This window comes from Marmota flaviventris, chromosome 15, assembly GCF_047511675.1.
Source record: "Marmota flaviventris isolate mMarFla1 chromosome 15, mMarFla1.hap1, whole genome shotgun sequence".
Taxonomy (NCBI): domain Eukaryota; kingdom Metazoa; phylum Chordata; class Mammalia; order Rodentia; family Sciuridae; genus Marmota; species Marmota flaviventris.
Window position 1 is genome coordinate 52511887 of NC_092512.1, and position 276887 is coordinate 52788773.

At 39.2% G+C, this 276887-nt stretch overlaps 1 protein-coding gene across 10 annotated transcripts; it reads left to right on the forward strand.

Annotated features, from left to right (window-relative positions):
• The first annotated feature begins 102264 nt into the window (after positions 1–102264).
• Positions 102265–236666, forward strand: Pag1 (phosphoprotein membrane anchor with glycosphingolipid microdomains 1). 10 transcript variants are annotated; one of them, XR_011704683.1, is made up of 10 exons: positions 102265–102718; positions 144950–145220; positions 182483–182576; positions 213445–213666; positions 215225–215276; positions 218493–218589; positions 220678–221279; positions 223917–223976; positions 227629–228964; positions 229757–236666. XR_011704683.1 is itself a non-coding variant. In XM_071602267.1 (10 exons), the coding sequence occupies exons 5-10, from the start codon at positions 213542–213544 to the stop codon at positions 227983–227985; spliced, it is 1293 nt and encodes a 430-aa protein (XP_071458368.1). In that variant the 5' UTR covers positions 102265–102718; positions 144950–145220; positions 159861–159925; positions 182483–182576; positions 213445–213541; the 3' UTR covers positions 227986–236666. The 10 variants fall into 10 exon arrangements, 9 of the variants coding, with proteins under 9 accessions (XP_071458368.1, XP_071458371.1, XP_071458369.1 ...); XM_071602267.1 differs by adding an exon at positions 159861–159925 and having other exon boundaries at positions 227629–236666; XM_071602270.1 differs by adding an exon at positions 209231–209306 and having other exon boundaries at positions 227629–236666.
• Positions 236667–276887: the final 40221 nt, after the last annotated feature.

Genomic DNA, 276887 nt, shown 5'->3' on the forward strand with positions numbered 1-276887 from the left:
AGCTTGGGGCAGTCTCCAAGGCATCAGGGTCCTTCCAGTAGACCAAAGTTATGCCTTGTAAGTAGCCTCCAGAAAAGTCAGAGCTTAAAGTGTTAAGTGTTCCCTCTGCAGGTCTCCAAGGCTAAAAATGTCAGGCACAATGCACTGAGCCTTAGAACAAGCATGGTTGGGACTGGGGAAGGTGGATGGAATTGGACCTTTTCAGTTTTGCTAAATGTGTTTTTCTGACCACACATACCACCAGGCAAAGGCCATACAAATATTTCAAGTATACAGGGCAAATATGCTTCCTTCCAAATCCTATTCTCACTTACATAGATATGATGATAATCAAAGAGCGCGGTATTTTATAGTAATTAAGAGCCTGAGTCACAGATTCAGGCTACCTTGTATAAGTTTCAAGCTCTTAAAATCTGAACCTACCCCTGAGTAGGAGACATAGAGAAATCTGATTTATTTGCTGGTGATAGACACTTTGAGGCCTCACTTTTTCTTCTGGGAAATGAAAATAACAATACTCATTATTTCTACAATTTGTGGATATAAGAAGTAATGCATGTGAAGCATTTAATATACAGATTAGCTTATGACAGCAGCGAAGACAAATACCTGTAAGTGCTCTTTAAAAAATTAATACATTGCAGGATTCGTGCAGCTCATCCAGCTAATCTCACTGGAGGGAGAGAAAATGCCTCTGCTGAAATTTTTGACAATTTCAAATTTTTAACACTTCTTTGTTTGCTTATACTCTTTGTATATGGAGCATTTTGAAGACACCTGTGAGTTGGGTTTTTCTTTAACAATATGTTTAATGACTCTGGATGTGGATAATAGGCTCATTATAAGCTCTCAAAACTAAAAGAACAATAATCCTTCAATGATTAAAAGTGTATTTTTAAAATATACTTAAATGTTTAAGAAAAACCTCAAGATAAGTTTACTCAAAATATTGATAAAGCTCATGTATGCTACCTTTACAATTTGGGTAAATGTTTGAATAAAATAGTAAGAAGTTACAACTAAGTTGGATAAATATGAGCAATAGTTCTTTTTACTATGTAACATTTATTAATAAATATAAAGAAAAAAGCAAATAAAAAATTAATGGAATATGAAATTAAGGTAATAAGGATAAAACAGTATGCTGACATCTAGAAGCTAATTATAATTTTTTAAATTTCAAATCATACCAAGAGCCATAATTAATTAAAAGAAAGGTATAAACTCTGAAAATAATGAGTAAGCTTTTGCATTATTTGATAATCAAGTTAGTAAAGAGGGGTAAATTATATAAACACACAGAAAAATGGCACAAATTTCTTGCTGATTTTTTTAAACATTTATTTTTTATCTGTAGGTGAACACAATACCTTTATTTTATTTTTATGTGGTGCTGAGGATCGAACCCAGTGCCTCATGCATGCTAGGCAAGAGCTCTACCTCTGAACCACAACCCCAGCCCTTCTTAATGATTTCAACCCTTTCCCAGGTTCTCCTCCTTTTTTTCCATATTTGTTACCAACACTGGTTAAGATAACTTCAGCCGGGCATGGTTCCACACACCTGTAATCCCAGCAGCTCAGGAGGCTGAGGCAGGAGGATTCCAAGTTCAAGCCAGCCTCAACAACTTATCGAGGCTCTAAGTGATTTAGCAAGACCCTATCTCAAAAATAAATAAATAAATAAATGAAAAAGGGCTTGAGATGTGTCTCAGTGTTAAAGCACCACTAGGTTAAATCCTGGGAGCGAAAACAAAAAGATATTAAAATTCATAATGTGCTACTACAAAAGGGCATTTATAGCAAACTAAGTAATGAGCATGTTTGCAAGTTGAAATGCTTGAGTAAAATGGAAAGCCCTGAAATCATGTCATTTTTTGTGTACAGAGTAATAAGAATAGGCAGCCAAGATGAGTAGAGAATATTATTGTGGAATTGCATGAGGTAGTTAATTAATTTGAAAAATTTATACACTTTTGTGTTGTTTGGAATATATGTATATATAATTTTTTTTTTTTTTTTTTGGTACCAGGGATTGAACTCAGGGCCACTCAACCACTGAGCCACATCCTCAGCCCTATTTTTTTATTTTGTTTAGAGACAGGGTCTCACTGAGTTGCTTAACGCATCATCATTGCTGAGGCTGGCTTTGAACTCATGATCCTCCTGTCTCAGCCTCCCTAGCCTCTGGTATTACAGGTGTGCGCCACCACACCCGGCTGGAGTATATTTTTTAATTGTAATTTATGGCTTTCTATCATCCTAAGTAAAAATCCACATTGTAGCTAATTCTGCATTTTTAAAAAATTTTTTCATCATAAATAACTTCCACATTTTATAAGTTTCAAGCTCTTAAAATCGGAACCTACCCCTGAGTAGGGGACATAGAGAAGGAAACGGAGAAATTTCAATGCTGAACAGAATCTCAGATGTCAGCTCATTCTTCATGCCTGCTGACTGAGCTTCTGTGGCATGCTTGGTCAATGGAGAGTGGACCCTTTCCCAGGTTCCCTTCCTTTTCTTCCTTATTTGTCACAGTATTTCATACTGTTATAGGAAGAGCTGCCTACTGGTGTGCTGAACCAAGGGTACAGTGCAGAGACACTAGGAGTTGAGCTGGCTGCAACTACAGAGACAGACAGCCTAATGGAACTTGAGAATATATTGCCTCTCGGGCACATAAAAGAGCCTGGGCAAGGCAGAGCAGCATAATGCTAAACCATTAGGAAATAAGTCATAGTGGACCCCAAATTGTCCAGTGGTGACCAGTGGATTTCTCAAAAGCTAACGTAGGAGACATGTAAACTGAGTGTGTATGTCTAGATCCGGCTTTTATTTATACTACCTATTATTGGGGTGGCTTATAGCAAGGTGATGCTTGCCAATGGAGACTCTGGAAAAAAGGGTAGAGGTAGGGACAGAGCACATCTTGCCCATCCATCCCAGGGAGCCTGGCCTGAGCTCTTGGTACCTTGCTGCCAAGTATTATCTTCAGCTTGTATTTGTTGTTGAAGTATTTAGCATTTGATTTCATTATTGCTTCCAAATGGGCTGCCAAAAATTTAAGGACTTTATAGAAAAGGTTGAGAACCACAAAACTATAAGGAACTTCTTTTGAGTTAAAATGTAAGATCTATGTTTGTAGTAGTGATGCCAGAGATGATGCTTCAGTTTATGACATGTTCCCTGTTCTGTAGTAAATAATATACTTTACAGCATCATTCAACAGAAAGTCATTAATCATGCACCCAATAAGTCCAGGCATTGTTCCTGCAACTGGGCAGACAAAGAATAAGATGTCATTATTTGAGATTTGAGTGTGAGCTTATTAAGCTGTACCCAAATAGTCATATTCCATGGCAACATATAATAAATACTATGGAAAGAACAAGGCTTAGAGGAATGTAAATATGTTGAATCTGATCTGGAAACAATTGGAGGAGAAACAGCCTTTGTGTGTGTGTGTGTGTGTGTGTGTGTGTGTGTGTGTGTGTGTGTGTTTAATGTAAGTAGAATCACTTACCCAAGAAAAGGAATGGAAGATGTAAATTATCCCATGGTGAGAATGAAAATTAATTGCTTATTTCTTCCTCAGGGATGCATGTTAATTTTTTTTTTTTTTTATCTTCAGGGGCTTGACAGTTTAAGATTAATTTATTATAACTTGCTAGTATCTTAATATATTTCTTTTTCTTATGATAGAAAACACTGTGATTTGTAAGTGACTTGGGCCACAGTGGAAACAAAAACTAAGAAGCATAGAAAAGGCATTAAATCAACTGAAGACATATTTGTTTCACCTCCCAGTTTTGCTGAAAATCAACTAAGACTGCATCTTCTCGCTTCTGTTCCATTTTTAAAATTTCTCAATTATTAATATCTTTAAATAAGCAACCCTGCATTTTTATTTAGTTAGACAAAAGCCTCAAAAGTTATTTTTCAAAACTGATTAAGATTTCACTTAAGCTCCTAGTTTTAAGAAACAAGCTTTTTTTTAATTTTTTTTTTTTTTGCTATAAGTTTCAAGGAGTGCTTAGAAATCATCTTGATATTTGTAAATCTCACTGAGATTATCCCAGCAGGAGCCAGACCATATCTGGGAACTTTGCATGTCATTTTCTATGCAGCTAATAACCTGCAACAGTTAAGAACTAATCATCTCAGCATGGCTGTACCTGCTGTTCTGGACTTGGTAGAGATAATAGCAGCTTAAACTAGCAGAAGAAAGAAGAAAGGAAAATGTAATTTTATTCCCTTTGTAGAGAACCAGGGCAGTTGTAGAAAAAAAGAATTGCCAAAGTGTGATTTTTGAATTATCTTGTGTCACAGATGTCACAGGACTTGGAGTGGCATTTTTGGTCATGACTTAAGGATGAGTAAGCTGTACTATCTTAATAAAATTTAAGTCATTAACTTATCACTGAAAGATAAGGAAGGTGTGATTGCATCCATGCTTGATTCCATAGAACTGGGAAGTACAGCCAAGCAGAGAACCCACAGAAGAAAAAAAGTTCAGCTTTTCTAAAAAAGTGGGGGCTGCGTTCCATATGGCTCACCATGGAGACCAGATGGCCGGGACAGCATGCCGCAAGAGCTGGTGCTGGACAGCAGGCAGCCAGTGTGTGCCCGTTGAAGCCTGCCACAAAAAAAGGGGGTTTAAATCATTAAGGACGAGAAAAAGTGGTGATTATTGTGTCTCTGGTTCTTTGGTTTATGCATTTCTGGTGGTAAAATTGAAAGACAGGAGGACAGATGTGAAAAAAGAAGAATCTCTTGAGAGGTCGACTGGTGCCAAAAGCCTAAGAAAGCAGCTCTGCTTGCTAAATTCGTATTCTAACATCTCAGAACAAGAGCTAATGTATGTGTAGTGCTTTCTATGCCAGACTTTTAAAATGTCACAACCTTAGTGGATAGATTCTAATCTTGTTCCCATTTTATAATCAGGGCCCAAAGAGAGAGGTCTGGTCTTTTGTCCTAAGTGTAGCCATGGAGCCTTTTCTGACTCTAGAATTCATGCTCAGCCATTACTTTATCACTCTGACAGATGTCAACTTGTTTAAAAGCCAGTCTCCTGCATGCTATGTATAAAGGAAAAGACACAAGCCATTCATTCATTCAGCAAATATTTTCTCAACATCCATAATGGGCTGGGCATCCACCATCAAGGCTGTGTGGATTTTTAAAGTGTGAAGATGCAGAATGATACTTAACCCTATAATTCTCAATAAAAATAAATTCTCACCTGGGCGCAGAGGTGCACACCTGTAATCCCAGTGGCTGGCGAGGCTAAGGCAGGAGTATTGTGCTTTCAAAGCCAGCCTCAGCAAAGGTGAGGTGCTAAGCAACTCAGTGAGACCCTGTCTCTAAATAAAACACAAAATAGGGCTGGGTAAAAGAGAATAAAATTATGGCATTTGCAGGTAAATGGAAGGAGTTGGAGAAAAGCATGCTAAGGAAAGTAAGCCAATCCCCCAAAAACCAAAGGCTGAATGTTCTCTGTGATAAGTGGAGACTGATCCGTAATGTGGAGGAGATGGGAAGAATGGAAGAATTTGATTGGGCAAAGGAGAGGAAGGAGGAGACATGGGGGCAGGAAAGATGGTAGAATGAGATGGACATCATTACCCTAGGTACATGTGTGACTGCACATATGGTGTGACACTACATTGCGTACAACCAGAGAAATGAAAAGTTGTGTTGCATTTGTGTACAATGAATCAAACTGTATTCTGCTGTCATATACCAAATTAGAATAAATAAATTAATTAACTTAAAAATTACTGATATAAATTCAACATGTAGCCTGTGGTTAGGGAGCTAGAGGTATTATATTAACATCACATATCACGATTCTTGGGGAACAGTACTTTCTAAATAAATACCTTTGAAACCATAAAAAAAAAATAAGGCTGGGATTGTGATCCTTCAGCCTTAGCCTCCTGAGCTGCTGGAATTACAGGTGTGCACCACCGCGCTCTGGTGAGTGATCAGTGATCAAGTGCCCTTGAGTTTAATACCCAATCCCCCCTCCCCCCAAAATTCTCCTCAATCTAGAGAATAAATGTTCACTTTCTTTGTAAGTTCCTATTAAAAAAAAATGCCAATCACATTGTCCTGCTCTGTAATGGTGGAATGCACACTGCAGTCATGTTTCTCATATATAAATGCCCCCTGCTGCCACCTAACTGGGTCACACCCTGCTCCCCCACATACCCAGCACTTGCCTTCCTCAGCCTTCTGGACAATGTTCTTCTTCCTAACTGGAACTCATCACTCTCTTGCTTCCCTTTCTTTATCTTGTTCAACTTCCAAGCAAATTTTCATAATAAAGCTACCTCGGGACTTTGTCCACAGGCCACATCCAGGGACAGTGCCCCTCAGGACTCCCAGGCTGCTTGGTCCTCACGCCTTGGAATACTTGGTACATTTTGTCAGTGTTGTGATGAATTGTTCTGGTCTTTTTGACCCTTTCTGATGGGAAGAATTTTAAGAGAAGTTATATAGTTATATAGTCTTCCTCATCTTTGTGTGCCCCAGGATATAGCATTATATTGAATTATGCTAGATTTTCGAGAAGGATGCCATTATCCAGGACTTCTGTCAGAGACAGAAGACTTTCCTCAAGAGCATTATGACAGTCCCAAATCTCAGGCAGTTACCACAAATAGGGAACTTTTCAGTCTATTTATTGAAATTCACCTATTTATTCCTGAAATTGCTGTGATTTTTCTGCTTCTCCGTGCCCCATACCGAGAGCTGTAACTTTCTACCTCTCTGCCTCCATCATTCCCTCCTGGTTCTGGTCCTCACCACCTCTGTCCTATATTCTGGTGATAGTTCCTGAAATGGCACTCCCACTTCCAACTCTCTCTGTGATAAATCCCTTCCCTCCAAACGCCAAAATAATCATTCTAAATGTGACTTCAAAGGTGCCATGAAACCCAGTAGTTCAGAGACTGAGCTCTGTGGTCAGCGGTGCCCAGGTTTGTCTCTGACCACTGACAAATGATTAATGCCAAACTTCATTTCCCTCTTCCATATTATTCACAAAAACAACTTTCCTGTCTCAGAGTATTGTTGAGGGTATTTCTCATGCACAATGCTAAAGTAAGATGCCCAGCATTAAGTAGGTTCAAGTACTGAATGCTATCCTTTTAGTGTCATTCCTTTGCAAAAAGAAAAGGGAAACAAACTAAAACTAAAAAACAAATGAACAAGAACAAACAAAAAAAAAAAAAAACTTAAAACAGCTCCTGATAGGCTTCACTATAAAGGCTATATTAGCTTGACATAGAAGAATATAACAGTGTCCAAGATGTAGCTTCCTTCTGTCTTCCCTGATTGATTTCTGCTCCTCCCTTCCATGGCAGCCCATTCTTTAACCACAAAGAACACTTCAGTTTCTCCATGCCATGTCAAATCCCTTCTTACCCATGAATATGTTGGTCACTCTTAAACTTCTACCATCATTCAAGACTCCCACAGAAGCTCCTCAGTGAAGTCTGCCTGGCTACCCCAGACAGATTTACCTCTTCCATTTTGTTCCTGAAACCTTGTAGATCTCACTTTTATTAAAGAAAGTTCCCTATGGCTATGTCATTGATTGTTTGTTCTTTTCTTATTAAGAATGTCTGTTAAATCAGGCTCGGTGACGAAAGCCTGTAATCCCAGCCTTCAAGAGGCTGAGGAAGGAGGATCACAAATCCAAAGCCAACCTCAGCAAAAGTGAGGCACTAAACAACTCAGTGAGATCCTGTCTCTAAATAAAAATACAAAACAAGGGTGGGGATGTGGCTTAGTGGCCAAGTGCCCCTGAGTTCAATCTAAGAGTATGTTTCATTAATCTCTAGGGAATTAACACCTAGTAAAAGTACCTGGAGTAGAGTAACACCCATCGATATTTGTAAAATAAACGAATACATCTGTGAACCAAAGGAATCGTTCTTTGTTAAAGTATAAAATTCAAAGTTTGATAACATGCACTCAGTCTGAGTCACTGTTAGAATGAAATAACAACACACACACACACACACACACACACATCAAGAAAACATCTTAATATCAAAGAATGGGAACAAGAATGTCCTCCAGGCCTGCTCAGCCTAACGTTCTTTTCTTCACATCTACAATAACCTGTGGGCAGTGGAGTTCATCAAGGTGACCTCACTACAAGTCAAAAATGATTTTCTGGTTACCTTTCAGTTGACAGGACATTGCATCTGTTACAATATTTCAATTCCTGGGCCATCGGGGCTTACTATAATAAGAGAGGCAATAGCAATTATGCTTCTGGGACTCATGAAAGCGAGTAATCCTAGACAAAGGAAAGCCTCTATGCCCAAAGATTTACTCTGTGCTGTTATATATAATAGCCAAGAAATTTTTAAAAAGCTAAGTGCCTAGAATATAATCATGTTAAGTGCATGATGGTACACTTAGTGAAATTCTGGTTTTTAGAGTAGCATTCTTAATATGTATGTAGAATAATAGCAAAAAACTTAAATATGTTCAATTTAAAAACCAGGGGATATAATTGCAAATAGATAGTCCATTACAGCCATGTAATACAGACAATGTATAGAAAAATGATGAAAAAATATGCCAAATATTAATAATATTGGAGTATGGGAGTCAGAATTTTTTTTCTTTACTTTTTGGGAATTTTTACACATTCTTTAATTAAATCCATCCTCCTCATCATCATCGCTGTAAGAATATTAATTTTTAATTAAAAAACATATTTTCATGGATCAAATCTGCCAACTCAAACCACAAGATGAGTCTAGTCCAACATACATTAGAAGGCTTTGTGAGCCACTCAGCTCCCTAAAAGGCTGCACTAACATATTTTCTGAGCTTTTATTTCAATTCAGCAAGCTTCAGTGGAGTGCTGCTGTGGAAGCCTTCATGCTAGGCATTAGGATGGGGAAGAGAAGATACAAGAATAGCCCACAGAGCCTGTGGTGGGAACTTCACACTTGAGTGCCAGGGCTGCCTGCACCCCATTCCATTCTCTGCTGTACAGCCTGCTTGTGTCAAACGCTCTAATAGAGACAAGAATACAGAGCTACCCAGGATCAAACCGTGCACGACAGCACAACAGGAGTACGTACAGGAAGCCAACATTCAAGTTGGGAGTTAAAGATTGTGAAGTGTAAAAATGTGAGGGAGAAATTTTAGAACGCTCAAACAAGGCATTAAAATGCACGCAGAGTAATGAGTTGTCTGCTGTGTTGGGAACATTTAAAATGATGTGGGGAAAGACTTGGAATGAGGCGAGTGTAATTGAAATAATGTATTTGTTGGCAGTGTACATAAAAAGCCTAAATAAACTTGATCCTCTTCCAAGCTTTAAATATTATAGTCTTAATTTATTCTGAAATGCTCATATATATCCATAACTTGATTTCCCATGCTTTGGCCTATTTTTTCAGTTCTGGACTTGCATAGTAATAGTCACAATTATAACAACATCGAGTCTTTTTCCAGGCTGCTAAGTGTTTTGCATATATTATCTCACATGAGCCTCGTGAAAACTGTAGAAGGCAGGTCCTTACCCCCATTCTACAGATCAATAAACTGAGTCACGGAAATATTAAGTAATTTTCCCACAGTCACACAGATAATAGATGAGAATAAAAGGACATGAAGGCCAAAATTAATCACATTAAATTAAAAGAGAATTAATTCTCAGGGATTGAACTGGTGAAACCAGGCAATGCCCTATTGATGCAGTTCTTGAGGAATCCACCAGATGGCACAACCAGCCCAGTCTGGAGAGAGGTTGGCCTAGGTGTGGTCAAATGTTGGAAACCATGAGATTTAGCAATAGTTACAAATTGCTGTTTCCCTGCAAATTTAGGAGATGGGGTCAGAAATAATATGACTTATGTAGTTAAGCTTTAAAGGGGAACATTTTCATTGTTCAAAGTCAAGACCACAAACATATATTCAAAGTAATTTCCCATATATTTGAAAATTTATAAAGACAAAAGAAAATAATATATCCCCCTCTTTTCTTCCTTCACAGAGGAGAAAGGTCCTGTAATCCTGGCTTATTTAATTAAAGATGTATCTGGCCTCAGACCTCTATTTGCTGCAGTAAGTCTAGATACCACTCATCTCATTTTAGGGACTGAATACCCTATAGATTGAGAGATGCATTTACCCAAAGAAGGGCCAGTTCAGTACCTGTGTCTGCTTGGTTGACGGTTGACTTCCACTTTCCTTTACCCTGATAGCTTTTCAACCATTGTATCTAGCGTGGGTTAAATAGGTACAAATCTTAGACAAATATTTAACAGAAAGAAACATAGTTCAATAAATAATTTCATCAGGCAAGACATGATTTTATCCTCTGTCATATATGATTCATTTTTTCAGTTGTGTTGAAACCGAAACTCAAGAACACTCTATTCTATGATCTAAAATAATCATATCTGTCAATAGCACTGACTCTAGCACAATTCACTACAAGAAGACCTCCTAACCAACTTAAAGGACTAGATCAAAGGCACACCCCTACAATCTTTTAATAAAACATATGTTCTATCCAATCACTACATAGGGACTTTTGTGAAATTGAGGAATTCATGATTGGGACATTCAAAATGCATAGGAGATGTTGAGTCACAGCAAGATCAGGTCACAACTTATTTACACAGACCAAGAGGAACCTTGACATACACACTTCTGTTTCTTAGAACACAATCCTGCAACTCCTCACACTCCATCTTGCCCCTTGCCCATCCCCCAACCATATTTAAAAGAAAAAACAATCCCAGCCAGAAAACGTCATTAGTGAACACAAAGGACAATTTGTAATTCCAAAATGAGAAGACCCATTGAGAGCTGTTGAGTGAAACAGAAAAGTATGTCACCCATTGTCATTTTGCTAGAACATGCCCCAGAGGCTGTTCTATTAAATGAGAACAAAAGAACCTACCTTCTTCTTTCTTCTCCCCTGTTCTTCAAAAGGAAGAATAACTAATATTCTTGCCTCAGATTCCATAAATATCTCATATAGGAGATAATTATGGGTGTGTCTTATTGTGTACTTGATCCAGATATTATTAAAATAAAATTATTAAAATAAAATAAATTAAAATAAAATTCACCAGATTTAAATGTACCCTTTAATGAGTTTTGGCAACTGTATACTATTGTTTATCCACTGCTGTTGTGACCATTTCTCATGACTCCAAAATTTTCACATTTATTGTGCAAAGTCTCCTTCCTCCCTCCAGCTCTTAATAATAAACACTCTGTGTTCTGTTACCCTAGTTCTTCTTTTTTCTAGAATGTATATGAAACTGAAACCATATAGCCCTTTTTTGCCTGGCTTGTTTCATTGTATATAATGCTTATAAAATTCAACCATCACGTCCTATATATCAGTGGAGTGCTTTAATTGTTGAGCAATATTTCATTACATAGACATATTGCAATTTGTTTACCCACTCACCAACACCAAACATCTTCTTCTTTTTGGTTTTTAGCCTTTGTGAATAAAGCTGCTAAAACCTTCAAATACAAGCCTTTATGCGAACACAGGTTTTCATTTATCTCTGGTGAATTCCTTAGCGTGGGTGTATTGGATTTTCCTGGTCAGCAAGTGTATGTTTAACTTTTAAAACTCTGCCCCACACTTTATACAGGAATAAATTTACTAAGCACGGTGCTTCTTTCTAAACCTATGTACCCAGAATACTGCAAGACTAAAGGGCCTCTCCCATGCAGAAAAATCTGGAGCCAATGCCCCATCTCTCTGCTTCACAGATGTTATATCTCATTATTGGCAAGGGAAGAATAAGATTCTAAAAACTTGAGCCTAACAGGATAAAGCTGTCAACTGGGGCCACCTCTCAACATACACCTCAGGCCACAAGCCTCTTGTGCTAGCTCCTTTACCAGCAAACTTTCCTTGGGATCTGAGGTGCCATCACCACTAACAATAAAGTTATACTTGGCTGTTCTTGCTCCAGGTTTCTCTGCATGTGCTTCTCCCTTGGGAATGTGAAGGTAGAAGGGATGCCAGCAGCAAGATAATATTTGCATTCCTGAATCCCTCTGGCAAAGGCTCCCCAATTATACCCACCTTGCTGACCAACAGCTGCATGAAGAAGAATTCCATAGCTAACTATCATGTTAGTGTTGCATACCGTTCATTGTCTCAGAAGTCAGAATTTGAACTAGCTCAACAGCCTCTGGAATTTAAAAGTCAGAACTCAAACTACCTAAGACTGAGAAGAGAAAATAGCCATTAAATAAATGTGTGTATGTGTGTGTAGGGGGGATTTTGCTTTAATTATATTTAATATGTACTTATTGAGCATCTAGTAGGCATTAAGTGTTCTAGGCACTGGAGAGACAGCCAGGAACCTGACAGATGGGGTGTTGTTTTTGTGGAGTTTATGTTTTGATGAGATGAGGAGATGCCCAGTTAATCAATGAATGGGCAAATGGGCATGGACTCGTATACACACATGCACACACACAGATACACGAGAAGAATATTTGTGCTAGCAAAGAATAACACCAGGATGGTGTGTGAGCAGGAATTTGAGGAAGCCTCTCTGAGGACATCAGTTCTGCGGATGTACATGAAGAGTGGGAACAAGCCCTCTGAAGCCAAGGAGACAGTCAGGGCAAAGGTGCAGCCAACCCTGGGGAACTGAAAGAAAGCTCCTGTGACACAAGTGGGGATAACTCTGAGTGTTCAGGAGGTACAGCAGGCAAGATTTCTTCAGCCAGAGGAGATTGAGAGTGAACTTATTCTGACAACTATTTTTAGGTTCAGTGGACAGACTAAGGAATGCTTGCCCGGCCACCACCTGCCTGGCCCACTTCTTTGGCAATCCTCCACATCATCCAGCCATTTCCTCAAATTCTTTGAGATTTTCTGTCAGGTTCATTTATCTGTTTATTCGTAGTGATGATATAGGAGCTTATGAATTTTTGTCTGTGCTCCAGTGTTATGCTAATGTATGCAAATGAGCAATTATGTTTTTGAAAAGTTGTATCCTTGAGAGGTTCACAATATCAATATGTGATACTGAAGCACTAAATCACAACATAAACAGCACGGAGATAATTGATTTTCAGGAGAGAGCAAAATTGTGACAAGTTCTGTTGGGCCAGTAAGCCGAAAGGCAGAGAAGCAAGAAGCCGGTGTTCCTCCAGTCTCCCTGAGACGTGGGGAGGCCAGATGCTCAGACTGGCCTGGTTTTATTTTACAAGGTGGATTCCCCAGAAATTTGCCCATACAATTGCCATAGCTTTTATGTGTCACATAGCAATAATTTTGAAAATACTATAGTACAGTATTTAGAGGTTAGGAAGGGCTCTTAACATGGTTTAATTGGAGGGGTGTGTACTGGGGATTAAGCCCAGGGGCACTTAACCACTGAGTTACATCCCTAGCCCTTTTTATTTTTTATTTTGAGACAGGGTCTTGTTAAGTTACCTAGGACCTCACTAAATTGGCAAGTCTGGTCTTGAACTTGCAATCCTCCTGCCTCAGCCTCTCAAGTTGCTGGGATTACAGGAATGCACCATTGTGTCAGCAATTGAAATTCATAGTAAAGATATAATAAGGACTGGGGAGATCCAACATGGCGGCGGGCGGAGAGGCAGCATTTTCAATACCCCCCCCAGTGATGGGGTCATAAAGATGCATAGATAACGCTTAGATTCTACCAACAGACATCTCCTAGCAAAATTCCACTGAAGAGAGACCGGCCGGGAGCTACTAGGATTTTTTGAAGCGACAGATTGCCCCAGACGAGCGAATCCCTGCCAGGAGACGCAGAGGTCCAGTTCCACCAGCCACAGTCCGCGCACTGAGGCGCGGCTGCCGGCCCGTCCGCCAGCAGCAAATGTGACTGGGTCCCGCTAACCTCCGAGATGCAGCTTGGCAGGAAGAAGTCTTTAGCCAAGCCTTCATGAAATAGCGAGCTGGGAGCTGAAGCCAACCTGGGACAGACCAGTCCCACCCCTCCCTTCAGACACTCCAGCAAGGAGCCTGGGGCAGAGAGGTGACGTCATCGGAGGTCAGCCGACGGAATTCCTTCCCAGCAGAATCCACTTCAGCAGGTGTGTGACTCTCTCCCCATCCAGTTACAAGCAGTCAGGAAACTTCATGGACCTCTCAGGGGTCGTGTCTGTAGGGTACCAGAGGGGATCCCCGACCCCCAACCCCCCATATCACCAGCGGTGACTCCCAAGGTCTTAGCCGCCAGTTTACCACAGCACTGGGGCTTAAATGGGGCACGTGGTGGGGCTGCAAGTGTAACTAGATCTCTGGGGAACCACTTCTGGTGAACAGGACCTGGCTGGCTGGCTGACAGGAGGAAGGGGGATAAGGGCCAGAGAAGTGAAACGGCTCTGGACTGACAAGTCTGAGAGACTACCAGGAGACGCCTTACAGGGATTTCTATGGGCAGGTAGAGAGCAGAAGCTCCGCTCGGAGGGCACAGCTCCGCCTACTGGAAGAGAAGAAAATGGATCTCTAAGACTTCAATATTTTTTTTTTCTTTTTTCTTCTTCTCTCTCTGTTCCTTTCTCCCCTTTTCCTTCTCTCTTTCTTTCCCATTTCAAGTTTTATTGTTCTTTTCATTCTCCTCTAATCTATCTCTCTCTCCTTCTTTCTTTTTAAGAGCACCTTCATTCCCCTACCCCCCAACTTTCATCCCAAGCATTACGTCTTCCATTACGTGTAATTGTCTAAATGCAAATAGGTGAATGTCTTGAGGCTGTCTATAGGGCTCCTAAATACCTAGCTACTACCAACACCTTGATCCAATTGCCTGTTAGTATCCACCTTCAGTAGAGCAATCTTCTAAAGTAGCCAAGACATACTAACCCTCGTACCATCATAGCACCTAACCTAAACATGTAGTCCTAAGAATAAACAACAAATCACTATATGCATACAGGATCCAGAAGCCTTTTATGAATTGAATGAATCAGCTTTAAAGTACAATAAAGCCCAACATTTCTAGACATAATCTCCCACCACAAAGGAGAGACAACAGAGATATACAAAGCCAAAACAAATGTATAGGAGAAAGCAGTTACAAAGCAGTCAAACAGAGCTGGAAAGTAACGTGAACAACATGAAAAAACAAGGGAAAAAAGGACTACAAACAATGCAGGACAACTTAAATCAACAGGAGGACCTAGAAGCATCAGAAACATGGACAGGGAAAGAAATCAAGGCATACCTAACTCAGATGGAATGGAATATTAGAGAAGACATGAGACAGCAAGTCCAAGCATTGAAAGTATATTTTGAAAACGAACTAAACAAACAAATTCAAACTGCAAAGAACGAGCTTTACCAGGAGATAGAGATTTAAAAAAAAAAAACAAACAGTAATCCTAGAAATGCAAGAAACCATAAACCAGATTAAAAACTCTAACGAGAATATTACAAATAGACTAGATCAAGTAGAAGTCAGAACATCAGATAATGAAGACAAAGTTTATCAACTTGAAAAGAATATAGTCAACACAGAAAAGATGCTTAAATCTCACGAGCAATCAATCCAAGAGATATGGGATCTCATAAAAAAACCAAATCTGAGAGTCATTGGAATAGAAGAAGGCACAGAGGATCAAACCAAAGGAATGGACAACTTATTAAATGAAATAATCCTAGAAAACTTCCCAGAGATGAAAGATGGGATGGATTGCCAAATCCTGGAAGCCTACAGGACCCCAAACATCCAAAACCGTAATAGACCAACTCCAAGACATATAATTATGAAGATAGCTAACATACAGAACAAGGAGAGAATATTAAAAGCTACAAGAGAAAGGAGGCAGATTACATTCAGGGGTAAACCAATTAGGTTAACGACTGATTTTTCATCACAGACTTTGAAAGCGAGAAGATCCTGGAACAACGTGTTTCAAATGCTGAAAAATAATGGATTCCAACCAAGAATACTGTATCCAGCAAAATTAAGCTTCAGATTTGACAATGAAATTAAAATATTCCACGATAAACAAAAGCTAAAAGAATTCGCAGCCAGAAAACCAGCACTGCAAAGCATTTTGAGCAAAATACTACAAGAAGAGGAATTGAAAAATAGTGCCCAAAACTAACAATGGTAGGTATCTCAGTAAAGGGGGAGAAAAATAACCAAAGAGGAAAAACTAGCCAAACTAAAATAAATAAATAAATAAACATGACTGGAAGTACAAACCATATTTCAATTGTAACCTTAAATGTTAATGGCTTAAATTCACCAATCAAGAGACATAGGCTAGTAACCTGGATTAAAAAAACAAATCCAACAATATGCTGCCTTCAGGAGACTCATATGATAGGAAAAGACATATACAGGCTGAAGGTGAAAGGTTGGGAAAAATCATACCACTCACGTGGCCCTCGGAAGCAAGCAGGAGTGACCATACTCATATCGAATAAAATCAACTTCAAACCTAAGTTAATCAAAAGGGATAAAGAAGGACACTATATAGTGTTAAAAGGAACCATCCACCATCAAGACATAACAATTATCAATTTGTATGCACCAAACAATGGTGCTGCAACGTTCATAAAACAAACTCTCCTCAAGTTCAAGAGTCAAATAGACTACAACACAATAATTATGGGTGACTTCAACACACCACTCTCGCCATTGGACAGATCCTCTAGACAAAAGCTGAACAAAGAAACTATAAAACTCAATAACGAAATCAATAACCTAGACTTAACCGACATATATAGAATATATCAACCATCATCAAGTGGATACACGTTCTTCTCAGCAGCACATGGATCCTACTCAAAGATAGACCATATATTATACCATAGGGCGACTCTCAGTAAATATAAAGGTGTGGAGATAATACCATGCACCATATCTGATCATAATGGAATGAAACTGGAAATCAATGATAAAAGAAGGAAGGAAAAATCCTACATCACATGGAAAACGAACAATATGTTACTGAATGATCAATGGGTTACAGAAGACATAAAGGAGGAGATAAAAAAATTCTTAGAGACAAATGACAATACAGACACAACATACCGGAATCTATGGGACACAATGAAAGCAGTTTTAAGAGGGAAATTCATTTCTTGGAGTTCTTTCCTCAAAAAAAGAAAAAAACAACAAATAAATGAACTCACACTACACCTCAAAAACCTAGAAAAGGAAGAGCAAAACAACAGCAAATGTAGTAGAAGACAAGAAATAATTAAAATTAGAGCAGAAATCAATGAAATTGAAACAAAAAAAACCATTGAAAAAACTAAAAGTTGGTTCTTTGAAAAAATAAATAAGATTGACAAGCCCTTAGCCATGCTAACGAAGAGAAGAAGAGAGAGAACTCAAATTACTAACATACGGGATGAAAAAGGCAATATCACAACAGACACTACAGAAATACAGAAGACAATTAGAAAGTATTTTGAAACCCTATATTCCAATAAAATAGAAGATAATGAAGATATCGATAAATTTCTTAAGTCATACGATCTACCCAGATTGAGTCAGGAATACACACACAATTTAAACAGACCAATAACAAAAGAAGAAATAGAAGAAGCCATCAAAAGACTACCAACCAAAAAAAGCCCTGGACCAGATGGGTATACAGCGGAGTTCTACAAAACCTTTAAAGAAAAATTAATACCAATGCTTTTCAAGCTATTTCAAGAAATAGAAAAAGAAGGAGTTCTTCCAAATTCATTCTATGAGGCCAACATCACCCTGATCCTGAAACCAGACAAAGACACTTCAAAGAAAGAAAACTACAGACCAATATCTCTAATGAACTTGGATGCAAAAATTCTCAATAAAATCCTGGCGAATCGAATACAAAAGCATATCAAAAAAAAATTGTGCATCATGATCAAGTAGGATTCATCCCTGGGATGCAAGGCTGGTTCAATATACGGAAATCAATAAATGTTATTCACCACATCAATAGACTTAAAGACAAGAACCATATGATCATCTCAATAGATGCAGAAAAAGCATTCGACAAAGTACAGCATCCCTTTATGTTCAAAACACTAGAAAAACTAGGGATAACAGGAACTTACCTCAACATGGTAAAAGCTATATATGCTAAATCTCAGGCTAGCATCATCCTAAATGGAGAAAAACTGAAGGCATTTCCTCTAAAATCTGGAACAAGACAGGGATGCCCTCTATCACCACTTCTATTCAATTTAGTTCTTGAAATACTAGCCAGAGCAATTAGACAGACAAAAGAAATTAAAGGCATAAAAATAGGAAAAGAAGAACTTAAATTATCGCTATTTGCGGATGACATGATAATATATTTAACAGACCCAAAAGGGTCTACAAAGAAACTGCTAGAGTTAATAAATGAATTCAGCAAAGTGGCAGGATATAAAATCAACACACATAAATCAAAGACATTCCTGTATATCAGCAACAAAACTTCTGAAATGGAAATGAGGAAAACCACTCCATTCACAATATCCTCAAAGAAAATAAGATATTTGGGAATCAACCTAACAAAAGAGGTGAAAGATTTATACAATGAAAACTACAGAACCCTAAAGAGAGAGATAGAAGAAGATCTTAGAAGATGGAAAAATGTACCCTGTTCATGGACAGGCAGAACTAACATCATCAAAATGGCGATATTACCCAAAGTTCTCTACAGGTTTAATGCGATGCCAATGAAAATCCCAACGGCATTTCTTGTACAAATAGATAAAGCAATCATGAAATTCATATGGAAAAACAAAAAACCCAGAATAGCAAAAGCAATTCTAAGCAGGAAGTGTGAATCAGGCGATATAACGATACCAGAGTTCAAACTGTACTACAAAGCAATAGTAACAAAAACAGCGTGGTACTGGTACCAAAACAGGCAGGTGGACCAATGGTACAGAATAGAGGACACAGAAACCAACCCACAAAAGTACAACTTTCTTATATTTGATAAAGGGGTAAAAGCATGCAATGGAGGAAGGATAGCATCTTCAACAAATGGTGCTGGGAAAATTGGAAATCCATATGCAACAAAATGAAACTGAATCCCTTTCTCTCGCCATGCACAAAAGTTAACTCAAAATGGATCAAGGACCTAGATATCAAATCAGAGACACTGCATCTGATAGAAGAAAAAGTTGGCTATGATCTACATACTGTGGGGTCAGGCTCCAAATTCCTTAATAGGACGCCCATAGCCCAAGAGTTAATAACAAGAATAAACAAATGGGACTTACTTAAACTAAAAAGTTTTTTCTCAGCAAGAGAAACAATAAGAGACGTAAATAGAGAGCCTACATCCTGGGAACAAATTTTTACCCCTCACACTTCAGATAGAGCCCTAATATCCAGAGTATACAAAGAACTCAAAAAATTAAACAATAAGATAACAAATAACCCAATCAACAAATGGGCCAAGGACCTGAACAGACACTTCACAGAGGAGGACATACAATCAATCAACAAGTACATGAAAAAATGCTCACCATCTCTAGCAGTCAGAGAAATGCAAATCAAAACCACCCTAAGATACCATCTCACTCCAGTAAGATTGGTAGCCATTATGAAGTCAAACAAAAATAAGTGCTGGCGAGGATGTGGGGAAAAGGGTACACTTGTACACTGCTGGTGGGACTGCAAATTGGTGAGGCCAATTTGGAAAGCAGTATGGAGATTCCTGGGAAAGCTGGGAATGGATCCACCATTTGACCCAGCTATCGCCCTTCTCGGACTATTCCCTGAGGATCTTAAAAGAGCGTACTATAGGGATACTGCCACATCAATGATCATAGCAGCACAATTCACAATAGCTAGACTGTGGAACCAACCTAGATGCCCTTCAATAGACGAATGGATAAAAAAAAAAATGTGGCATCTATACACAATGGAGTATTACGCAGCACTAAAAAATGACAAAATCATAGAATTTGCAGGGAAATGGATGGCATTAGAACAGATTATGCTAAGCGAAGCTAGCCAATCCTTAAAAAACAAATGCCAAATGTCTTCTTTGATATAAAGAGAGCAACTAAGAACAGAACAGGGAGGAAGAGCATGAGGAAAAGATTAACATTAAACAGAGACGAGTGGGGGGAGAGAAAGGGAGAGAGAAGGGAAAGCATATGGAAATGTAGGAGACCCTCAATGTTACACAAAATTACATATAAGAGGTTGTGAGGGGAAAGGGCGGGAAACAAGGGAGAGAATTAAACAACAGCAGATGAGGTAGAGAGGGTAGATGAGAGGGGAGGGGAGGGGGGATAGTAGGGGATAGGAAAGGCAGCAAAATACAACAGTCACTAATATGGCATTATGTAAAAATTGTGAATGTGTAACTGATGTGATTCTGCAATTTGTATTTGGGGTAAAAATGGGAATTCATAACTCACTTGAATCAAATGTATGAAAGATGATATGTCATGAGCCTTGTAATGTTTTGAACAACCAATTAAAAAAAAGATTGAAAGCAAAAAAAAAAAATAAGGACTGGGAATATAGCTCAGTTGGGGATATAGCTCAGTTGGTAGAGGGCTTGCCTAACATGCCTGAGGCTCTGGATTCAATCCCCAGTACCAATAAATAAATAAATAAATGATTTTAAATTTATTTATTTATTTATTTATTGGTACTGGGGATTGAATCAAAAGATGAATGCTATTTCAAATGAATTTTAAATTAAAAGGTAATAAAGTCTATGAAACTTTAGACTTTTAATTTCCTTTTAATCCTAAGTAATTATCATCCCTATAATAATAATTTATTATACAATTAAATGCCAAGCATTAAACTATGAGTGAATGTATATACAGATCATCCTTGACTTACAACGATTGGACTTAATAATCTGTTTTAACTTTATGATGGTGTGAAAGTGACACACATTCATTAGGAACCATACTTTTGATATCCGTGATGAGAATCAGAGCTGAGTCCCATTTCCCTGATGTGAAGATTGAACACCTGAGAAATAGGTATTCTTTACAGGAATAGAACAGAAATAGACGACTCAGCAGAAAAGGGGCCCCAGAGCTGCGTGTCTGAAGAAGTGGGGTGTCCGGCCCCTTTCATAGGTTTAGATTTCCTTTGTTCTGATGCCCTCCTTCTCCCCTTATCTTGCCTATGTAACTAGTGACCTAAAGGTGGGAAAGAAGTCTTCCAGGGGCTCCCCTCTGTGTCTTCCCAACAGGGAAGGAAAGGGACCACCCAAGAGGTACTTCATTAAGGACTTCTACAACTCCCCGCTGGGAGCAATGATTCCCTGGAGGCAGGTAGCCTTGGCAACAGGTTGGAGGAGGAAGAGCTTTGGAGATTTTAGCATTTTATTTTCTTTCCTCTTGAATCAGCCCCCATCTTTCTGTTCAGACCCAATTAATTATTGCCTACACTGACTGTACTTTTGCCCGCCCCGCCCTGGTCTTCTCGTGGGCTAGCGTTGTGCACAAGGATGCTCTCTAGCAAGGTCATCAGGAGTGAAGCAGCCGGGACTCCGCAGTGTGCTGTGATGCCAAACTGGAATGTTCAGTTAGGTGTATTTAGTGCATTTTCAACTTGCAGTATTTTCAACTTTACAATAGGGTTATCAGGGCATGATCCAATCAAAAGTCAAGGAGCTTCTGTACGTTAACTCGTTTAATCCTTCCACCCGATCTCATGCAAGACAAGTCTGTTTCACAAATGTAGAAATTGAGGTTTAGGGATATTAATTCATTTATCCAATATATGCTTGTCAGCAATTCCATGCCCAGAGTTTTAATCCAAATTTCAGAGCCTCAGCTCTTAACCACTACACATACTGTCTCAGAATAAGGACAACTCAGGGGGAAAAAAACAAAAAAAGCAGTCCTCTGGGACAATTTCCTCATGACTCTAAAAGCTTTTCAAAAAGGAAAATTCATCTTCTGAGTAGATGGAGAGCATGAGCCTCTCTCCACTCACTCATTCATTCAACAAGCATTCATAGGCGGGGGCAGTGTTCTCTACACAGAAACCACAAAGATAAACAAAACAAAATCTCTACCCTCCAGGAGCTTCTATTACAATAGTGAAGATTTATTCATTTATTAGGGCTGATGTAACAAATTATCACAAACTGGGTGGCATACAACAACAGATGATCTCACAGTCCTGGAGGCCAGGAGTCCAAACTCAAGGTGTCCAGTTGCACGGTGTCCCTTTGAAGGCTGCAGGACAGGAAGTGCCCACTCCTCCTCCACACCCGAGGGCTCCACACTCTGCCTCCTTCGCCTGCACACCCCAGCCCACATCTTCTCCCTCTCTACCCAGGGCACTTGTCCGTGGATTTAGGACCCATGAGGTAATCCAAAAAATGAGCTCATCTCAGGTTCCTTCATTACATTTGCAAAGTTTCCTTTCTCCAAATAAGGTCAACTTCTTGGGTCCCAGAGATTAGTACATGGACTTCTCTTCTGTGGTGAGTGTGTGTTGGGGGGGCACATTTCAATCCACTATAAGAAATGAAAGTAATTTTTTAAAGTCAGGAGCTAGTACATCATGACAATGGGTGGAGAGAAATAAAACAGGAAAAGAACACTGCACACAGGTATGAATGCTGTCCCTGTGTAATGACTGGGATATTTAAGAACAGGCCTGAAGGGTTTTCTCTGATATGTGGATGCTAATTCATAATGGGGGGGAGGTGGGGGATAGAGGTATTTTGGACTAGACAGAGGGGAGTGAAAGGAGAGGAGGGAGCATAGGGTAGGAATGATAGTAGAATGGATCAGACATTATTATCCTATGTGCATATTTGATTACACAACCTGTTGAGCTCTACATCAAGTACAACCAGACAAATGAGAAGTTATACTTCATTTATGTAGGATAGGTCCAAATGCATTCTACTGCCATGCATAACTAGTGAGAACAAGTAAAAACATATATAAGATATAAATAAATTAAACTTTGAAAAAAATTTGACATTTCTGAAATAAAGATGCATCTTCAAGTCAAAAAAGAAAAGAAAAAGAAAAAAAAATAGGCCTGAAGGAAATGACAGACAGATTCATGTGGGTGCCAACATGGCCCAGGGCGGTTAGCTGCTTACCAAGTTCTTTCTTCTCCCATCACCCACACTGGGTCTCAGATCCCAGCTTCCCACCATTGGGTTTGGCCTTGAGACTGAGTTCGGGTTGATGGAACCGGAGTGGAAGTGCTGACAGCCTGTCCCACCAAACCTCCGCCCTGAGTCCTCCACGCTCTCCCCCACTTCAGTCTGGAAGTAGAAGGGCACCCTCCTGAACAACCTTGGAAACATTATGCTGAATGTCCCAAAGCTTTCCTTAGGCTGGTTCCAGAAGGTCAACATGGAGGATGGCCTAGCCACAGAGCTGTCACCCTGAGCCACACTTTACAAGAGAAAGGAAATGTTCACTGTGTTTGATGCATCCTAGAATTCTGAGTCTATTCATTATAGCAATTATCATCCTTCCCGGAACACACAGGAAGCAGGGCGAGCATCCAAGCAGCAGGTGCAAGGCTCTGACACCAAGAAATGCTCAGCATGCTTGAAGAGAAGCAGGAAGGGCAGTCGGTAGGACTGGAACAGAGTGGGCAGAAAGGGAAGTGCTGGGAGATGAAGTTGGAGGGGCCCAGGGGAAACAGCGTGGACTGTAACAAGTCACTAGAGGTCATTGCAAATCAGGGAACCATTGCAGAAATTTACTGAGAAGTGACATAATCTGAGGGGGTTTCTCTCTCTTCTAGAAGGAAGAGCAAGTGCTTGAAGAAGGGAAACCAATCAGAAGCTGCCACAGAAATCAAAGTGGCATGATGATGGCTTTGTGTAGGCTTACAGCAGTCAGAGTAGAAGTAGAGAGCAAGATGGTTCATGGTAGAGCCACGAGGATTTGTTGAGAGGTTGGGTAAGGATGTGAGAGGAGGAGAAGACTCAGGATGACTCTAAGTTTTGGGGCCTGATCATCTGGAAGAATGAAGTTACCATTTACTCTGCTCAGTAAAGGCAGGCCTCATGTCAATATCCCGTGAGCGCAAGTACACCTGTTGCCACAGGCTTCACAGAGCCAAATAATGTTCTGGGTCAAGGATTCTTCAAAAGGAATAATAAGGGCTACAGAAGGTCTGTATCCTCTATTGTGTACACTGGTGAGTTTCTTCTTCTGATGACCTTCTACCCAGTCATTCAAGGACAAAGGCACCTTCCATCTTGTGGCTCCTCTCAGTCCTTTTGTCCTCTCCAGTTGGTCACCAGGGGTAAAAGCACATGTGGGATTATGGCGAGTTCTTTATGAGACAGTCTTAGAGAAGGAACGCATTTCTTTTTTCATTCCCTTAGCTAAAATTCAGTCACCGAGCTACAACTGGCAATAATGGAGGGCAGGAGATGTGGACCATTCGTGTGCCCAGAAGGACAAGGAAATGGGTGAATGGAGAACACATCACACAGTGAACCTGTTTTTGTTATTGCAAAACATGGAAGTTCCCTCTGTTGATAGTGAAGTCTTGGCAATAAGCCTTTACATATTACTATGGGCTTTGTTGATTCAATATTTATAAGGAAACATCACCCAGCCAAAGATAATAAATAGAAAGAGGAAAAATATCTCCAGGCATTCACAGCAATCTTTGAGTTTGTCAGTTCCGCATCATTTATTATGTTAAGGAACAGTGGGGCATCCTTTATTTTCTATTTTCAAAACAGTCAATTTCTGGGGCCTTCCACTTCTGGATTTTGCAAAAGTCAGTCTTTCCAGTCTTTCCTGGCTCTCTCCACTCCACAGGGAATCCTCCACCTGGAGAACAAAACAGGAGGCCATCTAAACGTGGTGAGGTCCATCAGCCACGTCATAGTAATCGAGCGGCTCCAAAACCACGGCTGCAGGGACAAACCATCAGCTATAACTTGAGTGAATAATATGCGCCTCCTACCAGCTTTTGTCCCTAATTTTTTTGTCCATAAAATTAGAGGCAAATTGATCTAGAAGTTTCCGATTATAAATTTTTCAGTTGGGTAATAAAATTCCTGGAATTCTTTTTATTTTAAAAAAGGAGGTGCTCACATTCCAGAAGATTGGAAATGAAAGCTTTAGTCCACATTTCAGGGAAAAAGTAAAAGTGAGAAAGCCGTGGCAATTGGATTCCACCCCACTAAGGGTGGAAATGCACACGAGGGCACACACAGGCACACACAGAGACACGAATGTCATCTGTCACATCTGCCTGCCGTCCCCTACCCTCCAAGTGAATCTCCCTTTTTGCCTATACCCATAGTATGACATGCAGTCTACCTTAATTAAGGGAGCCTGTTAATTGGGACTCAAATGCTTCATCTTGGATTAATCTAGTTGAATTGTTGGGTGGAGAAAACTTACTTGATTAACAAAGAATGAAGATTGTGATGTTAGGATGGAAAGACAGCCACAAATCCCCATTTTCTTCAAAATCTACTAGTACCAAATGCATACAATTTTAATTTTAAATTAAAATTAAATTTAATTTCATTTTAAATGCACACATTTGGGGGGGGGGAAGCAAAAACCTACTTGCCCTAAATATCTTTAAATGTTCTACGATTTAATAATTATAGTCAGCAAGATGAAATTGTAACTCATCGCTAAAAATTCAGACTCAGTTATTAAAGTCATACAAGCAAAATTATTTTTTTAAATGATTATAGCATGCATATTTATTTATTTGATTGGAAAATCCTCCAGCATGCATAGTAAAAGCCATTTCCAAAAAGAATTAATAGAAACTCTATCCAAGACATGGGCATTTATTAATGTCAGAGGTTATCCAAATACATTTTTAATTTTATAGAGAATGTCATTCAAAAATTATTGATATACTGTACTTTAACTAGCCAAGAGTACAATGGAATTATTATCCTTGAAATATCACAAGCCCAAGGCAATACTACAAATAGTGTGTGTGGACTCTACTCTGAAAAAAAATGTGAGTCCAATTATTCTCATGACTGACAAAATCCCATATGACCTCAAGTATTCCCACTGTACATCAAGGACATTTGTTTTTTCTGCAGAAAGTGCCAAGAACTTATCCAAGAATGTCTTATGAAAAAGAAAATTTTCCCACAGTGTAACAGAGGAAATACATGTTGAAAGGCAAACACTAATATGCAATATGAAGCATGTGGCCTACTTAATTATGTGCCCTTGGGACATGCAATGTATTTGCAAGCCAACAAAGGCCTTAAAGGTCATATTTGAGGAGCACAAATCAGATGTAAGAAGGAGAATGAAGGAATCCTGGTTGTGGGGCATCTTAATAAGATGAAACATCCTGTCACATCTTTACAGTTTATGGCTATTGACTACGAACACAAACCCTCAAGGGAAGAGACAGAAATGCTTATTAAAGTAAGGAGAGGCATGCTGCCTTTATAAATGAAATATGCTGCAATTGAAGGATATTAACAAATAATTGGATCGGGACGTTTCCTCCCTTCGATTATAAAATTTTTAAGTAAAAGAAAATACATTTTTCTAATCAACTGGTTTTCCTGTTCCAATCTTTAGAACCCCTTTGCAGAATAAAAGGCAAGGATGACAATTTCTTGCCAAATTACATCCATAAAGGAGCTGGTCCACAAAATAAAATTCTTAAAAGTCTTTCTCATGTAAATAATTCATAGAGTCACAGAGACCGTATGTTTAATACAGAAGATGCCACAGGAAGACAGCCTGTTTGGACCGACCCGCCCCCGCTAGGTGCCCTCAGATGGCACTAAGTAATTTGGGAAAAATTGCTGCCATTTCACAAGTTCTGTGTCCATTTCTCTGAAAAGACATTTCCCAAAATGAGGATGAGCTTTTAATGAATTACAAACGCACATACAAAAGATGCGCTTTATGGATCAGTCCTAGCAATTATAAACGGAACAACTATAATGACTGTCAAAGTAAGCCCAAAGCTCATGAAATAATAATACCCTGTACTTAGCATTTTTCTCTGAGGAGCTTAGAGCACTTTACAAGCATGAAAATGTTTCTCTTTTTAGCAAAAAAGTCCTTTAAAAGTCTATTCCTGAACACTGAGCGAGATAAATTACACTCATTTCAGCACACTATTGTGTAATTCTCAATATACTATTCACTGTGCATCAGACTGTTTATCGGAGTGCATTTTTTTTTTCCATGATGATGTGAGAACATTTCCTGTTTTTCTTTCAGGCTATCTTCATTCATCTGTGGGTTCCTATATTTAAATAAAATATCCTTTTTTAGAGTTTTACATGGATTTAATAAACCAAACAAGGAAATATACACTACAGCTAAATGTTAATGCATGAACAGTAATTGCAAAGCTTGGCACGTGGAGGAGATTTCTGCCCTTCTGTGTTAAGAAGCCACATTTACTTGACAGAGCTCACATTTGGGAAGTTGGTCAGTCCCTTGTTTCAACCAAGTGCCGTTACTTTTGTGGGGAAGAGGAGTTTAAAGCAAGTTTACTGAAGTATCATTTATATACAATTAAGTTTTTCTTTTGTGAGTAGAGGGAAGTGAATTTTTATAAACACAGTTATGTAACTACCACCACAAACAACATATATAATATTTTTATCATCTTTGAAAGTCCCTTTGCCAGGCTAGGTGGCACACGCTTGTTATTCCTGCAACTCAGGAGTCTGAGGCAGGAGGATCAAAAGTTCGAGACCACCCTCAGCAACTTATCAAGGCCCTATGCAAATTAGCAAGATCCTGTCTCTAAACAAAAATAAAAAGAGCTGTGGATGTAGTTCAGGGATTGAGCACCCCAGTATTGAGCACGCCCCCCAAAAAAGTTCCCTCAAGCCTCTTTGCAACCCCAGCCCTATCCAGCCCCCCAGCAGCAAAACCTGCTAACCCTATAGTTTGCCTTTTCTAGAATGTCTTGCGGAATCATAGGCTATGTGGCCATTCGTGTGTCCTTTCTCACTTAGCACAATGCTTCTGAGATTCACCCATGCTGCTGTCTGCATCTGCAGTCCATTCCCTATTGCTTCTGGGTAGTATTTCACTATATGGATGTACCAGAGTTTATCCATTCACCAGTTGGTGGGTTATTTCCATTTTGGGCAATTGTGAATAAAACGGCTATAAATGTTCACTTCTATTTCTCTTGGATCAATACCTAGGAAAGGAATTGCTGGGTCAGGCGGCAAGGATGTGTCTGACTTCTAGGACACTGCCAGACCGTGTCCCAAAGTTTGGTGATGCCATTACGTATTCCTGCCAGCAATGCACAGGATCTCAGTTGCTCCACATCCCCAACCCACACTGGGCAATATCAATCTTCCATTTCAGACATTTTACACATACAGTTGTAGCTCATTGTGGTTTAATTTGTCATTTCCCAGTAACTAATAATATGAAACGCATTTCCTTTGTACTTATTAGCCATTTGGGAATCAGTCTCTTTGGTGAAGGGCCTCTTCAAATATTTTCCAATTTTTTAATTGCATCTGTTGTCTTCTTATTGCTGATTTGTAAGAGTTTTCTAGATATCCTAAACACAGATCTTTTTTTTTTAGATTTTATTTATCCTTTTTAGATGTACATGACAGTAGAGTATATTTTGACATATCATACATCCACGAAGTGTAACTTCACATTCTTGTGGTTGTACGTGATGGACACTGGTCATATATACTTATAGGAAAATTATATTCAATTAATTCTACTGTCTTTCCTATTTCCCTCCCCGCTCCCTTCCCTTCATTCCCCTTTGTCTCATCCAGTGAACTTCTATTCTTCTCTTCTCCACCCTTGTTGTGTTGGTATCTCTGTATCAGAGAGAACATTCACCTTTTGTTTTTTTGGGGATCGCTTATTTCACTTAGCATGATAGTTTCCAGTTCCATCCATTTACTGGAAAATGCCATCATTTCATTCTTCTTTATGGCTGAGTAATATTCCACTGTGTATATATACCACATTTCCGTTATCCATTCATCTATCGAAAGGCACCTAGGTTGGTTCCATATTTTAGCTATTGTGATTTGAGCTGCTATAAACATTGATGTGGCTGTGTCACGGTAGTATGCTGATTTTAAACCCTTTGGTTCTATGCTGAAGAGTGTGATAACTGTGCCAAATAATGGTTTCATTCCAAGTTTTCTCAGGAATCTCCATACTGCTTTCTATAGGGGTTGCACCAATTTTCAGTCCCACCAGCAATGCAGAATACAAGTTCTTTATCAGATGCACATGTATAAATATTTTCACTCAGTTTACAGCTTCTTTTCTCTTATTTTAATAGTTTCTTTAGAAAAAAAAAAGTGTTTAATTTGATAAAGTTTAATTTGTCAATTTTGATGTCTACCGATTTGTATTTTTTGTGCTCACGTTCTGTTTTCATATGTGCTTAATGTTTGAAGACTATGTTCTGACTCAGCTAAAATGTAATAACCCTAACACATTCTCCCTCTCTACTCCTATTCGAATCCACCTCATTCCAGGGAAATTTGGGAAATACATTAGTTGCCCATTGCTGCTCTGACAAGTCACCTCTAATGTGTTCACTTGTGACAACACAAATTTATTATCTTATAGTGCTGGAAGTCAGAAATCCAAAATGTTCTCTCTGGGCTAAAATCAAAATGTCACCAGGGCGATGCTCCCTCTTGGAGGCTCTTAAGAAAGATTCCATTTTCTTTGCTCCAATTCAGTCCCCATTTCATGTTTGTATAATGATGTCAAGATGAACCCTCCTATTGTGTATAACTGTAATGCTATAATAAAAATTTTAAGAAGAAAAAGAGTTCACTTTCTGGTCTTTTCCGGAAGGTCTGTGCAAGCCTTGGCTTCTGGTCCTTCCTTTGTCTACAAAGCTATTCTGGCTTTCCCAGTCCTTCTCACACAACTACTCTCTGACTTTCTCTCCTCCTCCCTCTTTTATTTTCAAGGATTCTGCAAATACATTGGTCCACTTAAATAAGCCACTATGATCTCCCTATCTGACAGCGGATTAACCACCTCAATTCCATCTTCTCCATCCTTAATTTCCCTTTGACATTTAACACAACAGAATCACAGTTTCTGGCGGTGAGAAGGAGGACGCCTTTCGGGTCCATTATCCCATCCACCCCAGGCCACACGGTAAGAAACCACACTGAGAGGACCTGCTTAGAGTAACCTCTAACCTATCTTTCTGTCTTAGGTAAGAGAAGACACTGCACACACTAATCTATTTAATTGCCCCTAACTCTTCAATTGTAGACTTTTAGAGGAAAGGGCTGTTTTATCTCTGCATCCCTTATAGCCCTGGGCCTGCCACACAGAAGGTCAACAGACAGACTATTTTGGTAGGTGAATGAATGAATGTAAAATTAATGAATAAAATTTCTTTGAATTTACTTGCGTATCTTGCTCTTACCTACTTTTATCACAATACTCCAAGCCAAGTCAATTGAATCTTGGATCTTCAGTTTATTTGCTTGATGACTCTGAATTTCTGTATTAGTTTTCCATTGTTTTCATAACAAGTTATCACAGATCTAGCAACTTGCATGCCTATTTGTTATCTCACAGTCTGGAGTTCAGATGACTGGCATGGCTCAAGCTGGGTTCTCTGCTAAAGGTCTCTCTAACAAAGCCCAAATCCAGGTGTTGGACAGTCTGGGCTCTTTTTGTGAAAGAGTTTAGGGGAAAGAATTGATTGCCTTATGGCTGCAGGACTGAGGCCCCTGCTTGCTTACTGAACATCAGTTGGGATCCACTTTGCTCCCCTAAGACTGCCCGCCTTCACATCACCCCGCTCCCCCATCTTCAAACCAGAAAGGGCAAGCTTGTCCTTCCCACTCTTCAACTCTCTTAATTTCCGAATTTGTCTTTTAAAGGGCTCAGTGTGAGTGGATCAGGCCCATTTGGATAATCTCCAGGTCTTAAGGTCAACTGACTTGGGATTTTAATCACAACTGTAAAACCCCTTTCACAGCACGACCTAGATAAGTGTGTGATTAAATAATCAGAGGAGCCTGGAATGGAGGAGGGGTGATGAGAATCTTTAGAATTTTGCCTCCAATAGCTTTTAACTTGAGCTTGCTATATCTTCCCTTAGAAATAAAGTAGAGGTGGAAATCACCCCTACCTCCTTATAACCACTGAGAGTTCAATGTCACGATGTTTGTGACATGCCTAGCACAGACTTTAGACCTTAGTCAGGATTGGAAATAGATTCATTTTCTTCTGAAAGCACATTCGTTTTCATAAAAGTGGACATTCCTTTTCCTATTATTCCAGACTGAAACTTGCCACCAGCTGTGTGCAAAAATAAACTGCTTCTTTTTTAACAATTAAAGTTTAGTTTACTCTTTGAAAAAAAAAAATCTACATTTTTGCATGGAAAAATAAAGACTACTCTAACATAAATTTACATGTGGTGTTTTAAATATCATTTTGGACATATTTTCAAAACTAGAATCACAGTGTCCTAGGAACAATCTAAAAAATCAAACAAACAGCCTCATTGGCTTCATAATCAGAGACAGATTTTTTTCTGGGAAGTTTTATTGCACCGAACAGTTTTCAATACTTCCTTCTTTCAATATGGGTATGGATGGTGGTATGTATTTTTTTAATGGCAGGAACTAATTTCATTTCCTTAATACCTCCCTCATTTACTGAAGAGTCTCCCTGGGTCTTTGATGTGGAAAGACAAATGACCAACAGCTGTTCTTACCAGCGAGCTCCTGCCCTCTGACATGAATTGAGTGAGTTAATCTATAAAACCGTGACCTTCCGATGACTAGGCTGGCAGTTTTAATAGGTAAAACACTTATAAAAGAATGAATTGGATATTTCTGTCTCCAAAAATTACCTCTTTTTCTCATTAGGCCTTGGGTTCACTAATTACTCTGTCTATCTTTCATGTAAAATGAGAAGACAGTTTCTAACAAGGGACTGCAGTTCTCACATATGCCTGGTAGCCCTCCCTGCAATGAGTTTGTAAGACATGATCGACTCAGTTATTTATATATTTTGTATGACAAATGTGTTTGTAAACTCTATAATTGTATAAAAATATTCAATTTGATGAAAAGCGTATAGAACCCAAAGTTAGTAATAGTGAGAGGGAGGTGGATTTGAGAAGATGGATTCTAATATAAATTAGCATTTTTAGTAAAAAAAAAAAGGAGCCAGTTGATCTCTTTAAGGTATCAGTGGATGCAACAATTAACATAAAGTGAAGCACTTTATAGCTTGATATCCAGCAGAACTCAGGATTTTAAAGATGTTTGTCTGATTAGTAAATGTGTTTCCTCATGAACTAATATCCAAGGATAAATCCAAGTGGGTTCAATTTACGTATTGTAGTTTTCCTAAACCATACTGATTCTTTAGCATGATTGATTGATTGATTGATTGATTGATTAAAAATATTGCAGAGTGGAACTCAGAGAAAATATTGTAACTTTGGCATCAATGTTCTCTCTAAATATTTTCTCATTTCTTCTTATTTTTTTCCTAAATATTTTCTTTCCAAAGCAAGTTCTCTTCTGAGAAAACAGAAGAGGGAGAAAGCCTACTGTGTTTCTACTCTGTGTGAAATCAGAGCAGGGATTAGTCAAACTGCTGTTTTACTGAAGTATCTTTTCAGCTGTTTCATTTCCAAAAAGAACACACTCCTCAGGGAAATTAAAAATTTCTATAGGTGGATCTTCTTGTTCATTTTCCTGCTAATGAGAATAAATTTTAAGATGATCGTGCAAAATTTGGAGTATTTCACACTGAGTTATTTTATTAATGGTTACATTCCCTTCTAGACTTGGTCCTGATGAGAGAAGCTAAAACTTATGAACTTAATTATGTGTACATATCTCCAGAGAAAGTTGGGGCGGGAATAGAAAACATTTTTTTTCACTTTGTAATTCTCTTGTTTGTCTCTTTCCCTAAAGGGTGTAGTTGGCTTCAGAATCAAAACAAGCATTTCCAATTGGTGAAACAAAGGAGTGGCATATGAACTACATTGTCCCTTGGTATCCAGGACATTATGTTCTAGGAACCCCAAGGATATCGAAATCTGTGGTTGCTCAAGTCCTCATATAAAATGGCATGGTATCTGCATATAACCTACTTGCATCCTCCTATATACTTAAGATTATTTATAATACTTAGTACAATGCAAATGCTATGTAAATGCTTGCTATACTGTATTGTGTAGGGAATAATGACAAGAATAAAATTTGCTCATGTTGAGAACAGATGCAACTATCCTAGGCCTAACTACATTTTCAATTTGTGGTGGTTGAATCTGTGGATGAGAAACTCATGCATATGAAGGGCCAACTGTAGCCACAGATGATAAATTAGGCATTTAGGATATAAACAAAATATCAGGTAGATAAGACGGAATAATTAGAAATGCACAACTGAAAATGTAATGTTCAGGTAAAATGAACAATTTTTCCAAATATTTTCAGAAAAATATCTAAGTTCTTTAAACACAAAGTAGAGCCACTTTAAGAAATAAAAACCTAAACGAAAATTTATAATCTTAATTTGATTTATAGTATTTAGAGAACATTAATAAAATCAGAAAGATTAATAACAGCTATATTTTTAGTCTTGGAGGAAAACATAACACTTTGAAATTTACTTTGATTAAAATATTTATGAAGACTATAAAGCTTGGGATGCATACAATTTGTAAGATATAGTTGCATATCATACAATATGAAATATGCAAAAGCATTTAATGAATTCCAGAAAAAGGAAAAACTTGGAATCTATTGCTTTACTTGTAAGACTTCACCATGATCATTTAGAGGAATAGTAGTTACTATGAAGACGCATTATCAGCCTGTCAAGTCATTCTGTATGTGGATTACGTTCAAATTTAGGCTCATTGTAGGACTGAACCATATGGGCAACAAATAAAAACACGTGGCCAGTTAAAAGGGGAAGAAATAGGCCTTATAACCAGCTGCAAGGCACAGCTTGATTGTTATAGTATTACGTGTGGGCACTCTGGATTCTTCCAAGACAGCAGTCTCATGAGAGACTAATTCTAAACCCAAGAACTTCTATGCTACCATATGGAATGAGAATCAAGAAAGAGGTACTTCTCCAAAGGATTGGATATACAGCAGCTGATAACTAGACTCTTCTAGTGAGATCTGTTTCTACTTCTAAATGAAGAATTTTTTCTTACTCAAACTCATACTCTAGACATGATCCTGTTACCACTACAAATGAGACCTCAGTTGTATTTCTGTGTATTAGTCCATTTTCTGTTGCTCTAACAAAATACCTGAGACTGGGTAATGCATAAAGAAAAAAAAATATTTGGCTCAAAGTTGGAGGTCAAAGAGCACGGCACTGGCATTTGGGAAGGGCCCTCTAGATGCACCACAGCATGGTGACTGGCATCACAGTGTGAGTGCATTTGAGAGGGAAAGGTCATGGGCTAAGAGAAAGCAAGAGGGATTCAGGACCAAGCTGTTTCTTTTATAACAACTCAGTCTTGTGAGAACAGATGGGTTGTTTGGGGTCCCTAAGAACTACTCCAATTCCTTCCAAGCAAGGCGGTATTTCCTGTGTCATAATCACCTCCCACCAAGCTTCACTTCCCAAAAGTTTCATCACCTCAACAGCACAACACTGGGGACCAAGCTTCCAGCACATGAAACTGAGATACGCAATCCTATTGAAACTCTAGTATTCCCTGAAACAGAAAAAGAAGTAGAGGTGTAGCCAAGCACAGAGGACTCTATTCTGGGTGTTCTCAGACTGGTTTATGCATAAAGAAGAGAGGTTAATTCCATAAGCCTTTCTCTGCATCTTAATTTTCCCACTGAATACTGGGAAATTTACTATGGTGCACATAGTTATGTTTTACTCTATTTTCTTATGGTTGCATGAAATCATGCATGGATGTAACACAACATATTTAATAATTTTCCTACTAATGGACAATCACTTGCTGAACTTTTTCTTCTAGGAAAAATTCTATAGCACCTTTTTAAAAGCAGATATCCTAAGATATCAAAGCTTTTATTTCTATGTGATAAAATTCACAGGAATAGAATTTCTGGATTGAAAAGTAATATTTGGTGATAGCTATTACCAGATTGCTTCCTTCACAAAAGGGTGCTACAATTCACATTCTGCCAGAATCTGTGAGAATACTATTTTGCCTAAATCCTTAACATACCAGATGTTATCATTTAAAACATTTCACAAATTCAATGGATAATTAGTATTTCATACCTAAAATTGATCATCTTTACATGGCGTATATAGTTTGAGTCACTTAGATTTCCTTTTCTATGAATTGTCCATTTATTTGCCTATGTACATAATTTCGCTATGTTTTTTTCATAAATGTACAGAAGCCCTTTGTATGTAACAAATAGCAATCATTTATCTATAATGCTGTTTGCAAACATTCTTCTTAACTTTCATTTTTGGAGTTTTTATTTATTTATTTTTCCAATACTGGGGATTGAACCCAAGAACACTTTACCACTGAGTTACATCCCCAACCCTTTTTATTTTTCATTTTGAGACAGGGTTTTGCTAAGTTGGTGAGGCTCTTTTTGTACTTTTTGTATGATTCTCTTGCCTCAGCCTCCTAGCAGCTGATTACAGGTATGTGCCACCACCATGTCTGGAACATTCTTTGTTTTTAATATGTATTTTACCAAATAGCACTTTACATTTTTTTGTGTGTGTAGTCAAAATATTTTATTCTTTCTGCATGATTTCTTCAAATTTCTTACTTTATTTAAATGAACCTTTCCTAATTTCCCCAATCTTTTGATTCCTTTATTAATATTTAACCCACAAAGACTTTATTTTCCAAGACACATCTAAGAATTATTCACATTTCAATCGAATTACCAATGACAGTATAGCAATAATTTGTTGCAATTGACAATCCATAAAGTCTTGAGATTTCTCATACAAGATTAAGGTGTGTATCTTCATTTATTCAGTCTTCTTTTATGTCTTTCAGGACAGAAATATATCATTTTAATCCTATAAGCCCTTCTTTCTGATTAGATTCTTTGCCAAGATTATTTTGTTTGAAGTGTAATTGAGATTTTTTTTTCCCATTATGTTTTCAAACTTACCACTGCAGGTAAATAGAGAAATGAAAGATTTGCCATATTTATTCTATAATGGACTTTTTTACTGTATCTAATTTTTTAAAGTATTGCTTTCATGGATTGTCAAAGTAAATGGCCAATAATCTTAGCATAAAATGATAGTTTTGCCTCCTCGGGTCTCATAATTGTATTTCCTATTTTTCTTGCCTTATTACTTTGACAGATCTATTAAAATACAAATGATAATGGCCATCTTGGCTTTGTTATTTCATTTACTAGGAATGATAATTATTTAAACATTAAGCAGACTTCCATTAAGGACGAGGTTTGCTATTGCTCGAGCCCAGAGACTTGTAGAGACGAAGTATGAAAAGAGGTGATGAAGCCATCCACTCTGCAATTCAAAACAGAAATGGTATTAACTGTAAAATATTCTCAAGAAATTAAATAATCCATTTTCTCAAGATGACTACTTCAGTGAGCATTTTGCAAAAAACAAGCAACAAATTCTTTTGTTCTCTATGCACATATTCAGTATGCTGAACTTGAGATAATATTCTTTGCCATCTTAATAAGAATGAACTATTATTTTTAAATAACTAAATATTTTTTCTTAGCACTGGATGTGGAATTTTTTCAAATGCCTGCCTAATATCTATCAGGTTTACCCTTTTTTGTTTCTGATAATTGATAATGCTGGATTATGTTAATATATTTCGTATGCAATGTTTGTATCACCTCAATAAATTATGTATAAATACTTAAAGATATTAAAACTTTAAAATGAACATATGCATGTGTATTCACTTAAAATAAGAGATTTGGTTTATTAGTAGTTTACTAATAAATAATAATAATAAATAATTAGTAGTTTACTAATTTGGTTTATTAGTAGTTTACTTAGAAATGTGTGTTCTATATTGCTAAAACAAATTACTTGTTATTTGGGGGCCTTATTTTGTATAATCCTGTTTTAGTTTGAGAAAACTATGACTTTAGATATTTTAAATAAGCTGATAAGCTTTGATTTCCTGTAAACATTTGTATAATAAGTGAATTATCTGTTGAAGTTCTAAAATAACTAATCAAGTAATTTGTGATCTTTCATTAAAGGTGGCTTTTTTCCAATTCTCTTAGTCTTTATTTTTCTTTCAAGAGAATTTAAGCAATTTATAGTTCACTCAAAACCATTTTTATTGATAGTTAAATTATACTATCAAATAATTTATTATATTTCTTTATAGAAACTATCAACTAATAGTCATTTTATTTTATTTTTAGAGAACCAGATTATGAATTTATTAATTTGTGCAATTTGTGTTTTTACTTTATTTTTATTTTTACTTAATTATTCCTCAGTGCTTCTTAAATTGAACACTCAACTCAATGTTTCCTAAACTGTTCAGATCATTGGTTCAAGATATTAGTATCTATACTACAAAATTTTTTTTCCCTAATCAAATATTTCAGAAAACACTAAATATTATATTTCCTCTTACAGCTTCACAATGCTTATTATCATGTTAAAGGTATTAAGAAATCCTCAATAGTTTAAAAATATATAGATTTTTAAACACATATTTTCCAGAATTATTTTTAACTTAGAAACACTTTTTATGGTACACTATTAACATCTGTGACATGGTGTCATACAGGATCACAATTTACAAAATTCTGGCTTTGAGTCATTTGCGTTCCCTTTTGCACTTCTATTAATGACATGAATTTGTCTCTGGGTATGTCTTTGACTGCAATCCTGTTTTCATATGTAATGTTTTCTTTCTTTCTTTCTTTGTATTTCAGTTTCATGGTTTAATAGGGCATCTCAGCTCAGGCTATCGGTATACTTATTTTTTAATGCCAAGGAGTTGATTATGCAAACAGTTGGAACTCACTGAGAGGTAATGACCAAAATTTCTCCTTAATTTTACCTTTAAACATGGAAAACGGTTTAGGCTCATGAAACATTTACTCCACTGCTTTGTTCTAAACCACTATAATTAAGAGCCTTTCGGGCATGTTTCTTAGATTGAGGTTTTAAATGATTTGTGATTCTAGATAATTCTCTTCTTTCTGAAACCCCAGTCCTCCTCATGAATGGAACGCCTTCAGATTTGGAGGTCCCACAGAATAGCTGGCAATTCTGTGTGTGCTTGAGGTAGGGTTGCTGATGGGAGGTACCCATCATCCCATTCTGCTCTATTAAAAGCCCCCAGTCAGTGTAATGGCTCAGGGGTGAAGGCTGAGATTGAGCAAGGCTGGATATACGTAATGCCTTTCATTGTCATCTTCTTGAATCCTTTGATAAAGAATTATGAGGCAGTATTTAGTGAACACTCACAGTTAGGTTTGGGTTTATTACTTTTTCTATTAATAAATCAAAGTCTATATCTCCATTGCTTTGGAGAGTTTGGGAGGTTTTTTTGTGACTTAATCAGTGGTGATTTTTTTTAAATGTTCACAGATTCTGGTGAAAATTTATTTCTTTTTGTAAAGCATATAACTAGTATACAATATACACATAAAAATCAATACATCAACATTACTAATTACCATTATTAAAATTCTCTTTTATCACATTTTATACTTGCCTACTTGGTTTCCAAAGAGAGTGAAATAAATTGAAGAGATATAATAGAACTATTTTTTCTATTTAGGTTTCTATCAGTAATTTCAATACCATTTATTTTAGGCAAAACAATTATTCATGATCACCACACCTTTGTCACCCACACTCCAAGCCACCCATCTTTCTTTGTCTCCTTGCTCGGTATTTGTTGTTGTTGTCATTTATGCTTATCTGTTTGGTTCACCACTGTGTCCTCAGGATCTCAAAGAGTGTATGTACATCATGTGCACACTCAATATGTGTTTGAATGAACAAATCAGTAATATTCTACATCAAATTAAAAGCCCTCTGCCCATTTTAATGCTGGCTTGATTCTAGTAATTTCCTTCTTACTTACCTCATACTTTTATTCTGAACAGTAACTTTGTTTTCAGTCTATTCATTCATAAAATTCTACTTGTAAACAGGATAATCTAATTCGCTTAATTGACTCAATCCAACAATCTTTTTTAATAGGGCCATTTAATCTTTACATTGATTACCGCAATTCATAGCTCTCATATTATTTTAGCCTAATTCTGTAGTATGCCATTAGCTACTTTAAACCTTTTAAGAACATATTTAACCAAATTTTCATTTCAGTTTCAAGAATAAAAATATCTATTGATCATCGCACATTACATCCCCCACCATGCTCTATTCTTCTCTTATATGAAGCCACATTATGTGATTCTAGAGCAGTTTTCTTCTTACAATTAATTATTCCACATTTGTCATCTTCTACTCTAATGCCTTTGCTCTTTTGTCCTTATGCACTTCTTTTTACCTTAGTTGGGCAAGAAATAGACATTTCATGATAAATTGCTCCCAAGAAGAAAATTTACAGTCAATGAAAAAGAAGCTAGTACAGGCTGTGAGGGTTTGGAGAATCCAGGGAGATATCAGAGACTGGCTCTTGGGTTTGGCTGAAGGACATCTACCCAGTTGTCTAGTCTGTAAGTATTATAGAGTAAGAAGAGCAAGAGGCTGGAATACATAGTGGTTATGGTCAAGGGGTATAAGGACGGGCCACTCAAATGATACTTGACTTTACCTCTTCAGGTGAGGAAGTGTGAATGATAAATTACCTTCCATATTACCCAATGGCCTATCAGAGGGTGTTCACCCTGAGAACATCCAGGCTATGCCTGGACATGCTGCACATACTACATAGTTACACTAAGTTGTCAAAAGTGAATCAGTATGCTGCCCACATGTCAAAGAAAGCTGCTCACCCTTTCCAGTCCCAGGTTACACAACAGAGGGCTGGGGATGTGGCTCAAGCTGTAGTGTGCTTGCCTGGCATGCACAGAGCGCTGGTTCAATCCTCAGCACCACATAAAAATAAAATAAAGATGTTGTGTCCACCGAAAACTAAAAAAAAAAAAAAAAAAAAAAAAAAATATATATATATATATATATATATATATATATATATATTAAAAAAATTCTCTCTCTCTCAAAAAAAAAAAAAAGATTCAACAGCAACTTAAATAAATTTCCATCAATGCTGGGCTCTATAGAGAAGAGAACGGAGCTATTCCAAAAGACAGGACCAAATTGTCCTATTCCCAGGCTCATATCTCCCCAGGCTCATATCTTTGGCCCTTGGGGAAAAGTTGTATGTTATATCCAGGTGGTTCTCTCCCTGTTAGGGGTACTTACTATGCTGGGAAGCCTACTTTGGGGCAGAGATCTAGTTACCCTGGTTTAAGTGTATGTCTCCTCATCATATGCTGGGCACAGATTTGAAAGTAAATCTTCTTTCCTAGATCACAAAGATTTCTTAGAGTGAATATGGAACAGGATAATTTATTGAAATTAATACACTTATTTCTGGTGCTGGAGATGGAGCTCAGGGCCTTGTGCATGCTAAGCACACACTCTGCCACTGAGACATACCCACAGCTCCTTAGCGTTTATTTGAGAAATTCTCTGTTCATATTATTAAATTTGCTTTATGACCTGACAGTGATTTGTGATTATGCCTAAAGAGCCTCACCCAGATCTGACACACAGAAAGCATCCTCAAGAGATATTAATAACTGGCTTTCCAGTATCTTTCAAAGATTTCTCTGGTTTCTTGAAAATTAATTGTTCAAGTTTACAGTTAACCTGATATTTTGTGCAACTGAGTTTGCTCTGGGATATGTGATCCAGCTAGTTTCTGGTTCTGCTCCACGGGGACATGATGAAGCATTATGTTGTGTTAGACACTGGCAACAAATCAGACTGTTACATCCAACGGGAGGCGCGATGAGGCACTGCCAGATCCCATGCCACTCTTCTCCCAACCTCATGTCAACACAAATCTTCTTGTATTCTCTCCTTAACTCAGGCCCTGGGTTGACATTAGGATAATTGAGCTGGAAATTACAGATAATAGCAGCAGGAAGAGGTTTTAACAGTCTGGACAGCATTATTTAGTCTTTTTCTGTAATGCTCTTTTTATTACTATTATTTCACTCCCCTTATTCTATTTGCCACCCATTGTCAAAGCACTGAAGCATGTGAGACCACTATGAAGCACCCTTTAACCCAGAAGACAAGCCTTCCTTAATATTTCATCATTCCTCACAATAAACTTCAAGGTCAGTTACTTAATGAGCTTATGTTCCAAGGGGAAAATGGGAGGATCTGGGTAAATGTCCTTCCCAGGACAAATCAGATACACAGCTGGGGTCAGGACTCCTGCTCTTTGGGCTGCCAGTTCATTCAACTGGAAAAGAGTACACTGCCCTCGTTCTAATTGCTGCCAGGACCATTAAAAAGGTAAAAACCTAGTGTGGTTATGGCCTGAATGATAACTTTAATAAATGGGCATGTTTATGATTTCTGGACAACCCATCCCTGGGCTTTGGTCTTTTAACTTAGCTTCACAGGTTTGTATCAGGGAAGAGTCCAGGGCACTGCATGGACTTACAAAATTTAGAGGCTTTTAGTCTGGAAGCTTTCAAAATCAACATTAATGTAGAAAACTAAAAAAGTGCCTTTCTTGCCATATGTGGAGCAGGATCATCTGGTTCATGAGCATGGAACCTGTCCCTCGGGCAGGTAAGGATCTTTGGCCATAGTCCTAACAAATCTTAGTAACTATCCAAGGTCAAGTTTTGTCAACATTTAGATGGAAGTCATCCAGAGAAAAACCCCAGGTGTGGCAAGAGATATGTTGATGATTCATTGGTTGGCATTTTCCTTTTAGAGTCAATAATTAAACCCAGCAAGCTATTGTTGACATTCTGGCTTCCTGAAGACTTCTGTATTTTGTACCACTTAAAAAATCAGGCATGTTCTAAACTATTGATCGTAAAGGTAGTCAAGAGAAAACAACAAAAAGAAAAAAAAAAGAAAACAACAAATGTGGTTGTAAATAGAATTCAGAATTAATTGGCTACATAATGTGTCATGTTCTTCAGAATTTTCTGTAGAGAACTTTTTTTGGCCTTAATTTTTCTGTAAAATTGTAATTTTCTCAGAAAAATTAGTGCGAATATTACAGCTGCAGACAGGCTGGGGCTGTAACTCAGTTGCTAGAGCGCTTGCCTAGCATGTGTGAGACACTGAGTTCCATCCTCAGCACCAAGTAAAAATAAAATAAAGCTATTGTGTCTATCTACTATAAAAAATATTAAAAAAGGAAAATCTAAGGGGAAGAATATTATAGCTGCAGAGTAGCATCTTGACACATTATGGGAACAGTTTTCTCATGCTGAGAATTACTCAAGTCTCCCCCCCAGAAAGGTGTTTGCACACCTCAAGCTCTGTGTGGCTACAGAAACCCTTATCTAGAGGGAAAGACACCACTGCAGAGACATATGTCTTTTTTACACTAACCTTTTCAGCTTACATGCAGTATGTTGATGCTTTAGTTTCTTCATTAGACCTTCCATTTATTGAACCATAAATTCTCGAGGCGTAGAACAACGTACTTACCACTCTGCCTGCACAAGGGTCACACGGGGCAGCCATATTGAGTAACCTCAGTAAACACAGCCAGGATGCTTCCTGGTTCATCATCCAGGTGGTACACTCCAGTTAACATGTTGGTAACAGGAAAAATTACAAGTAGTTGAAGCGAGTCATTTTCAAAAGTCTTATGAGGAAAAGAGACCTTTAGAGTGATCTAAAGGATGGGCAAGAGGGCATAACAGGTTATCCCCCCCCCCCCCCCCCCCCCCCCCCCCCCCGCTCATGGGTATATTGACACCATTAAGCAATGTCTTTTAACGGAAGGCCACTATCACTTTGGCAGAGGTGGAAAAGTGCTTACTCTTAGAAGCCCAAATGGTACAGTATAAGTATATAATATATAAGTATTCAAACTATTCTTATAAGTTTAATATATTTTTAATATATTCATTCCAGAGTTGAAAGGGGCCTTAGATATTACCTGGTTCACACTAGAATTACAATGTAGGAAAATCAGAAGTTCCTGTGATTACCCTTTCCTCAGAAACATTCCCAGGAAAACCATGAAGAGGAAACAAAGAGGGTGCAGAATGGGGCAGTGAGGGAAATGTGGTCAGAGATGATGACCAGGCACTCGGGCAGACAAGCTCACAAGGCACTGGGGTAGACAGGCTCTCCAATTCATTTTTATGGGGGGGCAGGGTGAGGTGGGGCTGATGGGGGGGTAGGGGGTGGAGGGTGTACTGGGGATCCAACTCAGGGGCACTCCACCACTGAGCCACATCCCCAGCCCTATTTTGTATTTTATTTAGAGACAGGGTCTCACTGAGTTGCTTAGCACCTTGCTGTTGCTAAGGCTGGCTTTGAACTTGCGATCCTTCTGCCCTGAGCGGCTGGGATTACAGGTGTGCACCACCACAGCAGGCCCTTCAATTCTAGAGCTGTCTCAGACTTTCCCACTGTGAGGACTTTCCCAAGATGATGCTTGTCTGAATATTTCATGATTAACCTCCTTTAAAATGTGCCCCTCCCTCCATACTACACAGTAGTCTGGTGGAGGGAATAGATGAAGTTTGAGAAAGTCTTTCCATGGTTACTAATAACCTAACAGGTCATCTCCTTAATGTTACATTTTAACAACTATTACCCGTGCTTAGACTTGATGCTTTTTGAATAAATTAAAAAATTAAATTTTTTTTCCTGACTCATATGTCTGTTCATGCAATGCTGGGTAATAGATAAGAAAAATTGGAAATTGAGAATAGAATGCTATTATTTACATTTTTAAAAAAATTCTGGGTTACTGATTTTCTATTTTACTTGGAGTTATTTTTTTAATTCTCTGAATAATATTCACCATTTTTTATATGTCATACCTAGTACCCTCTTGATTTTCTAGTTCTTTTAGGTATTTATGGTTTTATTTCTTCTTTATAATGCCAATACCTTGTGTTTAATGCAACTTTATCTTGCTTTGATGTACTGAGGACTTGTCCTTTTATTCAATTCATTCCATAAATATTTTGGAACCTATTTTACTCTTAAGTGGTTATTTTTACGTTTTTGTTTTCTAATTTAACATCTACTTTCACCCTTAGGTCTATTTATTTTTTCCCTTGAACTTAGTTTTTTATTGATGTATTTTGTTTCATATATTACCATGATCATGAATCCTTTTATCTCTTTAATTAAAATGTTTCATTCCTATAATTATTCTTTTAGGGGTGGGTACTGGGGATTGAACACAGGGGCACTCAGACACTGAGCCATATCCCCAACTCTATTTTGTATTTTTATTTAGAGACAAGGTCTCACTGAGTTGCTTTGCACCTTGATATTGCTGAGGATGGCTTTGAATTTGTGATCCTCCTGCTTTGCTTCCTGAGCTGCTGAGATTGCAGGCATGTGCCATCATGCTCAGCTATATAATTCTTCTTTTGAAACAATGATAGCATTTAACATTATGATCCAGCTCCATGCTAAAAGCTTAGATATGTAATTGACACATTGGTCTCTTGTCCCCTACTTCACATTCTCCTTTCCTGATAGTATGCCTGTACAACCTCTAGTGAGCAGGACCTTGGTACACTATAATCCTTTAATTAGTCACTTGGGACCAATCAGTTCGATGAGATGAGCATCTGATCCAATAGACCAATCAGATTTTTCTGTCCTTGAAAATCAGATTTAGAAAACAATGACAGTAATAAGTGTTTTCTGGACTCCAACTGGGATATAAGAAAGAAAAAGTCAGAATTGGACAGCCACGTTCAACCCAAGACAAACTAGAATGAGAAAAAAACAGGCTATGAACCGTGATGAGACTATGCAGTGAGACAGAGATGGAAAAGGTAGTTACCTTGGTTCTTATAAAATGTCCTGATCCTTTTGCTTTTGGCTTCTAGTCTCTAATTCATATTTTTATTAGGTTAACCAGAGTTAATTTGGTTTCTGGCAACAAAATGTACTCCTGATGTAGTTGTTCTTCCATTTCATTTTTAAATTCTATTACCATATTTTTGACATTATTTTAAACTTAGTGGTTTTAAATTTTTTAAAAATAGTAAGCTTAACTCATATGTGAGCCTGTGTGGAAATTGGCCAATGGGTTCATAAAACCACATCACAGTTTATCCATAATAGCAACCTGAATTTTCTATATAGTTCTTGAATTCTCCACTTCTTTTAATAACTCCCATGATTCTTTTAAAGAAAGTAAGGTACTTAAACAGAAAGAGCATGTATTAGTTTCATATTGCTGCTATAAAAACCACGAAGCTATTGGCTGAAAACAATTTAAATATATTATCTTACATTTATGGAGGTCAGAAATCCCGAGTGGGTTTCATGAACCAAAATCAAGGTGTTGGCAGAGCTTTGCTCCCTTTGGAGGTTCTGGGGGATAATCTATCTCTTTGCCTTAGATTCCCAGGTCACCTATATTCCTTGGTCATGGTGCCTTCCTTCACCTTCAAAGCATATTACCAGGAACTGTTTTCATTATTACATCTCCTGTATTCCCTGCCTTTCTCTTTCTCTCTAATTAAGAATCTCGTGGAGCCTGGCGCAGTGGCACGCACCTGTAATTCCAGCAGCTCGGGAGGCTGAGGCAGGAGGATTGTGAGTTCAAAGCCAGCCTCAGCAAAATCGAGGCACTAAGCAACTCAGCGAGACCCTGTCTCTGAATAAAATACAAAATAGGGCTGGGGATGTGACTCAGTGGCCCTGAGTTCAATCCCCAGTTTAAAAAAAAAATGAATCTTATGATTATGTTGCTTCCATCTACATCCATCCCTAATCTAATCTCACGGGTTAAGTCCCTTTTACTTTTACTGTAACACATTTGCAAGTTCTGGGATTATCAAGTGGGCATCTTTGGGTAGCCAACATTCAGCCTGCTACAAGCCATTTAAATAGGCACTGTTTATTCACATGGCAGTTCTGTCGTTGACAGGTATTATTAAGTCGCTTAAATTCTCTGTGCCTCAATTTTCAAATCTGTAAAGCAAGGGACTTATTAAATGTCTTTTTAAAAAATTCCTACCTATGCCAACATTTTATGTTTCTAAGTTATCATGAATAACATGTAAAATAACACCAAATTGTCAGCACAATTTTTGAAAGTGGGTATTTTTTTCTGAAGACTATTTTACTAATTGTAACTACTAGATCTTTTAGTTTCACATAGCACTTAAGTGTTCCCTCTCGTTTGAAAAGAACAGTGTTCTGCTTCCCGTTGTGTATAATTATTTTATTCTTTCTTAATGGCATTGTTCTTCGTATTATTTAATGCTTCCTTTTCTTTCTAATGCTTCTCCTCAGTCCTTCCCACTCATACTACCCCACCTCCTAATTCTTTTGCAAAAAGAAAAAAGTTTATAAGACCAACTAATATGCTACAGCTCTTAAGGGAACTTTAAATGAGTGCCCAGGGTTTTTTTTTTTTAACCCATTCACTTTTCAAAAAAATATAGGAGTTAAATATGAGACCTCCATATTATCACCACCTAATCCTTCCTCACACACTTCTATTTCACAAAATAATAAAGCTCTATCTCATCAACGATTTATGCCTTCATTAGAAATGAAAGGGCTGTGTTCATAAACTAACATCTGTGGGAAATGTTAGAATTTACATTGACATTTATCCAATCCTAGAAGTTCTTCTTCCTCTGAGTTGGATGGTGTCCTCTGACATCTCTGTAATACTGGAAAATGGACTGGAGAGGAATCCATGACCAAACACAAGAAAGATGAGGGAAATTTAACCTTGTTACAAGAGAAACCTTTGTCAAGACAGTTAGGTAGCAGAACACCCCATGTCCAAACGGATTAGAGATAGCAGATGTAACCTCCATAGTGACAGAAACTCCCAGGGTCCTGGTATCCAGGTGTGGGGTAGCAGGTAAAAATCAAGGTCCAGTGCAAGGTAGGCACCAGCCCCATGTGTTGCATATGGTGGATAGAGCAGAGGTGGGCACACCACCCAGGTAGCAGATAGCAGGTAGGTAGCAATAATCCCAGCTGTGTGGGGAGTGAGGAAGAGGACTGTTAGCTCTTCCTCACGTTAATCTGATGAATCTATTGACATATTTCCTGCTTTTCAGGGTCCAGGAAGTGAAAGGGGGCAACAGAAAGCAAAGGCTAACTTCAGAACTAACCCTTCCATCTGGAAACAAAATCTTTTTTCCTGAGATTTTCCTTTTCATTCTAAGCCCTAAACATCACTAAGAAGTAGTGATGTTTAGGGTACTTAAAGGAGTCATCAGAGGGATAACAATGTCCATCACATCCCACCATCATTTCCAACCCCATGCCTCCTCCCACCCCTCTGCCCTATCTAGAGTTCATCTATTCCTCCCAGTTTTTAAGTGAATATTTTTTAAAAAGTCAGTTTACTCTTCGAGCACTAGTGCTAGCACATACCATTCCCATCAACAGATATTGACACAACTATTTCAAAATCAGCAAGAACAAAGCTGGAGAAATTTCTGTTGATTTCTCCAGTAACTATTTTCTTTACTTCCATTCTCCTAACTCTGAATTTGTTCTGAAAATACATTCCAATTAATGTCCAACCCGATGCAGTTTATGATGTGGTTATTGACTCCTTGGGGAACAGAATTAAACCATCAAACCCATTTTCTAAGTCTAGGGTGAAAGGTTAATGGGTTTACTAAAATGCTAAATGAATTACAAAGTAATATCCCTCAGAGGGAGAGATGAGAAAAAAAAATCTCAAATGCTTATCTTGCCAACTTTTTTTTTCTCTATTCTGGAAATGTTCTAACTAGCATCAAAATAACTGCAGAAAAGCTTTTGAGGCTAAGTAATTTCATAATGCTGTGACTTTCATTACTGCCTCCCACTGAGGATTTCCTCAAATATTCAAATTTTTACCTTGTTTTTGGAAAGCGTAGAATAGTGGGTCAACAGAAACATTGTTTACATTTAGCAGATGGCAGAGATGCAATTGCAAGAAACATTGATATGCTCAGCTTCTCACATCGATGCGAGAGAAGAGAATGGTATTCAGAACCCAGGAATCCAGCTACATCATTCATTAACAAGACCATCTTGGGACTGGTGATGTGGCTCAAGCAATAGCACACTCGCCTGGCATGCGTGCGATCCAGGTTCGATCCTCAGCACCACATACAAACAAAGATGTTGTGTCCGCTGAAAACTAAAAAAAATAAATAAATAAATATCAAAAAATTCTCTCTTTTTTTCCCCAGAGAATTAAAAATATGATATTGTCATAGAGTGTGTAAAGGTTATATTCCTTCACAAAATCTAAGCTCAATTGTGAATGGTGTGGTAGATGACATCATTGTTGTTAAATATCCATCATTTCTCCTTTCCTGCATAAGAGGAGTGCTCTCTATTTTGATTTCAGGTTGCCCCTGCAACTTGCTTCCATCTGTTGATTTGCCCAGTTATCTTCCTGTCCTTCTGTCCTTGCCATGAGAAACAATTCCTCTGTGCTATGGTTTGAATATTGTTTGTCCCCTCCAAAACTCATGAAAATTTGGTCCCTAATGGAAGAGCACTGAGAGGTGATGGACCCTTTAAGAGCTGTTTGCATCATACCCATATAAAGGAAGTAATGCCATTTTCACAGAAGTGTACCCATTCTTATGGGAGGGAGGGAGTTATCACAAGAGCATGTTGCGATTAAGTGAGTTCACCCCTGTGCTTTTTCCTCTCACCTATTCCTGAGTTCCCTTCCACCTTCCATCATGGTATGATACAACACAAGGCCCTTGTAGGTGCCATGTTCTTAGACTTCCCAGCCTCCATAAAACAAAATAAACTTCCTTCCTTTATAAATTATCTACTTTCAAGTATTTTATTATAGCAATAGAAAATGGAGCAACACACTGTTGCATACAAGTTTACCACAGAATAAAGTTCAGAGTTAAACCTGCTCTTCCAAGCAAAGCAACTCAGCCGAGTCCAACCCAGACCAACCAACTCTTGCCAGCTAGCAGACCCAGGAGAAACAAATACTTATTGTTGAAAGGCACTGAGGTGTTTATGGTTATGCACTAATAACTGACCAAACGCAGGAGCATTATGTCATTTACAGTCTAGTCTAGCCTAGTCTAGGGTCTGAATATGGCTGGTTTTTTCTGAGCTCTGCTTTCTGGACTACTTTTCCTGTTTTTAACTCCCAAAGTGCAATTCCAGGCCAAGGTAAGATTTGCATCACCTTCTGTCCATTTCTCTAGTTTTGTAACCAAATTCTGTTTAGTTGTTTTCACTACTGCTCCAACATTTACAACTTAAATTACCACCACCTCTGTGTCTCACATTGTTTGGCTTTTTCTGTGAATAATCAGAAAATACCACCCCAAAATATGTTGCTTTGGACTTCAAACTGAAAGCTCTTGGGGAAGAGCAAATGCAGGAAAGGACTTTGACCTCCTTCTTATGTGTCTAAAGAAAGACCCTCTAGAAGGAACTCAGGAATTCTCTCTCCAAGAATCTGATTAACCAGGGAAAATTACACTCATATCACAGGAGAAGAGATTGGAGATCAACACGATACCCAAACAGATCTTATTACACACTGTCCGTGTTCATATGAGGGCTCACTGATCTGTCCCCCAAATCATTTCCTTATTGCAATGCTCCCATGCATGTAACAATTTTTTCTTTATCTTTTTCTCCTATGCTAATTTTTGGGTGCCAACATTGTATATTGAAACGAAAGTGGTATATGTTGAGACAAGTCTGCATCTATTCATCTACTCACTGTCGGTTTATTTTATACTCGTGACCCCTCAGAGAGTAGAGGGAAAGACTTTCTCTTTCCCTCTCCTAAACTGCTGTTACCCAGAGCAATCTGTGTCATCACCAAGAATGCAAATGGGCTTAAGGTATTTACAGATTTAGTGTCCATATATGTTCAAATTTCTGCTCTAGTTAAGGGTCACTATTTGTTCAGGATACATTTTTATCACTGGGGAAATCTTTTATATCACATTCAGGAATTAACTATTTTTTAAATTGTAGAATTTGGGTAGAATTCCATAATGAAACTGATATATAAAACAGTTGCTTTATTGTTCTAGGAATTCATTTATATAGATATCTATTAATAAAATGCACATAAAGGGAATTAGTTTAGGCTTTCAAAATGTAGTATTTTCAGTCTTGAAGGGTCAGGACTGACATTTGGGGACCACATGAGGATGTCCTGTGTATTGTGGGATGGTTAGCAACATCTCTGGCCTCTACTCAGAAGATGCTAATAGTATCACCATTGTGAAAACCAAAAATATCTCCAGACATTTCCAAATGCCTCTAGGCAAACTGGCCCAATTGAGAGCCACTGAGTTGTTCTAATTTATCAACTGAAGATTCTAACTCAGAAAAAGCTTCACTTTTCCCTTGCTAACCCACCTGATCCTATGCTCTCTCCCTCTCAAAGCTAGTCATTCTTTACTGACACCTCTTGAATTTTAAAGAAATGTTCTATTACATTGACAGCAAGTTATAATATAATTAAATATCAAAGGAACATTCATGGAGATAAACTCTAAATAGACAAGGACCAGTAATGACAATTTCGGCTATGCTAAGTTTTTGGTGCCAACATTGTATATTGAAACGAAAGTGGTGTATGTTGAAACAAGTCTGCATATGCATATAGTTTTATTACATAGATCTGAACATCATAATGATATTCAACAAAGAGACATTTTACCTGTATCTCATTGTTCTCAGTTGTATAGATTCAAGGATAGGACATTTCTCTACTGATTTGAAGAAGCTTTGCATTTTCAAACAGCTTCAACTAGTCTTATTCTTCAAATTAGACAGTACAAGATTTCTTGCATGCAAACACCATAATCATATTTTGTTGTCAACAAAGAACCATCTGTTTTCTAAAGGATGTGCTCCCAGGCATGCAATATTTCACTTAGATATCATGGTGTTGCTGTATTTTCTTTGCTATGTGAGTTGTAGTCATTACAAGTGTAAAGTCCACAAGTCATGTGCTCCCATGGGTCTTGGTATTTTATGCATAGTGTGACATAGAAAATATGGTAGTAATGAAAACAGTTCATCACAGAGCCAAGTACACTTGCAGATGGTGAGTGCCCCTTTGCTTTAACCTTCAAGCAGAAGCTACAAACTTAAAGACGTTTGCTTGGAGTGGGCAGTTGGCCAGTTTCACCTCCACAGTCTCTCCAAGTCTAATATTCTATTATTCTCTCTTTTTGGGGGGAGGGGTGGGTACTGGGGATTGAACTGAGGGTGCTTAACCACTGAACCACATCCCCAACCCTTTTTATTTTTATTTTTTTAATTTTGAGACAGAGTTTTGCTAAGTTGCTTATGGCCTCAGCTAAACTGCTGAGGCTATCCTTGCACTTGCAATCTTCCTGCCTCAGCCTCCCAAGCTAGTGGGCTTACAGGCATGGACCGCCATGCCCAGCTTACTATTCTCATTTTTTAAAATTCTAATTTCAGTCAGTTAACCTTTAAACTGTTGTAGGGAAGTAAGTACTACCAGAGGTAATGTCTAACATTTTATATATATATATATATATATTTCAAATTCCACAAAGTCCTATGGAATGGGTATCATCAACTCAAATGCACAGGTGGAGAAAATGAGGCTTAGAAAGGTAAAGCAGCTCCTTTCAACTCATTGTCAATGCAGAGATATTTGCCCAGACCCAGCAATCTACACAGCTACTACCCTGCAGGGGTGAACTCAAGGTCAGAGCATATAATCAGTGTTTAGCCAAGACACAATATACAAGCCATAGATTTTTGCCACTCACAATCATCTCTTTCTCCATCTCTCTTAAAATTCTGTGCCGTCTATCACTTATTAAAAAGTTCTATCTTAAACACAAAGATGTTGAGGCAATGAAGAGAACCATATTAATAAAAATATTCTGCTACAAAAAGGAAACCTCCATTCCTCATTCATAAGTAATTGTATGGCTCAAGAAATATAATTAAATTTTCCACACACACAAAGGAAAAACTCAGTTAAATGGGAAGAATAAAGCCACATCATTTGAATTCTGTTATCTATTTCTAAACTGCACAAGCCAATTATGTTAGGTGGATGTGTGTATACTCGTGTAATTTGTAAGAAGTAAGTTGTGAGTCCTAGGTTTTATATTCATGCCGTTCTTTCCCTACCTTTGGAAAGATTTGTGGAAAAACACAATTGAAAATAGATCAGGACTCTTGTTTATGGCACAACAATTTTCCTGATGGAAGTTAGAAAAACTATAAAAGGAGATGACTGGTTGCAGTATGTGTATGTATGTGAGTTTATAAATGTGTGTGTGTGTGTGTGTGTGTGTGTGTGTGTGTATATATATATATATATATATATATATATATATATATATATATATATATATATAATTTCAGAGCAAGATGAGGAAATGTAATGCTAAAAGCATGCTCCAGAAATGCTATTTCTGTATAAAAATAATGAAATGTCAGGATCAAGAGGAATCCCATAAATCACAATTATTCACTTCTATTTTAGTTTATTACATGAAATGCATGCCGCTATGGATCTGAGACTTTTTCTCCTATTAAATCTACAATCGACTAAATTGACACAATTTCACTCTCTTATAAAAAAAATCCATTCAATTTAAATTACATGATTTAGTTTTACCCATTATTTGACCTTTCCTTTGCTCATTTTTATTATTTGTAGTTTCAAGCCTTTGAAAGCTGGTTTGACTTACAAAAGTATTTTCCTGTGGCAAACTTGACAAAGCAAAACAATTCCTTATTTGAGAGAATTTACAAAATGATGGATAATTTTAAAAATACAAAAAGTCAGAGACAAAGAAAATAACAAGAGGGAAACTTCAGGAAGTGAATTAGATAAAAGTTGATTGACCACTTAGACCTTATTACTCCAAGGTTATGAACAACGTAAGCAACTCTGGACAAGCATGCCCTGCTGGTTTTACTTCATTAAGCTACTTCCCTTTGCTTGTAGTGCACTTCTACTTAATTTGTAGAAAGCCAAACCACCAAACTGGGGCACATGTTAAGGTAAATTCAATTCAACTAGGAGTTATTTGTACACTGTTATTTCATTTTCTCTCACACACTTACACCTCCTGTGTCCTATGAATGTAAGCCCTTTGAGGGCAAAGATAATTCTTCTTCTACAGCTCACAAGGCCAATTCTACCAAGCTCTTCCCCTTAAAAAAACAAAATTATTACAAAATCAGTCTGTAGGAAGAGCATTTGTCAGGTGTGTGTGTGTGTGTGTGTGTGTGTGTGTGTGTGTTTCCTATTCTAAACATACTTATTAGAGACCTTCAGTCCCAACCCAAAGCTGATAAATATAAGACCTTGCAAGGAGAATTGAAACGCTTTTTATTCATTGATTTCTGTCCCTCCCCAAATCAGTATCTCAGAGTTTATTTATAGACAGGATAGTTACAGAGGTGATCAAGTCAAAATGAGTCCTTAGGTGCGCCCTAATCTACTATATATAACTGATGTCCTCCTAGGTTGAGATTAGGACACAGACAGGCACCAAGAAGAGAGTGTGAAGACAGGGAGGAGGAAGACAGTCACCTATTATCCAAGAAGAGAGGCCTGGAACAGATCCTTTCCTCATTGTCTTCAGAAATGGCAAACCTCTGACACCTCCATCTCAGACTGGTAGGCTCCAGAATTATGAGAAAATTACCTTCTGCTGTTTACACCACTCGTTTTGCAGGTACTTTGTTACAGCAGAGTTGGGAAACTAATACCAAGGTGTTTTTGATATTTGCTCATGTTTTTTAACTTGCAGCAGTTGGATATTCTTTGAGGATGTCTGGATTTGTTGAAGTGTATACATTTTCCTTTTTGCGTTTACTGAAGTGTATACATTTTCCTTTTTGCATTTATGTTTTTATACTGTATACACTGTAGGATCTGATATTAATACATAATTCTTTCTTACTGATTAGTGGATAGTAATTTTAGGTGTTTCCAAGAGAATACTTACTATCTGTTCTTAATGGTAAAATTTATAGTATCATCATAATGCATCACAACATTTTATTGAGGTTGTATTCTGTGCTTGCTACTATTCTAAGCACTTCATCCAAAGTAAGTCACTGAATCTTCATGAGGCGATAAGGAGGAAATGCTATCTTCTGCAGACCTTGCTGCTCTGAACAGAACTTCTTTCTTCAATTCTTTGCTACTTAACCACAGATCTTTCTAATCTAACCTTGGACATTTGCTAAAACACCATATAAAAAAACAAATTTATGGATGAAGCTAGGGCTGTTGGGACATACCTGTAATCCCAGCGATTTGGGAGGCTAAGGCAGTAGAACCACAAATTTGAGACCAGCCTAGGCAATTTAGCAAGCCCTTATCTCAAAATAAAAAATAAAAAGGACTGGGTACATAACGTAGTGACAGAGCATCCCTGGGTTCAATCCCCAGTACCAAACAAACAAACAAAAACACCTACTTGCTTATTATATCCCCTCGTCAGCAACCTTTCATTCTCTTAATTGATCCTGCAAAATGCTGGATATTATAATAATAAAAAGTTTGCAAGATAATGCACCCCTGCATCATCCTGTGGGTCACCTATGTCAGAATCACATCACCTGCTTATTTAAAATTTTGGATCCGTGGCCCTATCCAGACCTAATGAATCAGTTTCTGTAGGTGGGATCCTGAAAGCTGTATTTGTATACAAACTTCTTGGGTAATTCTTCTACCTATTCAAAATTAAGAACTGTGGTCTTTTTTGAAAATGCCATCTGTGTTTTCACTAAATATTAGTTTCATTAATTCAATAACGGAGATTTTGGTTATTTATCATATTGGAAGAACCTTTCAAATGATAAAATGATAAACCTAAAACAATGAAATTTAAAAAATCAATGCAGCTTTAAAGCAGATTACATGCACACTGTTAGAAGGACAAGGAAAGCAAGCATTAATACTCAACAAATGAGCCTGAAAACATCACTAATCCATCTGCTTTACATTAAATATCTCATTAAGGAGGACAATTTTGGCTTATGGTTACCAACCCTGTGGATTTTACCAATTATTTCATGATATGCAATCCAAGTTACAAGTTCCAGAGTATGTATTGACAATGAAATCTAATGGAGTAGAAAGAAGAAAAGAATTCATTACAGAAGATATATTGGTCTCATTATTTCATGAAATTTTCCATCAATTTGCTTTCTTTGAACTCAGTACTTTTACACAGAAGCCTATATATTTCTAAGTTCCTCATTGGTAACTGGAAGAGGCATGCTGTGGTGGCCAACCTCCAATATGGTGCCCAGGGATCCTCACCTCCTGGTTTCTTATTTTGTGTGATCCCCTCCCATGCTGAATAGAGTTGACGTGTCTCTAGGGTGCCTTATGTCCTAGGGCTAGATGAGATGCCCTAGAGACTAGATCAGACATTGCAAGTTCTTCCTATTTTTTCTCTCAGATTGCTTTTTCTGGGGGAGGTTCACAGCCAAGCTGCTGGGACTTATAAGTAGCTTATGGAAAACCCTCATGGAGAACTGTGGCCTTCCGCCAACAAACAGCCAGCACTGACTTCAACTCATGTGATGAGCCACTTTGAAATCAAAACCTCCAACTCTTGAGTCTTTCCAATGACTGCAGCCTCCTTTGTCATCTTGATCACAACCTCATGAGACACCCTAAGCCGGAACCATGCCTCTAAGCCACTCCTGGATTCCTAACGCATCGAAGCGGTGAGATGCGGCAAATGTTTATATTTGTTTTTGAGTATTTTGTCATGTAGCAGTGAGTACAAATTACTACAGATATAAATTCGAGAATCCCCAGCATGCTTGGAAAATGCTGGAATAGAACTTGATCCTATTAACCCCTCTCTCTTCCTTTAGCTCTCCAAATCCAGGTTTGCTTTTAATATTGCATATGACCTGTATTTATATGGAATCTTAGCTTTGATAGATTTAATATGCCCTAAAGTCTGAAATACAGTAATGATGCTATTTGAACCCATTTGTATAAGATGTATTACATTTATACAAAACATCATTTCATTCTAGTAATGTTATGATTGCTATTCATGTGTTTGCTTTTCTTCAACATTGAAAACAATAATCAGCCTTTATATTGTATTTATCAAGTAATCCAGGAATATCTTGGGAGGATATTTACTATAATTTTGGATTTCATCAAAAGAGAAAATATGTGACTTTTTAATGTTTCAATTATTCCAGGGTATGTCTTCTCTTTAACCATTAAAACTCATTGCCTCACACTGTGTTAAATACCACTTGAGTAGCATGAGATCAGGAATATCAACTATAAGGAGCCAGGATACGAATGTTGGAGAAGAGCTGGAAGGATTTAAGCCATTATCATTGGTTAGCACTAAGGCAGATAGGTGAATTGATGCTTCCATCAATCAATATATTTTTGTGGTTTTTTGTTTGTTTGTTTGTTTGTTTGATTGATTTCAGGGATTAAACTCAGGGATGCTTAACCACTGAGCCACATCCCCAGTCCTTTTTCAATATTTTATTTAGAGACAGGGTCTCGCTGAGTTGCTAAGTGCCTTGCTAAGTTGCTGAGTCTGGCTTTGAACTCATGATTCTTCTGTCTCAGCCTCCCAAGATGCTGGGATTACAGGTGAGTGCCACTGCGCCTGGCTCCATCAATTTTTAATAAAGGATGAGAGAAATGAATGGCAGAAAGACTAAATATTAATATAACTCATAAAGACCAGAAATAACTTATCTGACAAAAAAGGAAGAATCTACCAGTAAATATGATGAACTATATACAACTACTAAAGTGAGGACTCTAAAATGATGATCATGAGATTAAAAAAACATCTAAAAGTATTTACTGAATGATTCTAAGTGAATAAAAACATCATAGTAACAAGTTCAATATTTAGCTGAATCCTCAACCCCCTCTGATGCTTTCTGGAGGTGGGATTTTTGGCCGGTGACTAGGATTAGGTGAGGTCATGAGGGTGGGGCCATGGTACATTGGGATTAGTGCCCTTCTAATCCCTTATATAAGAGGATGCACAGAGAGCTTTCTCTCCTCCTATTCCAATGAACATTCATCAAGAAAGGGGCATGTGAGTGCATAGCAAGAAGGTGGCTCCCCACACACTAAGAGAAGAGACCTTGGAATGAACAAAATGAAACATGCCATGCTGGCACCTTGCTCTTGGACTCTCCAGCCTCCAAAACCATGAGGAGGGAATACCCGTTGTCTAAGCCACTCAGCCTGTGGTCATTTGCTATGGTAGCCCAACCAGTTACCCTGCTCTACCCCTTTGCCTTGTTCAGTCCATTCTCAGCACAGTGGTGAGAATGATCCTGGTAAAATTGAAAATCACATGATATGGATTCCTCCTCTAAATACCCCAATCACTTTTTGTAAGAGTTAAGAATAAGTTCCTTACAGGGTCCCTGTGACTTGGACCTGTAAACTTTGATGGGGACTTTAATACCCTTCCTGCTTCCTCTCCCACTATACTGCTTTACTGTTCCTTCAGTCTTCCAGGTCTCTCCTCTCCTTGGGACCTGGGTGCAACCTGTGCCATCACTGGAGAGATCCTACTCACCTCTCAGCCAGGAAGGTGTGCACTCACCTGTTTGTGGTCACCTTGGTGGGGTCAATACCCTGGCCTCCCACACATCTACTTCCTATCTCCTTTCTTTGGCTTACTTTCCCCCTGTATCTTGGGCTGTTTTTTTTTTTTGTTGTTTTGTTTTGTTTTTCAAAAAACAGATACATTTTACTTCCTGGTCTAGTTCATTGTGTGTGTACCCTCCCTCACCAGGGTTTCTACTCCCTGAGGATGGGGATTTTATTTCTCATTTTTTTTCACTCCTCTTTACCCAGTGTCTAGAAGAGTGCTTTTTTTCCTTTATCTTTCTTTCTTTCTTTCTTTCTTTCTTTCTTTCTTTCTTTCTTTCTTTCTTTCTTTCTTTCTTTCTTGTTATACATGACAGTAGGATGTATTTTGACATACTATACATACATGGAGTGTAAATTCCCATTTTTGTGGATGTGGATTTACACTGTTCATGTAATCATACATGAACATAAAAAAGTTATGTCTGATGACCACTGTCTTTCCCATTTACATCCCCATACTCCCTCCCATCCTCCCATTTCCCCTATCTAATCTGTTGACCCTCCACTCCTCCCTCTCCCCTGCCTATTGTGAGTCTAACATCAGCATATCATAGAGAATATTCACCTTTGTTTTTTGGGGGGGATTGGCTTATTTCACTTAGCATGATAGCCTCCAGTTCCATCCATTTCTGGGCAAATGCCATAATTTCATTCTTCTTTATGGCTAAGTGATATTCCCTTTTGTATATATACCACATTTTCTTTATCCATTCATCTATTGAAGGGCTCCTAAATTGTTCCATAGCCTAGCTATTGGGAATACAGCTGCTATGAACATTGATATGGCTGTGTCACTATAGTATATAGAAGAGTGCTTTTCAACTTGGTGTTCATTATTGCTCCCCTAAGACGTTATTGGAAATCTTTTTTCCTAAACACCTCCCATGAAATTTCAATACCACGAATCTACTCTGTATATGCTTATTTTTAGAGGGCCACAAACCATTTCAATATCTAAAGGTTTGGGGGTTTGCCTTCATAACCAATTTCCCCTCTTGGCAGAGAATGTATGATCAAGAATAAGACCTCTCATCTATTAGATGGTAAATAAGTATATGCTAAATTAATGAATGACTTGCTAGGTGCAGTGACCCATGCCTATAATCCCAATCCCAACAACTCAGGAAATTGAGGCAAGGGAAACATAAGTTCAGGGCAAGACTGGGCAACTTAATGAGACATGGTCTCAAAAAATAAAAAGGACTGGGGATGTAGCTTAAAAGTAGAGTGCTCCTGAGTTCAATTGCTAGTACCACAATAAATAAATAAATAAATAAATAAATATCAATTAATATACATCAAATTTATCACACTGAATACCATTAACATGTTAACATATGCCACATAAAATAATTTTATGCAAATATCAGAGAACTTTTTTGTTGCTTCTGTTTAAGAGAATCCTGAGGTAAACTGCTAAAAATTGCTAACATTTATGGTAATTTGACTATACATGAGTCACAATGTTTTCTTTCTTTGGTGGTGCTGGGGCTCAAACCCAGAGCCCTGTGCCTTCTAGGCAAACACTCTGCCAGTGAGCCATACCTCCAATCCCTAAGTTATAGTTTTCCTAATATTATGTAACCAGAATAAACTACAGGTATAAATTAGATTTTAAGGTAAAATATCAAACCACTTCACTCATCCATGTACCTTAATTTCAAATTTTGCATCAATTAAAACATCAAATTTTGCATCAATTAAAATTCTATATATACAGATTTATGATGTCTATGGGATTCCGCTTGACAAATTCACTTAAAAGCTTTGAAAACCATTGCATTCGACTGTGTGCCCCCAGAGGAAAGAGGGACCATGATTACTTGTCTTTGTAGCTCCATTGCCTTATTGAGCATCTGGCACTTACTATGCACCTAATCAAGACTCAGTGAAGAAATCTTGACTGTTCAGAAGTTTTCCAAGAACTTAGAACCTGAATAGAGACTAAAGGCACAGACTGAATTCGCACAGGGGAAATGTTCTCAGTTAGAGAGCACCAGGAAGAAAGACATCTATACTTTGGGGAACACAGACACCATACTGAATCCACTAAAAAAAGTTCAATTATTAAATGCTTTGAAAGAAAGTCCTGGGAGTTTGGACTAAAGCTTAAGGCATTGTAGGAATTGATGGAATAGAGTGGTGCCATGAAAACTGTCTTTTTAAAAATGTCACCTGGCAACACTGTAAAAGACGAATTAGAAAGAGGGGAATGTACAATTGTGTACCTCAGCTGGAAGATAGATGGTCAGTAACTGGATGTGGATTACAGAGGCCACAGTGGTAATGGAGGAGAGAAAGGGAAGACTGAGGCTGCTTTCAAAGGGAATCAGGTAGAGCGTTTTCTCATGGAGAGAATCTGGCTGCAAGTAACAGAAACTGTAAACAAGGATCAAGTGGGGTTGCAGGATATCCAGAGACAGCACATGTGCTGAGACAGACTGGAGCCAGTTCCTCCAGCTCCACCTCCTCCAGGCTCATTTAACCACCATTCCATTTACTGGCCTCAGCCTTAAGGTGGTACTGAAATATGGCTCAGTGCCATCACAACCATACACGAATATATCCTCAGAAATAAATCAAGGAAAAAAAGGAAAGAAGGACCTCTGAAAGTTCTTCCAGAAGAGCAAGGAAGAATTTCCCAGAATCACTAACAAATCTTTCCTTGAACCTGGGGAATCGGAACCAATTGTATATGAATTGCTCAACCAGCCTGGCAAGAGAAAGGGGATTCCTCTTAGACCATTCTAGTGCATTTCTGGACATGGGAAGGGATTCACCTTCTAAGCCACTTGGGCTTCCTAGAAGAGAATTGGATATTGTACCAAAAGTGGGGTTCCTTTAAGAGAAAAGGGAAAGGGTGAGTGAAACTGGGTGTGCAGCCAAGGCCCAGCCTCAAAATGGACAATGAACAAGAGAAAGTAGTTAAAGATGACGTCACGTTTTCTCACTATATGACAGATGAGAGAGCAGTTTCAGGGCCATAGATGAGTTTAATACAATTTTTAAAAAGGGCATATTAAAATGCAAACAAAAAAAATGCTATTCAAAGATGTTTCTTCCTTGTAACTAATCTGATCAGCAGTGGGCAGTGAAGAGTGACCCTGGGACCTAAGGGAGATATCACAGCTGGAAATAGAAATGTAGTCGTCATCTGTAAAGTAAGTGAGCTCACTCAGAGAGTGAGTATAGGAAAAGGACAGAAGAGTTTTCTTGTCCTTGACTGGGAGGAAGGAGGAAAAAGAAATGTCAGGAGATTAAAGAAAACAAAGAGCTGTCAGAAATAGATAAAGAGATAGAAAAATAGTTTAATTGATAGATACAGAGTGTGAGCGAGCACAGGAGTTGAAAGAAGAAAAAAATTCATGAAGAATGTATCAAACAATACCCAGAGAAAGAGAGCCAATCAAGCCATGTTTGGGGCCTGAAAGAATGGGGATTATGTGAGGAAGCTGATAGAAGAGTCTAGAAAGATTTCCAAACAGCAGCGTAGGCTGAGCTGAACTTCTCAGCATAAATCTGCAATAGGTCAGATCAACTGGGTCCCTCCTGCAGGCCAATATGACTTTTGCACAGAAAAAAAAAAAAGATATGTTATTGGATCTGGAAAAAACATGGTGAAAGAATTTAGAGTTCTGCTAAAGCAATATTAAACAACTGGTTGTGAAATTTAGAGTGAAGGAGTCATACACCAAAGGCCACAAATGGACTGACATTCACCTTTCGTTCTATTTACTTGTATTTACAATATAATATAGCAGACTTACTAACTTTGTATCTTAGCTTGAGTTCCCTTATGGAAGGGAGGGGGTTAGGGGGGTAGGAAGATAGTAGAATGAATCAGACATTATTACTCTATATACATATATTTTTACACGACCCATGTGATTCTACATCGTGTATGACCAGAAGAATGAGAAGTTATAGTCCATTTATGTGTTGTGCCATGTATAACTAATCAGAACAAATAAAAAATTATTAAAAAAACCATAAGGCTTGGGTGCGGGTATTTATTTGGGAGGCAAACCTAGGGAGAAGTGAGGGTGTGGGGAGTAAGACAAGGAAGTGATAAATATTGATGAAGTATATATTATTGATTGTAGCCAGTTATGGAAGAGAGTTCAATGCAATTACCAGTATCCCACCTCAAGCTCATGTGGTGGTGTGTCTCTCCAGTTTTCTGCCCCAAAGTTCTCTCCAAAACCCAAGAACAGAAGCAGCTTGTCATTGCAGAGTTCCACAGCCCTCGGGCAATCCACAACTGGTGGGACAAGGCAGTAGGTCCATAGAGGCTGCTGGACCTGGTGGTTATCACAGTGGGCAACTGAGGTTCAGTCCCTCTGGAGACACACAGAGGATTTGTACAGAAGGCCCTCAGAATTATCCCACTAAAGAAAAGGAAAGCTGAATACTGGTTGTGAATCTCGCCCCCACTCCCACCAGGCATTAGCACCACAATTCCGAGCTACACCTGTACAGATGTTTCAAAGAAAATCCTGGGTCAAAAAGCAAATCACCACTACCACATGGGCTTGAAGTGAGACTCACTGTCCATCACAGCTGTCCACCACAGCTGTCTACCACAGCTGCTCTGAAATCAGTAGCCCAAGAGCTGTGACGTGGGCCTTGCTCACAGCTGCTACAACGAGACTTCTCAACCATGGCACTGTGGACATTTTGAACCAGATAATTCTTCGTGTTTGAGCCGTCCTGTGTCTTGCAGGATCTTAAGCAGAATCCTAGGATTTTCTTCACTAGGTGCCTGCTTCCCCCTGCTTGGAGGTGACAATGAAAAATGTCTTCAGAAATTGCCAAATGTCCCCAAGGAAGCAAAGTTGCCCCACGTCTAGAACCACTGTGCAACACTGTCCTTGGGCAAGTGGTGGCTTCACTTCTCTAAATGTGTTTCTCATGCTTAAAAAGAGGACAATAATAGGACTGACCTCATAGGCTTTGGGGGTGATGAATTGAAATGGTGAACACTAAACACTTTAACAGAGCAAGTGGACACTAGCACATAGTATGTTTAATAATAATAGTGACAGTACTGAGGAAAGATTCTTATTTTATATTTTTATGAAGAGTATATTTTTATTTATAGAACAAATAATTAAAAAAATAATAATTAGGTGCTTGTTCCTGATATCTATTTCAGCAAATGGATTAGAGACTGAATCTCAATGTGGATAAATCAAAGTGAGAAACTTCAACATTAGTCAATTTTGATCTTCTTTCATTACTAAACATCAATTAATGGTCTTAAGTTAAACGTGACCAGGTGTAACTTTGTTGTAGATAAGCAAATGTAGATTATAAAGGAGCTAAAAGAAATCTGTTTAAAAAATGAATAGAAAATGAGCATGCTGTATTCCAGAATAATCTTTCAGAGTTTATACCTCAGTACTTTACAAAATGCAGATTTAAAATGTACATTTACTAAAACAAATTTCTTAACGTAGTCCGCAATCTCAGATTTGAAGGCACGAATATTTTAGGTTTATTAGCATAAACTGAATATAGCATGCAAACACTGAAATGAATTTAAGGAAATTGTTAATGATTCATTACATAGAGTAATTAGATTTTTGTATGATGGGAGCAAATGCATTAGCAAAAACAATTATGCACTGATACAATGAAAACCCACTCCCAGGGAAAAAGTCATTAGTGTAATAAAAAGGACATTTTGCAGGGCTCCTCCTGTACGTTCTTAGACTCAATCACAAACAGCTGTTGCCATCTGCCAGGGAGAGCCCTTGGCAAAGAGACGTGACAAACCTCTGCCAAACCCTGTTCTGTTGAAAATGTCTACCCCAGAACTCTCAGAGACTATCTTCAAGAGATAGCAAATGAATCTGCTTTAAATCAATCTAAAGGGATTGTAAGGGAAGCACCAAACAAGATAAGCAGCAAAAATGTATTTATGAGAAATGACTTTTAGTGCTTCTGCTTCTGTCTGTTTGAAACTTATAGATGTTATCTGCTTTTGCCCACACTGGAATTGTTCAAACTTACTGCATTGAATTCTAACTGGGTTTGTGTTTTGTTTTTGTTTGCTTGTTTTGTTTTCTGTTTGGTACTAGGGATTGAACCGAGGGGTCTTGCACATGTGAGGCAACTGCTCTACCATTGAGCTACTTTCCCATCCTCTTTTTAAATCGTTATTTTACTTTTGAGACAGGTTCTTGTTAAGTTGCTGAAACTGGCCTCAAACTTGTGACCCTCCTGCCTCAGCCTCCTATGTTGCTGGGATTATAGGCTGAAACTGCTTTTTAATGTATCTTTGAACTCTTCAAGGGCTGTAGCCAAGACATTGTCATCTTTGTATCTCAGGATCTAGAGCAATCCATTCAATAAATAATGGATGCGTGAATACATGAATGAAAATGTTGTTTGGTCCAGTTCACCATGACTGGTGTACCCAGCTCCAAGATCAGTTAAGGACTTAAAACATCAATCTAAGTCTTCAGAGGGAAATCTTAAATACTCTACCTCAAACCCATTAAATCTTCCTCTCATGTCTTAGCCTTCCTAGAATAGATACAGTTAGTTTAGGGCGGAAGGAAATGAGGCAATCGGAGCCATGTGACAGGACAGATCTGCACCCCAAAGAAAAGAAGTTAGGCAATCTTCCAGATCACTGAAATAGAAAGAGATGTTTGCCAGGAATTTCCTGATAACTTAGGCAAAGTGTTTTTTTTTTCTTTTTTCTTCTTCTTTCTGCTCAAATTAATAGTGTAATTGCCTCAGTTCTCCATTGGTCTATTCATGTTCAGCACAACTTCAGATAAAATAACTTGACACAGAGAGTCCCAGGGGGATAAAAGAGAAGGAGCCCAAAGACAAAGGAGGAACCTTCAAAACTAGCTCAACTGTGTCACAGAACAGCCTGGTGCATCCAGGTGGTAGTATGGAAATTAAGAAGCGAAACTGGATCTCCACAAACGATTAGGAAATGCTTATTTGAATTTTGCAAATAAGAATGACAGCTATTTTCACCATGTGAAACATTCAATTTTACTTTATCAGTCTTTTTTTAAAGTAAATCTATGTGGATCAATTGTTTCCTGTTTCATTTCTGTGGATGATGACTAAAAAGAAGCTTTTCTAAAAGAATTTCAATCCAAAAAAACAAAAGTAAAAGCAACAGTGGTAAAAATAAAATGGTTTTAAAAACTAAACTTCAATAATAATACTGTCTTCCAGAAACTGATTTTGAGTAATAAAAAAATAAATTAACTACAGTAGGGTCTCACACGCATGTTGTCTTCTGCAGTTGTGCCCCTGAGATAATACTAGAAATGGATCAATGCATGAACAAGTGCCTTCTGGGGTTTCTAGTAGTGGTCTCTGTTATATTTCAAGACAACACACCCGCTATTGCCCAAGTCCTGTAGGTAGCTAGCCTCAAGCTTCAGATGATGATAGATCACAGCAGAGTTCTCAAATTGGACAGAAAAATAAGCAGGCACCATACAAATTAAGATGAAATTATCTGTGAGAAAGCTTTGTAAATGCAGCTTTGTAAAAGCTTTGTAAATCTGGCTTCTTATGGCACAGAAGGCTCATTGGAGCCTTTCTTTCTTCTTTTAATAAAATGATGTGACTAATTACAAGGATAAAACCTCATTAAATCATTTAACCTGATTCTTCTTTATAATTATTGGAAGCTTATTTCTTTTCTGAGGGTAGATTTCTGAAACTAGATCTTTTGCCTCTCCCTGCTTGATGCAAACTGCTATGATTCATCACCTCTGGAACTGTTGGATTCAAAGGCAGATAGGATTAGTCTACCTACATTACAGGAATTCACCATGGAAACCACAGAATAGGGAAAAATGAGTAAGAAAAAAGAAAATCAAAATTGCTGTGACTCTTTAATACAGGTAGTTAAGACAACCCGTGTTCCCCTGCTTACTTGGGATTCTCTTCCCCAGCTTTGAAAGGAATTCAGATTTCTATTGAGTTAGATTTGGAGCATAAAATGAAATCAGTCTGTTATCTTAAGTTTAATGACCTGCAAAATAATTTTATTTCTCTTCAGACTTCATTTTTTTTTTAGATCTAATAGTTTAAAAGAGATTTGTAAAGCTGATATAAATTTTAGAATAATAGCTGGGTTCAATGGCTCACAACTGTAATCCCAGCCGTCTGGGAGGCTGAGGCAAGTGGATCAGGAGTTTGAGGCCAACCTGAGCAACATAGGGAGACTCTGTCTCAAAAAAAATTTTTTTTAAATATACGTAAATGTTCATGCATTTAAAATAGAGGCTACAAGGGGTTGGGGACATATTTCAGTTGTAGAGAATTTGCCAAGGATATGTAATACCCTGGGTATGATCTCCAAAACCACAATCAATCAATCAATCAATCAAAAGCTCTAGGAGTCATGTCAGTAAGCTTTATGAATGCCATTATAAACCAACTGTCCATGAATTCTTTGTTTCAGGTTTCTCTTTCACTTTTTAGGATATTTCTTTTTCTTCAAAACCTGCTTCTGTGAGAGAGGAAGGTGTGCTTTTACATGTCTCATTAGATTAAGTACATTTAATATTAATTTATTTCAGAAACTGGTCTCTGACAGTCTGTGTCTCTCATCAGTTTAAAACAAAAATTTGAGCATGTGCCAATATATCTCTAGTAAAGCATTTTAAAACAGACATTTTAAAAGATCTTTTAATAAAAGTGTTTCATCCTAAGAAAAGATAATCAACCCTATGTCAAGAATATTTTTCGCCATTGTCTTTGATGGACATAACGATAACACACACCATGTAGTTGTAGCTTCATTATTAGTTTTCTCTTCCTCTGCTGTGCCCTTGGGCTTTCTTCAGTTCTTGAATTGCTTCTAGCCACCCATGTTGCCACCCTGAGTCCCACCTGGGACATTCTCCTGCTTTAAACACTACATAACACACTTTGCCACCGTTTTGGCCCAGTAGATATCATTTTTTTTTTTCAAGTAGGACCCGGTCAGATGAAATCTAAATAAAATTGTGTAGGTTAATCCAATGCTCTTGACTAACATTTTGTCGAATTAAACATTTTATGAAATGAGCACTCAATTATTATACATATTGCTTTGTTCAGAAATTTAGATCACAACATAGCTCTAGTTGAGTGTGCTTAGTAATATTTATTTTCACTCTTACCAGTTTCATCAAAATAATTTTTAAGTAAACAAGATCAAAGGCCTCACCATTGTATTGACACACATGCTATATAGTTCTAGAAAAAGAAAATATTCTTAAATATTTCTTAAGGAAAATATCTTGGAGGCTGGGCTTGGAGGCACATGCCTGTAATCCCAGCTACTTGAGAGACTGAGGCAAGAAGATCACAAGTTCAAGGCCAACTCAGACAACTTAACGTGTCCCTATCTCAAAATAAAATAAAAAGGGTTTGGAATATAGTTCAGTGGTAGAGTATTTGCCTAATGCACAAGGCCCTATGTTCAATTCCCAGTACAGCAAAAGAAAAAAAAAAATCATAAGATAGGTTTTAAGTAGGCAGGAATAAGAACATGCATGCTATATATGATCTTTCCAGAGCCTGACAAAAATTCTATAGTAGGCTCCTGGTCCTACAATAAAGAATTAATTATCTTAATATTTACCAAGGATAGGAAAGAGATCTTCCTGTAACATCTGCCTTAACCAGATGGTTAACTGACCCAACAACATATTCTCTAATTTCTGCAATGAATTAGAGGAATGTATGCATTTAAAAACTAAATAAAACTTAGTTTATAATCATGCACACATTATAATATTATGTACATCTGCACATGTTTTTCCTTTCTGTAGATAAGAAAGAATTAGAAGAGTGTGCCATTTTCACATTTTTTTATTAAATTTACTTGGTCATAGTAAAGGACAATTAAATTAATACCTTTCAACACTCAGCTCTTTTAATCTGATGAATTATTTCCCCTTTAAAGTTTTAGTAACGGCTGAATAAGCAAGGGTGGGAGGCTTAGATGCTACTCTTATAATAAAAGGAAGAAAATGCATTATTTCAAATGCACCTATTCTTAGGTTTTATTCTAATTTAACCACATTAAAAATTTATCTTCTCTAAACTTTAGAAAAGGGAAACTTTTAGACAAATGATTGAAGAAAAGATTTATGTGCATATTTAATTATTTAATTATTTATGTCTGTCACTGCCACTATAGTTGTAAATCAAAGATGATGGGGTCTGGTGCTTTGTGACAGTGACGAGCGTTTGTAAATCTGTAATGGGTTGCTGTAAAGCAGAGGCATTATCCAACATCTCCATCATAAGCAATTTCCTAGGGCAAAGGAAGCCATCTCTCTGAGGGTAGATGGTGTATTTCACAGGTTTGCGGTTATGGGGATTTCATAATATTACACGACCTTGGTTCCTGCCTACCAAATATTTCCCTCCCTTACTTCTAACCAACCTTTGACAATTTCAGAAGAAAAATCAAGGGAAATACCTCTCTTTTTCAATTTCATCTTCCTCCTCTCTTAGCCTATCCCCATTTCCAAGATCCTGTTGACACAGCTACTGGTCGGTCACAGAAATCTGCCCACTTCAGAGCCTAATGTCCTCAAAGCCGCAGGTCAGTGGCCTACCCAGGGTTCAGAAACATTCCCTTGGGGACTGGGATGTAGCTCAGTGGTAGTGTACCAGCTAGCAGCTAGCTTTCCCAAGGTCCTTGGTTCAATCCCCAGTGCTGGGGAAAGAAAAAAAAAATCATCCTCAAATACATAGTGGTCACAAGGTTAGAGACCAAAATGATTCATGATAGCATTTTCTCCTTCCGAAAAGTTTTTTCAGGGCTTAAATTTCTCAGAGACAAGTAAAGGAAATCTTACCTCTGGTTGGAGGAACCAACCCGAGATTACAAAACAGAAGTAGAGACTCTGGATTAGGAAGATTGAGCTGCTGATAGCCAGCCCTGAGACCTAGTTCTCAACCGTTCTCAAGCAACTATTGATAAGAAAGGTCATAAAGATTAATCATTTCTAACCATGAAGTGGGTGCTGTCTTTATTGGCAGCCAGATGCTTTTAGAATTCTTTCCCCCTCTGCCTTCCTCCACATTCCTACGCAAGAGTAAAAACCTCAGAGGAAAAGGGGGTGGCGGGCAGAGTGGGGGAGGGGCAGAGAATGGGACTCTTATGAAAATACTGTAGTTTCACTTTCTCCTCTCTAGCTGTCAATTTCTTGTGTTTTTGTTATCTTTCCCCAAAACTTCCCTGTTTTTTTTACTCTGAGGCTGAATGAACTGAAAAGTCATCTGGAAGATGTTATCTATCTCACTGGATCTCTATTAATAGAAAACTTCTACATCACCATGAAAATAAGAAGCAATAAGGTGATTGGGTTGTATGCTCTTAACTTAAATTTTGTCACTTTTGAGGGTTTTGAAACACTTCCTCCAGTTGCCTTCCATGATTTCATCTGATCTTTGTAGTTGTTCACAAAAACACAAGGACACTATCCTCCATGTTCATTATTCAGAGGGGGAAAAAAAATAACTGAGTGACTCAAAATTGTTTGCCCTGTAGAAGAACAGGGAGGAGAGGTCACCCTGTGTCAAAGCCCTGAATCCAAGCAGGAGATCATAGTGCCTGATAATTCCAGGAACTGCATGATTGGCCGCATGCCTATAATCCCAGCAGCTCAGAAGGCTGAGGCAGAAGGATCATGAGTTCAAAGCCAGCCTCAGCAACAGCAAGGTGCTAAGCAACTCGGTGAGACCCTGTCTCTAAGTAAAATACAAAATAGGGGCTGGGGATGTGGCTCAGTGGTCGAGTGCCCCTGGGTTCAATCCCTGGTACCAAAAAGAAAAAAGAACCGCATGATTGCCTGCCTGACTCCATATCTAATTATCCTGATTCATTGGCTGTTAATTCTGTCAGAAAATTTTGACAGGAAAGCAACACATCAGAGACCAGACTGAATGCATTAATTCTGGTCCCTGAAGCCTAAAATATTAACATAGCAACGAATCTGATGGAGGAGACCCGGAGGAGGGGAGGGGATGCTATCACAGCTGCACAATCACACGTTGTAATCACTGCCGTTATCTTCCCAGCTTTCTATTCAATAGTTCTCTGAGAGTTCTCTGTGCTGAGCGCTGCATATTGATTTGGAGAAAAGTAGATGAGTTTCTGAATACATAAGGCCTTTCTGGCACACTTAGAACAATTTAATTCCCTTTTGATTCTTTTCTGATTTTGTTTCTAACTTCAAAGTTCATGTGATTCACTTATTTTTAACTTTTTTTTCCCCCTTACATAATTTGTTAGCAAGGCAATGATTTGATGGGGTAAGCATGCAAAAAATTAAATTAGAAAAGAATTTTTTCCCTAATAAGAGTCCAACTCAAACACACACAGTTAAGTGTTCTGACATGACCTGTGGGACAGTTACACAGATCTTCCTACTCAGCTGTCTATAAGTCCAAGGGGGCAGTGATTATTTTTACAGGGCAACATCCTGATTCCAACACGAGGCTCTTCTGTTGTTGAAACCTCAACATTCTCTGACAAAAGACTTCAAGGTTAGATATGTCTCCAGACAATGGGTGTGCCCCTATTGGCTGTAGTTCATATCCCTGCTGGTTCTGCTGATGCCCGGCATGAGGTCAGGGGTGGCTTTAATGAGGTGACCAGTGCACTCATTCTCCATAGAGAGGTCTAGAGAGCAGGGAGCACCTGTCATGGGAGCTCTCATCCCTGGCTATCCAGGTCCACTGTGTCCCGTCTCCTCCAATACAAGGAGCTAGTAGATGTGGCCAAGCTTAAAAAGAGGGACATAAGGGCTCAGTACTTTCCTCTGAGATGACAGGTAGCTTCCATTTATTTAGTACCCAACATGCCGGGCATGATGGTGGATACTGAATATAAGAAGGTCATTAACTCCTTAAACAAGTCTGTCATTCCTTAGTATCCATGGGTCCTCAGCATCCAGGACCACCATTGCATATGTAGTCCATGGATATTCAAGTCCCTCATATAGCATAAACTGATTTGCATATAGTGTATGCAGATTCTCCCATATACTTTAATTACCCTCTAGATTACTTATAATACCTAACGCAGTATAAACACTGTGTAAATAGTTGTCATATTATTTCCAAAATAAGAATATCCAAAGTCTGTACATGTTCCATGCAGATGCAGGGTTATTTTTGTTTCTGTTGTGTTTTGTTTTAAATATTCAGTCCTGGATGGTTGAATCTGCTGATGCAGAACTGGTGGATACAGAGAGCTATTCCCATTTTAGAGATCATCCTCACACCGCTGGAAAGAAGTAGTGCTGATATTCTAAGCCATGCCTTCACCGGGAGTAGCCACCACTGCTCTTGACTGCTCACCAGGCTCCCTCCCAACTGCTGCCATGTGCTGAGGAGGAAACTGGGGTCTTGTGAGATGACCTCAGGATTGGTGGTCAGAAGACACCTTTGCTCTGACACCCTTGCTCTGCCTCCTTCTAGGGTGTGAGCAGTGCATCAGACTGTTCCCTTGCCTCTTGCTGAGAAATTGGGGGAAATTAGACCTATCTCAAAGCACCACTGTAAGAATAAATCTGTTTCCCAGAGTGTTTGTTCTATCATTGGGGATCCATTAATATGTGTGGCATCTAATTCTTGACTTTCTTTTATAATAAAAAATACGTGTATTTCTTAAATTTTCGCCTTAACAAGCAATTCTATACCAATTCAGTTCATCTTTAATAGCAACATCATAAAACCTAGGGTTGAATTTGGGAACTTATTTCTCCACCTTATTCTTACCCTGTGCATACCTACCTCATCATTGCCTTCCAAATTTAGAACTCACTTTCTCGGCCAAATGCACATAACGTACATTGAGGAAGATGCATGCACCTGGGGCCTCGGGGCCCATAGGTCTCACTGCAGGAAATTGGCAACAGGTTGTTGAACTGACTCTTGAGCCTGGCAGTGAACTGTGCTACACCCATTTCCTGATCTGACCTCCCCGTTCACACAGGTTTCCTGCTTTGGTACTTGGGGTTTCCTCCTGCTCCACAGCACTTTGCTGTACCTTTCTCAAGATTTTTCTGACAGTGTAGCTAAAGTAGGAAGATGAGTTGTAAGGGGTGACAGAAAGAAAAGGGAGGCAAGACTCGAGGAGAGAGAGGAGGCACAGTACAAGCCAGGGATGACCTTGGCTTCCCAGAAATGGTAGGTACCTCTGAGACATAAGGGAGTATAAATTGTACTTGGGGTGTGTGGGATAGAGACATTGCAAGAACATCCTCAGCTTTTTCCACCATGGAAAAAGCTACACAAAACAAGCAGATCCCAGGACCTTTGCACATGCTTTGCCTTAAATGCTCTTGCTCCAAGTTATGCAGCTGATTCTCCTCCTTGAGAGCCTTCTCTGACTTCCCCATGTAAAGTGGTCACCGTGACTCCCATGAGATAGTGTCCTCTTCATGGTACCTATCATGACCTCAAAGTAATTATTCATTGGATCACTTCTTTTCTAATTTGTCTTCCCATCTACTATGCAAACTCCTTACTGGTATCTCCACATTTCCCAGCATAATAATTGAATCGATGCATATTTATCACAGAAATGAATATTACCAGTACATCTCACCCCTGCTTTTAGGTTGTTGACTTCCTCCTTATTCTAGAAGATCTTCACTCAGGTGTCTCATTTTTGTTCAAAGTCAAGCCTCAAAAAAACTGATGTACAGATCTTCTTTTCAGGTCTCAAAAGAGTCAAGATGCTTCCTGCCTCACAAGCTCCTGCAGGCTTTCCCTCTGCCTGAAACCTCAACCATGTCAACTCCCACCTCTGCTGACCACATCCTCTGCTCACAGAATGGTTGGCTGCTTCTCATCCAGATTCAATGTCAATCCCTAGAAAGGATTTCCCTGGTCAACCAGACACCTTCTCAGTGCTTTCTATTAGTACAAGCTGGTTTCTTTCCTGTTGCTGTTGTTTTGAATTCAGTTACCAACCTATTGGTTTCTTTCTCTCTAGACTATAAGCCTCATGAGGGCAGAGATTGTGTTTTATCTTACCAAGCATACTTAAGGTGCATAACAATGCCTAGAAATGTGGGAAAGATGAATGCATTGATGGTCTTTGCTCAATCTGTCCACATCTGGATCTGGAGGCAAATCTAACTTGCAAATTTATCCATAGCTGTAATGCCTCACATCTTTCAATTTCTATGCAGGTTATCTCTCTATTAAAGGACAAGTTAAAATTCTACTTTGTCCAAGAGGCTTCCCTTAGCATTGTAGCCACAGACACTTTTTCCTCCATCAGATCTTTATTCATCTTATTCACCAAGTGTTCTGAACTAAGTGCTCACAGAAAGCTGTATTGTGTAATGGTCCCTGACCTCGAGGAGGTTTGAAGGTCTATCACGTACTATTAGACTTGACTGCAACTTCAATGTGTCAAATGAATAAATGAATGAGCTTAATTATAGCTTTGCTGACATCTCAACTCCTCCTTTTTTTTTCCCCCTGATGCTACACATAAACACGTGGCTCCTTCCCATAATCTTTCTGGGAAGCCTCCAGGCAGGACATCTTTCCAGAAGATCAAGACAGTGATCTATTCCCAGTACAGAATTGATGCTGAGAAATGAATAGCTTCCCAGCATTTCCTAAGTCCAATGTGATCTTTACTTACTTATTATATTTAAATGAATTTCCTGAAAACACACCCTCTTGCATTCAGATGTAAACATAAAAACATTTTCTAAGCCAAGGGTGAAAAAAATTTATTTAGCTACCTTAAGAACTGACATCATTTCACTAGTTCAGGTAACTACATTAGTCTATTTTTCTTTTCTCCCTGTTTTCTCCTGATCATATGTGGCAGCACTATAGTTGTGGCCTTGTTAATTTGAAATCAAACTCAGAAATTGTTCTTTGCTTCATCCATTACCTTCAATGCATGAAAAAAAGTTTGTGTATGTAGTATAAAAACAAGTAACTAAAGTGTGAGGAATGCAGTCAATCTGTTAGCTGTTATGTTTACAAGTTTAAATGATTTCCCTCTGCATTCGATAAGTAGAACAGTTGTTTTGGCAATGTCTTGGCACAGTGTGCTACCAACTTTCTAAGATTTATTATTTTCCAAAGCTATTTTTTTTTAATCACCCTCAACTGCAGGCTATTAGGACGGCCTTCATTCTGTCCTGCTCATCTCATCAACAGGATCAAACCAAAGTCCTATAAAGTTGTAATCTCAGTCTTCTTCTCAAGGTTATTGACTCAAGTTTCCAAGGAACAGGCTTTAGGAAGCTCATCACCCTTCTTTACCTCTTAGAATGTTCTGGTTCTGTTTTACTCAACTAACACAAATCACCAGTTATTGACTCATCAACTTAGTTGTTCAGTCTCCTCATTGAATCCATCATCAAGTCCTGTCAGTCTATCTCCATAACATATCTAGACTCCAGACAGTTCTTGACATTCTCACTGCTATACCCTCAGTAGAAGCAGGGATCATATTTTTCTATGCCTCAGTAACATACTCCTTGAAGGAACCTCCCTGCCCTCCCTGAGGATCTTCTGAGCTTCTAATCACAAGCAAATGTACATTCTGAAACAAAAATCAGATCATGACACTCTTGGCTTGAAATGTTCTAGTGACTTCCTTTTGAGACCACAATAAACTCCAAACTTCCTACCTTTACCTGCAATGTCCTGTGTGGTATGACGCCTCCCACCCCTCACTTCTTATCAACTCTTTCTAGACACACAGGCCTCTCTGTCTTGTAAGTAACACACTAAGCCTTGTCCACTGGTACTGATCTAACAAAATACTCAAGATTAGATAATTTATAAAGAATAGAAATTTATTTTTCAGAGTTCTGGAGTCTGAGAAGTCCAAGGTTTCACCAGATTTGGTTGTCTGGAAAGGACTTCTCTCTGATTCCAAGATGGCACCTTATTGGCGCATCCTCCAGAGGAGAGGAACACTGTGTCCTCACATGGCATGGATCACAGGACCTCTTTTATAAGGGCTTTAATCCTAGTTACAAGAGGAGGATCCTTCATAAACTAATCACTTCTTAAAGACGCCACCTCTTCGTATCATCCCATTGGCCCTTAAGTTTTTTTTTTTTCTTTAATTTTTATTGTTGGTTGTTCAAAACATTACATAGTTCTTGACAAATCATATTTCACACTTTGATTCAAGTGGGTTATGAACTCCCATTGGCCCTTAAGTTTTAACACTTGTTTGAAATTTGGAGTGGACACAGTCAAACTCTGACACCCTTTAACTTGTTCTTTCATCCCCTGCATCTTCACATGGCATTCTCTCTCTTATGATCTGGATTTCAATTCAAATGTCATCTTCTCACAGAAGCCTGGCTTCCCTTCGTAATCAACATCCCCTTTCCCTCTCTGTGTGTATCCCCTGTGGTTGGGTTCACAGCTCTCATTGGTGCGTGAACCCATGACATTCACTATGTGGGTTGGTTCTCTCTTTCCCTCTTAGAATATAAGCTGCTGTCAGACATGGTTCCCCACTGTATCTCTAGCATCCAATACAGAATCAAGCACATAGCCAGCATTCCTTTCATTCATTCAACAAACGATTTAGCAAGGACTAGATGTTACTCACGTTCTGGACACTAGGATATACGTTTTAAATAGAAAGGAAAAATTCTCATTTTCAGATAATCTACATTATATTTGGGGTAGTAGCAGGGAAAATATATTTTCAAAAATCAAAATAAATAAGTAAATGTTTACAATATCAAGTGATAATAAGTGATTAAAATATAAAGTAGAAAAGGGGAATGGGGGGTGCAGCAGGAATATTTACCCTCTTAAATAAACAGAGTGAATTATCTTGCCCCTTCTTTCCACAGCACTTTAGACACACTTCTTTATCACACTTACCACATTTTATCTAGGTTACATGTTCGCATTACTTCCTTCACAAGAACTCCTGTAGCTCTGAGCTCTAAGTGAGTGACAATGTTGCATGGATCATTCTTTGCACCTAGAATATAGTGTTTCATAACAAAAAAGATCCTAGTGTATGAAAATCCACTGCCAAAGGCATAAGGTATCAAGAGACTGAGGAAAGAGGCCGATACAGCTAGAGCTGCACAAGTGCAATTTATTAGGGACTGCACAGTAGTGTGTCTTAGAAGACAAGAGAGTCCTCAAACTCCAAGGCAGGAAGGAAGGGCTTTTATGCTAAGCTAAACAAAAGTGGTCTGCCACCAACTAGAATGTACCTGGGTTCTCTCAAAAACTATTAAAATGTCACACATCAGTTAAGAAACAGTCCAGGCATCGGTGGCCAGCATGAAATGCTCAGCTATCTTAATAACATTGTTTATTCTGTAGGGTCTGGAATGAGTGTCAGGTCACTGGAGGTCAAGGACCAAGATGACTGCACTCAAGGCAAGCCTGATTCCCACACATAAGAAGAATCATTGAATGCAATTAAATAAAGCAATAAATGGATTAGTGAGTGTTTATACTTCTGTTCTTACCTTCTGGAACGTCTGCACAAAATTTCATGAAGGAGTACTTTAGAGACTTGGAAATTTTTCTTGTCATTTAACCCTTCATATACACAGTCGTACTCATTTGGCAACTCTTTGCATCAATATATAGAGATAACACCCCATAACTGCGATGTAGTTTTAATCTCTTAAATCATTCTCTGAATCTGGTCACATTGAGGTCTGCCTTCCTTTGTTCAAGCCACAGCATTCGGGGTCATGCTCAGTTGCCGTTCATGTGACACATTCTATGTTTATGCATAAAGCAAATACATTATAAATATTATACACAAATCTGGGTTCCTTTGTTACATCAAAAACTGTTGCAAAGCAGATACTGCGTATTTTATACTAATCTGGGTCCTTGGCATCCAGCCACACACTGAAGCCAAGTCCAATTTTCCTGCAGAAATTCCAGGATACATTTGAGATCTTTTTCTACAGTGACATTACATTACTTTCCATCTTTTTTTTCCTTCTAGTTTATTTCAATAGTAGAAGCAATAAAAGGCTATAAGCCCATTTTTATTTTAAGAGAATTGGTTCCCAAGTTGCATCTATGATATGACTGAAGAAACTACAGATAAAGAAAATAATGATCTGACACTATATCCATATAAGGACTATTAAAAGGAAAATTAAGTTTTTCTCAGAGACTTTGAATGGTGGGAAATGGCATCGGGAGAGCAAATCATTCATTCCCAGCTAAGTACTTCATTTCCATTTAAAGGACAGCTCCTGTGTTGCTATGAACAAGCAAAGGGCCTGTTTCTCTACTAAAAGAATATAACGATTATTGTTCAAGGATGGAAAAGAGGAAGAGTTGCAAATTGCATAAGATTTCTTTTATGTATGATTTTTATTAAGATGCAATATTTGTACATCTCTATGAGATGGTTTCTTGCAGGAGACTTAATTTCTGGTCTTGCCTTCAGAAAAGTTTGAACTGGTATTATCACCTTCCTGTGTCCTTCTCAGAGCATATGTGTAATAAAAACAGAAAGCAAGAAGAAAACATTTGTCAGCCAAAATATGTTGTTTGTGTTTCAAATATCAGGTAACAGAAAATAAGAAGACTATACCATTAATTAAATCTCTATTTCATGGAGATTTCCATTTTTGTGTTCTCTAAGATGTCTCTCTAAATGCTTTTGGTGTGGTGGGGACAGACGCCTTTTGACTGAGCACCAATCTGGCAAGTGTGATTGATCCGAGCAAATTAAGATCCATGTTTTGTAAAACAACCAAGGAAAAGTCAATAGAAGTATATCATCTACACGGGAAGTGGCATGGAATCACTTTTGTTTCAGGCAGTAAAAGAGCTGCCATTTCATGGGCCTGGACATGTGGGTCTTTCATGCCAGCCTCCCGCTGGGGTGGGAACCACGGATGGATCCAATGAATCATGGTTTAGCTGGCTCATAAATGGGATCCTTTGGAATGTTCAGTGAATAAAGCTTCCATTATTCATCCATCTTTGACCAGCCATTGTACACGGTCCACATCTTGTTTGTTGTGCCTATGAAAAGAAGTTTTAATGATGAACACGATTGTCAAGAATTTTCCATTTATTTGGTGTTTTAATTAGTACAGGTGTTTACAGAAAAAAAAAAAAAAACCCACTCAGATGTAGTCTAATTATTTCTGCCACTCCATAGGTTAGATAGGGATGCACACATGCAGAATAGAATTGCATCAAATCAGATTGGAATGTTTTGACAGCAAGATATAGCAAAAGGTTAGGCTGGTATTAGAAAGCAGGAGCGCATAACAAGTGATTTACGAATGGCAGCTCAGGCACAACCTTGAATTACAATGAATAGAGAGTGCTGGCTATTAAAAATGTATAGTGGTTAATAAAACTGCACTTGATTAAGATGAAGATTTGGGGGATTATTTCTAATGGATCATGGATAATAATTATGGTATAGCCAAGTGAATTTTTTTTATTTTGATTTATAATATCCACTCTTTGAAGGACCCTGCAGGCATATGTACAGCAATGTGACAGAATTTAAATAGGTAAAATTGTCAAGAGAGACCATGCCCATTTATATCAGGAAAATCCTGATTTAACAGATGTGCTTTACGTAATGCCCCGAGGGAAGGCAGGTTTAGATTTTTCTGAATCAAAAGAAAGTAAAATTTCAGGCCTTTGAATTTCTTTCTTTCTTTCTTTTTTTTTTAGATGTATGACAGCAGAATAAACTCTCCTACTTTGAGTCCTTAACTAAAAGAAAACTCAGATAATTCTTAATCTTAAACTCTGGAATAAGACATCTTTCCCTAAGCCTTAAAGGTAGTGTCAACTTGAGAGAATGGCAGAGATGTGCGATTTGTACTATTTTAAAGTGAAGTGTTTTTATAAGAGGGTAGGGAAGAGTGTGAGTGGATTTAATATGGGTTAGTCAGATCTGAAAGAATGTCATTGACAACACAAAAGAATAAAAACAAGTATCATGACATGGAGAAATGATGCTTTCAAGTGTTTTCATTTCTTCTTTTCTTTATACCATTCAAAGTATTCTTTTAAAGGCAAAGGAAATTTGACCCCCACTTTACAAATTCACACTCTCCATCATACTCACGCCTTCCTAACACTCTTCATCCCTTCGTCCCAAATTACTTACTGCACACATGGGTACAACGACAGCAGATACACCGAAAACTACATTTTTAGAACGTAGTTACATTAAGGTCAATAAATATGTGAAAAACCTTCATCTTCAATAACAACTCAATATATGCAAAACAAATGAGAGATCATTTCCCCACTATCAGAATCACACAAGTTTAAAAATTAACAAGTTGGTGCAAAATGTAAGTAAAGAAGAGCTCTTAAGTATAAATTATTTCAGTCCTTATTAGTAATATATATTAAAATTTGTGTCTTCATGTATGCATATATTTTGTGCATATATATACACAGATAAACACACACCCTCCCTCCCACCACACACATATATTTTATAATACTCTTTTCCTTGGGAAAAAATGAACAAATATGGAAAGATATAATTTTAGAGAAGGATTTTTATATTTTTAATGTGAAAAGTTTCAGAAAGCTGTTTATAAGATGATCTACATAAGTAAAAGGGATATGTACAGTGAATATACAAAATATTTATGCATATGTATGTAGGTTTATGAAATATATAAACAAAAGCAGAAATAGCAGTAACCCTTGGGGATAGAGATTATCTGAAGTGCTATAATCTTTTTACATGGTAAAAGTAAGGTTAAATTTAATTTCTGTAAATGTGTGTTTAAACTTTTTAATTTAAAAAATTAGGTTAAAATTTAATTTTAATTAATTAATTTTTGTGGTGGTGCATCCTGGTAATCTCAGCTACTTGGGAGGCTGAGGCAGAAGGATCACAATTTCAAGGGCAGCCTCAATAACTTAGTGAGACTCTATCTCAGGATACAAAACATAAAGGATTGGGAAATGTAGCTCAGTGGTAAAGTACCACTGGGTTCAATTCCCAGTGCCAAATAAATAAATCTATATCTCAAATTAAATATATAAGCACATGAACAATATTATGACTTTGGAAATTATGTCATAGATTTTGGATCAGACAGACACAGTTGGGTCTTGGTTGTACCACTTGAGCATCTTAGATTTCTTGAACCTTTGTCTCCTCAGCTATAAAATAAAAATGAGTATGGTTCTTATTTCATGAAGTTGTGAAGATTAATGAGCTAATGCAAGATTACTCATGAAAATGATTAGTGTAGTAACTAGTGCAAAAGTATGTCAATAAATATTAGATATTACTATTATTCTTACATTAAAACTTCATGTTTATCTGGGCCATCATATAAATTTTAATCCTTGCCTTCTCCTCCATCAGACGAGAGCTTTCTCTACCTTGTTCACTGAAAAGTTTGTGATTGCTTTTATATTCTATCCTCTTCTCCGTGCAAAAAAAAAAAAAAAAAGAAAGAAAGAAAAGAAAAGAAACAAAAGAAAAGCTGTATTTTTCCTTTGTCTTGCCTTTTCTCTTAACAACTCTTGCCTGGGTGCCCATTTTCCTACATTTATTCAGATAGAGCTGTGCTCACCCCCACCAAGATGCTCTGCTCTCCCACTTCCTTTTATTGTCGCAATTCCATCCTGGCCAGGGTCCAAGCCCACTCTTCTCTTTAACTCTGTCTGTCCTTTGCCTCCTTAAATAGCATTTCCAGTCTTGATGTTTTCCTGGAGAAAGGACCAGACATTCCAGTATCTCCTGGAAGAACGTGTTTCTCTTATGAAGTCTATAAAATGAAAACATTATCAGTTTTTAAAATTTACATAGAAAGCATCAATGTGGCCACAGAAATATCATGCTGAGGTGCCATCTTTCACTTGGCTATTTGTGGAGAACAAAGGGACAGATAGATTCCATTCTGAAAAATAGGTTCATGTATTGGTATGTTCCTAAAATTCTTTAATGGGTAAGTTCCGCGGTTAATTAAAACACAAAATTTGTCTCCCCACCAGCCCTCCATGGCGATCTTAGGTGCTCAGAGGAACTACTGCTTTCCTGGACTCTGCTGGAAGCTATTCCTTGCTGATGAAAAATGAGCCAGGTGGGGGACAAGAGGAATAGGCACTCTTTTAAATTGGCAGAATTTTCCTTCTATGTGCTCCTGACAGTGCATGCGCATGCCCTGTAACTGACATCCATGATTTATCTCGGAAACATGTCAGTTTTGTTAATTTTCTTAGAGTTAGTAACTGGGCAATGTATAGACAAACATGTTTGTCTCCTGAGTATAGCAGAGAATAATCTCCCGGTATAATGAATTGGTTCCTCTTATTAAGATAAAAAGCAGGAAACCCAGGGCAGAGAGTAGTTTATGTCCCTTAAGACCTTTAAAGGGAATATCATTCTACCTTCCATTCCAGTAGCATCTGATGATTTGCAAAGTACTTTCAAATATATTATCTCATTCTAGGAAAAGAAATGCATATTCTATAAGGGCCATTCCTGAGAGAAAATAAAATGTCAAATAAATGAAAACTATTTCTAGATTGAATAATTCAGGGAGCCGCTCTATCAAAATAGTGAACCATTGCATGAGAAGCAGAGAAGCCAAAAAATAAAATAAAATCATCATCACTGGCATAAAAATGGAATATACAAGGTTGACTGACTGTTTTTTCATTAAGTTCATGATTCGGGAATTGTACTTAGTTCCATATTTGTCAGACTTGGAAATAGAATGATAAATAGCTATCCTAGCTCTCAGGTACCCTGTAGAATTTCAATGCTTTGCCACCTGAGGCAGCGTAATGACTTTCTTTTGCCCTCTGATTTCCTGCCCACCTTTATTTCTGTGCATCTTCTGCTTCGGTCAAGCCAGTGTCCTCCGTTGGACAAAAAGACACATATTGTCACTCCCAAGTCTTTGCCTCTTAGCATTCTTTGCAACTAAAACAATCTTTCTTCCTCCAAGCACTTTGCATAACTACTCTGAACTACAATGTCCTTTCTTTGTCTCTAATAGTTGGTATTGTTTATCATTCACTGGACAGCTCTTGAGAGACAACTGACTATTCAAAGGGCATCATGCTAGGCACTGAGAACAGAGAGGCACTGAGAACAGAGCCACTAAAAGACAGACAGGAAAGAAGACCTCTCGAGGAGCTCAACTTCTTAGTGTGTGTGTTGAAGAGAGAGAAAAGATAACCAATAAACTCATTTTAGATACTAAGTTCCCTGAAGATCTATAACAAGGTGATATAGGAAAATGGCTAGAGGGGGGATTGATAGCTTAGATTAGGAGGTTGCAGGGCTTCACTGAAAGAGATCTGAATGCAAAAATGGTGGCAAGGACATGGAGAAAAAGGAACTCTCTTATACTGTTGGAATGTAATTAGTATAACCATTATAGACAACAATATGAAATATCCTCAAAAAAACTAAAAATAGAGTTAATGTATGATCCAGCTACCCCACTTCTGGGTATGTATCCAAAGGAAATGAGGTCGACATACCAAAGAGATACCTACATTCTCATGTTCATGGTGGCATTATTCACAATAGCCAAGATATAGGATTAACCTAGGTACCCATCAACAGATAAATAAGGAAATGTTGTATGTATACACAGTAGAATTCAGCCATAAAGAAGAAAGAAAACCTGCCATTTGCAGCAAAATAGATGGAAGTGGAGGACATTATGCTAAGAGAAATAAGACAGACACAGAAAGCCAAATACTGTTTATTCTCTCTATATGTGGACATTTTTTATAAAAGCAACCTGAATGTAGTCTAGTGACTTACTATAGGCTGAGAAGGGGAAAGAAAGAGTGGATAAAGGGAAGGCTAGACAGATTTGAGCAGTGTGTGCTATATGTATTGAAACTGAACCCCATTAACATATACAATTAATACAAGTTAATTTAAAAATAAAATATATTTTAAAAGAAGTCAGCAGCCTTACAAAGATGAGACACAAGTTGTTCCAAACAGAATAAAGTTTTTTAAAATATTTCTGTTGATTTTTATTTTATTATTTAAAAAATTTTTGTTAGAGCATGATTGTTATAGATAGAAGTTGAGTTCCTCCCGACAAAATCACAGAAACATGGAATTCAACTTCAGTTCATATCCCCCTCTCTTTCCTCACCTACTGCCTACCCCCATTCTCCTTCCTTTACTCTACTGACCTTCCTTTCACTTGTTTATTCTTTTATTTTTTTATTTCAGCATAAAAATTATAAAGGCCCTGAATTCTTTAGCACTGAGTATAGCAATTCTCAAGAACAGAAAGCAGGGTGGTGTGGGTGGAGGGTGGTGAGCCAGGAGAAGTGAGGCAGAGATGGAGCTCAGAGGGAGGCAAGTGCCAGGTCAAGGGAGACCGTCACCTTTTACCGAGTACCCCAGCAACCCTGGGAGCCTGTTAGGCAGGAGAGTGTCACAACATGAATCGTTTATTTTGAAAGACTTCTTTGCCTACCAGGCAGAGAATGGACCATGAAGATACAAAACTGGAATGAAGGAGTCCAGTTAGAAGTCGTTGCAGGTCTAAAAGAGACAAGCAACTAAAGTTGTGTGGTAAAGATGGAGAAGTTGACAGATTCCAGATACACTTTGCATGTTAAGCCATCAAGACTCATAGATTAATTAAGTGTAGGAGGGGAAAGAACTCAAATTCATATTTGACCATGTCACAGACTATTTCATGTGTCTTTATACATATATTCTCAACTAGATTAGAATTGCTTTGCAACTGGAAATTAATTATATTCTAATATTTTAACTTAACTATAGAAATTAAGATGGACTTTTGTAAAAAAAAAAAAATGACCACACAGTGAAGACTACTAAATTGAACCCAAGTAATATTTCTACTCTATATTCTACTTCTCAGGAGGGCCAGAACTAGTTTAATTCAATTGGCCATTCATTGTAAGGCAAGGTGTCTCCCCTTGGGTTTCTTTTCTGCATCCTGCCATCTGTCTCTTCACCTCCTGCTACATTTTTTTAGCTGCTGTAATTCTTTCTGTGATTTCTTGGCAATCATCTTCTGATGATCAGATTTCTGCTTCTGTGAGTGTGCCCATTTCCTCCCTCCCTGCACACCACAGTGTGCAACTCTGCACCTGCTCCCTGCCAGGCCCTCCGTTGGGTGATGGGGACTCAAAGATAAGCATGAGCAGGAAGTTGATGCCTCACAGTTCAGTCTTCATGTAAGAACTGGGTGAGAGAATGTTGCACCATATGGATAGACGTAAGAAAGGAAGGAACGCATTACACAAAAGGCAGATTTGATTCTCTCTGGAGCTGTGCTCTCAAAGGGCTGTATAAAAAGGAAGATCTACTTGCTTCCCTGCCCCTTACCTCTCTACCATTCTGGCCACTATCTGGTTCAAGTTCCAGGAAAGGGACTTGAGAAGCAAAGAGAATTCAGTGAGGCTGTGTGCAGAAATGTCTTTGAAATTCCTGAATTAGTTCCAGCGTTCTGGTCCCATCCCCTCTCCTAACAAACTAATGTTCTTTCCTACATGTGGGTTCATTTATTTCCAATAAACACTTATCAAATTATCACTGGTACAAGCACAACCTGGGAGGATCCTACGGATATAGTTCCTGTTTTCTAGATCTTGGAAGAAAAGATGTAAAATGAAATCACTTCAAATAGACATTTGCACAATATGGAGTCTGAGCACAAAGAAAAGTCGATGCATGTTGGGTTGATGGCTCAGGAAAGATAGCTCAGTGGAGAAGAGTGTCTGGTTGTGGAGAGAAGAGCAGTATTTGGAGAGGCTAAGGAGGGGAAGGTGCAGGAACAGCTTGAGCAGAAGCTCAAAGGCATCACACTGCATTGGATCTCCAGACTGTGGTGCGAATTTGTCTATGGAGAACAGGAATCAGGGAGAAATACACTAAAAGTAGATGTAAATGAATCTTAGTTTCAGAAACCTTTGATGCATGTTTGCACATTATTCTGCAGCCAACAAGGAGCCTTTGAAAGCTTTCAGACAGGGGAGACACGTGATCTGATCCCCAGAACAAGGATGATAATGCTGGTTTGGTGGCCAGGCTCTGCTCTGCTCAGATCTTCCTTCAAGAGCATCTGCACAGAGGGCAGAACTGGTTAATGTCTCCAGCAGTCACTCCTTTGGGTCCATAGCAGGGTCCACTCCAAAATCTCCCTTCCTAACCAACAGGAAGCTTCTTCAATGGGAAACCTCAGGGTCTTAGGGACTTCCCATTGGCACAGCAGAAACTTTCTCAGAAGGGCTGAGATCTGAGCCTCACTGTATCCATCCTTCCACCCCTTTTTCCTTGAACAGGTGTGAAGCCTCTACCTGTCTACTCCTTCTTGTGTTCTCCAAAGACAATTCCCCAAATAAATCTCTCATGCAGGGCTTCGGCTTCCCACAGGACCTGCACCGACAGAGCCAGGGAAACTGGGAGAATGAACAGCCCTGACTCATTTTCCAGGGCAGCCTACATTGGACTCCAGACTGCTCACAACCCACAAAGCAGAAGGTGAAGGGAAAGGGACAGTAATACTTCCTATGGCAAAAGCAAGCAGGTTTAGCCTGATCACCTGGAGCATTCTTGTGACGAAGAGACTATGCTTATTACATTGAAATCATTCAATCAGCAATGTATTTTCTTATATGACGGGGCAGGGTAAGGGATAATATTGGTGTTTGTGTCATTGTGGAGTCTCTGCCTGTGCTTGCTCCTACCCTTTTGTGTCCCATAGGTGTGTTATAATAATAGAGTGGGACAGATTTAGGAACCCATGTCAAATAAGTGTAATTAAAACATTTGAAATATTTATGCCCTTTTATTGCTATCAATCATAATATGAAACAACATTTATTATGATTAAAAATAACCAAAACCATTTATTCATATATTAGGATGCATAACCCTGAAGACTCTCTATAGAGACTTGAATCTTTCTACTAATGTTTCCATATGAGAAATCACAGCTTCTTAGTATGTGTTTGTTTATTTATGTTTTCTTGGCACTGAATCTTGAACCCAGGGGTGTTCATCCTCTGAGCTACATATTCATCCTTTGTTATTATTATCATTTTTAATTTTAAGACAGGATCTTGCTAAGTTGCTGAGGCTGGTCTTGAACTTTTGATCCTCCTGCCTCAGCCTCCTGAGTAGCTGAAAGTAATAGGTGTCTTATGCCATCAGGCCCAGTGTTGAGTTTTTTAAAAGCAATAGTTTATTTAGAAAAATAATGTTCCATTCCCTTCTCAAAATATTTTTAATATTTAGCCAGAGTATGGTAATTATGGTATAGAAGTCCAGTTCGTAATTTCCAAATGTTGTCTAAATTTTTAAAAGGTTCCTTTTAATGTTGAACTTACATATGATTCATAACAGACTACCTATTCTAATGTTCTATGTTCTGCTACACAAATATCTATCAATATATCACTGTGAAGAAATATGAACTTAACTAAATTTGGGGGTTGTCAGCATCAGTTTTCAGCCTCTCTGACTTGATAAGAACAAAAAAAAATATTTTATATTTTAAGAAAAACTAATGTGACCAGAAAAACAATAGCACATTTAAGCTGACGGTACGACCAACAAATTAAAGATGTTTGAAATTCATAGTAACTTGATAGTAATTGCATATATGTGTGTAAATATGAGCTTAATAAAAAACACTGAAAAGGGTTTCTTTGTTCCTCCCTTGTGATTCTGCCTAAACTGTGGCATGTAAACTGGTTTCATAACTTGTTTTCATCGCCACATCCTGTGACATGCTTTTGTTTATAATATGCTTTTTGAAGTCATGGAAAGCTTTGCAGATGAAAGAGATAGCACATTCTTGTCCTTTCATATTGTGAAGTAAATAAGATGAGTTGTTCATTTGATCAGTCACTGTCACTCTGAAATAATCCACCCCCACTCCCCAAGTCCAGAAGCTTGGAATTGGGAAGGAACAGCCAATACTAATAACCTTTATAAACCATATGAAAACCAAGGAGCTGACTTTGCTCTACCAAGATGGGAGTCACCTTTCTTGCATATTATACAAGGTCCTTCAAAGCCTAATCCATGATAGCCGGGGGCATAGTGGTACACCCCTATAATCCCAGCCTCTTGGGAGGCTGAAGCAAGGAGAATTGCAAGTTCAAGGTCAACCTTGGTAACTTAGAACTTAATAAAACAAAATAAAATAATGTTCCTCTCTCCCTTCTTCACCTTTGGCCTACAGATTAAAGCCTTCAGATTTAAGCCCATGAATATCCCTTTCAAAGAATTCTTCCTGATCTCTCTGATTAACCTGAGCATAGAAATGATATCCCCCTGTGGGAATTAGGTATCTTCCCTCCCAAGCAATAATGTTTGTCATAGATTATGTGATTACCTGACTATTTACTGTTTCCCATACTATGCTGTAAGCTCCATAAGAATAGGGAGTGTGTTTGTTTCTTCTCACCTCCATGTCAAATCATTGTTAAGTAGAGTGTCTGAAACATAATAAGTTCTCAAAAAATATTTACTGGCCTCATAACTGAACCAATGAGTCACATTGAGTCAGCTGGGTCCAGGAATTGGTAGATAAATTCTAGCCACCAGTAGAACACTTGAGTCAAATGACCACACATTATCCCACCTGTTCCAGGAATGCCCTGTGCCATTTATTCTGTTCCTAGGTGAAATTTGATAACTGTCTTTCAATTTTACAATACCCAGGAAACCTTAGTTTTTCTAATTAAAGTAGCTGCTGAAACATCACTTTATCTCCAGTTTATGTCCTGTCTCACCAAATGAATTTAATAAATATTTAATTGATAATGACCAAGTGAAAGACACTGTCTTCTGTATCCCAAGGAATATAATCATGCCCTTGAATATTAATATATCTAATTTATGTAGCAAATTTTACACCTTATAAGATACTTTCGCATACATTATCTCTTTTGATCCTTACAATAACTTTGCAAAGTACTTGTATTTTCTTCTAACTTTTTCTTCAATTCAGCATAGATTAAATCAGAGGTTCACTGCGCAGAGGTTAACTGACTTGCTCAAGTTCAAAAAACTTGAAGGTGACTCCAGCTCAGATATTCTCCTTCATGTCCAGAGTGTTTTAACAGCGCTCTGGGTTTTCCAGGTACGAAGTGAGACTAAACTTTCCTACGTACCTTCCTTCTCGCTCTGTCCCTGTTTCCTCTTGACCAGCCCCAGTGCCTCAGAAGCTTCTAGGTGAGCATCTACCCCAGTGTAATACCTATTTACATCTGTCACCACTCTTTCCAAAGACCAGAAGATGAAACATAGTAGCAATCACTGTCAAAAGCCTTGCCTGCCCATTAGAATTCAATGAATTGGATCCTCCCTCTTCACATGACCTAGTAAGCAATTATTCAAGCTTTAAACTTCTCAAGTTTGAGAATATAAATTTCTACATAAGAACTACTCTATTATTACTATTGATTGGTTTGCGAGCATGCCCCTTTTTATATAGTTAATGGCTAGAGGGGATAGCTTGTGGAATTTCTGAAGGACGAGTTGTTTCCTGTGAATTTACGTCATGACCTCACAGATTAGCAGGGAGTGGGTTTTCCCAACTAGAACATGGTTAGCACGTAGCAATCAGCTTGATAACAGTGTTGCTTCATTAGAGTGTGTGATATTCCAAGATGTAGCTGAATGCACTGAAAAATCCAAAAGATCAAAAAGCTGTTAAATAATGACTAATGGAAGAAGGGTATAGCTTAACCTTTTAATTACTTTACAAGAAATTATTTGCATCAGGATTCTTCTTGTAGGTTCTATTTTTAAGAAGACAATTAGAAGCAGAATTAACAAGTCAAATGTTATAAATATCTTCTTCATAAATTTTATTTTTTCTGATTGCTATGTAAATGCACAGTTAAGCAAAAAATACAGAAAAGTGGGCAGGAGAAAAAAATTTACTCACAGTGATCATTATACTACTGAGAGACAAATATTTTTAACATCTTGACACTTTCATCTCCACTCTATTCCTGTTTATTTTTCTTAGTTGAGATTCAGTCTATTTTTTCTATTTCACATTATATATTAAGTTTTGAGAACATCTCCTGTCCATGGACATTCAGCTGGGGTTTTATCCCTTATATTTTTTCCTGTTATAAGAAACATAGCAATAAAATTATAATACATATATTTAAACAATGGAGTTCTTATTTTTAGAAAACATTTCTCTGTTAAAAATTAGAAATTTAACGAATGAATACAACTGGGTTCTTTCTCATGTTCCCCAGGAGGTCATTGTTCATGTTTGCCTGGGTCATTGCTCTTTCACACAAAGAGAACATAGGATATGGCATAAAGTATGAGTCAACTAAATAAATATTTGCTGCATTGAACTAAATATACATCTTTATTGGGTGAGCCCCTAATTTAAAAGGAGTCAGTCTGTAAGCTTCACCAGCATTCAAACATCCACCATTCACACCTAGCATAGCCATTAACAGGCAGCATGAATTTGAACTTAGTCTCCTTCTGCTTCATCTTTTCCCTTTACTTACCCAATGGAGTGCTTCTCATGTCTCATTTTAATATGCATTTGATTTTTATTAGGTGTCTGATAATAGAACACATTCTTTTAGCATTAAAGAGATATATTAAAATTATATATTCGTGATTATGAGATTTCTTGTTCACATCTTTTTATACCATATATCACATTCAGAAGACTAAGTTGTATTAAGTTAAATTAATTCCATTTATTGACTCGGTTTTCGTTGTTGGCGGTGGTCTATTTATTTATTTATTTATTGAAGTACTGGAGATTGAGCCCAGAAGTGCTTTACCACTGAGTGATATCTCCAGCACTTTTTTCAATTTTTTTCTTTTGAGACAGGTTCTCCCTAAATTGCTTAAGGGCCTTGCTAAGTTGCTGAGACTGACCTCAAATTCATGATCCTCCTGCCTCAACCTTCTGAATAGGTGGGATTACAGGTGTACACCACTGTGCTCCACTTTACTTGATTTAAAAAAATATATACAATGCATGTATTCAAAGCACTTGTTGAATACTTTCAATAACATTTTTGAGTGCCAGCAATGATTCACATCTTACAATAAAAATATGATCAAGCCCATTTTACAAATGAGAAAATTAAGGTTCTGTTAGATAATTAATTTAAGGAGATAGTTAGGAAATGGAAAATACGTTTGAGCCCAGGTCTTCCACTCATACAGACTTGGTTTTTTATACAGTTGTCTATTATTTAAGATAAAAATTCCATGTGGTTGCCATCATGGTTTCTATTTATTCAATTTTTTGTTCTATCCAGAGCAAAGAACACATTGCTTGTACTTAACAGGTAGTCAGTAAATGTTTGTTAACTTTAAATAAACAGATGATGTATTGTGAAATTCTAGATGTAGAAGATGCATAAAAAATATTCCAGTTTGAATCTGTCATTTTTGATTTAGGAAATTAAGGCCCAAAGAAGGTCTTCAAGTTTACCTAGCTAGGAGAGTGTCAGAATCCAAATACGAAAAAATACAACTCCACATACGCAGGCTTTTAGATCCTCCTGTACCTTTTCACCTTCATCCTGGGAATCATGCAAGTGGCAAATGACTTGGCATAGATTGCAGTGGCTCAGCAATGGGAAGAGTCAGCTGCGGCTTCCCCTGGGGCCTAAGACCTCAGGGAGCAGGGGTCATATCTGTATCACAGGGTTGGAAAGCCTCACAGGAAAGAAAACAATAAATAAAGTATCCCTTTTCAAAGAGACAAGGCGGCAGCAGAAAATAGTGGCTCAGTGCATAGACTCCAGAACCACATGGCCTGGGTTAAAATGCATAGAGGTAATTTGCTGTCCCCAACTGAATGGTCTCATCTGTACCTCAGTTTCCTCATATGTAAAATGGGAATGTGGTATATGTCTTACGATTTATCATGAAAATTAAATGAGTTACATATATAAAATGCACAGAGAGCACCTGGCATAGAGAAAGCACTATATGGTAGTGGTGATTTGAGTACTTCTGTGTTCCAGAGACTGCGCCATTAGCATAGATGCTTGGCATATTATTAAATATATTTTACAGACAAGAAATTTTGAGCCATGGAGAGCATAGCAATTTGACTAAGATTTCAGTACCTGTCAGAGGAGGCATATGAACCTAGGTTACCTTTCTCCAGATCCCACACGGTTAACCACTGTGCTGGGGGCTGAAACTCACCATTGGCTGGTTCTCCTAATGAAAACAGAAAAACTACTTTGGGATTCCTTCTGCAGTAGGTACAGAACTCTGTAACAAGGCTACTTTCCCCCCCAAAACCTCCTTTAATTCTCTGTGGCCTCTGGAAAGTGGTCCTACAGTGGGCCACATCATCCTTAATTCTGAACAATCCAGATTAGCTAGCATCCTGCTCCAGAATTCAGGAAGTTTGAAATTACTAGGGGGACTCAAAAAGACAATGGAGCCTATAATACCAACAGCTCAGGAAGTTGAGGCAGGAGGATCACAAGTTCAAAGCCAGCCTCAGCAACCTACTGAGGCCTTAAGCAACTCACTGAGACCCTGTCTCTAAATTAAGTATTAAAAGGTGTAAGTTAGGAAATGGAAAATATATTTGAGCCCAAGTCTTCCCACTCACACAGACTTGGTTATTTATACAGTTGTCTATTATTTAAGATAATAATTTTTAAAATTCCATGTGGTTGCCATCATGCTTTCTATTTATTATGGCTATTTCTACTTATTATGGCTATTTCTATCATTTTGGCTCAGTGGTTAAGTGCCCATAGGTTCAATCATCAGTATAAAAGAGAGAGAGAAAATTGATTTGGACTCCTCTAGAATTAAACACTTGAAATAATCAAAGTCAGGCACACCTCTGAGACCTGCTCTTGAAGAGGCGAGCACCCAGATGTTTCTGAATCAAGAGCTCACACACACGAGGGGCAGGATGGAGCAAACACACATCAACATCCACCCAGGTGCCTTCTGGGCCTGCAGCCTCATTCAGAGGTGGAACAGAAGGATGGTGAAGCTTTCTCTTACCTGCAAAGTGGCCACTAAAATCACCTGCTTTGTCTCAGAAAACATGTCACACGTAGGTCTGAACCTCAGACTCAGGAAATTTTCACCTCTGTCAGTGTTCACTATGTAGATGAATCTTCTAGACACATGCATAGAAGAGCAGTCTACTGACATTTGCTTCTCTTTGAGCCTGTTAGGTACTCAGCGCTGGGTTAAACCAACTTGGAAATTTCTTACCACATTTGAGGGGAATGTAGAATACTTTAATGGATGTGATTGCATGTTGTCAAATTGAATGGTACCATAATGACCATGCCCTAACTCCAGTGGCTGTCATTTTCAGAGATCCTGTTAGTAATAAAGTATAAGGGTAGTATGTTAGAAAAAGCAAGTAATTACTTCTGAAGAGTAATGTTCAATCAGATAACAGAAAACTGAGATTTTACTGCTTTCTCATCTGAAATAAATTGTTGGCCTCATAGTCATTAAAAATTTCTCCTGCTGCAAATTTACTGTTTCAATTCTGTTTACAGCTTGAAGAAGATGGGGCAGGTGAGTTCAGCTACAACCTAGTAGGGCAAATCATATGCTACCAGCTACAACCCAGTAGGGCTAATCATATGCTACCCTGCTACATAAGGAAGACAGTCATTTTTATACTCTTGAGAATTCTTTTCTTTTCTTTTTTAAAAATGTTTCTTGTTTCTGTTTTTGTCAGTGCTTGAGTCTCTTTCTCTTCCTTGGCATATCATAGGTTAGATTCCTAAACTTTTCTATCAATATACATGACTCACTGACTTAATTTGGCAAGAAGATACTGGGTTTAGCTACTGGCATGAACATATGGCCAAATGAACAATTCTAAGATGAATGACAAAGTGGTTCCATGTGCACCAGGAATGGTAGAATCTGAACGTGTATAATGATTTTCACTATCTTTCCCAGAATGGTCAGAACTGGACATGACCAATAGTTCTTAGTAATGAAAGAAGGTTTGATAAGCTAAGTGATAGACTTGGAAACTCTGGGAAATTGACTTTTAATATCACATCTAGTCCTGACTTGCTCTCAAATTCTAGATAGGCACTTACCTATGGCTTAGCTTTTCCTATTAGTAAAATAAGGAAAGGAAGAGAAAAAGATTATTAATGCCCAGAGAGACTAGACTATTAAATAAGCATGAAATGCAAGGTATTATAATTAACAAGCACTTATTTTTTTTTAATTTTTTATTGTTGGCTGTTCAAAACATTACATAGTTCTTGATATATCATATTTCACAATTTGATTCAAGTGGGTAACAAGCACTTATTACCATATGAACTATAAAGCATTTCAGTAGTACTTAGGATTTTTAAGGCAATTCACTAGACATAGTTTAAAATACAAATATATGGAATATGTGGACTTGACTCCCCAAAGCTAACCGTACAGCTGAAGGGTTGGGTTGTATATATTAAAATTTGTTGATTACTTCACCGACCATCAATCAACACATACAGATTGACTTATAGACATAATAGCCATATAATTACTCTCTCCTTCAGCTTGAGATGGTGATATCATTTAGCTATGTGTTAATCAATACTGAAAATAAACATCACAAAAAACATGGTGTATTTTTAAATGCCAAAGAACGTAATGGTCTGTTCTGGTGGAACTTTTTCACATCAACTGAACATTCCACAATTTATTCTATCACTAACTATTTGGAATGAGCATCAGATCCCCTAAGTTATAGGGTGAAGGTCCCACTAAGACAACTCTTACTATAGACACCAGCTGTAAGCAGGATCCCCAGGCCACTTGCCCTTGTCTGACTTGGCTGCAAAGTTGGAGGTTCCCACAACCCCTCTTCAGGTTCAATAAATTGCTTGAGGAGAACTCACAAAACTCAAGAAAGCATTATGATTCTGATTACCAAAGGGTATAGATGAATAGCCAGAGGAAGAGATACATAGAGCAAGGTCTGGAAAGGTATACAGCACAGGGCTGTCGGGTGGAGTCAGGATACATCGCCTTCCTGGTACATCAATACATTTACCAACCAGGAAGCTCCCCAAGCCTCAGTGTCCCAAGTTTTTTACTGGAGTGTCATCATGCAGGCACAACTAATAAAATCACTGGCCTTGTGAATGAACTTAATCTTCAGGCCCACTTTATTCCCCAAAGGCTGGGGTATGTGATTAGAAGTTCCGACCTTCTAATCCAGGGCTAGTTCCCCCTCGGACCTCATTAGCATAAACTCAAGCACCCAAAGGGGTTAATTATGAATAACAAAAGACACTCCTATCCCTCGGGAAATTCAAAGGATTTTGAAGATCTGAATGTGGAACCAGAGACAAAGACCAGAAATAGTTTTTATTATATCACAAATGCACATAAATACTGTTTTATGAATGCCTCATAATATTCATAATTTATTTCTAGTCATTCATTTTTATAAACATTCATCAAGCACTATGTTAGATTTTTTTTTTTGGCTTACAAGAATTGGGAAATAGAAAGAGAACTTCATTGAAAGATGTGAAGAGTCTGGAAAATCATTGCACTTTTTCTTCTATTGGCTCTCTGTTTCTTGTTTTTCTGTTCCATTTTCCTCTGTACAATGTCCAATCACCCCATTTTCTCCCATCTACATTTCAGATAGAGCTAATTCTATTGGTCCAGCTGGTTCCCCCATCTGCCCTCTGCATCAGCCTACTCTTAGGATCAAGTGACAGCCTGGTCTAGTCAGTGTTCATGTCAGGTCTCAGTGCAGTCTGGGGTCACTTCCCTGAAAAAGGGACCATAAACAGGACAGAGAGATGGTGGCAAGATGAGGGGCAGACACAAAGACTTGCACCCTTCATGTCAAGCAGCCTCTATGAAGAGCATTGCAGCAGCAAGAAAAAATGTTCTTGGTTTTGTTATCCACTGTTTCCATGGATGATCATCTTTCCCCCAGTTACATATCTAGTCCTCTCCAGGCTGTGTTCAATCTTGTCCATTGATAGTGGGAGGGAGATACTGAAATATCCTAGTCCAGAGCTCAATATTAAGGAAATCTTAGTATTAATCTCATACTGTCTACTTCCATTTTTGCCCTTGAAATCAAGGCTTCATCCTGTAATTCATATGCAACAAGATATGACTAAATAAACCTTCATAATATGTCCAGTTCTGCAGTCCAAGGAGGATCTGATAATGAATCACTCAGCATTCTTTATCTTCCCCGCAAACCCGCACTTTGTCTTCCATCAAACATGATCACAATCAACAACATCATAAGGATGAATGTGGGTAGTCGCCTTGCAATTTGTATAAAATAACTATCAATTTGAGGTGTAGGGAAAGGGAGAGGAAGGATAAAGAAGTGTGAACTTGAGGAGCTTTCTGTTTCATGGAGCAGTTGAGATACATATATTGATAGCTATTATGCAGAGTAGTTTAGAAGTGCCATGTGATGATATAGACTGTAGATGGCACAGACTCTCACAGGAGAGGCTCCTCCACTAGGAAGATCAAGGTCAACTTCATGGATGTGCTAGAGTATGAATTAGGCATTAGAGTATGGCTAGTATTTGAAGATCAGAGAGGGGAGGGGAGAGCTTGGATACAAACAACAGTGAAACACAAAAGCAAGAAGGGACAAAGGATAAAGGTAAAATCAGCTTAACCAAAAGAGAAGCTTCAGAATGGGGTGCAATGGAAGATAAACTAGATTGTTATCACTCCCATAAATCCCCAAGACTTTTAAATCAAGAAGTCCAATCATGTATTTTCCACATAAAAATTCTAAGTATTAATATGGACAAATCAAAATACATGAGATTGCCTATAATTGGTTTCAAAATGGAATAGTCCTGAATTTTCTTAAATAAATAAATAAAAGTAAGATTTAGAAAGTCATTACATTTGGTGGGATTTGGAATATTCCTTGAATAAGTGATTTGAGCTATGTGTTCAAAGAAAGGGAAAAAATAATTTTAAATTGCTGTTGCTGGCTCTATTAACCAAAATAATGTCTCTTGGACTCAGCTGTCTCCTCATACATATAAACAAAACAGCCCCTACACTTTGTTTCTTTTCTAGCCAAGAGAAATTAGGCTCCTAGGGCTTCAGACAGCTGTCATGCATTTCCCTGACTGCCGCCACATGCGTGTTGGGCTCTGCAGATTGTTACCAACACCAACATCTGGCTCTGCTTGCTTTTTTTCAAACAGAGCTTAATTTTCCTCTGTTTCCAGAAACAGGAAATACCATGTGCACTTCAGTGGAATTTGGGATTAAATATTTCTAAAAGCAACTGCTGTTTTTACAAGACATCTTGGAGTGATGGTTTATTTTATGGCTTTTGCCTGTGGGAATTCTATCTGAATTGCTGGGAAATTTCCAAGGTCCCTTGCCTTTCTACCAAGCTGATCTTGTGTTTTTAGTCAACCTTAGAAAAACATGTTTTGAGAATCCACTAAAGGTCTGACCATCTACCACACATGCAATATCCCAAGTGCCAATTTTTGTCACCTGTTCCAAATATCAGGTTTGGCCACTGACAAATGTATAAAAACCTTGAGAAATTCTGACCCTCGTTGGCCCTCAGAGCTATTGACTATCACCTCTTTCTAGAAGGTGTTCTCTTGTTTGGGAGTAGAGAAGGGACTAAGTGAATGGAGCAGAAATTGACGGAGTAAGGAAGCCATGTAACCAATGCAGATTCTTCCCCATCTAAATGGAATCCTGGCTGAAAGAGAAAGCCACCATATGCCCCTTTTTTTATGACAGGAGATGGCCTGCACAATAGGGAGGGTATAAGGCCAAGAGCAGAAAATTTTATTTTCTGAAGTGCTAGACAGAGGAAGATGTGTAACACAGCAAGAAATGACAGAAATGCAACAGCCACTAAAAATCTTTTCAATGTTTCTGATGCTTAGAGACCGCATGAGTTGCTTCCCTTGGAACTGAAGCTCTAATTAACTTTATAACCTTCCTTTCTCAGTCTTCAAGCTTTGTTTGATGACTAGTACATGGTTTATGGTCACTGAAACATATTTTTCTCTAATACTACTTTAAATATCTTCATAAAAATTGTGCAATATTGAAGTGATAGAGGTGGAAGAAGTATGATGACCCCCCCCCAAAAAAAAAAAAATCTCCACCAACATTCTAGCATCCACATCAGCTTTGAACCACAAATCTTGAATGCTGATGTGAGGATAGAAATTTAAGGACTGTGTGAGATCAGGAGGCACAGGATGACAGGAATAGCCATTCTTTAATTTGTAACATAGAGACATTTCATTAAGACTCTTTCTGTTTCCACTTCTGTAAGTACTTTCTCTTTCTCCGCCATAATTTCTTTCTCCCAGTAGAAAGATCTGGAATGTCAAGTGCTCAAGTCCAGTGTTTTCCTCTGCAGTACAGTGTGAGGCCTCAGAGTTACATTAGGTTTTCTTAGGTCACCCCCTGAAAGCCTTTTCTACAAGATTCTCCTGTTTTTACATGAGCTCTAGTCACTGTCGTAAAAACGACAGTCAATCATGGCTTATGTTAAAATGGACATTAGGAGACCACTAGCTACAGATTTGACTCTTAGAAAGGTTTTACTCATTAACAGCAAGCATATAATAATAAACACCTACTATGTGCTTGAAGTTATCATCACTTCACGTTAGATAATCAAAGATGGTGACTGTATGATTACAAAGGCCTAAGATGCTGAGCATCTGAGCTCGACAAGTCTGTGTGGTTCACACCATGCCCTGTTTCCTCTCTTTCATTGCTCTCTCCTTTTATTAATGGGAAACTTGTCTGAGAGAGAGGGGTAAGTGTTTTTTAGAGATTAAAATTGTCCATTTCTATGATAGTTCTTTTTTATGGGTTTTAAGGATTTACAAACTGTTTATTAATCTCTGACTACCCTTTCTTATAGATTAGTCCAATGTTGAAGCCTTAACACTTTAAGTACAGTAAAGCCCTCAGTTGCCACCATAGAAGATTTTTTTCTTCTTGGTTACAAGCTATCTCCCAACTTAACCTCAGGAGCTGGTGGTATTTAGTCTTCACCAGCCTCTACTCCTTAGCCACTAAAGGCCACCTCCATTTTTCCTCTGCAGTCCCTAAATGCTATCCTCCAATTCTCAATCCCACTTCTACTTTGGGCCACAATTCTTACCAAAACTTATTTCCTTTCAGGCTTCGAGTTATACTTACCAGTTGACCAGTCCTTATATATTCATGGGAGGTTAGTTCCCTTCAGTTACACTTATGAAAATCTATAGATACTCAAGTCCCTTATTTTAAATGGCATAGCATTTGCATAAAGCCTACACATATCTTCCTGTATATTTTAAATTAGCTCTATATTATTAATAATACCTAACAATATAAATACTATGTAAATAGTTGTTGCACTGCACTGCTTATGGAATAATGACAAGGATAAATTTCCATATGTATTCAGTACAAACACAATCACCCCCAGCCCCTCCAGAGTATTTTTAATTCATAGTAGGTTGAATCCTGTGGATATGCACAGTCAACTCTAATGTTCTTTTTTTTAAACTTTATTTATTTATTTTTTTTTACATAGTGCTGAGGATGGAACCCAGCACCTCACACGTGCTAGGCAAATGCTCTACCACTGAGCCACATCCCCAGCCCCCAACTCTAACATTCTATTAACTTATTTCTGGGTTTAAAAAGCATTTTAGAGCTAGCCCAGAAATCCAAGTTCTGTATTATAGTTTCTGCTGTACATTCTAAATGAACTAATTTAGATGCAACATTTGAGATGCATGTATTTTGTAGGTTTCCTGTTTTAAGGCAAAAATAATTGGATTTTTCAAGAAGTATCTGAGGAGAAAGAGACAGACTGCTAAACACCCTCCATCCTCATCAGGGATTTAGTTAGGTTTGCAGTGATGCTATTCACTGTTACATATGTTCAAACAATGCAAGTTTTATAATAAATTGTGTCCAAAAATCAAGTACAACATACATACTGCAGAATTATTTTGTATAAAGTGCCATCTAATTCTTTGCTCCCAACTCTCTCAGCCTCACCAGTCACCTTGAACTCTACGACAGTTCTCTTATCTGTTCTATATCTACAAAGTAAGCAGGGTTGAACGGTTTTCCTGTCAGAGTCCCTTTGAGTGAAATGAATGAAAAAACATAATTAATAAAGGTAGAGAACTTTTAGCTGAACCTTCTCAGCTCAGTGACCCACCTGTGATTCTTGGCAGAGTCTAATAAAAACCTATCCTATGTATAGTTTCTTGAATGAAGGGAGAAGAGGTTCAGAGCAGTTTCTGGTATCTGTATAATTAAGAACCTTACTACCAACACTTTTAGGGGCATTGCATGAGGAAATTCTCAGCCAAAGAGCAGGCTTTCCTGACCCATAAGGAATACAGACCTCCAAGAGAAAAAAAAAAAATGTAGCTGCTATTCCTGCTAGACAACAATAGCAGCTAATAAGAAACAAATTCTAAAGGCCAATACAGTCAATATTTTTTTAAATATATATATTTATTTTTTAGGTGTAGATGGACACAGCACAATGTCTTTATTTTTTTTTTTTATGTGGTACTTAGGATCGAACCTGGGTCCTGCCCATGCTAGGCGAATGCTCTACCGCTGAGCCACAATCCCAGCCCCAATACAGTCAATATTAAGACAATATTGCATATTTCAAAAGTTTAATGACAATAACAGTGACTCAAAATTCAATAATAGTGGGACATATTAATTAACTTTTTATATAATTAAATTCTGGATCTCTTGAAGTCAGTAGGCAGATGAATAAAAATTAAATATTTTTATTTATTTTTAAATTATTTGTTGTTGTTGTTGTTCTTTTTAGTTATACATGACAGTTAATGTTAAATAAATGTTTTGACCAGAGTTTCTAGCACCTAAGAAAACTGAATGACAAGCTTGGATCCTTTACCTAAAGGTCCCAACATGATTGTTCTGCTACCTTCATTTTAAAAAAAAATTTAGATATTTTCTTATTAAAAACTGAAGTAAGTCATGCAATCAATGTGAAGCAGCTCCTTCACTTACTGAGAATTCTCTTTTTCTTAGGAATTCATTTAGTTTTTATTTCATGATCAGAAGAATAGCTTTAATGGAATAGTTATGTGAGGAATAAAGATAAAGGTGGGCAGAGGGTATAGTTGGCAAGAGCACTTCAAGACAAACCTCTGTTTTTGTTTTGTTTTGTTGTTGTTGTTGTTTTTGTTTGGGTACTGGAGATTGAACCCTGGGTGCTTAACCACTGAACCACATTGCTAGCCATTTTTATTTTTTATTTTGAGAGTGGGTCTCACTAAGTTGCTTAGGGCCGCCTTAAATTGCTTAGATTAGCCTCGAACTTGCAATTCTCCTGCTTCAACCTCCTGAGTCACAGGGATTACAGACATATGCCATCATGCCTGGCAAAGGCATCCTCTGGTTTAGAAGATTATATATAAATCTCACGTTTGTCTCTAAAACTTTGACTACACTGGGAGTACAGTTCCTAGCATTTACAAGTACAAGAACTGGCTTTGAAATATATTTAGGTTCTAATTTACCAATGGCAAATCTTGGTAAAAAACAATTTGGAAATGAAAAATAGTATTCATTTGGTGAATAGTAATTTGACCAAGACAGGCGAAGAAATAGACAGAGCCTTGAAACTGGCTCCTGTCAGGATTAACGGTTTTGTCTAGATCACTTAGTTTTTGGGCCTGGATAAAATGAGGATGATAATTACACTTGTCACCAGAAAATGCCAGTGTTGGCCTTTGAACTCCTCCACAATGCCTGCACTGTGTAACTGCAGTGTCCTAGAACTACGATGCTCTTAGGACAACATTTTGCAATTCCACTATGTGGAACTACAAAATTGGATGAAGACCAAAAAAAAATGTATTTTCTCCCTGTCTAAAAATGAAAGCCTGTCTAACTCAAAATTTAGGCATATCCTTTAAAAGATATGAATAGTAAATACAGAATCCATTTTCTTTTCTAGATTTAAATTGTTTTCCTCAGACTATAAAAAAAATCCAACACATACATATCTGTACTTCCACTTGAACACACAACTAATGCCCAAAGTATACTTATTTAATGTGCAAAGTATCTTTTAAAAATCTGCTTTAAGAGATCACTGTGAGGTTCAATAAGGTAATCTACTGAAATCCATACCTTTTAGCTTTTCAAAATTTCAGTTTCACTCTAACTCAGAAGCAGGAAGCTAAGCCTGGTCCTGGGATTCTCCTACCCTAAGGTCCTCAAGAGCAGGTTTCTAAGCTCTAGGTTGAGTCCGAAGTTTGTTTCCTCCTGCACACCTCTCTCTGCAACACACTAATATCCCTTGATCCATCACTCTGTTCCTTACTCCCCATCCCTTGGCTTACTGAGCTTTCTCTTCCAGCCAACTCTGAGCCTCCTATAACAGAGAGACATTATGTGTATAATGTTTAATGTCATTTGTACCATTTTTTTCCTGCTAAGGAATGCTAAGTAATACTAGCAGAAAATTTGAACTAGTTAAATAAAGCACGGATTCGTTTAGAAGGTACTTTAGTTAAAATTAACTTAGTTCTTTGGTACTACAAAATGCCTATTCCCAACTCCAGGTTGCTGGTGTAATACTCTGAGATTTTTGTCCAAACAAAACTCCTATCAGATTGATCTAAAGTGCTTGTTGTACATGGAATTCCAGAGCCCCACGTTTGCCTAGAGGCTGAACCAGAACCACTGAGGAGAGGGCCTGGGAATTTGCTCTGAGTTTTTAAAAGTCTCTCAGGTGATTGTCCAGCAGACCACTTCAGAAGCTCTGTTCCAGGTTCTAGCAAGGATGTGGTCTGGAGCTCCCCAGTGGCAGTCTCTCACAACTTCTTATAAATGAAGATTCTTCCCCTTATCCTCTGAGACCTACCGAATCTGAATCGGCATCTGCATGTTAACACATTCTCCAGGGGATTCTGTCACACACTAACAAATTCCCCAGGCGATTCTGCGGCACACTAAAGAAAAGCTTGAGAAACACGGCTAAACCCTGGTATCTCTGAGGAAGTTTTACAACCTACCTACCGATACCTGGGCCCCACCCAGAGATTCTCCTGTGCTTATTCAGGGGGTGCGGCCCAGGCAACGGGCCCTAACAGAGCTCCCCAAGTTAGGTACAACCAAGGTGAAGGGCCGTTGTCCCCCATATCGCAGCGCTTTATGGTTTAGCAATAATCTGAGTTAAATTGGCTTTTGTGGGCTCGACTGGGACCTCAAAGACTGCTGAAATAAACAGTGCTTTTTGAGGGACAATAGACTCTGGAGGCAAACAAGTTCCACCACAGAGCTTTAGGTTTACAAAACCCAAAGGCTGGAGACTTCCTACACCTTCCTGCGTGCTAGAAGGGCGCAACCCAGGCGGGGAGTCCCGGGCGCCCCCACCCGGGCCCCGCCCGGCTCGCCCTTCCCCGCCCCTCTTTCCCCGTGACGTGCCGCAGCGGGCTGGGAACATGCGCACTCGCGCCCCGCGCCCCGAGCCGCTGCTCCGCCTCGGCGCCTGTCATTCTCCGCGGCGCGGCGGCTAGTGCGGACTGCGGTCCCCGCCTGCCAACTCGCTCGCCGGCGCGCCCGCGATGTGACTGATCCTCTGGGGGCAGGCTGGCAGCTCTGCGGACAGCAGTACCTTGGCTTTTTCTAGTACGGGGTTTCTTGTTGAGCTGTGCTTCCCTCCAAGGCGGAGACACGCACCAGGGGCTCAGAGCGCAGCTTTCCGGGGCCGACGGCAGCTGCAGCGCTAGGGTTCGCGCGGCCGGGTGCAGTTTTAGTCGTCGCCGCCGCCCGGTGGTGCGCCCTGGCGAGTGCCAAGGCGCCGGGCATCGCTGAGCCGAGGCGCCTGGTGCAGAGCAGCAGCGCTTAGTCCTGCAGCCGCAGCTGCCTCCGGCCACTGCAGGAGCCAAGGGGCTGCGCGCAGCCAGAGTTTGCAGGGGTTGCCTTGAAGCCAGTCCTCAAGAACACTCCTGGACTCTTGCATCCCGGTAAGTTGACTTTGAGTTTTTGAAGTTGGAGGGAGCCGTGGGAAGGGGAGGTTCGTTTTTATTATCTTCGTGTTGTGCGCAGACAGGAGTGGCTCCTCTTATTAACAGGATTTCAGTTAGGGGAGGGAGTGCAGGGTCCCAAGAAGGGGATCCGCCACGGGATCTAGCCCAGGACTAGATGGCTCCAGCCTCTGGCGAAGGTTGCCAGTTGGGAATGTGCTGGGAGAGGACAGGTGCTCCGAGGGCATTTCGCCTGCTGCTAATTGCACATTCGAACTCCTTGACTTTGTGTGTGTTGTGTATGCCGGGCAGGGGCAGGTCTGCAGGGTCTTGTCACCTCTATTATAAGTGCTCTGGGGAGGACTCTCGTGTATGACTCCTGGATGGTCAGCACTGTAATGGATCTTTGGGAACCGAAGCTGAGCCATTCCTTCTCAGGCCTGCAGCCTTCCCGCGCATCTCTCTTTTCTCCTCCCCTAGGCAGAAGTTGCCAACGTTCCCATAATTGGAGCCTAGTCCTTTAGGGAGAAAAACAACTTATATGTCAACCCAGTGTTTCGTGCTCTAAGGCATATAGCATGAGAAAAAAAAATGTTCTGTGCGGCATATGATTTCATACACTTTAAGGATGTGGGCAAGTCTCAAAGAAATAGGATTAAGATGATGACACCTGGGTTTCACAGGGATTGTCCAGCACCTCTTATGTAAGCCTCCCAGCTGGATAACTTTACCTCTCTGCAGTGGCTGCAGCTGTGGCTCTTCATTCCATTTGTTTAAGGTCCAGCTCCAACAGTATTTAATGAAAATGCTGACATGATATAGCAGCCTGTAGTCAGAAACAGAGTGCACTCTTCAAATTGGAGTGTCTTCTGGTAATAGGGAGCAGGGGAGGAAGAACCCAGTATATTTTTCAAGGCAGCTCCAGGAATTAGACACATAAATCATGTTTTAAAATAGCATGCATTGTGCAGAGAGCATGTAAAGGACCCTTTTGGAACACATCCCCTTTGTTTTAGAAAAAGTAGAAATTGTTCATACCAGACAGTTGTTGAGTCTTAAAGTTAAGTGTACTGATGGGTTTAATTATCTTAATAAACAAAGAGCATGATTTATAGGTAGCTGCATTATCCTGCTTTGAAGGATAGAAATCTTTAACCTTTATTTCTCAGCTGTCCCCTAGAGATTCCTTTTAAACAGAGCAATAGATTATCATCATTGATGTTTAATATTTGAGTTGATTAAATTTGTAAAAGGAATACTTTGAAATACCGTCTAGCACTGTGGTAAGGCTTATTAGATAGTGATATTCGAAATAAGAGAAATATTTGGAATATTTGTGCAAGTCATTAGTTTAACAAAATGTATCACATTAAGACTTCCCTGAAATACATATATGCATATATATATATATATATATAGGCACACACACATATATATGTACACACACATATATATGTATACATGGAAAGAGAGAAATATGTATACATCTATTTGTGAATTTGGACTTGATGTCTTTCTTTAAACCAAAACTTCAGGATATACACTAATGTAAGGTTTATTTGGGTAATCTAGAGAGAGAGCAGTTATTTATGATGTTCCAACATACAAAACAAGATGAACTAGTTATAGATACTTTATTTAAAATGTAGTTTTTATATTAAAAATTCTTAGAAAATATAAAAATATGTTACTTCAAAATTTGAAAAGTTAGTCAATATGTTGTAGTTCATGAAAACATCTGAGTGCTTACCTGTAGAAGAGATTTCATCCAAGCACGGAATCTCAAACAGTTTGACCCAGAAAGCACTACTGTATTATGGTTAGGAGGACAGCATATGAGGCCGGGTTGCCAGCTCTAGTACCATCTGTTTGAATCTGAGAAAGTACATAATCTCTCAATGGGCCTCAGTGTCTCTAGCTGTAAAATGGGAATGACAGTAGTACTTACCTCCTTGGATTGTGGTGAGGATTAAAGGAGTTTATACATGTAAAGCTATTGAGCCACTATCTTGCATATTAAGCTTGCCCTGGATAAACTTATCCTTGCATCTTTGGATATTGTAGACATTGAACGGCTGTTGATGGAGGGCAATAGAAGTTTACAGGTATAACAATATCTTTTATATAATTTTATTTATTCAAGTTATAAATATTTGTTGGGTACCTACTAATCATACCAATACCAGCTGATATTTGACTTAGTGTCTCCCTCACTCCTTCACTATAGGCCTATGAGACAGTTTGCTTGATCTACATGTTAGGGATGAGGAAACTGAAGCTCAGTGAGATCAAATAGCAGAGGTTGGAGCTGATATTTTAAACCATGTCTGTTTGAAACTATGTTCTTTTTGACCCTTCTGCTTCAAGTTGCAAACAAAATAAGTGTATTATTATCTTCAATTTACAGATGAGGAGATTTAAGCTTAAAGATTAAAGTATGCAAAATGCTTAACAGCCCCCCATCACCCAGTTTTCCATGACTGGGAGCTATTATTACCATCATAATTATTGTTAAATACCCTGCCCTGGTAGCATACCTCCTTGTGTGCAGGAGAGATGCCAGGTAAGGTGAATTTTCTTCGCCAATTAGAAGTGGATTCTGTTGCTCCGCTGCCCATTCATATAGTCAGAGTCAAAAAAAGAAAAATTGGTCTGATATTGCAGTTCACACTGAAGGTTGTTGCTTTCTGTTTTGTTTCCTGCCCGCACACATAGTTGCAGCAATCCACATAGTCAAGTAAAACACCGCAAGCAGCAATAATCAATCCACAAATGGCATCATCCCTGAGCATAAATTCAGCCCCTGCTGGAGGGCTCCCCTAGAGTAGAGAGAAAGGCCTTGTACTTTGCCTCCTACTATATGTTCAGATATGGGAATAATTTCTCCTTCACATAAATATGTCTGCTTCCTTTTGGCCTCAGTTCCAGTGACCTTGGAAACATTTTCAGGGATTCTGTGGGAGTAGGATTAAAAGTCTTCATAACCCATTGAACTTCTCTCCTGAGTTCCAGTGATTGAGAGGCTGTGGTATTTTTTTGGCTTTCTTAGGTCATTACTCAGATATTAGGTAGGGTTCGGGCCTTTGGTAAATCTTTATTTTCTAGATAGTAAAATCCAATTGTGTGTAAGTACATAGGTAATAGCCTGCTCACACATGGGTTCAATGTTTAATGAAACCTCTTAGCTAATATATCTACCAATGAAAGGTAGTTCAAGACAGATGTTCAAGGTTAGCTTTCTTTTTTTTCTTTCTTTTTTTTTTTTAAAGATCAGAACTCCCCAGGAGTGAGCTTCCTGTAGGCTGCTTCCCTGTGCCTGGGGACACAAGCAGTTGCATTGTGCCAAAGAGAGCCCTTGCTGCCAACTGAGTCATCTCACATCTCTCTGAAATAGCTTCTACTTCAATTTTAGCCATCCTTTTCAGAGAATAGATACTCCCCTTGGTTCAGTCAATAGCCATATTTCAAATGTTCCTCTGCTCTGGGTTTTTCTAGAGTAAAAGTCTCCCTTGAGCACTTACTTCTGTGACTTGAGCTAAGTCCATGATTTACTATTAGTTAACTCTTCAGAATTTGCATGTTGTTTTATTTCCTGTTATTTAGTAGGTTGTCTGTGGACATATTTAAATCTGCAAATAACTTTTTCTCTGACACTCAGTTTACTTTAGCCTTCATAAGACACATGTGCAAGAAATACAAACTCATTTTAATATGGATATAAGCGAATAGAGATCATTTACTCTCCCCAATTATATCTGCTATTTTGAATTTTCATTTTGGATATAAGGAGTAGGGAGCGGATATTTCTAGAGCTCTTACATCATGCACAGTAAGAGATATGTTAGGGGGTCATACAAGTTTCTGGTTGTACAAGCAAGCAGGTGCCACCTGGAAGAGTATGCCTCAGAGCCGGGTGATTGCAGAGTTCTTGGGCATGGGGTAGGAATGAGGGGAAGACAGCTCTGAGCATGATTTATCTGATTCTATTCCTAGTTCGCACTGGTTGGCCCTTCTGAATAAGAGTTGGAATGAGTAGCTAACAGGGAGCCCTTACCATGTGCTGGCTACCATGCTGACCACATTTCATACAGTATTTCTCGTAATCCTCACAGTAATCTTGTGTGGTAGTTAACCTTCGTGTCATCTTTTGCAGAACAGAAAACTGAGGTCTAAAAAGGTCAGGGCATTTGTCCAGGGCCACATGAGTGAGTTTCATAATAAAAAGTGGAACCTAGAGCTTTCTGACAAAATCAGTCCACTAGATACAACATTCTACTACCTCTAGTGTTGAGCCTTCATGATATTGTGTAGGTATGCTCTGTTATTTTCAAAACTTTCTGGCCCATAGCCAACAGCTGGAATGGACTGCTCAGGAAGTATTATCTCCATATCTTTGTACAGGAAGAGCTTAAGCTTAGTTCATGCAAGTGCTCAAAAAAGAAACCCACATGTTCATTTTGTGAAATAGGAAGCACAAACCCTTCAGCTGATGTGAACACAGTGGAACTGCATGTTCACTTTATCTGTTCAGGAGCAGATGCTTGCACTATTCTTATTAAAGAAAAGAAGTGGAGAGGCCTGAGATTTTTCTCCAGGTGGTATTAAAAAAAGTTTATTTAAATTTTAAAAAAGCATTAATAACTTGTCACTGAAATACTGCATCAGTGTCATCTGTCATTCACAAGGAGCCTAAGGTTTTTAGAGGAAATGCATACATATGGCTGAAAGTAAGTTTCAACTGCGTTGTCTCAGAACAAGAAATTCGCATCAGTCTCCTCTGGCTACATATAGCCTTCCTAACTCCATTCCAAATGGAAAGTAAAAGAGAGAAATCAAAGCCATGTTGTAATATTTTCAGAATCTGCTTCTGTTTTATCTTGATTTCACACTGAACCCAACATGTGTTCAGGAAGTTCTTCCTGTCCCCTGAGATTTGAATGATGAAGTTAACGACTATCATTATGATATTTTGGCATATCATTGACGTTTCCTCTACTCCTATTCTGATGTTACAGGATTGTACAATTCTCAAACCAGTAAGCGATTAAAAACTTGTTTTAAAATGCAGTTTGCTAAATGTAATCTGTTTATGACAGAGGTCAGGGGAATCTGTGCTGTCCTTACTTAAAATACAGAGCACTTAAAACCTTATAAACTTTATGGCGCCAGCAAGTTAAAAAAAAAAAGAAAGAAAATATTTTGAAATTAATCACTAGCAGTTTTGTACCTTCCTCTCCCATTTCATAGGTCTCCAGATGACCCACTTTCTACATACCATATCCTGTATTCATTTGCAAATAATCAGTTTCACTCAATTTCCTCAAAGCACCAAAAGGTGTGACTAACTCAGCATTGCTGTCATCTGCCATCTTTGGCTGGAGAGTCCCAGGACTGCATATGTAAGCTTTTATGTGAATGTATTCTCTGAGGAATGAAGGGTGATCAAATGACTCCTCAGGCATCTGGTTTCACTGTATCCATTACTGTTAATGCGGCCTCCACCCACTCTGCCCCTGTACCTCTAACCATACTTCCTACTCATTGCTCTGTCACCCCCATTGTGGTTGAACATGCTGAAGCTATTGGGAAACCTTAATGTTGAGGCAGCACTTGTTATGAACCAGAGGCAATAAAGCCACAACACAATAATTTTTTTATGCTAGAGATAGAACCCAAGTAAATTTTTTAATTAAAATTAAAAAGCCAGTAACCAACATAGCTATACACAAGCATAGCATACCTCTGCATTCAGCACTTGGGAACTGTAACCAGGATGGCCTTATTATTTTTTTACCTGACACCTCAGGAGAACTGTGAACCTCTAATTCACACATAATCGCTAGCAGCTTGGCTGTGTTTGAGACAAATTTAGTTGGGTGATATTTATTCATTTATACATTCACCAGGTGTATATTGATAGGATACCAGGAACTATGAGAGATGAGAACTTGAGCACAACAAATTCCTCTGTGCACCCTCTGGAACCTCCCTCCATGTCATGAGTGAAGGAGGCCCTGGGCAGCAGGCCCTGTCAGGGGTACCTGACTTCAAGGACAGGCCTTTACCCAGGAAGCAGGGCTTGGTCTGAATCTGGAAGAGTCGGTAACAGGGTACCACGCAGCTGAGGGTGGGAGTGGGCTGGGAGAAATCACCCAACACAGAGAAACAGGGAATTCATTCCCAAGAAAGCACCAAACAGACCAGTGTGTTTGTGGAAGAGTGGGTGGCTGAGGCCTGTTAATATGGTAGGTGGGTTTGGAGATGGAGCATGGAGGCCAGAAGGACTTTTACAAAGGGTCTTGTCGGCCATATTTGGTCTTGTAGATGAACTTCAGCTCTTGAAGTGGTTCTTTTAGGATACTCCCCTGGGTGTGTTGTACAGAGTGGATCAAATAGAAAACACAAAAGGGAAGCTGTGGAAAAGTAGCTTACTGCAGATTTAAAGTCAGAACTCAGGTGGATAAGGGTGGGGACATTTGGGGGAGACAGAGAAGCAAGGAAGGGATGGTAACTTTAAGAAGACACCCAAGTGTCTGGCTTTGGTAATAAATAGAGGTGCCATTGGTGATGACAGAGAATACAGAGGATGGACCAGTTCAAAGGGGAAGATGACAAGTTGTGAATTTATACAGTATGAGGCATCAGGAGTTTCCAATGACAGTTGTACAACCTGTGGTTCTGGGATGCAAGGCAAAGGCTGAGCTGCAAGTCCTCTGTGTATTTGAAATTGTTGTGAGGTTGTGATCTGGCATGGGAGAATGTGTGGAATAATAATAATTAAAAAATATGAGCCAAGGTGGCAGGCAGGAGAAAAGGAGACTGGAGAGTAAGATTAAGTGAGTGGAGTTTTTGACAAGGGCTTGGACACAAAGTGGCAGAAGCCAGCAGCAAAGCGGAATGAGGTGCTTGATTGAATGGGAACCCAGTGACAAAGGAAATGAAATACAAAGAAAAAGCTGAGAGAGCAGAGGTGGGCCTGACTCTTACCTTGCTGGTGTCCTCACAGGTGACAGTTGTCTTTTAGCTTTCAGTTTCTGTCAAATCCTAAGACCTACTATGTGGAAGGTGAGTGGGGATGAGGTTCAGGGAAAGAAATCAAATCATGAATAAAGCATGACCCTGGATGCCAACGCTTGCCAGTTCTTGTTTTTCTTTTCCATTTTTCTCTTGTTGACAGCAGTACACAGGCATTTGGGAACATGGGAAGATCAGAACAACTTTCTTGGTGCATAAAGTGCTTGGTTCTCCAAAGCAGGCATCCCTTGTACTGCATCCATGAGCATAACTGAAAGGGAAAGTGATAAATGGCACATTATTTGACAGCTTATAAAGACTAAGCTTTTATCCTGGCCCGGGAGTCTTTAGAGGATTTGAACCTTTGGACCAATTCTTTTACAGACTATGAGTGTCTTTTGGCTCATTGCATTATTTGAGGTATGTTGAGTACAATATCATATAATTTTAACTTGTCCTATAAAATTGCCTCATTATTTCATAGACAAACTCTGTGTATTTGATATTGTTGTGAGGTTGTGATCTGCATTTAGCAACAATGGAAATAATCTTATGTGTTTTAGTTAGTATCATGAATTTCAGTTCTTAAATGTTTTATCCTTCCATTTTGATTTAAAGGTAGAATTACTCCCATTAGAGAGATGAGGAAACTGAGATTCAGGGTGAAGATGACTGAGTGGCCATAACATGACTAGTAAGTGACTGAGCTCATAGGACCCAAAATGAGGCATGCTGACTTCAAATCCCGTGTTCATATCTTTCTTTCACGTTGCCTGTCTCTTGGTGACTAGCTACTAAGGAAAAAAACTAGGGGATGGATGTTTAAGCACCAACAGTAGAAACTGTATTGGCTACCATTTCTGTATCTGATGGGCCACAGGTTATTTATGCAAATATATGTGATTAAATTAGACTAGGGGAAAATCTGCTGTTTCACAAAATGAACATCTTTTTCTTTCATTATCTGTTGTTGGTGCTGATTTTAAAAGAGCATCTGAGTATAAAAAATGAGGATTCAGTATTTTAAACTGTCAAATTATTGTAGTTAAACTTGCTGTTTGTGATGCAAAGGAAATTTATTTTTTAGCAGTTGCAATGACTGTTATATGTAAGAAGCGTTCAGTATGTCCATGTATATAAGATGAAAATCAAATTATATTTAAATTATTGCTTTTTCTTTTGAAATATTCTTGAATCCTCCAAATATATTGAACAATGCAACTTGCTTTGTCTTGCCAAAGCAGCTATTAATTGGCCCACTTAATGCCAAAGTCTTAAATCAATTGTCTTTTTCATAAGAGGTGTAAAACGATGCAGGATAAATCTAAAGTTTATTTTAGCTTCATACCTTGTATTTTGGCCTTTGACAGTCTAAAATTTTGATTCCCCTAATTTTGTTAGTAAAGCAGATTTTAATTGTTAATATACAATAATGTTAGAATCATGAAATGCACATGGAATGTTATGGCCATTGGCAAAAGTTTATGATGCTGCCTTTTTTATTTCACACACACACACACAAAATATCTAAGAGGCCGCTAAATGGCAATTTCCAGATGAAAGTAATTTCTAGCAAGTAGCAAAGCAATGGTGCCAATGCTTATCCCTAAATCTCAATTTCAAGCTTCATGGTGCCAATTTTACATTTTAGCTTCAGTAGGAAAAGTTGAATTCAAAGGGGCTTATGCATTTGTGACATTTGGTGATTGGTCTTTTGTTGGTGGGGCTGATTTTTTAAAATAACAATACATTTATAAATTTTAAAAAGTTTTATAAAATGTTAAGCTTAGTTTGGGTAATTATTATTGCACATGATGTTGTAGTAGCTTTAGTCCAACGTAGTTGAGGAATTACAATATAGGAATATGAAAATTTAAATAACAATGTAACATAATATGGTGTTTTATATGTGATTTTATTGTACTTTATATTTATAATAATAGATCAGGAAACGCAAATGAAACAAAATGAAGATTAATTTGCCCATTTCATGCCTCATGTGTTCCAATTTCATCCAAATGCAAATATGTTAATCCGGGATGTAGAGTTAGATGTCTGGTTCAGGTGATTTGACACTACTGTATTTAGTTCTCACCAAGATGAACAATTAAGCTGCATTTCCTACTAATCTTTTCATGATTTTGTATTTTAATATTAGGTACTAGGAGTTTTTCATTTCCTAAATAAGAAGAGTTAAATCTTCTTAATCTTTTTGAATTTTATTCATTTTTATGTTTGTGTATACTTGATATGATAGGACATGTCTAAATTAGTAAGCTAATTTAAATACTGTAATTATGTGTACAGTTAGAGTTTGATTGAATAGAGTTGTTTCACATAGTATGTATTTTTTTTTTAAACTGGATTTAGGAATTATATGCTCATTATTTCAGTCCTAAACCTGTTTATGTTTACCTGCAGGAACACAGGTCAAAATATAAATATTTTTATGAACAGAATTTGAAAAGATATGCTTCCTATTCAGTGTTAGGAATTAATATAGCTATCTACTATAGCTATTTATTTATGAGAGAAATTGATAAGAAATATATATGTGGTTGAAAGCCAGAATGGTGTTGCTTGTGTAGTGCCTGCATTGTTAGCAATGAGGTTAGAAGCCTACTCCTTTGTTTTGTTAAATAAAAAATTAAGGTGCTTTGAAGTAAAACTTCATGAATACTCATAAATATTTGTACATACTCGTATAGTGCTAAGAACATTTTTTCCTTTGTTTTCTTATATTGGTCACTTTGCCCAAAATGTACATCTTGAACTTGAACTTTAGTGTAAAATACATAATATTTCCAAAGAAAAATTGAGACAAAAGTTTGGAAACTTATTGAAAGGATACCATATGGATAACAGCTTTTTGGGCTTTGTGCTGGGATATTTGGAACAGGATTGCTAAACAATGTGATGTTTGAGAAAAATAAAATAAAACACTGATGTATTAAACTTACACTTAAGTTAATGGTTTCTGTCTCCGCCGTTCTTAACCTCTCCAACTGTCTGAGTTATTTGCTAATATAGCGTGTCAAGACCTGAATTATTAGAGATCTTTTATTTTAATAAATATTCAATACCATTTTCAAAATTGTTCTCCTAGATACAATTCATAATAAACAGCTCAGTGCCGGCAATGAGCATGCTTCTTACAAACTGCTTATAGCCACAGGCCATTTGGCATTAGGACCCTTCTCTTATGTATTTTCACAGCTCCACACATCCTGAAAACTGTCAGCCTTGGATTAGAATAAGCCTTTTACATCTCCACAGTTACATGGAGAATAAAACGAAATTTTCTCCTTTTTTTCTCCCCATAATATGCCAACACCTGTGGTCAGAGAATCCTTACTTGCTAGTCATGAACTTTTTGCATTCTGCTATGTACAAAACAGCCCTCCATGGCAAAGAATTTTCTGGGCCAAAATGTCCATAGGGCTGAGGTTGAGAGACTCTGCACTGAAGATGGGAAAAGTCTGTTTAATTTGTTTTATATTTTTCATGCAAATGGAAATGTGAGAAATGGTTCTGGTGAAGAAATCACTGTGTTCAGTATAATATCATAATAAACACCTACTAAGTTCTGAGACTACAGTGAAGATGGTGACATAGTTCTTGCCCTCAGGAGGAAGCACTCTCTTTGAAAGAATGACTGGTAATAAAATACTATTATTCACTGTGATGCATGCTGTAATTAGAGGCATGCATGGCATATTGAAATAAAAATAATTTAGATCTCATTGTCTAATTTTAGGAAATTATCTGGAAGGGATCATGTGCTCTGTCTAGATGGAGTATTATTAGACCTTCATGTGTAAAATTTCTCATTTTCCCTTGGTAATCAGGAATAGATCCCACTTACGGTTTTCCTCTCTTCCCATTTCAACTGGTTTTAATTTGAAATGTCAGAAAAGAAGAGGACGTATTGACATAAAAAGTGTTACTTAATAAATTTAAGTTATTGGGTTTTGAACACATAAAGATATTATTAAAGTGTAATTTATGTGTCATAAAATCTCGTCTTTTAACTGCACAACTCATGATGCGTATTCAACTTACAGAACTAGGGAGTTGACACCACGGTTCAGTTTTAGGACTTCTCCTTTCTCAGAAAGATCCCTCGTGCTTGTCTGGGGTTGATCCTCACTCCCACAGACAACCACAGGCAGCCACTAACTTTTCCATTTTCTCTATTCCTTCCTGTCTCTAGACATTGGCCTTTCAGAAAATCTCTGAACATTTCATTTGGGATATTAATTTTCACTGGTAGAGTGTATTTTGATATCTCTCCTTCAAGATCAGTGTCATGTTTTTAGTTTTTACACTACCTGTGGCATACACGCCTGGACACCCTATATTAAACTAAGAAATGCAGCAAGGGTATTGATAAGCAGATGTTCAATGTAGTATGTGTCGCATTGAAGAGTGTATGGTGTGCCTTTCTCGGCTTTTTCCTGCATCAGTGTTGACATCCCTTCTACTCTACTAAAATAATGTTGTAGAAATCATGAAAAGCTGAGGCCAGGTGATACCTGCATGATGTGAGGAAATTACAAAAGAATCAGATCGGGAGAACTTGCCTATCTGGGGATTGTATACACTCCCACCATCCTTGGGCCAAATGTCTCAGAATTCAACTTTTAGCAAGATAACATAGTCTGTATGGTGTTGGTCAGTGTCCAGAAAACACATAGTCATTTTGGTAAGCATGTTAGTGAATATTTACAGCTAGTCGGGCAAATTTTAAATGACTTTTTTTTTTTCAAGTCAGTTTGGGGAGTAACTTCCTTTTGTGGCAATGTAAAGAATACAGTTTTCAGAAATTTTTGCATTTCAAAATTGTGGATAAAGATTTGTGAGAGAGTCTCAATGAATCTCAAGATACTACATTCCAGGAAATTGTTCATCCTTTTCTGTTCCTCCAAATCCCCCCTGCCATTTATATACTTGATATAATTTAGCCACGATGGACTTGCCTTGCTTTTGTACAATGTCAGCTTCCCATCAGACTTGACAAAATGCCAAGTCAGCTGTTCAGTGGGGTGGATGGAGGCCAGGTGGATGGATGTGTTATAGCCAGCCAGGTTTGTGGTTTGTGGTTTCACTTCCCTGCTATAGGCCTGGACTGTGGCCATTTCATCTACTTCAGGACCAGCAACCTGAAAAAAAGTAAGATCATTTTGTTGGATCAAAAATATATTCATGGAGAAAAATCCAAAGGAAGCAATGCCAGTTGTCATCCTGAATAGCCCTGCACTTGTCCTTGGTCACTCACGACACCCATCCCAAAACAGCCACAGGAAAAGATGAAAACCAGGAAGAGAATCACCAGGGTAGATTTTCTTGAGATAAATAAAGATACTTAGAGTCCAAGAAAAATAAGGACACTACAAAAACTATGTAAGGTCCTTTAATGGATGTGCGACTCCCAAGTAGGACAGGGGTTCAAAGCAAGATGGTGAAGACATGTTCCAAATTGTTAGGTTTTATATAATCATTTAAAATAATTGGCCTAATGGTACTCAGCAAGTCTCATTGGTCTTTAAACCATAAGTTCCACATCTGTATTAATTTCTAGATACCAGTGGTCATACTCAGGAAACTGTGCCTGCTTGGCAGTGGTACAGTTCACTAGTTTTTCCAACCTTGCTATAGACCCATTGTGAATGTGAATAAATATTTTGACCCATGCATAAAATTTGCTTTTGTTATGAGTGAATAAACATGCCTTTATGGCAATGATTCTATGACAAGACATGTTACAGATTGTGGGTTCTACATATTAATAAGGGGACCTGAATTCTGCAAATTAGTGGAAAGATCAGGTGTTGCATCAGCATTAGAGACAAATTTTACATAGATATGAACATGTTAAAACGTTGCCTTCCAAGAACTGGGATGCATGTCCAGGAAGTAGTAAGCAATCAAAGGGCAGTATGGTGCTAACAGTCAACCCAGGGAGTGAGCTGGTAATTCTGTATGCTTTTATAGGCACCTGGTGTATGCACAAGAGAGATGGCATTGACACTAGTAGTGTTTTGTTTTGTTTGTTTGTTTTTTTCTCTTGCTGGGATTGAACGCAGGAGTTGGCCCATGCTAGGAAATCACTCTTATCACTGAACTACATCTCCAGCCCTTTTTATTTATTTATTTTTATTTTGAGAAAGGATCTTGCTAAGTTGCCCAGACTGGTTTGGAACTTGTGATCCTCCTGCCTCAGTCTTCCAAGTAGCTGGGATTACAGGTGTGCACCACCATGCCTGACAATATTTTCTTTCTTAAAAAATATTTTTAGTTCATGATGGACACAGTACCTTTATTTTATTTATTTATTTTATGTGGTGCTAAGGATGGAACTCAGTGCTTCATACATGCTAGGCAAGCGCTCTACCACTGAGCCACAACTCCAGCGCCCTTTTTTAAAAATTCTTAATTGCTTCAAGTGTGCTATCAAAATATCTGTCTGAAAGTGAACCATCAATATGAAGAGAGGTTGAGTTGTTGCAATTTGGTTGTGGAAATATGAACCCGCCTTTCCTATTCACAGACTTTGCAAAGTTTGTTCTTGGGTGTCTTAGTTCATGGCCACCTCTTAGTACCAGCCAGTGGTTTCTGCACAGGTCTTAAAATTCCTCACAAGTATCATTTTCTCTCCTACCTCCCAACTATAAAGAGTTGAACTCTTGATGTAATTTAGCCATGGATGGACTTGCCTTGCTTTTGTACAATGTCAGCTTTCAGGTTACACCTGTCCTCTCTTGTCAAAGTGTCTTCCTGAATTTGCACACATTCTTCTTGTTACCACATTTCCTGTCGTTAAAAAGTTGGCAACCCACAGGAGCCTCACCTGTGAACACCATGTTATTCCTCATTTGAATACACCCTCCACCACCACTGCCTCTTGTCTGGTGATGCTCTTGAGAGCCACAGTTCTCCATTCTGGCTGCACTTGAAGCATCCCCAGGGCGATTTAAGACTTACTCATGTCCAGGACCACACCAGGTAATCTGATTAAAGTGCAGGGGGAGGGGGGCATTGACCTTGATGGTTTTTGAAAACTCCCTGGAGGATGCAGCCAGTGCTGATAACAACCAGTTTAGAGGGCACAATACTTGTGTGCTGTAGGTATGAAAGCTATTGTGGAAGGAGTAGCGGGGAATTTGGAAAACAGATGGGAGGAAACCTAAAACAAAACAAAAATACTCCCTCATTCTTCTGTTTACTTTCAATTTCAGCTCAGGAGAGTGGCATCTGGGAGGTAGCATCTATATCTGTGTGGCTGGTGTGACTTCTCCCCCATGGGCTTATATTCTCAGTAAATCCCAGGTCTCTTTGTGACCTCAGCAGGCAAGAAACCATTCTGGGTGAAGCCTGTACTTATCTCTTCATGGTGGCTACCTGGATCCTGATTTTCCTCCTGTACAACCTAGCATTTACATTTTTCCTTTATATTAAACACTATAAGGCAGAGCCATGTACCCTACCCTGCTCATCTGCTGTTGCTTCACTTGAAACTTGGTAGCTGAAATGATAGGAGCAAGTTCAAGTTCTCAAGTGGAGATTTTCTCTCTCTCTCTTTTTTTTGTTTTTTTTTGTTTTGTTTTGTTTTTTTTTTTTGGTGGTGGTGCTGGTGATGGAACCCAGGGCCTCACACCTGCAAGGCAGGTGCTCTGCCAGCCACTGATCCACATCCGGAGCCCCTTTCTCTTCATTTTTTTCTCTTGTAGTAAAAATGAAGGCATTCTTTGCTGGGGAATTCATGTATAGAATATAATATATCTGAGTTAGTGGGAGAAGGTAGGCCTTTACCAAAAGTGAACTGTCTTCTATTCATAGTTTTCTTCAGTTCCTGGTACATGGATAGTCTCAAACATCCTTCATTAACAAGTCCAGGAGTTGAGCAGAGATTCATTTACAAGGCCTTCTTTAGGAAGTGTCTCCTCAAGGTTTCTGTAGTCAGAAGTCTGTGCTTTTCCGGAGAGCAGGACACAGTTTCTAAAGGAGATGCAGATAGTTAGAACACGGGCAGTTTTACAACACTCTCTGGACCCTATTATTCACGAGCCTTTTGTTCCAAGGATGATAATTTTACTTTTAATAATACATTAAGAAACTTTAAGTGAGATGATTTTTATGCTAATGACAAGGAAATCTGATTGGAAAATTCGGTGACAATCCAATTGTTCAAAAGTCTTAAAAAAAAATGCTTTACATTACAAACTGCTTTTCCATAGGAATTTTTTTAAGTGCCAGCCTTCTTTAATTTCATGGAGTCAGTTTAAAGCAGTTTTATTTATATGTCAGTTTTCCTGGAGCCCAGATATTGCACAAAGCAGACTGTGGTCTGCAGTTGTCCTGTTGTGTGATAAGAAGTGCAGCTTTTCTACCTGCCAGCCCTCAGGCCTGTAGTGAGAATGTTGCCTCGGCTGGCTGGCTGGCGGGTGATAGTGCAGACCAATAACTAACACATTCATCCATTCAGCGTGTTCACTGAGTGCCTACCACATTCCAGGCACCATGACAGGTCGTAGGTGTAGGAGCAAACAAGCTATCTACTCTTAATTCCAGTGGGAAGTGATAACCACATAAATAAAGGACTATCATCAGGTTTCAGGTTCTAGAGAATAAAGTATATTTATGTCACCAGGAATGACAGGGCCATTACAACCTGAGGAAGATGACATTTAAGATGAGATATGAATGCAGCAACCAGGGCTGGCTGGAATTGGCATCAGCCTGGACAGAGTTGGCCCAGTCAGCCAGAGGAGGCCAGCAGGGGCAGGGAGTTGATGGTGCCTGCGCCCTGAAGCACGGAACCCATTTCCTGGCCAACTTTGTATTTAATAAGGACCCCTTGGGTAGTTACACATAAGGTAAATTGGAACCAGAGAAGGATGCTGTGCTTCCGAGCCAGGGTAGAGAAGGCAGCATGTCTACCAGATGCTACTAAAATGCTGATCTTAGGCTCCTTTTTGTCCTCTGCCTAAACCCAGATTGGACCTCACAGCTGGTGAGTACATCATCCTTAATTCACTCATTAAAATTCTTGTTTAAAATGATGATTTCCTGACCTGGTCTTCATCGAATGACATGGAGTGGGATCCAACACTCGACTAACCCTCCAGGGGAGTCTGATGTAGGAAGTCCGTGGACCAATCTTTGAGAAATATTGTAACTAAAGATGGTGCTGTTACTTTAATATCCCATTTAACTTTAACATTCCATTTAAATCTCTCCAGAACCCTGGGAGAGAGGCTTATTTTTCCTCGGTTACAGATTAGGCGGCAGGCTCCGTGTGATTAAGCATCTGGCCCAAGGTCACACAGCTGGTGCGTGTTACGGCTGGCAAAACAATTTGCCCCATTTTGTGGATAGTCCTGCTTGTGTGAAAATGGTCAGAGCAGCCCTGCAACATTCAGAAAACCTCTGTGGGCTAATATGTCTTAATGCATGAACATGATCCATCTCTCACATTTGGGACTCAGTGCATCTCCTCTTGGGAGAAAACCAAAAATATTCATTTTTGCTGGCAATTCTTTTTTCCTGAGAAAAAATTTTAATTTTGTTCCTCAAAGCTAGAATTTTAAGTCCTAGGGGTAAATACCTATATGAAAAGAAGATACTTGATCTTTATCGGTCTGAGTCTCCTTTTGCCTTTTTTTTTTTTTTTTTTTTTTCCCCTAAAAGGAGTTGAGTAGGTCAAGGGGTAGCATACTTTTATCACCCGTAGACCTAGAAACCCAACCATTATGTATCACAGAGAATTAGCATGCTTTCCGTTGCCATGAATCATTTATTTCTTAAGTGGCTCTTGAACCAAGAGTTGTGGAAATGATGTTGAAGAGGTGGAGGAGGGTTGCTGAGTGAAAAGCATACTAATAATTAGAAATCTTGTTTAAAAACCTGGCTTGAAAATACATTTGCTTCAATAAATTACCGGCCTGCCCCCATCTGAACGTGTGAAGGAGGTTCCAGCTCAAATGTTCTTCTGTGGATAGAGTGTTGAATGTATTTATCTGGAAGATTTAATTTCATCATAAGTTGTGGGGGTGTGTGTTTAAGGAAGGTGTCCCTCCTAGGGAATAGGTAAGAAGAACATGAATAAAGCAAGAAAGGATTCTCCTGGGGATGTGGCTCAGTGATAGAATATCTGCCTAGCAAGTGCAAGGCTCTGGGTTCAGTCACCAGCTGTGCAAAACAAGAAAAGAAAAGAAAGGATCTTCAGTGCAACCATCCCACCCCACATCATCCCCACCACATGCTCTGTTTGGTGACTTTCAGGGACCAGGGAAGAGTACAGTGAACTACATCTTAATGTCCTTTAGAACACCAACCACTGCCAGGCTCCAGCCTGTGATTTGTCTGTCTATGGCACAAACCCAACTTAAATGAGATTCCCAGAAGTGATGGAGGGGGCTCTTTTTCCCCCTGAAGCCTGGCGGTTATACGTCCTACAGAATTGGCAGGGAAGAGGTAGGTCTCTTTGTCGGCAGGCCTCGCCATGATTGTCGTGGTATAGATTGCTGCTTTGATTGCTACAAAATTTAAGTGAACACACTTTCCTGAGGTGATTCTCATCAGTGGTGATCAAATTCTGTTGCTACTGTGTGGGACTGATTGGTTGTGTCCAGGTTTTTCCCAAGGGGACATCCTGTTGCTCACTGTTGGTCGTCAGTCTTATTGTCATCACTGAGGGTAGACTCAGGGTCACCTCTGGGGGCATAGCATTCAGATCATATCCTGAAAGCAACATGTGCCTCATCTGGGACTGCATTTGTGCCTAAGTGAAAGAGGAACTGTAGTGACAATCTTGAAAAGAAAACTGTAAATGGCTAACTAGTTTTAAGAACAATAGACTTGCACAGGTAAAAAGACAGGCTTCATGATTGTAGTGAAAGCTTTTATGTGCTGATTATATCATTTGTCTGCAAAGTCTGGAAACATAGATAGATATGTTCTAGAATATATTGTGTATTGTAAAGTAATATCAATATGCCATTTGTTATGGTATTCACCTATTTCTAGACTTTATGACCATCCTTAGACATTTTTAAAATGAATTGCTGGGTAGTATTCTCAGGGGCCACCTGCATCTTTGATTCTCAATTCACCCATTGAGGGTGGCTTCTGGAGCAGAGTTGGGTCAGTTATAGGCAGTTCTGATTTTGTAAAGCTGGTTTTGATAATGCCCAAATGACTGTCTATGTACTATTGGTATGCTGTTTTTTTTCTGAATGAACATGGTCTCCAGGAAAGAGTTCTAACTCCTTAGCATGGAATACAAAGTCATCAGTGATCAGGTCCCTGATGGTCGATCAGCGATCAGCCAGCGTAGTTTCTCATAATCTCCTAAATGCTCTGTGTTCAGTGTTCCTCAAATGTGGCCTGAGGCTTTGCATAAACCAATCCCCTTGAGTCCTTCAGTTAACTCCTGCTTCACTCTGCAGGTGACCTTTTCTCTAGGGAGTTAATCCTGACTGACCAACTATCTCAACCCAGTCTGGTTTAGGCATCCCTCATTTGCATTTCCATAATGCTGGCTCCTTTTAGGAGCCTTTCATACTCCATTGTAATTGACTAGCTAGTGGTTTTACTTTCTCCCCTTGGAGTTCCTTGAAGACAGACATCATATTTTAATATTTCTTTCCTTAGTATCTAGCATTGAATCTAGTCTATAGTAACCAATCAAATATTTGTGATTTTGGTCAAGTTAAATATCCTGTTTCATTGTCTTCATCTAAGTAACAAAATTTGTCTCAAAGGGTCTTTTTGAGAAATAAAGATCTACTCTATAGAAAGCATCAATATAATACCTGGCACACAGAATTCCATAGATGTTTTTCTATTTTATAGTCCATCCCATGAAAATGTAGTAAAGTAGCCACTGGATATTTGTAGAATACTATTGATTGATAAACAATGGGGATTTGACAAGTTACTGAGAGTTTAGTTGTGGGATAGATCCTCATTGTTTTCTGTATACCAGGAGAATTAGGTAATTTTTTTAGATTGTAAAAATAACATTTAATTAGCAACAGAAACTAGAATGTGTCCTACCTTTGTGAAGAAAATTGTAGAACTCTTGAATCACATAAGATAACTAGGTAAATGGAAAGATGGTACTATTTTATAGATCGAGAGATTCAATATAGGAAAGATGCTGTCCCTCCCCAAATTAATAAGTAACTACAATGCAATTTCAATAAAAGACTTCACAGATTTGCTTTGGCTTTAGAATGAAAATATTGGGGGGGGCCATTCTCCGTGTTCTCTTTATGTTTCTGCATGTCTTGCAAGAAGCAGTAGTGATCTTTTTGTTCCAACCTCTCTTTTCAAGGATATTGTCATGTGAACAGCTGTTAGAAGACAGAGATTGTGTTTCCCTCCAAAGCAAAGGATACGTTTATTTACTCCCTAATGCAATAAAGATAATGTCTCCCCACAGTGCAAGGCTCCATTACAAGCAATCAGCTTTCCTAAACTCAGGGTTCTTTAGGTGTGATGCAAGCACACCACCTGCACTACATTCCCAGTCTCCACAACACAGCAGAAATGACCAAACGTAAAACTCACACTCTTTGCCATGCTGTGAGTAATTGCATCCTTTGTCTCGATCCAGGAATCTTGTGTCTTCTTACAGCATCCATGAAAATGTGCAGGTCAACTTGTTAGATTACAAATTAGATGAAATCTCAGCTCTTTTACAGTTTTTGATAAAATTTGATAAATCTCCACTTATAAAAATTATTTGTCATATAGAAGTACAAGGGTGAACAATAAGAATTTGGTACAATGCTTTCTCAAAAAGCTGAAAACAAATAGACCAGTTATTTATTGCCAAGAAAGAAACTGTTCTTTGCTCGTATAACTTTTTAAGGATGACAAATGAACTTGTTCAATTTGTTTAAAGCCTTTCCTTGTGACATTTTCTGTTAACAACTTTCCTTTGCTCTTGTTAGAATTTAGCATTTCTGGGTCTTTCTACTGACATGTTAAGCTAGCTTTTTTTTTCTGAATATGTATGCATGGTAGAGATCATTTGTTTAAATGTGTTTGTATTAATGTGGCAAGGCATATTTATTTGGGCTCTTTTTTCTTAGTCTTAGCATTTTCCAGCAACTTTCTTTCTTAGCATTTTCCAACTATTTTCCCAAGAATCTGTTTTCTCTGATTACACCTAAATATATCATAGTCATTTTGCTGTTTGCCCATAACAGGGATAAACACGTTATAGGATTAAATGCTTTTGAGGAAAAATCAGAAGTGAAAAACTTTCGTTAATTATGATTAAGAAATGCTTATTTTAGTGCCAGGAGTTACTCTTTTGGAGGGTAATGGACTTTGGGGTATTGAAAATCATAAAAATTGCATTGATATCCAGTTGTAATTTTAATGACCTACTGTTGCAACATTTGTGTCTACTATTTTTTTTTCTTTTTTTTTTTTAAGAGAGAGAGAGAGAGAATTTTTAATATTTATTTTTTAGTTTTCGGCAGACACAACATCTTTGTGTGTGGTGCTGAGGATCGAACCCGGGCCGCATGCATGCCAGGCGAGTGCGCTACCACTTAAGCCACTTCCTCAGCCCTACTATTTTTTTTTTTCTTAAACTTAAACTACTTATAGGGCTTCAACTCCTAGTAGGAAGGAGTTGGTATATAATACATAATCAAAGAAGCACACCCAGAGGCCTTTGAGATAATGGATTTTGAAGAGTTACTTTTGATCAAACTTGAGGAAATTAGGTTATATAAAAGTATCTTGAAACAGTAAATGTTTTCTTTCAATTTAAATCAGTGTTTTTTTAAAATTGATATTTAATATATATTAGGGAGGAGCCCAGTGATACTTAAAATGCCCTCCCTTTCCTGTAACTGTCCAAGTTCCTAAAATTACAACATATAGAATCAACTTTGGATCTTCAGCACCAGCTCTGGGTGCCTGACCAGCTTTGGGGACTGGTGTGGCTCTCCACCTAAAGGTTCTACTGCCACAAATCCACAGGGCCCAGTGGCGCTGCAAGGCATAACTAGCTTCACTACCCATGCATATATCCCCAAAGCGTTAGCTGATCATCTTCAGTAACTATGCAAGTGGAATCATGCACCATATATCCTGTGACTCAATTCTTTTATTTAGCTATTTTTGAAATACAGTATATTGCTATAGCTACAGTTTATTTTCATTGATGAATATAATTCTGTTGTATAAATATTCAACAATTGATTTATTTAATCTTTTGATGGTTATTTGGGTTTTTTCTTTCTGTTCTATTATGTATATGGTGTTAAGGATAAGCAAAAATAGGCAAAAAATAAGTATCAGCCAACTTTTTTTATAAATCACCATGTAGTAAATATTTGGGCTTTTCAGTGAATATATGATCCCTGTTACATATTTCTTCTTCTTTTACTTCTTTTTAATTTAACTCTTTAAAAATGTAAAAATCATTTGTTGCTTGTGAACCATAGTTTGCTGAACCCTGATTTCAGGTATATACTGAAGAGTTGAATCATTTATCATCAGTTTGACAGGCAACAGGAAACTTAACATGATATATTAATTTATCCTCCCACAAATGGTATATGAGCATTCCCAATGTACCTCATCCACACCATAACCTGACATTATTGTATTTTAAATTATTTGTCTAATAGATAGAAATAGTATCTTATTATGGGCCTCATTTTATATTTCCCCAATTACCCATCATGCAGAGCATCTTTTCCTACTTTCATGGGCAATTTCTGTGATTCCTAGCTCGTGAAATGCTTGTTTGTATATTTTGCTTATTTTTTGTTTGGGCTTTTTGCATATTTTCTTTTCAATTTCTAGAAATTTTTATATATTCCACCACTATTATATGTTTCAGATATTTTCTCTTATGGCCTTTTTTGGAGGTTTTTTGTTTTTGTTTTTTAGTATTGGTTGAGTCTTATCTAAAATGCTTGAGATCAGAAGTGTTTTAAACTTCAGGGTTTTTTTTTTGATTCTGGAATTTTTGCTAGACTTTACCAATTGTGCATCCCTACTCTGAACTATGTTCTATTAGTGCTCAAAAAGTTTCAGCTGACAGAGCATTTTGGACTTCAGGTTTCTGAATTAGGGTTGCGCAACCTGTAATATCTTAATTAGAAAACAAATCACATAGCATGAAGTTTACTCTTAAAATGTACAATTCAGTGATTTGTTTACTATGTTCACAAAGAACCTCTTTAATGTAGCTGAATTTATTGGATTCTGTACTTGTAGCTAGTATTGTGTCTTAAGATATTGCTCTGACGCTGAGCTCATAAGAGGCTTCCTATGTTGTCTTCTAAAGGTTTTCCAGTTTCACCTTTTACATTTAAGTATTTAATTTACCTGAAATTGATGTTTATGCATAGTGTAAGTTGTGACCTAATTATTACATTGCAATAACCAGTTGTTCTAGTATTTTTAATATTATTCAGGTATTTTAAGGAAAGATGCTAATGATTTCTTCTCAAAGTATAAGATATAGACACTTGGAAGTAGGCTCAAGTTAGAACATATGAATTGCAGGTTAAATAGAAATAAAATAAATAAGGATTTGGGTGTATAGCTCAGTGATAGAGTGTTTGCCTAGCATGCGCAGGCCTTGAGTTGGATTTCCAGCACTGCAAAAACAAACAAATATGCATAAAAATAAACATTTAAACACAAGCACATGTATGTCCCTTCATCCCCAAAAGTGAGAGTAAGGACTACTCTTGTTAGGCCTGAACTTCTTTATCGGAGTCCTGTCTTAAATAAGAGAATGAACTTGATAACTTCTATAGCACTTCCAGCTCTAAATTCTAAATTACAGTATAAATTCATTTTTAAATCAGGCAAAATTCTGTTGTTAAATAGCATCTATAAACCAACCAGATATAAAGTGTGATCTGCTTGCTGGAAGAGTTAGAATTATAAAAAAAGACCATAAATCAAAAAGACATTACAGACCAAAATGCATGCTATAGTGTTAAACATTCAACAACTTCAAATATTGACTGTGTACTAAGATTTACTTGACTGTATTAACAATTCAGTTTTGCATATGAAAGACTTATTCCATCTAAACAAAACTCAAATTTATTCAGCATTATCCTTCTAGATCTCAAGAAGCTAGAGATGGAACTTTTTTTTTTTTTTTTTTAATGGTGCTTGGGATTGAACCCAGGGCCTTGTGCATGTAAAGCAAGCACTCTCTCAACTGAGCTATATCCCCAGCCCTGAGATGGAACTTTTTGTCAGACTTACTCTGCAAAGATGTTCCATGTATTCATCATATATAAAGGGAAAATAAGTCTTGGAAGAGGCCTAAGTGTTCTTCTCTGGTGGACAACTCCCCCCAATGTATCTGCCCTAGTAATGGACTATTTTCTTCCTAAGAAGATTTCATGGTAGTCTACTGGGCTGTTTTGAGCTTACTTATTGAGTGCAGAATGGACACTTCTTATTTTAGTTATGGGTTGTCTTGACCACTAAACACAGTGCATCATTTCCTGATTTTAATGCTTCTGTGAGTTAATTCTTTGTGCTACTTGTCACTTCCCTACGAATTTTCATTCTAGGGTACTTTTTGCTGGGTTGGCTGTGAGTCAAGCTGATTGATGAAGCTCAATTTTGCTAAATCTCCAGAATGGCTTGTTAATTCTTATTTTATATCTCACTGAGTACTGTACCATGCAGTTTCCTTCTGTTCGCCCCCCAAAAAGAGAAAATGGCCACATTAAGCAATAATGTGATGAATTTAGTGTCTAGCCTGAGGAATCACCATTTGCTTCTAATTGGCATGTGGAGCATAAAATCAGAGCCCTGATTTCCTCAGAACTATTCTAAGTAAAGGCCTAACAACCATCTCTGAGTAACTCACAGACACTCTTAGATTCTTTTCAAGTGCCTTATCAACATGAAAGTTACTCACATTTACACATCTCTTATTACTGTTTATTGTTAAAGGAAAATAACTGTAATATTATGACCTCGTGTACATTTTATATATACTTGTGTACACTTTAAATCACAGAAAAAAAAAATATGGCCTCAGTTCTGTCAGCAAAAGCTGATTTGGAATCCAGACTTCTACTCCCTCAATGCTGAATGGAGGCAACCCACCTTTCCCCACTGGATGGTGACAGATGGCTGAGCTGGGAGCCAAGACTTTCATTTCTGATGAGTAGTAACAAAAGCCTCCACTCCCAACCCCATGAAACAAAGAGCACAGGAGGAGCATGGATGTCTACCCTCCCTCCCAGTTATCAGAAGTAATGAGGTGCCTTTTTCCTCTCCCACTGGAGTGATGTCAGAGGACCGTTCATGAGAAGCAGGAAGGTATCAGTGGAGGTCTAAAGTGGAGACCCAGACTCCTACCCACTGCCTAGCAGTAAGAAAGAATCTCCCATTCAGACATCAGTGGAGGTGTAGAGGGGAATTGGATTCTGCCCTGAGCTGGCAATAATAACATAGTTCCCCCCTTCCCTTGCTGGAGTTGCTAGCTGGCAATAATAACATAGTTCCCCCCTTCCCTTGCTGGAGTTGCTATCAGAGGAAGGCAATTAAAATAGGTTGTTTAAATAAGATCCAGAGTCATACCCTAATAACCTCCAAATTCAGATGTCAATGAAAAAAAAAATCCTGTTACACCAAGAACCAGGAAGATCTCAAGCCGGATTAAAAAGAAAAAAGCAATCGATAGAAGACATGGCAAAATGACAAAGATGTTAGAATTATCTGCTAAAAATTTTAAAGCAGCCATCATAAAAATGCTTCGTTGAATGATTATGAACATGCTGCTGAACATAAATGAAAAAATACACACAAAAAAAGCCAGCAAATAAATAGAAGATATGAAGAACTTGGTAGATATCCTAGAATGAAAAAATACAGTAACCAAAATAAAAATCTCAGTTGGATAGGTTGAATAGCAGAATAGAAAAGACAGAGCAAAGAATCAGTGAATTGGAAAGTAGAACCATAGAAATTACCTGGGGGCTGGGGATATAGCTCAGTTGGTAGTGTGCTTCCCTCTCCTGCACAAGGCCCTGGATTCAATCCTTAGCACCACAAAAATAAATAAATAAATAAATAAATAAATGGAAAGAAAGAAAGAAAAGAAGTTATCTGGTTTGGACAACAAAGGGAAAATAGATTGAAGTGGGGGAAAAGGGTCTCAGGGACCTGTGGGACTACACGAAAAATCTAATATTGTGTCACTCGAGTCCTATAAGAAGCAAAGGAAGACAGAGGGGCTGAAATAATTGAAGCTTGACAGATTTGGCAAAAAATACAAATATACAAATACAAGAAGTAGAATGTACTAGACTTAATAATGTTACCACCCAAAGATGTCCACATCCTGATCCCCAGAACCTGTGAATGCATTACCTTACATGATAGGGACTTTCCAAGGTAATTAACTTAAATATTTTGAGATGAAGAGAGTAGGCCCATTGCAATAGCAAGAGTTCTTATGAGGAGAAGACAGGAGGATAAGAGAAGATGTGATAATGGAAGCAGAAGGAGAAAAGGCAGTGTGACCCAAGGTCACAAGCCAAAATCTTCAGGGAGACTCTAGAAAGTAAAAGTCAAGAAAATATATTTGTCCCTAGTGCTTCCAGATGGAATGTAGAAGGTCTTTCCACCTTAAAATCTATAAGATAATCATATAAGATGCTTTAAGCTAGCAAGTTTGTAGTAATTTGTTATAGCAGCAAAAGGAAACTAATCCACTGAGTCACCTTCAGAAAGATGAACCCAAAGAAAGTCACACCAAGTTACTTCTTATTTAAACTTCTGAATACTAAATACAAAAAGTCTTAAAAGAAATGGAAATGCTTTATGAGGTTGGTCAGTGGGGAAAACAATTGAATGACAGCAGATTTCCCATCTGAAACTATGGAGATCAAAAGGAATTAGCATATGTCAACCACTATAATCACTGTCTTCTCAGAATCCCATATCCAGTGAAAATATTCTTCAGGAATGAAAAGGAAATCAAGACCAGAAGGGGGAAAAAATCTTTTTTTTTTCTTTTTTGTCACCAGTAGATCTTCCTAAAGGAATGGCTAAAGGAAGTGCTCTAAAGAGAGAGGAAAAATATCTGGAAGGAAGAGTGAACAGAGTGGCTAAAACAATAAACTTCCCTTCTTCTTGAGTTTTTAAAATTGTATTTGATGGTTGATACAAAAAATTATAACTGATGTGGTTCTAAACATATGCAGAAATGGTTAAGATAAACATAGAGAGAGGGGATAGAGGGACATAAAGAAAGGTTAAGATTTCTATACTTCACTCCAAGTTATAGTGTTGACAGCAGGAGACAGTGATAAATTTTGTATCTATATGTAGTACCTAGAACAACCACTACAAAAGCTATACTCCTATTCTAAGGAGATGCACTTAAAATGATTAAAGATAAATCAAAATGGAATTCTAAACAATATTTAAGTTACCCACTGGAAGGCATAAGAAAACAGAGAAGTGAAAAACAGAACCAGTAGAAAATAAAACTTGATAAAGAGCATTTGGAAAAAAAAACAACTTATAGCTACTTAGTGGTGAAAGATAGAATGCTTTCCTCCTCAGACTGGGAACAAGGGTATAGCACTAGAAGTTCTATCCAGTGAAATAAGGCAAGAAAAAGAAATAAAAATTACAGAGAATGTGGGTGGGGGGGAACGGTTCCTATTTACAGAAAACATGATTGTCTCAGTAGAAAATCCAAGTGAATCTACAAAATAACTCTTAGAACTAACATGTGAGTTCAGGAACCCTGGTAAACCAGCAGCATTCTTACACACTAGCAATGAGTACATAAACAACAAATTAAGAATACAATACCAGTTCCAGGAACAAACCATAGTAACTGACAACTTTGGGCAATGATTATGTGTCAGTGGAGGTTTATCAGTTGTAACAAATGTATCAATCAGATGTAGGAGTTTGATGGGGGAGGAGGGCAGTATATGAGGGGAGGCCAAGGAGTATTTGGAAGCTCTACTTTCTGCTCAATTTTGCTGTGAACCTAAAACTGCTTAAAATTAAGTCTATTTAGCTGGGTGTAGTTGCACATGCCTATAATCCCAGTGATGCTGGATGATGAGGCAGAACAATCATAAATTTCAGACCATCCTCAGCAATTTAGCAAAACCCTGCCTCCAACTAAAAAGTAAAAAGGACTAGGGATGTAGCTTAGTGGTAAAGAGCTCTCCCTGGGTTTGATCCCCAGTGCTGCAGAAAAGTGGAGGGGGAAGAGAGAAGATAAAGAAAGAAAAATATTTAAAGGGGGAAAATTTTTAAAATACAGTACCAGTTATAGTAACTGCAAAAATAAAAGAAATTCATAAATATAAATCTTACAAAATGGGATATGTGTATTGAAAGCTATAAAATACTGATGCATACTGTTTTCATGTTTGAGAAGGCTCAACATAGTAAAGATGCTAATTCTTCCCAAGTTAACATACTGGTTTAACAAATTTCAAAATCTCAGCAAGATTTTTTTATAGGCACACACAAAATTATTCTAAAAGTTATATAGAACTAAGATAGCTTAAACAATTTTGGAAAAGAAGAATAAGTGGGAGGAATTAGTCTGCTCAATTATAGGACTCATTATACAACTACAGTAATCAACACTGTGTGGTATTGACAGAGGTGCAGAAATAGATTCACACAAGGATACCCAACTGTTCTTTTTTGGACAAAGATACACAAAGTACTTCTTTGGGATTTTTTTTTTTTTTTCGTGTGTGTGTGTGTGTGTGTGTGTGTGTGTGTGTGTGTGTGTCTGTCTGAAAATTGAACTCAAGGCCTTGTGCATGCTAGGCAAGTGCTTTCCCATTGAACTACATCTCCATCCCCTTTTATTTTATTCTGAGACAGTTGTACAAGTTGTCCTCACTGACCTTCAACTTGTATCTCCCGAGTAGCTGATGTTACAGATGTGTGCCACCACACCCAGCAAAACACTTCCTTTTATTTCTATTTAAAAATATTGATAAATAGGATGTCATGAAAATTTTTGGCCTCTTTTGGCCTTGCAAGAGACTCTGTTATATACATGAAGAGGCAGGTTACACAGTGGGAGAAAATATCTGCAAATCCTGTGACCAGCAAGGAACGAGAAACTGTTTTCTTAAATGGTGCAATTAGAAAATGGGCAAATAGAATAGATATTTTATTGCAGGGAGTACACAGACCCTCAAGCATATTTTGTGGGCCTACTTAATGCTGGTAGTAGGGCATTATTTTAAAATTTACATTAATGGCATGATTTAAACATTGTAAGATAATCCTAAAAATCCAGTTTTCTGGCTTCTCTTAGGACAAAATTAGAAAAATCTGCCAACACTGGGTGCACATTCCCAAAGTCCCCACCAAGAGTTTGATACAGATACTGAGGAGCTGCTCTTAGATGAGGCGGGATTGCTGCAGTCCTGAGCTTTCCTGTCTTCCAAATTCTGCAGCCAATCATGAGCAGCTTTTCATTATCACTTGACACCATTGTTAAAGTAGGAGAGAAGGAAATGTTTGTACCTATCTTACCATCAAAAACCAGACCTTCTGAGATGACACTGAACTCCCCTGGCCAACTTCATTCCTAGAGGGTACAGCCCGAGCCTCTTAGCATTTGACTTTGACACTGGGAAAGCTGTTATCCCTACTGGGATCATGTTCTTCTTCCCTTCCTGCCTGCCCAATAGGCTTCCTTTAAGGCTTTTGCGTCTTTTATGATCTCTTTAGTAAAAATTGGAAGCTTTATTTTTTGTTTTAATATATGAGCCATATTTCTTTCTGATAGCTTTTAGGTTCCACTTTTCATCTTAGCAATTTGAATGGTTGTATTCTTGCTAGTTATAAATGGCTTAAAGCTATTTTGTTGGAAAACCTCCATTATTAGTGAACATGCAGTTGTTGAACTTAAGCCCCCCATAGATTTGGAGGGGCTGAAATTACAATCCACTGAAGCTGTTCACTAAGATAAAATAGGCATACAAGAAATAGATGTCTCCTTCAACATTTCTTACGTTACTTTCTTCATTGTTATAATTACTTTAACTTTCCTTACTAAAGACTTCCTAGTAGCTTATCTAGACTTTCAGTGGGGTGCTTATAAATTGATTTTGCTTCATAGCATGTAATATGCATAGTAAGTGGAAATGTTTCTTTCACATCTGGTTTTCTAATGAAGTCTTTTCAATTTTGGTTGCTTTTTGCAGTACAGGGTATTGAACCCAGGAATGTTTTACCACCGAGCCTCATTTCCAGCCCATTTATTTATTTACTCACTTAAATACTTATTTTAATGTTTTACTTGGAGACAGAGTCTCTCTTGGTTGCTGAGGCTGGCCTCAAATTTTTGATCTTCCTACCTCAGCCTCCCAAATCACTGAAATTACAGCTGTAACTACACTGGGTCCAGCTACCTTTTCTATTTTATGACTCAAAGCCTGCCATTCCTCCCTTACATTGGTCTCTCTCTATGGAGCCCAAATCTGAGAGTCTTTCCTGAATTTTATGTACTCAATCTGAAATAGTTAGCCAAATATGAAATGGAAGTAAAGAATTTCACAGAAGGGTTTTAAGGGTTTTACCATGAGGGAAAAATCAATGAATTATGCACACTTTGTAGTACTTTGTAGCACTTTGATATACTTTGTAGTACTCAGCTCATTTTTGTTACAGAGTAGACATTCAGAAGTGAACCCATTAAGCTGGATCCTGAACTCCCAAATGATTCAATGTTGTCTGAGAACAATAATGATATTGCAGGGTATTGAATTCCAGTTAAGAGTGGCTTTTGTCTGATCAAGATCCAGATGACAGGGAGCTGTCAGGAGAAAGTCCTGACACAGAATTGAAAGATTCCATGAATATGGTAGCCTTCCACGGTGAGCGTGTGATTAGTGTAGAAGTGCTACTTGTTTGACTTCCATATTGGGTTTCCATGTTCCATTTGTCTTTTATGTTAGCATTTGAGCTGATCAGAAATGAGTGGGAAAATCAAGAATGGGAAGGCTGCACAGTCCTTCTGTCATATCTGTAATGGCCAATCTGAAATCTCATTGAAAGGGGCAGGCTGAGAAGTCTGCATCCTGGCTTAGACTTCCCTTAGACTAGCAGGTGGGTGACTTCTTAGCTTCTGTGCCACTATAAGCACTTGCAAGTGAGAAAGAAGATAAGGAAATCCGTGAATGGGTGCAAAATAACTCTAAAAGCTGAGAGGGTAGGAATTTATACTCTGGAGCCAGACTGTTTATATTCTGTTTTCCATCCCATTTTCTTTGTCCCTATTAGCTTTGTGACCTGAGCAAATAATTAATTTCTCAAGGTTTCAAATTCCTCATTGCAAAATGGGAACTGGAATGGTATTTGCTCCATCGATTCTTATCTTACAAAAAGTGCATGCAGTCGGGCCTGGTGTGCTGTCAGCCTCTGTGTTTGCTATTGTGGGAGGGAAGGCTCCCAGGGCAAGGATAGAAGAGGCTTGTACTCAACAATCAGTAAGAAGCAACCTCTTTCCTAAGTAGCAACAGCTCTGCTTCCTACAATTATTTTTCTTCTTTGTCAATTGCTCTTTCTATTCTGAAATACAATTATTCTTTTTATTCTGAAACACAATGTATATTAGTGTAAGGAGTCAGGAGCCAGAGAGGAAACCAAGATAAAATAAAGAAGAATAAAGATTGACAGGGATTTTGCGTTTGGGATCATTGCCAATGTAATGCATGTTTCTAGATGTATCTTTGGAGAACCTATTTTTAAACTTCCATACTTTTCCAGACTCAGTCTGTCCACCAAATCCAAATACCTGCTCACTTCCAAAATACTTATGATATTCATGACTTAAAAACACGTTAGGAAGGACCTTGGCCCTGGTGGAGACCTTAGTTCTTATCCCTACTTTCCTAAGAGCCAGGGAAGAAAAACCTTCCAAGTACAGTGAAATGGATTGACCTCAGTTCTCTTTAGATATTTCAAATCATTAGTACTAAATTTTAATGTTTCTTCAGTTGATTTTATTAAACATATTCAAAGTTTAATAATACCAGGCATGGTGGCACACAAGTATAATTCCAATGGCTCAAGAGGCTGAGGCAGAAGGATCACAAGTTCAAGTTAGCCTCATCAACTTAGCAAGGCCCTAAGCAACTCAGCAAGACCCTGTCTCTAAATGAAAACTAAAACCTGAGGATGCATATCAGTGGTGGTTAAGTACCCCTGGGTTCAATCCACAGTACCCATCCACCCCCCAAAAAAGTTTTAAAGACATCTTTTTAATAAGCAGGTACATGAGAAATAATATGTGAGTAATCTGAACCCAGAAACCTGAAGGAAATAAACTATCAGAAACCTTCTGTGTTTTTCTTAATAATGTATGTCAAGTGGTTTGCTGGGCATTTTTATAGCAATGACCCTTCCTATAAGGAAAAATATTTTTGATTCCAGGGTTTGTATTAGTCCAATTTCATTCATGTAGGCTTGACTGCCACAGGCCAGGGAACAGCAGAAATAGTAATACCCAAATGCAACAAGATGGGGATCCTGACCCCCAAGAGCTTGCAGCCCCCTGCCAGTGCTCTCTTGAATCAACTTCAGGATGTGGTAGGAGAGTGAATGATGGGAAGAACAATTCATATAGCTGAGGGGAAGCAAGGGACTGAGAGGACATGGGGGTGAAGGAGGCTTGAAGCCTTGAGCAGTCACAGGGAGGAGTGAGGACATTCACCTGCATTCGCCTTCTCCAATATCTTTGCTTTCTGGCTCTTCCAACTGCTACTGACTTCATCGGCCCCAGGGGTTAGGAGGTCCCGAGCAACAAAGGTGAGGATGTTTCATTCTCCTTCTCTTGCTGCAGCCCCCTTCTTTGATCCCACTCTGTCACATCCACCAACTTCTTTATGGGCTATAGAATGGCAGCTGAGGAGGAGAGCTTCAGAAGTATCAGAAGAAAGTTGTTGTGGTTTAAATATGAGGTGTCCCCTAAAAGCTCATGTGTCAGACAGCACAAGAATTTTCAGAGGTTAAATCATTGGTTTATGAGAACTGTTACCTAACTAGTGGATTAATCCACTTATGTGGATTAACCTTGGTGGTAAATGTAGACAAGTGGGGAGTGGCTGGAAGAGGTGGGTCATTGGAGGCATGCCTTTGAGGTTTATATTTTCTCCCTGGTGATAGAGCTCTTTCTCCCTCTCTCCCCACTTCCTGGTGGTCATGTCCTGAGCAGCTTTCCTCCTCCACACTCTTCTGCCATGATGGTCTGCCTCTTCTGAGGCCCAGAACTGTGGAGTCCGCCATCTATGGGCTGAGACCTCTGAAACTGTGAGCACCAAATAAACTTTTCCTCCTCTAAAATTGTTCTTGTAGTGAAAAAGCTGACCAAAGCAAAAGTGAAACACCTTTTCTGGTCGTCTTCTACTACTGAACTCCATATCTTTATGAGGTCCTGTGGGGATGGGAAAGCAACATGAGAAAGGCAAAGCCCCCACCCCACCTCCCACCTCTAGTTCCATCCATGTTCCCGTATCTTGTCCCCCTTCTTCTCCATCTTCCTCTCCAGCAGACTCCCTCCCCAGGGTAGGGGGCAGTGGCAATTTGGGCTGGAATTCAGTACTGGAAGGTTTAAAATTGTGAGGAGGGAGATCAGCAGATTCTACCACTGGTCTAAAATGATCTCAGGGGCAGAAAATAGTTTTAAATTTTATATGCATAATAATAAAGCAATAGTTTCTGAACAAAGGGCTGAGAAAGCCTACATAAGCCTTAAAGAATGACCTTACATTGGGCAGGTAGGAAAGGGGAAGAGGTCATGGTTCCAGTGGATGTAACCGGCTGATAGTATCCAGGGCAAGAGTCACAACTCATATATGATTGAATTGAGCCAGGAGATCTCAAAGCACCCTCACAGAAGGGGAGGTAAAACTATATCCTTTTCCTTTAGCTCTAAGGAAAACAGCAGTGCTCAGCAATGGTAAAAGGCATCTGGCAGTTGGCTGTAATGTCTGAGAGACAGTATGGAGTGGTGAGGACTGAGGCAAACAACACATGCCTCATCTCCAGGGACTGCGAGTAGAGAGTCTCATTCAGTTGTTGCTTTGGGGGAATTTGGGGACTTGAGCCTAGTACTGTTAGATTTTACATTCCACATATCATATTTAGGGTCCTATTCTGAGTGCTGAATATACTGACTTAACACTAAAAATGAAGTTTTCCTAAAACCTGATACTTGAGCCAATTCATGACAGGTTCCATGGGACATGCAGTTCAGCTGTCTGTACTCTTTGTACTTTGCCCCAAATGAAGGGATGATGTTCTTCTGTGAGGCTATTTCCTGGAGGCCAAGGAGAGAGCTTGTAAGTAAACCTGTCCCCTTTCTCTCTTCCATATGGTGGTCTCTCTCAGTGTTTATTGAGGAAGTGACATAGGTCAGTCTTTTCTGTGTCTGACAAAGTTTCAATATCCTTTCCAAATCCTCCCTTCAAATCTTTGTGATTGATTCGCTTACTCTCTTGTGTCTATCTTTTTCTTCTTTTCCACATTTTTTATTGATGCTTTATGGGTTTACATATTGATGGGATTTGTTGTTACATATTCACACATGCACACAATATAACACTATAAATTGACCAATGTCACTCCCCAGTACTCCCCCACCCTACCTCCCACCTCTTGGTCCCTTTCCTCTACTGATGTCCCTTTGATTTTTAGGAGATCCACCCCCACCTTTGTGTTCCTTTACTCTCTACCTTCCACATGTGAGAGAAAACATACATCCCTTAACCTTCAGAGTTTGACTTATTTTGCTTAACATGATGGTCTCTAGTTCCATCCATTTTCCTGCAAATGCTATAATTTCATTTTTCTTTATGGTTTGCTGAATAAAATTCCATTGTGTATACATACCACATTTTCTTTATTCATTCATTCATTGATGGATACCTAGGCAGGTTTCATAGTTTGGCTATTTCGAATTGTGCCACTATAAACATGGGTATGCATGTATCACTCTAATAGGATCTCTTTAATTCTTTAGGGTAAATACCAAGAAGTCATATAGCTGGGTAATATAGTGGTTCCATGCCTAGTCTTTTGAAAAACCTCCATACTGGTTTCTGTAGTGGTTGTACTAATTTACAGTCCCACCAACAGTGTAAAAGTGCTCTTTTGTGTTTTTAGCCATACCTTCTTTAGTGCAGTGCATTTCTTAAATTTCTAAAAAATTTCTTTCTGACTTCTAAATATGAAGGAAAAAAACCAAACATTAGTTCTGGACAAAAGTATAGCCAATCTTTTCACACCTGGAGAAATGAATATTTTTTTTCCCAGAAAAGCCACCATATGTTTGGGGGTGCCAGTTGGTCTGCAAATGGGAGTGAAAACAGATGTCTACCACACAGAATGATGAAAGTGCATGTGGGTCCCTTTCAGCCTTGGAAAACATTACAGTGATGGAATTTGAATGTTACTGAACAGACTTTACTAACTACTCTTTATGGATGAAGTGTATGGAGAAATACCCACAATAATATTCTCCCAGTTAGATATTAGATGGCTCCAAATCTGTTATACAGAAAGTATGTAATGGCCAGACTTGGCAAGGTGTGGCAGAAACTGGTTTGAAAGATGCATTGAAACCCAGCCTATCAGTGACAACCCTAAGAAGTTTTAAACAGTTTTTAAGTGGTTCTTTTTTTTTTTTTTTTCTGGGACCACATACTCTTGAATGTTTGAATCATATTCATTTGTCTGGGCTCTAAAACTCCAGGACAGAACCACGGGTAAGCCAGGACTTAGGAGCATCTAATGAAATAGGCAACTGGAGATCAGAGAAGAACAGCAGCTTTGGCTGGCATCGGTGGACCTGGCACCTGCAAAAATGTGAGGATCCACAGCTCAACTAGTCCCACATGCCATCAGCGCAGTCTCTGGCAGCATGTGGTGAGCAAGCCTACTTCTATAAAATAGGTATCTAGATTGCTATTTTCAGCATCTTGTAAATGTATTCAGAACATTGAAAGAAAAAGGATCTTTGTAGATCACTCAGTGTGGTGGTGTTCCCTGCAGGGCGTTGACTGTTACTTATTTGCAGTTTAGCTCCTAGAGCCCCAGAGAGAGTAATGTAAGGAGGATATTCCTGAAGGGCTATAGAAGGTTGGATTCCAGATGTACAAGTCACAGGTCAGGTTGTGTGACCCCTCACAAGTCAGTCAGCCTGCCTGGGTCTGATACTTCCTCAGCTGTAAAATGAAGCCGTTGGGCTCCATGATGCTGTAGTCACTGCTTCTTATACTCTAGTGTGCATAGAAATTACCTGGGAGTCTTGTAAAATTATTGCAGCTTCTGACATGGTAAGCCCAGAGTGGTGCCTGGAGTCTGCCTTTCTAAAGACCTCTTGGTGCTACTGCTGCAACTGCTGCTGGTCCTCGGACCATATTTTGCTTGGCAAATTCCACAACATTGCCAGACTCAAGCTTCCATTAACTCTACAATTCTATGACAGTGTGATCATCTGACATTTCAGAAAAGACAGGAGGGTTTCACACAACATGCCTGCCATGGTGTTAACTGTTCTCATTCTTCACAACCATCTTCATCAAAAACCCCTTAAGTGCCTAATTATGCATAACAGTTTTACATGCTTTACAAAAAAGAACTAAATACATTTGGTCCCTGCCTTATCAGACTTGACAATCTAAGAAATATGTAGAAATAGTAATAAATATTGAGGCAATAATAGATACTGAGTGGTAAATGTTCATCCACATATAAATACATTAAAATATTCAATAGCATGGGCCTTTAGGATACTTATTTTTGTACAACTTTTGTTCCTTTTCAAATCTGGGAAACTAAAGAGACTACCTATGATTTTTACATAACAACAAGAGGTTTCTTTTTCTGTTATAGACAGAGATTAGGAGTGGCAAGGTCAGTTTTGAGGCTGCTTTTTGTTGTTGTTTGATTGAATTTGAGTTCATTAACTTCAAAAACAATTTTATCAGCCCTACATGCCTAACCCTATCCATGTGCAGGTGTCTTGGCCTGACTTGTGTTGGGCAGCACAAAGGGTCATTAAATTAATGGCAACATTTCCTACCCGAGGATCTAGGGTCATCAGTCACCCTCCTTCTACCCTTGGAAGCAAAGGAGGGAGGGCTGGATGTGGTTATCTCTGATTCCTAGGCTGTTTGATGATGCAGAAGGGGAAATTGGTGTGTCCAAACCTTCATGGTAATTAACTCACCCACAAAGATTAGAATTCAGTTCTCTTTCATTTGTATGCACTTTCATTGGCTTAACTGATCCAAGGACTTGGCTACTTTGGACAAGGACAGAGTATAGTGGCCATTGCCAGCATTTTCTCCTGAAAGCAGAACGAATTCTGTTCCTGAAGGCCAGGCCACTCCCCTGCCAGGCCTGACTATATTCAGGTATTTGTGGATGATAAGCCAGTTTGTTATAACCTTAACTCTGGTTAGCAGAGTGATGCTAGGATGGTTCACTTATTTATTTGTTCTAACTCAGTAAGAGCTAAAAGAATTATCACATATGAAAAATTGTACTCTATATGTGTAATAAGAATTGTAATGCATTCTGCTGCCATGTATTAAAAAAATAAAATCAATAAAACTAAAAAAAAGAGAGAAAAAAGAATTATCACAGATCTAGCAAATGTTCATATTTAGTCAGGAGTTTCTGAATCAAATATTTGCGAATAATGAGACTAGAGACCTGTGGTTTAAACCTTTTTGATTCAGGTAGGCACATATAGTATTTAGTAGTGACCATGTGTGTGCTCAGGGATACAAAGATATAGAGGAAATACTGCTCTTAGGCTATAGCTCTGATTTGTGTTAGGAACCACTGTGGAATCAGATACACCTGGGTGCAAAACTTGTCTCTACCACTCATTGACTGTGCTAATTCAACTTTTCTGAGCCTCAGATTCCCTAACTATGGAACAAGCATGACAATTGTGTGGATCCCATGGAAGTCTTATAAACTTTAGAAGAGATGAGAATGTATAGAGTGTATAGCACAGTGTCTGCAAATAGTTTTATCAGTAATCATAATAAAACTGGTATATATGACAGCATCAGGATCATCTGTGATGGAAAAAAAGAGCTAGCAATCCTAAATTTAGTATTTTTATGTTACTTCGTATTCATGTCTTTGTACAGGAGGTTGTCTCTGGGTTAATGAAATGTCACACTCTGTTTATTAGGAATAAAGCTGCTATGGAGACAAAGCCTTCGTTAATTAGGCTCCATTTCATCTTTCATTCTGTAATGTAGCATACAGATGTTGTTTTCCTTTTTTAAAATAAAATTAACTATAAAGCATGAAGACAGTCTACTCATAGTAAAGAAGATGCAAAACTGTGATTTCTTTTCTTGAGGTGCTTGAGTGTGAATAATTAAAACAGGAAGCTAAGCTTTTAAAAAGCCACAAATGGCAATACTATGTATTTTGCAGTAGTGTCTCAAAATAGATCTATGGACATATGGGATTGTGAAGGCCAGATTGAGGACCCTGAGTATCTGGTTGCCCCCTGACATGCAAATGAGAATAGAGGGGGGTTATCTGGAACTTGGTCTCAGGAAGTAAGAACAGGGAGAGAAGCCACAGGGAAGCATTTCTTGGTAAATGAAATCTGAAGACTTTCAGCTATATTTTAAGGATACAAGACCGGCAGAACAAGGGTGTGAGGACAGCTGGATAGAAACTCAAAAATCCAAAGTAAGCTGCTTTAAGTAGAGCCTACAATATGGGAAATAGCCCCTAGGAAAGGCCCTAACCTCAAAAACCTGTCCACCAGCACCTTTGACAAGGCATCTATGGCTTCCATGTGAGTGGAGACAAAGCTTGGCTCAGCTGCAACAGTGGCTTATGCCAGTTCTTCCCCCATGTTATTGTGTATGTTCATTCCCACATTTATTGTGCAATCACCTGGGGATCTTGTTCAAATGAAGATTCTGATTCCATAGGTCCAAGATGTGGTCAAAGACGCAAAATAAGAAATCACAGTTTTGCATTTCTAATAAGACCCAATATTGCAGAATCTACTAGTCCAGGAACCATACTTTTGAGTAGCAAGTATCTAACCTACTCTCTCCCCAAGCATCCCTTTCTCTGTTCAACATCCCTGTCTTTTTGTCCCCTGTACCTTAACTCACAATCCATTGATCCTTCTCACTCTTACTGACAACACTCCCTCTAGCTCTTTCCTACTTACCCAGCTTAGATTACACCATCTCCTCATAATCACTCCTTTGTAACCACCCTTAAGTTCTTTGCTTCTTTCTCTTACTCATTGTGCTCACCTGGCAAAACCTGTAGATCCCACCTCCCTCCCCACTCTATGTCCTCACCTCTGCTAGTAAAAGGCTGAGGAGTACAACCCACTAGGCTAGCCGGTCTCACTTCCAGCCCGGTGGGCCCCAAGGCTGCTGGTCCCCTTGTCCATTCACTCCTGCTCTCTCCCAGAGGACTTCATGCTCCTCTTCATACCTTAAATACCCTTTCTCCATCTTCATGTCACCTGATAACCTTGTTTCCCATTCTTTTTTTGTGACATGACTTAGAAAAGAACTTGTTCCATAGCCTCTCCTGGATCTACCCCCATATCTTTGTGTGTGTCATGGGGCCAGGTCCTTTCCTTGGTGTCTACAGAAGCACTGGGCTTGTTCTGGCTCCATGAGTAGCACTGTCATCCTGGACACATGGCCTGTGTTCCACCACCCCCAACCCCTGCCCCTTCAGGCCTCTGGCCACCCAGCATTCTCTTAATGATGTCTTTCTGACTCCTCCACTTAACGTAGTCCCACCTGTTGGGCAGCCCCAGCTCCATGCTGGCTTCAGTAGTTTTCTTCAGTGGGTATTACAGTAGGTCTGCAAGACGGTTAGCTTGCCTTCCACCTCTTCTAGAAAGCTCCATAAGTGCTTGGTCAAGAACAAAACCCCACCTAGAATTGTGACTGGCACCAGGAGACACACTCCTTAAGGTATTTAAATAGATATTAGAATGAGAGATGTGATTATATTAGAATTAGAAAAAGTCAACTGGGGAAAAAATACATATCAACATATGTATTTAAAAAGAGGTATTGGAGATTTTGAATAGACAGGGCTAGGAAAGATCCCTGTTTGGAGACGTTTTTGGACTTTCCTATGCTGAATTTAATAGAGATAGTTGAGCATACCAGGCCCTTCAGAGATGAGAAGAGAAAATGACAACATCAGATTTCATCCAAGAATCCCTGTCCCTTGTCTCAGTAAATATACTCAGAGACATCTCTAGTTTAAGCCAGGATTTAACCAACCTATGCTGTACTGGACTCCAGAGCACGGTTATGGTCCCCTAGGACCCTGGCAAAGAACTGTAACCAGTTAGCATTTCATAGCTATTCCATAAGCAAAATATCCCTGATTTGTTGTGATTTTAGGAAAAGAGATATTTCAGCCACTCCTCCGACTCCATGAATGAAAACTCCATTATGATAACAACCACGTGGCTTTTAGTTGGTGGTGAAATAGCCTAATCCGGACATTTGCCATGACAGCCTGTGGTGCTGGTCTGTCTTGAGGACAAGAAGTTGGGTGTTGTCTGCTGAAGATGAAGCAAAGGTGTACCGGTGTCTCTGTGAAGAGATAGATTTATTTTTAGTTCATTCTGAAGAGTGCTGCATTTCATAGCATCATCAGCATACCCTAACTCATTGCCTCTCAAGGTTTTTGAGCTAACTCTTATCAGGGGGAGACACAGGCTTTTTGTGAATATTAAATAAAATGGCTGAACTCATGTGGGGCTGAGAACACAGTAGGCGCTCAATGCACGTACCACCCTCCCTCTCCCCTGTCCCATTTGTTCCCTTTCTAATGGGCCCCACCCATACTGTCTGTCAGTATAATATGGAAATTAAGATATAAATATTGTGTTTTAATACGCTATTATTCATTTTAGACTAGTGATTTGCTTAACATGGGGGTGATTTTGCCCCTCAGGACATTTGTCAAAGTCTGCAGACATTTTTGGTTGTCACAGCTTATTGTAAGGATGCTAGTCCCTCAAAACAAAAAATTATCCAGCCCCAAATACTAGCAGGGCAGTTGTCGAAAATCTGTGTTTTAGAGCATAAACTTTACACTGCTTACAGATTATTTCTTCACTAGATTCTAAAGGAGAATATTAAGTAGGATGTGACAGACCAGGGACATAGTTAGGACAAGAGGTTGAGATAAACCCCAGGCCCCAGTTGCCAGCTACAAGATCTACCTACTCTTTAAAGGCACATTATAGTTTCTCACTTAAAACTCTTATTAGATATTCATTTCTTTATTAGTTATTTGATTTTTTAAAATTTTTTAATTCTAATTTGTTATATATGGCAGCAGAATGCATTACAATTCATATTACACACATAGAGCACACTTTTTCATATCTCTGGTTGTGATTTTTTTATTTAAAAAATACCAATGTAGCAGAGGCATGAGGATCTCAGGGTTGGGGGGTTGGGGGGGGGGGCCTGAGAAAGGACAGATGGCAGGTGCTGCCACAGGTAGACAGCAAAGCTGCCAGGGTGCTTGGTTTTTATCCCCGGGGCTGTACATACGGGCCCTCCAGAACAAAGATATCACATTCTTTTCTGTATTGTGCTCACAGCCTAAACATACTTCTGTTATTACATGTGTGTCCCTATTTATATGGGGTCTCCCAAATGGAGCCTTATTATCATTGCTTTTGCATGCCTGTGCACACAGTGTGAAGGTTTGTCAGTGTTCACAAAACAGCGTTAGCTGTACTCTAAACACCACTAGCAGCGTCTCACAGCTGTTACTGCTCGACTTTTGAACAGGTGCCATTCTGATGAAGTTGTTTAGAGCTTGCAGTTTACCTTCCTGGCTTGATAAATGATGAGTTTTTTTTCTAAAGGTTGGTGTGGAAGCCTTCCAGAATCCACAGTATCACTGAGCTATAATGCTGAGCTACTCAGATGGGAATTTCCCCAGCAAAAGGCCAAGAGCAGAGAGTTTCCCCTGCCCTTTGCTGCTGCAGGCAACCTTTTGCAAAAGCAAACTTGACTTCTTTCTTGCCTCTCCTATGTGCACCCTCTCACCTTGTGCCTCTCAGTCAGTGACTACATCCAAGGGCTCTTGGCCCTCAGGGGTAGAGTGTGTGACTGTTAGGCTTTGAGAGCTCCTGTCTTGCTGATCACCAGATTCTGACTTGAGCAGCTCACGAGGGCCACCAGCCTCGCTTGTCATCCACTGTACTGTTTCTCTGTGGTCATCTAGCATTGCTTTCCCTGTCATTTCTTTCTAAGAGATAGCTCTTTGTTTTCCCTTTTTAAACATTGCCAGAAAAAGGAGGGGGTCAGAAAAGCAGGGATGGGGAGAGACATTGGTTTACCTCAGTGGCTGTCCCTTCTCAGAAATTTCACCCCAGACTCTGGGTCGCTCGCTCCTTCACTCTCCATGCTGGTTACTTCTACGTGGCACATCAACCATGTCTTCAGAGCCACAGTTGTGCAAAAGCAGAATTTTAGATTCCAGATTACATTCCAAACTTGAATCACACCTACTCTTGGAAGAAGTGATCTTTATAAGTGATATAATTTTATTTTTAAGCACAAGGAACCATGTTAAAAATACAGTATATTTCAAGATGAAGGCATAGGATAATGTGGCTAGATCTGTTCTAACCTCCTGGTTCTGTGCCAGTTTGTCGCACCCTGTCTTTTCTGACAAGGCCATCATCCTCCTAGGCATGCAGCCATTTCTTTCTCGTTGGCTTCCATAGTTCCTTACATATCTCGAGGCATCCACATGTGAGGTCTGTGGTTGCAGCCCTGAAAACTCATGGTGACTATCAGAATCTAAGAAAGAGGTAGAAGGGGACAATGAGAAGACAAAGCATCTGCATAATTAATGACCACACGTTTGAACACCTTTGTTTTTACACTCCTACATACATAAAATGTAGAATACTACTTATGTCTGCATATTTTAAGAGCAAGTTTTAACTTTTGCCTTTGAACACTTTTCTTATATAGTATTAAAATGTCAAAGGATACAGTTGTCAGTTGTTTTCTTTATTACCTCAAACTTAAATAAGTAAATGAAAAGATAATTATCTTATTAGCTTTTGCAGGTTTAATTCAGTATAGAATTTTGAAATTGTTTCCTTTTATGTTTCCTTTCCAGAACGCAAGGAGTCCTCTTATTTCAACAGTCGGGCACAACTTTGGAGCTGTGAAAGGGTGATTTCAAGGTACTAATTTATCTACGTTATTGTCTGAACTATTGATCATCCAAGTTGGCTTCTGGCTTAACTTGGTGTACAGGCAGCAGTTGTTCATTTGGGGACTGAGTTGTGTGTCTGCAGATATAGCTTCCAAGCTGAAAAACCTCAAGGCGTGAGCTAGTCCATTTTGAGTTTAACACCACAAGTCTTCTGCCACAGAGACATCAACAGGTGAGATTCCTACAACATGGTCTTTTTCTTGTGATTGGTGATAGGCACAACCCTGGCTCTACTTTGTAATGCTTCTGTGAAGGTGGACGAATGTGTACCCTCTCTCAGTCTCTTCCCTTATCTTTGAGATTGAATAATAATTGATAGCCTCATGGGTACAATGGGAAGGTTAGTAGAATACCCAGCACTTTCACCACCACCACCATCATCAAAAAAATATCACACTGTGTTCATTGTTATCATTATTAGCATCAAAAATTCCTTAATGACCTTGGGGCCATCTTCTGTTAATAATAACCAACCCAGGGAAAAAAAAAATCATCCAACCCAAATGAGTGATGACACAAAGGCATTCTATCTTTAATTTTAGCAATTAGTTTACTATAGGGTCATCAATTTTTGTAATGAATTCTGGACTTTGAAGTGCCATGCCCACCCCATTTAAAAGATTTAGAAACCTCCAGTGCTGTGGCCCGATTGACCCATACCCATTATACATCATTATCCAATTCCTTTATGGCTTAGAGAGGAAGGGGTCCATATGGTCTGAATTTCCCCATCTCTTCACAGAAGGAACCTTGTAAAATAGGCCACTGTCTTCATTAAACCTTTCCTTTAACTTGGTGGGAAATTCTTTCTCATGCCAGAGTAACCCTTTCCCCTCAGGGGAGCAGGGAGCTAGTTCGGCGTCATTTTGGTCTCCCTCTGAGGCCTGGATCCTTCTAAATATAACTACAGATCCTGGAAGACAGCCTGCCTTTTGTTAGTTAACTTAGGCTAAAGAATCAGTGCATTAAGAGCTTTGATTATCCACACTCCACAAGGCCTTCCTCTGATCTTCAAACGTTTGACAAGAATCTCGATTGGGGGTTTAAACATTGTTTTTCTCTGTTGCACTTCTGTTTCTATGAGAGCTGCTCGCCTTGCACATTTTAGTGGTGGCCTGAAGTGCAGAGTGTTTTTCAGTTAGAAGGTAATTAAGACTTACCTTGAGAATCTATATATTTTAGAATATATATCCCATGCCTCAGGACTGGACTCACTGTCCTCCTGGGTTTCTGGTACATGCCTGACAGTTTCACTAGAAAGATATTCTTCTACCTTTTTTTTTTCCCTTTATTTAAACTGTCTTTCCAGTTTGCTCTCTGCTATGTCATACTCTTGTCCCCAACATTCTGGCTAGCTTTATTTGTGTGTACCAAGTAGCTCTCAAAACTAATAAGCTAGAAAGAACAAATAAAATTTAAAAAAAACAAACAAACTAATAGGTCTACAATGAAAGCGTCTTCCCCTGCCTCCCTCACTCATCCTATGCTTGCAACTGATTGCCTTTCCTGGAATCAATACTTCAATTAATGGCATCCCTGTTGACCCAGTAACTCAAGCCAGAAATCTCGGTCCTGTCATTGCCTCATCCCCCTCATTCAGTCCACACCAGATTCTTGATCTAAGATAATATATGAAAGTTTTGAGACCAAGGACTGGCGCTTGGTGAGGTCAGATTCTCACTGCCAGCTCTTACAAATGTTCATTGTAAGTATCTTTCTGACCTTCCCCTTCTCTGCCTCCCACTGGCCAGGGCTTTCGTTCTGATCCTCATTACCTCTTCACAGATCCATGCCTGGAGCTAACTATTGTAGCTCTCTTCCAACAGACAATCCCATTCTGTGGACCCTGTTCCCAAATTTATAACACGGTTTCCCTCTCAATGACTTCTGTAGGCCTTTATAACCTCAGCCCCAGCCTCCCTGATATGGATCTCTGCCCACCCTCCAGCACTGTGCCTGCCTTCCCCTGCTTTCTGACCTCTGCTTCATTAATACTGAATTTCTTGGGGTATTCCAACATATCATGCCCCATCAGGCACACGTGACTTTTTTCTCTCCAGACCTACCCGATTCCATCTTGTCCAAGAGGCCCTCCCTGATTCCTCCAGGTATAGCTGGACTCCCACAATCCCTCAGTTCTATCTCTAATCATACTCCATTATGGTCGTCTACTTATGTATCTGACCCTCCTATTGATGCAAAACTTAAAGGCAAAGTTCAGAGACCTTATTTATGCACTACAACTTCTAATAAATGCCTGGCACATAGTCACAAGCAGAGAATGCTCTAATTTCTTTAAATGAATGTATCTGTAACACTGTAATAAGAAAAAAGAAGGTATTCATGCTAAGTAATTGATCTCAAGCTGTGCTTTTTTTCTGACTACATATAAGCACTTTTTCTCAACAATCAGACTCTCCTTTTTTTTTTTTTTTCCTTTTAATATCCATGTGTTAAAGAAGAGCCCCCAACGCCAAGTCAGGGTCCCTTTCCCTCTTCTGCTGGTATCAATACCAATGTGGTGGAGACATCTTTTTGGTACTTGAAACTCTTTATCATGTCCATCTTGGAAGTTGATTCAGGCAGTAGCTTCTCCAGCTACTTTTGTGATATTTTAATATGGAATTCAAAATTTAAAGTGTCTCAAACCATTTTTTGGCTTCTAACCTGCCTATGCATTGGATGTGCAATTCAGATTTCCAGTGTTGTCCTTCCTAGTTATTAGAAAGACAAGCAATGAAAACACAGAATTACTCACTGTCCAGTGAGACTGAAGTTCCTAATCCAAATCAACAAATAAGTGTGTTTCTCGAGAGGCCACAGTTAGCACAATTAGCCATGAACCGCATCTTTGAGAAGCTAAGGGAAAAGAATGGGATTCATTTTTAATTCAAACTGATTCTGAACAAGAGCCGGGCTTTCTAGAGTGGCTTTGTAATCAGAGGTTACCACAGGACATGTCAGAACTTTTAACAACTGTCTCCACTGTAAAAATTGGCTTAGGTTGTAAGGTGATTGTCCCACGTTTGATCTTTGGCTCACAAAGATGAAGTTAATTTCAGCATAAGCTGTTGGCTTTATTTTTGAAATCAGTCCATTTTAATGGCAACTTGCTTGTGCCCTGTGGAACACACAAGAACAGGAAGAAGAGTTGGTCTGGAATACACGTGTTCTGATGTACATCATAGCCATCTCCAGGGTGATAGTCAACAAGATACCTGTGATGAGTCTTGTTCATCTTTTTGTTGTTTTTTTGCTATCCTCTCCTACATTCATTGTATTCTAAATGATAAGAACCACTTACCTATCTATTCACTTCAGATAGTTGAAAAATACAAAACTTAACCAGAGAAAAGAAATTTCTTCCTGAATCCATCACCCAAAGAGAACCATGGTCAGCAGCTTGGTTGACACTAGCCTTCTAAAATTTCTACCAAACATACATATGCACATTTTAAAATTCCTGTAATGAACAATTTCACAGGGAGGATTGTATTGTGACTCCTCATGTACTCACGAGCTAGGTTCACAGATGGTCAAGATTTGCCACCATAGTTTCATTCATTTATCCTTTTTTTTCTCTTTTTCTTTCCTTTTTTGAAATAGCAACTATCTACTTTTAAAAAGAAAAGAAGGATCCTGACAATTATGAGGACTGTGGAAAAATTATTTGCCTACTTCACATACTGTCACTTTTGTGTGTGTGTGTGTGTGTGTGAAAGAGAGAGAGAGAGAGAGAGAGAGAGAGAGAGAGAGAGAGAGAGAGAGAGATTGATTGATTGATTCTGGGGATCTAACACACAGAGCATGGCACATGCCAGGCAAGTGCACTACCACTGAGCCACTTCCCTGGTCCTCCTCCCTCACCTTTTATAAGGAAACAAAAAATGAGGTCTTACACTTAGTATTGCCTTGTACTTTGGGGATAAGCAGCCTTAAAGCTCAGGTCTGTCACATGCTAGATGGGTATTGATTTTTCTTCTTAAATCAATGTTTCCCTAGAGCATAGTTTTATTTATTCATAAAGCTAAGATGATGTCTGACAGGAGTTACAGCAGTGTAAATCTGTGGTGCAGGCACAATAAGAAGAGCTTTTGTAAGACTCAGAAATCAATGAGCTGATGCCAGAGGGTAACCTCATAAGCCTGGAGAAGTGCAGTTTCCAGGCCTCCATGAGTAAAAGGAAAACTTCAGCATAGGATGAACCTCCTGCTTCTCTTTTCTGTGCTTCTTTGCAAATGAACCTAATTGCACTGTGACTAAAACCAGGCCTTGACTGGATCAGATGCATGACTGGTTGTTGGAATCTCAGGCTGATAGAACCCAGGCATCAGCTCTGATCCCTTGATGACACTAAATCTGTCTGCTCACTTGCAAAGGATTGCCAGCCCTGTTATCGTCCCCTCTAAGTCTGCCTCTTGGTGCAGGGAGCTCCAGAGGTGGGCTTTTCTGCACAGAATGCAGTCAATATGAGCATATATTCACTTTAGAATATTTCGTGTCCTTGTTGGTTTGTTAAAATATATGCAACAACTCTCACTGTAGCTGGGCCTTGTGAAATCATGTATAATCCTAACAGTTGATAAATATGTATTACGAATAGTCTATTTTCTTTTAAAAGTGTTCATAGCATATAAAAATTACTATGAGGCCTTTTAAATTTGCTTGAGAAAATATGCTCTATATTCGCCTAGAACCTTAACTGATTTTTTTCTAGTGGTTGGAAAGTGCATCTGATGGCTAGAGTGTCACCATCTGGAAGCTCAAATGTCCCATTTTCTATTAGGAATCTGATCTTAGCACAGTAGAACTGGTTGGGGAATCAGATGACCTAGACACTGGTTTGTTTTGTTGTTCACTCATGGCTGCTGTGTGACCTCAGGTGGGTTCCTGAACTTCTCTGGAACTGAGGCTTTATTTATATTGTTGTTTTGTTTGCTCCTTTAAAGAACAGCAAGTGGGGGCGTGTGAAATTGACAGGCGTTCATTTCTTATTTTCTATAGTTTTTCCGTGTCTTTTTCATTTAAAAGTAACTAGTAGAATTTTTTTCAAAGGAGGAAATGGAAAAAGAAAAATAGGATAGAGACGTGAGGATTATTTCTTCATAAACAAAATATTTTCTTCCAGTTTTAAAAACACATGATTTTCTGTTAAGAAAGAAAGGAAGGAAGGAAGGAAGGAAGGAAGGAAGGAAGGAAGGAAGGAAGGAAGGGAAAAGAAAAGAAAATCTCACATGATTTGCTCTGCTACCATTGGCCACGATTCCCCCTAGAAACTTCTTAGCCCAAGGTGTACAACTTGAATTCAGAGGCTTGGAACTGAGATCTACAGTGCAGATGGTGAGTGGGGTTGGGGGGTCCTTCCAGGCCTGTGGCTCCCAGGAGTCCAGGTCCCTCCTCAAAGGTTGGGAGAAGTGTTTAAGATGCTGTCTCTTTGGACTCAGCCCTTTCCTCTCTTCTGGTAGCAACTGAAGTGAGCTCTTCAGAGGAAGGTTCTGGGAATGGGAAGGGAAAAGGACAAGAACTCTGGTCTCAGTGGCAGTTACTATGAGTCACACCTGTTAGCTTTGCCTCATCAGCTTTGGACTCTTGAGATGGCGAGTTGATGTTGGAGAGTTGTTCCTGTTAAGCTCAAAGCATTGCTGCTCATCTCATGAAGGAGAGGATTCTCAGCACTTCCTTTTGGAGGCCTGAGCTGGGGTCTCTCTCTTAGTAGAAGTGAGCTACCTAACCTGGACCTTCTCCAGGGACCCCTTTGAAGAAAAGCGAGGTTGCTGTTTGGAATCCAACCATGAAGGGATGCTTGTTACATTTCCTAACCAGCTTTGGCTAAGTCCTCCAAAATCTTTTTAACATTTCTGAATACAATCCCCTTTACGTTATTTGACACTGACCACCTGCTCCCTTTTTAAATTAATGAATGCTGCACTCCTCAAGGGAATGGATCAGGAAGTCATTCTCCTTGGCCCTGTGTTTGATTCCATCTTTACTCCTCAGCTCAACCCTGGTCATCAGCAGAGTGACAAGTGACATAGCCAGACAGCTACCACATCCAGATTACTAATACAGGATGATGTCGATCTCTGGACTTCAAGGATCACCCACAGTTTCTAGCATTTTGATAATGTCACTTTGTTGTAAGGGGACCCTTCCTTCTCTGTGCACCCTCACTCATCTCTGCGGGACAATAGGGAAGTCATTCTGATGGCTTCTCATCATTCTGATGCCTGGGGCTGCCTCGGGAGCTGATGCAGGGGAGTTGACCAAGGCGCATTCAACTCACATGCACTGGAGTCTCATGCTGGGTTGGGAGATGTAAGGCCCTCCCTTCTCTCAGCCTTCTCAGCCTCCCTCAGACCCAGCTTAGAAAAATCTTTATCCTCTAAAGATTCCTCTAAGCATCTTTATCCTGTTAGATCCCAGGATGATGGCATGGCATTTTAACAATAGTGATTACAGCTCTAGCTCATATACTATCCAGATCTCACCTGTCTTCATGAAGGTGTCATCCCTTCTCGCTCCTCCTGCATTCCCTTCCGAGTCCCATCCCCTTCTTATGCCAGGGAAGTCCCTTTTTTATGTTCTTCAGATGGATGCTCCCACTCCATCTTTTGGAAAACTTCCCCCATCGCCACCACAGTGGAGAAGGCACTTCCCCCCTGGTTCTCAGTGTCTTGAACTTGACCAGGGATGCACATGGAGGACTCTCTTGTGAGCCACAGAACTGTAGGCCACTCTGGTGAGCAAGGGGGATAGAGTTGCTCTACTTCCAGCCTCTTCTCGAACCCGAGACAGCTGCAGATGCTCCCATATTCCTTTCCCATGACATTGGCATTCTCTGATAAGTCTGCCACTCTGGGAATGAAGACCCTCCTGGAGCCCCTCACCAATACCATACTAAGATGGAGGCCCTTGGCTCTTATGCCTTACCTGAGGCAGCCTGAGTAGAGGACATCACGTGGGCTGCAGTGGCTCTCCCTAGGCACCCCAGGACAGATGGCCCAGCTCTAGATGGTGGTTTTGTTCTAGACTTTGAAATTCCAAGTCTCCCATGGTTATTAATGACCTGGAAGAGAGGCAGTTCTGGATTATTCTTCTATGTATGATTTTCTTCCTTTATCTTCACCATCTTCCCCTTCTCCCTTGGTAGATTTTAAAATTGGTACCTAAAATGCTACATAGCATATCACTTTGCCAAATAGGAAACTCTCATGCTTTCTTAATATTTTCTAAAATAGGTTTTCATTATAGCCATGAGATCAGCAATGATGGAATTTGACCACGGTGTTAATATGCTTCTAAAGGTACTTCATAAAAAGACAAAGTTAAGTCAGGTGCAGTGGCACATACATATAATCCCAGCTGCTCAGGAGTCTGAAGCAGGACGATCATGAGTATGAAGTCAGCCTCAGCAACTTAGCAAGGCTATAAGCAACTTAGCAAGACCCTTTCTCTAAATAAAATATTTTAAAAGGCTGGGGATGTGACTCAGAGGTTAAGCACTCCTGGGTTCGATCCCTGGTACCCCCCCCCCCAAAAAAAAAAAAGTTAGGTCTATCTATGGTGGCTTGATGAAGAATCAACCAACAAGGAAGAAAGCAAAAGAAATAAGATCTCCTATTTCATACAAGGGTGTGGGGGAGAGGTTGATAATCCTGTCAAGAATGAAAAATATCTCCTCATGCTACAGCAAGGAAACTAAAACCTTAGAACGGGTTCAACATTCCATTACTGAGTTCCTTGCCTGTTGCTCACCTGTTGTTTAAAATGTACTTTACCACAGTGAAATATATAAGTACAATGTGTATACATACAGTTAAAAGTGTTGTTAATAATTATTAAAGCCAAACAGGTTATGTTTGCAAAGGACACACAAATGCAAGGAGTTTAATGTCTGAGCCTCTGCTCATAAAAGATCTGCTTACCTGGAGACGTGTTTGTCCTTGACTACCGGAGAGGGTGGAGTAGGCTATAAATAGCAACCCAAAAGTACAACACACCCAGGACTGCTGGCGTGAGTGTGGGCGCTTTTGTGATAACTAAGGCGTTGTTGTGTTGTGATTGACAGGACTGTATATATTATTGAGTGATTTTGAATTATTCTGTTTTATAATCCCTTTGTATAATCTGATAAATATTCTGATATTTGAAAGTGTCCCTCAAACACACACAGTCTGGTGAAAACCATCAAATGATAACACTACAGCATGCTATCCATACTCTTGTTCCATCAGAGATGGTTTTTATAGGTTAAAGTATAGAAGATGGTTTCTGTCTGTCACTGAAACTTCCTCAGAAAGGTTTGCCCAAGACCTTCTCAGGAACCCCCCCAAAGTGCTCCATGACTGTTTTCTCCTCTTCCTTTTTTTTCTGTTTATAAAGAGGAAATATTTCCTTTTAAAAAAAAAAATTTCTTTAGTTGTTGATGGACCTTTATTTTATTCATTTATTTATATACAGCACTGAGAATCAAACCCAGTGTTTCACCTCAGTGGTAGGCAAGTGGTCTACCACTGAGCCACAACCCCTTTGAATTTATTTTATCTATTACTTCATTGTCAGTCTTCTCTGTTCTAGAGGGAAGACAGCTGAGACCTACCTCTTTTGTTCACCCCATGTCCTCAATTGTGACCCCATGTGGTGCCTGGCATTTGCACACGTTGGTGGATGCCCCTTCCATCCACGTGCTGCTTCTCTGGGTTTTTCCCTGTGCCTCTTCTCCCGGCCACTGCATCATTACTGAGGAATTAGGCTTTGCTTTGGTCTCCCCATCTTCTTGAATCTGGTGCTTTATGCTTTGCCTTTTTGTCATTAATTAGCACCTTCTTCCTAGTTTTGGCATCTGATGGGTAGAATGAATATTTTTGGTCATTTTTTGTAGCTCTGACCAAAAGGCCTGATATTATGGTTTAGATGAGGTGTCCTCCAAAGCTTGTGTGTGAGACAATACAAGAAAGTTTATAGATAAAATGATGGGATTATGAGAACCTTAACCTAATGTGTTGATCTTCTGATAGGGATTAACTAGGTAGTGACTATAGGCAGGTAGAGTGTGGCTGGAGAGGTGAGTCACAGGGCTGTGCCTTTGGGTTATATATTTTGTCCATGGTGAGTGGAGTCTCTGTCTCTGTCTCTGTCTCTCTCTGTTTTCTGGTTCTCTATCCTAGACTACTTTCGTCCTCCACTCCTTTCTGCCATGATGTTCTGCCTCACCTGGGACCCAGAGCAATGGAATCAGCCATCTATGGACTAAGACCTCTGAAACCATAATCCCCACATAAACTTTTCTTCCTCTATAATTGTTCTTGTAGAGGAAGGACACAGCAGCAAAGAAGGTGACAAAAACACATGAAAAGAACAATTTAAAGGAGAAAAAGTTTCTTTGGGCTCATGGTTCAGAGGTTCAGTACATGGTTGACCAACTCAAAGCAGCTCAGGACATGCACTAGAGAGAGATCAGCTCACCAGGGACAAAATATATACCCCAAAGACACACCCCCAGTGAACTACCTCCTCCAGCCACATCCTACCTGCCTATAGTCACCCCCCAGTTAATCCACATCAATGGATTAAGCCACTGATTAAGCCACATCTCCTAATCTAATCATTTCACCTGGGAAGGTTCTTGCATTGTCTCACGTATGACATCTAGTGGGAACACCTCATTTCCATACCATAACAACAAGAACAGAGATACAGTGTGTCAACATGCTAGGCATTTGGGATGCGTCCTAAATATTTCAGCCACAAAATAGCTTAAGAAAGGTTTTGAACTAGAAACACACACATTTAATAATCACCTGCATTGATGTTAACACAAACAAGTGGTTGGACGGTGTGCTCTGTTCTGATGGTAGACTTGGGGCTTGGCCTGCTGTGGCTTCCTTTTCTGATCCTATTATTTCATTTACCCCTGTGAACAACTGAGAAGAAAGGCTTTCTTCTTTTAGGAACACTTCACTTCTCATCCCCCAACTCCAGCCCAATAACCTAAGAGTCTGATCTTGTTATGTCTGGGAATATAATTACTAGATTTTCTGCTAATGGCTGTATTTTACATGATAATGAATCCAGTCTTTTCTACAAGGTCTACTTCATTTATGCAAAACAGACATAATTTGGAGTGTTATGAATCATACTATTGTTTCAGGGAGTGGAGAAGCCGTTGTGGAGCCTGTGGAATACAATTTTTTGGGCTCATGTCAGACTAACACAAGAAAATGTTGGTTCTGTATTCACCGAAGATGTTTATTTAATGATTTCAGGTAAAACAGAAAGAGCGTTGAATCTCAAGGCTTTTGTTACTTATGAATTTAGGAAGGTCGACTCATTTCTGACCATCTTTTACACTTTGAAGTGGTGACCTTTGTACATTAGTGACCTGTAATCATTAATGAGATTCTTGCTCACCGATTTTCAATAATATAAAAAAGGTATTCCAAATTGATCCTGGCTACTAACAGAGAAAAGGCAGAAAATTAAATTTGCAGGGAGATACAGAAAAAAACCTTCTGTTAATGTCGTGAAGTCTCTAAAAATCTTAATCCCCAAGGGAAATTTACTTTGTTCTAGAAAGGTCAGTTTGTCTCCCAAGAGATGCTAAAATGCCTTTTGTTTATAAGGAGAATGTATTATTGTTTGTGAATGGAATACTGGGAGTTCTCAATTCTTACTTTTATTTTTCCATAACTTGCTGTGGTTAATTAACCTTAGAAAAATAGCTTGCAAGGATAACATTCTCATACTGCATGCCTTTTCACTTTTAAGTAGAGTTAATTCTAAAGATTAACTTAAAGGTACAGTGTGCTGATTACTAACATTTCAGACGTACTTAGCTCTTGGGGTGTTAACTGATTTTTGTCTTTCATTTTTGCATTCTGGAATCCTTGATAATATTGAAAAGACTAAAAATTCTAAGTTAAGGCTAAGTTACCCTGAGTAAACAGTGGGAGGAGAACTGACTTTTGCACTAAAGACAAAATCTTGAGTTTGGTTCTAATGCCCATGATTTAGTGCAGAAATACAAATATGTACTTACTTAATTTGGACTGGTAATCTAATTCTCTTTTCTTTCAAAAGTGGAATAGTTAAGAGAAATATTTCAACTTTTTAAATAGCATAAATGTATTTAAAGAAAGCCAGTTTTGCAGAACCTAATTTGGCTTTGGGGAGGCAATAGACTCTTTAGAAGTCTAATGACAATTCTAGACCATGTGTAAAGAAAAACAGAGTCAATGAAAGTATTACCTGTAATTGCAGGTAATTCATAGAAACTCCAAAGCTGACTGGGGACCCAATGATATCTATCCTATCTATAGCCCCTTGACTTACATCTTCCAACCAGGGTCTGTGCTTCATTTTTTTTGTAAAGTTGTAGTTGGACACAATACCTTTATTTGATTTATTTATTTATTTTTATGTGGTGCTGAGGGTCAAACCCAGGGCTTTGCATGTGCTAGTTGAGCACTCTACCCCTGAGCCACAACCTCAACCTGTGCTTAATTTTTTCAAGCTGTAAACCCTGGTGTTTTAATCTGACATTGACATAGTGCCCAAGGCATTTTTTAATTTTGTGAAGTGTTGTAGTATTTCTAACTAGTTAAACAGAAGCATTTATTGAGTCTTTTTGTCAAGAAGTACATATTTAAGATACTGACAATTATTTCAAGAAATAGCTGTATAGTTACATGGAATACTTATAGAAATAAGCCGATTTTTAAATGTCATGAATGCTGTCTGCCTTATAAATCCTAATTTTTATATTTTCTCTTGCTGTGACATCTTTGGCTTCTTAAGATTCAAATACTTAATCCATTTCCTGAGCTGGGATCATTCATCCCAGGGTTCATATTCTTTGGGAAAATTAAGAGCTGATTTTAACTTCAGCTTAGTAACAGTTGATAAATTTAAATGATAATTGGGTATGTTTCATGTGATTATTAAACTTTCCAAAACTGCCTAGAAAAATAGTATCACTGACAAAATAGAATCTGAAAACTGGCTGTTTTTACTTATAACTTAAATCCCATTTTCTTTTTTGGTTAACGACTTTTCTTTTACTTCTTGCTACCATATATGTAAATCCCTTTGCTGGGCATTATTCTACATGTCAGGAAAATAACTCCTTCTCCAGAGGAAGTGACAGAATGAACTGTTGATGATAGTTACTGATTTAAGTAAGTATCAAACATGTGCCAAGGGTAGTGGAGCTATGGGGACCCAGGGAATTAGAGAGCTCTGCAGAAGAGGGGAGACTTGTTTGGCCAAAGATTTCTTTGTAGAAGCTCTGCCACCCCCACCTCCCAAGCCCTAATCCTAATTCCTGCCAAGATTAAATGCTTATTAAAACTTAATCTATCAAGGATTCCGGAAAGGACCGGTAGATTCTTACACCGGTTTAATCACCGACGGTGCAAAGAAAAGAACCCATCCTTTTGGAAGCTTCATTGTGTCTATACTAAGAAGCACCAGCCCAACTTTATTAGGTACATTGGTGAAAATGAGCACCTGCCATGCAGGTAGTATCGAAAGCTGCTACTATTTCCCACCCTCAGCACCCCCTCTTCAGAGGAAAGACAGACCAAAAAATAACAACGAACTTGACTTGAGCTAATGTTAGAGATTCAGTGATGGGGAGTGTCTTGGACAAGACTGACCTGTCTTAGTCCTCGTCATATCCTTAGGCTATTAACATCACTCAAGGTTATAATAATAGTGGCTGTGCTGGGTTCTTTCTGCACACTCCTGCAATTATAAAAGGCTCCTCCCTCTCCTCTAACCCTCATCATGACTTTTTGAGGTATGGGGATGAAGAAGAACAAAGGGGTTCAGGGCCAACTTGCTGGGCTAGAATCCTACCGTTCCTACCACTTACTAACCTGGTCATTTAGGTTTCTTAAGCACCCTTTGTGCCTCCATATCTGCAAATTATAGCAGAAAATACCTAATTCTGAGCATTGGTATTAATTCATTCTTCAGCACTGTGCTCAGAGTTATCTGTAATCATCATATTCTCATTTTGCAGTCCAAGCAACTGAGCTTCAGAGATTAAATAACTTGCCCCATTTCACATACAGTTGGTATAACCCAGAGCCAGGGATTTTCCATCTGTCCAACTGCAAACCTCGTATATAGTATACATCCTTACTGAATTTGATCAGATTTCCGAATTATGTGTTTTCAAGTTTCATAGCATAGCAAATTTGTCTTCTGAATGTTCTTTTTGGGTTATCTCATCCATTCCCAGGGCTTCATTTGTCATCTGTTTCAGGAGTGGGCAGACTTTGATTTGCAGGCCAAATACGTTCCAGCACTGGATTTTGCAAATAAAGTTTTATTGGAACACTGTGACACTCACTCTTTGCTCTTGTTTGTGGCTGCTTTTGTGTACAATGGCAGAGTCAAGTAGCTATGAGAGAACACGTGGTCAACAAAGCCTGAAATATTTACTCCTCAGCCTTTCACAAGAAAAGTTTTGCACTCCCTGATCTTGCTTAACTACTTTCAGTCTTCTTCAATTGTAAATTTCAGCCACACTTCAAATTTCTCCTTCCATGCCCCACATCTACCTTAAAATAAACATTGACTACACTGAATTCTTTGTGTGCTTATTCCCTGCCCCAAAGTCAGTTCCTCTTCCTGAGTTTCCTGTCCCAGTTAATGGCACTACCATAATGCCAGGGTTCTTTTCTCCCTTTTATCGTCCATGCCTAATCTGTCATCAAAACCTGTTCATTGATTCTACATACATAAACTTCTTGAAGATGGTGACAGTCAGTGCTCCTCATTCTGGTATTCTCAGGAACCACCCTCAGTCAGGCCAGAAATTCCCTGTCCAGTCCCTGAGAAGTTGCCATATGGTATGCAAGATGAGAGTAACTATTGGTGTGTTACTCACAAGCAAGCCATGGAGAGATGGGTGCATTTCTTAACTTTAGAAACTGCTTCACAAGTAAGAACTTAGAAACAGTAGAAGGTCAGAATGTTGTAAAAAGTGTACTTTCTCTACTGAGATATACCAAAAAATATGTGGCTATCTGATGTACTGAGTTGTCACTACTATTTTAAAACTAAATCTCTGTTCTTTATGCAGGACTCTTTGAGGGTAGGAAGTTAAAACTCTAACATCAGGTTATCATTTTTTTTCTTGTTCATCCAAAGAACATAGTCAGATAATAAATGCATTTTCACCCTCATCAGTATTACTTGAATATTACTGTAAAGCTCATGATAATATGAACTCTGCATTCTCTTTTCTGAATTTCAAATTCTGCTGTAATAACTGGTGAAGAGAACAGAAGAGCATAGTAAAAATAAATAAACTTTGAAATACAAAAGGATTAGTGGGGATAATAAATATCCGCTCAGTGTCTTAGCATCTTTGATCTTGGCATTTGTTCTATCCAGCAAATGTTTTCATAGTACTTTAATTTCAGTTTCTCTATTGGAAAACTTACGCAGGAGCAGCCTTTGTTTTCCAAGAACAACAGAGCTGTTTACAGCACTTAAGTCAAAAGCAGAAGTCATAAATTAATTTTAATCCTCTGAGCAAAGACATTAGCCTTTGTGTAACGTAAGGATTTGAGTTTGTTCACACAAAATAAGCCCAAGAATAATAGTTCCCTGGGCTGAACAATGATCTTCATGATTAATATTTTTCTTTGGTTAATGATTATATAACACATTAGTATGTTTCTCCAAACACTTCCTGCAATTATAAGTATCTGTAGACTTTCAAAGCTATATTTTGATCAGACATGTAAAGAATGCTATAGCTCAATTACTGTCAAATTAAGGATGATTTTACTTTCAGATTTAAAGAAGAAATGCCACCTACCATCAGACTTCAGAATAACTGAAAAAATTAGAAGAAAAAAAGTAAGTGGTGAAGGATATGAAGGTAAAATTCCACCACAATGTCCCTTTGTCCATCTCCTCTTACAGAGGTGGTGGCCTCTGCTTTTACTCTGTCACTATTCCATGAGCTGGTGGTACTGAGGGCTCTTGCCCCTGAAGACCCTCTGACCTAAGCTAAAGGGTGGCACATAAAGTGTCTCCACCAGGTCCCACGTAGAAATCTCTTTCAGGTCTTCAGTGAAGAGATCCTAGCAGGTCAGTAGCCCCATCCAGGGATCCTTTCCTAAGAGCAGGCGATCTGAGACCAGGGAAACTGAGTGGCCTTAGAATCGTGTCTTAGCCTTCTCACTACTGTGACTCAAAGACCCAACCAGCACAATTGTAGAGGAGGAAAGGTTTATTTAAGGGCTCACAGTTTCAGAGATCTTAGTCCATAGAAGGCAGGCTCCATTTCTTGGTGCTGGAGATGAGGCTGAATATCATGGTGGAGAGTGTGGCAGAGGGAAGCAGCTCACATCATAGTGATCAAGAAGCAGAAAGAGAGACTCCACTCTCCAGATACAAAGATATATCCAAAGCTATGCCCCAATTTCCATCCCTTCCAGCCACACCCTACCACTTTAGTTAATCCCATGAGGGATTAATTCACTGATTAGGCTAAGGCTATAACCCAATCATTTCTCCTCGAAACCTTCTTGCATTGTCTCACACATGAGCTTCCACATATAAATCATAACAAGTCACTTAACCCCACTTCATGCTTACAATGGGGAATAATGATGCCTACTTTATAAAACTTGTTTAGAAATGATGTTTGGAGAAAACACAGCAGGTGGTGAGTGCTTAGGAAGTTGTAGTGGTCATATTTGATGCTATAGTTATCATTACTACCACCACCACCACCACCTTTGAAGATTCATGCTAATTAATTCTGCATCTCTGTTTAGTTTTTCTGGTCCTGTCCTTGTCATTCACAGGTGCTATCATTAGCTGAGTGGATGAAAAGTAATCTCAGTATTGATAAATAAAGGGCTTTTCTCCAGGATGCTAAATTTTCTGTCATAGGAGATCATAACTTGGTGTCATGGAGACCAATCTGAAATCATTCATAATAGTTCACTTTTTAAAAAGTGAGAATTTGGAAACTATTTGCTTCAACAATGAGGAAGGGACTAAGGATATAAAAAAGTCCAATAGTTTGTAAGTTTTAAATGATAGACGCAGGCTGTTTTGAAACAGAAAAGTATTTTTGATGTCATAACTGAAAATGGTACTTAACAGTATATATTTGCTGATAGCAACTTGGTAACTATTTTTATAAGATGAAAGGAAACTTTAGAATACAATAGCATTTAATTTTCTTTTGTTCCTCTGTTTTCTGTAAAGTCATATTACTTCATAAAAATTGTTATGATCTTTGAAGATGTTGCAACCTTTACTTTCTGGTGAGAAAGTGCATTCTGTGTTGGTAGTGACAGGCTGGAAAATGAACTCCTGGAATAAAATCTGTTTGTAAACCAAGACTCTTCTGCACCCCACCTACCACAGGTTGCCAAAATCTTAGATATGTACAGTAAGCCAAAGAATGTGGAAAAGTTAAGCAGAAGATTTAGGTTTCTATTTAATTCAGCCCCAAAAAAGAGAAATGCTAAGTGGATCCATACTTCCATAGCAATTTATATGGCACTCTGGGCCTGATGGTTTCAAAAAGCTTAAGTAGTTTGTAAAGGGCACCTGACCGTGATTTATATAAAATAGAACCTCTCTGTTCTCATTTTCCTCTTACTGTATCTAAGAAAGACTCTAATAAGGTTGTGCTCATTTTACATAAGAAAGCAGAGCCTTCAGGCACTGTGGACCAGGCTTAACTTGGGCACGTGATAGAGTTGGCATCACATTATGTATCCCAGCACCCAGATGATAAGAGAGACAGCTTAGAGATTGACCCAGGAAAGCATACCACATGAGAAATCACGCTGCGTTCAGTAAGAGGCTTTTAAAACACACACACTTTATCTCATGAAAAGTAAAGCATAAGACAAATGGAAAGTTACAGTCTTACAGAGAGAGAAAGAGAGTGGTGGAAGGATGCGGTAGACAACTAAGATTCCCTTTGGCCCTCTTCCCTGTTGTTCAGCTCTAGAAGGCTGATGACTCAGGTGGTACTGAGCACACCTTCTACAGGGTCCCAGCTTAGCAGCAGAAGTGGAGTGAGCATGATTCTGAAGGCCACTTGCTGGCTGATTGACTTGGCACCCCTTCTTTCTTTTCTTTGCCTCCTTGGGTTTCTCTGCAACATATTTGCTTGTATATCTGTTGATCTTCCTACCTGGAAGGAAGCCTGACTAAAACATATTTGCCACTCATGAATTAATCTGGGGGCAAAGAGATAAAAAGCACAGTGGGTAATTACCTTTCATTTCAGGACTAAGCATGGGTGTTCTCTCCCCCATGTTTTATGGCATTTTAAGACAACTGCATTTATGAAGGGGTAACTTCATATCAAAATTTTGGCTGGAGGGGGATACCCAGACCTCAGATTCCTGTGACTATAAATACATAAAGCTTAAAACTGAATTCCAAAGAGGATCTCCCCAGCAACAATCTTATAGCTCTTCCTGTAAATGTTTGAATCTAGGTTTGTTTCATTAGATAAATTCTGACATTTTGGTATGTGAATGAGGTAGTCTAATTTATGTGATTAAATTCTCATTCGTTTGATAGAAGATTAAATGCTTCATTGCAAAAATGCCAAAGGACATTTTTAATTTAGAGTCTCAATTTTAATTGAAACACTATCATTCCATTTTGAGCATTGAGGAGTGACAATGAAACATGTGCTGAAATTTTAAAGCAAATAATTAAGCTGTATTAATTTCAAGGCAATTTCCCTTACTTTTGTTTTTATAGAAATATTTGCTAAGTTATTTTTGCTTTTAACTGTATATAAAATAAAAATAGTACATAGCATTTGCCCTAAGCAAATGATTTGGATTTATGTCTAATAAGGCAACCACAGGGAGGGACCAGGAGGGCAGGAACTTTATCCCCAGTCCCAACAGGGGATTGTTTCACAGGAGATGCTTCAAATGAATCCATAAACCACAAGGCATCAGCACTCTGGACTAGAGTTGCAGGCGTGCCATTCTTCCAGAAAATCACTGATTCCCCTGAGCCTCAGTTTCCCCATTTGTACACTGGGTCTGACAATGTTTACTCTGTCATTTTAATGGAAGACTGAAAATGAAAGGATGGAAGTCTGAGAATCAAAGGAAAAATGTCACATCTTTGAAAACTGGAAAATGATGACCTGGGAGTCATTACCAGCATGATGTTGTGTTATGTGCTACTTGTCGGTGCTTATTAGGATTGGCATCCAGTTTGCATTTGATAAATAAATACTTTTTTAAAGCTAATATTTGTCCATTAAAATTAAGGGAAATTTATTAATTCATCCTAAGTTATTTGACCTATAACATTTTTTTGAGACACTGCATTTACTTAGACATAATTGTAATTCCTTTCTGTATTTAATGTTTTTTCCATGGAAGAACACTCAAAAATGATACATACTCCCGGGCATGTGGTGCACACCTATAATCCCAGCGGTTTGGGAGGCTGAGGCAGGAGGTTTGCGAGTTCAAAGCCAGCCTCAGCAAAAGCAAAGTGCTAAGCAACTCAGTAAGACCCTATCTCTAAATAAAATACAAAAAATGGCTAGGGATGTGGCTTAGTGGTTGAGTGCCCCTGGGTTCAACCCCAGGTACCCCCCCCCCCCAAAAAAAAAAAATACATACTGAGGCAAATAAATTATTTCTGAGCAACATTATACATTAACAGCTTTTTAGGTACATGTGAATAAGAGTCAGCAAAGGATAATGTAGCATATAACATGAAAGTTTAAGACCTGGGTAAATGAAAACTCAGTTCATAATAGATTGCCATCACTCTTTAAGCAGTTACATTAGGACGCTTGTCACATAAAATTCACTCTTAGATATTCTGTCAATTTAATGAAGGGTTTTGTTGAAATGAAATCTTGTGAGTTGGATGAAGAAAATCAATCAGTATGTTTTTTTTTTTAATCTTTTATTCTCTTCTTGCTCAATGTGCAATTAGACTTACTCTGCAGGATCACAGTGGGTGGCATATATTAGCTTTATGCTCACCCTGCCTGTATTAATTTGATAGTAATTCTGCAGAAAAGTGATATCAGAAATGTGCTGATAAAGTCAAAACCATTAGCCAGAATCACAAGTATCAAACTCCTACATTTTGTTTCATTTTTAATCTCTACAAATGTGTCTATATATGTTTCCTTACATTCAGGAATGACAGTAGAGTCTTTGATGAAAGCCACATGACACTTTTGTGACTTTCCCAAGTTCTGAGAAAAATTAAGAGATGGGTTAAAATCATTGGTGGACAAGGCTCATACATCACCCTTATTACTAGAAGAGGCCAGGTTGGAGGTCAGAGTTTGTTGGTCTAATACGGAACCCCAGAAGTACAGACCACAGTGGCCAGCATGGGCCCCCCACTTGGCCCAGAAGGTCAACTCAGATTATGACCTGGAGTATCACAGAGAAATCACATCCCAGAGGGCAACCCCACTCCCCAAGGAGAAGGAGCTGAGCCAAGGGTTCACCTCCCTGCATCATTCAATAGGTGATTCATTTCATCTCCCTGCAGATGGAGTAAATGAAGATGTGGTATGCTTTACGCTGGAACTGTGTGGGAGTGGGGAAGAATTTACTCCTATATAGGACTGGTAAAATAATATTTGACATCAAATGAACTGCACAGAATCTAAGGACAGAAGGAAAAGAACAATCCTAAAGATGGTTAGGACTTGGAGCTCAGTGATCAGGTGTAAAAGGAGGATCAGTCTAGGCATGAATGGTATCAGTGAAGCTACATGCAGAGGAGGTGAGTTTGAGTTGGAAAACAAGCCAAACTGGGATTCATGTTTGGGGACTGGAAATGAGGAACCAAATGCCTTGTCTGAGTAGCTTTCAGCCGTGACACGGTTGAGTATTTGATTATGAATAAGTGTATGAGAGGTTTGCTTTTCGCTATACTGTATCCTAGCACCCTAAACTCTGAGAATATTTTTATATATTTGCACAGTTCCCTCTGTAATTTGTCTTGGCTAATTGTACTTAACTATAGGCTTTCCAAATATATATTGAACTCAGTGACTGATCATCCAATTTCAATATAAAGAGCCTATAATTTTTAGAATGTATGATCTATATAAGGACATGTCACAGGTAGAAATTATTTCCACCCTTTATGATAAAAATCTTGTTTGTGATTACAATAAAAGCTACCTCCAAAAAAGATTTAGTTATGAGATAGTTATCAAAATTGAAATCTACAGTGTGTGTCCATTTGGGTGAACCCAGTGGGATCCTGCTCATAGGTTCAGGGCTAGATATATTCAAGAAACAAGATCCTATTGATTTAGAAGGTTTCTGCTTCTATTAAGTGACAACACAATGAATTTATTTTAAGATTAAGTCCTCAGAGCTGAGGGTGTGGCTCAGTGGTAGAGCTCTTGCCTAGCATGTGTGAGGCCCTGGGTTCAATACCCAGTGCTGCAAAAAAAATTTTTTTGAAAGAAATCAAGGTCTTATTACAAATATTTTGTTATTCCTTGCATTAAATTATGAATCATTAGTGACAGTATCACAAAAAAGAAAAAAGAAATAAACTTCAATACTGTGAGACCAGGAGCTAGGTCTATCCTGTACTCCAGAAGCAGTTACTAACTCTTTGCTGAATGCTTTGGGAATGGACCACTATGGAACACTAGTCATTCTCAGGCAAAGGTGGTAAGGAAAAGCATGGGGCAGGAAAACACACCAGCCACTGGGTACCTTCCCTGTCATCTAGAAGGTGGGAGTTTCACTGGGGAGCTGTTAAGAGCATGTGATGGATGGTCCATATGAACAGTGTATGGATGGGCCCCATGATGTCTGCTTATGGGAACACACTGCCTCGGTTGTTCTGAAGTCTTCCTGAACAGTTCCTCTGCCTGACACACTGACATGCTACTATCCTGATTAGCACAGTGGTCCCTGAATTCACTGACCTCCACTACCTAAGACTCGGTAGACATTTAGGGCTCCTTCCTTTTTTTTTAAATATATATTTTTATTTGTTCTAATTAGTTATACTTGACAATAGAATGCATTTTGATACATCATACATAAATGGAGTATAACTTCTCATCCATCTTCTTGTACATGATGTAGAGTTACACAGGTCATATAATCATATATGCAAATAGGGTCATAATGTCTGCTTCATTCTACTATCTTTCCTACACCCATGCTTCCTCCACTCCCTTCTGTCCCCTCTGTCTAGTCCAAGATACTTTTATTCTGCCTCTCCTCCATTGTGAATTAGCATCCACATGTCAGAGAAACTATTCAGACTTGGTTCTGTGGGGATTTGCTTATTTTGCTTAGCATAATATTCTCCAGTTCCATCCTTGGGCTCCTTTCTTCAGTGTCATTGTATCACCTATAAAACAAGGGCTCTGGGACCAAGTGAATAGCTTTTAATTCCCTCTGGATCCCAATTTATTGAACCAAGGGTCTCTTTAGTGACTCAAAGAGAAAGAAGAGATGGTAAAGATATTGTTAAAGAAAAGGAGCATCCTGAGGTCTAATAGTGCTGCTACACCTGTAAAGTGGAATGGTCAGAGTAGGAGGGAAAGACATGAAATGACTGCTTGTCAGGTTTCCTTTTGGATATTGTAAACATTACAGGTTGTGGTAATTTTGTCTTGTATGCAGGTCTATTTATTTTGACCCTGTGGATGAAAGTGTGCAGTACAGTGGCTTTCAGTGTATTCAGAGTTGTGCAAAACCATCAGCACAATCAATCCTAGAGCATGTTCATAAACCCAGAAGGAAGCCCTTCACCCCTTATCTGTCACACTCCAATTTCCCCATTTCTTACGCTTCCAGCCTTGGGCAACCACTGGTCTGCTTTCCATCTCTAGTGAGCAATTCTTCCAGGAAGCATCAGTCAATGGCAGAGTCCATATCCCACAAGGCAGCATTATCTGTACACTTACCTTTGATGGTGGGAGCTGTTAGTTTGCAGTATCTGACAGGAAAGACTAAAGTTTCTAAATGTGGCTGATTAGGAGAATGAATCTCATCAGAAATAACAAGCTGAAAACAGCCACCAATTCAGTGTGTGGAAAAGTACTCTTGAGTCATTTTCAATTGTGTGCATCAGCCATTTGCAGTCAGCCCTGACCGTACTGTACCCCTGTGCATGAGACGCTTCTCACAGAATTAAAATCTATGATCAATGATTTGTAGGTTTTATGGTCTTATGGCACTGGTATACAGTTTACCCAGCAAAATCCCTTGTGGACATTCTATGTGCAGCACCTTGGCAGGACAAACAGAATAGTTCCACCTCCAGAAAACTTGCAGCAGCAGTGAAGAGAGGTGGATGTGCACCGACAAATGCAAAATAATGTCCAAGTGCTCTTGGTGCAGCACAGAGGGGCCATGGAGTCAGTCAGCTGTGCCTGGAAACTGATGGGAAGGGGCTGTCACAAACAACTCCTAAAGAAACTGGCTCTGGAGACTACTAAGGAGCATTAGTAATGCTTAGGGAATGAGAGAAGAGAATTTAGGTGGAGGAACTAGCACTTTCAAATGCATGGAGAGGGAAAAGGAGGAGAAAGGGGAGAGGAATGAGAGGGGCACATGAATTCAAAACGGCGGTAAAAGGGCAACATTGTAAGGATGCATATTTTTAAAATAAAGCTGTTTAGCTGGGCCCAGTGGTACATGCCTGTAATCCCAGGGGCTTGGGAGGCTGAGGCAGGAGGATCACAAGTTCAAAGCCAGCCTCAGCAATGGTGAGGCACTAAGCAACTCAGTGAGACCCTGTCTCTAAATAAAATACAAAATAGAGCTGGGGATGTGGCTCAGTAGTTGAATGCCCCTCAGTTTAATCCCCGGTACCCCCCAAATATATATATGAATGATTAAAAACACAGGTTTGCATCCTACTATAAAGAAGAACTGGGAATTTTAGTTTAAGAACAAGAATGATTTGTGCATCTCCTACCACAACTGGTGGGGCCCATCAGCATAGAATGGAGAAACATACCATGAGATCACAGTTCATTGTGGAAATTTGTGTCATCCCCAAAATTGCTTCTACTGAAGAGTGTGGAGCACCAATGACTCTCTCTTAGTGCTCTACAGATTTCAGTAGTAACAAAACCAAAGATTAGTAGGCATCTGTGAAACACAGGGGGAGAACTCTTCACCCCTTCTTGTGGTTGGTCCATGACTTATCCCTCTCTATTTCCCTTCTGTCTTTGCCCTTCCTTTCCACTTGTCCCTCTTCCTTTTTTATACACACACCCACCCATCCCTCTGATAGAAATCTTCCAGCTTGAAAACAAAAAGATAAAAGAAAGGGAATGCATAGAAGAAAATGTTGTCCAAATCAGATAAGCACCTCCAAATAAGGAAGAAACAGATGTTCTATCAAAATCATCATCTGAAAATTTACATGACCTTCTTACTTTGTCATAAAAAATGTGAATTGGGTAGTGTGAGAGCAGAAGGCTTGAGAAATAGGTAACAGTAGAGCTTCCAGTGACAGTGTGCATATACCTAGTGTTTTACAGCTGGTGAACAAAACACTTTCACATGCATTTTCTCCTTTGGGCCTCTCACCAATGCTTTAAAGTAGGCAATGCTTCCATCTCTCTGTGGAAGGGGAAACTGAGTCCCAGAAATGGGTAGAAGGTAGTCAGGTCTCAGAGCTGTGTCCATTGACACCTCAGCTTTTTTTTTCTTCTCTGTGACACTCTCATGCCTGCCTGGCCTTAGCAAAATGTACTTGGCATCCCATGGGTTTGTCTCTCGGCCTAAACTTTCCAATTTTTATCCCCTCAAGTCTTCTATTAGTTTTCTTACCTTTGAAGAATCTCAGAAGTTAGCAAAGAATATTAATCCATGTTCTTATAAAGTGGATTGGTCATTTTAACAACAAGCTTGATAAGTCATGGGGATACAATGTTCCTTTTTAAATTAAATTAAATTATAATTTAATTTCAGAAATAGTGATAATTACTTCCTCATTCATGCTGCCAAATCTATGGGTACTATCGTGAGCTTAAGCAAGACAGGAAGGACCAAAAAAAAAGATATTTTGATGGTCACCAGGCTTTGGGGTATTTCCTGGTACTGGTTTAGAACTATTGGCAATACTGTTCATAAGAAGAAATCGCTAACTGATTATTCCACTAATTCATATCATGCAATCCTTAGCTTCTCCATCTGAAGGAAGAAAGCAAAGAAATTGTGGAAGTACAGTTCTACAGTGCAGGATCATACAGTGCTATATTCATTTTCTAGAAGTTTCCAGACATAATAGTACACAACTGCCTCCTTATATCCCAAAGTTATCAAATAGCTAAAATGTATTGATGAAAATGGGGATATAAACAGCACCTAAGATAAATCAAGGGCCATAGCATCCCCTCACGGATGGTTCTGGCTCCTCTAAGGACCATGCTCCTGGGCAGTGGCCTCTCACCTTGCAGTATTTCTTTCAGATCATATAAAGGCCAGATAAAATGGCAGATCAGGTCTCTGGGGCTCATTCTCTTAAGTCTGAGGTTAGTCTTGCTACAGAACTTTTTTTTTCCCTTCAGTGATGATTTGAAACAGTTTTTCTTACCTCTACTACTTCTTAACTACAGGCTAGTTACCATGGCAACACCTGTTGATGGCAAATCAAACATAAAAAACATGTAATTCTGCAGTGAGGAAGTCACAACCCTATGTCCTGCTTCTCACTCCCCCACTTAGATTCAGAATATAATTGTGTTTCTTCTTTCTAATCTTGTTGTTTGCACCCATTTTCTCCTGCTGTTTTAGTTTTACATGCTAAGATGCAATCTTGTCACCCTTTGGAAGATTTGTTGTCTGGTGATTTTTACCAATAACAAAAAAAAAAAAAAATACAGGTCTTGATCCAAGAGTTCAAAATGTTTATAACCAGTTTTTTCTTTCTCCTTTTCTCTCCTATTTACTTCTTCCCTTTTATCCCTGCACCCTCACCTTACATGATCAACTAGATGGGCTCATGTTCCTTCTTTCATTAGACAGCAAAGTGTTATAGTAGCGCAATGCAGATGTCATGACTCACTTAAAATATCATTACTCTGGACATTAAAACAACTAAAAATAAATTGGTTTATATATAATGCTAACTATTTCTACAGATATATTGAAAGAAACATATTCTAGATGGTCAGCAAATTGAAGAGACTTGTTTTTTTAAAAATGTACTAAACAGTCATAAACTATTAGTTGCTCGTCTCCTCTTACTGAAACCTAGCTATATCAAATAATCTATATTTACATAAGTGTTCTGGCTTGCCTGACCTGAGTAGAGTATTGCAGGAGAATCTTTGGGTCTAAGTACTCCTCTGAAAGGAGAGAACAAGTACCCAAGCAGCTGTGTGAGCACAACTGGGTCTCAGTTTCTTTGTCCCTGATATTAGGAGTTGAGCTGAAATATTGTAGAATTTGCTTTTAACTCTAAAACTATATTAATCTAACTCTGAAATAGGTACAACTGCTAAGCAGTCTAACAGAAGCATTATTTTACACAAAGGTCTGAGAAAATAGAGGGCAACCAGGACAGTCTTAGAAGCATGAATTTGGAATGACTTTTCAAAGACAAGGCAGAGTGAATTAGTGAAGAGGAGGAATCAAAATAAGTGATCTAACATACAGAGAAAGAGAGAGTTGGAATGTGATATGTCCAGATAAAGGAAAACAGTTCCCCGGGAATTTTGGTCAATTCAAATTCTTACGGAATCCTTTTGAAACTTTTCTCACAAGTAAAAATTATTGAGTTTTCTCATGAATTCTGTGGCATGTTGTTTTCATAATTAGTCCCTCAAGTTATTGCTGAAAACAATATTTAAAAAATATAAATCCCCTCTTTGTTTAGTGAATTATGTGAATCTGCCTGTGATTCCAATAACCATTTGAATTGATGTAATTGAGAAATAATTTCAGTACAACAGCTGGATTGATGTGGGGACCTTGAAAGACACAAAGGATTGAAGAATGCCCTTTCCTTGTGTGCACAACTCTGAATTTCCCCCTTTTATAAAGATCCCAATTACATGGGATCCGGGTCCACCCTCCTCTAGTATAATCTCATCTTAATTATATTTCTGATGACCCCTTTCTAAATAAGGTCACATTCTGAGATACCGGAGGTTAGTACTTTAACATACAGATTTGGATGGACACAATTCATCCCCATAACAGGCTAAAAAGGACAGTATGCAGGCCTGCATGCTCTCACACAGTCCAGTATTCTGAGTATGACTACCCTGTGGAGATGGAGCCATCATAATACCTTCAGTTCTGCTAATGACACCCCGCCTTATAATTCATAATCTATCTAACATTCATTACGCACTTACTCTTGTAAGACTCTTGTTGGGGGTGCTTAAGTGTACATTGGTTCTTCAGTTACTTGTTTTCCAATCCATCTCCTTGACTTGCTCTGTGATTCTGAGCATTACATCTCACCATGTGTCTCGGAATTTCCCTAAAGTTCAACTTAGTACATCTAGTAGTTATTTTCCATCAAATAAATAATTGAAATGTACATAAGACAGCAATGTATAGAAGGAGTCCCAGATCGTGAGAAAATGACACCGCGCTGGTGTGGAGTCTTCAGGCAGCATGGGAAGTCTAAGAGCCAAGTGCTCGTGTGTGTGTGTGTGTGTGTGTGTGTGTGTGTATGTGTGTGTTTTCACACATCTGTTCTTTCATTACATATTAGCAGGGATGTTGGTTCTAGGATGTGCCCCCTCCCTGCAGATACCAAATCTTACATAAAATGACACAGTGTTTGCAAATAACCTTGTTTATCCTCCTATATCCTTTAAACCCTCTCTAGATTACTTATAATACTTAATACAATGTGAATAATTGTTAAACTGTATTGTTTGGGAATAATGACAAGAAAAAAGTCTGTATATATTGAGTATGGCTGCAGGTTTTTTCCAAAATATATTTGATCCACAGTTGGCTGAATCCATGGACACAGAGGGCCGTGTGTGAGTGTGAACTGACATTTGGTAGGAGGCCTTGGCTTTGGACTGGGCATCTGCATTGAGCCCAAGAGACCAAACAAGGATCAAGATTAATCACAGTCACTGAACTTTGGCTGTTTGCAGGACCTGTAGCCAGACTAATTAGACTAAGGCAATTTAACTAGTTAAGTTATAACCAATTGACTGGATGAATGACTAGGCTGTAACCAATTAAGTTGTTTTTGTACCTCACTTGCGTTTCTCAGAACCTACTCTAGTTCTGGAAACCGCAAAATTGGGAATCTGCTTTTATTTTGTTTTGCTCAAATAAGCTTAAATAAATTTAATTGGTCTAAGGAATTTTCCTTTTAACTGTGTGTGTATAGAATATATGTACATATATAGTCTTTACATATACAGAGAGACAGAGATACAGTCTTATAAACATATATGGAAAGGACACTATAAAGTTACTTTGTCTCACATGGCCCATTTACAGAATGCCAACCTAAGCACCCCCTACCCTCACATGGGTCCACCCATCCCTCTGAAACACAGACACTTTACAAACAACAGTCTTTGACAGCACACAGGGCTTCTAGGCATATCCACAGAGCTCAGAGGCATCTCCTTTTGTGACCCCCAGGCAGCCCTGGCCTCAGGTCCACACAAACAGCACTGTCATTCTGCAGATTCTCTAGAACAGCAGGAAGGGAAGGGCCCGTTCCAGCCCAAAGTGACTCTGTGGCTCGGACTTCTAACTGTGAATAGATACTCATGAATCGGAGGCCTCAAAGGCATACCTGGGCAAACTTCCAGTTCCTGCCCCCACACCTTCCTCTGCTTCTTAGGGGAAATCATCTTTATGTGTCTCTCCCCACATATACACCCACTTACACAACTTTGCGGGGAGGGCCTGGCCGCCCACAGCCCTTCATCTCCACCATTTTTGGTGATCCTAGAGGAAACAGGAGTTAGAAGAGCTGTTTCTCATCAGGATGTTCTGGAGGCTGATCGAAGGCCATGTGGTGGATCAGACAGTGTTGTAGGTGGCTCTCTCAACCAGGTGCCCATCCTGAGGGAAAGACAAGACAAAAAGCTCAAAGCCCTCTAAATGGCAGTGAAAGCCCCAGTGTGGGGGGGTGTGGGGAGAGTGGAAGGTTCTGGAGCAATATGTACCTTTTGTTCTGTTTATTCATAAGCAAGAAACTAACATTGACAGGTGCTAAAGAAAATGAATGAATGAATGAATGAATGAATGACTGTACTCTTTGTGCTTGGTTTCATGTTTATTTACATCATCTAAAGGAAATATTTTTGAAATATTTCTTTTGCTACCAATTTGTAAACTAGCAATTAGAAGAGTCATTTTATGTAATGAAGCAGCATTTAAATACTGAAGCTAGTCTTTTTAATGTTAGCATTTATTCTACCTTTATGTTCAGATGTCTGAGAAGCATGCTACAGAGCTTCCCCTAAATACATCAGATATAGATATTGCAAAATATGTTGTTCTTTGCCAATAAAAGAAATTCTTGTTTCTTCTTGAGTACTTCATCATTTTAATTATTTCCCTTCTAATATTGAAACTGCAAGGAGTTTATGTCCAAGCCATGCTTAGGATTTATGCTGACAGATAAGGCTCATGCTACCTTGGTTCATTTTAAGCCTTTTTCCAGGTAGCAATAGAAGGGTTTTGCTAATAAAATATCATTTGTTAATAAATCAATATATGTATTATAATTGTATCTGTGTTACCTGGATCCCAGACTGTAGATAGCATAAGAATACATGTTTAAGGATTTTTATCATCAACTCTCTAGAATTCAGGAAAAATATCTTCCTCTTAGAAAGGAGATTATTTTATAAAATTGTACCTTTGAAAGGATTTTCAGAAGGAACTATTTTCCCAGTGTCATAATCTTTTTGATGGTTAAAAAAAAGTCTGTTTTTTTTTAAAAAAAAAAAAAAAAAAAAAACCTTTATCTTTATCTCCAGGGTATCCTGTCTCTTTGGCACCTCTGTGAATTATCTTTCCTTGCTTCTTCCATTTTTCTGTTTGCAATGAGAAAAATAAAACCCAGAACACACTCCTCTTAATGGACTGTTGCTTTGTATCCATCAGGGATTTCAGCTGTTCGGGTGTGTAAAAAAATGAAGCAGGAGACATCAGATGGCATGAAGACTAGAACTGTTAGCACAGTAAATACCAGGAAGGCTGAAAGTGTGAGCCAGAGCAGCTGAGTCAGGGCATGAGAGGCACAGCTGGGGGAACCAGCAAGAGAAACAGCCAGAAACAGGAGGGAGCTTAGCCAGGCCAAGGAGAGCAAGAATCACAGGATGAAGGAGAAGGCACTGCTGGTTATGTTTTTCCGATATTGCACAGTACCTCATAGCCCGCTACACTGTTTTTAGCCACCACTTTGATTGCTATAACATTGAGCACTTTTAACATCATTTTATTGCATGATTGCTGTGAAGGACTGAATTCTAAAATTTTAATGAAGGGAAATATCTATGGTTTGAGGTTGATTTCTATGTTATTGTTAATTTATCAAAGCCGTCATAGAATTCAGATGGATTAATGAGAAATAGCATGCATTAGTTTGGGGATTTTTTTTTCACTAAAAGTATATCAAATTGCTGACATTTATCATTTGGACAAATTAGATGTGTGAAAAATTAACTGGGTTAGTAGCTGGTTTGGTGGGTATATCCAGAAGGAACTGCTTAATAAATTGTTCTTTTCCTGGAAGGAGATTTTTGATATTTTCTCCTAATCCCGTCTCCATCAACATTAGGCCTCACTTCGGTAAGAGTCTATCAGTGCATGACCTTAAGCTGGAAGAGATGACTAATATAATAAATGACAAAGCAGAATTTGGGAAAATTTTGACATTTAACACAATCACCCAAAGCTCAGAAGCAGAACTGCCATAGGGATCCTGCAAGTGGCCTCTCCCAGGGGGAAATTGCAAAAGGACAGAAGGAGAGACATGGTTTAGCAACATCATGTTTGAAAAATTATTAGATCTTGTTTTTTAATATTTATTTGCTCATTATAGAATCTATTTTGATATATTTATGCAAACATGGAGTTTATTTAATTCTAATTAGGATCCCACTCTTGTGGATGTACACGATGTTAAGATTCACTGTGGTGTGTTCAGAAAGTTATGTCCGATTCATTCCACTGTCTTTTCTATTCCCACCCCCACCCCTTCCCTTTATTCCCCTTTGTCTAATCCACTGAACTTCTATTCCCATCAACATTCAACATTTGTTTTGGGGGGTTTTGGCTTATTTCACATAGCATAATAGTCTCCAGATCCATCCATTTACCAGCAAATGTTGTAAAGTTATTCTTCTTTGTTACTCAGTAATTCCATTATGTATATAAACCACATTTTCTTTATCCATTCATCTGTTGAAGGGCACCTAGTTTGGTTCCATAGCTTAGATATTGTGAATTGTGCTGCTATAAATATTGTTGTGGCTGCATCACTGTAGTATGCTAATTTTAACTCCGTTGGATATATACCAAGGAAGTCAAACTGCCGCAGTCTGGCTGGGCACAATCAGGAGCCACTTGTCAAAAGAAACTAACTTTATTTTTAGAACCACACACACCAAACAAAACAGCCTCTCAGGAAAAACCCTCAGAGCCTCAACTGCCACCACCAGCTTTTCACAAGCCTCTCTCTCCCACCCAAGCTTCTTTCCACCTCCCACAATCCTCCTGCTCTTGAGGCCGATTGGCTGGGTCATGTGGGCGGAGCCAAAAAGGTCCCCCAATGAGCAGCTCCGTGGTCTGAAAGGGCAGGGAAACAGTCCAATGAGCATCACCGCAGAGGAGCCAATCAGCTAGATGTTGCTGGGGCCGAGGAGCCAATCAGCTAGATGTTGCTGGGGCCGCTGTGAGCCAATCATCAGCCGGCAGCTGGAAGTTTGCTGGCAGCTGGAAGTTTGCTGGGGCCCCTTCGGCTGTGGCTCTCAACATCAAACGTGGTTTCATTCCTAGATTTTTGAGGAATTTCCACACTGCTTTCCAGAGTGGTTACACTAATCCAGTCACACCAGCAATGGATGAATGTACCTTTCCCCCACATCCTTGCCAACATTTGTTGTTACTTGTATTCTTTATAATTGCCATTCTGACTGAAGTGAGGTGAAATCTCAAGTGTAGTTTTAATTTGCATTTCTCTAATTGCGAGGGATATTGAACATTTTTTCATATATTTGTTGACCATTCATATTTCTTCTTTTGAGAAGTATTTGCTTAGTTTCTTTACCCATTTATTGATATTGATCAACTATTTGGAGGTTTTTGTTGTTGTTGTTTGGTGTTAAGCTTTTTGAGTTCTTTGTATATCCTAGAAATTAATGCCTTATATGAGGTGCGGGCTGGCAAAGATTTTCTCCCATTGTATGGGCACTCTCTTCACACTCTTGATCATTTCCTTTGATGTGAAAAAGCTTTTTAGCTCGATAGCATCCCATTTGTTAAATCTTGATTTTACTTCTTACACTTTGGAAGTCTTTTTGAGGAAGTCAGGTTCCTAAACTGACATGTTGGAGAGTTGGGCCTGCCTATATTTTCTTCTATTAGGTGCAGGGTTTCTGGTTTAATACCTAGGCCTTTGATCCACTTTGAGTTGATTTGTGTACAGGGTGAGAGGTAGGAGTTAAATTTCATTCTACTACATATCGATTTCCAGTTTTCCCAACACCATTTATTGAAGAGGCTGTCTTTTTTCAAACATATGTTTTCATCACTTTAGTCCAATATGAGATGACTGTATTTATATTGGTTCGTCTGTATCTTCTGTACTGGTCCATTGGTCTTCATGCCTGTTTTGGTGGCAATACCATGCCATTTTTTGTTTCTATAGCTCTGTAGTATAAATTAAGGTATTGTGATACCTCCTGCTTCACTTTTCTCTCTAAGGATTGCTTTGGCTATTCTGGGCCTCTTATTTTTCCAAGTGAACTTCACGACTGCTTTTTCAATCTTTATGAAGAATGTCATTGGAATTTTTAATAGGAATTGCACTAAATCTGTAGAGTACTTTTGGCAGTATGGCTATTTTGGCAATATTAATTCTGCCTATCCAAGAACATGGAAGATCTTCCCATCTTCTAAGGTCTTCTTCAATTTATTTCTTTAGTGTTTGGTAGTTTCCATTGTAGAAGTCCTATGCCTCTTTTTTTAGATTGAGTCCCAAAAGTAGTTTTTTTTTTTTTTTCTTTTTTGAGGCTACTGTCAATGGGATATGTTTTCTAATTTCTCTTTCCCTCTTTCACACTTCTATTCAATATAGTCCTTGAAATTCTAGTTAGAGCAATTAGGCAAAAGAAGGAAATCAAAGGGATATGAATATGAAAAGAAGAGCTCAAACTATCTGTATTTGCTGATGACATGATCCTATATTTAGAAGACCCAAAAAACTCCACCAGAAAACTTCCAGAACTCATAAATTAATTCAGAAAAGTAGCAGGATATAAAATTAATACCCTTCAACCAATTGTGTTCTTATTAGTCAAGTATATATCATATATGTCAACAATACTATTTAGATGGTTAAAAAAATTTAAAAAAACTCCTCTGCTTCCTGAAAAAAGTATATTATATAAACCAACAAAAGTCAGGGTCCTGTACTACTCTTCACTGAAGTCTAGTTCATCTGGAGAACTGTCTTTGACCTGGATCATTTAGAAGAGGAAAACCAGAAAATGAAAATATCCGCTCCCAGTTTGTCTCTTCCTGCCTTCTCTCTTTCCTCGCTATTTGTTCCTCTTGCATGCCTTATCTTTCCCTCCTCAAATCTAAATTTTTTTCTAGCCAAAGCAGGAAATACTTATGGTGGTTAAATGGACCCTACAGTCCCATGGAGCATGTCACTAATCACACTTTATGCCTCACCCACAGTGGAGTATTGCTCAATGCTGGCTGAATTTGTTTGTTGAATTTTAATCTTCCAACCTGAAATGGTATTGTCTCAGTGTGATCACAGAGATGAATACCATTGCATTCCTGGTGGTATTTCGCCATCTAAATTCAGAGGCTGGTATCCCAGGAATGACACCCAAGTTTCATAGTTGGATGTGCCGTATATCAGCTCATTCTGTTCCTATGTTTCTGGATATTGAGCACTGAATGATTCACAGTGCCTGGGAGATATCTTTAATTGCTGATTAAGTGAATCAATTTTTAAAAATCAAAGTAGACTCAAGGATATTGCTATAATAAAGCCATCCTTACTCAAAGTCCCTATAGACAAAGAAGGGAGTAGGATTAGGTCACTCATACCACCCACAACAATGTTTCCAACATGCAAATGTCATCTATGTACTCACTATCTTTTATGTTACAATGGAAATAAACAGAACATAAGCCAGTCTATGCCAGATTCCCTTTATAATTAAGGACAGCCTCCATCCTCCGGAGTCCTGTCTCTGAGAAGCACTGTTAAATTTAAGCTGGGAATGGAAGCAATGTCAGCCGAAGCTCAGACTAGGCCATCTGTCAGGTGCAGATCTCATCCATCATGGTCCCAGTGGCCCAGAAATTAAACTCTATTTCATTTCCTCTGTGTGGCTTTAGTCAGAACAGGCCTTTAGGTTAGTTGGGTAACCATATCGTGAACTCCCAGAACGCCCTTGTTTTGTTCTTATATTATGAGTGTCACCGTCAAGGATGAAAACCTGCTAACAGCCCTCACGAAAGCTGTCAATGGGATAGATGTCGAACTTGATGTTCCTCTGACTGAGTATATGTAGGTGGGGGGATCAGTCATACTTGAGTAGATAGCTGGTTCCAGGATTTGTAAAATTCCACACAACAGAAAAATGAATATTGAATGCATGGGTTTCTGTTTGATTGAATTAGTAATCATTTGCAGTGGTGAACTACTATCCACATGTAGAGGTAGTCAGGCAGGTTACAGGGGACCTGAAGGAACATTTGGTCCATGCAGAATTATACTCAGATGGTCTCAGTCAGAACATGATAGTTTTCAGTGGAGCTAGGTGATCTGCTTCAGTGCCACAACTCCATCAGTCCAGCTAGAATTAAACTTGGGTTTGCCACATTTCTCTAAGATTAATCTGGAAAATGACTGATCTTATAAAGTCCCTTGTATTTTTTTTTCTTTTTTGGTAAGAGCTGTATTGAGATACAATTCACATATTTTACAATTCATCCATTTAAAGTATGCAATTTAATAGGGTTTAGTATAGAGTTGTACAATCATCAATTTTAGCACATTTTCATCACCCCTTGGCTGTCATCATCTCTCTATCCCCCCGTTGCCCCTAGCCTTAAGCAACCACTAATCCACTTTTCATCTCTGTGTATTTGCCCATTTTGAACATTTCTTATAAAAGAGGATCATATAATATACAGGTTTTTTCCCCTTGCTGTGTGTTCTGTATTCACAATACATCCATGTTATACTATGTGTCCATGCTTCATTCCACTTAATGGCTGAATGAGATTCTTTTGTGTGATTATAACAAATTTTGTTTATCCATTCACATTGGGTTGTTTTCTATTTTCTGCTGTTCTAGATAATGCTGCTATGAACATCAATGTACAAGATTTTGTGTTCGTAAATTTGCAGTTTCTCTTGGTGTATACTTAGGACTGGAACTGTTGAGTCAAATGATAACTCCATGTTTAACAGTGATGAAGAACTGCTAGGTAATTTTCAAAGTGGCTGCATCATCTTATCCTCTTAGCAACAGGCTGTGAGGGTCCGATTTCTCTATAGCCTCCCTGACCCTCATTATTATCTTAGGTATCTTTATTTTGCCTATGTCAGTGGGTGTAGATATGAAGTGATATCTCCTTATGGCTTTTAAAACTTCTGTTCTATTTAGTTATACATAACAGTAGAATGCATTTTGATGCATCATATATAGATGGAGTATAATTTCTCATTCTCCTGTGGCTTTAATTTGCATTTACTTGATGATGATGTTGAGCATCTTTGCATGCTCCTCCCTCTTTCTTGTCACTGGGGATTGAACCCAGGGGTGCTCTATCACAGAGCTACATCCTCAGTCCTTTTTACTTTTTATTATGCTTTTATTTCAAGTTGCCAAGGGTTTTTGCTATATTGCTGCCACTTGGACTTGTGTTCCTCCTGCTTCTGCCACCCAAGTTGCTGGGATATAGACATGCACTACCGTACTCAGCTCTTTGCATGTGCTTATTGGTCATTTATATATCTTTTTTGGAGAAGTATCTATCTGCCCATTTTCCATTTTACCATTTTCCCATTTTCTTTTGGGTTTTTTTAATTGAGTTATAAGAATTTTTATGTATTCTAGATGTATTAACCAAGTGCCATATCAGGTGATTTGAACATATTTTCTCTTATTCCTTGTGTGTCTTTCACTCTCTAGATAGTACTTTTAAAAGCACAATTATTTTTATTTGGATGAAGTCCAATTTATCTCTTTTTTTTATTGCTTGTACCTTGAGGTGCATCTAAAGCCCCACTGTCAAAATTTAAACTCATGAAGATTTACCTCTATGTTTCCTTGTAAGAGTTTTGTAGTTTTACTTCTCACATTTAGGTATTTTCTCCATTTTATGTGAACTTTTTTATATGGTCTGAGTTAAGGATCCCACTTTATTCTTTTGCATATAGCTATTTAGTTGCCCAGAAGCATTTGTTGAAGTGACAGTTCTTTCCCCATTTAACAGTCTTAGGACCTTTATCCAAAAAAATTTTTAAAAATCAACTCACCATGTAATTAAAGGACTATGAATATGTGGGATTATTTCTGTGGAGGCTGAACTCTGTCCCATTGGTCTGTATGTCTGTCTTTATGATAGAACCATAACTGTCCTGATTACCTCATTTCCTTGGAACATTTTTAATTCACGAAATGTCTGTTTTGAAAATGCCAAATTACATTCCACCTTTATATCATTAAATTAACTGTCAAGTTGTGTTTTTCAAATCTGGCTCTTTATTCACATTGAGTAATAGAAAAACTACTGAAATAATTAACATATTATTTCTAATATATATTAATATAATCTGTCATTTTAAGAAAAATATTTATTTTTATTGCAGTAATTTAATTTGGGTAATTAAACTACCCAGCTAACTAATTCAAGAGACTTCTCTGGGATTGACCATTATCATAGAAAACTGGAGAGGCGTACAGTTGGAATCCACATCTCAATATGCCTGAGTGGTGGGGGTTTGAAGGAGGTTTGATTTGAAATCTAATGAAAACACAAAACAATGGCTTCAGAGTGCACTGATCTGTCAAGCACCTCTCCCAGTGAAGCCCTGTCCTCCTACCTTGCGTGATTGACAGTAGAAAGACCTGAAGTCAGGTTGGAGGCAGACAGCTCATGATTGTGTGTGTTGTTCTGATCTTTTTAGATTTATTTTGAAAAATAAGAAAATAATAACGTAGCTGAACGCAACAGCAAACAAGGCAGCGTTTCCCTCTTGATAACTGGCAGGGAAACAAGAGATGTACCTTCAGATAATATAAATAATCTGCTGACTCTGGAAGAAAGAGGCATTCAGTCTGAGATGATAATATAGCAGTAGATGCAAATCTGAAAGCTTCGTGTTCTACCCAGTGTTTTATATTGAAAATCAGGAGTTGTGCCTCAGTCTGCTAATGTCATGGAGAGGGTCTGGATCTTAGTCCTCAACCAGGATATTCTCCTTAGAGTGTGAACACATTTATTCCTTCATTCATTCCATCCTCCCCATCCCCTCCTCCCTCTCATTGGCTTCTGAGGTGGTGTCTTTACATAAACGTTCAATGCACAAGATGCTTTATGGAAAGAGAACCAGAGAGGGAATCAGGGATGGAGGAAGAGTTGGGCAACAGTTGAGCAGAACCACAGACAGGACTGGCAGCTGAAAAATCAGAAGAAGACAGTCTCCTCCATTTTGTGTCTTCCCCATTTCTAGGGCAGAATTAAGGAATGACCTGGGATTAGATCCACCAGTCGTCATCAGGTCCTGCTAGTCTCCCTTGATTAAGAAATTTCCAGAACTGAATCACAGCTTATCTTGCCATAGATAGCTTTCATAAATGGCTCTTTTCAAAGAAATTGCTTGTTTTTAGCTCAAATTCAGATAAGTTATTCCAGTGTTAATATTACTATAGAAACACAGATTTATTTGTCATAAACTTGGAAAAACATGGAAAGAGCAAGTAAGTTAATTTGTATTTGATCAAACACTGACTTGGCCGTTATGATAGAGAAAGTATTATATTCATTCACTGCTATTTGTAGTTGTGACTGTTGAGAAGTTAAAACATTGTGTTTGCTTTGGTTAGGAAGGAATATAAAGCTCAATATTTGGCATAAATATGCCAACATTTTTAGAGTGAACAGGGCAAGGATCTTTCACAGCCTGTGTCCATTTGCCTTTTTTTTTTTTTTTTTCTAACTTTCTTTTTGGTTTTAGTCCAAGAAAGAAGAGAGAGTCTTGCCATAACAACGCTTCCAAAGGAGGTGTTGCCAGAATTTGGGATACTCTTTTGGACAAACATTGCTCCAAGGTAAATATTACCGTTGTACCAATAAGGGATACAGCATTAGAATTTTCTGATTGCAGTTGTACAGCACAAAGGTTTAATTGTTTAGTCTAATACAGACCTAGGGCGGTGTGAGAGGAGAGAGAGAGAAGAAAGCAGAGTTGTTGGGGTGTCCTGCAGCCTCTGCTAAATGTGTTACCAGGAGAATGCCATCAGAATCTGGAAGCTTATTGGGCTGGACTGCAAATGTGTGGGAAAGTGAAGGAAGGGGAAGCTGGACTTTTTTCTGTTGCAGATATTCACGAAAACAAAAGCCAGTGGGGTTTGATTTTTTTTTAATAAAAATAGCATTTCTACCTTTATGAAGTAATTCCCCTGAGGGTTAAATAAAATAAATCCTGTATTCATGTCACAAGGCAGAAAAACCTGAATCATCATATTTTACACCAACTGAAACTTACAAATAAGGTAGAGTTTAAGGAAACCCATGTTTTTCTATGAAAATGCCATTTCATTGTTTCACAAGAAATACTTCATGAATTTCTTGTTTTTAGAAGATCATACCCTTAATGTCTCTTATGGGAAGGGAGAGTGTGTGAGAGAGAGAGACAGACAGACAGACGAACAGATACTGATTCCAAAGAGGAATCTGTCAGCATCATATTGTGTTTCAGAGGACTCGCTGCAAGTTCTTTACGAATCATGAGCTGAGCAGGAATCAAGGCTTGAACAAAAGCCGCTGAATTCATAGCTTCAGCATTCATGAATTAGCTGCCAATATTTTAACACAAATTGCTGTGTTGTTTCTATGAAGTTCCCCTGTTGTTGCTCAGTTTGTAGCGAAAAGCTGTTTGTGCTAAGCCCTAAAACTTTATCTGATAAAATGTCTCCTCCTTTCCTGATAAAGATGTTTGCATACCCATATACACAGAAATGCAAAAATACATGATCCAATTTAAAAGAAAAAGTGCTTGTCAACTCTCTGTTTAGAAGTTAATATATGGTTGACATGCTTTATTCCTTAGTGTTCTAGAAGGCAATTTCAGATGGCAAGGGGAGAGTCCGGCTTTCCTCCTCAGCCCTCATCCTGGTTATTCTCTTTTGAAAAGCATGGGTAGGGGAACGTAGGCTGTACATTAGAGGAGAATTTTGTGACACTATTCATTCTCTGTTCTGACAGAGAGGACATTGTTTGCTCACTGTAATAGGCCTGGCAGGAATCTGTGCTGTGCATACAGAATGGGAAAATAGAAAAGCAGTGGGAAATCTTAAAATGCTAAGGAATAGATCAGCTTAGGGATTTTTTAAAAGTATATTTTAATAGCTACTCAATACTGAGATGCAAGTCATAATTTGGGGAAATAATTTTCCTTTCAGCAATTCCTTTCTTCACATTGCATTATGCATGTATTATAGGAGAAAGGTCTTTAAGAGAGTGGTATGCCTATCTAAATACTGTACTAACAAGAATTAAAATCATGCAAGTTTAGAAATACTGTGAACACACCAGACTGCTTTAACTTTGCTCTTTGTACATTAACATCCATGTTGGTGTCAATGACTGTTAACTCATACCCATTATCTGGTGATTCATAGGAGCATGTGTGTGCTCCCTAAGAGAAAAATAACATTTAAAGATGTAGCATGCCATTAGAGGTGCATTGCTAAGAATGGTGAGAGAGGGAGCCACACCCATGGCGTCCAGAACTGTAAAGGCAAAACTGCAAAAGCAGAGGTTTAAAGCACTATGCAAATCCTGGAGTGGGAACTGGGCAGAAACAGAAACATGATGGAGCCTGGTGTTTCTGTTTCTTAAAGTTCTGTGTCTGCATTAATCCCTGAGTACAGGAACTTTACAATGTACTGGTGCCTCATAGCCCCAGGTGTCTGAGGACATTGTGTGTGTGTGTGTGTGTGTGTGTGTGTGTGTGTGCGCGCGCACGCCTATGTGTCTCCATATCTGTCTTAGGCTCTCCCTGGCTAGCTGATAACATAGTCACAGTTTGTATCAATTGCAGAGAAATACTTCACTAAAACAGCAGCCTAGAACTTTTCATCTTGTCTCATTTTTATTATAAAATGCAAAAAATATTATGGGGTGATTATCTTTGTCCAAAATGCAAAGTATCAAAACAATAGTTAATAAAAAATAACATCTATTTTGATATTGTGACATATTAAATACAGCTTTAAACTTGCATAATTATTCCTCAAATCAAAAATAAAATGCCACAATTTCAAAAATTGTCTGCATGTCATATGTTTCATTTAAAAATGAATTTAAAGTAAATAAGTAGCTTTGAGTTGGAAAACCTCAAAATATAATAAAGTTTGTATTTCAATTAACTTGGTAATAAAATTAATAGTAATTTACCTAACATCAAATAATTTTACGTAAGTCACTTCTTATATATTATAAAATTTTACATCTATAAAATTATTATAATTATGATTATTATATTATAAACTATTATAAAATCATACATCTGTCTACTCTAGTTTACTATAAAATAGTAGATATTTTATTATTTTGCAGAGGCTTGCAAAATATTAACTAAGCACATCAAAGTATAACTAGTATTAAAAAATATCTAGCAAATCAATATATGTAGTATTAAAACACATTTAATAACGCTAAGAAAAAAATGTTCTGATAATTATTTGGATTCCATTTAAGGGGGAATCTCGCCATTTTTGAGTACATGACTACAGTTGGGTAGTGGGAGGTCTGTTCAGTTGTGGAAGGAAGACCGAAGACCCCTGGGATAGTCAGTTGATTGCAAGAAAATGTCACAGAGCTATCCTTGCCCTGCCTCACTCTGTCACATATCTCCTGTAGTTTCCTGTCCCAGTCATCACTTCTTCAAGTCAATGTTGGCTTTAAATATCTTAGACAAATCTCTGTACTATTTATATTCTCTCTACAAGATACATAGAGAGATCTATACTTGTTTTCAAATACCAATCATAAATCAATGACAATTCCCCCATTTACTGTTCTTTTGACCACAAAAGGTGATTTCTTCCTAAGAAGTCCTATTTTTCTTAATCCATTAAAATTTCTTCGAGTTTCATTTTAATTTCCTCATGGATATCAGGGTCTTATTTGTATCATCTTGTTGGGTGAGTTTGTTAGGTTTCATTCTGATTTTTACTATTCCTTTTTTTTTACTAGATGTAAAATAAATAAATAAATTTTATATCTAGTATTACATCCAAGCAGAACTAACAAAATTCGAACTAATTTCAATCTGCATCATTATTTTCCAACAATACTGATGTTCCTTGGCTGATCCAGTTGTTTAGCTAAAGGCCCAACTCTCATCTGAATAGCTCCTATTGAACAAAACCTTAGTAAATGCCTAAAGAAGCAATTCAGTTAACATGATCTGAACAAAAAGAAATACACATAAACGAAGTGTCTTTCACACTTCATCAGTTGAAGTAAGCCATAGCATTTCTCTAAATTGCAACTAGCTTTCAGTTTCAAACTTTGGAAGAACAAGTCATTTGTACTGGGAAGTAGATGCTAAAGAACTGTTTGGCAACTTGAACATTTTTAGCGTTTGAATGAATCTCCCTATTTATAGTACAGCATCAGGCAGAGTAAAATGTTTGGCATTTCTATAAGGGATGCAAACACTTTAACATTCTCTGTTGTGATCTAACAATTCATTTCAGAGTAAGATAAATCAGTCTTGTTTGGAAAATGTTTTACATAAATATTGGCAAGGAAACTATCTCTGAATCTCTATGGGTTTTAAAAATGCAAACTTCCCTAAAGTAAATGATGGCAAATTGCACCATATAACTATGGTTTTATGTGAACTGCCTGTTACTACTTTAAGTTCTCATGCTACTCTGCCCCATTTCTTGCTTTGTAGATTTCATTATTCCATGTTAAAATCAGGGACCACATTGCCACATCTTTCCAAATATCACATTCTTTTTAACCTGACCTTTTTCTTATCCCAATGTATTTCTCATTATTAAAACTCTGGATTACTTCATTAACATATGCCCTTTTCTTTTATATTAGAGAACATGAGAACAGTAATTTGTAGGATTTTGGCCTTAATTGGCTTCAAAGTAAGTGAGAGATATCCGTGTTTCTTTTTCTCTGTCTCTGTATGTGTGTATGTGCATGCCGGTATCTGTCTGTTTCTCTCCTTTTCCCTCCCTCTCAATAATGCAAAATAGGGCAAACTAAATGTAATATGGCATCCTATTGTACCTTACTGGAACAAAAGAAGGACAGTAGATAAAAACTAAGAAATCTGAACTAAGTATGAACTGTACGTAATAATAATGTGCCAATATTGGTTCTTTAGTTATAACATGCTAATGTAATAGAAATAGAAAAATACAGCAAATGTATTTATACCTATGTATTAAATGATGATAGTTGAATTCAGACTGTTTTATAATAAGATTTGGGGTAGAAAGTGATAATTTCTCTCAGTGCCAAAATCCTGTAATGAACATAACTACAAATAGCAGAGGTTGGCAAAATCTAAGTACTTGGCAAAATCTGGGGATCAAATCCAGCTCTACCACCCATTTTTGTAAGACTGGGTTACACTTTGACATTATCTTACAGATGCTCCTATAGAGACAAAGAGAAGGAAGCCTCAGCCAATTGGGGCTGGATCCCCAGCCACTCAGGCACTGTTGGGGACATTGCCTGACCTCTCTGAGTCTTGTTTCCCTTCCTTGGAAGTCAGAAGGTCAAACCAGATTTTTCTCCTAGAAAGCCTTTGACTTGGAAAATTCTCATGCTGAATATGAGTTGGACATCCATTAATGATTACAGTTACTGAATTTATTGAGAATGAAATTTTGGCATTAAAGCAATTTGCATGCCATAACATAGTTTATAACAAAATTATTTGTCATTTTTCAACACTTGAACAGTATCAAAAATAATCAATTGCTGAAAATAACGCTGTTGCCATGTCATTTATGTGCTAGGAAGATGAGATCTGGTTTTTTTTTTAAATGTCCTTCCTAAATTTGAACCCAAAATCACTTAAAAATATTGTACCTTGACTTGTAACAAAGTATTTTTATTCATGTGATAATGTGATAAAGGTTTCTCTTAAATCTTTCTCTGAATATATTTTAAGATTGTACACTTAAATGCAGTTTAGCTTCAATGTATTATTTAATATAACCTGTAGTGTTATGTGTTATTTAATTTAGGCCAGTAAAATTTTGAATACCTAATTATGTTTAAGGCTTTTAAGACATTTAATACCCTGCCAAGTGTTCATATTATGTTTGTTGAATTAATCATCAGGAAGTTGCTCATCTGATAATTATTTCTTAATTCCTTTTGAGCCAGTCATTGTCTATTATAAGAAATTATTTTCCAGCTATAGTATTTCAGCGCTGGGTTTTGATTAGAGACATATAAAAAAGAAGGTTTATTTAGGATTGCCTTTAAAGTTAAATTCAATCGTAACCATTTTACTGGTGTAATACTCTGGGGAAAGTTTGAATAGCATTTCTCAACTTTGACTATTCAGTAAAATTACCCAAGGGGCTTTTGTAAGTCCCCATGTGCAAGCTGTACCCTCAGACTAATTAAATCAATCTCTGGAGGTCTTTTTTGTTGTTTCTTTCTTATTAATTTTTTTGTCTTTTGTTTTGTGGTTTCATGAGGGCAGGGAGAGGGAGGAAGTGGGGGAGAAAGAGACACAGGGTCCTGCCAAGTTGCTGAGGCTCGCCTCAAATTCACAATCCTCCTGCCTCAGCCTCCTAAGTAGCTAGGATTACAGGCATTCACCACCTGAAGTGTTTTTTTTAAAGTGTTCTAGGTGCTCCCAATGTGCATCCCAAACTAAGAAAACTCCTAGCCTAGAGAAAGCAGGAAAACCTCTGGAGACAGCCTTTTCCTATTGGAACTTTCCTACTTTTTGTGCTTAGGTGGCCTAAGGGGCCATGAAGCCATTTAAAGGAATATATTTTCAAAGAGAAAGAAGCTTACCAATAGCTGAGAAAACAAAGCAGCATGTCACTTGCCCTAAATCTCCATCCAGCAATAACCAGGAAAGTTTGTCCTGATTTCAAAAGCATTTAGGAAAAATGCACCGCATGTCTCAATGCATGATGTTTGCTTTGGCTTTTTCTTTGTTGGGCATCTTATTTCACGTACAGGATCAATGGGAGTGAACATCTATTGAGCACACCTGCTAAGTGTTGGGCCCCATGCTAAACATTGCTCTAATTCACAGCCCGAAAAGATAGTAGTTATTCATTCCAAAATAAAAATAAAGAGTCAGAGTTCTGTTTTGTTAGAAAAAAGCTTACCTCCGTGTAATTGAATATTTAGTCACCCATCCACTCATTCATTCGCTGACATTTATTGAATACATGGGATATTCAAAAAATAAGTTTGAAAATGCCATAAAAGCACAAAGAATCCCTTACACAAAAAGTACAATAGATACCCCCTATCTATTGCTTCAGCACAAGTAGTCGCTTTCAATGACCATTTAACTCTGTGATGGGGCAATTCAGGCTGGGCTCAGCTGGTCTCCCTTGTGAGCAACACTGCTCAGGGTGGTTTGGCTTTGCTGATCTTGGCTAGGATCCTCACGTGTCTGAGGCCTTTAGCTGAGACACACTGGCGGCCCAAGCTCTGGTCCTTGTGGTCTCATCTCACAGCAGGGCCAGCTCAGGTTTGTTAGAGAGGAGGAATTAGGATTCTGAAAAATGAATGGCAGTATCCAACATACCTTAGGCCTCGACTCAGAACAGCACATTGTCACCTCTGCCACGTTTCTTGGCCAATGCAAATCACAAGGCCAGTCTGAATTCCGGGGGTGGGGAAATAGATCTCATCTTTTGATAGAAAGTACTAAAAAAGTCACTTTGTAAGAAGAAAGGAAGGACTGAGCAATTGTGGTTATTTTTGCAATCAATCACAAGGTGGAAAAGTTTAATTTTATCTTGGGACATTTATGGAAGATTCCTGCAAGCTAGTTACATTGGAGCAGATTTCAAAGATACAAAGAAGTGGAAAATGCATTTCAGGTAGAGGCAATAGTGTGAGTAAGGCCATCAAATTGCAGCTTCATTAGTGAAATACAAAATGGGGATTGTTAGCTCCCTAAATGGAGAAAATGTCTAACCCAATACCAAATATAGGTAGAAGGCTCTCCACACGTACTTTCTTATTTAGATAAAAACAGGGGTGTGACTTCAGAGCATGGGCCTTTAAAGCAAATGTGATAACCTGATAGCTTTACCATTTACCCGCTGGTTGAGCTTTGCAAGTTACAGAGCCTCTGTTTAGTATAGTGAGGCCAACAATGCTTATGCGCCAGTTGCCTTTGCTATATGAAAAACCACGTCACAACTTTGTAGCTTAAATACCTTTTATTTGCTTAGCTCCTGATTTGTGGTTTCCTGACAGGTTTTCTCAGTTGGGTTTATGGATGAGTCTATGGTCAGTTTACAGTTTGCTTGGTGTCTCTGCCTCTGGGGACTGCTTGACCGTTAGGGGATAGTGAGGACAACTGGGTTGCCTGTCTCATCATCCAGTGGGCCAGACTGGGCTTATTCACACAGGGGATCAGCAAAGTTCCAAGAATGAGAGTGGAAGCCTGCAAAGCTTATGGGTAGTTCAGAATTGACACACTGTTGCTTCCACTGTCTTCCATAGTCCAAAGTGAGTCACAGAGGGCGCCCAGTAAAACAGTAGAAAAACAGATAGCATTTCTTGCTTAAAGGAGCTACAAAGTCATATTGCAGTAAGTGAGGATACAGGGAGGGGAAGGCTTATGGCCATCCATACAATCTTCTGCTCCTACCAATGGCCCACAGCAATCCTGTGAAGAGCAAGTTAGATGTAACTTGATTTTTTTAGGCAAGGCACCAAGTTCAAAAGTATCTGGCAAATAGTGCATGTTCAATACATGAAAGCTATTAATTTATGCTTATATATTAAAAATCAGATTTTCAGCCAGATTATTTAATTGCTTGCATTCAGAGACTATCAGTTGAGCCTCCTGATTCTACTAAGGAAGGGTGAATGCTATGTATTCTTTACCTATTGCAGAAAGATGATAGAAATAGGGACATGTTTATGACCTCTGAGTGCATGAGTATCTTGGCACAGAATCCAGATGTCATCACCTGGTGAGGTTGACAGAGCCTGGCAATAGCACTATGTGAGGGGTCAAAAGACCAGAGCAGTAAAGTACAATATTTCAACTCCAGGGATATTAAAGGCTTTTTTTAAATAAGGAGAAAGAATGTATTTCAAAACCTATGCAAAGAATGACAATCTTAATAAATTTTTATTGATTTCTTTCAGCACTATAAGTATTTTCACAAAACCAGCTAAGTCCCATGTAGTTCCAGATTGATCCATAAATTGTTCTTGAACATCATAAATTGCATTCAGTGGAGATTTACTTGGCAGCTGGAATATCTCTAATCAGTGATGTGAACTGAATCAAAAAAATACCTGTCTTTTTTGAAATAAATAGAACACCAAAAGTCATTTTTAAATGTGTAGGGTAGAATCATGGTCAGTGTTCTTGGAGGATGGTGTCGGCATTTTTTTTTTTTTTTTTTTTTTACAGGGATGGCACTTTTATTGGAACTCCTTAAAGCAATCTCAGGTGTTCATTGGGCTCTGCCTCTTGACTACATTCTGTTGATTCCCCCAACAGCAAGAACCTCAGAGAGTTATGTGTCACCTGTTGTCTGAGATTTTCAAACACTGAGATCTCATTGTCCCGTAGTCCCTCTGACAATTTCAGAAAGTTCTCGTGGAGTGATTAAGATCTGTGTCTTATATCCCATCTCTTCTACTTTCTTTTCTGAGCAACAAGGGGAAGCTATTGAAGCCGTAAACCTCAAAAACCTCATCTAAACTCCTTATTGCGTCAGTAATGATCATATAATTCCACTTAGGTTTACATAGCTGTTGATCACATTTATAGTTATTAGATTATTAACAACAGCACAAATATTTAATTTCAGAAATTGAGATAATCAGAAAGTGGGTGGGGGGGAAGGATGTAGGTTAAAATATTTAAGAAACCTGACCCAAAGAGTTCTACTGAGGGTATTGCTTCTGCTTTTGAAGGCCACCGGTCGCCACTATCATCACCCCCCTGCCTCACCCAAACACACATGAGTACAGTCAGTCCTTCTAGAAGGGCTTCAGTGCCTTTGCTGTAAAGAATAAGCAGGTCGTTTTGAACACTCACTCTTTGTTTTTAAAATATGTTTTATGGACCATGTAATGAAGTACCTACCATGATACCGAGAATAGAGTAATAAGTATTTGTAGACTTGACATGCCTGCCTTCACGGGCCTGAGAATGATTTCTCATTTATGAAATTTGTGTTGGCAAGGAAAGTGGTTTCTGTTGATACCGATAGACCATCTGGGGCTTCAGAGTCTAAACTTGATGACTCTATTTATGCATAGATCTTTGAGGGGAATTCCACATTTTTGACATGTGTTTGCAAAACTAGAAGTTGTGTATAGCTTTACAAGCCCAAGATAAGAGAATTTTTACCCTTGCATACTCTAGAATAGTTTTAAATTATTGCAGTGATTTTTTTTAATAAATAAGAAAATAAATGATAATCTCCTAAATTAGATCTCAAAGATTTCTGAACAGTCTAAGATTTTTAATATTTTTCTGTAAAGAATTTATATTAAGCACCTCATGTCAAAAATGGTTGGAAATCCTATGCAGATGAAAGCCATCAATTTTGGTAAGCTTAATCTGCTTTGTCTTCAGTGTTTTAAACAACTAGTAAAACATAAGTACTACACCTCGCCAGTGTTGACACAGTTCTCACTGGTAGACACTGTCATGGGCCCCCATTCTTTTACTTTTTGAAACTCTTGAACTATGTCCCTTACTTTTTTTAAAACAACACCTGAGGTGAGTGGAGGGGATCATGGTTTGCCCAGCCCCACTCTGCCATTAATCCCCAACCATGAAGTTGAAATCATCATTTTCCTTATTTTTGTGCCATGGTTTTCTTTAGGTAGTGCTAAGGCAAAAGGAAAATAAAAGATAAAATAAGTAGGCCATGTCTTTCAATAAAAATGGGATAGATGGTGTTTCTTTGCAAAGGGAAGAAAGTTTAATATCCACCAGCCCTCCCCAGTGTGTGTACTATCTGCCAGGCTCCTGTGGCTTTGCGGTTTATGATCGTGGCAGCTGTCTGATCTGTGTCCTCTTGGCTTAGGGCAAAAACTTCACTTTGCAGAACGACATTTCTACAAATACAAATGTATCCTCAGGAAGGAACGTAAGAGTCTGGATTGGGCATTCCCTTGGGTAGCCTGTTCGGCTCAGGCAGCCGCGGAATCTCTTTGTCACATTGGTTCTTCATTTGTAAAACACCCATAATGATTTAAAAACGAAAATGACAACACTTCCCACCCCCAATTTCTTACAAGACTTTTGAGCTCCTCACAAAGGAAAATCTGTGAAAATGTTTGATAAGCTGAAACTTTACATAAAACTAGTTAAAATAGTTGTCCTGAGTTGGAGCAGTTGTGGTGGTGGTGGCTGGAGAAGGCTCTTGGGTCTTTATAGGTGCGTAGAAAGATGAAGGTTAGGAAATTCAGCCTGAGCATGTGGTGACATCTCTGCTGAGCAGGATTTCCCTTCTCTCTGTTCAGCTCCTCAGCCCGTGTGTGTTCACTATACTGTTTTGTCATCCCAGTGTTATTGACGATGCTGTTAGTGCCTTTTTTATTATAATGCCAAGTCAGTCTAATCCAAATGCTTTTTGTCAGTCCATTATTGGTTTGAGGAAATAGTTCTGTGGAACTTTGAACTTGAAAGTTTATAAAATGATTGTCTACTACAAGATAATCAGAAGCATTATTTGATCATTTATAATACTGGGCTTTGGGGAAAACACATAATACAAATGGACCCTCTTTTTAAATATGACTTCATTTAAAACTAACGGTGAAAACAAACCAGGATCAAATCCTGGCGAGGGTCTCCAGCTCCAGCAAGATCAAGCATGGGTGACAGCAGGTGAGATTGCACAGACCCAAGATGAAAAGATGCAGTGTCCCGCTCTGCCGTCTCAGGTTTGATTTCATGGTAAGGCTTCCACACAGTCTGGCAGTTATGACGCATGTGAATTGATTCACCAGTATTAGGTAGGCTAGGAAAATGAGATGCTATGGAAGAAGCCCAACAGCAATGGGCAATGACCTTGTGCTGGGAAGACTACCCAACATCTGAGAAGTTTTGTGTTTTTTTTTTTTTTTTTAACTGAGGAAAGCCTGTGGTAGGGAAGGAGAAATTCTAGAGGAAGTAGCCAGGATGATAAACAGTGAGAAAGTGCAATAAGTTGAGAGGGAAGGTAGGCAAAAGGCCAGTTGCCTTTAGTTTGCAGGCTGGTTTTATATGGTTGCATTTTCTTTATTCCTTGATCAATGGGAAACTGTTAAAGGGTTTTAAGCTGTAAGCTTGGTGTGATCAGACTTTCATTTTGAGATCTGTCTGGCAGAGGTTTAGAGAAGGGGCTGGAGAGCTGCATTGTGAATGCAAGAAACCAGTAGGCTCCTGCAGTAGCCAAGTTGAGAGAAGCTGGTGGTTTGGACCAGGGAGAGAGCTGGCTCTGCACGTACAGAGACAAGAATGAGTTGAAGACCTGCATTTGAAAGTCAGCTAAGGGATGACATTGAGGGGGCTTGACGTGGAATTAGACATGGAGGGAAGCTGAGAGAGGATTCACCCTAGAGCACCTAGCTTAATGTGGCTCCATTAACAAACAGGGTCAGGTGGGCCTGAACGCTGTAGCCTCAGCAGGTTCTGTCTCCTTGGCCATGACCTTCTGTAGGCTTGGCCATGACCCCTAGGCATGGGAAGATGGAGAGCTCAGGTGCCAGCTGCATATGGACACTGCAGTTCATGGAGCCTTGGCTAGAGATCCAGATTTGGGAATCGAGGCCACCTGATGGGAATCAAAGCCATTATTATAGGTAATGCATATTTTCATCCACGAAGATAGCATAGAGCAAAGTATGGAAAAGAGACTAAGCCTGAGCCTTAAGGAACTACAATATCTCCTAGCTGAGGAGAGGAACCAAACTCAGGGAGTGTTTAATGAAATGTGTTTGTCATCTTCCTCTTACCCATATGTCTGCCTTTTAAATTAATACAGGGATGATAATCATTATGGATAATTATATAAGGACCATGTCTAAAATTTGGTCTGATATTTTTACGTGGTTAGAAAACTCTAGAGATTTATGCAAAAACTTTGAAATTATCTGCATGTGAGTTGACTGGCAGGAGTAGACAAAATCCATGATGTTTGATCATTCAAGTTATAGAATGCTATTTCACATTCTCATTACAACTAGACTTTCTAGCTAGTGCCCTTGACTTCCTGTTGTATTACACAACACCATATCTGGTTGTGCCTCTTTTCACCATGTCAAAATTAACCACTGAAGCTTGGGAGGCTGAGGCAGGAGGATCACAAGTTCAAAGCTAGCATCAATAATTTAGCAAGGCCATAAACAACTCAACAAGACCCTGTCTCTAAATAAAAAATATTAAAAAGGGCTGAGCTTGTAGCTTAGTGGTTAAGTGGCCCTAGGTTCAACCCCCCAGTACCCCTCCCCCCCAAAAAAACCTACTGGATTCAGAAGAATGTCCTTGTGTTAATAATATTACTCAATGTATATAAATGTACAGCTAGTATCAGATTATTCTCATCAGTTAAATTTAAATGATAAATTATAATATCAGAATCAGCTCCTTTAAATACAGTAAGATGCAGATTCCTTAAGTATGTTTTGGAATAAAATAAGATTTTATTAAACCAGCCAGAGAAGCACGAGAAGGGACTAATATTTATTGGGAATTTATTCTGGGTGAGGGCACTGGACTATGCATGTTTTACAAGATCCAACTGCAGCTGATTTCAATAGTGGTATCAAATAAACTTTTATATATGAAATGAAAAACTGAAATACTGATGATATTGAATAGAGCAACATGCAAACATAGGCACATGTTTGGAAAGCTGGCAAAGTGTGTTATCAATATGGCTGAAAGCGCTAGTCTAGACCAAACAGAAGTGTCTCAAAATAGTGGTAGTGCCCAACTGTCTATGCCATATGTCACTAGGATTTGTCCTGAAGATATTACAACTGACTTCCTGGCCAGTACTCTTAGTATCTCATGGTAATAATGGAAGGATAAGATTACTGACAAAAGATCCCAGACTGTAATGAATCTACTAACATTAGATGAATGTTTTTTTGCAGTGTAACTCCTGTCTCAAGCCAGACATATGAAAAGAGACCCAAAAACTTTACCATGACATACTGAGAGCCCTAAGCCAAATAAACATGGTGTTGCTCCCAATAAAGCAGTCTTTTAAAAAAAAAACATCAACATAAGATTGGAAATGCAGTTTCAAACAATGTCTAGCTGCTGGGAATTGAAAGGAACAGCCAAGATTGCAAAATATACAAAATGGAGGAGCTCATTCTGGCAGAAGCTTAAAGCCAGCCAGAGGTCAGTGAAACTCAGGATGCAAATTGCCTTCTCTGCAAAAAGTGGCTGGCACTGTGGATCCAATTAAAATCCCAACATGTGCATATTGCATGGAGAATTGTAGGTTAGAATTGCAACTGTGCCTACTCATTTATTATCTGCTAACCATCAGTAGTTTCAACCTCAAAATAATACAGGACTGTATTCAGTTCTGATCTAAGACTGAAGAGATATGCATTCATTCACTCTACCAGTGTTTTACTGGGTGTCTGATACTGTTGGAGGTGCAGGAGTTATAGCTGCAAAGACCTGTGCTCCTGGAGGTTATATTCTATTAAGCACAAGGTGACAATAAGCACAAAGACTAATAAATAAGATGCTTTCAGCTAACAGGAAAAGAGGGCAGGGTAATGAGATGAAGACATTTGGGAGTGCCCAGCAGGTCATTGAGTAGTTTTGTCAGAGAGGGCTTCTGAGAACATGATGTTGGATCAGGACTGAAAAACGAGGATGATCCAGTTGTATGATGTCCTAAAGGATGATCATTCCAGAAAGTAAACAACTAATATAAAAGTTCCAGGGTGAGGGTAAACCTAACATGTCAAGCTGGAATGAAAAAGCCTACAGAAGGTCATGGCCAAGGAGACAGGACCTGCTGAGGCTGGAGCGTTCAGGCCCACCCGGCCCCTGATGATAATCTTCCAATGAATGTCAAACTGAGCTGGACAAAGTGTAGTGTCCATTTAAGTGATGAAGAACAATACAAAGACTAAAATAGCGTAAAGCATAAAGAAAGGTACTATCATAGTAATGTGTCAATTTCTTGTATCCTCTTTACCTCTAAGAATTGTGGGTCATTTTGCAAGTGGATAGATAACAGGTGTATTTTAGATCAGCTTTGACAATGGTATGTGAGCCTCACACCAATAACACATTGGAAAATTTAATATAATTCTTGTTGAAATTTAAAACAATGCTATTTTAATTTCTTTAATAAATCATGAATAGCCACATAACTTTGAGATTGACATTTTGAGGGATGCAAAAAAATATTGTAGAAATAATATAGCAGTTAAAAAAAAACGTGACTCAAAACCTGTATCTGATGAATCTGAATCTTTGTGTTCCAAATTCTGGAATAGACTGATGTTGGGCTCTAAGAATATACACATTCTCCAACTTACATTGATTGAGCTTATGTTTTCTCAATATTACGATGGTGTGAAAGCAATGTGCTTTCAGTAGAAGCTGTCCTTTGAATTTGTACTTTCTCCCAGGCTAGTGATGTGCAGGTAACACTCAATGCTGGACAGCAGCAATAAGCCACTACTCCCAGTCAGCCACACCACCATAAGGGTAACAAGCAATAACCCACCTTAAACACAGTACCCTGTTTGGTAGACAATGGGTATTGAATCATTTTCAACTTTTGGTATTTTTTTTCTAAAGGGTTTATTGGAATGTAACCCCATTGTAAGTCGAGGAGCATCTGAACATGAGCAAAAAGTTTGGTCAATGTGATTCCCAGTACAGACTTGTGGGGAAAACAGAATGATAAACTGTATCTACTTTATGTTGCCCCACTCTACTCACAACATTTCCCAATACTGCAATAGATATGAGTAAGATTTTGACATAGCATTTGCCAATTTAGAAATATGAACAATCTAGCTCAGTGATTCTCAAAATTAATTATATGTTCAAATGCACAGGGGATCAAATATCCAACCCCTATTCCTGACCATTAGGCCAACTTTGGGGGTTAGGCCTAGGCATTTATATATGACATAGATTTTCCCAAGTGATTCTAATATATAGATAGGGTTGAAGACTACTAATCTTTTCAAAGAAATAGAATAGTTAAAGAACCTTCATAATTCCCTGGCCCTTAGGATAAACTGGTTAGAGCTTTATCTTCTTAGTCTTTGTATCTGATGTCATCTGGATGGTGCCTTGATTATATCCTTAGGTATCTGAATTTATGATCCCAAAGTTTAATTTGGTAGGAAATTTTTCTTTTCTTTCTTTTTCCTCTTTTCAATCTTTTGCTCCTTTGAAAACTTATCTTCCTCCAAAAGTATAATCCAGACATTGAAAACTTTTAAAATCTATAAAGGAATAGTCCATGGTAATTAAATTTAAAGTTCACTGTGTGCATTACTCAGAAATTAAGATTTGTTTCTAAAAATACTGAAGATGTAATAAAGGCACCTATAAGTTTCTTCAAAATGTGTGAAATAAACTTGTAATTGGAGTTGGTGCAGAGAGAAGAAAGAAAGAGCCAGACTAAGATAATTGCTATAATTGAAGATAATTACATTCTTTGAGCTAACAGTCAGCCTACGACGGAAGAAAAAAAAAAAGGAAATATGGTTTTTGTATGTTTAGTTTTTATAAAAAGAGGTAAGCTAATTCATAAAGACAGAAAACCTTTCAAGCTCTAAAATCTCAAGAGTATCTTACATGGATGCATTAAACTTTATGTACCCACCAATAGAACAATACCATTAAAACTTTTATGAAAAATACAGATAAACAAATCTTGACAGTTTCTTATATTACTATTTCATAAAATTACTTTTTATGACATTAATCAGTGTGTTCAGCTGGTACCTAATACAGCCCACATGAGTTCATGACAATAAGGACTGTGCCAGCCACAGTACAGGAGACTGTTGATATTCTGGTTAGCAGTGGCAGAGGATGCCCTTCAGTGCATCCAAAAGCCACACCAAGTAATAAATTAAGGGAAAGGGACAATGAGCACCACTCTATTAGGAAGTATGAAAATTTTGGCATTTGATTCTTCAGCCCACCCCTTACTCTTTTTAACTCTTACAGTCTGGAAGGGTATTAACAGTCTAGAAACTATCCTGAAATTATATGCCTTGGTGTCCTGGAAGGATCCTGGCTACAGAAACAGACTTTGATCAGACTAGAGAGGGTTCAGTGTCTTACACTGCTCTTAACTGAGTTCTCAGTCAGGTGAAGCAGAATGTGTCTCAGCTACAGGTGGACCAGTTGTCCATAAAATCTGCTTGTCCCTGATATAGCACAACATGGAAGTTTATTAAGAAGTAAAATGAATTCAAATTAAAGAGTTTGGATAAAGGTCTAAAAATGTGAAAAAGACTGAGTCGGTCTCACTGAATTGGTATTACAATTATTTCAGTTAGAATTGAAAAACCACATAACTGTTGCAAATAATCTTACAAAAAGAACTGGAATGAAGCCACTTAGCTAGATTATTTGATCTAGTGAATTAAAAATATGAACTTCTTTTCCCATTAGCAGTTACTAAATATCCATGACTACCTTGGTTTTTTCTAGATAACTTTAGTTTTTGCCTTTGGGGATTTTGTTTTGTTTTTTGAGACAGTGTCTTGCTGTGATGCTCAGGCTGATTGAAGACTCTGAGGTTCAAGTGATCCACCTCCCTGTGCCAGCCTCCTGAGTGCCAGGTCTACTGGCATGCATCACCATGCCTGGCTTCTAGATGAGTTTTCTTTTTGCCTGCAAAATACATCTCTTGTGCCATTTTGTAAATATATTTTTCTTGAAGTTTTCGTGTTATGGAATCATGAGAAATAAATACACAGTGGTCCTCTCAAAAGCAAATGCCCCTGTCCAGCAATGACAGAATCCACCATGGCTGTGCAATGCCAACCTCATACCTCTAGGAGGCGCCACTCACAATGCAGCCTGTGCTCTTAGCACAGCCAGACCTACTCAAAGCCTTAATGACAGAGAAGAGTGAATTCCTGATTCTTTATGCAAAACTTCTTTTGAGTTCCCATATTTTATTTTTAAAGTTCTTAATGGAGCCGTGTATTCCAAAAATATCCCTTTCCTTTGTTATTAAATTAACAGAGTTAGAATTGAGTTATTTTAACACCGCAGGAAGATATGGCCAGCATCAGAACACATCTCTAGGATACGCCTTTCCTAGTCTGGGAAGCTTTCTACTTCACCATCTGTCACTGCCTGCCTCTCAAATGAATGACTTTAAAATGTCCCTTCCAGAAAAGGAGTGAAACACAGCATAGAGCAGTGAGGGGTAGTGGTGTCCAAGCTGTACCTGATGTTAGCTCTCCTTGTGCAAGACTGTAGAATTTGCCTGTTCTTTACTTTCCAAAGAAAATGGATATTGGAATAGAGTGACCCTATAGGCTGTCCAGCTACAAGCACTTTAAGCTCAATAAGGGGAAATGGCTCTCTCTAAAATTTTAGTTTAATAAATCCATAATCTAAGTTTTCTCCCCAAAAAAAGTCTCTTCTGCCTGTGGCATGTAATGTAGCATAAGCTCCACATGATCCTTCAATCTGGGAACTGATGTAACATTCACAGCATAAAACACTGCACTGGAAATGCTGAGACTTTTCATGAAGTCATCCTGAACCCATCACCTCCATTTTATTCATGATTTACAAACAGAAAATGAAAAATCTTGAGGGAGAAGATGTGATCGTCATTAGTTATGAAGATGTTCAAAATTGGATTTGTTTCAGTTCATTAGGTCTCATAATCACATTAGCTGCATGGCTTTGTGAGGAGCAGAGTTGGCCTCTGGAGATGTCCCCATGGACTTCCCCAGACTTTCACTCCCTCTACCCACAGGGGTCCACAATGGGATTAGATTTTTCTTTCACAGGATGAACCAGTGGAAACAATACTGCATGTAGAAATCGTGCTCACCCTTTATAATGATTCCTCTGGCCCTGTGCTATGTCGGCTTTAAATAATCCTTAACTTCTGAAGGCTTGATGCAATGAGCTACCCCCCACTCCCTTGGAATTCCCGTGCAGCAGTTACTCAGTATATTTATTAGTGGTGTCATCCACACTAGGAAGCAGCAGCTTTCAGAATCAGCCTTAAGATGTTACATGTGAAATAAAATCCCCTACCATCTCCTGCCCAGATCTCTGGATTGGGAGCCATGAATCAACTTGGGCAGGAGAAACAGAAGCCTACCCCTCAGATCCACAGAGAGGCCTGTTGCAGAACCCAAGAGATGACAAGGTCCGAGAAGGCCATGGCACTTCAGCAGCTCACTGGGGTGGGAGGAAGCAGAGAAAAGTTTCTGGCTTGAGTAGTACAGGACTAACAAGCTCTCAACATGTGTTCTTCAAAGGGTCTTCATTGAAAAAACTATTTTTCTCCACATATCATAGGATGTAAGGTGCACATTAAAAGTACAAATACTTGAGCCCCACTCCAAATCTACTGTATCAGAAGATCTGAGGACCAGATCTGGGCATCAAATGTTTAACAAATGTCCCAGGTATAACAAAGCAGGGACTGGGAGAGGTCAAGGAGTAAGGGATTCTGGAAGGCAAATTTGCCTGGGAAGGAAAGCAAGAGAAACCCATGAGGCCAATAGATATGGGCAGGTCCCTTATTCTGATATAAATTCAGACAGGTGGTTTGGTAGGACCACAGTCAAAATTCTCATCCACATAAACTGACAGCATGTTCTCTGTTTAAGAAGTGAGTCACTGTTCTGTCCTACTGTCACGTCTCCTTGAGACCTTGAAGTTGCTCCATATTGCCTTTTATATCTAGTCCAAAGTCTTTTTTCACTCTCCAGGGTATTAGCAGTCTTTGAAATGAACATGAGCCTCTTCCAAAGCAGTGACTAATTCTAATTCTGATGGTTGAGTTCCATAATCAGTCCCATCAGACCATGTTAAGAATAGTCTCTGTCCCCACTCCTCTGCTGACAGAGTTTTATCTTCTCCACCTTAGGTGAAAGAGGACAGAGAGGCCAGTGTCCTTAGGCACATACATATATACATGTCATTCTTCACTGAGTTCCCTATGGATTAAGGTCAGCCACAGTCAAAATGGAAAAGCAGGGGGAAATGACATGAAAAGCTACCCGTGTGGATTCCTACCCGTGTGGATTCCTACCCGTGTGGATTCCTACCCGTGTGGATTCCCACCGGTCTTATTTCCCTCAGCACACAGGGCCCTGGGTCTGCCTCGGCCCTCCCATCCTTCTCCTTTTTTCCCTCCCTAAGTGACTTGGTCTGTTTTCTGTCACTTGTGCCTTAGGATGATTTTCTTTTCTGTTTTGTGGCAGCACTGAGGTTAGAATCCAGGGCCTTGCACATGCTAGGTAAGCCTGACCTCCCTGGCCCCTTTAGTGTGAGATTCAATGCACAGGTCACTTGTCCTTTGAGTATTTGAGTATTGGCTTTTTTAAGTTCTGGCCTTAACTATAAAATAAAAGCAGTTTTCTTTCATTTATACTGGGGCAGGGGCTCTATGTACACACACACACACACACAGGCCTTGGAACCCAGCCCATGCTCAGAGGCCAGCAGACCTGCTGTGATGGCGGACACACAGGGGAGGTGGGTTTTTCCACCCTCTGAACATGCAAAGGCTGCCTTTGGAATCCACCAGACACATTGAGGACAGTTCTCAGCTTGAAACAACATCAGTCCAAGGGCACTGCCGCTGCATTCGTCCCTTGGAGCCTCTGCCACCAAGCTGAACAGAATCAAGCTGCAGTTACTGTGACGAAGTGCCATCTCTAATGCAGCATAGTAGAGAGGGAAGGAGTTAAAGGGTTGACTGGTTGGTTGGTTGTTTTTCTGATTTCACATGCTTAGAATTCAACAATAAATTGTTTTGTTTTTTTTCATATAACCAGAACACATCTCTGCATTAGGAATTTACATCTAAACATTTTCACCGCTTGCAACATTAAATTACAGAGGACCAGTATGGTCTCATGGTCAAGATGCAGTTAGAAAATGAATAGTGCTTAGCACGTGATAGATATTTAGCAATTATTGTTTAGTGAATGAGAGTGTCAAAGAGTAAGGGACTATCATCCAATGTATTTGTCATGAAGCCAACCCAAGATGTCTTTGAAAACAAAGAATTTCTCCAGAATGTCTTATCACATTTGGATCTGTTCAGGCTTATTAAGTACTCGGATTGGGAAATAGATGGATCCCTCTTGCTATCTCTGTAAGATTTTCCAAGTTTGGGATATTTGCCTTTAAAGAGCCTGGTAGCTTCCAGGAGAAGTGTTTTCTTTCTGCATTACCTGTTCCTGCACCATCTGCACATTTCAGTTCTGTCCCTGCATTTTGTTGAAAAGCTGTTATAAATCTCACTGGAAATGTGTAAATATAGAAACTACATGTTAATGAAAAGATAAAATACTCTTAGGTCAGCCCCACAGCCAGTGTACAATGGTGACATTACCAAGAGCCCGGAAAGGGATGTCAGCATTGATTTCTGGCATGGTGCAAGGTCTGGAAAGGTTGCCCATGACTCCCTCTCTGGTGCACCCTCGTCAGGGTTTCCCATGAATTACTAAGCACAGTCTTAAGTTTCTAAGGGAAGTTGAAACTATCGATCCCATTGAGAATTTGAGGTTCTTGCTGGAGCAATGTTTGCCTTTATGTGCAAAGTTCTGGATTTTTGTTTTATGACTCTACAAATCACTAGTCACTTTTATAAAATGATAGAAGCTGAGATTTTGAAAGAAACCTTAGAAATGACTGCTTTCTTCAGAAGGGAGATTTGAGTCACAAGGAGGTTTAGAATTGTTTCAGGCCACACAACAGTGGAGTGGGAAAGCACAGAATAGGAGCCAGGACTGTGTTGCCCGTGCCCGGGGAGTGTCCACTCACTACCATTTTCTTAGACGCTGGACTGAGAGCTGCTTATACTTAAACTCTCTGTGGGAATCAAGAAGGCTTTTTGGATCCTGGAGCTGTGGCCTTAGGGCCCCCTAACTTTTTTAAAAAATATATTTATTTTTTAGGTGTAGAGGGACACAACACAATGCCTTTATTTTTATGTGATACTGAGGATCGAACCCGGGGCCTGCCCGTGCTAGGCAAGCGCTCTACCGCTGAGCCACAATCCCAGCCCCAGGGGTCCCCTAACTTTAAGATGAAGGCCAAGATTCAGCACCAGGAATCCAGCCGTGTAAGCCTTCACCCTGCTTGGAAAGAAGATGAACTTCAGGTTAAAGGCTGTAGACAGCACCCACTGCCAGTTAGAAATGCAGAACCTGAGCCCCCTCCAGCCTGGGTCAGTCAGAATCTGCACCTTAACAGGCCCCCCTGATCATCCAGGGGCCCATTAAAGTTTGAGAAGCACCATTCTAGAAGTCTTCTCAAATTTCAGGGTCCATTGTGATCACCCAGAGGGCTTGTTATAAACAGACTGCCAGCCCTAGCTGGAGGGTCATGTCCCTGAGCCATCTGCCTTCCTCTGCCCTCTCCTGGCAGGAAGCCTTGAAGAGGAGCCCTTAGAACCTACATTTTCAAATGCAAGTTCAGGCTTATTTCAGTAACCTAGTCTTTCTTCGCATGTTTCCCCAGCCCTATGTAGATCACAGCTTGCAGGGGTGTGCTCTGAGGATTTGGTTTTGTTTCTTAGGAGTCAAGAAGTATTTTGTCTGTCTCTTTTGTAATATAAAAATATTAGAAATAACGATAACTCTGGGTAATAAGTTGATCCACATTCTTGCCAGCACCTGGGTAGAATGTTAAGTTGACAGTTCCTACCATGGAAGAGCCTCTAACAGCATGATAAACATCAGTGAGCTTCTGTTAGAATACCTCGGTGGTGGACATTCTTCTGTTATGTGACTTAAACTGTCATCTGCTTTTTTTTTTTTTTTTTTTTTTTGACACCAGGGATTGATCTCAGGGGCACTTAGCCACTGAGCCACATTCCCAGCCCTTTTTTATATTTTATTTAGAGACAGGGTCTCACTGAGGTGCTTAGGGCCTCACTAAGTTGCTGAGGCTGGCTTTGAACTTGTGATCCTCCTGCCTCAGCCTCCCAAACCACGGGGATTACAGGCATGCTCCACCACTCCCAGATTGCCATCTGCTTTTAAGGTTTACTTCTCCAGTCTTGAAGAAGTATGTATTTCCCAGAATACATACCATCTGATACACAGAGTCTCAGTGGGTGGCATGGTCAAGGTGAGGGCTTTGTAAAGGCTAACAGGGTTGTGGCAGAGGGGAGCATTTGTAATTAACTTTGTCTAAACACGTGTTAAAGTGAATCTGATCTTTTAAATATCATGAGCCGCAAGGAGGATTTGACTGAGAGCCATTTCTGCCCAAGAATACATTTCTGAACCTCTCTCAGCAAAGATGCTGAAGTTTGTTTTTGGTTAAATCTTTTATTATTATGAAAAGAAATGGCTGAATCACTGAACCTCAGAAGCCAAATAAAAACAGTACAGAGCAATGCTTACCCAAGTATGACTGTAAATAGTTCTGGTCTCAGGAAACGGGCCTGTGTGTAAACGTCACATCCATCACAGTGTGGATGGCCGGATGAAATCTGTAAAGCCCTCTGGATCCCCTGGAAGGACCGGACCGTCCATGATGGATGCATGGCTGGAATCACATCGTGGCCAAACCAATTGGGAGAGGACATTCTTCTCTCTGGCTCCAAAAACAAGTCATGATGGAGGGAAGCAAAGATGGACAGGAAGAAGGGTGTGGCTCCCAGGTCCTCACCTGTCTTCTGCTGTCACAGACAAGCTAGGCCCCTGGGGTTAGGAATGACCTGGGGATGAGAACACACAGCCAGCCAACATCCTAGAATATAGAAAGTGCTGGGGACACTGAGTCAGGAAAGCTGTCTCTATGTGATCTTAGATCAGAGACTTAACTTGAGCTTCCATTTTCTCATCATAAGTAGTTTCAGTAACACCAAAATCACAGGGTGGCAAGGATTAAATAAAATATCGCATGTGAAAGTGGCTGGCACGTCGTAGTACAGACTTGTTTAGCTTTTCTGGTGTGTTTTATTTCAAGTTTGCGAGTCACTATTGATTTGTAGTGGGCCTCTTCAGGGACAAGGGGAAGGCAAGGTGACTAAGTGTAGGAAGGAGCTGTCTGGCCAGGTGGCTGGCTGACAAGCTAAGTTTTGTGTCTGCTGTGCCCTGTCGCTTCTCATTCACATGTTTTCCATCTTTGAAGGCCTGGTCAATAGGCAGCTGGTCCTGGAAGCTTTTCCTTCTATGAACTGTTTTGTCAGTAAATTTTTATTAAGTGCCTACTGTGTGCTGCACACTTGGGTGACAGCCCTGTCCTATGTGCGTCTGCTTCAAGCTCCTCCCTCACAGGGCTTAGGCGGCCCAGGAGACATTAAATCACTTCATAATTTCAGCTTTGAGTAATGTTGGGAAGGGAAATGCTTATCAACTCTCCTTGGAGGCTGAGAGGCATCAGGAAACTCCAAAAAAAAAAAAAAATACCATTTAAATTGAAACCTACGGGAAGGGCCTCATCAGGTGAAAACCAAGAGAAGGAGGCATGAGAATATGTAAAGCTGCCTTTTCCTTGGAGAAACTCAGGGTCCAGGCTCCTGACAATGCCTTTATTTTTTTTTTTTATGTGGTGCTGAGAATCAAACCCGGGTCCCACCCAGCTAGGCGAGCGCTCTACCTCTGAGCCACAACCCCAGCTCCTGCAATGATTTTTTTTTTTTAAAGAGATTGAACTGCTTTGGTGATGGGACACAGGCAGGAGGCTTTGTTTATCCAAGAGTTAGGGTTGGGCCTTTGTTTATCCAAGAGTTAGGGTTGGGCCTTAAGACACCCTGGGCCTACTTTTTAACTCCTCTTCTCCTTTACCATATAAATTAAAAATTAAATTCGCATTTTTGAGAGTCTGCTTAGGAATCACCATTCTTTCTTGCAGAAACATGTATTTCATAGAAATTCCCTGATTGGCTCCTATTTTCCAGGTCATGTAGATTGCAGGAATATAGAAGGAAATGAGACCAATACATCTCACTCTAAAGGAACTTTTAAGGTAGATCAGCTGCGCAAACACACAAGACAGGAAGAGAGAGGACCTGAAGTCCAAACTGCATGCTTTCTGCAACGTCGCACAAAGACTGTGGGTGCAAAACAAAGCCACCTCACCCAGTCTTTAGAACATATGGCCTTCACCCCAGTAAGTGTCTCAGGGCTCCAATCAGGATGCACGTGGTACAAAGCAATGTGTACTTATGCAAGGACCTCTCTTTCCCTCTCCTCCCCGCCCCCTCCGCCATACCCACCTTGTTTCTTTCTCTCTTCTCTCCACTCCATGAAAAATGAACCTTGAAAACTGACTTCCTAATCATGACATGAGAAAAAGCAACCCTAGAAGTCATTTTATTTCCCATCAGAATCTCTTGTCTGTTGGCTTTTCCGTAGGCAAAAGCCAAGTGTCTATTCTTATATAAAAGGTAGGGCTGGGGATGTGGCTCAGTGATAGAGCACTTGCCTGGTATGTACAAGGCCCTGGGTTCAATCCCAGTACCATGCAAAACAACAACATATAAAAAGTAAGCTACATTGTTTCTATGACGTTAGTTTAATGTATTCCCTAAGACAGGAGACAGCCACACATACCCCCTCTTCAAATAGGTTCACTTTCCTGTTTCCTGAGTCGATCAATAGGTTCTATATGTACAAACCATCAATTTGGCTGAGCCAACAGACGGCTCTAAGGATTCATAACTCACTCTTAGGACAAATGGCTGGCTCTTCTTTTGTGAGCAAGTCTTGATACCAGGGTTCCTTTGGTCTGGTGGTGGAGAGGTTTCCAGTTGATGTGCTTTTCTCAAGTTGTTACAGGAAGAAATGACAGGATATTGCTCTGCAGTGACATTATTAAATGATTCAGGGAACTACACAAGAAAACCTTGCCTCAAAGTCCTCCTACACTACCTTTGGCTCATTGCCTGTATCTTTTCCCTGACTTGGTGAAGGAGCACATGGGAAGATCTTGGTTACAATCTCTGGGGGGGGGGGGGGGAGGGCAACTTTGTACCCTTATCAGAATGGAAGAATAAGTACCAGTTTCAATTCCTCACCTCACAGCAGACTGGGTCTACTCTCATTCATACCAAGTTCCCTGAAGCAGGCTAGCCTGTGTCAGGCACAGTCCCTTGAATCTGAAAAGACACCTACCTGTAATTTAAATACTTAGCCTTGATCTGTGCATCCACCAATGTACTCACAGGACAGGGACCTACCCGAGAATGTGGCTCCTTGGTGATGGTTAAATTTGTTTGGTTAATTTGTAGCTCATGAAGTATTTTGCCACATGGTTCCCACACCTGATAATGACTGGGAAGGAGGAATTCCCATGGGGTTTGAGACTTGGCTCTCCTGATTTCATCCATCAGTGAGGGGTCATCAGCGGAGGTGGTTTCCATCATCCTTAATTATGGGCTGAGTTGGACAGATGTAAAGTGGTAATGACTGTCATTACTGACCTAAACCTGCTTCAAAGGAACTGTAAAGTACTGCCTCTGTAGCTGTTCTCACTGACCATCCCAGCTTTGCTGAAGTATTATTTGTAGACTTGGCTGTGATCAGAACACCTACCTGTTAAGGGTGTTTGACTAAAGAAGTAAATGGCTGTCATTTGGTCTGCAAACTTTCATTAATCTCATCTGGGTTTTATTTCCTTTCCTGTTGTAATTGATTTGGGTGGCTGATAGTCCAGGCTAATGAAGACAATTCCAATGCCAAACACAAGAGACAGACAAGAATAATTGAACCCCTCTCCTTGGAGGAGGAGCTACTGATGGGGGCTGAGACTGGAATTATGCTGCCACCTTGTGGTTGGAAGTAGCATCTGCTTTCCCTAATTCTTTAAATAGTCATGGAATGAATATACATAAAAGAGTAAGAGATTACCAAGCTTTCAGTTCCAAATAATTAACCCCACCCTCTTCTTACCTAGGCCCTATAAGGTTCCATAACCCCAACCACTAACCTTTCAGGACCAAAGAACAAGTTCCTATGGTAATCTAAAATTGTATAGCATCGGAGACAGAGGGAGTACCGCTGCCTCTTTTTCGGCAATCCCATAGGTTTCTATTAAGTTACAGTCTCTGGCCATGATCTTAAATCAGCACAGTGAATAATTAAGTCTATTCTGAAGCAAAAAGATCTCATGGGCAATTATTAACTACATCTGCAATTACATTATCATTCTGCAACTCATTCTAGTGGGACATTCAGGTGTCATAATAAGTGTCAGTTTAGGTAGAATAAAAATAAATGGCCCTCCTTTGTTCTGTGTTGAATAAATCACAAATATATACACATATGGTCTGAGAAATGGATGTTGTTTTACAACTGAGTATTTTTTAAACTTCAGAGACATGGTACATCTTCTCCTGGATCTTATGCTCATTTGGTCTGCAAATGACTCTGTCCTTATCCCTGCCAAGAAGGTGAGCAGAAAAGTCACATCTGTACATCTACACACCTGGGAGGGGACAGTCATCTGCACAGATCAGGGGGGAAGACAGTTGATCTACACATATGGATGGGGAAGGGGTGAGAGACTGTACTAGCCAGTTATAGATAAGCCATCAAAGTTTAAGATGAAGCCAGGTGCCATGTGCACACCTGTAATCCCAGCAGCTCAGGAGGCTGAGGCAGGAGGAATGCAAGTTCAAATTCAGCTTCTGCAACGTAGGCCCTAAGCAACTTAGTAAAACCCTGTCTCAAAATAAAAAATAAAATTGGCTGGGATGTGGCTCAGTGGTTAAAAACCCCTGGGTTCAATCCCCAGTACCCCACCCCGCCAAAAAAAGTAATTAAGGTGAAAGCCAGAGAAGAAATGGGCAGCAGCATTATGGAGCAAATAAATGCAGAAAGGCCAAGAGAAAAGAATGGCAGATCTCTAAGTGGGAATAATCTCACCTAGAGTTCTGTGCAGAGGAAAGGCCAGGTGTGCATAGTCCCCTCCACACACACCCTGCTAGGCCAACGCAGGGCATCTGATAAGTGGCAGCTGCTGTTCCCTGGCTCCTTCGTCCTCCTCTAGAGTGGCACTAGCAGGCCTCTGAAGCAGAAGCCGCCCATACCATTGGAGCACTTGTCCCTCGGGATTCAACTCTCATGATCAGAAACCTAGACCAGAAGGTCTCTTTTCATTGTGAGATTTTTATCCAGGGCAAGAACTTTAGGAAAAAGTTCTTTCTTTCAGCAGATTTGGAGAAAATTCTGATTGAAGGGGAGTAAGCCAGGCATTTGGACACATTTTCTCTGAGTTCCCACCTTTATTGGGGAGCTTGTAATAGTCCCTTTTTGTCCTCTTAATCCCTACAAGGTCCTAATAGTCTGGCACCCCACATATTTCATTGTATTCTATCAGCCTCCCCCTGTTGAGAGAGGAGAGGAAAGAATAGAAACTTACAGCCATGGAGAAATGGGCCAGAGACCCCACGCTAGGCCTGCTGGATGCGCCTCTCTGCCTTTGAGCAATTCACACACCATCTCCTTTCTAAGAACTTAGCACTTTATAAATAAGCATCGATGAATCTGTTGTGTGAAGGAAGGAACAAATATCTGTGCAAGAGACAGATCTTTGTCTGTGCTTCCTAAAATGTTTTATGCTTTGGGATTGTATGCGAAAAGTTATTTCATATGCTTATAGGTCACCATGATTTTAGGGCTTCCTTGAATATGTTGGGGTTTTTTTCAGCTTTTTTTAACTTATTTTTCTATTTTTTAAAATTCTTTTTAGTTATGCATGGCAGTAGAATGTATTTGGACATATTTATATAAGCATGAAGTACATCTTATTCTGATATTAGGATCCCAGTCTTCTGGTTGTACATGATGTGGAGATTCACTGTGGTGTATTCATTATGTACATAGGAAAGTTATGTCAGATTCATTCCACTGTCTTTCCTATTCCTGTCCCCCCTCCCTTCTCTTTCCCTTTGCCTAATATTTTGAACTTCTATTCTTCCCCCACCCATCCCCACTCCCTTGTTGTGTGTTTGCATCCACATATCAAAGAGAACTTTCAACCTCTAATTTTGGGGGATTGGCTTATTTTATTTAGCATAATAGTCTCCAGATCCATCCATTTACTGGAAAAAGTCATAAACTCGTTCTTTTTTATAACTTAGTAATTTTCCATTGTGTATATATACCACATTTTCTTTATTCATTCATCTGTTGAAGAGCACCTAGGTTAGTTCTATAGCTGAGCTATTGTGAATTAAGCTGCTATAAATATTGATATGGTTGTGCCACCATACTGTGCTGATTTAAGTCCTTTAGATATATATTGAGGAGTGCAACAGCTGAGTCAAATGGTGGTTCCATTCCAAGTTTTCTGAGGAATCTCCATACTACTTTGCAGAGTAGTTGCATCAATTTGCAATCCCACAGGCAATGTATGATGTACCCTTTTCCCCACATCCTCGCCAACATTTATTGTTACTTGTATTCTTGATTGTTACCATTCTGTCTGGAATGAGAGAAAATATGTTTTAATAACCTATTTTGTGCTAATTTGTAGACTCGGTTTAAAGTGAACTATCCTTTGCATCAACAAATCATAAGAAAAGTGGTGTTTATTTTCATTCAGTTACAGCTGTTCAGGAACAAACATACAAAAGCAATTTCACTGTTTATTACTGTATGCCTGTAGTGTTTATAAACACAACACATAGCCAAACACAGGAAGAAAGAAGTTCTATGTTACACAGAAAGTTCCAATTTACATCTTATAGAGCATTAGAAGGAGCTATTCATGTTGACTCACAGGCTGAGAAAAGCAGTCCACCACTTTATCTCCCAGAATTCTCTCTATACACTGTAGATAACATTTCCTAGTTCCTCACTTTTTATTATTCTTCTACCTGGAATATTCAAACAAATATGATCATATTTCCCCTGCAGAAAATTTGGTCCAATGGAACTGTCTTTGTCATATGGCTTTTATTTTCCCTCTTCTGGGCACACCCTGGTGTGCTGCTGAGACACCCCAGAGCTGCCCTTGCAGATACTCAGATGGCCAAATATCTACACTCCCTCCCCAAAGCAGACAAACATGGAAACATCGGCAGTCTTTCTCAAGAATGCTGTTATGAATATTGTCCTAGGACAAAAATACTTGCTTACTTTATACATGACACTTGAGATTAAGTTCCAGATGGTTCTTGGTAAGTGAGAATATTCTAGAACTGACAAATAGTCCTGAACCAAGCCCCCCTGACAATAGATCATTGTTAATCTGATGTACCACTATATTTGTAAATTATCTGTAATACTTAAAATATTGAATGAAAGTAATCTGACCATCCTCATTTAGAAGCACTGTAGCAGGAGCAGGGAACAGTAGCCCCCAGTGATCAGGAGCTTCTTGGAGGAGTAGAGTTCACAAGTTTGGGGGCCCAAATGGCTGGACTCATACCTCCTTGCCCTCGAGCTCCAGGGATGCTTGGGGTAGGTTACTTCTCTGCTGAGTTTCTGCTTCCATGTCTATAAAACAGGGACTCACAGTTCCTCCTTCACAGGGTGACAGGAGCAATTAAATGAGGAAAGCGTTTAGCAGAGTCCCTAGCAAGTACCAGGTACTAAAACATATTAAGTATAGCTCTGTTGCTTAATTTGTAGTTGTTTATAAATAGGTCTTATTTGCTGCTGGGGATGTAGTCGCAAGCCCACACTTCCAGCCATTCATTTGAAAATGCGTTTTTATTGGTGTTCACAGCAGCTTAGTGGAAGCCAGTCCTGAAAATAAAGTCACATGCTCAGAATAGACAGCTGTGTACGCAGGTGAGGAGAGAGGGGTTCTGTTTTGTTCATTGTATGAGCCTTAAACCTTCTAAAAGGATGGCGTAGGGAGTAGGTCGTGAATGCATTTTTGTAAAAGCCATATATTGTTTTATACAGTTCTGATGGGGGAAAAGTGAATCCAAATCAACATGTATTTATTCGCCATAGAATGGGGAGTACTTGGAATCTTTATTTGAAGACATTAAGAATCCACACCCAAATATGTGATGATAATACAACTTTTATTTCTTCAAACACTGTGCTAGTCACAGCTACTTTCCCATTTTACATGTTTACATGAGGAAAACAGAGGCTACCCCAGGCATGGTTAGGTCAGGTTTCAGAGTGCATCTGCTTCCTGCATGCACCTCCCTGGCTGTGCTATGAGTTCTTGCTTCTGGCAGGAACCTGACTACAGGTTGGAATTCTCTTACCCCAAATTCTTGGGATCAGAAGCGATTCGGATTTGGAATTTTTTCAGACCTTGGAATATTTTGAGATATCTTGGAAAAGGGACCTAAATCTAAACATGAAATTTATTTAATGTTTCATATTCACCGTATGCACATAACTTGAAGGTAACTTTAGACATATTTTTAGTGCACCCATATTTTGACTGCGACCCATCATGCGAGGTCGGGTGTGGAATTTTCTACTTGTGGAGTCATGCCTCCACTCAGAGAGTTTCAGATTCTGGAGCATTTCAAGTTTGGGGTTTGAGAACTTGGAATGCTCAGTCCATGCAAGGTTCTGGCACTTCTCATGAGAAGTAATTTCCAAACACATCAGTTTCTTTGCAGGAAGACACCACGGCCCTCTGCCCCCCATGTGGCCACCTTTGAAGAATTGACTCATTCCATCAGCTGTGCCAGGTCCTTTTCCCACCATGGGACCCGAAGGAAGTGTCCTGAGCGGCGGACAGATGCAGATCATTCTCTGCGGAAGTTTGGCAGCTGTTGCCACGTTCTTCCTCATCACCTTCCTGGTCTTTCTATGCTCAAGTTGTGACAGGTGAGAGCCAACATGTATCTAACTGAAATCTCAACCTATTCCCTGGACCCAGAAGAATCTTTACACTAAAAAGCCTCTTATAAATGGAATCTCACTGTAATTGCATTCACACTCATATGTTAAAATCCGCTTACCTCTCTCTGCTGCAAAGGGTTCCAAGAATATTCTATATTAATTGGATGAAAATCCATATTGATTTTGCTGGGAAGAAATGCAAAGAGCTCCTCTTACATTTTAAACTTCTTTTAATAAAATTCTTGCTGTTCTTTTGAGCACATTCTTGTCAATATTTTATTGTCTTTTTCCAGCTGTGGACATTTTGAAATCCAAGCACACTATGCATCTTTTTAACCACTATTTGGAAATTACTAAGGAGTTTTGCTCTCACATGGCTTTGGAGAGGGAGCTTATTATTTAAAATGTGTGCAGTAGATCTTCAAGCTCTGAAGAAGCAGATTAGTTTTCCTAGAAGAGAGAGAGATTTTATGTGGAATACTCATTAGCACCATTTAAAATTTTTTTTTTTAGAATTATACTCCTGTCTCTCTCCTCTCATACAAAATGCCAGTGCCCTCCCCCCAATAAAAAGAGATCTTTGCTCAAAGATAAGTAAAATTCTTTCTCACCAGGAGTGACTTCTCCAGACATTCAGAAATAGTTACAATGCATGCAAGCCATACTGCTGGGAGCCGGTGAGGACCAGCTTGTCTGGCCCTGGTCATGTCTGTTTTCTCAACCTCAGAAGAAACTTGACTAGTGTCGCTTAAAAGCCTGATATGATGTCCTATGCTAAAATCTGTCAGAAGGGGAAAAGCCAGACTCTCTGACCCCGCATAGCCTTCTAATCCCTACCCATCTTGGACCTGGGCTTCCATGGCTGAGGACTGGTTATCCAGCCAGAAAGATGAAGAAATAGAGGTGACTGGGTACTGGCTCTCCTAGGTTTGAGAGGGCAGCTGCTGCAATTACTCACTCCACCACTAAGTGGCTCTCTTGCCCCGACTGGGATGGGTTTCCTCTTTACAACCGGCAGCTTTCTTTAGACTGTCCTGGGTGAAAACAGTTCTATTTTTATTCGACAGACTTTTCCATAGACTCAAGTACAAATGACTCATCCTGAGAGCATGTACCCTTCCTGGTGTGCCAAAATTTGTATTTTCTTTGCTTTCTCTGTTCCATTGCAGTGTGTGACTTCACAGACTTTGTGAGATAAGATAACCTTCTACATTTTTCTATAGACAAAAATGGCATAACTCATGCCAGTGTTCCAGGTGTAAACAGTTTCCACACTGGACCCAACCTTGGTCCTCTCGTTGTGAATGTGTGTTCTCTACTCCTGGAGAAAGAATGCTTATGAGAAGGGAGCAGACCCTTGCTATGGTGGGGCCTCCTCCTATCCCTGACTCCTACAGATAGCTTCAGTGACTGGCCAGCATTCTCTTAACAAAATAAATAGGGCTCTTAAAGTTGGTAGGAATTAGGATAGGAAAAGGTAGTGTGGGTTTGGTTTCAAGGAGCACTTTTGGCATTCAAGCAACATTTTATTTTTCCATTTCAGAGAAAAGAAGCCAAGACTACACAGTGGAGACCATGAGAACCTGATGAACGTGGTGAGTGTAAGCCTCCGTGTGTGTGTGTGTGTGTGTGTGTGTGTTGTGTGCACTTTAAAACAGCAGCCACCTTTCCACCTATCTCACTTACTGATGACCTGAATGGAACTGAGGGGCAGAACTAAGCAGGAGTTAGCTATGACTGCCTGCACTGTACTCTCCTTCTGTAGGTGCCATGTTCGCCATGGCCCGAGGCCTGTGCCTTTGCCAGGTTTGTGGGGAGAGTTTCTGAAATAGATGTGATTGTGCTACTGCCAGAAAGATCCTTAGGTGGCTCCAATCTGCCGCGGGGATGTTTCTGTTTTGCCTCTGCCAGGCTCCAGCCGGTGTTATTAGTCTGCTAGGGCTATCATAAGGACAAACTGGTAGCTTAGGTAACACACTTACTGTGTCTTGGTTCTGGAGGCCAAAAGTCCAAAAATCAAGGTGTTGGCAGGGTTCGTTCCTTCTGAGGTCAGGCCTATTCTAGAATTCTCTCCTCGCTTCTGGTGGTTTCCTGGCGGTCTTCGGTTTGTAGGGGCATCAGTGCAAACTTCCTTCATCTCCACATGGCGTTTTTCCTCTTTCATATCATCTTCCCTCTCTGCATGTCTGTCTGAGTCCAAGTTTTCCCTTTTTATAAAGGCACCAGACATATTGGACTAGGGTCTAGCCTATCCTTGCGTAACCTCATCTTAACCAGTGTCATCTGCACTGTGTTCCCAAAATGGTCATATTCTGAGGTACTGGGGGTTAGGACTTTGACATGAATTGGGGGACGCAGTTCAACAACCCATAACAGCTAATCATTAAGCTCACCCTGGCCTAGGGCCCAGAGACCTAAGGGATAGCGGGGCCTTGCTGCATTCTGCCAGTCCCCAGCCTCTCCTGGGTTCTGATGGGTTCTGAGAATCTCAGGGATCCACCTGGAGAGGAGAAACCTGAGATTGTCCTAATCTTGCCATGTCCTTTGACAGTGGTTTTTTTTTTTTTTTTTTTAAGTCACTTCCTGTTCTGGATGTCGTTTTTCAAGATGGTTGGGGGAAGAGGGTCCATAAAGGGAAGTATGGATGAGCCAAATACTTAATGTGAGACCTGGGTCAGACTCCCAGCTGGCAGACATATTCAGAGCACACACAGGAGGCACCCCCAGCCCAGGCTGCCTGACTGGATTCTCAGGATTCCTGTGGCCCAAGTAGTCAGGAAGTAGCCAAGGTTCTGGGTTCCTCTAAGGGGGGCTCCAAGGTCTTCCTTACCTTCCCAAACCTTGCCCAACACACCTCTCCTGGCCCTCAGCACTGATCCTCCCTTGACCCTTTTTCTGGGTCACATATCCACGATGTCCCTACTTTTCATCTGTTCCCGGTATCTCTGTTCCATCCCAGTGATTGTCCCAGAGAGAAGGGTGGAGGGATGGAGGGGGCCTGCTGCTGTGGTTTCTCCCATACACACAGCCTGGGCCCCATCTTTCTTCACCCCTCACCCTCTTCAGAGCCAAGTGGGGCTGAAGTGGGACTGGGGGAAGAGCTTCCACTTCTGTCCTCATTTCTTCTAGGACAGGGGTTCTCAAGTGTGGCCTGGTCACCAGTAGCAGCAGCATCACCTAGGAGCTGGTGAGAAGGGCAAATTCTGGGAATTGATGGGCAGCAAGCAAGAGTTCTAGACCTTCAGTTCCTGCTGTTCCACAGCAGCCTTGGGTGAAATAGGAGGAGAGAGGCAACTGAATAAAGGAAAATCTGGCCCTCTGCATTTTCCTCCTCATACACCATCTTCTTAGCTACTGGCCCCTCTTAGCACCTCCTGTATGACTATGTGTGTCTGAGAGCAAGTGTGCACACACAGGAGCATGTGCTGACACTTGCGCACCATGCGCGCGCATACACGCACACACACACACACACACAGGGATCAGACTCACAGTGATTTCACTTCATTTAAATCTAAGTAGCCTGGCTTTAAGAGCTCAGCTCCCAGATCAAATCGTATACATACAACTTGCAGATCCCATAACTCTTAGAAGGATAAGATTAGAAGTGGATTATAGAACTTCAGCTGTGATGGATGATGTGGTTATGGGTCCACCTGGAAGTCTTCCTCTCCCACCCACTCCTGCCCTGTCAGGTCATCATTTCTGGATCATTAGCATCTGTATCTCAAGTCCCTGACAACCCAACACAGTGGCCATCTCGTATGGCAGCAGATGTAAGCAGCATTGAACTGAAACAGAAGACTGCCTGGAAACTTAGGCCTGGGCTATTTGCTGTCTATTATTATTTGATTCCAGCTTTTCACATTAGAACTTTGCATGTGGGATCCTGGAGCCTGAGGTTACCTCTTGGGTCACACAGGCCATGAAAAAAACGAAAAGGATGGGGGGCGGGGGGCAGATCCTGAGTCAGGCTGCTGTCCAGCCCAGTTGGGTATGTAAAGAAGTGCACCAAGAACCGACTTGTTTCTGCCTTCCCTTGGCAATACCTCAGCCTGGCATGTCGTCCCAGGAAGTAGCTACAGATACTAGCCCAGCGGAAAACTGTCAATTTTTTGTCCTTCTCTCCAAGTGTCCTATGTTGGTTTGTGAGAATAGGAAAGGTTTAAAAAGCTATTTTTTTTTAGCACATGATTGCTTTTCTGAACCTTGAAGCCAGAGGCTTGGCTGGTTCTGAAATAGACTCAGAAATCAATGGCATTTTCTGTGTTTGACCAGATCTAAGTCTGTTCTCATCAGATGACAGAGGATGAAGCTTCGTGCTGTTTTTCATAGCATGGCGCACCTGAAAGAACAGCATTTTACAGCACCTGTGATATGAGGATGAGGCGACTCCCTGCTGGAGTCAGTGCTGACCAGCCCCAGGACTTCTGTTCCCCTCCCTGCCTTGAGCTAAGGGGGCTGATATGTCACAACCTAGGTGTAGGCCATTTATAGATCATCATGTAGGGAGCTCTGCCAATGGCCTCCGAAGATTCCCAGTGCCCCTGTGACTCTGGAACCACATTGTCAAGTAGACCCTTTCATAGTGGTGGAGGCATTCTGTGTTAGCACTGTCTGTATCCCCACTAGTGAGCCCTATAATATGACTGTTAACTGAATGCTTGGTTTGATTTGATTTTACTTCATTTAAATCTAAGTAGACGATTCTGTTTTTTGCTTTTGATGTTCTGAGTCTTAGAAAAAGCTGGGAATGTTCTCTGCTGTGCAGTCCATATTCTTAGCAATGTGGATACATTTGTTTTTTGCAGCCTTCGGATAAGGAGATGTTCAGCCATTCAGCGACTAGCCTGACGACAGACGCTCTTGTTAGCAGTGAACAGAATGGGGCACTCACCAACGGTGACAGTAAGTTCTACAGATACTAAAGCTTTAGCTGGGCACATATTACAGACATGGGTGCATGTCTGTAATCCTAGAGGCTCAGGAGGCTGAGGCAGGAGGATCACAAGTTCAAAGCCAGTCTCAGCAACTTAGCAAGGCCCTAAGCAACTTAGTGAGACCCTGTCTCTAAATAAAATACAAAAAAAAAAAAAAGGACTAGGAATGTATGTCAGTAGTTAAGCACCCCTAGATCCAATCCCTGGTATTGAGGGGAGAAAAACACCTTCCCACACAGGCCCCATCACCTACGAAAGTACTAGGTCTCAAAAATTGCAGGTCAGAAATTAGGGAATGCGTTCTTGCTCTTTTATTATTTCTGCAAGCTTTAGCAAATAATCTCACTTGGATTAACAGTATCTAATATTTACTAATTGTCTTCTATGTGCCAGATATCGCTCTAAGATGGGTGTGGGCACCAACTCATCACCCTAACCCTGAAATGTTACTCTTAATGATAGGACTATTACTACCACCTTGAAAATGGGTATCATTGCTACCCACCTCTTAAAAGGAGAAAACTGTCCACATTTCTGCTCTAACAAATTACCACAAACTTAGGGCCCCAAACAACACAGATTTATTTGATTAACATGCAGTTCTAGAGGTACTACTTTTCTTGATTTGAGGCCTCACTCCTTCACTAATAAAGACCCTGTAATTCACTGGACCTACTTGGCTAGTCTAGGATTCTCTCCCAGGTCAAGGTCAGCTGAATGGCTGCATTCATTCATCTGTAACCTTTATTACCCTTGCGGTATAACATAACATATGCATGGTTTCCAGGGAGGACATGGACCTCCTTGGGGGACTGTTCTTCCAACCACAGAGGTTCATAATTTGCCTAAGGTCATATGGTAATTAGCTGAGGACCCAAATGAACCAGGCAACTGGAATCTTCTATGCACCCAGAACCATTCTGCATAATTTCCATTTGGTGCACTGGATACTTTTGTTGACGAAGGTAGTGACTACATTTGCTTCAGACCATATGGTCTACAGTGCATTGCACCTGAGGGAGGAGGTCATCTCATTATCTCCATTTACTGATAAGGAAACTGAGGCATGATCAGTATTGACACCTGAGTCTCAGACACCAGTGCCCACTCTCTGTCCTCCATGGCACAGATGACAAGACCAAAGGGCAGGATGAGTATAGAACACAGGGGGTTATTGTTCAGTTCAAAGGCACAGGAATTTGTGTCATTTCCCACATATCCCTTGAGGATACTATTTCTAACCAGCCCAAAATGGCTGCACAGTCATTGAAGAACTTACTCATTCCAGAGTATTCACTAGAAGGACAGGACTCTGCTTCATGGGCAAATGTATCTCCACCTTCTTGAACCATCCATGGTATGTAGTAGGCCCTGGTAAAATGTCTGATGAAGGGAGAGCTACCTGACTTCACACAGGAACATTTCTGTGACAGTCCAAGAATTTCTCATTTGGAAGTCCTAACTTGAGATAGGGATGTTGGGATAAGGAAGTGACATGGAAGAAAGTTCCTGAAGGAGGCACGAGGTTTCCAAGCCCTCTGTGATATTGGCTTAAGGGTACATTGCTTCTGTTACATCTGCCAAAAGAAAATGACCAGTGAAAGAGCATGGCTACCAACTACTCCCTCCCAATAGGTAGAAGTCAGGAGGGCCAGAGAGAGTGGCCACCACACGTTCCTTTCTTTGGTGTCCAGCTTCCCAGTTTGGCCCCATCAATTATCACTTTCATCCTCTGGTCACATGGGACACTCTGCCTTTAGGAGTCTCATCAGGAATAATATTAAGTAATGAAAGTAACAGTGATCCAGATGGTAGCCAGGAGAATTTATTAAATGTTGTACTGAGAAAGAGAGAATGAATGGATTTCATTTTAAGCTGTGATTGAAAATTAAGAACATAAGAATCCTTATAAGAATATAAGAGTTCAACAATATAAATTTGCAGCTGGGTATCATATATAAAGCAAGTGTCTTGATTCAACCTAAGGTCGTGCATCTGATTCACTGTAATGGTCATTTTGGGAATCGTCTGTCTTGTGATACTTGTGCTCTCTCAGTTCTTTCAGAAGACAGTACCCTGACCTGCATGCAGCCTTACGAGGAAGTTCAGACCTCTGCTTCTGATCTGCTGGACTCCCAGGACAGCACGGGGAAGCCTAAGTGTCACCAGAGTCGGGAGCTGCCCAGGATCCCCCCGGAGAGTGTGGTGGACACAATGCTTACTGACAGGAGCTTGGATGGGGACCAGGGACCTGGCACAGAAGGGCCCTATGAGGTGCTCAAGGACAGTTCCTCCCAGGAAAACATGGTGGAGGACTGCTTGTATGAAACCGTGAAGGAAATCAAGGAGCTGGCAGCAGCAGGACACCCAGACAGAGGCCAGGGTGGCAAGTCAAAGTCTGCTTCCACCTTGAAAGAACTTCCGGGGCCCCAAACGGAGGACAAAGTGGAGTTTGCTGAATATGCATCTGTGGACAGAAACAAAAAGTGTCGCCAGAGTGTTAATGTAGAGAGCATTCTTGGAAATGCATGTGATCCAGAAGAGGAGGCCCCACCACCTGTTCCCGTGAAACTTCTGGATGCAAATGAAAACCTTCAGGAGAAGGAGGAGGGAGAGGCAGAAGAGCAAGCCCCAGAGGGGAGCAGGGAGACCAATAAGGTGGGCTCCAATTCTTTGTTTTGTGGGTCATCCTGGGGTTTTTCTTGCACATGTTCCTGGGAACCATTTCCAAACACTTGCAAGTTCATTGATGAAAAGTATTTTAGTGTCAGCTGTGTTTTCTTTTTTCTCTACTCCAAATAATAAAATTCTGAAAACTCATGTTTATAAATATTTCTCTCCCAGCACCTGACTTGGCTATTTTCCAGTTTTTGCATTGTGTCTAGTTAGGGCCAAGTATTATTTTCTTCATCTTGAAGACTAAGAACTAAATAGGCTACTAGACTCTCCACTGTACATTTTTTACCTCTTCTGCTTACTGCTGTCTTTGGTCGTGGCTTTGACCATTGCAGGACCCCCCCAAATCAAAGCATAGTTACATTTATAGACAGAGCTGACTCTCAGGTGCAGCTGGTTCTATCTGGTTGTATATACTTTTATATAAGTCAAGAGGTCTTATTTTGTGACAGTTTCTAAGCAGTAACCTACAGTTGTAAAATTGAGACCTCAACAAAGCTCTAAAACGCCTTGGTAACCCACAGCCTTCTGTGTGTATCCAACATGATATCTGGAACCTCACATTTCCAGTTGACAGAATTTCCTTGGGATTTAACTAACCCTCGTCTGCTTTAGGCAATTTATACCTAATTTCTGGTCTCCACATGGGAAAAGAAAATAGCAAAGTTCTTTTCTACTTAAGGGAGAAGGACAAATAAGAGTTGGTCAGTCATTTATGGCCTTCAAACACTTCTTGGAGTTCATGGTCAGAGGTGACCCCTGGCTGTGGTTGTATAAGTTACATGAAGCAAGTCATTCTTAAAACTGTTCTCTGGGGCTGGAGTTATAGCTCAGTGATAGAGTGTTTGCCTAGCACATGTGAGACACTGGGCTCAATCCTTGGTACCACATAAAATAAATAAATAAATAAATAAATACACTACAACTAAAAAAAAATTTGAAAAACTATTTTCTGAATGTATTCCAACTTTTCATATTATCCATGAAATCAGCTGTGAGATCACCTATGAAAGTGTTCACAAATGTGTTCATAAAATGCAAAAATGCAGCTGGGCAGGGTGGCACACACCAGTTATCCCAGCAGCTCAGGAAGCGGAGGCAGGAGGATCATATGTTCAAAGCCAGCCTCAGCAAAAATGAGACACTAAGCAACTCAGTAAGACCCTGTCTCTAAATAAAATACAAAATAGGGCTGGAGATGTGGCTCAGTGGTTGAGTGCCCCTGAGTTCAATCCCTGGTACCCCACCCCCTCCAAAAAAAAAGACCTGGAATTTGATTATAGAAGGAGAGAATTTGAACAGTGAGTGTTGATCTGCAGAGAGATGCTAGGAGCAGGGATGGTGGAGAGGCTCTGGATCAGGGCAAGCAAAGGTCTGAGAGTAGGTGGGGAGCTCAGGTGGAGCACACCATCTCATGTGCTAGGTTTGAGAGGGTCCACATTTGTTGAAATTGTTATGTCTAGGGGTACTGGGTTCATTTTATCCATTCAGCAAAGAATTGAAGAACAGGACAGAGAGATAGCACCAGTAAGCAGCAGATTTACTGCAAAAGCAACAAAGATAGACTTCTCCAAAGAGAAAGGTCCCTGGAGTTGGGAATTGGTGAGGGAGTTTGGGCTTGTTCTTTTTATGGTCTCTGGAATTTCCTCCTTATCTCTTCTCCTGTTTACATACGCCCCCACCCCTATTTTTTATTGGTGCCCTCTCTGTCCACACATCTGTTTTAGTTTTTCTACTGGATCTCCTGCTTAGGTACACCAGTATGGAAGTGTCTGTCTGAGTGGGTCCCCCACTTGTGTCCATGAACACTTTCATCATCCAGGAAGTCGACCTCATTAGAAGACCTTCCTCATGCTCCTTTGTTCTGGCCCTGCCCCCAACCTCCTCACTCGCCATCTTGCCCTGGCTGCCTAAGCCCTTCTACATCTCCCTCAAAATCAATCACAGAATTAAGACAGGATGTGTGTTAAAATTAGCAAACAGGAACCAGTCATTGAGAAATCAGGAGGGGGAAGGCCACACAATGAAAGTTGAGAGTTCATTTCTTCATTCAGTTGAAGTTTCCAGAATTACTTAAGGATCTTCCTGATGATGTCATCAAACTATAGAAATATCAAATTCAGGCATTTGATAAAGAGAGGCCTTTTATTATCAATCTTTCTTTGATGATCAATCCTTTAGTGACAATTAGAACTTGAAATAGTAGTCTAAATATTTATTCCTGGCTTATTTGTAATTACAGTTTGTAATGTTAAATTAACAGTCTCTATTTGTAATACTACTAGTTATATAAGAATATTACACAATAATTGTGTAAATGTTTATTTCCCAGGTGCTTCACAAAATTTCTTCATAGTTCAATAGAAATAATTTGACATAATTTCTTTGTGGTTCCATAGAAATAATTTGAAAACATTTTTTTTATTGGTTGCTCAAAACATTACAACGATCTTGACATATCATATTTCATACATTTGATTCAAGTGGGGTATGAATTCTTATTTTTACCACGTGTACAGATTGCAGGATCACATTGGTTTAATAAATCTATGGAAACATATGTAAAGAATGATGGGATTACTGACTTCAATCTATCTTTTTTTGATTTGTGTTTGACAGAGATTTAGCTCATTGTCATACAAGTCTCGGGAAGAAGACCCAACTCTCACAGAAGAGGAGGTAAGTTGGGTTTCTTTTTCAAGTAACCAGAAAGCTCCTGTAATAAAGAATAGAACTTCTTCCCCTGAATGTAATGTTTCCCTTTGTCTGAAGGAGCTCAATGCTCTCTTATGCCTGTATGTGGAGGTCAGAATTGAGGATGGGTGACTGGCAGGTGGTAAGCCAAGCAGGATGACAAGATGAACAGGAAGTCTAAGTAAAATGAAATGAGGCTAAGAAGAATAGGAGAAGAAAGGACATAAGAACAAGATGAGAGGAATTTCAATATGGGAGCTTTACTCAAAAGCCAGGAAGACCACATCAATAGTGGGTTCTCCAATGTGATCTCACCTGGAAGACTGTGTTAGTGAGAAATTTTGGACACCAGAGAGCAGGAAGCTTTAGAAAGTTTAATTCCAGACTGGAACAAGGGTCAGACATAGCAGCCAACAAGAATGAATTTTGTATTTTCAAACACTGCACTGAAAATTTGCTAGCTAGACTTTTAGTGAAGCCTTAAAATTATAAAAGCCAGTATATGTGGTACATGTCAAGATAGGCTCAGACAGAGAGCTAAACATCTTCATGGACCTAGCTGCCTATAGTTTCTAGCTGAAACTTCCAGTATAGTAAATTTTGCACATATACAAGACCGATATGTGTGTGCAGGTATGTACCTAAATAGGACTCTGAGTAAAGGGTTAGTGTGAAGGTAGACTCCCACATTGAAAGTTCAAGGAGCAAAAGTGCTTTCCTTAGGCAATCTTGCCTAATCCCTTGCATGTCCCATCCCCCAGGAACGGACCTGCCATCTGTCCACCTTCTTGCACAAGCCAAAACCCTAGGGGTCATCCTTGATGTCTCCTTTCCCTGGTGCAGTAAACTGTCAGGTCCCTTCAAGTGTACCTCCAAACGGGTTCATAGACATACCCCATCTGCTGGCTTCCCCAGGAGACTACAGCAATTCCCTCCTTCTGGGTCCTTGGCAGCTCCTTTGCCTCCCTCTGGTCTGTTTTCTGCAGCCAGAGAGACACAATTGGGAAAACAAAGCAAAATATAAAGAAGATCTGGAAGCTCATCCTTGAAAATAAATCATTTCGGAGCTGAGGTTGTGGCTCAGTGGTAGAGCGCTCCCCTAGCATGCATGAGGCACTCGGTTCGATCCTCAGCACCACATAAATGTAAAATAAAGATATTGTGTCTACCTAAAACTTAAAAATAAATATTAAAAAAAGAAAATAAATAAATCTATATAAATTTTTCAAAGTACTTTACTCCTCATATTTGAGATTTGTGAAATAGCACTTTATATTTAATATTTAATAGAGTTATATTGATGAATTTTTAACTTAAAAAACTGTGACTTACAAAATTTCATTTGAGGAAGATTTAGGAAAAAAAAACAAATGTAGAAATTATTTATTTCTGTATGCCTTTAGTGATAACCTAGACTGAAACTAAGGTGTGTGTGCACTTTGAGTCCTGCTGTCTCGATTTAAAAGAGTGAAGAAGAGAGAGTCAATTATAAACAGATGAGAAATGGGTAAAGGAAAAGAGTAATTCATGTAATCCCTAAGACTGTAATAATTTATTGAGTAATAAGGATTAAGGTTTTAAAGAAAAAAATTAAAAGACTAGGTAGCAAGGGGTCTTGAGAAACTGATATATAAACTAGAAATCATAGCCATAGAAGACAAATATTCAAAAAGAATAATCAAAGGCTTGACAAGCTTTTATAAAAATTAAAAGGTGCAGTGACGCCCTGTATGCACTAGGTTTATCCCAGAGTTGCAAGTTCATGGAAGAACTTGCAACTAAAATTTTAAAAAGTAGAAAGGCCAACACCACTGTTACATTTAACTGTAAGGCACTAATAAAAACATATTTTTAAAAAAAGTATAAAGGCCAAAAAGACCCAAGAACTCTTCCTAAGAGAGGAAGATGTTAATGGCAGTGAACTTGGAAGGGGGGAGTTGAGATGGCAGTGAGGGCCACCTGTCATTGTCACTGTCCAGGTAAAGGTGAAAGATATGCTGTTATACCAATTCCCTTTGTCACTTCCATCCACGGCTTATCCCTATATAATCTGTCCCCATTTTTGGCTTTCAGACCACTTTTAGATAATAAATTCCATATGTATACCTAACTATGAAAATTGGTGTTTTTAAAATTCTTCCGAAATTGAAAGAAATTATAATTCTTCTATTTGAGAGCAATTTCCCCATTAAAAACTAAGGCGAGGGCTGGTGGCGTCCCTCAGTGGTAGAGCACTTGCCTGGCATGTGCGGGGGCCCTGGGTTGGATCCCCAGCACCCCAAAAACAAAAACCTCTAAGATGGGACTCTTCATTTAATATTTCTTAATATAATATAACTCTTCATTAAACAGTCAGATGGGCAAGGCAAGAGTCTTCCAAAGATGATTTCTCTGTCAGGGCCTCACAAAACAGACCCACCAGCCGGTAGTAAAAAGTTCTGATGCAGATGACCAGTTAACAGGCGGCAGGGCTGTCTTCAGAAGCTACTGCAGCCAGCTGGAAAGCTCGCCCACAGTCTGCGAGATGTGGGAGAACAGGAACATGTCCCTGGGCGCTCGGGAAGCCAAGCATCTGTCAGGAAACATGTTTATTTATTTCCAGGGTATTTAAATGAATTAATCACTGTGGTAAAAATAAATACAGGTAATGAAGATTATGTCTTACTGGATGATTTCTAAGAAAAATTTGGGGAGTCATACTCCCCAAATATCTGTGCATCAGTATATTTAATCTATCATGACTGAAGAATTAAATCCTTCTTGATATTATAGGTTTTGTGAAATATATTAGCACTGCCACAGTGTGTTTAGAAAGGGCCTGCCTGCTCTGACTATAGGAAAGAGTATCCCAAAAATGGTCCCCAAATTTCATTTCTGGTTGCAAAAAAGAATGAATTTTCCCATTGAAGAAAACTAAGCCTGCTCTGTAAATGTCTCTTTAACCAGTACCATGCAGCTAAGTCAGAGTGTGGTGGAGACCTGAATGCTCACAGGGACACATGTCCCAGAGCCCAACAGCCACTCACACCACCAGAAGCAGGAGGCATGGTCTCCTTCAGTGGTTCTCACACTTTAGTGGGCATCAGATTGTGAGCCCTACCCTGGAGTCTCTGAGTCAGAGGCCTTGAGGTACAGCCTGAAGATCTACCCTTCTGAAAAACTCCAATATGCTGCTGCTGTTGGTTGGAAGTCCACATTTGGAGAATTGTTGGTCTAAAACATGTCTTCTACCTTTTTTGGTAAAGCTGTAGAATGTTTGGGTAAAATATCATTCTGATATAGAAATCAAATAAAGGAGGGTGTGTGCCAGGTCCTGGGGTGTCCTGAGCTCCCACCATTGCCTGTGCCTTTTAGTCCCCTCAGTAGACTCATGGAACTCAGTTTGCACAGAATTAAGCAAATAAGATTGATCTATTTACAAAGTTTGAAGATAACATCTGTCATTATTCTCTGGTAATGGACTCCAGAATTAGTACAGATAAGTAAAACAAATCTTAAAGACATACACACACTCATGCGTGCGTGCACACACACACACAGATGCCCATGAGTGCTAAGTATATAACTTGTCATCCGAGAGGGGAGGAAGAAGTCACATCTTGAAGCCTGTTTATTCAGTTCTCCCTCTGTTTCCTAGATCTCCGCCATGTACTCATCAGTGAATAAGCCTGGACAGTCAGTGCATAAACCAGGACATAAAGCGCTAGAATCTACCTACACCACCATTCAAGGTGCCCCTCAGAGGTCTCCCTCTTCTTGTAATGACCTCTATGCCACCGTTAAAGACTTTGAGAAAACTCCAAACAGCACGCTTCCACCGGCAGGGAGACCCATGGAGGAGCCAGAGCCCGACTATGAAGCAATACAGACTCTAAACAGAGAAGAAGATAAGCCCCCCCTGGAGATTAATGGCCACCCTGGTCTTGTCCCCAAGGAGAACGACTATGAGAGCATTGGGGACTTGCAGCAATGCAGAGATGTCACCAGGCTCTAGCAACCCAGAAGACAACTCCAGAGAGCCTGTGGTTAGTATCTGGGGACAGTTCTGTGGGGATAAGAAGTGACATCAATCTCTGCTATATATGCTGCTTTCGTAAAACTGAAGATGATTGCACATGCCACGACTGTTTCCCCAGTTCCTGAAACTCTGATGTCCAGACCTGGCTGTCCCCAAGTGTGCACCTGCCTGCCCCAGGAGACACCCCAGCACACGCACACCCTCTCACCATCCACAAAAGATCCCAGCTGTCAGGGTTTATCCCTCTAGTAAGGACAGCCATGCTGTAGGGAAGAACTACACTCAGCAAGAACTGCACTTCCACCTGCCTGAAATACTGCCATTTGGAAGAACCAGGTTTTTCTTCCTGTCTTTTCTTTTCTCTGTCTGCTACCAACCTTAAAAATATATGGCATGTTCCCCTATAAAATCTTCTGATTTATACAGTCCAATCCAAGGAAATTCTCCTACAGGGCTTGGCAATGGTTTTCAACAGAGGCGAGATAGGATGGGGAGAAACCGGTGTTGCTGGTCCCCACCCATCTCACTCGTCCTCTTCCCAGAGCTGCAACTTTCGTCTCTGGGAATCCAAACTATGCATAGGTTTGGGGCAGGAGGTCCCTTGAGTCTCTTAGGTCTTCGTTCCTTTTTATTTTGGTACTGTGCATCAGCAGCCTTTCCCCAAAGTACTTGAAGTCAGTTTTAGATGCTTTGTTTTATTTTTCTAATCAAAACCTTGGGAACTCGTCAGAGCCTTTTCAGTATTTTCAATGAATATCGTGGTACGTCTATACTCCTGAAGCCCAGAGCTCATTCCTTCCAAACAGAGAGCCTTAATCTTTATGTTGGAACACAGACCACATAAGTGGACGGCAGCGAGGCATCCATACTGGAAGGGCTGTGGACATGGTATTTCCAGTGATCGTCGCCGCCCACACCAACTGTGTAGACTTGCATAAGTTGTCTACACCCTAAGGTAATCTAAGACTAAAATATAAACATTTATTTTTATTATATAAATTTATAAGATGTTTTATGTTTAATGCCTAATTTCTAGAAAGTGCCAGAAAAATGTATATTAACTATTTTGATTTTATGTACAATGATTTATACTCTCATTTTGAAAAGACACCACAAAGCACATAAGCTAGATAATGACAAGTAACTGTTTTTTTGTTTGTTTGTTTTTGGTAACAAACATTTAAAACTTTGAAGGTTTTTAAAGACTCAACTTCTCAAATGGTACTTGGAACTCTCCTCATCAATAACCTACAGCAGTTGTGATAGGAATAAATAATCCATTTCAGTGATTGTGGGGGGGGCTACTGAAATATTTGAAATGGTGAAAAAGGATGGAAGAATAAAATATGACAAGGAGTTATGAACTTCCTAAAAGTATCATACTTTAATAAAGTTTAATAGCATTTTTAAAGAAAACAGTGATGAATTCTACAGTCCAGGGCTTGCCAGTACAAATTGCCTATTAGAATTTTTTCCTTCATTTGACAAAAATCAGTGGCTGAAAGTAGCTCAGACTAAGAGGTCAGCCTGGTTTGAATTTAATCATCTCTTTAAGTCTTATATGGCCAACATTGGAAAACTTGTTCACTTGTCATTTGAAGTGCCATCAAGTGTAGGCTACAGAAGGGGAACCTTCCTACACTGATTAAAAAAAAAAGAAAGAAAGAAAAAGGTCATAATCCTATGCCAATGTGACATCTGTGACTTTAAACATTTAATAATCTTGCTGTTTTCCTTCCTTATGAAGAATGCAATTGGGAAAATGAAGCATCTTGAAAATGTAGAGACCAGCCCGCTGGTATGTGTCCCTCTATTTGTAGATTGGTTTTGTGAAGACTTTGTATTATACTTTTGAAATTGTACAGTGAACTCTGTTGGGGAACACTGGTTGGTTGCCATTCATTGTCCGTCCACTAAGTCTCTCCCATGAAGAAGTCAAGTGCATGAACACAATTATTGTTGATTAGAAAACAAGGGTGGAATAACCTTGAATCTCTTGAGAGAAGTTTATCAGGAAAGTTCAAGGCACTTCTCTGTATTCAGACCTTTCATAAGCTCTGCTCTGCCTGCTGATTTTCACTGCTTTGTATGAATGAGTTTGACCCAGCAATCTCAGGTCACAGGTTCTCTTAGTAAATGGGAACAGCCGCCTGCACACAGCACGCTGCTGTACCCTCCTCTGTGGGCACCTTCCAGGTCAAACGTTTCATTGCATTTCATAATATCTGACTTATAGCCAGGGAAATAGGTATGATCTCTATTAAAGTGTAGAATACTTTCTTTAGAGACAAGTTCATCATTAATAATCACGTCATAGTAAAATTTCATTATCAGAATTTCCTCCAGAAGAGTTCAAATATAGGTTATGCAATATAGTCATAAAATATGCACTGAAATAACTCTCTTAATTTGAGAACAAGTGGTGAGAATACGTTGTGATAGAAAATATTCTAAGTGTACTTTAAAAAGAACTCTAAAGCCCTCCTGCAAAAATTCTAGAAGAATATATGATAGCACAGTCCATCAGGATGGGGGAGGGAGATGCAGAATGAACTCTAGGAAGACAGCTTGGCTCTTCAGAGCACCGGGTGTTTTATTGAAGTGTATTTATTGATGTCTCACCTTTGTTTGGACTTTATTGTGCGGTTTTTCATAAATTTCATGTCTTTGTTCAAAATCTGTACTCCAGTCTTAGAGTTAGAAGCCTGTGGCTTCTTTTTAAAAGTTTGATCTTGATCTTAATGCTACAGAGTTTAAATGTATGAAAGGTGATTGTCAAAAACAATTCACTGTATATTTAAAATTCACCACTGACATCTACAGTATGCATCTAGTTATAATAACCTAGGTTATGTGAAATTATATAAAAAGATAATAAGATTAATAAAAATTTTGTGCTATAAATCAGAATTATAAATCTACCTTGGTTGAGAAATCTTTGTTCAGATATTTTTAAAGTTTAGGAGCATTTTTTGTGCTGCTTTTAGTATTTCCCAAGTATAGTTAGCAGAAAGTTAATGTGTCATATGTGAAATGTTTAAGGAATTCTAGAAGAGAGTAGTTTTTGAAAATGTATTTGCTACATATTTTTTTTCTCCTCCTGATCTAAATTACATCATTAAGTCAGTTAAAGCTTTTAAAGATACCAGTATTCTTTGTGGGGGGAAAAGGTTAATCACTGATTTATCCACCATCAAAATCCCAGAGTTAATTCTAATTGAGTTCTAAGTTAACAATAGGTAGTCAAAGTATGAAAATTTAATCTTAGTATGTCACTATATCTATTTCTTTTATTCAGTTTTCAAATTAGAACGTTACTTACCTTAAATTACTTACCTTAACTTGGAATAAACTACACACACACACACATATGTATTGTTGCTCTGCACAGCTCTGGTGCTTGATTAATTGGCATACGCTCTATTAAGTATTTATCATATGACTATGATGAACTCTTGGTCATAAAAAACAGGATTACAAGAAACAGTCCTCCAATAGTTTGCATTTGGTAATTAAGAGAAAACCTTCTAGAGTGCACCTCATTTAATTTCTCTAATGAATACATTCAGATTTTAAATTATGTCTATAATTCTCTTGGCTGAAAAACAGTGGTATTTTAAGATTTCATTAGACATGTTCTGTCTGAGAGGAAGAAATGTACATAGGTGTGCTTCTCAGATAAGTGTGTGAGAAGAGATTTGGTCAAAAGCATCAAGTGAATGACCCTGAGCCAGGATGGAGCCCAGGTCAGGTGACTCCCAGTGTCCCAGTACCAGTGACTGGTTACCTGGTGGTGGTGATCTGTTTTGTTTTAAAACCCAGAGGTTTTTATAGCAGAATCAACATCGATGTGATATGATATGCAAAACAGCCCTGAGAGGACACCATGGCTAAGATTACAAAGCTCCAGCTCAAGAGTGAATTAGAATTGTGTAAATGAGTGACATTTTTTCAACATTCCTTGTAATAGTTAAGTCTGTGTACTCTTGTGATGCTGTTCTTCTAAAAGTATTGATTTCAGGTACCCAGCCAAGCTTTGTCTGCTGGAAGCACAGTAGATACTGATGGTTATTTCCTGGAAATCTTGACAGGCTTATTGTACTGTGTTCACTGGGAAAAGTTAAAGTGTAATGTTTGGTGTTGAGAAGTGACTGATGTGAAAATAGGAACATGTGTCTATAATATCAAATATGGCTTTATTTGCAGTGGAATCTAACTTCCTTATCTTGTAGTAGCATTTCCTTGCTCTGTGTTATAACTTTTTTTAAAATCCATTATTCCTTGCAGTGGCATTAGACAAGTTGAACACACCAAGACTGAAAGTGTTCAACTTAAGAGATCAATCCAGGAGCCCGGATGAGTTAGAATTTTTATCTGGAATTTGCATGTGAAATTTTAAAATCATAGTCCAGAAGAGAACAAACATTATGTAATGGTGTTGTTTTTAATCCCTTTGCTCATTTTTAAGTCTTGATCACATCTAATTTCTAGTATTTCTGAAATATTTCATTTATTTTCATGTTCTTTAATGAAAAATTATAGTTCAAATTCCTCAACATGTCAGACTTTTGAAATGAGAAAAGTTGTTTGTTTAAAGATTGTTTTTAAAAATCTGATTTGGAATTCATTTATCTTAAAGCAGAAAGATTTTTCTTTGCTTGCCACTTACATACGATGGGTAATTTTCAAAAAAGTATTGTGCTACGGTTGTTTTGTATCACCTATGTAATGTATTGTAAAGGTGGGTGATTATCATTCCTCAGATTTCTGTATGTTAAATTATCAACAGTAAAATGTTTTAATGTTGTTATCTTTTAGATACTTGTGTTATGTTAACATGTCTCATGTTTTCTGGAGGAGATTGAAATATAGCCCCCTGCCCAAATCTGTTATTTGTAAATAAGAATTATCATTTCATTGTTCATGCATTTTTTTTCCTCATAAAAATGGTTACCCCAAAAGTGACATACTATCTAAAGGGTGGACCTGATCAGTTGAGAATACTCCCCCTTACTCAAAAAATAGTAAAATATAATTTCTGAAACTTAACAGAAGTTTTACGCATTGTCTCAAAAGGTCTTTGTAATGGTCAAATTATCCAATTCATAAAACCATGGGGAAGTTGCTTTTAATACTTAAGTGAGAATTTTTAAACCTTAGTTGTAAGTGCAAAAATGTCTTTTAGATATTGAGTCTCCCTCACTCCTTTGAAGAAGGGAGTCTAAAGAACGGGGTCATGAGGTTAATATTTCTTCCTGCCTTATTTTGGCTTGTCCTGCACAGATTCTGTCACTTTCCTTTGAATACCACCACACCTGGGGTTTTTTTCCCCACCCAGACCTCTCCGCCTGCTACTTAAAGGACATCCACTAACATTTTTCAAATCACAATCCCCCATTATCTCAGACCCTGCCAGCCAGCCCAGAACCATTCTCCAAAACTGCTGGTGACCAGACAGTTCTGCCCAAGTCAGATTTCCCTGCTTCACAGGGTACCAAGACCATAGATCATCCTAGGGAAGCAGGTGTTGGTGTTTTTTGTCACAAGTGTTGCTAAACCATATACGCTCCTGCCCACCTCTTTCATGAGCATAATTGACATTAAGAAAAGAACTTTTGGGGGCTGGGGCTGTAGCTCAGTGGCAGAATGCTTGCCTAGCATGTATAAGGCACTGAGTTTGTTTCTTAGCATCATATAAATATAAACAAAATAAAGGCATGCTGTTCATCTACAACTAAAAAAAAAATTCAAAAAAAAACAGAACTTTTTAAAATGGTGAGGAAGAATCAAACTCACAAGTTCAGAAATATTAGCACCGTACTGTTACCAAATAACAAGTAAGCTTGCTTTCCCCCACAGTGTTCCAAGGCTTGCGTGTGTCCCCACATGTCCCAGGGAAGGAGTAGCCTCACTGAGCATCCTGTTGAAGGTAGCCCTCTATCAGCTGCACAGCAATTATTGTCAGTAAAGTAGGAGAAAGCTGGTTATTCCAATGGGAAAATTATTAATAATTTTTAATCACTTGTATTAATCATAATTATTTTTAATCATAATTATTAATCACTTTACAAATAAATTGAATGTAAAATGTCTTAGCCATCCAACTCTTATACTCTCTTCCCTTGGGAAATGGTGCTTATGAGCTATGTTAGTTAAAAACTAGTTTGTGCTACTCTCCCAGGTCTCAAGAAAACTGACAATGTTCAAGCATCTAAATACAAAGTTATCAGATATTGAGAATAACTGTATCTAAATACAAAGTTATCATTTATAGGCAAAGGTTTGATTTATGGAATGCAATACTATTTTAACTACTGGCACAGGTGAATGGGTGATAAAGCAGTCTAGATTCTCATTTTCTACATATTTAAGGCACCAAGATGTGTCTAGTTTTGATTTTTAAACTTCCTTGTAGTTCATCATAGTTATTTGAATATTCTAGAGTATAACTTTTTCAAAATTAAAAGTATACATATCTGTTCATTCTCTCTATATATATTTTTTGTTGCTGTTGTTTGTTTGTTTGTTTTGTTTCGTTTTGTTTTAAAAGTTCACCCTGAATGGTGAACTAAAGCTAGAAGACAGACTAGTCTTGGTGCTTGGAGCCTACAGTTCAGAATTGCCTTGTAATGTCCTGGTTTGATTTTGTTTAGTTTCCTTTTTAACTCAACAACTTGGAAACAATGAGTTTAAAAGGCACTATTTTCAACCAAGTACAGTGGCACACACCTGTAATCCCAGCTATTTGGGAGGCTGAGGCAGGAGGATTGCAAGTTCAAGGACAGCCTCAGAAATTTAGCAAGACCCTGCCTCAAAATAAAAAATAAAAAGGGCTGGGAATGTGACTCAATGGTAAAACACCCCTGGGTTCAATCCCTGGACTAAAACATAAACACACACTCTCCCTACTCCCACTCTCTCTATGTTTCCCTTTCCCTTCTTAAGCTGAAAGAGAATTTTTTTTTCTTTTTTTAGTCTTTATCTCCCATTTAGAGAGTAAAGGCTTCCTGAATGACAGCAGTGTCCTTCCCTCAGTGAAGCTGCTAAAACCAAAAGCTGGAGTCTACTATTTGCAAACGATTTTGAGATGAGAACATTGCTTTGACAGGCTTCCATGCATTTTTCCATGTAAAACTCATAGAAGAACCTGATGTGACACTGGCCACCGATCCCTTAGCTCGCTTGCTTTTTTAAAATTTATTTTCCACATCTAGGCTTCTCTGGTGTTTTTTGTTGTTGTTTTGGAACCACCAGAACCTTAATTTCTCTGTGCTGCTCCACATCTGCCCGCAGATGTCCCAGAGGGGGTCAGTACCTTTAGCAGGGCTTGCCTCTTAGGAGAAGCAATTCACCTGTGCCAGTAGTTAATCAAAGAAAACTGAATATTAGGTTCAAGTCAACAACTTGTAACCTGAGAGCATGCTCTATTCCTTAGATTTTGACACTTATTTAAAAATTTTTTTTTCTTCCTTTGAGTATAGACTATATATATATTTGACTCGGAGAGGGGTAAGGGATTAATAGTAAAATTTGAACCAAGTGACCTGGGTGACTTACTGCCTTTGTGTTTCTCATCTGTATGTCTGTCTGGAAAATGTATGTTACTAACTCCCTCTCTACCACCTGGAGTCTTTTAAGGAGTGAACAGAAAATATGTATCCATGATAAAACTATTTAGACGTTTTCTTCTTTTTTTAAAACTCAGGAATAAACCTGGTTTGCAGATAACATAATATGGCCACAAAAACTAAAATTTGGATGTGACTAAGAGGATTCTTTCAAATTATCTTCTGTGTTCCAACTAGGAAGAGAAACTCCTTGAATGAATGAAAAAAGCAAAACGAAAACTTCCCTAAGCTCTTTCTAGAAGAGTGTAACATCAATTTGCCATCCATCCCAGAATGGTTCTTGCCTTTAATATTTCAACAATTTTTATGAGTGAAAAAAATGCACTTTTTTTATTTCTTGGAAAAGTGAATTGAGGTGTTGAATTAGATGCTCTAATGGAACAATTTAGTTGAAACAATAACATTGGTTTTGGAGACAAGAGCACAGGGCTATGGTACCTGTTCCAGCATTGACTTTACTGTGTGACCTCAAAGAAATGATTTAACTTCTCTGTGCCTCAGTTTCTCCATATACAAAATGGGGATAATGATATCAACCATTGCCTACCTCATAGGGATGTTTTGGGGACAAATGAGATAATATAGATAAGTATGAATGCTTTGACCTCTTTGGAAGAAAGGTGCTATATAAATTGAAGCTGTATTGTTTTTAATGATACAATGATTAATTATGTTAGAGTTTAGATAATAGCAATACTGTTAGTCATGTTAAGAATCTCTTTCAATTTGATGCATATTTCCAATTCTCTTCTGTGGCTAGATCTTGATTATTCATTCAGTAATGGTACCTAAAGAACTGAAGTGGGTATTTGTTTTCTGTGTTCCTGCTGGTAGTACTTCAATTCTGAATATTCAGAAAAGGCTGGAGTGTAGCTTGTAATATCTTATAGTTTACATGTAATGAACCTTATTCAAGCTGTATATAAAAAGTATAATTACATGTAAATAGCAGGTACACTGTAATTAAAGGCACTTATCAAATTGTCTTTGTTCTTTTTTAATTATAATAAAGGTCAGTTTTATATAAAAGCCTGTTAAAATTCATTTGGTATTTGGAAAGGTCAAGAAGAGCTGATTCGTATACTCTTAGTACATAGCCAGGATTGGGGACTCCCTCAGTCAGCTCACCACCCTGACAGGAAGGGGAATATGAGTAAATCTCAGACCAAAGTGAGTAGCAATTAGGGTCAAAATCTGCAGAAAAGAACCTGCAGATTTGCATCCCAGTTCCTAGGTGACTGTGGGCTTATAGCATAGAACTGACTAAAGGGTTACCTGGGGGACTAAGGTCTTCAGCATGGTACCCAGAAAATGCTAAATGCTCTTAAATACTAGCAAGACCAACTTACACAACAACCCTGGGAAATTTTGGGTGGTGTCTGTCTACACTTGACAGGTACTTCTAGGAAAGTGAGCAAGCAGTGCCCAGGTCTTGAGAACCCATCTGCAAATCCACTGAAGGGACCAAGTAAATCCAGGAGAAGGTCTCAGAGCAAATGGCTTTACTTAGAATTTAACCTTGGCCACTCTCTCCTGATGAAGACTGACCTTGAGGACTGGGGTTGTAGCTCTGGGGTGGAGCACTTGCCTGGCATGTGTGTGGCACTGGGTTCAATCCTCAACATCACATAAAAATAGATAAATAAAGATATTGTGTCCATCTACAACTAATATGTGGGTGGGGGAGACTGGTCTTGGAGCCAAAAGATGTAACAGTGAGGGTTTTCTTTTGTGTTCTGTCTCCTTTTAATCTGTGCCCCTGAACTCGAGATGCCCCAAGCCCTGTATTCTGTATTCCCTCAGATAAGACCAACCCACAGCTGAGCCTCCCTTTCTGAGCCTATTCCTTGCTCTTTCCTTCTGTCCCATCCCATCTGCACCAGGATACTAACCTCATGGCCCTATTTCTCCAGGGACTCACATGCTCATTTCTAACCAGCTAACTCCTCTCTCCTATGGAGTGGGTAAATATCCCCCCTACTCTTAGGACCATTCACAGTTTAAGGAGCTTGCTCTTGGGGCTCTTGAACAGAACCATCCTTCACTCTAATGATGGGCGTTGCAAGCCCAAGAGAGGCTGCAGGAAGTATACAGGGTGGAAGAGGCAGAACAGGGAGCCATGGCTTCCCCAGACTATAGGCCATCTCACCTGGGGCCTGCTGAGCCCTCAGAGGCCATGTTTGCCCCTTTCCCGTGTCAAAGGACTTAGCTTCCCTTGCATTTGCTGTAAAGCATTAATGGCAGCCTGGAGGCAAATGTAGGGAAATTCCTGATCATCTTGGTTTCCAACCCTGGATTCATTTCTAACCATGTGGGAGAACTGCCTCTCCTTTCTAAGACCCATTAGTCTCAATGCCATTCCATATGTGAAACCTTGGAGCTAAGAAAAGCTTGTTCTGAGTCTTTGGGAGACAGAACCAGTCATTGCACCTGGACTAACTGAGCAAATTGAAGTTCTGGAGCTCAGAAAGTTAGTAGGGTTTCTGTCGTCTTGGAATAGAGTCTCTGCTATTCTAGCAGAAGTACACTGCCAATTCCAGCACTCAGCAGACAGTTAGCAAATGTTCATTGAGAAATAAGAATTCAGATTCCCTAATTATGGTGACTCAAACATATCCCACTCACTTTGTCATTGTTTTAAAAAATGATTCGGTCGTCCACTTTTCTGCCTCTGAGACTGCAGTCTGCATTATGGCTCTATTCATTTAAAATATGATCTAGGACCTTACTATACCTTTAAGGTTTGTTTTTTGGGGGGTTTTAGCACTGCTGGGGATTGAACCTGGGGACCTTACGCATGCTAGGTTAGCATTCTACCACTGAGCTATGTCCCCAGCTACCTTTAAGGCTGTCATTCTGATTGTTTGCTCTCATCCTAGTTGATTCTTAAAATCTTAAGGCTGGACCTCAGGGGCTCCAAAGCCAACTGTCTTACCAGGCATCACATCTGTTTGCAAGATATCTCCATCTGTATGTCCTGTTGTCATCTCAAAATGTGATCATTCTGGAGTGGAATCATCTTTCTCAGCTGTCTCATTTTGGCATTTGGGGCACATTTGAGATGTGAAGTGGCCTTCATAACATATACTGCAGTTTTCTACACATAGCAAGCACCAAATAAGTGTTTGGTCTGGCTCGAATTCTCTCACCTCTCTATCATCCATAGTCCTATGAGTACATCTTGTAATAGTGTTTTTCAAGTTTACCATTTTATTCTTGAGCTTTTCCAAAAGCTTCTCTGTGATGGTGAATTTTTGAAGAGATGGCTGAGTAACAAGGTAGGGATGTGCTCCAAACTAGACCAATGCAAAAAGTGGTGGGGGAGAAAGAGAGGCATCTAACTTGGAGATAAGCAGCCTCACCACCTGGCAGAGGGGTCTTCTGAAACAGACCTCAAAGCAAACAGCTTTCAATGCTCAAGACTAAAAGAGAAAAAAAAAATCATTGCAACATCAAAGTAGAAAGACAAGTTAACAGGAAAACTAAAGAAACCACAGGAAATCCACTTATTGATTCATTCTCTAAATATTTACTCAGCACTTAGTTTGTTCCAGGTGCTGAAAGACAGTGACAGAAGAGAGACAAAACTCTTGTCTCATTGGCGCTCACATTGTAATGGTTTTAGTGTCTACCTTTAAATGTTTGGCACACACATTTAAATTCTCAGGGAATGTAGTATCCTGATATCTCAGCCAATTGTATGGTCTCTGGAGATCCACTTTAGATAAAAGGGGTCTGTGAGCAGGTTATAGTTTATATGAGTTCAAAAGGTTAATTCAAAGAAAGAGCACTCCAGGCATGGCACCCAGCCAACACCAAAGCTCCAAGCCAGGAAAACACCGACCTTCTCATACACATATACACAAGTTAATGCAGGGTCAACCCGCCGGACCCCAGATGTCTCTCTCTCCACCATGCTTGCCCATGTCTAGCCATTCCCCTCCTGAGTACCTCTGCAGCACCCCAAATCAACCTTACATAATATTACTAGAATTATCCTTCCAAAAAGCAAGCCCATTTGGGTAAGGAGACAAAGACAGATTACTCAGTAAGGTAAGTACTACACCCCTACTATTTCCCGACACTGTTCCAGGTGTTGAGGATGCAGGAGTAAATAAAACAAGAGCTTCTACTTCAATGAACATTGAGTCTAGTGGGAGAAGAACATAAACAACTTGTCAAAACAAATTCAGATCCTAAGTGTGATGAATAAAACAAGATAGATAAAGGAAATAAATGAGGATGAAGTAAAGAGTTCCAGAGTTTATGGGTGAGGAGAGAGGATACCTTTTTCTTGTAGGTAGACCAGTGAGTGACCTGGAGCCATATAAAACGTGAGGAGCAAAACATTCCAAGAAAAGAGCAATCCCAGGGCTGAGGTGGTGGCTCACTGGTAGAACACTTGTCTAGCATGTGTGAGGCACTGGGTTCGGTTCTTACCACCACATATAAATAAAGGTCTATCAACAACAACAAAATATTAAAAAAAAGAGCAATCCCAAAGAACTCTAAAGAGGAAAAGAGGCTGTTCTAAAACCTCCATGGAGTCCCAGTGATAAAGAATGGGGGAAAAAAATTTAAAGATGAGCAGGGGTCAGATCCAATAAAGCAAAGTAGACCAAGATCAGGAATTGAGATGTGATTCTAGGAGCAAAGAGAAGGCATTGAACGATGTCAAATGGGTTTAGCAACAATTATCTTTCCATACCAAAAAAAAATTGGATTTACAATTTATATTATAAATGAAAATAAATTTGATATTAAGAGATAAAGAACTAACAGAATAGCTGTAACAATATAAACCTGCCATTTATGAGGTGCCATTCAATATGCATTTAATTGTATTAACACCTTTAATCTTTTTTATCCACATTTTTTTGGTGCATTATAGTTGTACGTAATGATGGAATTTGTTGTTACGTATTTGTATAAAAAAAATACCAATATAATTTGGATAATATTCCTCCCCAGCACACCACCCCTCACTTCCCTCCTCTATTCTGCTCTCCTCTTTATCTTCCACGTATGAGAGAAAACACAACCCTTGATCTTCTGAGTTTGACTTATTTCACTTAGCACAATGGTCTTAAAAGTTCCATCCATTTTCCTGTAAATGACACCACCTTTAATCTTAAAAACAGACTATAAGTTAAATACTCTTATTCTCACTATACAGATGATCAAACTGAAGCAGCACAACTAAGTTGTCCAGCTTTGGGAGGGATCTGAACTCAGGTAGTTCATCCCAGGCCTCAATTCTTTTTTTTAATATTTATTTTTTAGTTAGACACTATATCTTTATTTTATTTTTATGCGGTGCTAAGGATCGAACCCACTGCCTCATGCATGGTGGCAGCACTCTACCACTGAGCCACAACCCCAGCCCCAGGCCTCAGTTCTTAATCAAAATAGTGCTATGAAGATTTTTAGTAGGGTTTAGAACAGAAGGATTTCTCAAGCAATGCCCAAAAAAGCACAAATCATAAAGGAAGACACTGATATATTTGTCTTCATGAATTTATAAAACTTCTTTATAAATGTTTAAATATATGCATCAGGATAAGAAGCAACATATCTGCCATGATCTCATTCACCTAAAGTACGCTTGCACAAAGTAGGAACTCCTAAACATATGTCAAGGGATGGATGGTACATGAGTAGGTAGTAGGTGAATAATATTTAAGTCTATGTGTAGCCGGCTCCCAAGCTGTACACGTGTGCTGGTGACATAAAGGTGAATTCAGTGTGTGGGAGATGCAAGCATTTGCAAGGAGTTAAAGGGCTTCAGCCAGAGGCAGTTGGAGTTTGTACTGGGAAGTGTGAGGACCAAAGGCAGGAGACCAGTTCACACATAATGAGGGGTTTCACCAGGCAAACACAATAGAGGAAAAACACAAAGATGCTAATTCTCAACCTAATTGAGTGGTAGAACAGAAGAGATCTGATGACTGCTGCAATGTAAAGGATTAAGAACATACAGATGTAAAGATAATTCTTGGATTTCTGGATAAATGATGATATTACAATAGGTATAGAAAGAGAAAGTTTGAAGGGGAATAGATAATGATTTAAGTTGGGACTTAGAATATGCACCTCTCACTTTCCACAAGTAATAACACATTATTATTTCCTACTGATTTCATAATTATTTAATAATATTGCTTTGAGCCTGGTGAAATGGCGCACACCGGTAATCCCAGCAACTCAGGAGAAAGAGGTAGAAGGATCACAAGTTTGAGGCCACATTCAGTAACTTAGTGAGACCTTTTCTCAAAAACAAAAAACTGGAGCTAGCCGGGCGTGGTGGCACATGCCTATGATCCCAGCGGCTCCAGGGCTGAGACAGGAAGATTGAGAGTTCAAAGCCAGCCTCAACAAATTAGCAAGGCACTAAGCAACTCAGCGAAACCCTGTCTCTAAATAGCATACAAAAAAGGGCTGGGGGGTGTAGCCCAGTGGTTGAGCATCCCTGGTTCAATCCCTAGTAACACCACCCCCCAAAAGAAAGAACTGGTATATATGGCTCTAGAGATATATAGCTCAGTGACAAAGTGTCTGTAAGTTCCACCTCCACTACCAGAATAATAATAATATTGCTTTGAGCTTGTTGATGAAAGATAATTTGTACTATTATTACATGGAGTTGAGGGAGGAAAGGTGTAAGCTCTCCAATTATAATAAATTGAAAAACCTGAACCAAATCAGTGGGTTGTTCCACATGGAGACTTCATTGATCGTTTTCCAAAAATCTCATAGCTATTGTCCATTAACAGTATATGAACCCCAGCCCCAGAAAATAAGTGTTGTAGGATATGATCATGTCAGCACTGGATGAAAGTCCACAGTTACTTGAATGAAGACTAGCTTAGTAACCAAATTGAAGTACAACATAGTGGAGACCAAGAGAACAGCTAAAAAGAAGAAAGAGTGTTAGGCATGGTGGCACACGTCTATAATTCCAGCAATTTGGGAGACTAAGGCAGGAGGATCACAAGTTCAAGGCCAGCCTAAGCAACTTAGCAAGACCCTATTGCAAAAGAAAAAATAAAAATGACTAGGAATGTAGTTCAGTGGTAAAGCATCTCAAGTACAAAGAAGAAGAGGAGGAAGAGGAGGAGGGGAAGGAGGAAGAGGAGGAATGAATGCACAGAGAACTAAACTATTAACCTGATTAGCATTTTTTAATTTAAGGTAAAATAGTTTACACACACACACACAGTTATCTCCTTTACTAGCTCTTCTTGCTCATATTTTTCTACATGGTCTTCAATTCTCTGGTGCTTCTCTCATTTCATTATTTCTCATAACCAGTTGGATCCAGTGTCCTTGAATTGTCCTCAGTGTCTTTCACTTGCTTACCATCCACATCTTGTTGCATGCAGAAGGGTAAAACTAACAGATTGACTGTTTTCTTGGGAAAATGTTAAATATTCATATCCCTTGGCATCAATGGCTTCTTCCTGAGTCCTGAAATAAAGCAGCCATGTGTATAGAGCCCTGCTTGTGCTGTGCCTCCTAAACCAAATGCCCCTCTCTCTCTGGCTCTAGGGAATGCAAGCCCTTGCCTTGGCAAAGCCCCATGCCTTCCAGACTTCACAGATTTCAGGGAAGGTCAAGCTCTCATTGGAAATTTCAACAAAATTAGTTTCCATGTAAAGTAAGGTTATAGTTGGGTCAAGGTTATTCTCAGCCTTCTGTAGAATGCCAGGGACTTCAACAGGGACCAACTGCTCTTGATCTCTGTTAAACCATCCACCTCGTTTTCCTCTGTTTCTAATTCTACAATAACCCAAGGCCCACTTTTTAAATTTCCCTCAAAATTGCACCCACATAGCATTGATCAAGGTAACAGATGTCACACAAAGCAAAAGTTGGAACTGAATATTAAGCATCTTGGATGGAGTGGGGAGCTCACCCCCCACATCCTTGCTCACCAACACTCTCCCCTCAGTCTCCTCATTTGAATGTGCAGGGCAATTCCATTTTCCACTCCCCACTGGGCTCAAGACTTTCCATCACATATTCTAAGACTGCTTGATGTGCTGCTTGAAGACAAAATATCATCTGCTCTGGATCTCCTTCTTTGCCACAAAAATAAACAGACAGTAGCATTAAAGTTTCACTACTTTTTTGCTCTTCCACAGCATGCCTATAATGCAGCCACATCAAAGTAAGTCATCTAACTAAATCACTGAAACCAGATCTTTGTTTGCTTTAAAATTTTAAATATATATATTATATTTAAATATAATATATATATATCCAGGCTTTATTCATCTTGCAGCCCTAATAGTCCTTCCTAAATCCTGTTATCTATAGAAGACTCTCATTCCTGACCCTAAACACACCACCAAATGAGTGCTGTGTTGCATTCCGTCTTTCATTCAGCAAACAATTGCTGAGCATTTTATGTGCCAGATACTAAAAACAGTAGGCCTGCAGTGGAGCAGAGTGGGAACTAGTGTCCAATTCCAAGTCAGCTTCGGAAAAACTAAATGTCACTGTGTGTATCTGGGTCTGATGATGAAGTCAGATTTCCACCACCACTAGCTAGCATCTTCTGGTTTGGGATACCCTTCACAAACAGAATGTTCAGTTAAAAGGGATCTTTGATCTTGCCTACTTGGTCCAGCTCATTTTACAGATAAAGACACAGAGGACAGAAAGGCAGAATCATCTACCTCCAGAGCCCCACTGATGGAGTCACCAAGGCACACATCCTTAGAAAAAATTACAGGAAGGGTCTATTGGAGAGGCAGGGTGGGAGAAAGGATATCACAGGTGTCAGCGTCAAAGACATCAAAGATCCCAACACTGGCAATTATTCACCACAGAACCTTGAACATATCGGGCAATTGTTCTGTCTGTTCTTTCAGTCTGTTCTATCAGAGTGTGAAATGGGGAGCGTACTCAGCTCGGGGGATTTCAAGATCATGTGAAAGTGACTGACTTCCTTCAAAGAGCTGTCCCTTTACATTGGAGGAAAAGATGCCCACTTATCATTATCATGATTTTATTTTAGTGTCCTTCTCCCCTGTCCACCTGCCTAGGTTCTACACAGCATTTGCATGCACATGCACATATACACATGTGCACACACATTCACACACACACACTTGACATTGATTCCCGCCCAGTGGGAGACCCAACCTGCTCATCTGCACTACCTCCGGTGGCAGCCACCATCGTGTGAGGGATTCTCTGTTAACTTCTGGCTTTGGCTTAGACTCCCAACAACCACCTGCCACATTGTACCCTCCTTGGTGGTGCCTGCGGGGCCAGAGAGAGGATACAAAGCCAGATGTCACACTGCAAATACTTTCCTGCCTGGCTCTAATTAAATTTCTTTGTTTCACTTGAAAAGACATCTTTAGTTGTCCAAGGCACACTGTGTTTTGGCTGCAGTACAAGACTCTGATTCAGTTGTACAGAGAGGCTAAATTCTAATTTAGCAATAGAGAGGTGAGAAAATGAGCCCCCTTCTCCCAGGGACTTAAGGCAGGAATATACTGGTGAGTTGTTCATACTTTTGAAGCCATCAGCCAGGATTTGGAGGGATTAAAGTTTCGCCACTTCTGGGTACTTGGCTCACTTAGAAATATTTGGAAAACAAACCTCCAGAGTACAATCAGAAGATACTCCCTCAATATGAAACTGCTCATCTGATTTTTGGTGCATGCATTTTATACTATACAATGCTGGTAATGATGAGGAAGGACACATTAGTGTCTTCAGCAAGGTGGATCTCTCCAAGGGTCAATAGGGGAATCTTACTGACGGCTGAAGAAATCCAGCAAAGGGCTTGACCCTTTCTCAGAAAGACCAGCTCTATAGATAGAGTATTACCCAGTCAACATTGAGTAAATATTCTTTCAATGAATCGATAAATAAAAGAAGGGAATGGCATTGCCATGGCTCTCACCATTTTCCTTCCGGTGACATACACTCACGATCCTGCCATGCGAAGGTTTTGTTCAAAACCCTGAAGGAGGGATGCCTAGTCTCTGTAACATGGACACTGATTCTCACCTGTACATCCACAAATCTCTAATTCTCTCCCCAGCTTGCTCGGGTTGTCCCTTGGCAGCAGCTTTCTGCAGGGCCCCAAGTGAAAAAGGGGGAGGGTCCATTCTTTCCTTCCACTTTCCCCACAGCCACTTGCCCTCCGCCCTGGTGACCCTTCGAGTTCCTCCTTTCCTTGAGGAAAAAGAAATGAAATAGGCACCTTGAACCTGAGTGTCCAGTCCTTCTGTTACAAAAGCATCCAAATACTGGCTCATTGACGGGGTAAGTCAGTAGTCCCTTCAGAAAAGGCCAGAGGGGACAGCTATACCGCACCATGGGTGACTTCTCATCTCAGCCTTAGTTCCTACCCTAGCACTATCCCATAGCCTCACACTCCCTGGGTGAGGAGCCCAGTGGGCAGGTTTCTAGAGCTGGGTTCTTTTACCACAGCACTGTCAGGTGCTCCCACATCCCAGTGGAAGTACAGCCATGGCTTCTACCTTTACCCATAGCCCCAACTATTTCTGCAGCCTCCCAGCTTCCATTTCTCAAGGCCAGAATCAGGCTTCAGTCTCCATGAAGATCAGGTTCTCCTAAGAACCATCACGGCCCCCCTCCACCCGTCATGATGATGCTGAGATGGATTGAGAATCTGCAGCTCAGCCAGGCCAGCCTCCATCCAGGGGGGAAAGGGCCACAGGTCTGGCTCATCTCTACTTTTGACTCACCCTGCCGCACCATGCTTGGGGTGGAGGCAAATACCTTCTACAATGCACACAAAGAAGGAAAGGCAGACCCAAAACACTTTTTGCTCCAAGGACTCCATGCAAAATTCTTTAACGAATTTATCTTCAGCCATCTTGCCTTTTCTTTTATAGCCTGCTGGGGGTGACAGGCCAGGCTGGTTTTACTATCCCATAATAAGATCAGTGTGTATTTGCCTCATCAGCACTTTTGGTTCTGCTATGGCTTGAATATTCATTTTCCCTTTAGAAAACATGTTGAAATTTCATCCCCAATGCAGCAATATTAAAAGGTGGTGGGCCTTTGGGAGCTGACAGAGTCATGAGGGCCCACTCTTGTGGAAAAGGCTTGAGTTTGAAGGGGTTGAAGCACCCTTTTGCTCCATTATCCTTTCTGCTATGTGAGGACACACCTTCCTCCCCTCAAGGGGATGCAGCAAGAAGATGCCACCTTGGAAGCAGAAAGCAACCCTCACCAGACATCAGGGTTGGCACCTCAGTCGTGAACTTCTTGGCCTCCAGAACTTCATTTCTGATGTTTATAAGTTAACCAGTCTATGACATTTTGTTATAGCAACACAAGCTAACCAAGCCAGGACCTGTGTTAATTTCCTATTGCTGGTATAATAAATTACTATAAATTTAATGACTTAAGCCAGGCTCACTGGTGCACACTCATAACCCCAGCCACTCAGGAAGCTGAGGCAGGAGGATCACAAGTTGAAGGTCAAGCCTGGGCAACTCAGTGAGACCCTGTTTTCAAAATGGAAAACAGAAAGGTTTGGGGCTATAGCTCAGTGGTAGAACATCCCTGAGTTCAATCCTAGTATCTAAAAAAAAAAAAAAAAAAAACCAAATCCTTCACATATAAGACAATGGTGAATGGTGAGTTATTTGTACAAACTCCATTTACTAATAGTTGCTGCAGCCTCCCAGCTTCCATTTCTCAAGGCCAGAATCAGGCTTCAGTCTCCATGAATATCAGGTTCTCCTAAGAACCATCACTGGCCCCCTCCACCCCTCATGATGGTGCTGAGATGGATTGAGAATCTACAGCTTAGCCAGGCCAGCCTCCATCCAGGGGGAAGGGCCACAGGTCTGGCTCATCTCTACTTTTGACTCACCCTGCTTGGGGTGGAGGCGAATATTTTCTGCAATGCACACAAAGAAGGAAAGGCTGCTGCTTTTTATTTCAAAATCCTCTGCTTTAAGGATTTTTAGAACATTTCAGTATTACAACTTGACAATAATTTAGAAAAATGAATAATTCAGAAAGAAGAAAAGTTGTTGTCTTCTATTTCTCAGCAACTAGATTCTAGGGCACAACCACAGAAACTGACTTTTCCAGCCCAGTCTGTTGTCTCCTCTTCTACTGGAAACTATGAGTTTGTGTCAGCCTCTCATCCAGACACACAGAGTGACCCCTTAAAAAACACACATTTTCCTCCCGGGTTGATGAATTTCATCTTGTTTTCTTACTCTGGGCCAGCATGATGGTGAAATTCAGCACTACTTTCTGTCTCTGGTCCTATTAACAACAGGCAGATACTTACAGAGCAAAGCAGTCAATTTAGCTTATCCCTGTCATTGAGCTCTGCCTAGAATTACTACATAGCAAGGATGGTATAGAACCAGACAGGAACCATGGGCTTTGTGAACAAACATAACTGCCATTAACGTTTCCATCTCCCAAAGCTATGGCCCCTTCAGGCCACTATCCGTGTGTGTGTCTGTCCACCAGCCTTGCTGGGAGGCAGTCAGGAGCTGCACATATACCACTAGAACCAGATAGAAATCAGCTGGGGAAAAAAAAACTCCACTAAGCCGCCTTGAGGTGGGGATTTAACATTTGCAGGTGCCAATATGCTCTATCAATGGCACTCTCAAAAGAATTGGGGACTCTTAAAATCTCATTTTTTAGACTCACCCTGGCAATTCAGGTGCTACTTTAACCATCATTCTAGAATGAGGCAGTGTATCTCCCTTTCAGTAAGTTTAAAAGGAGGCTGAGAGAAACCCCAAGATAGTTGGATTAGAAGACATTGGTCAATTTTTTGGCCATTTAGCAACCAGACATCCCACCCACCACCCACCCTCACCCCATCTGCACACTTACAGGAATGTCTTCTGTCCTTATAGGAGACTTTTACTGTGAAGAGTGGGCTGGCTGGGAGGTGAAGCTGAGGTGGCCCTACTCTTCGTCTGTAGCTAAGGAACTGGGTGTGAAACCCATCAGATGTCTGCTTCTAGGGCTCTGACCCTTCAGCTTTACCTTTCAGCAACACAAAGATGAGGTCACTTTCTCTGCAGGCACAGGGGCAGCACATTTCTGCAGCACCCCCTTGTCATAATCCTATCTCTGAGAGTCTGTGCTCTTTTTTTCCTGACAGTCCTCAAGGGCCAGACCTCAGCTTCCCTGCCAATCTCCATCCTCAAGAGGCCCCCAAGGCGCTCAGCCTCCATTGTGGACTGCCACCAGGAGTCCTGATGGACACAGGAGAAGTCTGCCCCTCAGACCATTCGTTCCATCTGCAGGGTTTACAAAAAATGAAGCTAAAACCTGCTGTATTTCTTTTGAAAACACACCCTTAGAATTTCACAGACTTCAGCTCTTGGGATTCAGAGATGTTCAGATTTTACATATTTACATCTTTTTCTTTCCTCTTCTGTAGTTCAATAGTTGATGGGATTCTGCTGTAGCATTAGCTCTGTTGTTATGTTACCTCCAGGCCACAATCTAAGTAGATTGGAAATAACTTCCATCTCCTTTTTGAATTGGGGAAAGTAAATAGGGAGAAAACAGGAGATGACCTAGTCCAACAGCCTAATTTTATAAACTAAGAAAACTTTTCTTCTTAGGAAAAGTAAGAAAATTTTATGTGAAGACTGAACCTTTGCACCAAAGTCCTTCACCTGGAATTTTAAAACAGTGTTCTTATCTCCACACTAGGAGGTCTGCCTCAAATTTAGTTATATTGAACTTTTGAAAGAACCCAGGTTAAGTTAGCTAATGTGTGTGCATGTAGACACAATCATTTTTCACTTAATTACTAGGCTGTTTATTTACAGTTTGTATAAGGTACCCCCAGCTCCCCATGCCACCCACCCCAGCAACCCCAGCTACCCCAATCCCATTTCACCCAACCAAAATAGCTATTCCTCTAAATCCAAATCTGATGATATTGTTCCTCTGCTCAAATCTTGTTAGCTCCTTATCTTTGGTAGGCAGAATAATTGCCCCCGAAAGATGTCTATGTCCCAATCCCCAGAGCCTATGAATATATAAGATTGCTCATCAAGGGGAGAATTAAGGTTGCAGATAAGATTAAAATTGCTACTCAGCCAACCTCAGTATAGAAAGATGACCCTGGATTATCCAGGTGGGATCAATGGAGACACAAGGGTTATAAAAGTAGAAAAGGGAAGCAGAAATCAGAGAGAGATTAGAAGATCATATACAGTTGACTTTGAAGATGGAGGATGGAGCCACTTCTAGATGCAAGTGGCATCTAGAAGTTGGAGAAAGCAAGGAAATAAATCTTTCTCTAGAGCCCCCAGAAAGGAACATGGCTCTGTTGATACTTTGATTTTAGTCCAAGCAAGACTTATTTTGCACCTTTAACCTCCAGAACTAAGATAATAAATTTGTGTTGAGCTAAGCTGTTGCAGCAGCAATATAAAACATCAAGGTCTTCACAGTGATGAAACTTTGAGTTTCAGCCTCTTCTGCCCCTCCCACTCCACCCCAGAGCCACACAGGGGTAGTTCCTCCATGCTGTTGCGTACCCTCTTGTCTTTCTGCTGGGAATTCCTGCCCCATTTTCTTATTTAGCTAATTCCTACTCATCTTTCTCAAATACTCTGAGAAGTTCTCCCTGATTGCTCCCTGAATGAACATAATACCTGGGAATAATCTTGGACTTGAAGTTAAAGCACCCAGAGGTATCAGGGAGGTTCTATAACACAATGCCCTCAGAGCAGATCTTCCTCAGGTGGATAGAAAATGGACCAGCAAAGTTAAGTTTGCATGATTAGAAAAGTGTCTTAAATCCTATACTGACAAACCTTCTCCAAATTGGCAAAAATGCACATTTCTCAATACTGCTATGAAAAAGAGGAAAGACCCTGACTTCTCCTTCTCTGAGACACAATTCCTTCCTCCCTCAACCCATAGTGTTACCCAAAGTCTGTACCTCCAGGACCAGTCCCACCACTCTCTCCCTACAGGCGATTTCCTTTAACTTTTTGACAAGAGGCAGCCTGTGTTGCTTTCTATGGATTCCAGATATTAGTTGGAGTAGCCTGGCCAATGAGCTACAGATGATGTCAGTTTGACTCCTTTTTCCATGCACTGCAGAGGTTCAAAGTCTGCCCCCAATTTTTTCATTTATTCTCATGGTCCCTGGTAGCTCTGACTCATGTCTCTGCAGTTTACCAAGACACCTAACTATTCTGCTTTGATCATTGTGCGTGAAAGCCCAGGGGGGTTCAAGGTAGCATGTGACATGGGTCAGCTATTATGAAGACCTTTCTGCAAGACTAAGCCCGTTGGGCTGATGAGCAAATAAAGGCCATTCTTAATAGGAAAGGAAAGTTAAAGGAAATCACCTGCAGGGAGAGAGTGGTGGGACTGGTCCTGGAGATACAGACTTGGGGTAACACTATAGGTTGAGGGAGGAAGGAACTGTGTCTCAGAGAAGGAGCTGTCAGGGTCTTTCCTGCTCAGCTTCTCTGGGCCTGGTTTCAAAGTCTCAGGAAGCAGAGCTGTGATGAAAAATAAACAAACAAAAAACCAACTGTGCTTTTAAGGAACAGAGTGCAAACCAGCAGTATTCTGTGGCCTTAGCCATAGAGAAAGACAAACATGGGAAATGTTTGCTTGCTCTTCATACAAGGCCAGTGAGAAAGAAAACAGATAGAGCAGGTGTGCCTGGCTTTAAAGTAGCAAAGTAAGCCACATAAAGCCCTGGTGAGGGCCGCCTCAAAGACGGAGAGGATCCAGAGCAGTCTGAGAACCTTGTGGAACTTCTGGAAAAGACTGGGGCAACAGAAGCTGCACTAGCATGAGGTGGAAGGGAAAGATCTTCATGGATCTCATGCAACTTAAGGAAGTCATTCACAGTGTTTGCTTCCTCATCATGCAAAGCCAGGTGGGGACTTAACTACAGGTGTTCATAGAATGGTTTTATTACAGCCCCCACTTTGTGAGAGAAACATGGCGAGCCTCAGGAAAATGAAGACATCTAAAAAACAGCTATGTAGTCAAGGAGATAGGGGGAAAGCAAAAGCCCAGACAAGAAGCAGTAGCAACTACCAAAAGGATAGACACAGATCAGTATAACAGAACTGAGAGAGTGGGGTGAGGGGAACCTCTAATATCTATGGTCCATTGGGGGCTTTTTGTTTTGTTTGTTTATGTTTTTGTTTTTGTTGTTGTTGTTGTTGGTTTGTTGTTTTTGTGGTTTTTTTTTAACCAGGTAACTAAGACAATTCAATGAAGGAAAGAATGGTCATTTCACAAACAATACCAGAAGAACTGATTATCCACGTGTCAAAGGATGACATTGGAACTATTTGACCCCCTGTACAAAAATTATCTGACCTTATATCTGAAAAGTAACTCAAAATGAACTAAAGATCTCAATGTAAGAACTACAAGACTCTTAGAGAAAAGTAGGTATCAATTTTCATGACTTTGTACTTTAACTAGATATGACACAAAAGCACAAGCAACAGTACTGTAGGACAGTGGTAAAGTGCTTGCCTGGCATGCTCAGGCACTGGGGTCAATACCTGTACCACACAAGCAACAAAGAGAAAACAAATGAATTGGACTTGATCAAAAGTCTGGGGTACCCCCTACTTGGGAGACTGAGGCAGAAATATCACAAGTTTAAGGTAACCCTCAGCAATTCAGTGAACCCTGTCTCAAAATAAAACCTAGTACTACAAAAAAAAAATTGTTTTCATTTTCTGATTCAGAAGTCATTATCAAGAAAGTGAAAAGACAATTCACAGAACTGAAGACATTATTTGTTAACTACATAACAATCAGGGACTTGTAGATAAAATATAGAAAGAACTTTTACAAAAATCAGTAACTTTTTTTAATGACCTTAATAAATGAACATATAAGCTAGACACGGTAGCACATGCCTGTAATTTCAGCTGCTCGTGAGGCTGAGGCAGGAGGATAACAAGTTCAAAGCCAGATCCAGTAACTTAGCTAGGCCCTAAGCAACTTAGCAAGACACTGTCTCAAAATAAAAAGTAAAAGGGGATGGGGATGTGGCTCAGGGGTTAAGCACCCCTAGGTTCAATCTCTGGTACCAAAATAATAATAATAATAATAATAATAATAATAATAATAATAATAATAACAACATATATTTGAGGAAAGTAAATATACAATTGGCCAATAAGTACATGAAAAATACTCAGCATCATTAGCTATCAGGAAAATAGAAATCAAAATTGCAACAAGATATCATTTCATACCTATTAGGATGCTCTAATAAAAAAAAAAGGAAGGGAGGAATAATAGAAAAGAAAAACTGGTGAAAATGTGAAGAAATGGGAAAACTGCATATGACTGGTGAGGATGAAAATGGTGCAGTCACTACAGAACATATACTGGTAGTTCTTCCGTTAAACATTGTTACCACATGAAGTAGCAATTCTACTCCTACATACACACCCAAGAGAAAGGAAAACATGTGTACTCACAAAAACTTGCACATAGATGTTCATATCAGTATTATTCATAACATCCAGTATCAACAATCCCAATACATATTAACTGATGGACAGATCTGTAAAATATAGCAATAAAATGGAATATTTTCATAGATAAAAAGGGGTGAGGTTAGTAAAATATGCTCCATTACAGATAAATCTAGACATAGATGCAAAATGAAAGAATCCAGTCACAAAAGGCCACATATTGTATGACTCTATTTATATGAAATGTCCAAAATAGTCCATTTGGCTCATAAAAGACAATCTAGGGGATCCTAATCTTGATAAAAAATATTCTATATTTTTGCTGTAGTACTAGATACACGAGCCTACAAGATGTTAGCATAGAAGGAAATCGATAAATAATTCATATAATCTCTCAGCATTAATTCTTAACTCTAATTATCCCAAAATAAAAAGTTTAATAATAAGTAAAATAATATAATAATAAACTCCCCCCAATGAGAAGATGAAAAAAGGGGGGAACCATAGTGTACAAAAACAAAAAGCTCAAACTAGAAAAATTTAACTTAACAACTGAAACATATTATACTTATTTCTCACTAGAGTATGAATAAGAATATCCAATCAGTAAGATAGAGAAACATGAGGTTTAAAAAAATAATTTCAAAATGAAGAAAAATTGAAAAACAAAGCAGAAAAGTTGTAGAGCTAATAAAACTAAAACAAAGTAAAAACTGAAGAATCCCAAATTATTGAGTGAATACAAAGTTTAAAAGGCAATTGCATAGAAGACATTGTATATACTAGATAAACATAATCCAGTACAAGAATGATAGATGTGTGTGAATTTGAAAGTCCCCAAAGAAAAGATATATTCCAAGATATAATACAAGAGAATTATCTGAATTTTAAGATATTACTGAAATTGCAGTTAAAAAGTGATATCATGTTCCAGGGATATTTAAATGAGAATATCAAAGTTTTCTGAAGTATGCCACAAACTTTAAGAAACTCAAGTAAATACTAAACAAAATAATCACCTACATGGAGGAAAATAAAGTTGGTTTCATATTTGCTGTAATGTCATTCACTCACACACACACACACACACACACACACAAATGGTAGGACTATGGAGTCAGACTTGCTCTCTATAAAACATGACCCTGTATACATTTTACCCCAGACAAGTAAAAGCAATGGAAACTACAAAGCAGAAGACGGAAATCATAAATTTATGTCACAATGATACAACAACAAAAAAAAAGGAGCTCATTTTCTAAAACTGTAGGTCATATGAAATTAATAGTGAGATATGATAAATAGTTCAGGGAATAAAATATGGATATGAATAAGCAATTATTTTTGTGTTCAAAATTTTACCATGACTCTACATGGTTTACGAAGATAAAATTGATGTTTAGCAAAGTTAACATGCTCTGAATCATACAGTTAGGCCCTTAATTTTAAGTATATTCTACCCAATCCAGAGCTAATACCTGCTTTACAATAACTTGTAATCTTATATCTAGATGGAGAGATTACACACAGTTTCAATATTTTTCTGTTTTTTTCCTAAAGTTTTAACAATGTGGCTTAAAAAAAAAAACTAGTGACCTTTATGCTTTTTCGTATTTTCTACACAAACAATAGTATAATTGAAAATAACAATTTAAGTTTTCTCTTCAAAAATAAAATAATGCTCTTTAAAGATTCCCACTAAAGTTTCTTCTTTATAGAAACGATATATACTTTCTAATCCTTGGAATTTTAACCGTCTTGATGCCAATATAGCAGTTGTTATGATTGGTCATTTCTTAGCTTTGTACATATATCTCACTTCTTTATTCTTTTGGTGGGAAGTGAGGTTAAATACAAAATAAATACAGCAATAATATTCGCAAATTCAGAAATTAAATTGGCTATGTTTAACTAGTCTAGACTGTTGCAGTCTGTTTGTCGGAAATCTGTCTAAGCCTTCTGTCTTTTTTTCTTTTTTAAGTGAGTAATCTCTCTCTCTCTCTCTCTCTCTCTCTCTCTCACACACACACACACACACACACACACAACCACTACTCTTGTGCAACCCAATGAGGCTGCATGGCTGGAATTCCAGAGGGATCCAGGGGTCACCCTGCCACATGACAAATGCCACTCTCAGTGGATAAAAGTCTTTCCACATAGAATACACCCACCATGAGCCTAGTCAGAAATCAGGCTTCCCTGGAAGGAGACAGAAGATCCACGCATGAGATGGCAGACTGAACCAGCGCGTCCAAGTCTCTCACCAAACAAGCAGCCTCTGTCTGTCAAGTTCCTTGAACTTTGAGTAACTGGCTGGGGTGCCAAGCCAAGAACTCGGCCAAGTCCCTAGCAGAACCCTTTTCTCCCCACCCTCCCCTCCACCTCCAAGCCAGCCAGGAATCAATGATGAGGAACCTGCCAATTTTCTGTCACTTGGAGTGTTTCCAAACTCAGGATTGTATTCAGGGAACCAAAGTCCAAGAGGCCTGTTTATGAAGAGCAAACAGGACTTTTTTTCTTCCTCTTTCAAAATATTGCTGAAAGAATGCCTGAAATGCTGTAAGGAAATCGCATACTTTAATTTGTCAGGTCAGCAAAAGTGGGCAGTGAATGAGAAAATGCTCTTGTGAGCTGGTGAGCTTTTCTTCCTTCCTCTCCCTTGCATGTATTTGTGTTGGGATAAAATTGTCGTTAAACAATTTCCTCTGACTCAGAAGTTTTTAAACATAAAGGAACTAAAAGCACAGTAATTTTTTTTTCCCACTTGGGGGTTGTCCTCAGAAGTCACTGAGAGAGGAGAGAGTGGGAAGTTGAGAGATTTAAGATCCCAGTTGATTTTAAAACTGAGGCTTAAGAAATTGCCCCTCAGAAAGCAGTGTGGAGATTCCTTGGAAAACTGGGAATGGAACCACCATTTGACCCAGCTATCCCACTCCTTGGTTTATACCCAAAGGATTTAAAAACACCACACCTCAGAGACACAGCCACATCAATGTTTATAGCAGCACAATTAACAATAGCTAAACTGTGGAACCAACCTAGATGGTTGGTTTAGTAGACGAATGGATAAAGAAAATGTGGAATGGAATATTATTCAGCATTAAAGAGAATAAAATCATGGCATTTGCAGGTAAATGGATGGAGTTGGAAAATATAATGCTAAATGAAGTAAGCCAATCCCCGAAAAAACAAATGCCGAATGTCTTTTCTGATATAAGGATGCTGATTCATAATGGGGATGGGGGAGGGAGCATGGGAGAAATAGACAAGCTTTTGATAGGGTAAAGGGAAGGGAGGGGAAAGGAGAGGGTATGGAGGTAGGAGCGATGGTTGAATGAGACAGACATCATTACCCTAAGTAATGATGAAATAATAATTTCAGACACATATGAAAACACGAATGGTGTGACTCTACTTTGTGGTCAACATGGAAAGTTGTGCTCTATTTGTGTTATATGAATTGAATTGCATTCTGCTGTCATATATAACACATTAGAATAAAGAAAATTTTTAAATTTAAAAAAAAAGAAAGAAAAAACTGCCCCTTGGGGCTGGGGTTGTGGCTCAGTGGTGGAGTGCTTACCTAGCATGTATGAGGCACTGGGTTCAATCTTTAGTACCACATAAAAATGAATAAGTAAAATAAAGATACTGTGTCCATCTACAATGAAAAAAATATTTAAAAAAGAAAAGAAAAGAAACTGCCTCTCATTCTTAAATAGGAGATACAGTTACACTTTGGTAATTCTAATAAGTTTTCTATTGTGTCAGAGTCTTCTAAAGATTTCACAGTGTGGGGCTGCTGGTTCCCTCTCCCTGCTCCAGGTTTTAGAGGGGATACTATATGTGATCCCTTTGATCATTCCTAAGATGAGACAAGAGCTAGCAATAGACTTGGGGAAAGTGATGATTTTACCAGAACCAGAGCTCAAATAACCTTGCTCTAACAGTTTGAAAGATCAAAAGAAATAGGCTTTCTTTCTTAGATGTTAAAAAAAAAATTCATTTCTAAAAATAAGAAAATATAATTGGATACTTAAATCACCAGAGTCCTTTGTAACTTTAGTCATGGTGAATGGTTGAAACTCTTCCCTAGTTTATAAGAACTTCAGTTTCCCTAAAATTTGGTTGTGAAAGCAAAAGTGACTGGTCAAGTGGATGCACCTGGAGTTAAATTGAGTCCCCAGTCAACGGGACCTAAGATCTTTCCTGAGTTCCCTTCACTGTAGCACTGCCAGGGATATTCCCTGCTTTCATGAATGAAGAGATATTCCAATCCATGTTCTTTATGGGGAAGGAAAATTTTTCCCTGAAAAACAAACAAACAAACAAACTTGGTTTGCATAGATACAACTCTATCTAATACAAACACAAAAGAAAAACATTGCTGCTACTAAGATGAACCCATTAAGTATCTCATTGTAAATCATATAATTCCAATAGCTTTCAAGAGAGTTTAATTTCTTGGAGCTATGGCTTTTTGTCAGTGTATTGAAGTCAATAATCTTTGCACTATCTCAGTTGCTTTCTCAGAACAAAGGGACAATTCATACCAGAAGAGCTTTCAAGTCTCTACGCTTATTTGTATAACCCAAATATAAGCTCATCTCCTGTGGCCTCATCTCTATGTTCATGAAGGACTAGTTCAGCTGCCTGGTAGGAATTAAAGAGCATTGAGATCCTAGCTTTCATCTCTCTTGAAACCCACCCTCCCCACCAATCCAGTTCTCTCACAACCCCCCAGAGCGTCTAATATGCAACATCCAAAACTGTCTCAGAACAGCCCACCAGGCTTTTCTCTGCCCCTTCACCCTGACCCTATTTCTCTCTTCTTTTATCCAACTTTCTTCCCACCAACCCACCCATTTCTCTAGCCTGCTTTCCTTGAGCATTCCCAATTCCTTCTCATAAACTATCCAGAAACCCAACTGGCAAGGACTCTCAATTAATAATTGGAGACCCAGTTTTGGAAGAAAATCCATGGTGGGGTAAGGGCTCAGGATTTAGGAACCTGGAAACATTGGCCCATAAACAACCCTACCCACTGGACTTCAAGACAGAAATACAGCTTGTAAATACAGCTATCATTCTTTCTCCAATCCCAGAATAGCTACTCAGGTTTCTTTAGCCTTAGCCTACTGAAAATCTGCAGTTTATTTTCTCTTCCCAAGGGAGCATTTGCCTGAAAAAAGTTTTTAAGTACCCTACCTAAAACAAGGCCAAAGAGTAAGATAGCTATGAATTGCAGGGATCTGTTATACTCAAATCTTATTTTTTCCTCCCTTTCGTTTTGACCCCAAGAATTACAACTTTTCCCTGTGTGTAATGTGTATAATCACTCCTAGCCTAGTGTGGCCAGAATATTGGGGGAGGGGAAGTGAAGGAGGAATAGGAATGAAATGGATATGAGAAATAGGTGACTTTTCATGAAAGGACCCAGAAAACCACATTAGGCTGCAAAACTGGCTGCTATGATTTGGATGTGAGGTCTCCCAAAAAACTCAAGTATGAGATAATGCAGGAAATTCAGAGGATAAATGATTGTGTTTCGAGAGTCTTAACCCAATCAATGAGTTAATCCCCTGATAGGGATTAACTGAGTAGTAACTGAAGTGGTAGGGTGTGATTGGAGGAGGTAGGAATTGGGACGTGACTTTGGGGTATATATTTGAATCTGGCAAATGGAGACCTCTTTCTCTCCCTCTGCTTTCTGATCATCATGTGAGCTGCTTCCCTCTGCCACACTCTTCCACCATGATGTTCTTCCTCACCTCAACCCCTGAGGAATGGATCCTACTGTCTATGGATTGAGACCTCTGAAACCGTGAGCCTCCAAATAAACTTTTCCTCCTCTACAATTGTTCTGGTCAGATTCTTTAGTCACAGCAGCAAAAAGTCTGACTAAAACACTGGCTATGGCTAATTATTCTTTCACCCTGAACTCACACCTTGGAACGTACTTATCAAGAATATTCTAGAATCAGAGTTGCTGCTGGACAGAGAAAAGGTCAAATATTGCATTCTCATTTCCTGAAATCTACTAAACTACTTAGCAAATGTGTCCATCCTAACCAAAGTGCCCCAAGAATGCTTTTGTATTGCACCCAGAAATGTTTTTTGGTTTTGTTTTGTTTTTAATGAGGGAAGCCCTTGATGTGAACTTGGGTTACTACACAAGGTAGAACTTTCATGCTGTACTGAATTCATTGACCTGATTCTTGTCACAAAATATCAGCCATCCTATTGACTTTAAGCGGGCTTTGTAGAAATTACCCATTGCTTAGAATTTTGCAAAAAGGTTGCTATAACTTCCCCTAATTTAATACACTCATGCATGCATCTTTTCCATCCACATCACCTCTTCTGTGTCCTCCTACACAGTTCCTGGACTCATTCCTCAATACCTGGCCTCCCAGGCTTCAACTTATTTCTTTCCCACTAGCTTTTCAATCCTGACTTTTTGGACCCTCTTTCTATCTTCTCCCAGGCTTCATCCCTGTCCATACCATCAGTGACAACAATTATTTAGTGCTTACCATGTAATTTAAGACTGAAAACTCTATGAGGTATGTTACCAGGATCTCTCTTTTTTTAATTGTGATAAAATACACATAGCAAAAAAAAGCATACCATTTTAAAGTACACAATTAGGTGTCACTTATTACATTCACAGTACTATACAGATGTCACCACCATCTAGTTTTAGAACATTGTCAAAGTTTAGAACCATTTAATTTTAGAACATTGTCACCCCAAAAAAGAAGTCCTGTACCCATTAAGGAGCTAATTCAATCATCCACTCTGATCAGTACCTAGAAACAGTGATCAACTTTCAATCTCTATGGATCTCCCTATTTGGGATATTTCATACGTATTAAATATGAATATGATTCAACATTGTATGGTTTTTGTGTCTCACTACTTTAATATACTGCAAAGCTGCAAAGGTTTGTCCATGGCCATGGATGGTAAAGTATATTATTCCCTTTCATGGCCAAATGGTGTACCATTGCATGGACATAACACATTTTGTTTGCCCATTCACTAGTATATCAACATTGGGCTTGTCTACCTTTTAACTATTATAAATATTACTATGTTCACATACATGTGTTTGTTTGGAAGACTGTTTTTAATTTATTTAGGTGTATACCTAGGAGTAGAATTGCTGGGTCATATGCTAATTCTATATTTTACTTTTTGAGGAACTACCAAATCTTTACAGAAAAGCTATACCATCTCACATATGCATCAACAATGTACAAAGGTACTAATTTCTCCACATCCTTGCTGACACTAGTCATTTTCTCTTTTTATAAGAGCCATTCTACTGGCTATGAAGTAGTATCTCATTGTGGTTTTGAGTAGTACTTCTCTGGTGGCTGAAGATATTTGAACATCTTTTCATGTCCTTTTTGGCCATTTGTGTATCTTCTTTAGAGGATAAATGAGTCCCTTCTCAATTTTTTAATTGGGTAGTTTGGTTTTCTGTCACCATAATCTAATTTTACAAATAAGAAAACTGAAGCACAGAGCCATCAGGCCACAGAGTGCTCAGGCCACAAGAGGAGCAAGTGGCAAACTGAGATTTGCACCCAGGCTGTCTGGCTTGAGGGATCTTAGTCCTGTGCTAGAACTCCTTGTTACGTAGATTCCTACTTTCTCAAAATAGCTGAAAGGAAGTCTACATTGTCACCCCAAAATCTCTGTCCATGAGGACTGGTCCCTATTGTTTTAAAAATCACCATTTAACTGCTTATATTATTGCTCTGAGTTCATCTGCTGGTCTCCTTGATGGAAGGGAAGAAACAATTGAAATTTGCCACATCTTTTTCATGGCTCCATGGATTTTCAAAGATAGTGCAATTTTTTTTCATTTCGTGCTTATAGCAACCCTGGAGGTGGACTAAAGACAGAAAAGTGAACTTCCATGATCCAAGCAGAAAGCAGGAGCATTTGAATCAGGATCTAGACCCACATGACTAAAAATGCTTTCTTTCCAAACACACACACTGCCAGAAACACGGGCTATATACCCTCTGGGTGAGTGGGCGAAGGCCTCCTGCAATGGCAGTGTTGATCTGTTGTTCCAGAGTCAAAATCCTCACTTTAGGTTGTTGTCTTTCATTAGTTATAATGGTCTAGGCCAAGTTCTAACCTAAGACTTGGTGTTCTCGTTAATGAGAAAAAAAAACATTCACAAGAATATAAAGTGAGGCATCCCTGTAAGACCCTAATAGTGCTCAGCATAAATGTAAGATGGTAATGATGACCATGAGGAAAAAGGATGGCTTCAGGGGTAACCTTTTTCTGGCCCACTTTACTGCTGAAGTCTGCTCCTACCCATGGGCTAAATTGTACCTCCTCTGTCAGGACCAAAGGAAACACATCCCTGTTCATCAGGAAAAATATCATCAGTGGTTTCCAAAGAGTTCAAAAACATTCCCTGAAAAATAAAGAACAAAACAGGCAATCTAGTGTCTATGCTTGAAAAAAATCCAAGTCTTGCTGATCTATCTCATTGCTAAAGGGGTAAAATGAGAAATCTGGCTCTGATTCAAGTGAGCAAATTCAATAAAAAAAAATTAAGTGGATGGATACAATTAGGAGATTAAGTAGAACTACCTTCTATAGAAGAGCTTTGGATTCCTCCCCTACCCATGACCACTACCACACCCCTCCTGGGGAATGGTCTATCTGGAACCTGTGTGAACCTACTGATTTATTTGGACTTTCTCTCTTTCTTTTTGCTTGGCCAGTTTTGTTTTTTGCTTGTTTGTTTGATTTAACCTTCATGCATTTGACACTTTCAAATCAAGGTTTTCCTATATAACACTGATGTTCAGTTGTGCTGGTATACACAAGAAAAAGGGGTCCATAATGGTCAACTGGGCAACCAGAAACCTGAGTTCTTGCAATTGCTTAAGACTTGCTGGGTCTCTTATTCCTTTACATATAAAATGAGTAAGTTAAATGTGGGCATGTTGGTGTACACCGGCAACCCCAGCTACTAGGGAGGCCAAGTCAGGAGGATCCCAAGTTTGAAGCCAGCCTAGGCAATTTAGCAGGAGGCCCTGGATTTGATCCTTGGTACAGGAAAAAAAAAGGGGGGGGGAGTTGCATTGAGTGACCCAACAGTTCCCTTACAAAGTGTCTGATATGATTTTCATTAGATCAGGACTACATTGTGGATAACTAGGAATAATCATCATCCAACATGATACATTATATTTTGATGGCTCTGGAAAGTAAGCAGTGAGGGGTTGGATATGGGTAAAACCTTGGTGGAAGAGGTTTAGTATTTGTTGGTGAAGATAAATATACGCAAAATCCTGCTAACTTAGGAAGAGAAGGCTACAAAATGATAATTTATTTACTTATAATGGAGAGCGAGATTAGCCCAACTTGGGAATGCATTCGCTGTTTAGGTTGTGGCTGTGGTTGCTGAGGAAAAAAAGCTCTAAAATGCTTTGGGGGAATCTAATTTGAAAGAAACAAATGGATTACATTTTCCTAATTTAGCAGTCAGTTAACTGTGACTCATCCTTCTCTCTCCGCTCATGTGACCAGGATAGTAAATACAATATTGACAAGAAAATCCAGCCCTCGGTCGGCAGATGCCAGCCCTCCTCAGACTGAAGCTGCGGTTGAAATGGGCTTGTTTCCTGTTTTCTTTGCACAAACCAAATTGCAGGGACTGTGCCAGTGTCTATTATTGTGTCCGACGTGAAAAGGGACTGATTGCTAATTTCTAACTTATGAACTGCAAATATTATGGGGAACACTCATGCCTGCTATCCTCTCCTGCTTTTAGACAGGCCTAAGTCGCAGTGAATAGAGATAAATGGGCGCTTATCCTCCTCCAATTCCTCAGATGATCTGCCCACACTTTGGAAAAATCTCATTCAAGGTTCATTTGAGCAGCAAGAACTTTGAGGGAAAGGAGTGCAGGTTAAAATCCCAGCATGGCCTCTTAATGGCTGTGTGACTTTGGAAAAGTTACTGAGCTTCCTGTTTCCCAGTTTCCTCATCCATTAATGAAAAGGAAAAAATGTATTTCTTCCACACAATTGTTGAAACTAAATACTAATATTTTAGAAGCATTTTATAAACATTGTCTCTGTTGAAGAATCCCAAGGTGGTACCTACCTCCAGCATGGCTAACATTCCTTGGTGTGAATTGTAACCAGGGTATCAATACAAACACATCCCTATCATTGAAAGGGACAGAATACAAAGACATGCACCCATACAGTAGAAAGCCATCAAGCTCCCTCCACTCCCTATAGAATGGCAAGGGGGGGTTATTTACTCCTGGAGAAAGCATGGAGTCACTGTGCTTTGAACCAATGCTCTCTTAGGGAAGTTGATATTGCTGCATTGGGGCAATGAGTTGGTAGTGCACACACACAAAGGAAAGCCATCAGTCATGTTTGGGCCAAATATCAAAGCACACCAGGAAGCCCTTTATACCTTGCTGATGTGGCTCCTGGACTCTTCCATTGTTTAATGAAAAAGAGTTGGTCGTGGAGTTGCAATTGACTGAAAGCATCCACAGTCAAATTGGAGATACTTCTTTTCTCTTTTCCTTTCCTCTCTCCTTCTTCCCAAACATCTTTCCTGATAGCCTGTCGTAAAGGTCAACTTCTGGACACTGATGATTTATATTTGGAATTCAAGAGTGTGAAATCTTCACGAATCTTTTAGGAACATGCAAATACCACCATAACAAGTAACAGCCACACCCTAGTGCTGGAAGGAACATAAAGAGAATCTAATGCAACACCCTTGTTTTTCCAAATTAAAAAATGGAAACCCCACAAGTTTCTGTGATTGGATTAAAGCTACCTTCTGAGATGGTGGCAGAGGAAGGAGATGATCCTAGCTCTTCTCAGATCCAATCAATATCCTTTCTTTCCCTTGCCCATTCAAAACCATCAACAGCTGTGAAGACCCGTGGGAGAAGGAATCATAAACTGGCTTATGACACTAGTTTTCAAACTCAGTGGGCCAGAGAAACTGCTCTTTATCTGATACCCAGGTTGCCCCTTTAAGATTTCATTTCAAGAGTATTCTTTGACTTAAGATATATGATTTTAGGGCACCCAACAGTGCAGATCACCTGGGTAGCAGTCCTTGCTGAAGAAAATAGAATACATTGCTTTGTGGGTTGTGGCAAAAGGTGGAGAAAGAAATCCAGACCTCTGGGCTCTGGAGAGAGCAAGCTCAGGAAAATTACTGCCATGAGAGGTCCTGTTCAGTGAGGGCTGCCTAAGATCCTTGGGGGTTAGAAGTAGAGGAGACACTAAGAGGAAAGGGAATGAAAAGGAGACATGAGATGGCCACAAAAACGTTCTTTATCACATTTACATTGCCAATTCAAATGTGTTTCAAACTGGATTATTCATAATGTACAACAGAAATGCACCCTGTGCTAGTTTATGTTAAAGATAATTTATTAGGGCTGAGGATAAGCTCCATGGTAGAGCACTTGCCTAGTATACATGAGGCTCTGGGTTCAATCATCAATCACACACACACACACACACACACACATACACACACACACAGTAATTTTTTATAAAACTACCGGAAGCTCAGAGAATTGGCAGGCATTAAGGCCATTCAAGGGCAAGCTCTCAGGATCCCCAGCAGGAGTTACCCGGCTGGTGGGCTGCATTTCTGTTGGAGGATTCACTGATACCCACCCACCACATCTTCATGTCACTTACCAGTCAGGGCCCCAGAGAAGAACACTGATTGGCCAAACAGATCTCCTGCTCACTTCCTGGCTCTGTAACTTCCCTAGGAGGAGGCGGATGTTGCCCTCCATCAAGACAACAAATTATGAAGAAAAGGCAATTTCCCCAACTGAAATTGGGGCTGCTGTTTGGATGCTGGGCAGATAGCAAGTGACAAGCAGTCATTAGAGGCTCCTCCCTAGAGTCTGAAGTGAAGTTTATAGTGTAAGAACACATTGAGAACATGGATAGGCTGACTTGCCAGAGGAGTCTCCTGGGAGAATTCATTCTGAGCAAAAAAGACCCAGGCTCAACAAGGTCAACCAGGGAGCAAGACATCTTAGTGGGTAGACAGGGAAAATGATTCCAGATAAAGGATGGAGTCTGTCGTGTGGTTTTGGGGCCCTGGCCTGGGCCACATGCACTCATATTTGAATTATATGGACAGCAGAGAAGCTGTAAATGAAAGGTGAAAGAGCTTCTTTAATATTTTTAAGAAAACTTGAAAACAATAGCTCTAGGTGTCAGAGTACCAGGGCACTAGGAGCACCATGAGGATATGACAGGTATGAGTCCTTCTTCCCTATTTTGCCACTGACTGTTGTAGGGACAGACGAGGCAAGGCACCAAAGATAGCAGGAAACAGTTTTATTTGGCTACAGACAGGTTCAGAGGGCACAACTTTTGCTGTACTCAATCAATCCCCCGAACCCCAAGTTCAGGTAGTTTCAGAGTTTTATACCCAGCATGTAAGGGGAGGGGCTTCACAGTCTATAGAAGTTCACATAAAGCAGCTTTTTATTTTACTGTTCTGGGTAAGTTAACCCTTCAAGGACAACTCCTGAGAAGGGGAGAGCTTCTTCTCCTCTTTCTTTCCTCCCCCTGCCAGCTGTTACCATGGAACCCAATTGGTCACTTCTCTTATCTTAGAAATGTAGACATCTCTGTGAAGCCCCAGCTCAAGGCTAGAAGCCTTGTTTACACATTTCTACAAACTACTCTACTGGATACATGTTTGTGAAAAACTAGTAAGGGGTGTCCAGCACCTGGAGTGCTGATTTCTTCCCAGCCAGTGGCCAAGTAAAACAGGGCAACATGAACATTGGAAGTTTATCTACATTGAAATCTTTTGTAGAGACTCGTTTGCTGACAGTCCTAAAATCAGCCATGGTGAAGATTTCTGGAGTTAAGACTTTTCTGTGGAGAAAGGGGGTGCCACTTCCTGACCACTGTATAACAACTCCCTTCACCCACCTCAGTCAGAGGGACCCTGCAGAGTAGGCACAGCTCCCAGCAGGAGATATATGTGAGCCCATGTGGTCTACCCCTCAGTGATCACTGCCTGCCTGTACAAGTGAAAACACAAGTTATTGACTTCCAAGTTGTTGATAATGTGACCTTGACCTTGTTAGAATTCTCAGTCTGATGATGAAAAATCCAGTATGTTCTCCAAAGCAAACCCCTGTGGAGGGATGAAAAGCAGAGACTAACTAAAATGTACCAGGGGCTTCCCTTTGCCCACTAGCTTGAGCGACCTTGAGCAAGTTAGAGAATGCCTTTGACATTCCATTTCCTTGACTACAAAATGGAAACCCTAATTCTATGTGAAAATTAAATGAGATGAAAGGTCAAATTCAGCCTAGCATACAATAGCACTCAATACATGCATGATAAATATCTAAATAATAATAAAAGTACCTGGAATCAAGTCTACTTACAAAATATTATAAAAATCTTGATATACATATGAGAAAGAAGAAAACCCAAAAGATTAAAGAGAGAAAAATTTAAAAATTCCAAGATCATGTAGGGGATGAAAAGTCATGTCCATCATAAAGGGTCATGGCCAATGCCCCTGCAACAAAAAACAGGTTAATAAGAGAAAAGCCTAATAAATTGATTCAATGATAGATTTATATAACCCAAGAGCCTTCAGATTAAATATCCAAAGACCCAAGGCAAATGATTCATTTTGATGGTTAGATTCTATAAACTATAGACATCCATGTAGACATGTGACTGGGCAAAAAAGGTCATAAACTAATGTATACATAGATTTTGGAAGCCCAGTCCAGCAAGGCTGTCTGTTCAGATTCTGGTTGGCCTCCTGTCTACATTCCTTCCTTCCAGGCATGGAATAGGGAATCTTAAGATCTACAATCAAAGAGGGTCAGAGAATTTGTTTATGGCCAGCTCTTACATAGGGCAGGAAAATTAAAGTAATACTATTAGGGTGGCTGGCTTTGAGGAAGAGGGTTCTGCTTTCTATGATCCATCTGCCTCGGGGAAGAGGAATTCTAGTTTCTGTGGTTGACCTGGGAGAAGGGATGAGACAGGAGGACAGGAGAAGGTCAAGGAGGAACTGTTTCTGAGGCCTTTGCTTTGGGGTATCATTGTTCTGATCCCCAACAATTACCAAACTGAACCACTGGCATATTTTCAGGTTTTTAAGTAATGAGCGAAGGAGACATTTAGAATCAGACAATTGAAAAGAGAAAAAAAGTTCCAGACGATAGTTAAATTACTAAACATATAACAAATTCAAAATGGAGAACATACAAAAAACATGTCATTTAGGAATACTTGGGGGGGGGGGGGTCTGTTATCTTGAACATCTTTGAGATCAGCGAAACAGAGATGCAGGGAGACAGCAGGCTCAAAATCAACGCATCTTCACAAGCAGACTGATATTCAAAGAGGAATGGAGCAGAAGTCTTTGTTAATCATAATAAAGAATTTGCTGTATTCAAATGAAATAACAGCAAAGTGGAAATATGCCAGGGCAATACCAGTTTTCCAAGCAGGAATAAAGGGAACGCTAGGAAATTACAGAGCCTTCATCTCAATGTCTGTAATTTGCAAAATAATGGAAACAATAGCGGGGTAAGTTTGCCAAATGCATTTACAAATGAGTATCATTCCCTTTAATCAAGCTAGAGATAACCAACAAGACTGGATGGAGGATGGGGGTCTTATAAATTTCTTTTTTCTTGATGGGGCTTGTGACACCATTAATAATTACATGTGACTTATTTGACTTTAATGTCCAGATAATTTTACATAGAATTTACTTTCTCATGTGCTCATTAAGGAAGCGAACAAGAGGGAAAGTAAAGCAAAGGAAGAAACAAGGTATTAAGTATTGTCTCAATTAAGCGGACTATGTTGCTATATTTTTTTTTTTCTTAATGCCAAAATGTGGCATAGAGCTAAAAGGGCATTTAAGAAATCACATAAATTATCATTTTAGGATTGAATCAAAACCACCTAAGGTAAATTATTCCTAAGGATCCCAAGGACAGGTTGTTCTCTGTCCTCTCTCACTGCTCTGCTATTTCACCACTCTTTCTTAGAACACCATTCCTAACTGAACTTTGCTGCGATTTAAGCCTGTTTCCATTGCTAGTCTTTAGCAAAGATATTGAACAGCCTGATCCCTCTCCCCAACACTAGAAAACCTGCATTCAGTTCCCACTGACATAGTCCACAGGCTAAATAATTTTTGCACTGGTTTTATATTAATCAATCTAACTTAAATACTTAGCTTAACAGCAGAAAAGAGTCTTGAGTTTCTAGAAGATAGGCAGTCTAGGGAAAATTGGATCAGACCTGGCTTCAGTAGCATGATAGTGAGCAAGGCCCTTCAGCCTTTGGATTTCTGATTGGTGTCGCTGATAATTTATGATTTTCCCAAAGGTTTTCAATGCCCAGTTAGTACCTCCTTGGAAGTTTCATGCCATCAATGTCCATGCCAGATATAAGAACCATTGTCTGCCCTCTGCAGGGCTTCTCTCCTCTCTTGATGCTTCACCCTCCTTCATATTTGAGTCTTTGAGCCACTAAGCTTAAAATTCTTAAGTTTTTCTTTTATACACACACACTCACAAAAAAAAAAAAAAAAAAAAAAAAAAAAAAGAACCTTTTCTATCTCGGATGGAAATGTGCTCATTACTACTACAGATTAGTATCTCCAAGCCTGCTCTGGAATCTGTCCTCTTCTTTTCAATCTACAAACATATTCAAGACTCAACTTCTAAAACCCTCCCCAAACCCAGCATCCCCTTTTCTCTCTGCATGTCTTAAAAAATAAGGGTCAAGATGCAATGACCTTCACTCATAAGTCCACTTCTTCTCATTCAACCCCATAACTGGTCTCCCATTACCAACAATGCAGGGAAATACCTTGACAAAAATTTCCAACTTCCATATCCTTAACTAAGCTTTTCTAGTCTCCCTTTGGCCATGGATACTTTCTCCTTTCAATTTTGCCTCCCTTCTCCTTGCCTATGTGCTTTACCAGTTAATCATGTTACTCAAATGATCCCAATTGACTGTGGTCTGTCTTGGCTTCTCCTGTCTTCTCTGCTCAGGAGATTTGAACTTCTCCCTTGGCTCCGACACCAAAATTCTGGAAGATTTCATATTTGCATTTCAGTTCTTTTCTTCTCCTGCTTAAGACTTGTATCCAACTGAAAAATACCATTTAAGTGTTCACCTGCCTTAACCTGGAATGATTTCCTTCTCCTCTCTTTCTGACTGTCCCTCTTCCTTTTCTATTCTCTCTCAGTTAGTGACATCACCATTGACCCAATTTTCCCGTGGCAGAAACCTGGGATTCATTCTGGACTTCTTCCTGTTTTTCACCTGGTGCATCTAACCAGTTAAAGGTACTCTCAAATTATTCCCCAAACCCTTCTTCCATCCAGCTTCTCTTCTTCCTCTCCCATGCCAACCACTTGCCTTAGGTGCTCACTTCTTGTCTGAATTCTCATGAACACTTTCTGCCTGGCCTCTCTACATCTAGCCTGGCCTCCACTCTGCCAGTCTTCCATGCTCCTGCCACAGAACTTGCTCTAAAACTAACACCTGATCATGGTTTCTCCTCCCATCTGTCTTTCATAGAGCACTCCCCTGTCTGCTTAACTGCTGTCAAGGGGACTCAAAGCCCTTTACAGTCTCACATGGCTGCCTTTCCTTGTGTCTCAGCTTCTCACCTCCAGCAGAACCACCTCATCTTCCAGCAATATCATCCTAAACATAGCATTTACTTTCAGCACCACGTATCTTTGAACCGCAATCCCATTGCCTAGAATATCCCTCAAAGCCCAGATTAGATGCCACCTCTTCCACAAAGACTCCTGAGACTCTGTCCCAGTGTGTGTGTGTGGGGGGGGGGAGTTATTAATCACTTCTCTTTTCTGCCTGTGACTCCTTCACATACTTATGCTATTGACTTAGCATTTCACCCTGTTAATATTTGTTAATATGTCTGCCTCCCCTTCTGAACTCTGAACTTCTTGGGGATAGAGTCCAGGCATTTATCTTTGTATTTCTCTGAAAGGTGCTTGTAATATAGCAAATGAATTGAGTTAAATTGAATTGAAGACAAAAAATATTCTGCAGAGTACTCATGGATATGGAGGGCCGTTGATGTATTTGCCTGCCTCCTGCTTAGTATGTGGGTGATTTGATGTCTGGGACTAGTTTTGTGTGTTTCAAGCACCTATTACAGTGTATAGTACATAGGAGATATATGAGTAAATGTTTGCCAAATAAATAATGGTTTGGATAAGGGTTATAGATTGGTCCCCGTGTGGCCATTTTTTAAATCTGCTTGGTCACTGCATAAGAACATGTTGATGGATAATTACTTATTATTTTTAAAACAGCAACAACATCTGGGAAGTATGGCCAGCCAACACCCTTCTTTGGGAACTGTGATAGTAACTAACTAAACCTATAAGGGTCAGCCCACACAACTAAGCCCCTCCCTCAATTTCAAGTCTCAGCTGATTCAGCAAGGAATCAGTAGGGGCGGGGCATGGGTGGGTGAGGCACAGAGCTCTGGGCTGTCTCTTTGAACTAAAAGATCAGGCAAGGTCCATGTTGGGGTTCAGAGAGCAAAAGGTAATGCAGGCATGTTAAAGAGACAGAGAAAGAACATGTGTGGATAGGAGAAAGGAGAGCAGGAGAAGGAGGGAGGGCTAGAGAAACACAGAGAGCCAGAGGCAGAGAGAGAGAGAATAGAGGTGGGAGAGGGAGAAGAAAAGGGGCAAGGAGAGGGAGAGAGAGAGGGAGAGACAGCGTACCTTGGGCCAGGTGCCAGTCTTTCTGAAACTTAGCTGTGCTTGCAGACTGCTGGTCTTCTGCACTACCCTGGGTCCTACTGAAGATTTCCTTCCATCTACTTCGGCTCTTATTTATAGAGCAGCCAGTGGTTAGAAAACAAAAAGCACCTCAAATCTAGCAAGTTCACCAGGACTCTTGTATAATCTCTCTACCTGCCATGTTCCCTCTGGCTACAGAGCCTTGGTGTGTGATGTCCCTTCCACATAGAGGAGCCTCACCCACTGGCACCCTAGATCCAATTGCTCTTTTGTAACACGGTGGTAACTTTACTGATAAGATGCATTGTTTGCCTCTCTGCTTAAAAATGTCTTCTGTAGTTTTCCAATAATGCCACTCAAATGCTTAGCACAGTGCCAAACACATAGTACACACTCAATGGCTTGTTGAAGGAAGAAAGGAACAAAGTATCAAAGTCACTGATTATGTTCTTGTTTCAGACTTTCTGATAAATCCCCAAATACCTGCCTTGACTCCTTCTCCCCAGAGATTTGTTCTTTCAGGTTAATGAGCATCTTCTACACCAGGTATGTTGTCACGCACACTTTCAAGCAGGATCAAGTCCTCCCAAAGATCTCTGTGGTGCTCAGAACACTGTACACAAGCAGGCTTAGAAAGCAAAAAGGAAAGAGAGTAGCACCAAAGCAAGCTTCTTCAAGCTTACTTATGAGAGAGAGAGACAGAGAAGGGAAAAGGAAAAGGAGAGGTAGATAGAAGGGAAGAAGGGGAAAGGAGAGAAACCATAAGCATTGAAGTTAATTTAAAATTACATAACTAAATTTAAAATCACACCAAAATTAGCATATGCTTCCTTAAGGAGTTTACAATCTCCTTTTCACTAGCATGCCAAAGAGAGTTTATCCTTTTCCTCCCACACACAGATATCAAGTGTGACTTGTTTTTTCATGATGTTCTGGGAATTCTAGTCCAGAGAAGCATCTGTTACTTTCTCCTAACACCACCATGAGCCCTGCAAGTGCACAGCCGGCCACCTCCCCATGAAGCCCAGCCACAGGGTGCTCCACATGAGAGGAAGAATGGGAAAGAAAACAGAGTGTGGGGCTGGGATTGTAGCTCAGTGGTAGAGCACTTACCTAATGTGTGTGAGGCACTGAGTTCTAGCACAGCATAAAAATAATAAATAAGTAAAATAAAAGTATTGTGTCCCATCTACAACAACAACAAAGAACAAAGTGTGTTTTCCCTGCCTCTTTTAATAGGGTTCCAAAGACTCACCCCATTCACTGAGTTGAGTCCCCACCTCCCTCACAAAATGAGATGTGTGAGTGTTTGTGGGAATTTTCACCAATGTAGAAAAATGTTTACATTGCTGTATCTCTTTTCATCTCGGTAGGAGAAAGTAGTACATCCAAAGAAAGCACTAAAATACCCATGTGCCTTCCAATGGGATCAATGAATTCCCTTTTCTCCCTCTGAATATCTTAAAATTTCCCCAACAGCCTTCAAGCTCTTTCCTTCCCAAGGAGAAATACTGTCCCCCCGCCCCCGCCCTGCCTCCTGGGACATCCCCCCATCACCTTTGTTAATGACTTCTCTACTCCATAATGTTGCTTGGATTAGTTCTAATCCACAGTGAGGACCATGGTGACCACTGCCTGGATGATGTTATCCACTCTGTTCCCCAGGTAGTTTATGCTCACTTAATTGGTTTGCAGTTTACCACTTGATATTTACTCATAATGTTAATATTCTTAATTGTGCTCAGGTGTTCATTTGTTTATTCAGAACCCAATGACCTCAAGGAAAAGAACATTTGATTCAGTTCAATTCAAAAAGCATTCACTTCAGTATAGCATTGCCTGAAACATGTGAGGGCATACTGTGCACAGAAAATAGAGTCACTGCTGAGAACACGTTCTAAAGATATAAGACATCATCCCTGCCTTGGACATATTTATAGACACCTAGATCTTGAAGAAACAAATTAAATATATATTACATAAACTCATATGAATTGATATATACAAATATTTATATATTCATGTATGTATTTGTATATATTCATATACACAAAGCAGTCCAAGTGATTTTAGTTGATTTGTAAACATATATATGAATGTGTAAAGTGTGCATGTATCTATACAAATAGCTACAAGAAGAGGGAGTTAGAAAACCTTTCCCAGAAGGGCCACATATGAGCTGGGCTCAGATGATAAAGAATTCCTCAAGGGGTGGAGGAAGAAATTCATCCTAGGTAAGTGAAGAATCCCACAAAAGGTAACAGGAGGCATACAAAATGTGAGGTTCTGGGGAGCAGTAGAAGTTGGACATGAGTGAATTTGGGGATATGTTTTAGTGAGAAGCTACAAGATGGGTATTAACAGACAGGCTGGGACAAGTGCCTTTGTTCTTTATCCTACAGGCAATGAGAGCCTTGGAAGGCTTCTCAGCAGAGGGAAAATGGGAAGAATGTATGTTTCAGCAAGATGAAGCACGCAGCATTTGGAGGGCGGTTGGAGTACGTGGTTTGTGGAACTCTAGAACAGTCTCAGGATTGCCAGGGACTAGATGGCTGATAAGCTGAATGTAGGCAGAGACAATGTAGGAAGTGGGAGGTGACTGAGGGGCATCTTAGAGAAGAATGAGCAGAAGAACTGTGGAGTGGGGTCTAGAGCAGTTGACGGGTGGCCCCTTGAAATGATGCATAGCCTGCTTAGCGACAGAATTCCTTAATCTTGTAGAACCTCTGGTGACTCCGTTTCTGCACCTATTACGCAGGAGTGGCACCCTGGTTTTGTGGGATCTGAATCTCAATTAATTTTGAGAGTCCTCTTAGGGAAAAAAATTTCAAAATTGGTTAAAAAATGAGCATACATTTAGAATAAAAAATGAAATCACAAATCTAGAAAATGACACAATAATTTTGTTGTAACTATTACTACCAGACACACTTCTCCAGCATTGTTTCCTTTTTTATTGAAGTCAAGTTATATAACATGAATTTAGCATTTCAAGGTGGATAGCTCAGTGGATTTTAGTACATTTTTTATGCCATGTAGCCTCCACCTCTATTTGCAGAACATTTCCATCACCATGAAAGAAAACTTGTCCCTATAAGCTATCAGTCACTATTCCCCACTTGCTGATCCCCTGAGATCACTAATCTATTTTATGTCTCTGAATTTGCCTATTCTGGACGTTTCATATGAATGGTTACCATGTAATATTTGGCCTTTGTATCTGGTTTCTTTCACATAACATAATATTCTCAAGGTTCATCCATGTTTTATCTCTAACACTACTTCATTTCTTAAAAAAAATTGTATTGAGGTGAAATTTGCATAACATAAAAATTATCCATTTAAAATTAACAACTCGGGGCTGGGATTGTGGCTCAGGGGTAGAGCGCTCGCCTAGCATGCATGGGGCCCTGGGTTCGATCCTCAGCACCGCATAAAAATAAATGAATGAAATAAAGGTATTGTGTCCAACTACAACTAAAAAAATAAATATTAAAAAAACTAAAATAAAATGAACAATTCCATGGCATTTAGTATATTCTCAATACTATGCAATCACCACCTCCATCAAACTTCAGAATATTTTTATCACACTAAAATGACATTACACAGTTATTCCCAATTTTTCCCTTTCTCAGTTCCTGGTAACCACCATTCTACTCTCTGTATGGATTAATCCTGGATATTTCACATAAATGGAATCATACAAGATGTGACATTCTATGTTGCACCTCTCTCACTGTCTTGGGGATTCATCCATATTGTAGCATGTATTCATTACTTTTTATGAATGCATAATATTTCATTGTATGAATATACCACACTGTGTTTATCCATGCATCTGATGATAGCCATTTAGGGATTTTCTGCCTTTTAGCTACAGTGAAGAATACTTCTGTGAACATGTAGGTACATCAATATTTTGAATACTTGATTTCAAATCCTTTGGGTGTATTCCTAGGAGAAGAATTGCTGGTCCTAATATAATTCTGTATTATACATTTTGAGGAATTACCAAACTGTGGTTCACAGTTTCACATTCCTACCTGAATACGCAAAGGCAGTAATTTCTCTACATATCCACCCTTGTTTTGTTCCTTTTTTATTATTATTATAGCCATTATAATAAGTATGAAGTGGTATGTCATTATCATTCTACCTTACACTTTCCTAATAGCTAATGATGTTGGACATATTGATATGTACATGTAGCTAATTTGTATTATTGTCAGAAGAAACATCTTTTCAAATCTTTGCCCATTTCTTTTATTATTATTATTTTTTAAATTTTTTATTGTTGGTTGTTCAAAACATTACATAGTTCTTGATATATCATATTTCACACTTTGATTCAAGTGGGTTATGAACTCCCATTTTTACCCCATATACAGATTGCAGAATATTATTATTTTTTTAGGTGTAGTTGGACACAGTATTTTTATTTTACTTATTTATTTTTATGTGGTGCTGAGGATTGAACCCAGCACCTCGCACATGCTAAGGAGAGCTCTCTACCACTGAGCCACAACCCTAGCCCCTGCCCATTTCTTTTTTAAAAATTATTTTTTGTTTAGTTGTATATGGACTCAGTGCCTTTATTTGTTTTTAATGTGGTGCTAGGATCAAACTCAGTGCCTCACACTTGCAAGGCAAGTACTCTATTGCTGAGCTACAACTCCAGCCTAATCCCTTGCCCATTTCTAAATTGTCTTTTTGTTGTTGAGTTATATGAGTTCCTTCTCTATTGTGGATATTTGACTCTTAATATATACATGATTCTTGAGATGGTCTTTTTAATTTCTTGGGAGTATACTTTGACATTATCAATTTTTCTACTTCCTGCAGATCATCTGTCTAGTTGTGATAGCCATTATGGAAAGTGAAATATTAAAGTCTCCTAAAATTACTGTTGAGTTGTCTTCTTTCAATCTCTTAGAATTTTTTATCTGTTTTTAGGTGTATGCATGTTTATAATTCTTATGTCTTCTTAATGGACTGACCCACCCCCCCACACACATTATTATTATAATTATTATTATTATTATTATCATTATCATTATCATATCATGTCCTTTTTTGTCTCCAGTAACACCTTTTTTCATTCAAATCTGTTTGGCTTTATGTAGCCACTGAAACTTTCTTCTGTTACCATTTGTGTGGAATATCTTTTCTCATTCATTTATTTGCAACATGTTTGTAACTTTAAATCTAAATGAGTCTTTCAAGTTGCATATAATTGGATTGTGTTTTTAAATCAATTTTGCCAGTTAGTAAGAGAGTTTATTCCACTTAAATTTAGTGTAATACATTTTGTAATTTATTTTCTGTGTGTCTTATACCTTTTTTATTCTTTTATTTCTCCATTATTTCCCATGTTAAATAGACATTTTCTATCATACATATAAATTTGTTTGTCATTTTCTTTATTATATTTTTAGTTATTTTCCTAGTGGTTGCCCTGGCAATTTAATTCGCCTCAATTTATAATAATTTAACTAAGATTAATATCAATTTAATATCAGCATGTCAAATCTTTGCTTCTACATAGTTCCATTGTCTCCTCTCCCCCACAAGTACGTAGTTGTTACAAATTATATCTTTACATATTATAGGTCTGTCAGCACAGATTTATAAATATTGCTTTATATCATCTTTAAGTCAGAAAAAAGAAGTTATGAAACAAAAAATCTATATTTACACTATCTTTTATTTTACTCCTATGTTTACTTTACCAGAGATATTTATTTATTTATTGCATGGCTTTTAGTTACTATCTAGTGTCTTTCTGTTTTGTTTTGTTTCAGTCTGAAGAACTTTAGCATTTGTTCAAGAATAGGTTCTCTAGTAATAAATTGAGTTTTTGTTTATCTGGAAATACCTTAAATTTTCTTTACTTTCAAAAGATACTTTTGCCAGATATAGAATTAT

Excerpts from the sequence above, each read along its gene's own strand:
- Pag1 (XM_071602267.1), top strand. The coding sequence starts at position 213,542 with ATGGGACCCGAAGGAAGTGTCCTGAGCGGCGGACAGATGCAGATCATT. Across the intron at positions 215,277-218,492 it reads ATGAGAACCTGATGAACGTG|CCTTCGGATAAGGAGATGTT; the intron begins GTGAGTGTAAGC and ends TGTTTTTTGCAG. Across the intron at positions 218,590-220,677 it reads GGCACTCACCAACGGTGACA|TTCTTTCAGAAGACAGTACC; the intron begins GTAAGTTCTACA and ends GTGCTCTCTCAG.